Source organism: Eschrichtius robustus, chromosome 11, assembly GCF_028021215.1.
Source record: "Eschrichtius robustus isolate mEscRob2 chromosome 11, mEscRob2.pri, whole genome shotgun sequence".
NCBI classification, from domain to species: domain Eukaryota; kingdom Metazoa; phylum Chordata; class Mammalia; order Artiodactyla; family Eschrichtiidae; genus Eschrichtius; species Eschrichtius robustus.
The window spans coordinates 18,210,766-18,499,123 of NC_090834.1; the positions used below are offsets into that span (position 1 = coordinate 18,210,766).

The 288,358-nt window shown below is 49.0% G+C and overlaps 2 protein-coding genes and 1 pseudogene across 2 annotated transcripts; all 3 read right to left on the minus strand.

Moving 5' to 3' along the window:
- Positions 1 to 1,135: 1,135 nt before the first annotated feature.
- Positions 1,136 to 5,485, minus strand: LOC137772138 (nicotinamide N-methyltransferase-like; annotated as a pseudogene).
- A 21,186-nt stretch (positions 5,486 to 26,671) lies between these two features.
- On the minus strand, positions 26,672 to 218,077 carry ZBTB16 (zinc finger and BTB domain containing 16). Its single transcript, XM_068555344.1, has 7 exons — positions 217,961 to 218,077; positions 213,523 to 214,880; positions 124,336 to 124,433; positions 87,286 to 87,372; positions 34,283 to 34,453; positions 29,279 to 29,446; positions 26,672 to 27,245 (listed from the first exon to the last, which is right to left on the minus strand). Exons 2-7 carry the CDS (start codon positions 214,788 to 214,790, stop codon positions 27,016 to 27,018), a joined length of 2,022 nt encoding a protein of 673 aa, XP_068411445.1. The 5' UTR covers positions 214,791 to 214,880; positions 217,961 to 218,077; the 3' UTR covers positions 26,672 to 27,015.
- A 54,096-nt stretch (positions 218,078 to 272,173) lies between these two features.
- HTR3A (5-hydroxytryptamine receptor 3A) lies at positions 272,174 to 284,863 on the minus strand. The gene is made up of 9 exons (XM_068555457.1): positions 284,797 to 284,863; positions 282,296 to 282,462; positions 281,242 to 281,286; positions 279,206 to 279,315; positions 277,647 to 277,816; positions 275,231 to 275,391; positions 274,699 to 274,909; positions 274,367 to 274,588; positions 272,174 to 272,472 (listed from the first exon to the last, which is right to left on the minus strand). The coding sequence occupies exons 1-9, from the start codon at positions 284,861 to 284,863 to the stop codon at positions 272,174 to 272,176; spliced, it is 1,452 nt and encodes a 483-aa protein (XP_068411558.1).
- Between the last annotated feature and the right edge of the window lie 3,495 nt (positions 284,864 to 288,358).

Sequence of the window (288,358 nt, forward strand, 5' to 3'; positions counted from 1 at the left end):
CACATACACACACATGTGTGCACATGCCCACATACACACACGAGAATATTCCCAGATACACACACGGTGTAGAATGTGATCAAGGGCTTAGATGTTGCAATCATGTTTAGCGTGAAGACCAACCCTGGGCAAAGGTTCTGACACTCCTCACAGTGTCCAGCTTGACGCAGGCATTCAACAAATGTTTGTTGAATGACTAAATTGCTTGCGTGCCCACCTCTAACGCCACCCACGGTCGCTGATTTGACACTCCTCTGCCCCCTTGAAGTGCTGGCCTGTTCTACCATGCCAGGTGCCTGATGTATTAGCAGTGCCCTAGAGGGATAGGGCCGCAATCTTGGTACCCAAATGTCTTCAGTTTTTCTTGAAGTTCACCAAACACAGTATGTTATCTCCCCTCTGGGTCTCAGTACCTGTACTAGAAGTTCCTGCCCTCCACCCCCGATTCCTTCACCTGGCTTACTCTTGGTCACCCTTTAGATCTCACTGATTTGCTTGCTACTTCTTTCAAAAAGTCTTTTCCAAGTGTCCCATCCCTGCCCCCAACTGGGTTAGGTGGGTTTCACTGGACAAAGAAGGAAAACAACTTATCTTGCTCTTTTTAGAACTGCTTATGATATGCATCTATAAGATCAGCCAAACTTAAAAAACACACGAAGTTGCTCATGTGGTTATTTACCAAGTGTATTCATGTTATATCTTTGGGGTGTCTCAATTACCCTGGGGAAGGGTGTGATGATTTCCATTTCAGAGATAGGAAAACTGAGGCTCTGAGTTACCAGGTGTCCACCTAAAGTCACAAGAGCAAGCAAGCCAGAGAGCCAAGTGTCAAAATCCATGCATGTGCTTTCCATTTCATGGGGTCGGGATGCAGTATTAGCAGGGATGAGGATGGAGGTGGGGAGTGAGCTCTGAAGTTGTGTCGTCTGAATTGCCTAAAACAGGGGAGCGGGAAGGGACTCTTCCCCTTCATTCCACGCAACCCTGGAGAGCCCTCAACACGAAGGAGGCACAGCTTTATTTCTCTGGTCCAATTCTTTTTCCCAACCCTGGGCCATTAGTGAAGCATATTATAAACCTCTCTGTTTGAGATAAGCATCCCTATTTACCTGGCAATCATTTGCTGGTAAGGGTTCTAAGTAAAGCTGACTAAGTGGAGAGGAACGCGAATGAGGTGGCAGAGTGATGGATGGAGCCCTGCCCTGCTTGCTGCCCATTCCTCCAAGTCGCTGCCTCGGTCCCTTCTCCGGGCCACCAGGAAGAAGAACGTTGTGTAGTCAGAGCAGTTATCCAAGCGGGTCTCAGTGGCCTGCGGAAACTCCTCCAGCTTCTCAGTGATGAAGCCGGTCTCCTGCAGGGCCTCCCGCAGGAATTTCTCGTCCAGGGGCAGTGCAGAGAACCTCTTGACCCCCACCATGAAGAAGCTGGCCTCAAAGTCCCCGCTCAGCACCAGATGGCCCCTGGGCCGGGGCAGGACCGCAGGTTCCAGGGGCCGTTCTTTCAGGATGTCACACTTGAGCACCTGGCGGATGGCTCTCCTTAAGCGCTCCTCCTTCTCGGCCCCCCTGTCTCTGGAGTGGAGGGAAAAGGAAAGAGAGACCAGCTGGGTCATACTCATCGCGTAGACCACGCACATCACTCCCGGCCATTCTCTGCTTGGCGCACAGGCTCCCAGAACAGCAGGTCGCCGGTTTTACAGATGAAGAAACTGAGTCCCAGAGAGAGACCTGGTCCTGAACCAGCTGTGGACAAAGTCAAGCCCAGGACCTGCTGACCCTGAGATCAGCGCTCTGTCTACCTGCAGGCCCTCTGTCGGCAATGCACCCCTGGCAGTTAGTCCATTCCCTTTCTGCTGGTCTGTGTTTAACACGACCCAGACAAGTGCCTCCAGAAACGGAAAGTCGGCCTGGAATCAGCTGAGCAAAACTATTAAGTGAGCTTGGGGCACTTTGTTGGGGCCCCCAGTCTCTCCATTACCTTTCCCTCCCTTTGTCCCCTGGCCACTCCACTCAACCTCCTCGTCACCTCATGCATTTCCTTCTTACCTATACCTGTTCTCAGGATGCGGGCTGCATTCGTATTATTGTATGAATAAGGACTAGTACTTAAAGGCTTACTCTTTCCTGCTCTGTATTTTTTAAAAAGTCATAGTCTTAACATATACACACTACTATATATAAAATAGATAAACAACAAGGACCTACTTACAGCACAGGGAACTATACTCAATATCTTGTAATAACCTGTAATGGAAAAGATCTGAAAGAGAATATATATATGTATAACTGAATCACTTTGCTCTACACTTGAAACTAACACAACATTGTAAATTAACTATACCTCAATTTTAAAAAAGCAAAAAAAAAAAAAAAAAGCTATAGTCTTAAGCAAAAGGAATAAGAATCTAACGTACAACCTCAACTGTCTTACCTAACTAGGGAGGGTGCTATTTGGGGAGTGGAAGGGCTATGGTGGACCTTCCTGATGCCCTGAAATTGAATGAAAATACACAAGGTAAGTAAATTCTATTCCACTTGCAGTGCAAGATTGTCTTAATTCCAACCCCTGGGTCTAATTCTATCTCCTGGGATCCAAGAAAAAATTCCACAAGTTTAGAGCCCCCTGGAGCTTGTAACTGGAACAACAGAGGCACCAGCCAAGCAGCATGGAGGCAGTCCAGCGGGTTCTCCATTTGCTTGGGCTCAGACCTTGGCATTCCACGTGGACCTTGGTGATGTTTCTTCCAGCTCCAGGTTTGTCTCTAGCCAGCTCTTTCTGTTCCCTCTTTTGGTCTTTATAGGATTCATATCTCACTCTTCCTCCTTTCTTCTTGGGGCCCCACTGACTTCCTTCCTTCTTTGTCTCCATCTGCCTTGTCATTTCTAGATGAGCCCCATGGAAAATTCTTGATTCGGGAGCTAAGTGAAGCTCCTGGTATCACGGAGACTCAAAAACAAACAATAACCCCCTTACCTGTTCCCCTCAAGCTCACACACATATTTCACCACCGAGACCAGTCAAACGCCCCTGGCATCTTCTTTAGCCACTTCTCCAGCTCCTGGCAGTTTTTGTCTGGGTAGTTGATGGCAATGATCTCTTTGAAAGACTCACAGGCAGAGAGGAGCTGGTAGATGGTGGGCCCAGAGCTGAGGTCAATCAGGAGTTTTCCTTCCAACCCACCTGTTTTAGAACAGGAATGTTCTGAATCATCAGTACCAAGGCAGGGCTCTGAGGTCCACATTTCCCAAAAGGCTCCACTTTCCTTGTCCCAGTGGGAGAGGCTACAGGGAGTCGACCATCTGGGAATGTAAACTCCAGGACTGGGAACTTTGCCTGCACTAACCGCCCCCGCTCACTGAGCATGGAGAGTTTTGGAAGGAGGGAAGTGTTAGGAGCAGGGGAGTTTGTTTGGTGGCTGGGTGTTAGAGAACCAGCTTTGACATTTCACCTGCCAATTTACCACTGTAAAGAAGTGTCCAGAGGGCTTCCCTGGTGGCGCAGTGGTTGAGAGTCTGCCTGCTAATGCAGGGGACACAGGTTCGAGCCCTGGTCTGGGAAGATCCCACATGCCGCGGAGCAACTGGGTCCGTGAGCCACAACTGCTGAGCCTGCGCGTCTGGAGCCTGTGCCCCGCAACGGGAGGGGCCGCGATAGTGAGAGGCCCGCGCACCGCGATGAAGAGTGGCCCCCGCACCACGATGAAGAGTGGCCCCGCTTGCCGCAACTAGAGAAGGCCCTCGCACGAAACGAAGACCCAACACAGGTAAAAATAAATAAATAAATAAATAAATAAATAAATAAATAGAGTAGCTATTAATTTAAAAAAAAAAACAAAAAAAACCCCAAGATTATTGGGCTTCACCCTCAGAGTCTCTGACTCTGTAGATCTGGGGTGGGGACAATACTTTAAAAAAAAAAAAAAAGAAGTGTCCAGAGAAGAAATCTAATCACATTCCTGAGTATACTGGTTTCCCTATTCCAAGCACTCTTTGTTGACGTGCCCTATGGCCCCACTGAGACAATCTGTAACATTCCAAAGAGCAATCAGCAAACATTTATTGAGTACCAACTGTATTCCAGAAACTCGCTTGGCAGTATGGGGACTAAAAGGAGATTTCAGGGCCTGCTTACAGAGCCCTTGGTCTTCCCTTCCTGTCTTGCTTCTCTTCAGCCACGAGAGATTGTGTTGACACAAAATATCAGTAGCATTTGGACCCTGGCAAGGGGCTTCCAAGATAAACAACAAGGCTGAGAGGAGAGAAAACGAGCTGGACCCAGGGGTCTTAGCTGACTGCTAAACTTAGCCTGCTCACTTGCTCCTGGGTTCTGCTGCTACATTATGTTTGTCTGTTTGTTGTTGTATTCGTAGGGTACAGTAGCAAATAAATTGAAGCAGGCATCAAAGGCTTAAGAAAATTTGATGGCAGAAAATTTTAATTGGGAAAATTCTGGCTATCAGGTTATGTTTTATTCTCATGTGAATGATGAAAAGATACCCATTATTTGATTTTAGTGGTCCAGCTGGCCTAGCACCTGTTTTCATGGGCTACCGTGGTAAGCAGGCAGAAGAGTGGTAATGCTGAATTTGGAGCAAGGCTTTCTACGCTTTCTGATGCCCTTGTAGTTTCTTTAGCCAGTGAGAGGGAGAAGACAGGCCCACTCAGGGCCACCAGAGACCACAGCTCTTAGATTTTATGGGAGGAGAAAGTCTGACCTCACAAACTTTGAGGGCATCCCACCATGTACCATACATACATCAAGTGTATCTAAAGTCTTCCCGTAGGGGAGTTCCACATACTCTGAAGATCCAAAGTTGCTGCTCATGGTCTGGCCACCCCTCTCCAGACCCACCCTAAGCCTGCCCTACGATTAAAGAAGACCAGCATCTGATTTAAAAGTTGCATGGCCACCCCTCCTCCCACACTCCCCCATCTCTCCCCTCAGAGGTGAAGGAGACCTGCACCTGGTTTAAAAGTGACATTGTAGGACTTCCCTGGTGGCGCAGCAGTTGAGAGTCTGCCTGCCAATGCAGGAGACACGGGTTCGAGCCCTGGTCCGGGAGGATCCCACATGCCGCGGAGCAACTAGGCCCGTGTGCCACAACTACTGAGCCTGCGCTCTAGAGCCCGTGAGCCACAACTACTGAGCCCGTGTGCCACAACTACTGAAGCCTGCGCGCCTAGAGCCGGTGCTCCAAAACAAGAGAAGCCGCCGCAATGAGACGCCCACGCACCGCAACGAAGAGTAGCCCCCGCTCACCACAACTAGAGAAAGCCCGCGTGCAGCAACGAAGACCCGACACAGCCAAAAAATAAATAAATAAATATATTAAAAAAAAAAAAAAAGTGACATTGTAGTGTTTTAGCAGGAGGTGGAGGACTTCATCACCCAAGGGATCCTGGTTCATCTTGAAGTAGTCCTGGTAGGACATGGGTTCAAATTTCTCCTGATGGACATCAGGCTCCTCGGATTCCTGAAGGGCCATGGAGAGCAGTAAGCTTTGTCCAGGAAGGAGCAGCAGGCAATCTGATTCCCTGGGCCCTTCTTTTTTTTTGTTTTTTTCCCATAAATTTATTTATTTATTTGTTTGTTTATTTATTTATTTATTTATGGCTGCGTTGGGTCTTCGTTGCTGTGCACGGGCTTTCTCTATTTGCGGTGAGCGGGGGTTACTCTTTGTTGTGGTGCGCAGGCTTCTCATCGCGGTGGCTTCTCTTGTTGCGGAGCACGGGCTCCAGGCGCGCGGGCTTCAGTAGTTGTGGCTCGCGGGCTCAGTAGTTGTGGCTCGTGGGCTCTAGAGCGCAGGCTCAGTAGTTGTGGTGCACGGGCTTAGTTGCTCCGCGGCATGTGGGATCTTCCCGGACCAGGGCTCGAACCTGTGTCCCCTGCATTGGCAGGCGGATTCTTATCTATTGCGCCACCAAGGAAGTCCCCTTGGGCCCTTCTTGATGGGGCTCAGGCTTCGTCCTTCCCCATCCCTCCAGAACACACACTGGGATGAAGACCAAAACAGCCAATGAAGGTCGTTTCCTGAACCTGCCTCCCTTTGGCCACTCACCTCTGTCACACTCATCTCTCCAATTCCCTACCCCAGCCCCCAGGCTTTTCAGTGGCTTTGGCTTGTACGGAAGGGTTTCTAGTCTCTTTTGCTCCATTTACTGCATCCTCTTCTACAGTGATTTTTCAAACCATTTAAAAAGCATTTTTTAAACTAAATCGCCAGTGAAGCCCCAGTATAGATGAGTGATAATAGGATGGAGATGCCTTAGTTGGCTTTTAAGTTTTAGCATTTTCTGAACTACACCCCCCAACACAACACCCTGGTTTCTGTCCTAGACAACTGAACGAATGTTGATAATATTTAGTAAAACAGGGAAGACAAGAAGAAGAATGGGTTTTAGTTGAGGAGTGAGGAGGGTGAGAAGACACTAGGAGATGGGTTTCATTTTGAGCATGCTCAACTTGAAACAGAAAAATCTAATATAACCTGGATAGAAGTCTGGAACTCATAGAGAGATCTCAGCTGGAGCTACAGATGTTGTGGGATGAGTGTGCAAAATTGTTCTATGACTGAACTGAATTTCTTCTTCAAGTCCCATGGAAATGGGTGGTAGACATTATATCTCAATCACCTAGAGCCTTCCTTCACCAGGGGTGGGAGTGGGGAACTTACTTGGTGCCAGGCACAGGGGCTGGCACTTATTTTTGTCCATGCTCCTGGCACCCACTGAGATTACGCTGTATAATCTGGTCCCAGATCACTGATTAACAAAGGTTGCAACATCCTCTTTTCTCAACCTCCATGCCTGTATCTCTCTCTCTGCCCCATTTCCATTCCCCACTCAGGAGCAAGGGAAATCACTCTTCTGTTCCTTGGGATGTTCTGGGCTGTGAAACCATCACATCTCTCCTTCTCCTGCACCGTGTTGAGAATAGGGACAAGTCTCAACACTTTCTAGCCCATACTCACAGAACGGGCACAGTTTCCTATGTTCAGGGTTTCCTAAATAAATAAGGATAGAGGAGAAATAAAAATATAATTAATAATACAAATTTGTTTTTTTTTAATATGTTGAACTCTGTAATCTGAAACAGAAAGTAAATCTTTTTTTTTAAGTTTTCCATGGAATATTCAAAAATTGACTGTATATAAAACCACAGAGAAATTTCCCCAAAGTAGAAATAATATAAAATAATATACTCTGTTTAAAATGCCATAAAATAGATACTAATTACAAAACTAGAAAACAAGAGACTCTACCATACAGAAAATTTTTAAATTTTCTGATAAACACTTTTGGAATAATGAGAAAACAAAAACAAAATTTTTAAACTCTATAGAAAAAAAGAAAAAAGAAAAAAGAAACTATATAGAAAGGAATTCTGCAGATAAGAATCTATAAGACACAGATAAAGCAGGGGAAGTGTGCAAAAGGGGATCTTAAATATTTATATTGATAGATAGAACAAATAATGAATTAAGCATTTAAACTAAGGAATTAAAAAAGAATCAATATGGGGCTTCCCTGGTGGCACAGTGGTTAAGAATCCACCTGCCAATGCAGGGGATATGGGTCCAAGCCCTGGTCCGGGAAGATCCCACATGCCGCAGAGCGAATAAGCCCGTGCGCCACAACTACTGAGTCTGCGCTCTAGAGGCCACCAGCCACAACTACTGAAGCCCGCGTGTGCCTAGAGCCCGTGCTCCGCAACAAGAGAAGCCACTGCAATGAGAAGCCCGCGCGCCACAACGAAGACCCAACACAGCCAAAAGTAAATAAATAAAAATAAAATAAATTAATTAAAAAAAAGAATCAATACATTTAAAGAAAGCAAAAGGATGAAATTGATAAAAATAAAAGCTAACATTAATAAATGAACGAAGTAATAAGTACAGAAGCCAGATTGAGCTCGGTGAAAGGGAGATGAAGAAATGCAGACAGGATTTAAACAACACTTCAAAAGCTTGGCTGTGAAAGGGAAGAAAGACAGTGGGCAGCAGCTAAAAGTGGATGAGCCTTAGATAGAAATAGAAATGTTAAATATTTTGACAGTAGAGGAAAGGCAAGGATGGGTGCCAATACAAGTCAGACTGATAGGAATGAGCAAGAAACTAAGAGTTCACGGCTGGAAATTGTATTTTTTTCTGAAAATAACAAGTATGGAGGTACAGATATTTGAAATTTGAGGTGAGAACCAACAGCAAATGGAGGGCAAAGACTAGAGACATACAGAATTATTAGGTATTTTCAAAAACCTGGAAAACCGGGTAGGAGTTCATTCTTCCCAGAAGGTGGTTTTCTCCAGAGTGCTTAAAAGTCTGGGTGCAGGAAAAGTGAAGATAGTGGGTTGATTTAATGTTGGAATTTTCCTAAGCAGGTGGAACAGAAGGCTAAATGGTAAAAGTTAGAAGAAACAGTCATATATTCACTTATTGAAAATGCATTCATTGAACACCTATTATGTCAGATAATAGGTTAATGTTTAAGAGCATAGACTCTGCAGCTAAACTGTCTAGATTCAAAATCTAGCTCCACCATTTATAAGATGTATCCTTGGACACGTTATTTCACCTTTTTTTTCTTTTTTGCCTCTGTTTTTTTAATCTGGAACTCATGAAGACAGTAACTTACCTCATGGAGTTGTTGAGAAGATTAAATGAGTTGATTCGAAGAACTTAGAACAGAAATTTCACTTCTGGGGACTTCCCTGGTGCTGCAGTGGATAAGACTCCATGCTCCCAATGCAGGGGGGCCCAGGTTCAATCCCTGGTCAGGGAATTAGATCCCACATGCGTGCCTCAACCAAGAGTTCTCATGCCACAACTAAGGAGCCCCTGTGCCGCAACTAAGGAGCCAGCGAGCCGCAACTAAAGGAGCCCTGGAACCGCAACTAAGGAGCCCGCCTGCCACAACTAAGACCTGGTGCAACCAAATAAATAAATAAATATTAAAAGAAAAGAAAAGAAATTTCACTTCTGGCCAGTAACAAATACTGGAGTTGCCTTTCACCGTAACCAGCTACAAAACTAGACAAAATGACACAACTGTTTTAAGGCTTTGGACAATAGATAGTACACAGCTGCAAGCCCTCAGAGAAGGAAAACACATAAAGTGAGCACAAGAAGCTGGAAACCAGGAAGAGTCCAACAGTCCTGCTGAGCTGAGAAAGCGAAATCCGAGTTTAGAGCTGCTATTAGAGCAAATGGAACTCGTGGGGCTGGCTGTCAGGGAGGAGGAAGTCATATAGAGGGGGCTCCAGAAGTCTATGTGGGCATGTATTCATTTGCCAGGGCTGTCATAATAAAGTACCACTAACTGGGTGGCTTAAACAACAGAAATTTATTCTCTCATAACTCTGGAGGCTGGAAGTCTGAAATCAAGGTGTCAGTGGGGTTGGTTTCTTCTGAGAGCCGTGAGGGAGAATGTGTTCCATGCCTCCCCACTGGTGTCCGGTGGTTTACTGTCAATCTTTGACATTCATTGGCTTGAAGATGTATCACCTTGATCTCTCCCTTCATTTTCACATGGCTTTCTCTTTGTGCATATGTCTCTGTGTTCAATGTCTTTTTTTTATAAAGGACACCACTTCTATTGGATTTGATAGATGACCTCACTCTGATGACCTCATTTTAACTTAATTACCTTTATGAAGACCCTATTTCCAAATAAAGGTCACATTATGAAGTGTTAGGGGTTCAGACGTCAACGTATCTTTTGGGGGAACACAATTTAACCCATAACAAGGGTTGCCTGTCAGTTTTTGGTCAACAAACAGGCTGCACATGCACAGGGTGAGACTTTGTAAGAAACTGGCTGCTATAGAGTTGAGAGTAGAATGGAAATATTAGAGATCACATGATGCTGCAAGTCAGTGTTCAAGCCAGAGTGGAGAGATCTTCTTGTTACAGGATGTACTGTCTCAGTCTTCAGCTGAGACACTAGAAAGTTCTGCTTTGGGAAGAAGGATTATGCCCTAAAATAAAGGCTACTTTAGACTCACCCTAACAAAGCCTAAAACCAAGCCTTGACGGGGCAAGGAAAGTCTCTGATAAGTTAATTACCCACCAAAACAAAACACAACGCTCTTTAAAGGAAAACAGCATAATCCAGACTCCTTCAGATAGATCACCCACAATATCTAGCCTACAACAAAAAAATCACTACATAGGCCAAAAAGCAGGAAAATATTACCCATGAAAATAAAAGCTGTCAATGGATACAGACTCTAAGATGATCTGGCTGTTGAAATTAGCATCATGATCATCCAGAAAGTGGTTTGAAAATACATATTCCCAGGTACCACACCTACAGCTTCTCATTCGGAAGGTCTGGGATAGGTAACCAGATATTTGAGTGTATTTTTAAATAAGCAGAAAAAACTCCATGAGTTTTGGTGCACAGCTGGTGTGGGAACCACAGCAAGTACAGTGACTGACAAGCTTCAGAGGCTGCAAGATAAAGAGGGAATTTTGTGAAGAAGTGGGAGAATTGTACAGATGTTCTGTTCAGGTGGGAGAGGCTGGGCAAGGGACTAAAACACGAGATACAGTTAGCTGATCTGAGGGTTCCTTTCAGCCGTCACACCAGGGACCCTGTAAGAGGGAGCAAGGCGATTGTTACTCTCATAGCTCCTGAGTGCTTCTGAGCGGGCAGTGGTATCACCACTCTATGGACCTAAAGTAGGGTCGACCAGATGACCCTACTCCACAAAGTCTCTTCAGAACATTTCCTCCTTTTCACTCCTATCATCCAGCCCCATTTTGGGCCCTCATCATCTCATAACTGAAAAGTTAATAATAATCACCCCTTTCTTCAACAGGTCAGCAGCAGGGCAGGTGGGAAGGAGATTTAAGAGAAATAACAAACTGATGCAATGTTTGGACCTAGTTTGGCTCTTAATTCAAACAGATCAACATTTAAAAGTTATTTTTGAGGCAATCAGGGAAATATGAATATGGACTGAGTGATGATACCAAGAAATCATTTCTAATTTTTTAAGGCATACAAATGGCATTGAAGTTACATAAGAAAAATTTTTTTTTTTAAAACTGAAGTATAGTTGATTCACAATGTTTGCTGTCTGGTATACAGCAAAGTGATTCAGTCATACATATATATATACATATTCTTTTTCATATTGTCTTCCATTATGGTTTATTACAGGATATTGAATATAGTTCTCTGTGCCATACAGTAGGACCTTGTTATTTATCAAGAAAATTCATTTTTTAAAAAAGTAGACACTGAAGGATGTAGTGGGGCAGAGAAGGGAAATGACATGATGCCTGAGATTTTCTGTAGAATACTTCAACAGAAACAAAGAAAAGGAAAGAGAAGTGAAAGAAGGAGAAAGAAGGAAAGAAAGAAGAAGCGAGTGTGGCCAAATCTTGATAACGTTGAATCTGGGTGATGGGCTTTATGAGGTTCATCATATTATTCTACTTTTGTGTATCTTTGAAACTTTTCATTAAGAAGTTTTCAACAAAGGGATAAAATGGTATCTGGCACAGAGTAGGATATTAATATTGGCATTTGTTGTCATAACAGTTGTGTGGCAAGCACAGTTCTTAACACTAACGATGCAGTGGCAAACACAGCCAACAGGATCCTGGTTCTCACATAGCCCACGTGCAAGGAGAGTGGGTAAAGAAGGTAATATCAGACAGTGGTAAATGCTATGAAGAAACAAACTTAAATGGGACAGTCTGGGAAGACCCCACTAAGAGGCAGTATTTGAGCCAGGACCTGAATTATAGGTGAAGGAGGCAGCCAAGCAAAGATTTAGGCAGAGGGAACAGCATAGGCAAAAACCTGTTCTGTCTGGGAAGAGATAAAAGGCAGTGAGGCTGGATACACTGGTAAAGGCAAGTGGGAGAAGATGGGTCAGGGAAGTAGACAGTGGCCAGCAAGGAGAGAGGTATGGCTGGCTAGAAAGATGTAGTCCCATGGTAGGCAGGAATAGTACAATTAGGAAAAATCTTGCTTGTGATGACTTGAAAGACAGACCAAATATATACTGAGCCTATAGCTCTAAGAGAAACTTTGGGGAAAGGACCAGAATGGTAGTGTATGTAGGTTATACTCCAGCATTTGTAGCAAGATATTACTGAGATGAGTTCAGGGAAAAAATGGCAAGTTTCCAAGAGGAAATAAAAGAAAATAAGGTGTATCCAGACATTTGTGTGTTTGCTTTTTTTTTTTTTTGGATGTAGGTAAGTTGACTGTTGCTATGCCCTATGTATTGAATAATTACAGGAAATAAGACTGGAAAAGGCTTCAAGAAATAAAGCCTCATTATTAAAAATTCTCTTATAAAGGGATTCATTTCCGTGACAAACATCAAATTAAGAGTGTTATGATTCCACCCAAGCCAGCTCTTTCAGATGGCCCCAAGGGAGCCACTAGGAAGTTGACAAGGAGGCTTGGATTTGAGGAAGAAGAAAAATTACTAATAATAATACCAATGATAAAAGCAGTTTTGACAACTATGTGTAGGAAAGAATTTTGGGTGTGGTTACCAGCATGAGGAATGGATTGGAAGTAAATAGACCTAAAGGTTGTTTTTTAAGAAATTGAATTGCCAAAAAAAACCTATGAACCTGTTCCAGTAAAGGCCTTGGAAGGTTGGAGCTTAAAATTACACTCAGCCCCTGAACTTGTACAAGTAGGAATCAGGCTGGTGGTGAAAGCTGTGCTGTCCTGAGGGAGGCCCACCTCCCAGAACCCACTTCAGACCAGGACACATAACAGTCAAGAAATGATTTCCAAGAGGGTGGAGCCAGGGGTTTCAGAGATGGACAAGGGTATTCCTCCCAGACCGGAGATTCAGAACTTTCCCCATTGCCAGGGCAGGGGGTCTTCATGAGTATCTGTGTACAAGGGCTCCACCGTCCCTGTGGACTACGGACTTGGATGTGTCCCATTCTTCCCATGGTAAAAGGCGATTTTTATTGTAAAGGAGGCTGTAGTGGATTGGATTTTATTGTAAAGGAGGCTGTAGTGTCTTCCCCAAATTCATGTCCACTGTAACCTCAGCATATGACCTCACTTGGAAATGGGGTCTTTGCAGATGTGGTTAAGGTAAGGATTGAGATGAGCTCATAGTGGATTAGGGAGGACCCGAAATCCAATGAGAATGTCCTTAAAAGAGACAGAAACAACACACAGAGACACACAGGGAAGAAGGCCAGGTAAAGACAGAGCCAGGGATACTGCCACAAGCCAGGGAATGCCAGGAGCCCCAGGGGCTAAAAGAGACAAGAAAAAAATCCTCCCCTAGAGTCTTCAGAGGGAATGTGGCCCTACTGACACCTTGGTTTTGGATTTCTGGCTTCTACACCTGTGAGAAAACAAGTTTCTGTTGGTTGAAGCCCTCAAGTTGTGGCAACTTGTCATGATAGCCTTAGGAAAGTGATGCAGGGGATACTTCCTTTTACAAACCTCTTCCCAACAATAATACAAATGACCCCTGCTCACATGATTGTTAGAAATGAGTCACTTGGCCACACCTAACTGCAAGAGAAATATAACCTTAATTTATACCAAGAAAGGGCAGAAAACTGATTACTGCAGAAAGTGGTTTTACTAAGTGTTTCCACGCTGCCCAGCATGGGACTGCTGTCATTTATTTTAGCTGTATACCCGTGGATGGGGGTGGGATACAGGTAACTTGCTTTTCGTTCAAAGAACTGATGGTGAGGACTGCGCGTCACCCAGAGACCCACAAATTTTGAAACAGATACAACGACAGGATGGAATTTGAGGTTATTTCTCTTCGGGAGTGAGAATGTTCCAAGTGTGGGAAGAAGAGTGTAAACAGATATTTGTTGACCAGAAGGACGGACTGTGGCAGAAATCGCTAGTTCTTCACCAACACTCAATCTCTCCTTCCTCTGAACGTAGCTGGAAGACATTTTCCTGTCCCCCTTGCAGTTAGATGTGGCCATGTGATGGAGTACAATCCAAGGGAATGAAAGCAGGAAAGATACATATCACTAGTGGGCCAAGGTTTTTAAAAAGCTGGCACGTCCCCTTCAAACTCTGTCTCCCCTTCTTCTGGAAGATGAAGAGGATGACAGGACCTCCAGGGATGGCAGAACCACAGGATGTAGAGAAGAGCCACCTGCCAACCGAAAACATCTACCTTGGATAGCTGAAGGAGTGAGAAATAAACTTCTATTATATTTGAGGCATTGTGTACTTTGGATCTGTTTGTTATAGCAGCTAGCATTATCCTACATCCCCAGTGGAGGAGACAGGCATGGCTATGTGTGGACAGGGCTTCTGAAAAAGGCATGGTACGTTTGAGACGCCTGCTCGACATTAAAATGTATGTGTCAGCTAAGCAGCTGCGTCTGGAACTCAGTGGAAAACTCAAGATGAGAGAGAAAAATTTGGGAGTCATTAGCACGTGTAAAAATGACAGAAGTAGACACCACAGGGAGAAGTATATAGTTAAGGTCAGAGGATCAGGGAAGCATTCGGAGACAGTCTAATATAATATCCAAAGTTCAGTAGAGGAAGATGAAGGAGCCAGCCAATGAGACTGAGAAGTAGCAGCCCTTAGGGTAGGGGGTAAAACCAGGAGAGTAGCGTTTCCAAAAGGAGCCAGGGATCTAGAAAGCTGCTGAGAGAGATCAAGCAAAGTGAAGACAGCAAAGTAGCCATGGTATCAATATTTTGGAAGATGGAGCTGCTGATGACCTTGATAAGACAATTTCAATGGAGTAAAAGATATAAAACCCAGATCAGAAAATGTTGTAAGAAAAATGAAAGAAGACAGTGTGTACAGACAGCTCTCTCTAGAATTTTGCTGTTCAAAGAAGGAGGATTTGGGTGTTAACTAAAGAGGGATGTTGGGTCAGGGAAAGTTTGTTAAAATGGCAGGTATTTGTAAAGCTGATGGGAATAATTTGGTTGAAAGGGAGAAATGGATGCCGAAGAGAGAAAAGTATGGAAGCAAAGAGTTTGGAAAGATAGGGAGGATGAGACCCAGAGGCCAGGAGGAGCAGTTGACCTTTGATAGGAGGATGGACAGAAAATCCATTAGACGCGTCACTCTGGGTCTCACTTTATTGGGCTTCTTGGTCGTAGGGATTAAAGATGGCCTGGTCTCATGAAGGCAGGCAGGCAGGCGGGCAGAGATCTGGGCTAATGTTGTGTTGTTCTTGGTGCTTATTTTCTTTCGTTGTCCTTGAGACTTCCGAGAAATCTAATTTAAATGTTCCAGGCTGGTCTCAGCTGTGCTCCGGGGAATTAAGGGAAAGGTCAAGTGCCAGGGCTTGGGATAACCAGTGTTAAGGAAGAAGGCTAAATGGCAAGAGATTTCTGAGAATAAGGTGGATATCAATCAAATTAAACTTGCATGGTCCAATCCCCACCCCTACCCCTACTCCCACCACTTTGTGGCTCCCTCCCTTCCCAGATGGGGATTTATTAGGAAAAGCCTTTTCCTTTCTCTGCCCATCAGACCAACCATCATGCATGCATTTCCCCCTTCTCACCACCTAGTGTCACTAGAATCTCACTCTAAGCTGGCCCTCACACTGATCCAGGTGGAGGGAGAAACTCAAGTGAAATGCTGCTTCTTAAACAAGTGCTAACAGGTGACGTGGAGCCAGAGGTATCCTTTGCTCTGAGGATCTTTCCAGTTGGCAAGAGACATAGAATCTTGAAGTTTAGCGTTGGGAAGGGTCTTCCAAACCATTCAGTTGAATCCGTCTGAGATGGCCAGAGGTGCCAAGAGGCGTGGAGAGAGACATAATGACCTGGCCTAAGACCACTTCCAATCAAATCATTTGTAGACCCAAATGTCCAAGGCATGGGAGAGTCCACTGCCTCCTGGAGAATTCTGTGGAGGGTTTGGGGACAGGCATGGGCTCACCTGCTGTATTAAAAGGGAAGTTCTAGTTAGAGACAGGAGCTGACTTTAGCAGCCTTCCATTATGGCTTTCCTAGGCTCTCTGAAGGTTCTCAGGAAGTAAGAGTTGGTCCCATTGCCCCCACCTCCTGCTGTCACCTCTCAGGCCCTCAGTGATGGAGCTGGGGCCCCCTGAGCTCCTGTGTACCCCTCCCTTGGCCTGCCTGCCTCTCTCCCAGTAGCAAAGCTTTTGAGGAGCTGGATTTCCCCGAAGCTGATCTTCCCTCAGTGTAAGATGAGGCCCCATGGATCCCTGGGGTTTGGGCTGGCTGACAGCATCTTCCCATCCAGCCTTTTGGGATGGGAGGAGCAGGATTTGACAAGGCCAGTTGGTCAGTAGGGGCACAGCTGGGAGAAAAAGGGTCAGGATAGAAACATTGACTCAGGAGAACTTCTGGAAAGTGCAAGTGAACTTTCTCCCGAATAGTTTAAGGTGGTTCTTTTCTGGCGTAAATCTGGACCACATTTTCCCCTTACGCAGCCCGACCTGGTATAGCAGGGACCCCAAAGGAACCAAAGTCCCTTACAAGGGGATGTGCTTTCCCAGCGCCTTTCCAGACCTGCCAGAGCAGTAGAGGCACCTGCAGCTAGTGTCCACTAGGTGGTGACAGAGTCCCAGTGATGCCAGCAGAGGCTCCTGGGTCCTGGTTGTGAGGGCTCCCTCCAGCCCTGGAAATGAATGTCTAGGCCACCGGCCCCCCATTTCAGGCCAGCCCTGAGCCTGTCCGCCTACCCCGCCAATTTATTGCTTTCATTTTTATAGCACTGTGGCGTTTAGAAAGCTGATTCACATGCCTGCTTCAGCTGACAATGTCCTGAAGGTAGACAGGGCAGGCAGGCATTACTGTACCCCATTTTACAGTTGAGGAAAAAGGACCTCAGAGCAGTTTTGAGTGACAGTCAAGGTCACACAGTGAATGGCAGACTGGCCTCAGACTCAGGTTCTCTTGACTCTCGACATCAGGTTCTTTCAGCCAGAACTCAGCTGCCCCTGTTCCTTAGGGGGTGCCCAGCACAGCAGCCATCACGCTGTCAATCAGAGCAGAGCTGGATCCTTGATTCCACGGGTCCATATGCTGCACCCTGATGGGGCCCATCTGGGCTTCAAAATGCTGCCAGGCCCCAAGGCCAGGGCCCAGCTCTGCCTCATGGGACTTGAGGGCACTCAGAGAAGCAGACAGTGCCAGGCAGCATGGTGACACTACCCTGCAGAAGCCTGCAGCTGGCCCCGCTCTCCAGACCTGCCCAGGCGTGAGTGGTGGAGGGGGTGGGCCTGTGGCCGAGGGTGGACTTAGGTCTGCCCTGGGAAAGGCTACTGAGAGTGAAGGAAAGGCTCTCGTGCCCAAGTTTCCAGCAAATTCTGGGCAGGAATGTGAACGAGGCAGAAGAAGCCGGGAGATAGAGGCTTTGATTCAACACAGGACTTCCCGCCTCATTACAAGGAGTGGAAGCTGTGAGAACATACACCTGAAAGGAAATTGTCAAACCTGGGTGGGTTGGGACACCCAGGGGAGGACATCTCCTGGACAGGCGGCCTGGCGGGGAGGAAAGCACAGAGCTGATGGAATGAGAAGTCTTGGCTTCAAGCCCCACCTTCACCACCGACCGCTTAGAGTCACAGGCTCAGTTTACCCATCTGTAAAATGTGGCCAGTGCTCAGCACCTCACAGGAGCTGTGAAGACAGAAGGGAGGCTTCCAAGAGTCCCCCAGGTAGCAGATCCCTCTGGGGGTGCGTGGAGGGGTGTCGAGTGCTCCTGCCCTACTGAAGAATCAGAACCAAGGAAGGAGCCTCTCCCTTGGGTCAGGGAGTACGTAGGGCGAAGGCCATGACTTTCTCATTGTTGTCCAGTCCTGGGGGCTCCATGAGGGGACAGACTTGGGGGCTGGGTGCCAGGCTGCATCTCTGCACCCGCCCCCTGGGGAGAGGCAGAAGAACGTCGGGTGCAGCCAGCCGGTACAGTCGTGAGCAGCAGAAAGCAGCAGCTTTGCTATTAATGTAGTCAGTAAATAAGTAAAGGAGGGCTCAAGCTTAGTGTACAGCAATCAGTTTAGAACTACAGGGTAATTAGCGCTGCAGGGGGCTGCAGGGCTGCAGAGTCAGGTTTAAATGAGTGAGTTCACTTTCACTGAGACGCCCCCGGGGGAGCAGAAAACATAGCCCAGAGAGGAGCCCCCCCTCCTGCCAGCCCACGAGGGGCGAGGGCTGTGGGTGGGGATGGCGGGGTCCAGAGCCACAGAGAAAGTTGGGGGCTGGCCCCCCCATCATGGCCCGGGACCAGGTGTCTACACACGCATGTACACGTGCACACACACACACACACCCCCATGCACACAGAGCGATGCCCAGGCGGCTCCCTGCCTGAGATGCGCTGCGATCCTGGGCTGGCTCCTCCCTTTGCACATGACAATCACACTTCAGGCGTCTCTGTGAACTGACATGGGCACGTGTGAGGGGAGGCAGGGCCGCCTCTGCTGAGGTCTGTACGCAGCCAGGGACACGCACGCGTGGAGGTGCCCGGATGGCAGGTGATGTGCATTTACTTACCCAGTTCCACTGTCCCTGGCAACTCCGACCTCAGCCCCTGATACTAACTGCCTCTCCTTCCCTCTTTCTCCCCGTCTTTCTCCCATCTGTTTATTCAACAAAGATTTATTGGGTGCCGACTGTGTGCCAGACAGCGCTAGGCTCTGGGAATATGAAGATACACAACACACAATTCCTGCTCTCAGGGAACTTAACGTTGGGTTAATGGTGACGGTTAAGAAAGTGGGTGATCACAGCGCACTAGGACAATGGGACCAGAGGGGCACCGAATTCAGCCTCAGGGCGACCAGGGGAAGCTTTCCTGAGAGACTAGGGTTTGCGCTGAGACCTGAACAATGAGAAGCTGAGACCAAAGGGAGGTGAGTGTGTAGCGGTGATGCAGTTCCTAGAAGAGGAAACAGCACACGCAAAGGCCCACAGGGGACGAGCTCGGTGTCTTCCGGAAACCATCTGCGGTCAGGAGCACAGGGTGGGGGGTGGCTGGGGACACTTGCAGGGGGCGGTGATCCTGAGATGAGGCTGGGGTGGTGGGCAGGGGTTTTTATCATGGAGGGTCTTGTAAGCCTTGTTCAGGAGTCTGAATTCCATCTGAAGAGTAATGAGGGACTTTAATCAAAGGAGTGACATGATGCTATTTGCATTTCTGGGAAATCCCTCTGGCAGCCGCAAAGCAGAGGATGGACACAGGGAGGGAGAGGACCTGGGGTCAGTACCTCTCTGTTCTCTCCCCTTCCTGGTGGGGGGGGCGGTGTGAGGGGCTCCGGGGCAGCCAGGTGGGGAGCCCTGGCAGTGTTGAGCTGGATGGAGAAGGCTGTGGCCTTGGACTCAGCTGGACATCTGTCTGCCCACCTGCCGCAACTTGCTGGAGTCTTTAGCAAGTCTCTGCTGGCTCTGCCCCTGGGCTCTCCCACCTCTGGTGGGAGGGGGGCCCCTCAGAGCGGCTGGAAGGAGAGCTGTTAAGGCTGATACGTGTGACCCCAGTGCCCGCCAGAACCCCAGGAGCCTCGGCCAGGCAGGGACGTCGTGCCTCGGTGTGGGGCTGGGTGGGATCCCACCTAAGTCCCTGGAGATGCATCCAAGAGGGATGCAGCCCCCTCCCTCGGCGGCCCGGCCCCTCCTCGGACCCCAGCAGAGCGCCCTCTTGGCAAGTCCGGTCCTGGAGGAGGCTGCCCATCTTGGAGGACTGGGGCAGAGGGCAGCTGCGCCTGGGCTGGCGGGGGGTGGGCAGGGGGCGGGCTGGGGGATTGAGTTAGGCCAGGGAGCGTTCTCAGGCTGGCCTGGCCAGGGCCCCTTTCTCTCCATGAGATCATATCTGGGTCAAAGAGCATGTAAAGCAGGCGGACCCCAGCGGCTACACAAAGCCCATTCAGCCCAGCCCCTATTCACTCACCTCCTCTCCCTCACAGACCGCGCACTGCGACCCCAGCGCAGCGCCTAAGCTCCAGCTTTGATGTCCAAGAACAGAAAACGGCGATTAAATGTTGTTTTAAAGAGGGAGTGCTCACTGCCCTCCCATCTGTCAGGAGAAAGCTGAGGCCTGAGGGGGAGGAGGGGATGTAGGGAACCGGGAAGAGGCGTGGGGAACGAGCGGGGACCCGGAGAAGAAAGGGCTGGGTGGATGGCTTGGAGGAATGGGGCAGAGGCTCAAAATCAAACCAAATATATTTTGGGCAAAGGATTGCTTTCCCAAGATGAGAAATGTGGGGAGAGGAAAAGAATACTGGAGAGACGCAAAGGCCAAAAGAAAACCCCAGGAGAAATGAGAGAGAGAGAGAAGGGGAGAGGAGTGGAGAGAAGGCAGAAAGATTGGGTGAGAGGAACAGAGAGAGATGAGGCGAAGGAAAAATGACAGAGCAGAGCACAGAGACCAGGAGAGGAGGGGAGAGAAGAAAGTACAGCGGGACAGAGCAGCCACCGGCAGAGGGACTGTCGTCCATCCAGGGAGGCAAGTGTAGCTCCAGGTGGTTTGCAGCTCACAACCCTAGGGTCACACAGACCCCAGCCCAGGGTCCCAGAGCACAGGGGCTGAAAGGCCCCTCCTCCAGTCAGCACCCAGAGCGGGCAGGTTAGGCAGGGAATTGGGCCTCCCTGCAGGCTGGTGCCCGGAGGGTATCACGTGGAGGATGGTTCCCAGTGACTCCCGGATGATGCTGGAGGCCAGGCTGGCCCCTGAGTTCCTGGCATTGGTTTCACACCCTGGAGGGGCCGTCGCCACACTCCCTGCTGTGTTCCTAAGTCTTGGTGACAAGACGGATTATTTTGATTATTCTGGTCAGCGCTGGGCAGGTTGGACGGCCTCGGGCAGAGGTGTTGAGCCAGAGTGTCTGAGATTGGGTGGAATTGGCTTTCCGGCTACATTTACCAGCAGGGCAATGCTCCCATCCCCAGGGAGAGGAAAGCAGACACACCCAGAGAAGCAGGCTGGGCCCTGAGACAGCGGGGTGGGAGGAGTCGAGCCCATCATATTTTGTGCAAATGCTTTATTCTGCGAGTGGTGATGCTGGGCTTGCACCCCCAGCTCCATCTCCTTTCTCCACTCGGGCCAGCTGCCAGACCCGAGGATCTTTAACTGGGTGGCAGCTTCTTGGTGAGAAATTGATGAAACTCACTTGGCTGCGAGGAAGAAGAAGAAAATATCTGTATAATAAAGACCAGACAGGAGCCCCCTGCCTCTGGAGTCAGGAAAGAATGAACCTGATTTGGAATCAAGAGATCTAGATGCAGGTTCTGAGTCTGCCACTCACCAGCTGTGTGATCGGAACGCGTTATAACCTAAGCAAACATTCCAACCCAGTGGCTTAGAATGTCAGCTCCTGAGGGCAGGGAGTTGTCTGCTCTATTCCCGATGTATTCCCAAGGCTTAAGACAACGGTAACTGTGCAAGTTAATGGATGAATGCCATGTTGAAGGGATAAATGGACAAGTGCCTGCTTCATACATTCATTGTACCAAGGATCAAATGCTATTTGTGTATTTAATGCTATTTTTTAAACTAAAACTTATTCGATAAATATGTCATGAAGGTGGGTATGCACCTCACAAATGTGGCATAAAAATGCCACATAAGTGAGGCTAGGGTGTAATGTATTCTCTTTCCCATCCCCAGACAGAAATCTCGGATCCTCCCCACCCAAGAAAAGGCAGAAGGGGCAAAGCACTTTTTAAAAAGGGGGGACACTTCAAGCCAGAGACAACTGAATTAACTTTATTCTCTTCTAACTGCAGATTCAAGGTATACAACTGAACATTGCTATTTTTCTTATGAGACTTATAAATAAAAATACAAAAAATGTTCACTACAAAAAAATCTACTGTTAGTAGGATGTAAAAAATATTCTCTTTGCTATAGAAGGCACAAACTTCACTTAGTGACACATGGAGAGAGAAAAAAACCTGCAGCAGTAAATTCATATTTTTTTTTTTCTTTTTCTTTTTAAACCTTGTCAGAAACACTGAAATTACAAAGAAACGCTTCAATCTACACGAAACGAAGGCAGATGCGGAAAGCTGCAACCAGGACCGCACAAGTTCGGGTGAACTGCTTCGGGGCTAGGACAGATTAGGGCTGGCAAACACAATGCAGGGTCGCAGGGCTGGGCTGGGGCCAGAGGGGGCAAGAAGAAGGGGAGAGTGAAAGAGAGAATGAAACAAACAGAAGTGAGAGGGGAGGGAAGGGAGGAGGGAGGGAGGGAAGGAGAGAGAAGAGGGGAGAGAAAGAGAAGAGAGAGAGAGAGAGAGATTTGTACAAAAAGTAACCAGTAAAATTGAAGAAACAAAATTGGGCAACCTCCTAAAATTAGGCTAAGAGGAGGTGCTGAGGTAGACATGAACTAGAACATCAATTAATTAAAAACACTATTCTGTAATACAGAGCAATTGGACTGGCACTTGTGCTGTCACGACAGAAGACAAGCCATGAAAACAAACAGATAACAAAACAAAACATAATACCCAAACCAAAAGGCTTAGTTTTGCTTGGTCCAGCAGGGCAGCAGGGCCCTCAGTGCTATAATTTACATACATATATATATATATTTATCTTTATATATATGGGTCGGATGTCATGGTGCACCACCACGGCCTCTTAACCTTACAAAGATCATGCATAACACTATGTGAACAACTCCTATGACACACACCAGGAGGCTGGTACCCTGTCTGCAAAGTGGGATGCCAAGGACTCAGGGAGGCGGGGCTTCAGGCTAACAGGCCTGAACCCCCTCTCCCCAGCCCTTCTCCCCTGACCCAACTCCCCTGGTCTGTCTTGCACTCCTCCTGGTCGGCCGTGCCTTTCTCCTCCACCCATCAGTCCCACTGCGTAGGGATAGTCTGGCCTTCTTCCCTCCTACTGAAATATCCAGGTAAGTGCCGCCACGAAGCTCCAGGAAGGAGGAAACAAGATGGGAGGGGAAAAAAGATTTAACGTAGCCCTAGGAAGAACGAACACAGTCCGATCTTTCCCCCCTTTTCTGTCCGATGTCCCGTGCCCCCAGCTTTCACCCTCGTTGGGCTTGCAGGGAATTGGCCACAAATCTCCCCCAGTCCCCCCAGAGTCAGAAGGCTGCCCCCGCCACTGGTCACTCCCCTGTAAGGAGATGAGCCAAAGGGCCCCGTCCCTCCAAGGCCTCAACACCCCAGCAGCCAGTTGTACCAATAGCATCCGGAAGGGTACCAGACACTTGTGAAAAATTGCAGCAGGTTTTCTTTTTTTTCTTTTTTTCTTGTCTAAACATGGAAAAACTGTTCAGGCACAAAGATTAAACAAGCCCGCGTTGCATCCCTGGATTGTACGGAATCACTGGGTCCCCCAGCCTCCCTTCCCACCCCTATACCCCAGATCTCCCTTCCCCGTATTCGTGGCCTCCTCCAAAGCAGCCCAAAGCAGCAATGATATGTACTATTTTATATCTCTCTCTTGCTATATATATATCTCTCTATATATTTGTCTATCCTATATACACATAGGATTTTAATGCTTTGAATGAGTGAAGGAGTGAATAGGGAAAGAGCACATGAGTGAGGGGGAAATATCACCAAAAGCATTAAGGGACACGCTTATGGGAGCTGAACATAGGAAAGGAACTATTAATCCACTTGGACTTTCCAGGCTGGAGAAAGCTCACTGTGCTGGATAAGGCAGTAGCAAGTAGGGTTGTCAGCAGTACCACAGCCAAAGGCAGCAGGGTGACCAAGGGGCCAGATGGCAAAGAAGAGGGATCTCACCTGGGGAGAGGGCAGTCTCCACCCTCCTCGTCTCCTTAGCCCTCTTTGTGCAGACACATCTAAAGCCTCCAGATAATTTCTGACCCTCACCTTGGCCATTAGGCCTGGCCACCTTGGCAAGGTCAGAAATCTTTTGTCTTTGTGAGCAGGAAGTTGGGAAAGAGACATGTTGGGAGTCTCTTCAGGGTGTCCGGGGCTTCATGGGAGAGGAGGGGAGAGCCCGGTACAGAGGTCTCCCTACTCAGCATCCTTCAGAGACCCCGTGCCCCAACCCTCTCTCCCTACCTCTCGACCAGGATCCATCCCTCCGGGACGGTGGGGGCAGGCAGGGGCTGATTAGGTACCATCCAACGCTGCAACACCAGATTACAACAATACTGCATGATTTAACACACAACCGCACACAGCAAGCACACGCACACACACGCACGTACAAAGGGATATTCTGTTGGTGGTGGTGGTGAATTTTTTTTTGTCTTTTTTTTTTTTTTTTTTTTCCTATTCACATTACGAAAGGAAAGGGCAAGGTCCGGTAGAACTGATGAAGGAACTAACAAATATTACAAAAATATTACAATTTGTAAATATTAGCTCAACCCTCTCAGCTTTTACGAACAGCGGAGGAGACCCGGCTGTGTGGGAAGGGTAGGGGAGACAGAGAGGGGTCAGCTAGGTCTATGGAATAGTTTGATTTTTTTTTTTTTCCTTCCCCACCAAAGTTGAATGACATCTTGCTGTTCCAATACTGTTTTCTGGGATTTACAGATCCCCTGAGGGCCAGCCTGCCCCCTCTTCTTCCCAGATTGGGGGAGGCGGCAATAGTGCACAAAGATTTCTTCCAGATGGCCCCTCCCCCAACGATTCCACTCTTTTCACATTATAAACATGACAACTGCTCTAGTTACATATTTCAAGTTTAACTTTTTTTTTTTTCCTTTCCAAAGCACTAAGTCATTATTATAGTTGCAAAGTAGCATCCTTCCTACATTACCATCCCCAATCAACGGTCTAGTGACACAGCCCCCCCCCAGTCTATATCCCCCCAACACACAACTTTTAAGGCCTTCAGATTTGGTGGGCGAGATTACAGGGGAGGGCAGGAGGGATGGAGCCGAGGGACAGGGGGGTGGTCACAGCAGCACCCATCCCTCCGACTTCCCTGTATGCCTCACAACCCTTCTCCCCAAAACCGCTTCCCTAAACCACTTTTTAAAACCTAAGATAAAAACGCAGCCACAACTTTCTCAGAGAGAGAAAGGAAAGAGAAAAAAAAAAAAAAAAAAAAACAACCCACAACTCTTACAAATAAAGCATGAGGTGAAACGGGAAGACCCGTCCCAAAGCGAACACAAATATTGCAAATGTGCTTTCCAAAAATTCAGGGAGGGGAGGCTGGGAGAAGTGGGGGGGAAGCAGAGCAGCAGGATGGGAGGCATGAAGGGAACGAAAGAACTGGACAAACATAAGAGGTAGCTTTTAGAAAAACAACACCCCCGCCCCATCGCAACAACACACAGGCTGGCTTGTCCCCAGCCAGCCCTGAAAAGAGACCAGTTTTGGCAATGATAATGCACACAGAGGTGGGGTCGCGCCTTTGCAGGGATCTGAAGAACACAGGCGCCCAGACCCGGATGACCCAGCAAACCGTAAGAAAGGTGGGATTCTCTCCAGAGGGTTTCAGGCAGGATGACATCACGCCCGGGCCGAGCCGGCTGTGATTCTGCCGTGCCCCCGGCACCCCGGTCCCCGGCAGGCACCCACCTTCTGCCCGGGGCCTCCCACTCGGATCCTGAGTACTCAGCTCCTTCCGCACAGCTCCCTCCAGCTGCGAGGCTCGTCGCTAGGGGGCACGGGGAGGGCCTTGGCCAGCCGAAGCCTATTAAACTAGCCATTAACTTACACAAGAAACAGAAAAGAACACTCTCCCCATCCTTCCAACCCCCAACCGAAAAAGAGATACAGGCAGGGGTCAAAAAAGCTCATGAGGTCACAAAAAACTGAGGTAATTCAAGTACAATGTGCTAACAGGTGAACAGAGGACACAGAAAAGAAGCAAAACGTAACACAAGGCAAAGCGCTCTCAACTCTTCCTCCTCCACCTCCTCCCTGTGGACTGGGGGGGCCCTGGGAGCCAGGAGTTCTGTACTGCCCTTTGGACCTGGGTTCTCCCACAGAGCTCACCAGGTCTGGGGTCCCGTGTGTTCAAAGGGTCCCCAGCATGACTCACCGACACCCTCCTGGGGCAGGGGTCCCCCCTCCAGGTGTAGGGCACCTCTGGAGAAGGATATCCACGTCCCTCCGTGGGCAATGAGCCCTTTGATGGATTCCTCCTCGTAGGGGCTGAAGGAGGGCCATAGGGGGTTTGTGTTTGTGTGTGTTTGTTTGGTGGGATAGTGTGTATTTAGTTGTTTCCTTTTTCCATTTTGGAAGCAAAAGCAGCTGAGCAGGAATCTGGCTTAGGACAGGGCTAGACTGGGATGGGCCATTCCATTTACTTCGTCTGCGTTCTCAGAAAGCTAAGGGTGCAAGTAGGGGCTCTGGAGTCAGACGCAGCTTCCCCACCAGGGAGCTGGAGGAGGAGGGAGACACCCGGATCCATGGGGGACTGAGAGGACAGAAGTCAAAGGGAGCCGGGCAGCCGGGAGCTGGGGGAGGGGCTAAGAGCCCTGAGGCTCCTGAAGACCATGAGGGGGCACCCGGGTATGGCGGAGCGGAAGAAAGCAACAGATGAACTGAGCGATGGGAAGGGCAGGAGAACCCCTCCCTGCCCCAGTCTGCCCCCAGCAAGCTAGAGCTGCCATCATCTGTGTCAGCCAGTGACCCCGCCCAGCCCCAGCATCTGCAGGCCCCCCCTTCTGCACCCCCAGCCCACCCATCCCTCAGCCCCCACCTCCCGAGGGATCAGTGAGAGCACGGCAGGCAGAGGTGGTTTGGCTCTGACTGGAGGAGCCCTCCCCCCCTTCCTCGTCTCCATTTCCGGACACAAAAGGAGGATCTGGGTGGAGGGAAGAGAAGAACATCCCACCATCTGAGCTGAACAAAAGGCCCCTCCACCCCCATCCAAGAAGAGCAGGCCCAGCTCCACCCAGGAAAGGAGGGATGGAGGGCCCGAGGGGAGGGGCTCAGCCAGGCATCCAGGTCACCTGGAGCCCCAGAGACAACCCAGAGCCCGACAGCTCCCAGGTTTCCTTTTCCCTTCTCTCTCTCTTTTTTCTTTGTTTTTGTTTGTTTGTTTTTTGTTGTGGTTTTTTTTGCACAGTCCTCCTGGACTTCATCCCACTCCCTCTCTTCTCCTCTTGCTCCCCGCTCCCCCGCCGCAGCCGCCTCACACGTAGCACAGGTAGAGGTAAGTCTTCTCTATCCTCCAGTCGGGTGGGATCTCCTCGGGCTTGTGGCCCTTCATGTGCTTCTGCATGGAGGACAGGCTGGGGCAGTACTCCGTGCAGATCGTGCACTGGTAAGGCGAGGCGCCGTTGTGCGTTCGCAGGTGCTTGATCATGGCCGAGTAGTCCCGGGAACGCTGGTGGCACAGCTTACACTCAAAGGGCTTCTCACCTGTGGGGGGAGGGCAGGAGAAGGCCAGGACAGAGGGAGGGGGCTGTGAGAGCCGCCCCAGGGATGTTCTGCACCCTCAGCGCCCCCTCGGGCTTGCTGGAGACTCCCATCCCTCTAGGTCAGCAGTCTCCACGGCAATGGATGCACCATCCAGTGTGGCAGCCGCGGTCACATCTGGCTCCTGAGTGCGACTGGGAACTACATTCTTTTTTTTTTTTTTTTTTTTAATTGAAGTATAGTTGATTTACAATGGTGTGTTAGTTTCCAACGGATTACACTCTTAATCTTGTTCACTGTAACTAACGTAAATAGCCACACAGAGCTAGTGGCCATGATGTGGGCCAGCTCCAGCCCCTGGACTTATTCTTAACTCTCTCAGGGGCACAGACTCTCCCCTTCCTAAGGAAGGAAAGGGAGGTCTAGAAAAGGGCCCGCGAGGCCTCTCAAATGCTAAGGGTGCCTCTTCAGCACACAGTTCCTTCCAGGGGAGCAAGGGGATGGAGTCCTTACAGGGCTACAGACGGTGGGGAACAGAGGTGGGGTAAAACTGAGGGGACCCCATCCTGCAAACATGCTACACCTGGGAATGGCTACTCCTCTAAGGCTCTAGAGCCTGCCCTGGACCCTGCCTTCCCCTCTGGGGCCAGAATGGGGGAGGGACAGAGAACCTGGGAGGGCACGGCCACGCCCAAGCTGCGACCCGCCCCCCCTCTGTTACAGCCCCCTGGAGCTGAGCAGAGGATGTGAGGGAACCTTGCTCTGATACAGTAATTAACTGGCCAGCCATCTCGCTATCGATACTCCTCCGTGCAGAGGCCACTGCAAATAATGAAGTAATGAACAGCCAAAGTGATCTAACTATCGACCAGCTATTTACGATAGTCAGCGCCAGCGCACTTAACGATACACCCGGCAGGTCACATCTCCGACAAGGGGCTCTGGGAAATCCTGGGGGTCACTCTAGTTGTCAGCAACAAGCACCCCATCCTCTCCTTGTGGCCCAAAGCAGAGCCATGACAGCATGTATCCTCTACTCACTGCTCTCTCTGCCCACCTCCCCTCCCGGGAAAACACACTCTCTCCCCTGGGCCAGCAGGACCTGTCTGATCACCTCTCCCCATTCCTCTGCTCAGGCAGCTGTTTCCCCTGATCAGGGGAGCCTTCCTACTTTGCCACATTCCACTACCTTCCACTATGTCTCATCTTCACAGGAAGTCCTTCTGAATATCTACCCCGCAACTGGCAGTGTGCTGTAAATGTTTAACAACTGGCTCTCCAAAAAGCCCTGATTTTGTAGCATTTGCTGATGGCCATGTTGTGAACCCCCCCACTGTAGCCAATTTTAAGCAACCAAGGTGATGACACAGAACATGGGGCTGGAAAGAGATGTGCACAATGGCTTTCCCAGGCAGGCTCGGGCCGGCTCCAGCATCCACTGCCCCCAACTCTGGCAACTCTGGATATCGGGACCACTTCCACCTGTTCTGTCCTCAGGCCCCAAGAAAACAGTTGCTCACATTACTTTTATGTAAAAAGGAACATGAAGGCCCTTTGAAATGGTAAAATATTATACATGTCGAGGGGTTAGTAAATCCAACTGCTTCTCTAATCGTTGAACCGAACTCAATCATCTAACGTACGATTTTTCCCAACCCTCATCATAACCTAACTTAATGTCACCTAGTTCTTACTGTAACCCTCAAGTCATGTGAAATCACCTTAGCCTTCACTTTCAGCTAATCAGGCCAACTGACCCCCAATTCAGGATTCAGGAACGGATATCCTCTGTGAGCTCTTGGTATGGCCGCCTGGAAGGCTAGTCTGGGCTCCCAGAAAGAGTGCTGTGATTGACTAGCAAAGTCCGCCTCGCCCTTGCAGGGAGGAAGTGGCACTCAGGTCACCGTACTAACCCTTAACAGAAGCGGTTCCACTCTTCGGTTCAGCCTGGGACCATGGGCACCCGGGCTTCTCTGCGGACCCACCTGCCCCTGCCCAACCCCCCCCCCCCAGAGCCAGCTGTGTGTCCTCAGTACCTGTATGCACTCGATAGTGTGTCTCCAGCTGGTGCTTGAGGCTGAACTTCTTGCCGCAGCCATTGCACTCATAGGGCTTCTCGCCCGTGTGGATGCGCTTGTGGCTCTTGAGCGTGCTCTCATCCCGGAAGCAGCTGCCACAGAACTCACACTCGTACGGGTGGTCACCTGTGGGGACAAGGGGCTGGATCAGGCCCCCGCCTCCCCCGGCCCCCTCTCCAGGGGACAGTAGGGCAGGTTCAGTGCACCGGGAGGAAGAGGCTGCCGATTGTCACCACCTCCAGAGATGACTGAGGGACCCTCCACCCCTGCCAGCCCCTTAGCATCGACAGGGAGCAGGCCTGTCCACACGTGTCCACACTTTACCGTGGCCCAGCGGCCATCCACGCCTCAAGGGCCAGTCTCAGGAAAAGAGAGCCCGTCTGGTTCAGGGATGAACAGAGCCACCAGAAAGCAGGTCCCCCTGAGGGCAGAGCAGACCCAGGGGCTTCGAGACCCTTCCCCCAGCTTCCTTTCCTCTAGGTCAGGGGCAAAAGCCATTCCAGCCTGACTCCCCTACCCTCAAAACAATCCCTCCAATGTTCTCACTGTCCCCCAAATTCCTCCTGCTCTTCCCCTCCTCCACAGGCTTATGCAACCATTTTTTCTGCGTGATTTCCTCTTCTCTCCTTGGCGAACTCCTAGTCACCCATCAAAGTCCAGCTCACATGTCACCACGGTTTGGAAGTTTCCCTTTAGCGCTACCTGCCCCCCGCCCCCTGCTCAGGCAAATTGAGTCACTTTCTCCTCTGTCCCCAGAGAGAAGAAATGTCCAGCATTTTGTCCTTTTAGTAGTAGTAGTAGTACAATTTTTATGGCACTTTTTAATTAAAATGGCCCACATTTGTTGAGTGCTCACTACTGTGTTAAGAACTTCACACGGATCAATCATATCACGTAATCATCACAACAACCTTACGAGAAAGACAGTATCGTTCTCATTTTACAGAAGAGAAAAATGAGATGTTTAGAGATGCTTAAACATGGTCCCTAAGGTCAAAGAGCTAATAAGGAGCTGAGTTGGGATGCAGATCTGGTGCCAGAATCTGGACACTGGATACTTACCAGATTGCTAACTGACATGCTGTGTTGCATCTGCTGTGGCACCCACCGTGCCCACAGACTAGAAGCACCGTGAGGCCAAGAAGGGAACCTTGTTCATCCCTGCAGCCTCAGCACGCAACAGAGTAAACCCTAAGCAGATGCTCAGGAAATGTCAGTATATGAAACTTGGGGAGAACTGCCTTTCCCCGGCCTGGAATCCATGCCCAGCAGCCTCCTTTCTGAGGCTGGGGTGCGGGGATTAACCATCTTTCCCTTTGTAGCCAAAGTGGGGGCTTTGCGGGGATGAAAGGTGAGGACTTCAGCTACTTATTTATTACAGGAGTGAAGGCACAGACAATAAAGATAGATTGATCACCCCAGACTTCGTTCATGAATATTTAAATATCGCTGATTCGTCTTGTCACTGTAATTACAATTTCTCTGGGCTGCATCTCCAACAGCCATAGTTTATGGTAAAGAATGGCCCACTGTATTTCACTTGTCCCTCTGCAGATGTGCGGGGCTGCCAACCGTGTAATGTCCTCTGCATTTCATACATTTCTTCAGCTGCTGAAGGTTTAAGTCATCCACAATGACCTACGTTTTTTCATTATCCCCATGTCAAACTGCGCTCGTGCCTGGGCATAAATTGTCCTTCTCGTTATAGACTTGCATGCCTGCACCTTCACTTCCTCTTTAAAATGATATTTTACTCTCTTCTCTCTCTCCCCTCCTCAGGCCGCTAACCAAACCTCCCCCTTCTCGAACGCAAGCCCCTGCACCCACATGCATTCTCATCTCTTCTGATGGCTCTGAAGGGTTTTTAAGGCTCTGTGGGGAAAGGATGTTGCGGTCTGTTCCCTGGCGGGCTCTCTCACGGGTGGAAGGTTTGCAAGATGCTCCGAGGGTGTAGACGGGCGGGTGGGAGCGCTTCCATCGGAGGGGTAGGATGGAAGAAGCTCCAAGAGCAGAGCCACTCTAGGGGGCCCTGCCCTGGGCTCAGAGGAGAGCCTCCACGTGCAGATCTGGGGATGAGCAGATTCCTGAGTTCCTGGCACCTGCCCGCGTCCTCGCTGCTGGGGCTGTGTAGACCGGCCGGTCCCCAGCCGCCAGCCCCATCCAACCCCAGGGAAGGAGAGGCCCATGCAGACCCTGCTCCTAATTAGCTGTGTGTCTAACAGAGTGAGGGTTGGTCTGTGCACGCCTGGGCCCGCGTGCCACCCTCTCTGCGTGTAGACGTCTGCACACACAGCCCCGTCTGACATCCGACTCCCCCTCCTTACTGGATCGGCAACGATTACAACTTTAATCGAGAATTCAGTATCCTCTTTAAGATATAAATAAATAAATAAAGCAAGGGCCACGTGAGACTTCAGCGGAGCCGGTAATGAAAACGTATATCGGCAGCCACACGGTGGGTTGGGGGGTGGGCACCGCTGTCTGTCTGTGCCTTTCCCCTCCAGAGGGGGGCCCTAAGAGTTTAAAAAACAAAAGGTTAAGGCAGAGAGGTTGGTTTGATCCGATTTTTATGAATTTAATTATGCAGTGGGTCACATGTTACATGAGTTTAAATATGAAATCTCTCGAGTTAGCCCAGGGAAAAGAATAAAAAGTTAGGGGGGGGGGGAAGACACCAACACACACACACACACACACACACACACACACACACACACACACGGATTTTGAAACATGGCAAGCACCTGGCCTAAAATCCTCACCCTGAGAGTTAATCGTGTCAGTGTTGCTATAATGTACACAAAACTGGCTGCAGAACTCAAAATCCAATTTGTGGTATGTTGATTAACTCTGTAGCCTCTTTAATGAGCTTGACATTAAGTACAGGACAAACGAGACTAATGAGAGCCCCCCCTCCGGCTTGCCCAGCGCACCTGTGACCCCAGCGGTCTGTCCTCACCTGGTGGCTTCCCTGGCACTGGCCAAGGCCAGTGTCATCGTCCCCACCCCAGCCCCATCCTGTGGGCTCCTCAGCTCCCCCACTCAACACAGCGGAGAGTTTATTATACGATGAGCCGTGTGAATCAGGGATCCATCAATGCCAAGAGCGCGGCTGGACTAACCTACCCAACACAGCTGCTGTCGCTGAACACCCGGCCGCAGCAGCAAATGGGCCGAGGACAAGGGAATATTAATGAGGCATTGTGCGGGGTGTGCTCAGCCTGTGCAGGGCTGTGCGCACAGGGCCTCGCTGGTGTGAGATCGATGGGCGTTGGTGTAGGCAGCACACATGCTCCACGTTGCCTAGGTTAAAAGCAAGTACTTCTCCTAAACGATGTCTGGAAATAGTCCCTCCCCATGGGTCTGAGCCATGATTGACACAGGGGCCGGGGGCATTTTGATATCTGAGCTCTTAGGAGCTAGTGTGGGCAGGGCAGGGGATACCCTGGGTGGACTTAGCAGGACCGGGATCGTTCCAGTCACATGAATCCAACTGATGGGACCCAGCAGCAGAATGCTCAGAAGTGGCTGAAAGGTAACTGGCCACCTTTGATAAGGCTGAACTTGGGGGCCCAGTGGGGGAGGTGTTGACAGGAAGGTGCATGTGTTGGGTTGGCCAAAAAGTTCGTTCGGGTTTGTCTGTAACACCTCACCAAAAACCCGAGTGAACTTTTTGGCCACCCCAATGCCTGCAGGGGATGCTTATGCGGTCACTACAGAGAAAGCCCTTGTCAGCATCCCTTCCTCCTCTGCCCTTCTTGTCGGGCCTTCCCCTCTGAGACCTCCCCTTGTCCGAAGCCAGCAAATCTAAAAAGTTCTAAGCAAATCTGGTGATGCTAAGGCAATACGCTCCCCTGAACGGAACAGCATCCAGAAGCAAGAGTCCGGGCAGGGTCCTTGGCGAGGATGCCCACCGCTGGCAGGCCAGGCCAGCTCGGTCCGTGATAAACAAAGCCCCTCCCGTATTCAGCAGAGCCTGCCACTTAATCCCAGAGCACGATAAGACCCAACAGTGAGGAAAGGGTCCTGCCAATTCTGTCATGAGGCACACAGAGTTTTTTATACCCTCTCCAGCAGACATGAGAACATACCCTGTTACGTACTCAGAACGAGAGTCTGTCTCTCTGTCTCCCCGGCTCCATCACCCACCTCTCACCCCAAAAGCAGGACAGAACACACACAAGCAAAGACGCATGCAGACTCAGAAACAGGCAATCCTTTTATCCATGTACAGCCAGAGAAAGGAAGGCTTTCAAGTCACCCATGACCTTGCTAGAGGGTCAGGGGCTGCTTCAAGGAAGCAAATGCCTCTTGGCTCTCAGGACCAAGTATCCCATCCCAGACCCCTTGACTCACAACTACTCTCCTCCCCCAGCATCTGCAACTGGCTAAGCAGGGATGTTTCAAGGCTCACTGTTTATACGACCTCACTGTCTCCCCTAAACAGGGCTAAGGCCCAAGTATAGAACACGTGCTTCTGTTATTGTGGAATAAGCAGGACCACTTCTGCCACGTTCCCACTGTGTGTGTGCACAGTGTGTCTGTGTGTGGAGTGGGCCAGCAGTGGGAGGGGGAAAGGCAGAGACAGAGACCAAGAAGGCAGTTTTTTCTCAAAATTCGTCTTGGGTCCACCTGCATCAGAATCCCTGGGGAATATTTACTAATAATGTTGAGTCTCGGATCCCACCTGTACCCACTGAATGCAAGTTTCTGAAGATGGGACCCAGGAGCCTGCATTTCTAATGAGTACCCTCTCTGTTGGGTGCAGAGACATTGAGAACCAAAGGTGCCCAGGGTGGGACAGGATAAGAACCGTCCACGTTGACCTGCACCTCGGAGGCCCCTGCATGCCCGACGCTTGAGCAGAGGAGGGCTGAGGGCACCTCCGCCTGATGTGTTTGGAGGGAAATGCAGACAGCGGTTCCCAGAGACCCTGCCCTGCCCGTCCCCGGCCTGGCCTACCTGTGTGCGAGCGCAGGTGGCGTTTGAGGGCTGTGTGGCTGGGGAAGGTACGGTTGCACTCGCTGCAGATGTAGCTGCGCACGCCCGCGTGGACCTCCATGTGCTGCTGGAGCGCACTCTGGGCCTGGAAACGCTTCCCGCACAGCAGACAGAAGACAGCCATGTCCGTGCCTGCAGGACACAGCGGGGGAAAGCCTCAGGGCTGGACACAGGCCTTCTTCACCCAGCTAGGCTGGAGCCAGAGCCAGCGCCAGGCCAGCACCCCTGGGCCCCACCCTCGGTGGCAAACCCAGAGGTGGTGCAGGCCACACGATGTTGCTGGAGCCCCCGGTGTGCGGCTCCAACGGTGGACAGAATCCACTTACTTCCTGCCCTCATGGAACCTAAAGTCTAGTGGGAGAAAGACATTAATCAAACACATCAGAGCAGCAAATGAGTCTGCAATCGTATGGAGGTCTGTGTCAAAGGCAGGGTACCGAGAAGGCAGCTATCAAAGGGACTTTCAGAGCCTGGCACAGGAGGTGGGGCATCGGGCCGGCCTCTGTGAGGAATCACAGTAACGGAGATGATATATGCCAGCCGTCATCCAAGTGTAACTAACTTAAAAATCCCATCTCCAAAAGGCGGGCTCTGCATCCTCACCCTTCAGATAAGGAGAAGGAGGCACAGAGAGATTGAGTCACTTGTCCGAAGTAGCACAGAGTTAGTTCACGAGCAAACAGGGCTGGGCTTCAAACCCAGGCAACCCGGATTTGATCTGCTCCTAATGCAAGCTACAGACCTGATTCTCTTAACCACGTCTCCATTCATTAATGCGTACATCTTAAGGGTCCATTCATTCAGCAAATATTATTTTAGTATCTTCTGTAAGGAGGACTCTCTGTTTTGGCCCTGGGGATGTAGCCACGGAAAACCGTACAAAGTGCCTGCCCTCATCATAGATGTTGCCCAGCACACTGGGACATGAGGAGAGCATTCCAAGAAGATGGAATAGTACCTGTGAACTGGAGAGAAATGTGATGGGTCAGAGGATAAGACAGAACAGGTCACCTGAGGAGGCAGAAAGAAAGTAGAGTGGAGGTCAAAGAAGTAGGCAGGGCCAGCTCGTACGGGGTCTTGGAAACCATGTTAAGATCTTTAGGCTTCATCCCAAGACCAACGGGCAACTGTCAAGGGATTTTAAGCTAATGAGGGACATGAGATTTTCATTTAACTCTGTCTGGTCATTCCCTGAGCCGATCAGAAGCACAGGTGGGTACCCCATGGTACCCTACAAAGACAGGCTGCCATTTTCTGTCTGTTATCAACCCCCTTCCTGATGCTGCTCTGGGACCATGGCCTTGCGGGGTTCAGCACCACAGGAGGAAGCATCTAAACCTTCCAAGTCCTCACCAGTAGCTCCTTGCCCACCGTTTTGGATTCCATTTTCCTAAGCATGTCAGCTCCCTGCCCCGGGAAGCTCCCCATCTGTTCGCCTCTCTCTGCCGGCATCTGGGCATTATCACCTGTGGTCAGCCCAGCGCTGCCTCCCCCGTGTCAAGGACACAAGCAGGAAAGGGGGTCAGGCCCACCGCCTGGCAGCCCAGAGTGGAAGGTGGAGCAGAGCTTTGGCTGTGGCAAGTCGTGGGCTGCTCGGTGTGGCATCAGGGAGCTCCCGGTGGCAAGAGGGTGACAAGAAGGACAGCAGGAGAGCCTGTGGCCTCCGGGGTCCATCAACAGAGATAGCAAATGGGAGGCCCGTTCTGGACAACTCAGTCCCATTCATGGCTGGGTTTGCAATGGACTGGCGGAAGGCAAAGACGGCCTCTCATTCCCCCCAGCCCCCCACCCCTCACAGCACCTTCAGCCATGCTCATCCCACCTGCAGACAGACGTCGCCTGCATCCAGGTCCAGGGAAGGCTGAGCAGGGGAGGTGGAATACCAGCAAGGGCACAGATTTGCTCCTGGACTCAAAGAGCAGAGGGGAAGGGGAACTACTACAGGCCGTGTGCTAGGTGCTTTATCTATGCTGTCATCTCATTTAAGACGTGCAAGGCAGGATTCTTGTGCCCCTTTTTACAAATGGGAAAACAGAGTGATTAAGTAACTTGCCTAAGGTCACACAGTTAGAAAGAAGCAGAGCTGGGATTGTTAAATGCTTCAGTATGTCTGATTTCAGAAACCACAGAGCTGGGCTCACATCTACCTCTGGATCTGCCACCTGTCTGCATGGGCTTCTCTGGGAAGAGGCACAATAATGACACCAGCGAGGCAGCTCCAACCCAGCTGGTTCAGGAGCCCCAGTGCATCCAGGGCCCATCCTAGCAACAGCTGGAGAACCTGGGCCAGGAGGCGTGCAGTGGAAGCCGAGTCACAAGGTAAAGCTCTCTGAAGCCTTCCTACTCCACTGGGAGCCAGCAAGACCTCTGCAAGGTACTGGGGTGCTGGCTCCACTTGATTGAGGGGGCACACTGATGGGAGCGGTCTGCCCAGCAGAAGCAGACGACGGCTGACAGTGAGTCCTCAAAGCCCAGTCTGGCCTGGCCAGCATGCCCCAGAATGGAGTCCGTCTGCAACATGTCCTGTGACACGGCATGTCGTGGCTGCTTCATCCTGAGGGCTCCCAGCACCAGCCCCCTCTCTGGCCCTAACCTCACCCCACAGAGAGCCCCGATGAAGCCAGACATCAAACATCTGCCTTTTATCAGTAAGACAGAGCAGGTTTCCTGGGCAAACCATGCCCTTTAAGAGCCCAGGTTTCCCCTTATGCATCCCCCGAAATCCTAAGTGTGGAAGGAGTCTGCGTCAGAGGGAACATGAATGACATTCCCAGTAGGACACCCGAGCCTTAAAAGCCAGGCCCAGGGACTTCCCTGGTGGTCCAGTGGTTAGGACTCCATGCTTCCAATGCAGGGGACGCGGGTTCAATCCCTGGTTGGGGAACTAAGATTCCCACATACCTTGTGGGAGGGATGGAAGGGAGGGAGGGAGGGAGGGAGGGAGGAGAGAAAGAAAGAAGGAAGGAAGGAAGGGAAGAAGAAAGAAAGAAAGAAAGAAAGAAAGAAAGAAAGAAAGAAAGAAAGAAAGAAAGAAAGAAAGAAAGAAAGAAAGAAAGAAAGAAAGAAAGAAAGAAAGAAAGAAAGAAAGGAAGGAAGGAAGGAAGGAAGAAAGAAAGAAAGAAAGAAAGGAGGGAGGGAGGGAGGGAGGAAGGAAGGAAGGAAGGAGGAAGGAAGGAGGAAAGAAGGAAGGAAGGAGGAAGGAAGGAAGAAGGAAGGAAGGGAGGACAAAGGAAAGAAGGAAGGAAAGGAGGGAAGGAGGAAAGAAAGAAGGAGGGAAGGGAAGGGGAGAAAGAGAGAGAAAGAAAGGAAGAAGGAAGGAAGGAAGGGAAGAAGAAAGAAAGAAAGAAAGGAAGGAAGGAAGAAGGAAAGGAGGAAGGAAAGGAGGGAAGGAGGGAAGGAAGGGAAGAAAGAAGGAGGAAAGGGACGGGAAGGGAAGGAAGAAAGAAAGAAGGAAGGAAAGGAGGGAAGGAAGGAAAGAAAGAAAGAAGGAAGGAAGGGAAGAAAGAAAGAAAGGAAGGAAGAAGGAAGGAAGGAAGGAAGAAAGGAAAGAAAGAAAGGAAGGAAGGAAGGAAGGAATAAAAGGAAAGAAAGAAAGAAAAAAAGAAAAGAAAGAAAGAAAGAAAGAAAGAAAGAAAGAAAGAAAGGAAATTGCATATACGTTCTTTTAAAAAAACCAGGCCGGAGGAGCTCTGAGGGTCAGTACCACTGCAGGGCGGACTGAGAACCCTGCAACCTCACCCCTCCCCGTCTTCCCAGGGCCCCAAAGCTGCCCCACTATGTGGTCCCTTCTTCTCAGGAATGCCTGAACCCATTTCGTGTCCATTCAGCTGACTCGGTGAATATCACCTAGTGTAGGCACTGTGCTAGGTGACAAGAGGGAATGCTGAGATCAACCAGAGAAATAGGGTCCCAGATTAATCGGGGACACAGACAAGCCAACGACCAGCCAGAGGATACGACAGGCTGATGCCAAGAGTGCTTCGGAGATTCTGAGTTAGGTTTTAAGAAATGAAGTGGCCTGAGAAGCCGAGGACCAGAGGGGGGCACGGGAGCCAGGCTAGAAACACCGCAAGCAAATTTCAGAGCAGGCAGGGGCAGAGGACAGACCCTGAGGATGAAGATGAGCAGGGAAGGTTATGGGGGTTTGGATGGCAGAGGGCCGTATCACCTGGTGGGACAGATTAGATTTCATTCCACAGGCAATGCGGTGCCACGAAAAGAGGGGGGCGGGTGCTAGCATGATCCAACCAGTATGTGAGGGCAATGCCCCTGGGGGCTGCAAGGGCACCAACAGCAGTGGCAAGTGGCTGAAAGCAGGGAGAGAGATGACGGCTTCTGTGCTACCACTGGAGGAGAGTGGGGACCAGTCTAGGGTAGGGGCTGGGAGGACCGGAGGAGGACTGGAGAAGTGGAATCCAGGGCAGTGGCAGAACAGGACCCTCAGCCTGGGCTCGAGTCAGGAAGCGTGATGCATTTGTAGTCCTGGACGCCAGCTCTGTACCTTGGTGACAAGTTTAAAGTTATGCAGTGACCACCTGGAAAGGAAATGCTACAGTGTCTCTACAGTGGTCTCTCTCCCCTTCCTGGGACATCCCACAGGGCACAGGGGCTCTCCCTGGCCATCGAGACACTGCCCCAGGCTCAGAGATGAAGAGACGGGGTCTCTGAGACCCCACATCCACTCTCCATTCTTCTGTTGGGAGACCAGCAGCTGAGAAGATGGAAAAATATTTTTAAAGGAAAAAGGCAAGAGCGGGGGGCGGGGGGACACAAGAAAAGCTATTGGGGCATGCAAGTTAAGAATCTAGAGACGAGATCTGAGTTATTAAACAATTTGCTGCAGTTTCTGCCTAGCTGATTGTTCGCATGTATGATGAGTCAGGGCAGATTCTATTACACTGGGAGATTAAGCAAATAAATGCTAGCTTTTGGAAACACATTAAAATGTGGGACTAGGGAAATAAAATGATCTAGAAAATTGTATTAGCAATTCATTAGCTGCAGTGAGACGTTCGGCGAGGCAAGGGGGTCCGGCAGCGCCAGCACTCTGCTCCCTTCGACGCCTGAGCCCCTGAGATGCTCACTGCTCTTTCCTCTGCTGTGGGGAGACCTCATGCCTGACACCACTGGGGAGAGGGAAGGAGCCTCCACTGGTTGCAAAAGACATTCAGAAATCAGATGGTCAGCATGCCACAAGGGAGACCAAAGAAGCACATGGGTCCTGGCTCTGCCACTTACTTGCCTTGTGACCCGGAGCAAGTTGCTGAACTTCTCTGGACCAGAGTTTGCCTGTCGTTTGCCACATTGCTTGTGGTTGTTGAGCGCATCCAATGAGATACCCAAGTGAAAAAGCTTTTTAGCCATGAAGCGGTAGCAAAGCCAATACCAGCCCAGAAGATGCCTTTGTCTGAATTAGAAAATCATGCCTCTTCCTCTGGGCAGACACAGATCCTCGCCTGGGCACACAGCTCTGCAAGCAAAGACGGCTGGACTCCAGCCTCCATTTCTCCCTCGGCTGGGCATCCTCCTGCAGTGAACAACCTGGATACAGATCATGGCTGCCCTGCACAATACACAAGCCTAAGTTGTTTTCTCGACTCTGGGCTGCTTCTTCCAGGGAACTGACCCTAGAGAAGGCATCTTGGATGAGTGACACCATTTAGGACTCAGTGCCAAGAACACCTTCTTCCTCTGAGCGCTCATGTTTCCAGCACAATTATTAAACCCTTTGTTGTACTCAATTTTGACATTCAGCTCTGTCTAGTAGATGGTAAGCCCTCCCAAACAGGGACTATCTTCTTCATTGTTATATCCCCCCAAGATCAAGCACAGGGCCTGGCATATAGTAGGTGCTCAATAACTGCATGTTGCATTCAAGAATAAATAAGGAGCTGAGGGACAATCACAAAGGACAAAGGGGGGAAACAGGGCAGGGAAAGTCATGGTACAGCGCGATGGATGGCTAGAGCTGGGGGAAGCCCAGACCAAATGCAGCCATTACCAGGAGCTTCCAACAAGGCTCTCCTTGGAAATTAGTAATGGCCAGTAACCCCCAGACAGCTGATCTCTTTGGGGCCTCTCTTGTCTGTCTGGTGGGCTGAACAGGACTCCCCAGTTCTGGCTCCACGTCTGAGCTCTGTTGCTCAGAAGCGGAGACCCAGCCCATAGAAGAAGGACCAGTTTTACCACACCATGCAGTGAAACAGAAGACCCTGGTTCTAGCCCACAGGTGCAGCCCTTCCCGGCTCTGTGACTCTGAGCCAGATAGCTGCTGCCCTTGGCCTCATTTCTTCATCTAGGAAATGGTATTCATGACTAAGCTGCCCTTTCCAATAACAACTTCATAGTGCTGTTAGGAGGCAACTGGCAAACGTTATTGAGTATGTAAACCCTACCAGTGTATTGTTTTCAATCAATCTGTAAATTTCAATGTAAATCAGATACATCAGTGTCAGGCTGGACCCCAAGGGTGTCTGCCTGAAGGGAATCTGCACTAGAAAGAGGGAGTGGGTGTGGCAGGGTTGATGGAGAGAGGGCCTAGGTAACGTGCGGAAGGGCCATGCAAATAACTGTACCCTCACTTCCATCAGTTCTATCTGGAGATGGTGACCCCACCACACCCACCTTCCACCCCCAAGGGCAGCACAGCCAATCTTGGCTGCAGGGCACGTACGACTCACAGATTCCCAATTTAAAACAAGTTTAATTTTAGCCCAAAAATGGGAGAAAGCCAAGGCTAGGGTGGAACAGGAGGCAGGAGGGGTGACACAAACCCAGGGTATTTATTTCACCCAGGTGATGACTGGGTCTGAAATTACGAGACACAAAAACCCTCATGTTTACACCTGTGCCATTTCCATACCAATGAGCTCTTTAATAGAAAGGAAGGAACAGGATCAGAGGGGTACACAGCCGGAGAAGATGTTCAGGTGCTACACCTTCTTGGAGCAAGGTTCTTATTATCCCTAGATATAAGCAGTTTCTTAATCAAAAGGGCAGAGGGCTCTAAATATACTGGGGCTTTTTTTTTTTTTTTTTTGGTAAGCCAGCCGTGACTGTTACATGTGTGTGCGTGTGTGTGCGTGTGTCCTTGCACATGGACCAAGGATGGGCTTCTCATGTCCAATTCCACCCAACCTCACCCAAGAAAGGAAGAGCTGCTTCCCCGCCCCCCTGCAACTTCTTCTCTCCAGAGGAAGAAAATAGCAAATTTAGGAGGTGTGAAAACCTTGACTTACACTGGAACCACCTCCCCCCTCCAAATCCTCAGACATGCCTTTCTACTTCCTCTGACCCTCAGGATTCCTCTTTCCTAAGACACCGTTTCCAGTCCTGTGAAGCCTTGTAACCACACACCAAAACTGTCACAGAAACTGCCGCCTCTTCCTCTTCCCCGTCTTTCTCTTCCGTCCCCCCAGGTCATTGCTAAAAAAGTGGCAGAGCTGCATCATCCACTGTGCAGGAGGAAAAGACAGACAGAGACAAAGCAGCCCAGGGCTGACTCACACCGAAGGCAGGAAGGCTCTGTCTGCATCTCAAGAGGCTGGAGGTGGTGGGGAAGGGGGGGACAGGACAGGGAGCAGACGAAAGGAAGCAAAAGCTCAGCTCATGACACTGGCAGGGGTGCCTCCCTTTTGACGCCTCCTGTGCCATCACTTAGGGCTTGGCTCCTTTTCACGGGATCTACTGAAGAAAGCGTCAAACGATCCCTCTCTAGCTCTCCTCCTGGGCATAAGTTGCAGCATCATTCGGGCTGAGTCCTGAACTCCCAGCCTTCCTCAGAAGGCTAGCTACATGCACAAAGAGGGCCCCGTCTACCCAGCCCGGGAAAATGTCAGCCCACTGACTCCGCACCCCACCCCGGGCATGACAGCTGCTGGAGAGTGGTAGACAAGTCCCACTGTTTACTGCCTACAGCCTCTCTCCCAGGAAGGGTAGAGAAGGCTGAGAAAACATCTTTGCAAGGCTTGCCTCAAACCAAATTAGCCACAAGTCTGTGCTCCAGTGCTTGTCTCCAACATATAGTCACCTACTGCTGGAGCACTTTTAATCATCTGCTCAGTTATGTCTTCCCAAACCAAGCCAGGAGCTAAAAACCTTAGCATCTAGCCTTCTTGTCAATTTCAGTCTTGTCAATTCCAGTCTCCTTATCCAGGCCTCCCTACCCCTTTCTCCTTTCTTTCTTATCTGCTTAGAATCTTGGAAGGCACCCATATATCAATATAACCTTCCACTTCCACAAGGGAAAGGGGGAATGTTAGGGTTTTATATCAGTAGTCCAGGGAGCAGAGAGTTCTCAATGAATAACCAAATGGGGAGGAGCTGGAACAGCTGATTCAAATTTCTTTTAAAACTAAGCCATGGATGGGTGAGTGATTACATGTCTCAGAGCACACACCTGTGCATGTATACGCGCGTGTGTGTGCGTGTGCGCGCGCGCACACACACACACACACACTTGCTCACCCACCCCTCTCAGTCTCTTGGGGAATGTGGCCACAGCCTCAGGCGGCAGCAGCTAGCAATGCTGGCTCCCAGAAACTGTGTATTTGTTTAGCAGTGAGCTGCAGACACAAGTGCATTTCATTACTCGGCACCTCCAGCTACAGTAAACAAATTTGTCAGCTCACTAGCTCATTAAGGTGCACCCCGGACACGGGGGATTTATTGAGACCTGCACAATAAAAGTAACCTGAATGGATGTACTAATTTTGTCAATCACTCCAACAAACGAGCCAAAGAGGGGGAGAAACTGGGGGAAGGGGACAAGAGCAGGGGTGGAAAAGAAAGGAAAAGAGGTAAAAAGGAAGAAGAAAGTTGAGTTTGGTTTGCAAGAGAGGGTTAACGGGTAAAGATGGGGCCAGATCTGTGCTTTGCTGCCTGGCTACATGACGGCCTCCCCGTTCCATCTACCTCACGCTGGGCCACCCTGTCTGGGGTGCACGGGTCCCCTGGTGGGACGGTGTCAAGGGCAAACTCAATGGCAAGATGTCCAACCAACTCCCGGATCCCTGGCATCAGAGAGGGAACTAAGGAATCGAGGATGCAGAGCCCCCCTGGAGGAAGTAGCAGTAGCCTCCACGTCAGAAGAGACTCGTTGCCTCCCCTGGAGTCTCCCACCCACACCACAGCCCCTTTCCAGCCCAGCTCCCGGACCCTTCCAGCCATTCCAGAATGAATCCAAACGTCCACCACAAGAGCAGAGGGAGGAAAAAGGGAAGGGAGACGGTGTGTGCGTGTAGTGGGGGTTTTGGGGTGGAGAGTAAATCCGGAGAGGTATGCAGCCCTCTGGTCTGTAACTTTCAAAATGACAGCAGGACTGGGGCAAAGGTCACGGGGTCCAAGGCCTTAAGCACCTCCGCCAGCTGTGGCAGTGCGGCCCAGAGCCCGCAGGACGCCTGCCCGTATAAATCAGCCGTAAGCAGCACCCGCTGGGGGCGAGGACAATGGGCCCACACGGGGGTGGGAGGCAGGACAATGGGGTCCGGCCAGTGCGCAGGCCCGGAACAAATGTGCCCTGGCACCACGGGGGCCCCCATTTGTGAAACTAATTGGCCCACGACTGAAAAATTGGACCAACTTCAACAGCCCTGAGTGGAGAGGGGCGGCCCGCAGTCCCTTAACCTAGCTCGGCTCTGTAGAGCCTGCCCGGCCCAGCCCTGGGGGTCTGAAATGGGAAGGGCTCTCAGGTACTGCCCACTCTGGCAGTGGGAGATGGGACCTTTGAGATGGGGCCGCCTGGGAGAGGAGCGGGTGGTGGTGGGCCGGTGGGCCTCTTGCTGCCTTGAAGGACCGGTACCCAGTTTCTCCTCCCAAGAGGCAGAGAAGGACTGAGTTCCTCAGTTTCTCTACACTGCTTGTTCTGTAGGACTAAAACTCAAAAGAGAGAGGCAGGCACCTGTCTACCCCGAGGGTTCCTGAAACCAAAGGGCTCCCAGCTTTCTTCCTTTGGGGGTAGGTGGGTGCAAATCAACACAGAACTACAATGGGTTCCTTCCTCAATCCAGCCTCCCTGGCATGTGTTCAGCTCTGTGCCCTTGGCCTATAACCACTGCGGGAAGCCTGCAGCTCTCTGCAAGGCTGCATGAGAGCTGGCCTGTAAGAAGCTGGTCCTGAGACTTCTGGGAAAGAAGCCCTGAAATGTGTGATGGGAAGTCAGTATGGTGTGTGAAAGGACAGGCCAGGGTAATCGTCCCGCCATTGTCCTCTTGCCCTACCCTTTCCCGTGACTTCTCACTATTGGCTCCCAGTTGAAGAGGACTGGAAGAGTAGAAAGCACTGGAGTCTTCAGCCGGAAGGCCTGTCCTCAAGTCCTGGCTCAGTGGCTAACTTGCTGTGCACTCTCAGGTAGGTTACTGGACTTCTCTGGGCCTCAGTATCCTCATCAGAAAAATGAAGGTGGAAGTAAATGATCTTAAAAGGTTCCCCCCATTCTAACAGTCAATAATTCTAGGCCTATTTGAAGAGGATGCTGGAAGACTGAAAGGTCTTTCTCCCACTGATACGCACTTCAGGCATTTCTCCTTCAAAATCTCACTTGATAGCCTTCTTTTAGTTAAAGAGAATCTCAGGGCTCCACTGGGAACCACTGTCTTTGGCTCACAGAGGGACAGTCCCAGGAGAGACACAGAAGAGATCTAAGCTTGACTGATCATTTGCTTTGGGCTATCCAGGTCTCTTCCTCTGAACCCTCAAGCAGCCCTGAGAGACGGGGTGTTTAGAAAGATAAGGAAAGCAAGACTCGAGAGAACCTGCTAGGTCCTTTCTCTCAAGGGGCCACCAGTTACTGGCTAGTACCTCCTAGAACTGGCCATACACCCAGAAGGGCAATTCTTTTTCTTTTTAAATTTTATTTTATTTACTTATTTTTGGCTGCGTTGGGTCTTCATTGCTGCGTGCGGGCTTTCTCTAGTTGTGGCGAGCGGGGGCTACTCTTCGTTGTGGTGCGCGGGCTTCTCATTGTGGTGGCTTCTCTTGTTGTGGATCACAGGCTCCAGGCTCACGGGCTTCAGTAGTTGTGGCACATGGGCTCAGTAGTTGTGGCTCACGGACTCCAGAGCACAGGCTCAGTAGTTGTTGCGCGTGGGCTTAGTTGCTCTGCGGCGTGTGGGGATCTTCCCGGACCAGGGCTCGAACCCGTGTCCCCGGCATTGGCAGGCGGATTCTTAACCACTGCACCACCAGAGAAGTCCCTGAAGGGCAATTCTTGAGTCACTGGGTCTGAGGGTACCTGCCTGCCTCTCTGTGCTGGGCAAGGGCCAGGTGATGGGGTGGGGAGAGGGGAGCAGGGGTTCTCTCTCCCCTGCCCCCAGCACCAGGATGACAGAAAAAAAACAACCAAGATGACGGGTCAGAGAACCAGACCCCCTGAATCCAGCGGCCTCATTTCCTTAGCACGTTGCCCAACACACAGTAGGCACTTCAATTTTAAGCAGTGTGTCCAAAGCATCACGAGAGGGCACTGAGGTTCCGCCTGAAGATGAGACCCAATTTCCTTATTGTACAATAACTTATTACCAGGCCTCTCCCTCTCTCGTCTTCTTTAAGTGTACAAGACATTGTCAATAGAGAGTTCATCTCCCTAGATCCAGGCATCCCCAAAGGCATCCTGAGGTGCCTGGGCAGGAACTGGAGCCCAGGAGAGGGATCTCTGGAAAAAAGATAGCAACTCAGCTGGGGTCCTATCTAAAATGTCCTGTAAACCCCAATGTATTTCAGAGATGAGGAGGAGGAGGCAGGAGGAGGCCCACCTAGAAGAGAAGGGACAGACAAGGAGACAGGCAGACCTTTGCAAGACAAAGACCCAGAGATAGGATGGGGTGGGGAGGGGAGCAGGGGCTGGGGGAGACAGAAATTCAAAATAAAATGAAATACCGATTGTCTCAGAGCCATTTAAATATCAGACAAACACTGGGCACTGAAAAGAAAAACTACCCCATATAAATAAACAAAAACAAGCCAAAAAAAGAGAGAGAAGGATATATTCATTTTACTGACATTTTAACGGTTCCTCTCCTTCCCCCCCCCGCCCCCCCGCCGGAAGATGATTACAAATTAAGCAGCATTTAAATGCTTTTTACTGTCAACAATTAAAAGGAGGGCCGTGAGCCTGAGAGTGTGGTGGCCATTCATTCCCACGGTAACCAGGCTATGTGAGGCACCTCCAGGCCTACCCCGTACTGTACCGCACACAATGGCCAAAGAGGGAAAAGTCCGCACACCATGAATTCTGCAGGACGTTCAGAAGCAAATTAAAATATAAAAATCTCCTGGCACAAAGATAGACACCAAGATGAGGGCTGGGCAGGCAGGTCAAGCTCGTGGAGTTAAAGTCTTAGCGACGGCAGAGTGTAAGCACAGCCTGATTACACCTTATTCAGGGCTGCCTTGCATTTGGTTTATGTACTGTGTGTGTGTGTGTGTGTGTGTGTGTGTGTGTGTGTGTGTGTGTGTGTGTGTGTGTGTGTGTGTGTGTGTGTGTGTGTGTGTTTAGTACAGGAAGGATGAAGGGTGGAGGTGGCTTTTCTGGGGACAGAGGAATAAACAATTAAGAGAGCCCAGGAGTTCTAGGCAAGACCCCAGACTCCAGACCCCAGACCCCAGGGAATGGGTAGAGGACACACCAGATGCCCCAACCTGGGCTTCACAGTGGGCACTGGTCCACCCCTCCAGTGCCTGAGCCATGGCCTTCTCTGCTGGACCACAGGTAGGAACGAGGTGATCTGAATTTCACTCTGGTGAGAGGAAAGGATTTCATTCCAGGGTGGACCAAAGAACAAATTTTAAGTCTCCAGAAACTGACTCTTTCATTGCCCACCCTAACCCACCCAGCCAATACCGCCAATATTCATGTCTTTCTGAAAGGCTAAACCCCACTCCATGTTGGGTCTCAGCAAATTTTATTGCTAGAACTCTGTGTTAGCCAACTTAAAATGGATTCTAAGAACCCATATCATCACAGGGACCTTCTAGAATAATGAAAACTCACCCCCAGGATAAAGGGGAGAAAAGCAAGGATTAAAAAAGAAAAGGAGTGTGGCGTGGGGAATACGGGCTGTAGCCACCAATTTCCTTTTCAGTCCTTCGGAGAGGAAGATGGAAAGCAACAGAAGCGAGCTGGCAACCAGGTGGAGGGCGAGAGGAGGCTGGATTTAGAAGGAGCCGGGTACATTTCTGTGCCCTAAGTTTAATATGCAGGAGGGGCGACACAGAAATAAAAGAGACACGTCCCCTTTAAAAGGAAATATAATTTACAGTGTGCAGCCAGGCGGCCCATAGTTTCAATCTCGTTTACTATAGAGAAAACTCTGCTAGCTGTTCTCTATCCCACAAATCCGATTTAATCAGACAAGCCAGCCAGCGTGGCTTGGAGTAAAAACGGATAATTAGTAAACAGAGAGCTACTCCAGTGCTTCATTGGCATTCGAGTTGGGCTACTGTGTCGCATTTAAAATGCAGTCTGATGAAGTTTACAAAATCAAACCATTTGTTACTCCTATTGAAGAGGCTTCAGGCCACTTGCAATTAAATTGGAATTAGTGCTCAGAATGAGACACAGCAAATTCATACTAAAAAGGGATCTGACTTTGAGACATTTGACTTCACTTCAACAGTTTCTGTGTGAGTGTGTGTGGGTGGGTGTTACTAAAAGACTCCTCACTCGCCCCCGACTCTGCAGGGCTCCCCAACTCGGTGAGCTTGCCCCTGACAGCCTGCTATGCTCTGGGCTGGCTTCGGGGAATGGGGCAGCGGGGGAGGGGACAGACAGCTGACACTGGGGAGCCAGGCCCTGCATTCACACCGGGAAGATACTGTACTAGGGAAAATGTGTCCACAAAGGACCATATGGCTCCCTTCTGCATTGAACCTTCGGACAAGGGGTGGAAGGGGGGCGGGGAAGCTGCCAGAAGGCACACTTCCAGGGGGCACCAGCCCCGCCCACCTCAGACAGCAGGCTGGCAGCTTGGGGAGAGTGGGGGCACCTTCCCCACCCCCCCACATTGGCTGGGTTTCCGTGATGCTCCCGCCTTCCCTCCCGCAAAGCCCCGTACACAGGGAGGGTTTCTGTCACCATGTCCTACTCATGAGCACGCCCCTGGTCCCAGGCACCGCCCTTCTAGGCAGAAAAGGTAGGGCAAACTGTCTTGGCAGGGCCTCTTAACCCTGAGGCCATGAAACCCCCAAGCAATCCAGGGATAGAATTCAGGAGGTTGGTAAACTTGGAGGGTAAAAATATTACATCTTTATTTTTACCAGCCTCTAACTGAAATTTAGCAGTTCCTTCAATGGGGAATGAAAGCAACAAAGCAGTCACATGAGCTGCACCTGTGACTTGGTCATCCACAGGCAGCTAGACGTTTTCATACCACATTGGAAGAAATGCTGCAGTCACCTCGAAATATTTATGCAAACTGTAGGTAGCTGACCACTGCTTGAGCCTGTCAACAGCGTAACAAAGAATCACACATATACTGTACTACAAATGGTTTAAAAATATTTTGCTATCTGTATTTAAAATTTCCATTTGTAATCTTATATACTTCACCTTATGCCTCTAAATACATTATTCTGAGAAGGGGTTCATAGGGTTCACCAGATTTCCCAAGGGGCCCATGGCACAGAATGTTAAGAATTCCTGGTCTAGGGGCTCAGGGGAGGGAGGCGGAGTTATTGTTCAATGCGGACAGAGTTTCAGTTTGGGAAGATGAAAAAGTTCTGTGGGAGGATGGTGGTGACAGTTGCACAACAATGTGATTGTACTTAATGCCACTGAACTGTACTCTTAAAAATGGTTAAAATGGTAAATTCTATGTTACATATATATTTTACCCAAGTAACAAAAAGAATCCTTAGTCTCAGCTGGTCGTAAGTTACTTGTACTTCTACAATCCCTCTGCTGCCCAGAAGTACAGAGGCTAAAATCCAGTTTCATTCCTTCTAAATGTTTCTCTCTGCTGTTTGAAGGAGAACTGAAGCTCAGGCTCCAAGGAAGCAGGGAGTCAGCCTGCACGGGTCCTGGAAAGGGCACCGCAGGAGGTCCAGGCTCACTGCTCAGCTCTGGGGCCGCCAACTAGCCTTGGTGGAGTTGCTTCAAGTTCAAGGTTTACCATCTCCCTCTCCCCATCAGAACAAAAGCTGCTCGAGAGCAGGGACTTCATTTCTCTTATACACGGCTGTGTCTCTTGGACCTGACAGGTGTGTGATGAATCTTTACTGGATGGAGGGAAGGATGCATGGGCAGATGAAGGATTAAACAAATGAATTTTCTCTCTCTGGCCCTCAATCTCATCTGTGACATAAAGAGGACAGGCTCTGTGATCCTTTAAAGCTCCTGCAGGCCCCATGGGGCTCCATCTGCTTACCACCTCCCCTACCTATTGCCCACACTTTGCCCTCCAGAGCACAGCCCTCGGAAGTAGATAGCAGGTGGTGCGTGTGCACAGGTGGGGGACGGGCTGCGGCAGGGGCACGCCTGATGTGGATACTGAGGGTGATGGGCCACTGCCCTCGGGCCCCACGACTTTCCTCTGGACCTCAGGCACTGCCACACGGAGAAGAAACGGGCTGGTGATGACACTGGGAGAGGGAGGATGGTGAATGTATAGACTTGCTGAACAGACAGGCAACAAGAGGGAGGCACGGACGCCCGGGGAAGAGTCTTTCATGGAGTATCAGGCAGCATGGAATGGCTTTCAAAGCCCAGAAGGAGGAGATCGTCCTTTTTGCTATTCAGGGAGGGTGGGAGAGAAATTAGCGGTCAAGCACAAAAACCAAAACACATTGTCCACCAGCCTTTCCCACTTCCCCCAAACCTGGAACTCCCCTGCTTCCAAGCAGGCTGTGTACCTGACTCACTAAATCTTTACCCGGGAAAGGAGATGGGGTAGCCATCCAGCAAACACAGGCCGGGCCTCAAGCCCGGCTTAGGTAGCATGCATGCTCTTCAGACAACTGATGGGCAATCTGGTCCTCCCCCGCCCATCCCCGCATGCGCGCACACACACACACACACACACACACACACACGTCCCTTGACACCCTGAAGGAAGGTCTGGAGAGAAACCGCAGCCTCACATTCTAAAAAGTGAAATTTTCACAAAGTGAAATGTCATGGAGTGGTTGGGGGTTCTCCTTTCTCCTGTGTGGGTTGTTTCCTAGGTGCCTCCCCTTTCAGTTCCTCCTCTGGAGTTTCTGGGCCAGGACTGGAGCGTGAGCTTGGCCCCAGAGCAGACGGGAAAGCTGATGGCCGACTCTCTCAGGCCACAGTCAGGTGCCCAGCACTGTGGTCACAAAGAGCCCGAGAAGACACCTCTGTTCTATTTATCCAACACTAGTGCCACTCGATTGCCAAATCTTCCCATCCGTTCTCTTTCCAATTATCTTCGTTTCTCTCTTTGGGTGGCGGCACTTCTATTCCCCTTGGGAGACAGCATTGGAGTGTGTCACTTTTAGCACCATTCACTCGTTTTCTCGTGCACTCACGCACCCAGTGTTTGCGTTCCATTCTGCATAGGCATCAAATACCAAGGCTTCAACGTTAAGAAGACACTTCTTGCCCCTATGAAGCTTACAGACTAAGAAGTGGAGAGCAAGAAGCCTGGACTCTGAAGTCAGACAGAACCTGGCTCTGCCATTTACTTCCTAGCTAGAGAATCATATGCAAATTTCCTAATATCTCTGGGCCTTGGCTTCTTTATCTTTATTAGAGTCATAACACCCACCACGCAAGGTCACTGGGAGGATTTGAGATAATATATGAAAGTGTCTACCACAGTGCCAGATGGTAGGGAGTGGAGAAATGGTAGCTGATTAGAACAGGGATCCAGGGGCCTGGTTGAGGGCCATAGAGAGACAGGTATGTAAATAAGTGGGTCGTGGTGTTTGAATTTAGATACCCTGAAATGAGCAGGCCCACTCCAGGAGATGCTGATAGAGAACACTCCAGGCCCTTCATCACCAGTAAGAGCTATTCCTCTAAAGTATTCAATTGAAACCTCCTTCCCACCCTCCCAGTTCTCCCTCCCATCCAGTTACTCTCACCAGAACCATTCTCTGATCCCTAACCGCTCCCAGCATGTCCTTCCTTTCCTTGCTTCTTTCTCCATCAGCCCATACTTCAAGGCCCATGGTTCAACTCCCAGCTGCCTCCTGGCCAATTCCCGAACTCCCTTGCCCATTATCCTTCCATTGTACCACCCCTACCAAGTGCTAAACTTGGGTCAGTCTGACTCCTGGCCTCCTCCACCCCTAGAGCTGCCTACACACACTGCCTCTACTTCCCACGTGCTCATTCACTCCTCAACCCACCATGTCTTATCCCTGCTTCCATCATTCCATGAGCACCAAAACTGTTCGCCTCTGATAACCGATGACCCCCAGGTCACTAAATCCAACAGACGTTTCTAGTCTTCCTCTTAGGGGACTTAACAGCAGCATTAAGATTGATGACTACTTTTTCGTTTTTGAAACCTCTTCCTTTAGCTCCATGACACCACACTTCTCCTGGTCTCCATCCTATTTCTTCCAGCAACTCCTTTTGAATCTCCGTGATGCATTGGGATTGTCCTGGAGGGCACAGTGTGTTGGAGTTCCTCTGGATTCTGTTCCAAGCTCTACTCTCTTGCTCTCCACTCCTGTTTGGTAAACTCACCCACTTTCAGGGCTTCAAGGATCATTTAGATGCTGATGACTCCAACATTTACATGGCCAGCAAGTCTCTCTCTTTCCCGAATTCCAGACATAGCTGTGTCTCCAAATGCCTCTTGGATAGGTCCCCACTGGCCGTCACACAGGCCTTACTACTGTGACACCAAAACTGTTCATCCTCTTAACAACAGCAACAATAAAGCTCTGCTTCTCCTCCTGTGATCCCCATTTCAGTAAAGAGATCCACTGTCACCCACTGGGCCCCAAACAAGAAAAGGGGCCATCATACTTGATTTCCTTTCTCTCTCACCTCCCACAACAGATCAATTATCAAAGTTCTCCAGGGCTTCCCTGGTGGCGCAGTGGTTGAGAGTCTGCCTGCCTATGCAGGGGACACGGGTTCGAGCCCTGGTCTGGGAGAATCCCACATGCCGTGGAGCAACTAGGCCCGTGAGCCACAGCTACTGAGCCTGCGCGTCTGGAGCCCGTGCTGCGCAACAAGAGAGGCCGCGATAGTGAGAGGCCCCCACTCGCCGCAAGACCCAACACAGCCAAAAAAAAAAAAAAAAAAAAAAAAGTTCTCCAGCCTCCTAAATATCTTAAATTTTTTCCATTTCTTATCCAGCCCCACTGCAACTACGCTGGTTCAAGCTACCATAATTTCTTGCCTAGATTATGGCAATACTGTCCTAACTAATCTCCCTGCCTTCAGTTTAAACCCCTCCAATCTATTCACAACTGTGTAGTCCAGGTCATTTTTCTAAAACATAATTTGATGTCACTCTCCTGACTAAGACCTTTTAATGGCTCCCCATCACTCTCAGGAAAAAGGCAGAGCTACTTAAAGTAGTTTTTAGGGGTCTTTCACATGTAATGTCCATCCATCTCTCCAGTCTCAGGTCTCAGCCCTCTTTCCCTCTCCCATTTTCAGTTCCATGAATCTGCCTTATTCTCTCCCAGCATGGGCACTGACCCACGTTGACCTCAGCCTGGCATTCTTCCCTTCCTCCCCCAGTACCCCATTTTCTTTACTTAATAACTTCTCATATTTCAGATGACACCACCTCCAAGAAGCCTCCCCAATTCCCCATCCAAGTTGGAGGCCTACATGTGTGCTCTTATAACATCTTATGCCTCCACTATAACAATATTTATCCTGTATATGACTTGCTTACTTATCTCTCTCCCTTTAAGACATGAGCCCCATGAGGACAGGAATTCTGTTTTGCTTACCACTGTATTCCCAGAGCCTAATATACTACTAGGTACACAATGGGTGTTCAATAAATATTTACTGAATGGATAAACAAATGAGTACGTAAAAATTTAACCTATTAATATCTCTGTGAGTTTGGACCACAGTCTTTGGCAAGTTATGATTTCTAAAGCCCAAACCATTAATATTTGACTCTTATCAACTTCAAGTAAACATGTCTCCTTACCCTCTCCAGCCACCCCGCCACCAGCCCAGATTCCCTGTGAGTTGCAGGCTTCTGGGCCTGTATGTTCCTACACCTTTAACTTGTCTGACTGTTAGGTGTGCATTCGTATCCATGTGCTTTAGGACCGGGCATGGGCTCTCCTGGGCTTGGTTTCTCCTCCCAACCTGGAAGTACTCATCCACATGGTACCCAGTGCAGACATCTCTTCAAGATGGAGAGTCATTCACATCAATGGAGGATCTAGATCTTTGAATAAAAGGGCTGCAGAATGGAGTTCCCAGATATTACACCCTGGCTAAAACTGTGAGCTGGCAGCCAACAAGCACCCACCGTATGGAACCTGAAGTTAAAACTGGCAACTCCTCCTGGTCGCCGGCAGAACATGGACCCAAGGCTACAGATGCCCCTGGTATCTGCTTCCTACATCTATCTCCTCTAAGACCAGAGCAGGCCCTCAGCTCTCCCTGCAGGACCTGCTCTGAGCTGCCCACAGGATAGAGCCCTCTACACCTGGCCAATGAGCTGTCCCAAATCACACTCTTGGTGGGCTTTCATCCCTCTTCAGATGGTGATGATGTATATTATACTATTCTGAGATTCGATCTCTACAGCAGATGGAAAACCCTTAAAGCAGAGCTGCTAATGGAAATGCCAAAAGTTGTGTCACTACCGCACACATAAATTGTGACCTTCAGTACCATCCTGCTAGGAAAATCAAGATGGATTTTTCTTAAAGAGTTCAACAGGCTTTTGTCAGATTTGAGTCCGGCTTTGCTCTCTGACCTGGCCAAAGACCCAGGCTCTTGTGGCTCTAGGGATGACCTACCAGTAGTAAGTACGTAGTACCAGGTGTCCTTGTAAGCAAATGTGACAACACAGGTAGCCCCCGGGATATACCAAGTCCCAGGCAAAGAGGTCCTGGCCCTGGCCACATCCATTCAGATCCCTTCGTTTTTCCGGACACCTTGCCCACACCTACCTTCCCACCGCACCCCTCAGCACCTTTGGCAGTGAGAAAGCAGTGTTTACTCCATCATCTTTACGTGCCTTTCCGAACTTTTTTTGGGGGGGTGGTGGGAAGCTATGATTTTTTAGGCTAGTGCTAGGGGCCTTTGAGAATTAGCAAATACTGATGCTTTCTGTTCCTTCAGGTTAGAGTAATTGTGGGTGTGCAGGATTCTGGCAAAGGTCATTGAAAGGAGTGAGGAATTGTCAAAATGTTTCCATTTGAGCCCAGATGGAAGCACCATGGAGTTTTTGAAGCCTCTGGGATCAGTGGCAAAGACCAGCAAGAAAGCCCTTATCTATCCAAAGATGCTGACATCAAGAAGGGTTCCCTACCACTGCTCACGCAGGACTGTCTGGTTCCATGAGTGTTCTCCACGCAGGGAACATCAACTACAACAAGAAGGACAACTACAAGAAGGACATCTTCCTTATGGTCACATCCACTCCTTCGCATAGCATGAGTCTCCTCTGGGCACTTACCAATTTCTTATTCCTCCCTGGCCCCTCCATTCTCCAAACGCTCCCTGGGCCATACATCCCACCCCCTCTCCCTCCTCCTTCCTTCCTCCTCCTCATGTCAGTTGTTTTTTGGAAACAATGCCCTATTGAGATAAGACGTAGCTTGTTAGTAATACTAGCACAGAGAAAGCTAATGGCCACCTCTTGATCTGAGGGGCCTGGAGAACGAAGCACTCAGGAGATGGCCATGAGGACTGTACAAACCTCAGATATGGACGGGACAGAAACAGCCCCCAAGTCTTCCAGCTCTGACACCTGGGCAGCTTATGCGCTTTGGATCTTCTGAAATGCAGTGAGGGTGGTGGACAACCAGGACGGCCTGAGAGGAGGGTGGGGGACACATGTGGACTCCTTGCAACATTTTCTAACTCAACTGCATCCAGGGCCAACGTGTCTTTTTCTCTTTCTACTGTGATTTTTTATGATGGGCTTAACTTCAGACAAAGCAACTTCTTTCATCTCTGAACGGGCAGAATTTGGCATGATTCCCCCCAAAAAAGTTCATTCTCCAAAAGATGAAGACCCCAACGAGACAACGTACTCGGGGCTAGATGGGCAGTCATGTACCATCTGCACAGAAGGGCTGCCTCTGAATGCGAGAACAGAGTGTTCATATTAATTAACATCTTCATAGAAAGAAAACTCTCCAGGGAGTATCTGTTGGATTATTCCTATTTACTGAGTGATTTTGCTGCGTGTTTGTTCTCTCCCCTAAATCCTAAGGAGCCTAAATGGATTCTGTGAAGGGAGAGGAAGCAGTGCAGCCTTTGGATGGAGATTCTAGGGCAAGAAGGAGAGCGGGTTGATTCTTCTGTTGCATGTGGGCCTCCAGGCTGGAAAAGCTGCCACCAAGGATCGTGATGCTTACGTATATTCTATGTCCACGTATGCCTGCAAATTGTCAATGTGGGAAACTCGGGAGACATCTACCTGGAAAATGTTTATGACAGAAAGTCCTGCGCCACCCCAAACCTTCTAAGTGACAGCTCTCTCTGGTGGGCGTCCCTGAGACACCATCGCATTCAGTCCTCATAACTGTCCCCAGATGGGAACCATGTGAGGACCACCAGGGTTACTGATGGGCTGATTGACTCATGTACTAATTATTAGTTTAATTAATTAATGGGTGGCTACCACGAGGCAATAGAGAAAAATAAGAATGCTGCTAGAACTTTCCTCATGTTTATATTTATTAGGCACCTTGTAGGAACCAGCTGTTGTGCTATATGGGTCTTGGGGAGATGCTGAAGAATCAGACAGATACGGTCCCTGCCCTCGGAGAGCCTCCTGTCTACAGAAGGAGACAAACTAGCGTCACAACTGATAAAACTCTCAAGATTGGAATGTAAGGTCGAGAAGGAATCAGGCTCCACGTGAAGTCTCCCAACGTCTGCCCCTCACAACAGGGACTCATACACTCTTCTTTAAGAGGCTATAAAATGACATATTTTCATGCATACACACACGCCCCCTATTCCCACACCCACAGCAGAGATATGAATGTCTGCTATTCCGGGCCGGGGCCTGGGTTATGTTGCTGCAGAACTGCAGGCAAGCAGTTGCTCCAACGTCTTGTCCTGGAAGTCTGCTTCTGCTTGAGCTGATTTATTCCAAGGACCATCTGGGCTCGGAGAACAATGTGCTCTCCTATCTGAATGACCAGCCGTATTAGTCATACCCTCTTAACTCGACCCCTCCATCCCCTAATCTTCACACTTTCCTTCATTCCCTTTGACGGAGGCCAAGGACTGGCTCTCTTTTCTCACCTCTCCCTAGGCTGGAGAAGTTTGTCCAGGACAAAGAGCTCCGCCTTCGTGCCTGTGGGTCCAGCAGTCAAACTGGGACAGGCTGGATGAAAAGCTCCCTGGCCCCCAGTGCCCTGTTTGGACATGGGGATAAACTCCCCCAACAATGCTCACCCCAGGCTGCCCAGGGCTCCCAGGCCCCAAGCCAGATGGACTTGAGAATTAGCTCTCATGTCCATTAGCAACTCATGTCCTAAAAGCTCTCCTGGAACTGGCCCCACTCTGTTCTGAGAACCCACACGCTCCCCAGCGCTTGGACGTGTGGCTTGTCCAACACCGTCACATCCTTACCCACATCTGCCTTAAATTGTCCTCTAGCTGTTTAACATAGGAAGCATCGTATCTATTTTTTCTTTTCTTTTTCTTTTTTAAATTTTACTGAAGTACAGTTGATTTACAACGTTGTGTTAATTTCTGCTGTACAGCAAAGTGACTCAGTTATACATATATTTTTTTCCATTATGGTGTTAAGCTACATTTCCTCCAGAGCAGGGAAGAAAAACAATCTTCTATTTTGATCTCCCTTATGGCCTAGCAATAGCGAGGTCCAGTGTCACAGCTCGATTCTGCAGTAAGAATGAATGACCCCCAACACAGAAACCCTGAATCTTCGGGCTGAATTTTGAAGAGTTTCAAATGCAGCCTCATTCCACCTCCCGGCACTCTACCCAAGGGAGGGCCTGGGTTTCTCTGGGATGGGAAGGACCCAGCACCTGTTCAGACCCCTAATCCAACATCATCTACCTGCTTAGGAAGTAACTTCCTTTTTATCAATAGAATTTCACTTGGATGCTACAAGATGCTGTTGATGTTTGTGACCTGTGGGTTCTGTCATGGTGGTTTTGTTGTTTTGTTTTTAGTGCTTAACTAGAGAGAGTGAATTAAAAAGAGAATTCTGGTCCACGGGGACACTCCTTCCCCACCCCAGTTCCCACTACACACAACCCCCATTCATGTCTCTGCCATTCAGATGAGGCGGGTCTCAGTGCATTCTGTCACTTTGCCCCAACGCTACCACTCCATACACACACACACACACACACACACATACGGCTTTCAGTTTATGTCTCGCCTCGTGCCAAGGCAGAATTGATGGTGATGAGCAAAGGAGACAGGAAAAAACTCAAGCAGACAATTAGCTGGGTTAGGTTTATGGCAACAGGCAGCAAACTCATTCATTTCATGTTTTGCAGAATATAAAAGCACTGAAACATTTTAATTTTAAATTCTTATCATTGGATTTACTGCTTTTCTCTCGCAATGATTTGTGTTGCTTTTTAATTTTTACAGTCTCTACAGAAGCCAGATGCTACTGCCTAAGGACAAAATAATAAAAACCTACTGCAGTCATGAGTTACAGAACAAAAAAGAAGCAAGCAGTTGACAGAAGTTAATATCTCAATTTAACAGTGCTGCTTTGCTAATGATCCTTTGATATGTGTTTATTTAGAAAGGTCTGATCTTGACCTTGAAGGCAAACTCAACCTCAAAGTCTTTATGAGAAAAGAAAAAGACTTTATTTATAGATTGGCTTTATGTCAATCACTCTGGCAGCTGGTTCCAAACTGCCAAGCCACCAGAGGAGGGCGTCGAGGGAAAGTGGGACCCACATCCCCAGTGAAATGTTCATTCAGGGATCGGCGTGGGAGAGGGAAAGTGGAGGTCGGGGTTTTAGGGAAGGTCAAACCCAAATGGGGCCATGTTCTTGGCTTCCTCTGGAAGGAAGTCAGGGTGCTTATATTCCCTCTAGAAAATGAGACACAACCAAGCATCATAAACCTCAGAAAAGAGACCCACGTGCAAAGGGATGGGGCGTGGGGCAGCGGGACCAGCTGTAAGGGTTCAGCCGGACGAGACTTCCAGGAAGGGCTGTGCAGCACGGCAAGGCCTGGTCTGAGAACCTTCCAGAACTGCACGGAGGACTGAACGTCCCACCCCCGGGAGCAGGAGGGGAGACCTGTCACCCCTTAAGGCCCCAGCAGTTCCGAGATTATTCCTTCAGCCTGACGGCCTCTTCTCTCCCGCCCCAGGCCAAGGCACTGGTCAAGGGAGCTCCGTGGGGTTCGAGAATGCCAGGTGCGGGGCCCCTGGAGCTCCTCCTCACCTCTCGTCTGTGGGAATCCCTGCAGAGGCCACGCCTGGAGGGCCCTCCAGAGACGGCCCTCTGCAGCCCAGGCCCGTGCTTCTTCCTGCGAAGCCTGAGGCTGTCGGGGGCTGAGGCCCTCCTCAGCTAAACGGGGCCTTTTGCCCTCACGGTGTTCAGCTCATGATGCCCCCTCCTCCCAGTCTGTCCCTGGGAACTCTCCTCTCCTAGTCTCAGTGACCCTCAGAAGCTACTAACCACGCCTCCAGCCACACTTCCGTTCTGAGCGCAAAATCCATAAATCCAAGTGCCCCCAGGATATTCCACAGGCACTGCTACTCAACGTGTCCAAGCCCGAAACCCATACCCTCTGCTCCCAATCCCACCCCTCTTCCTGGATCTCCGTCTCAGTTGTCAGCACCATCACCCACTCCGTCACCCAGCCTAGATGCCTGGGTGTCATCCCAGAGGCTTCTTGTCTGCCACTCCTGCATCCCAATCTGGCGAATGTTGAGTACCTAAGACCTTCCCATACATGTCCCCTCCTTGTCCTCCCAGAAAGGCACTGCCTCGTCCCAGACACCAGCATCCCCACCGGGATTCCCGCGAGAGCCTCCTGAACACAGCCCGTCTCCCCGAGACCTTCCCCCACACAACTGCCAGAGTGGCCTACTGCAAACTGATCTGATCTTGTAACTTCCTTTTAAAGGCTTCCCAGGACCCTCCATCACCTACAGATAAAATCGAGGCTCCTTAAGACAGCCTAGCAAGACCTCCGTGGTCTGGGCCTGCCTTCCCCTCCAACCTCACCTGCCCCATCTGTCTCAGATGTGATGCTTAGGCCATACCACCACCGTTTCCGAGCACGCATGGCTCTGTTTCTTCTGTCCAGCTCTCCCTTCATCTTGGCTAATTTCTACTTCTTCTTTAAACCTTATGATGTCTTCTTCTCCAGGAAGTCTTATCTGTCCCCTCGGTATCTACGGTGCACCCTTCCTCCGGGTGCCCACAGTACCCTCTGTACAAACGTCTCCATCACTGCACCCAGCACTGTCTGTTATAATTACCTGCTTACGTGTCTGTCTTCCCACCTCTGAGTTCCCTGAGTCAAGACACCAGGAGTTACCGATCCTTGTATCCCCAGCATTTAGCACATAGTAGGCACTCAATGAATGCTGAATGAATGAATGGCCAGCTGTTTTGCTTCTGAAAATTCTAGGAGCGGGGCGGGCTCGGGGTCGGGGGTGGGCGGTCCTTTAGTGACATGCCAGCTCAGTGAGAATCTGGATTTGGAACAGGGAATGGGCAGTGATGCTTCACACATCCTTCATCTCCGGCTCTTAAGCGGAGGGAACGCGTGTGCTCTAGGCTGCCTTCAGTGTACATGTTTTTAGGCTGATAGCACCCAGTTTTCTCAGGTTTCTCTGGGGCCCAAACAGGTTCTTCCAGACCAGCTGGGTGGGCATTCCCCTGCCAAAGTTCATCAGTCTCCAGATGTGGGGCTGGAGCAATAGTTCTCCCTATCCTTTCGCCCAGACTCCTTCACACCGAAGGTAACAGCCAAGTCAGAGCCACTACTGCCTCCAAGAGCAATTCATCAGCCTGGTGAGGGTGGGGCAAGGGAGGGAAGGCGGGGACAAGAGGAAGGAAGGCCCACCAGACAGCCCGGGCACAAGGCCAGCTGAGGTAAGACTCAAATCATGGCAACAAATGTCCCCAACTCCATCCCTCGCTCTGCTAGGAAGTCATCAGCGCCCAGATCAGGGACTTCTTTTGCATTTGTCCCCACACCCAACATACTAAAGCTGCAGCCTTTACAGGTGCAGTGTGTACAAGGGAGAGGGGTGTGGGGAGAGAGGGAGGAGTGCCCTCTTCCCAGCTCAGCAGCCGCATGAAAAGTTTCACTCAGGGCTGCAGGGCCTGTTCTTACCTTGTTCTTACTTGAGAGAAAGTGGGAAAGGTGATAAGCAATGGAAACCACACCCTTATCTTGGCCTTCCTTCATGACGTACCCACACCCCCGCCCTGGCTGCTCTGTTCAAGGACTTCACTCCCAAAGCCCTTCCTGTTCTGGGTTAGCACCATGGGCAGGGTACTGGCCACTGAGTCCAGCCCCCTGCCTCTGACTTACCAGATGGGAGTAGCCAACCTTTCTTCAATTCTATTCATGGATGATGCTTGAATTTTATGGCCAACATCTATTACTCTTAAGGTGTGTAATCACAAAATCATTTAAATGCAACTTCTAAAAAATAAAAATTGTTGAAAAATTATAAAAAACGAACAGCACATGTATGTGTGCACACTCTAGAGATGGAGATGCCGCAGTCTCTTTTGAGAACATCTTTTCAATTCAGGAAGTTCTCACCAGCGTCTAACCGAAGTTTCTTCTCCTTATTTTTTTTTGAGGCTCATTGTCTTTGCTGTAGGGTGAAGATCAAAGAAATTCTTTTTTACAGCCCTTGTACCTCTTTCTCTATGTTTCTATTCTCTCCCTTAGCACAGCTGGCAACAACTAAGTGGACTCAATATCTGCCAGTAGAGAGAGATTGGGATGGGCCGTCATGTTGTTCCCTTCGCCTTCTTGGTAGGAGCCAACTGGGAGAGGTGAGAGTTCTCGGTCATCTCGGGCTGGCAGGCCAGGTAACCCTTCTCCACAATCCCCCAGAATGAGGAACCTAAGCCCCATCCTCTACCAGAGGAGATAGTGGACGAGGGAACAGCTGAATTCCAAGGCCACTCAAGAGGAACAAGATGGCAACTTTAAAACAAGTTCTCTTACTGCAGGCAGCCATCTTAGGCCCGGACTGAGTTATGAGTCCTTTGTGTTGAACAACTACTAGTTATCAGGTAAGTCATAAAGGATCATTCATAAAATTAGACGCACCACTTGTTTTTATAGCACTCATTAAGGAACATAAAAGACAATTCTTTTCAGCATTTGGGTGCTGAATTATAAATTCAATTAACTGGACACAGTTAAACTTCATAGATCTAGATATGCTTGTATCAAAGAGGCAACTCCCAACCACGAGCAGAAAAAAAAGAGGACATGCTCTCCCCCGCTGGCGTTCCAGGTGCCCAGTGCCAACTGAGCAGTCTCTCTGCAGTCTTCCTCGCTCACTTCTGCTTTCTTCCCCTTTGCTCCTAACTTTTTCTTGGCCTTGGGAAAGGAAATGGATTTTGAAATCCTGGGGAGAAAAGGCTTTGAATTCTCGGTCAAGATACAGAGCCTCTGTTCAGCCTCAGTTCACTCTGGGGATAATAATAGCCAGAGAGCTGTTGTAAGGGTTAAAGCGCAGCATAAATAATATACCTCTAGGGGGCTTCCCTGGTGGCGCAGTGGTTGGGAATCTGCCTGCCAATGCGGGGGACACGGGCTCAAGCCCTGGTCTGGGAAGATCCCACATGCCGCGGAGCGACTAGGCCCGTGAGCCACGATTACTGAGCCTGCGCATCTGGAGCCTGTGCTCCGCAACAGGAGAGGCCGCGATAGTGAGAGGCCCGCGCACCGCGATGAAGAGTGGCACCCGCTCGCCGCAACTGGAGAAAGCCCTCGCACAGAAACGAAGACCCAACACAGCCAAAAATTAAAAATATATAAGTAAATAAATTAATTAAAAATAATAATAATAATATACCTAGCAAGAGTCGCTGGTACCTGGTCAGCACGCAATGAAAGGGAGATAGTTATCAGCATAATTTCCTAAAACAAATTCATTTCAACCCCACCTCCCCTACTCAGTCTTTCCTAGTAATTTAATCGGCATTTACAGAAGAGCTAACGTGTACCAGCCCTGGGTTAGGTCTGGCAATGGAGCGATGAATAAGGCACAGCGCCCTTACTATGGGAGCCCAGAGAGGAGACTCGGTGTATCCTCGTTAACATAATCTTCCTCTAAATTCCTCTCCATGCACCACCCAGGCTGGCATCTGATTACACAGTGACCTTCTGCTGGTCTCTGGTTGATTTATATATGTCTATATATAGTGTCACCCAGCAAATTTATGTTAGGATAGTGGGAAAAAAACAACAACATGAGCGCTGGCATCTGAAACCCTGGGTTCCAGCCCAGCTCTGAGACCTAAAGAATCAGAGTGGTAACGCGGTTTAAGGATGAACTCTGTAGTCAATCACTGGGGCTCAAATCCAGCTTGGCCACTTAACTACTGCTGTGTAACCTTGGGCAAGTTACCTAACTCCTCGGTTCCTGTTTCAGACTCTGTAAAACCAGGATGGTAACAGTACCTACTTCACAGCGGTTTTACATAGATCGAAGAAGATCATATGTTTAAAGTATTTAGAACTACCCGGCATAAAGCAAATGTTCAATCAGTTTTAGCTATAATGGTTATCAGATATATACCCCAGGGAAAGTTGTTCATGTCTTCCTCATCTGGAAACAAGAATGTTCACCTTGAAAAGTTGATACAAGGACTAAACAAAGTGATCGAAGTTAAGCATTAGCACAGTGCCTGGCACTCAGCAAATTCTGTAAGAATTCGGTAAATGCTGGTTTCTCCTCTCACGAACAAGAACCGGGTCTCACACCATTTTAGTGTCTTCCTCACAGTGGTGCCCCACCAGCCCAAATTAGCATTCACTAATTTAACTGGAATAGGAAAGAAGGGAATAGAAAGGAATTGGGATTTCTAAAGCAACTCCTGAGAAGACAATTCTTTGCATTGTATTTTTTAAAGTGGGCGCGAGAAGGACAAAATCAGGAATATGGCGACAGGAGTTTCATGTGACTCCCACAAATAACTACTCTAGGCAAATAATTTCTCTGCCTGGCTTTCCAGCGTTGTTCGATGAGCTGAGAGGCACACGCAGGGTGCCCCGGTAACGTCTCTCTTCACCGTCCTGGGACATCACCAGGTAAGTCGCCTAGGTAAGACTTCGAGGGTTAAACGCTCCCCTGCGGCAGGGAGGCCACAGCAGAGCAGCACGGTACATACAACGAGGTGTCCTGGCCTGTCCCAGCTCTGGGTGGCCCCTCTCACCACGGGTGGACGGAGAGAGACACTCCACTCAGGCCACTCCTGAGCTCAGCTCGGGGGAAAACTAACTGTTCAGAAGGACCTCCAGACCATCAGAGAGACAAGGACTCGGGGGAGGGATGCTGCTATTTTCTACCAAGCAGAGGACACAGAGCCCCTCTCTCTGTAGATTTGCAGGAAGGGGGCCACGGAGTCACTCTTTTGTGCCATGTGAGCACACACTGTCTATTCAGAGGCAGGGGCATCCCTCCAGCCCAAGGAACCTAGGAGTGGCCCCCAAGTCTCAAATATCTAGGATTTAAAAGCAACAACAGAGAATTCCCTGGCAGTCCAGTAGTTAGGACTTCACGCTTACACTTCCGGGGGCCCGGGTTCGATCCCTGGTCCCGCAAGCCGCGTAGTTTGGCCAAACAAACAGATAAATAATAAAAGCAACAAGAGTAACATCGTGTTATCTTTACTTGGCATCCGAAACTTCGAGAAGCAACTCCACGTGCTACAGGGAGTAGCAGAAGGAGGGCCAGGAGAACGGAGCCCAATACCAGACCCTACAACCAACCAGCTACGTGACTCTGAGTAAGTCTTTCCACCTGCTGAGGCTCCGTTTCCTCACCTGAAACAGGGGAACATGGCAGCAGAGGGACTGAAGTCCCTTTCTAGGTTTTTACAGCTATGCTACAGTTGAAGGACCACCTCTTTCCTTCCTGCTTGCCCAAGCTGGGGCCACACTTAGGCAGGGAGTGCAAGGAAACTCCAGTGATCCTTGAACGTGTCTGGGGAGGGGGAGAGACACAACAAAACCCTTTCCTTTCTTTCTTTCTTTCTTTCTTTTTTTTTTTTTTTCAAAGTCACTCCCAGCTTCTCGGGACACAAAAGTGTCTGTTAAGGTAAGTTAAACCTTCTCAAGATGAATTTTCCTGCTACTTTTAATTAAAAGTTCTTTAGAATTAAAAAGACACTATTCAGAAAAGGTTGAAAAAAAATTTCATTGACACTCCCCCCCACCCCCTCCCCCTTTTCCCAAGGCAAAGAAAAAGCTGTTTTGTGCACAGCTCCCCCAGTCCGCACTGTACAAAAGGAGGTGGATTGGCGGCAAGACACATGAGATGACCCTTTGACCCCAAACCGCTGACAAGTCCTCAATGGCATAAATACCAGATAATCAATCACATGCCAGGAGGGCGAGTCCCCCTGCCCTCGCCCCAGCGCCGGGGTTTATGAGAGATACACTGTAAATAGACACTGGCTTCTTACGAGAGGCCCCCTCGGCATTCCAGGGGCCGGCCATAATCCTGAACCGGGCCCGGCCAGATCCTTGACCATCTCGTTTTACAGCTTTCATCGCAAGCTTATAAAGCGCTTTTCCCTCCCAATCCCCCACTGAAAGTTGGACTTCTGGTATGAAATGAAGCCGGTCCTCACCCACCCCCACCCCCCATCTGAGAGGGGACTCTGAAAATAACTGCAAAGGAAGCTAGGTTAGAGGAGCCACAAATGGGGCAGGTCACCCATCAAACCCCAATGTGCTGGGGACTGGGAGGGATGGGTGTGTGTGGCAGGAGCCATGCAGGGCCTGGGGAAGTGATGAAGAATCAGTAATAATACTCATGACAACAGGAATAGCAGTAGCTAATGTCTGTAAACACTTGGTGGGTGCACTGAGGTGCCATACACCATTCTAGGCTCTTCACATGTATCCTATTATCTATCCTCAAAAATAACTCTAGGAGGTAGGCACTGTCATGAATGTGCCCATTTTATAGATGAGGAAGTGGAGCTCAGAGTTCAAATAAATTGCCCATTTAGTGACTAAATGACAGGGAGGGATTTACACCCAGAGAAATGACTCAGGTTCAGATACCCGTTCTGCTCCAACCTCCAAGTCCATGGATTTCTGCCTGGAAGGGGGAAATGTTGGAAATCAAGCCTTTAGATCAACCAGTACTTCGAGATCATACAGCAGCTGGGTGGAAAGAGGCATTAAAAAAGTTCTGACGAATGTGGGTCTAAAAATCAATAGATCATCTGAATGGTGTTCAATTTCCAAGATAGCCGAGAACTGGTTCCAGAGGAGAAAGAGTTTTTCAATCCAGCTCATAAATTCTGACCCCCACTGAAGTGCAAGATTCTCAGCTCTGCCCTTTAGCTCACCTTGGACCCCACGAGCCTGGACAGCCAGCGCCAGGCCCGGATGTCTCTAAGGCAACAACGGTCTTCTGAACCTTTGCTTTTGCACAGAGGGGTTTACCAAGGTCCTAAACCAGCCCCGGCAAACAGGGAGGTGGGGGGCAGGGAAAGGAAGACAGAGCCTCTTGGTGACTAATTTTGATAATGCTTTTGTGTCAGGGTCAAAGGTTAAATATGGCCACACTAATCCGCTTCTTCCAGAATTAAAGCACAGGGGAGATTTTTCTGTAGCTTAGCAAGAGGGCTTTTCTCATGGTTGGAGAAATGCTCCTGAGCAAGCCCACCAAATGGGGACGCCTGGCTGTTGGAGACATTCTTGCATTTATTTGGACAGAACATCCCAGGTTCTGGTCGCTCGGTCAGAGTTATTTATTATTAAGACCGAGGTGAAAGGAATGCAAAGTGGCACTTAAAAAATGTAACTGTCCCTCTGTCCAGCTCCACCCTCTTGTGAATAATGCTTCCTGAGATACCCAAGAAAGAAAAGGGGGAGAAAAACTGTGAGAATCACACATGCAAACTGCCAGCAAACTCTGGTTCTGAGAGAAACCGTAACAAGACACCAGACATTTGCTTCACAGGGAACCGAGCACTCCATTCATATTATTTCACTGAGGTTCACAGCAGCCCCGTTGGTAAGTGGGTTTTTTGGACCCCTTCCTACCAAAGCAGAAGCTGAACGTCTAAAAGGGCAAGTGACTTGCCCAGAGTCTTGCTTCTAATAAGCAGCAACACCAGGGCTAGAAATAGTCTTTGTTGCTGTGACCACAAGGAGACATACAGACAGGCACCCTTCCATGAAGAAATACGGGGCTCCCCAACAAACCAGAGACCCACAACAAAAGGCCAGAAGGAATTCGGGCCAGAAACATGTCTCCTGGATGCATTTCCTCGAAGCTGCACCACCCCCCCCAGGGAGGGGGTACCACTGACCTGGCAGGTGAGAGAGGAATGTACGTGGACGCAACCTGGGGGGCTGCCTGGAAGTGGCGGCTGCCGTGGAGGTGTCCCCTCTGTTCCTCCCACTCTGACCGGGAGCTCATTTCCCTCCTCCTTCACTGTCCCCTTCCCGGCTGGGGGAGCAGTCACCACCCTAAGGCAGAGAGGGGAGCTCCCAAGGGAAGCAATGGCCCTGCAAGAAATGACCGTGCAAGTGTCAACAACCTGCTGCTTCCCAGAGCCTCGGGGTCAGAGGCCAGGACGGAGCACAATGGCTTTCTCGAGCTGAAGGGTCCAGGGAGAGGGGCCTCTGCGGGGTCCCGGAAGGCGGCGGCTCTGAATCCAGCCACCGGGGTCTCCTGTCTTGCCCTTTTATATCCTTCTTTCCTCCACAAATGCCAGACACCACCAACCTCAGAGACAGGAGACCAAGAAAGGAAGGGGATTAGTAAAGCCTGCGTCTGCAAGCCTACACACGAAGGTTTATACTATGAGACGCGGCGAGCAACACAGGTGCCAACCCCACAAGGTAAATTTACCCTAAAGCAGGATGAGAAGAAAACTGTCTGAGCATCTCCTCCTGCCTCCAAGCCTTCCCTGCCCTCTGCCCTCATCAGAGCTGGACACCTGCCCTCCTGCGCTCCTAGGAATGCCTGTCACAGCCCTCCTCTTGCCTGCAAGCTCCTGGGGGGTAGGTGAGGCGGCCTATCCTCGGATGCTGGCACCCATGCCCGTGCTTGGTGCTCCAATCACATGGGATGAATGAGGAAGAAATGACAGAGTTAAGGTTCCTTCTGGAACTTTCTCCACACTAGAGATTATGGATCTGGGATGGCTTGCACGTGGAATCTGTCTCATTGACCCATTCAGATCATATTTAGTCAAAAATCCTAGGATACCTCTCCCTCTAACTGCTGCCCATCGTGTTACACTGAATACTTAATCACTGGATGGACCAGCCTTCTTCCCTCATTATTTTCTCTGTAATTCAAAATATATGATAATAGTATTTGACGTGCTTTCATACAGTATTCACGCACGTGCAAGGCAGAGCACGGCAGGTGCAAAAGAGGAAGCCAGGGAAGGAAAAGGTCAGGAAGAGCTGGCGGGGGAGAGGATTTGGTGCAGCGGGCACAGACTGGGTATCCGAAGGGCAGAAACCATAGCCCCCAAGGGTCTCAAGAGATGTCACAATTATAACAGTACCTTAAATGTGAATTGTGCCTTTCACCTTACAAGGACGTCACTTCTTCCTAAGATCATTCTGGGCCTCACACCCCTCTTTGAGGTAAATGGGGCAAGTATGGAGTTCTCATTCTTCAGGTAAGGAATCTGAGACCTGCAGAGGTTGAGTAACTTGTCCAAGGCCATACAGTTGGCAAGCGAAGAGCAGAAACATGAATTCAGACAAGAACAGATTCCCCTTTCCTGCTTCTAACCAGGAAGCTCCCTTCACTGCTTTTGGTTAACCATACAACGAATATTTATTGAGTCAAAGCGTCCAGGGACCCAAAGATGGTTCAGACGCCCTGCCCCGAACACGTGGAGGCGCAAGATGGCCAAATGCTACAAGTGGGGTAGGTCCATGGTGCAGGAGACGAAAAGGAGGAGACACTTTCCACTGCTTGTCTGGGGGAAAGGTGTGACAGAGAAGGACACTGTCTCAGTCTGCTCGGGCTGCTATAGCAAAATGCTATGACTGAGCGGCTTAACCAACAGACATTTATTTCTCACAGTTCTGGAAGCTGGAAGTCTGAGATCAGCATGCTGGCATGGCTGGATTTCTGGTGAGGGCTCTCCCTGGCTTGCAGGTGGTCGCCTTCTATCTGTGTCCTCACATAGCAGGAGAGAGAGAGCTCTAGTCTCTTCCTCCTCTTATAAGGATACCAATCCCATTATGGGGGCTCCATCCTCATGACCTCATTTAAACCTGCCCAAGGCTCCGCCTCCAAATACCATCACATTGGAGGTTAGGCCTTCAACATAAGAATCGGGGTGGGGAGCGGGAAGTGGGGGGCAGACAGAAACATTTATATAACATAAACAATGGAGCGGAGAAGAAATGGTCTAGGCAGACAAGACACAAGAAAGTCTGGGATTTAGGGGAAGATACATGGAGAAGAAAACCAGCAAGGAGAGAATAGGAAATTGTAAGTGACTCAGGATGAACACACTGCAGGTGGTAGCATGAGATGGCCTGAGACTGACTGGAGGCACTTTCTGGGCCAAGCAGTGGAGTCTGATCTTATCACATCCGGAAGTTCTCAACCTTGGTTTTACATGTGAATCTTCTGGGGAGCTTTAGAAAACATCCATGCCTGGGCCCCATGCCGGAGATTCTGATTCAGCTGGTTTGGGATGGGAGCCCTTTCTTGCTATTTTTTTAAAAAGCTCCTCCAAATGATTTTCATGTGTAGCTGGTGTAAGACAATGAGGATCTTCTGAAGGATAAGCATGGGAGAGGCAACACTGGGTGTGCATTTCAGATGCCAGAGCCATCCTTCCCTGAGATATAGTGCATGAGGCCAAGCCCTAAACCCAGACTGGATCCACCAACTTCACACCTATCCTCCACTGCCACCTCTATCTGACAGAACTGGGTCAGGGATCTGGAGACAATGGGGCTCTGCATGTCACCATCCGGGTCTTAAATGATAAACCTATTACCTGGTGTCCTTTCCCAGAGTCAGCTGCCTTCACACCAGCGAGCTGCAGTCTAATCACGTGCTCCTGGGCGATCAGGCAGAGAAGGGATGTAACATGGGGGATATTGTGTGCAGGAACTACGGGTTTCTGGCTGCAGCAGACAGGATTTCAGGTAGACATTGGGATGAGAGATACTCCCATCGCCACCCCTGGATCCCCACAGTATGTATCTTATTCAAGTGCCTTGTATCATTCATTACCTTTTAAGATACACCTATGTTTTCCCCCCTAGCAATGGTTAGCTTTCTGAAGGTAGGATTCGGGTCTGATTTTTCTATTTTGCAAAAAGCTCTTAGAACACTAGCGCTGGCAGGCAAGTGAGGTCTGAGGAAGTCCAGGGCACCTGCACTGTGCTTGCTCTTCTCAGACCTTCAGACACCCTGGCAGCTCTCAGTGCAGACCCTGACAAATGGATAACCAACGAAGGCCACGTGGACAGAATCTCCTACTCTGGAGATTTCCAGGAAAAGGGAAGAGGATTATTTTCTGGAGATGGCAGAGTTGTAGATATCCTGGGGGACAGGAGGAGTGGTCCAAGACCAGAATTCCTGGGGTTCTAGCCCACAGTATGTCTAACTTGCTGTGTGATCCTGAGCAAATCACTGAACCTCTCTGAGGCTCAGGATCTCCCTCCTTAATGCCTCTTGCTCCAGTTCTGAAGACTACAAATGTTAGAATCGAGACCTTGAATTAGCCTCTTCCAATTTGAATACCCCCAAACTGGGCCTAATATATGTCAATGGTGATTCCAAGGTTCTATTTTGGAAGGTGGGGCTGTAACACTATGACTCACGGTTGGATGAGGCCAAGTCCTCTTTCTGAGCAGCAGCCAGGCCCCCTTCCAACATCTGGGAGCTCAAGATGGGGAGCCCAGACAGCACCCCAGGACAAGGAGCCTGGTGAGGGCAGTGGCCAAGACCCCGCCTTCCAGACAACCTCTCTGGAGACAGGGGATCCCAAGTCATTTCAAAACAGAGAAACACTTGGTGCTCCTTCATTTGTCATAAACCTCAAGTGTGTTTCCCAGAGGAGAGAAGTCAGAACGACTCCAGGGCCCAAGGGGCAGCTTTCAGATGCAAAGTCTCCCCCGTTTCAATTCCTGTAACTAAAATGAATATGGAAAAGATAATTACCTTTAAAACATACTTAATACTTGAACACATTATCTCCACCTGCAGAAAAAGAATGTTATCTGATGGGATCTTCCCCATAAGCTTAATCAAATTGCTATCTTAAAACTCTCTGGAGTCCTGTGAAACAGTAATAGAAAATCCGAGACTGAGGCTGGAAGCACCTTATATTTGTTTGGTTGAGGGGAATGTGCATCCCATCTGACAATGGGCGCTTAGAGACAAAGTCATTTCCAATCTGTAATGTATCTTCTCCTAGTGGGGGCAGGGAACATTTCATCCGACCCAAACCTGCAATCCCTCTGTTAGGTAACTTTTCCTAATGCTCAGAGAAGGAAATGCCAAAAGAAAAGCCTTTTTCCTAACACCTGTCTGGGGCTCTTCTTTGATAGGAAATCTTCTCTAGTTAGGCCTGGGACACTTAACGCATGGAGGTGCTTAATTACCTTGCTACTTCACTCTGGGCTTTAACTTGGCAAATAAATCGATGCCTAGATTTTCTTTGGTCTGCCCAGCCCCCAGGCAGTGCCATCCGTTAAGTTAGTAAAGAAGGTAAATTACCTGCCCAGATCCTGCCCAGGGCGACTGGCCATTTGCAAGGCTGGAGAAAACCAAAGGCAAACAGCTTCTAAGAAGATCAAATGTGAGGACGGGCTATGTTCCCAGCATCTCAAGCTTGCCTGGAATGGCCAAGTAAACAGCTGCTGCAGAAGTGCCTGGCCAGCCCAGTTCATCTTGTTGACAGAAGACGCGATAGGTAAGCGGTGATAACGTGCTGCATCTTTGTTAGACACTTCTCCCGCCAGCAGCCCCCGGAAGCTCCTTCATGTATGGGGGCTGGCTCCCCACCCCCACTGCCAAAGCATGGAGGGCAAAGGGGGCACCCCAGTGCACAAAGTAAGGCACATCAGGGCTTACAGAAAAACATGGGGGTAGGGGAGAATACTAGAGAAGTATTACAATAATCATCAAGATGCAGGTTTGTTGGCATGCAAGCAACGGATTACAAAATGGCATGCATTGCATATTATTGCCCCAATGTTGTTTAAAACAAAACAGAAAAAGACGGTGGGACTACAGGAGACACATTTTTTTTTTGTGTACATGTATCTTCTAATTTCCCCATACGGAGCACAAATATTACTTGTGTGATTCTTTTCTTAAAACAGGCTGCCTGGGTCCATGCTATCCATGTCCTGTCTTTGGTCAGAGTGACTCCTCCCAGGCATGAGAAGGTCTGGCTGTTGTTCTGGAGATCTGCAACACACGGCAACTCCCAGTCTCCTCCTGACTACGGATGTCAGATTCACATCCTTCACCTGTCGAGGGTCCTGACCTGATTCTTTCTTTCTCCCTTCCTTCCCGGTTCTGAAAATGGAGGCACGAGGGGAGGGGATCTCTGAGCTGCCTTCTGTGAACAGAATGATTCCAAAGGCACCACAGCCTCTTGGCATTGTCTGAACGGTCACTATTCTGCAAACTGCTACTTATCTAGAAAATCCTGGGATGCAGCAGGTAAAGGGGATTGGGCTGAGTCTGTAAAACACAACAACAGACCTGGAAGTTGCTTTTCATTTTAGTGGAGATATAATTCATAAAGCATGAAACACACCCTTATAAAATACACAATCCAATGGTTTTTAATGTACTCAGAAAGTTGTACAACCATCATGAACACTAACTCCAGAACATTTTCATCACCCCAAAAAAGAAACTCCATACCCATTAGTTGTCACTCTCCATTTTCCCCTCCGCTCAGCCTCTAGCAACTACTAATCAGCTGTTTCTGTAGATTTGCCTATTCTGAACATTTTGCATAAATGGAATCATACAATATGTAGCCTTTTGTGCCTGGCTTCTTTCATGTCGGTTTCAACATTCATCCATGGTGTAGCATGTAAGTGCACTTCATTCCTTTTTATGGGTGGGTAATATTCTATCATGCAAATATACCACATTTTGCCTACCCATTCATCAGCTGATGGACAGTTGGGTTCCAGTTTCTATTTTTTGGCTGTTTTAAATAATGCTGCTATGAACATTGTACAAGTTTTTCTGTGGATGGGTGTTTTCAGTTCTCCTGGGCTGGAAGCTGCTTTTTAAAAGTATTGATAAATTCTCATTATTAGCTTGTCATTTGTCTCCCTCACATATCAAAAAAAAAAAAAAAAGTACAGGATATTTAAAAGATGGTTTGAAAAATCTGAGACTTTCAACTACTTGGGTTCCAAGAAACTGACAGCTGTGGGTCCGTGTTGATCCCCAATCCCACACACGTACTTTTATTGCAACTCCTCTGCCCCTGCACCCCAGGGGCCATGGCGCTGCCATCTTTACCCCATGGGCTCCACCAGCCCTGTTCATCCTCTAAGCAAAAATCTGTGCTTGTAGCATATGAAATATTTAAGCTGTTTTTCTAAATATATACATTATTTAGCCTACAGTCAATAAAATATTTACATTGTTTGTCCCTCCCACCCCCAAATATCTGCATTATTTACAGTACAATCAGGGAAACATTAACCCTTGTTTATTGACTGACTGATTGATTGATTGCTGTGTTGGGTCTTCGTTGCCACACGTGGGCTTTCTCTAGTTGCGGCGAGCAGGGGCTACTCTTTGTTGCAGTGCGCGTAACCCTTGTTTTTTTTTTGTTTTTGATTTATTTATTTATTTTTAGCTGTGTTGGGTCTTCGTTTCTGTGCGAGGGCTTTCTCCAGTTGCGGCGAGCGGGGGCCACTCTTCATTGGGGTGCGCGGGCCTCTCACTATCGCGGCCTCTCTTGTTGCGGAGCACAGGCTCCAGACGCGCAGGCTCAGTAGTTGTGGCTCACGGGGCTAGCTGCTCCGCGGCATGTGGGATCTTCCCAGACCAGGGCTCGAACCCGTGTCCCCTGCATTGGCAGGCAGACTCTCAACCACTGCGCCACCAGGGAAGCCCCTAACCCTTGTTTTTTGACTTGTGCATTTTCCCCTATTTCCAGAGTCACTGGGTGTGCACAGCCATGAGAGGCAATAGTGGGTTCTCTTGCCCAAGTCACAGAGCACACCCTGTGGATGCAGGAGCTAACATGGTGTCCAAAGCCAGATGGATAGAACTGGTCACACCTGTCACCCCCATGGGACCAGAGGGCATATACCATAGAATTTCCGGGGGGCAGTTCTGGATGCCAAGCTCAGTGGCCCACTAGTGCTGACATTTAGCTGCTCCCAGAATCTCCCCTCTGAGGAATGGGAGTTCATTCCTACTGATCCCTGGCCTGGGTCACCCCTCCAGGTGTAACCTCAGTCCTCACTTAGGTGTGATGAAAATCTCTCCTGCTACCCACTTCCTGTGCCAGGCCCTTGTAAACAGAGACAGTGGTTGTGACCCGTGAGCGCTGGCACAAGCCTCCCAGGGTACCGAGCTCTCCATCTGGCAGTTACCTGTCTTAACAGTGGGAGACTGAGGCGCCTACCAGCGTAGCTGAGATATTAACGTCCTATATCTTCCTCAAAACCCATTTACTTGCACTTGTAGCCTTTTATTTTTAGAAATCCTCCTCCATGGAGAGAATGAGGCTCAAAGGTAATATTTTTATTATTTATAATGTGACCTTAATTTTAAAAATTATATAAGTAATACATGCCAATAAATAATATAATTATTATTATATAACAATAAAGAAAATAAATACTAATTATTATTATTCAGAAATAGATAAAGCAGAAAGTAAAACCTGCCTTGCTCTGTAATCCCATTCTCTAAAGACAATCACTGTTAATAGGTATAGAGCCTTATAGAATCTTACAGGATGGCTTCTGTATTTTATATTAAAGAAGATCACACTATACAGCCTTTTTCCCTAACCACCTTTTATCACACAAAACATCGTGGACATCTTTCCATGCAGGTACCATAATCAACAGAGTCCTTACCTTTGGACATGTAGGTTGTTCTCAATGCTTTGTAATTACATATAATGTTGCAATCAGCATCTCTAAGGGAAGCTAAAAAAACTGATCTTTGGTGCATGAAGGCCAAAGCTGGGCATGAAACACCGAGGGTCTCTGAGCATCTGTGGCGCTGTCACAGGGGTGGCCTGCCCTGGGTTGCCGGCCCAGCTCTACAGCACACCCCTCCTTACTCAGACACCTCCGATGAAATGTCAAGAGTGTGAAATCAACTCTCTCATCTCCTGGTTGTTTAACTCAGGAGAGATTTTCTCTTCCTCCTCCTCCTTCCCTCCCACCCCCCTTAAGTACCTCTACTTACCCTGCTTCTGTTTTGAATCTCTAAAATAATGTGACAAGTTAATGATGGTACAATTATCTAAATGTTTAACAGACATGTTATCTAAGTGAGTCAGATTGAGATTCCATCCCGCTGACAATAAACATCAATGGTGGAGCAGAAAGCGATAGGCAAATTATAGCAAACCCTGCAATTTCAATGCTATTAAATTTGGAGGAATAACAGCCTTGAGGCCTGTAAACTCTGAATAAAATAGGCCCTTGTGTTTGTCCAACTATTAAATCAAAATGCTACCAACATCCTAGAAAAAACAAGGCGATTTATGGCTTTTCAAGTTTCAGTTACACATTGGTTTTTATTAACTCCTTTCTGTCATTGGGCAGCCATGGTGTCATGAGGGAGAAGGGAGCACAGCCAGAGAGGAAGGGGTAGGAGTTGAAAAGATAAAGGAGACACAGACGGGGGGTGGGGATGGGAGGGAGGAGAGGTGAGTGGGAACCCAGGGTTGGGGGCTGAAGCTGATCATGGGGGATCTGGCATGAGGACCACGTGAAAGGGAAGGGGTAACTCTGAACAGGAGGACGACAGGTGACCCCAAAGTCTCATCAGACTCACCACCGGGGGCCCTGAACTTGAATCCCAGTCCTTCCACTGAACGAGTCATGTTACTTAAACCTCTCTGAGCCAGCGACTCCTCAGCAGTGATACAGGCAGTGAACCTGCCTCTTAGCGGGGTGATGCTGGCTCTATCAGATAATGTATAAAAGCACCAGTGCCGGTACAGTCCAAGTTCTGAACAACAGTCCTCAAAGATCAAAACACTATCACATTTGGTCTGAACATTTTAAATAATTTATCACCATTGTTCAAAAAGTTAGATGTACATGATAGAAAGACAGACAGAAAGACGATAGAGATATTGCTTTATTTTTCTCTTTAGGGTGTGTGTGCGTGCGTGTGTGTGTGTGTGTGTGTGTGAAAAAGACAAAAATAAAAGATATGGAAAAATGTTAATTGGCAAATCTAGGTGAAGGATATATATGGGAATTTCTTTTAGTAATCTGTAATTTTTCTGTATATTTGAAATTTTCAATTAAAACTATCATCATGATTTAAAAAAAGATCAAAACACTATCATTCCCCTTAAACTTCTGGAATAGTTTTTAAAAGGCAAAAGATCTTCACCTGTAATCTCTTCTTCACACACAGTTTGCATTTAATTTTTTATTGAATAAGCATCTAAATAAAATGAAAGAAATGCTTGCTAACTGGTGAGAGACAGAAACTGTAAACGTCCAAAGATCATATTAATCATAGTTTACAAATGTGTTAAAGTTGAGAAAAATGTAGACCATCCATACAAGATTGGAATCTCAGGCTGTGCTTGCAACCGTGGAACCCCTCAAACAGCAATTTTTCTTACCTAATTCCCACTCCCCACATTTGAGAGAGGCAGAGAAACAAAGCAATTTGTCCCATGTCATAAAGCAAGCCTGTGACAGAGCCAGGATAAGAACTCAGTTCTCCTTTCTCCTAATTCATCATTGTTTTTCCAAATACCATGCGGCTGTCACACAATAACGTTCATCATTTCCACTACGATGGGAGGTTGGTGAAGGCGGGGACCAGTCCTGTTCGCTGCTGTATCCCTATTCCAGGACCCAGCATCAATGTCCAGCACAAAGCAGATGCTCAAGATGTCTATTGAGTGAATAAGCTTCAACCTTTTCTAACCCCAAATCAACCTCGGGTCAATTTTCCTCTCCAATCCCAAGAGAGCCAAACCTCTCAAAGCAGCAATGCTTCACATAAAAAGCACTGGGGTGATGGATGGGCAGAGCACAGAGGATCTGTAGCGCAGTGAAACTCTTCTGTATGATACAATGGTGGATGCACATCACTATACATTTATCAAAGCCCAGAGAATTTACAACAAGAATGACCCGTTAACATAAACTTTGCGTGATAATGATGTGTCAATGTAGTTTCATCAGTTGTAACAAATACGCCACTCTGATGGGGGATGTTCACAGTGGGGGAGTTGGGGTGGGGTGGGGAGCAGAGGGTACATGGGAGTCTCTCTACTTTCCACTCAATTTTGCTGTAAATCTAAAATCACTCAAAAAAAAAAAAAACCCAACAAAATTTATTAATTAAAAAGAAGCACTGGGGGTCCATCCAGAAGGAGCCCAGAGGGACCCTGGGTGCCACTAGGGTGAACGGTGCAGAAGGATGGCTTGTCTGGGCCAGCAGGTGACAGCTGGGTTGTCCTTCCCTACGCCACAGCAAGCAGCTCCAACAGAGCCGAGAGCCCTGGGCTTGGAAAATAAAACTCTATATTAGGCATCAAACATGCCATTATAGTAACAGCATGAAATGAAGTCAAGAGTAAGTCTATGCTGGTGAATTGACTGTACAAACAGCAGCACATGACTCTCCCTCCCAAAGTGCCCATGACGTTCGGCAGCCGTTTCGAGCTCGGGCTTTCTCAGGTTCAATTCCCTGGCACGCCACGTGAAACGCTATACAAATCACCCCTGATATTTATAAAAGTCGAAAGCTATTATGTTTTCAATGGGGAGGTCACGCCAACCTAAGTGGAGTCCACGTGTCCATCCGATGACCCCCTGCCCTGCCCTGCTCATGCCCTCCAGCGTGGGCAGGGGTGTGAGGCTCGCTCTGCCTTTTTTCCACGTCAGGTTTTGGGTAGATGAAGTTCTTTCTTGTCCGCTGGCCCTTCTCCCTTTCCCTCCCCCGTCCTCTGCGGCTGGGCACCCAGAGGCTGCCCTTGGGAGGAGGAGCCAGAACAGCTGCTGGTTTTCCTACTGCTAGAGGACAGGGGCCAGCCACCCTGACGCGGCTCCTCCGTGCCCAGTGCCGCCCCTCGTGCCAGGCCCGGGACAGGAGGGGGGCAAGGCCGGCACCACCCCGAGGGAAGGAATGCTGCTCACCCTTTCAAGTCTCTGAACTGCCTGCCCATCTACCACCGAAAGTCCTGCAGACAAGGACTTCATTTTCTCCTCTGAAGTTCAGGGCCGGAGACTGTCCCCAAAGCTTTTTCCAAGCATCGTTAATGTACCAGGAGGGAGAGAGGGGCCAGTGCAAGCAGGTAGCCAGCCGACGCCATCAAGGCGGGGGTATAGCGCTGTGCGTTCGAAGGGGGGGTGGTTACTGAGCTGCAGTGTGTGTGTGTGTGTGTGTGTGTGTGTGTGTGTGTGTGTGTGTGTGTGTGTGTGTGTGTGTGAGTGTTTTCTCATTGCCTTCTCCTTCCAAAGCCACAACAGTGTGCCTCCTAGCCTCCTTCACACTGAAAAGGAGAGGGCCCTGGGGCAGGGTGCCCTCCAGCACCTGCTCCCTGCTTATCAGGGGAGGGCAGGTCCCGCAGCAGAGCTGCCCTTGACCACCAGGCATGTTAGCTGTTCCTGGACTGCAGGACCCTCCTGCAGCGGACACGGAGAGGATGAGAACCAGCATTTGCATCTGCTTGAGTGGCTTCCTCTGTGACGCAGGAAGGTGGAAATGAAGCAATTTTTTCTAGGCCAGTGAAAGAAAGTCCTTATTTTGCAGTCAGAGTGGAGAGAACTTTGGACTGGAAGTAAGAACTCGTGGGTCCTACTTCTAGTTTGGCTTGTTTGTTCTTAACTGACCCCCTTTTTCAAATATGGGCTTCTGAGCCCTAGTTTCCTAGGCTGTTGAACGGGCAGAGTTGAGCCCCCGGGCTGCACATTAGGTACAATGCCCAGGCCCACATGGGGAGGGAAGGCAGCAGTAAAACATGGGCTCTGGGGTGCAGGAGCCCGAGGCACACATTCTACCCACCCTGGACGGGCCGTCCTTAACCTGTCTCCGTTTTCTCTAGCAAAGAATAGGGAGGAAAAATGTCTATGTTTTAGGACTGTAATGAGGACCTAATAAAATTATATCTCCAAAGTATCCAATTGAGTAGAGCTATTATATTATCTGTACCCAAGGCAAATTTGCCCTACGTGTTCATTTCTTCCACAACACTGTAGCCTTTAGGAAGGCAGGCACCAAGTTTTCTTCACCATTAGGCACTGGGTCCACAAAGCCCGTTGCACACAGAAGGTACTTCAAAACTTAGGGAATAAATGAATGAAGGAATGATGGGACAAACCAGCTGCACAGGCTATTGTGATCTGTAGCAAACCCAAGTCACTAACCTGGCTGACCTGGTGGGGCAGGGTGGGGGCTGGAGGAGAGAACGGAATTGCTTTGGGGCAAGTCTGGTGATCTAGTTCAACCTAGTGTCCTGGCCTCTAAGGCTTCCCTGAAGCTTCCTAGCCCCAGAACTCCTAAACCTAGGAATGACTTTAGCCTCTTTTCCTTACCAGGGCACTAAGAGGGGATAAGGAGGCATCACACAGAAGGTCTTATTTGTATTTCCAGAATACCCAGGTTCCTAATGGTAACAGACATGGGCCAGGACACCAGAAGGGGACTCAAGATTCCTCAGCCTTCAAGGGCACCAACCAACGAGGTATCCTCTAAGATGTGGCAGGGCATGTCCCTGCTGCTCCTGGAAGGGGGAGCACCTGCTTCATGCTTTTCCCAGCTCTGTAGCTTGTCTGGCCTAGCTGTATACATCATTTGCTTAGATATTGGTAGAGGCTGGTCCCCCTGGGCAGCTTTGAGCATTCTAGCTAGGGCCTTAAATAAGATCTACCAAATCTGCTCTGTGAGATTATGCAACATGCAGAACTTCATTCTGCCCTTACCTCTCCCTACTGCACTTAGAGGGCTCCAGGGGCTGTTAGCTCTCTGGGCATGCTGGAAACGTCCTCTTGGCCAGGGGACAAGTCAGGGATCCTCAAAGATCCCATCACCTTGGAAAAGCAGCTGTACACCATTCCCATTCCTCCACCACCATTACCATCAACCTGGCCCTTCCCCTCTCACCTACCTAGTCAGGGGAATAGGTACCCTCCAAGACCTCTGGTGAAGACCATGACGGTTCAGTGTTAGTAACCACCACCACCATTTACTGAGAGTTGACTCCATGTAAGGCCTTTGCTCAGCGCTTTCCACGGATCATCAGATTAAGTCCTCACAACGTCCCTTGTACGACAGCATCATGGCCATCATGTTACCAAGGAGGAAGCGGAGGCTTAGGGAAGCTAAGCAACCTGCCCAAGCTCATAAAACGTCGAAGCGATGGGACTAGGATTTGAATCTAGACAGTCTGACACCAGATCCCAAGTTCCGGGTGTCACTATGCTCCCAATACCCTGAATGTCACACTCAGACGTCAGGCTCCCATGGTCCCTCTTCCCTGAAGCCTGCAAGACAAACCTGACCCATGCTATCAGGGCCCCAACTTGCCTAGTGAATAAAGCCCTCGGGAGGTCCTCCTCCCCACTCCCCTGCCTTTAGGCAGGTCCATCCTCCCCAAGTAGCCAACCGCACATCTGCCTTTCCTGCTTTTGGGGTTCTCATAGTGTCTCAGGCCTGGCCCCCAAACACTAGCCTTGGTCTCATCTCCCCCATGCTCAGATCACACAGAGGCAGGCACTCTGAGTTCCTTACATATGGATTAAAAGAGCTGTAGGTTCCTACAGCTCAACCCCAAGGCTGCGCCATTGAGCTCTCCTCACTCCCTCCCCCACAGGGCACGCTGCAGACTGTCCCAACCCCCTCACCTTCAGCTCAGCAGCTGTGGTATCTCCCCTGCCTTCTAATTAATGCCACCTGATCCCAGCCGTTGCCCCCCAGGCCTGTTCAAATCTCAAACGGGGACGTACAGTGGCTTGGACAACATTATGATTTGTAAAACCCACTCCTAATTAGTTTGACTTTGAATGAAGAGGGTAATTATTTTTAAATTTATTAACTGCTGCCTGGCCGGAGAAGTTTCCAGATCAAATGACACAGAGAAGCTATTTCTGTTCAGTGATGCAGCAATTTATATTACTGATCGGTCATTAAAACCTCTGGCACAAAACCACTTGCGTTTCCTGAGCCAAGATAGCGTCCATGTGTCAGATTTCAAACCCGGAGTATAAATTAAGCCATTAATGGTATTTATCAGTTTATCTGGACTTTAAAGAACTACTTACTAATTTAAGACATTCCTGATATAGAACCCAAGTGGTGCAGTGGAAGTGTGTGTATACACGTGCGTGGATGTGTGTTTTCTCACTTTTTATTTTACTGAACAGTGTAAAAAAATTCTGATGTGTAAATGAAGTACAAGCATCTTGGGGAGCTGCAGAGCTGTTAATTCCTCACTGCTCTGCAACCCAAACATTTTGGAAGCAGCAGTGTTTTGCAATATGTATTTGTCATAATATAAAAGGTGTAAAGCGACTCTGTTTATCTCCTCAAAGTCTTCACTGTAGCAAAACAGAAAACTGAAGTGTGACAACGAAGCCTAAGCCCAACCCAACCATAAAAGTGTGTCCTCCCTGAGCACCAGCCGGAGCCCACCAAGATCCTGGAGGGAGGGTTTCCCTGGTGGCGCAGTGGTTAAGAATCCGCCTGCCAATGCAGGGAACATGGGTTCGAGCCCTGGTCCGGGAAGATCCCACATGCCGTGGAGCAACTAAGCACTTGCGCCACAACTACTGAGCCTGCGCTCTAGAGCCCGTGAGCCACAACTACTGAAGCCCGTGCGCCTAGAGCCCGTGCTCCGCAACAAGAGAAGCCACCGCGATGAGAAGCCCGTGTACCACAACGAAGAGTAGCCCCGCTCGCCCCAACTAGAGAAAAGCCCGCGCTCAGCAACAAAGACCCAATGCAGCCAAAAATAAATAAATAAATTTATATATTAAAAAAAAAAGATCCTGGAGGGAGGGCACAAGGAAGGGTCACACACACCAGGACAGAAATCCAGGGTAAGTGGGGTCGAAAGGATGAGACGTGAAGATGACGTTTGTCTGACGAAAACAGAATTGGAAATACTTTCTACTAAATTCGTTTTTCAGTGTCAAGAATACCTGTGAGGCACCCTGATCACTCATCTGATGCCATGCCACACATTAGCTCTGTGAATTCCGACACGGCGGGCGGCGTTGGGCATGGAACTCCCAGACCTGATCTGTTTCAGGGAAATTGTATCCTATCTCCCAAGGGGGACATGGGCATCAGGGTGTTGAGGATTCTTAGTTAAATGGGTCACAGGGATCCAAAAGAGCCCTGCCCAGGACAGGGCCATGACCTACACGATCTCTCCCTAAACCGTTCAGCCACACACCCACAGACAACAGTAAGTCAATGAGCAGGCAGCTGGGGACTGGTGGAAAGGGCACTGAAGTTAGAGTTGGATCAAGTTCCAGCTCTTCACTTCCTAGTGGGGGGCTTCTAGGCCTCCATGTCCTCATCTGTTAAATGGGTATAACAGAGGAAAGTGTTTGATAAACAAAGGTATCAGAAATGTAAGGTGGGGACTTCCCTGACGGTTCAGCGGTTAAGACTCCACGCTTCCGCTGCAGGGGGCACAGGTTTGATCCCTGGTCGGGGAACTAAGATCCTACATGCCACGTGGCGTGGCCAAAAAAAAAAAATATATATATATATATATAAAGGTGGCATTACCATGACTTTACTCTCCCAGGGTCTCGATTGCTTTTCCTTTACAGAGTTCTCTCTCTGCCCTCCTGCTGGCTCTCCAACGATACCTGGTACCCCACCGGCTTTTCCCAGTCCAATAACATTAGCATCACTTTCAGCATTCCTCATAACCAGGCCTCTCTCTTCCTCAGAGGCCCCCTGTCTTAGAATAGAGATGGCAACTAGATTTCAAGTTGTGTGCTTTCATTGATTATTAAAAGAGTCTAAGGATCTACCTGGGTTTTGCAGGAAACAGCACTACAGATGATAAACGGGCGTCAGAAAAGCTGCCTCGTTGCCAACCCAATGCTGAGGATAAGGCTGCTCCTGCCTCTCTCCCCAGCCAAGGGCACCCTGCCCCACACCAGGGAGTGGCCGAAGTCCCTCACTCAGAGGGAGCTTGCCTTGAGCTCACAGCCAGGTGGGGAGGGGGCCTTTCTCAAAGCATCCACCTTGGTCTCTCCTCCACAATCCGGATTCAACTTGGAGATAAAGCAAAAGTAAGTCTGAATGGGCTGGGACCCACCTCTGCTACAGGAAGGATGGGCACTACAGTCCTTGGCAGGGGAGGAGACTTGAAGGTCAGAAAGGATGAGGAACAAGGTTATTTACCTGCTAGACAGTGGAGTCAGATGCCCCCTCCTCAGCTTCTGACTCAAACTCCAGGTTCTTTCCAATCCCACCTGAAACTAATATCCTTTTTTGCAAAGTGATGATCACTTTCAAGTCCTCGCTGACTTAATAAATCCTGGAAGGGCACTGGTCCTAAGATGCCTCCTGACTTTCAAAGCTGAATCAATACCAAACTCTAAAAACAGGTTGGACTGTCATTAATTCCTCTGAATTGTACACTTTAAAATAGTTAAAATGGCAGATTTTATGTGTATATCTTTTACAACCGTTTTAAAAATACACTAATATATCAAAAGCCATTGAACTGGATACTTTAAACAGGTGAACAGGATGTAAATTATATCTCAATAAAGTTGTTTGATAAAAACATACAGGGAGCACATCTGGGTTGCTCACCGCCATATCCCCAGTGGGTGCCAGGCACACAGAAGGTGCTCAATAAGTGTGTGGCGTCTGCTTGTGAACAATATCCCTATCTGCTCACCCAGCGGGGGACTCAGCCTCTCGCCCTGGCCCTGGCTGTGAGGGCAGCTTGCTCCCTGCTGCTGCAAATTTAATCTGGATGGACAGAATTAAACTGCTTGGCGAAGCTGGCTCAGATCTCAGTCTCCTCAGCCCCCCAGCTGGAATTCTCAGACTAGGATTCCTGGTTACATATGTGGTCCAGCAATAAGAAACTGGCTGGGAGCCTGGGAGACCTACGTCCTCCCCTGGCTTTGAAGATGACCAGCTCTGGAACTCTGGGCAAAATCTTGCAAAGTTCCCTTCTCTAACAAAGCCAGGGGGTCACTGGCTGGAATGACAGCTCACCTAGAAAGTTCTCCTCCTAGTGCCACAGGCCAGGGCAGCACCAGCCCAAAGCCCTTGATACCAGGGCTAGGACGTATGTCTGCCACTCAGAGAGGCTGATTTTGTGAGCCAGAAGGACATGAAGATATTGACGATAACTTTAACAGCAGCAGCAGTTGACTGACCTTCCTTCTTCCCCTGCGGTCCCTGTGGTCGCTTAGTGGCTTGTCTCCACAGATGGCTGCCCCAGTTCCTCTTCCCCTACGTGTCTGTCATTCCCCCCTGAGAAGGGGGGTCTACTCTTCCATCCTTTGAATCTGGGGCTGCCCTGTGCCTGCTGAGAGCAATGAAATACGGCGGAAGTGATGCTATCTGTTTCCAGCCTAGCTTTTAAGAGGGCTGGCAGCTTCTGCTTCCTGACTCTTGGGAGTCCTGAGCAGGCAGGTGAGAAGTCCAGGCTGCTCTGTTGTAGAGAGAGGCCATGGGGTGGACAGGGAGGCAGATATATGAACGAGGAAGCCATCGTGGACACCCAGCCCTATCGAGCCTGCAGACGCCTCCCGTCCCAGACACCATCCGACTGCAAACACGTGAGAGACCCCCAAGTGAAAACTGCCCAGCTGAGCACAGTCAACTGCAGAACTGTCTGAGATAATAACACATCGTGGCTTTAATCTACTGTTGGAGTGGTTTCTTCTACAGCAATTGATAACTGAAACATTCCTATGGTCAGTTCTCAACACAGGAACCAGGGTGATATTTTAAACCCATAAATCAAGTCTTGCCATCCTCCCATTCAACACCCTCCAATGGACTACATTCCCCCTTTTCTATAAATGTTTGTGTGTGCAGGTATATGCAGCTTTACTGAGACATAATTCATATACCATATAATACACAGTTCATGCTTTTAAAAATATAAAGTCAATAGTTTTTAATATATTCAGAGATGCATAATCATTACCACAGTCGATTTTAGAACATTTTCATCACCCCAAAAAGAAACCTCATACCTTGCAGTCACTCCCTATTTTCCTCCCAAATCTCCCAGCCCCTGGCATTTACTAATTTACTTTCTATCTCTATAATTTGTCTATTCTGGATGTTTCATATAAGCAGAATCATACAATATGTGGCCTTTTGTGACTGGCTTCTTCCACTGAGCATGATGTTTTAAAGATTCATCCATGTTACAGAATGTGTCAATACTTCATTCCTTTTTATAGATGAATAATACTCCATTGTATGGATAAATTACATTTTGTTTATCCATTCATCAGTAGGTGGACGTGGAGTTATCTCTACCTTTTTGGCCATTATAAATAATATGCTGTTATGAATACTTATGTGAAAGTTTTTGTGTAGATACATGTTTTCACACACGTAGGAGTGGAATTGCTGGGTCACACGGTAACTGTTTAACTTTCTGAAGAACTGCCCGACTGTTTTCCAAAGTGGCGGCAGCATTTTACGCTCCCACCAGCCGTGTGTGAGGGTTCTGATTGTCCCACATTCTCAACATCACTTCCTACTGCCAGTATTTTATTAGAGCTACATCTTGATGGGTGTCAAGTAGTATCTCACTGTGATTTTGATTTGTATTTCCCTGATGGCTAATGATGTCAAACATCTTTTCGTGTGCTCAGTGACCATATGTCTATTTTTGGAGAAATGTCTATTCAGATCCTTAGCACATTTTTTATTTAGGTTATCTGTATTTTTATTATTGAGTCCTAAGGGTTCTTTACATTTTCAAACCAAAAGTTTCTTATCAGATGTATGATTTGCAAATATTTTTATCCCCCTCCCGAGGACTCTTGGCACATGCAGAATAAAATCCAAATTCCTTGCCAGGGTTGAGAGACCCACCCGATTTCCAATCTCACCTCCCACCACTCTCTGCACCTCACTCCCCACCCCCACCCCCCACCACACTGCTCTTCATGTTCTTCCTTGAACTTGTGAAGTTCAACACAGCCTCAGGGCTTTTGCAAGTGCTTGTTCCCTTTGCTCAGACCTTCCTCCCTGAAACCTTTGAATGACTCACTTCCCAACTTTAGGACTCTACTCAGATGTCTCCTTCTCGGAGAAGCCTGACCATATGATCTAAAACACCATTTTTCTCTCTATCCTGCTATATTTTTTCTCACTAGCACTTATTATGACCTGGCATTATATTGCACAATTATTTGCGTATCCTGTCTCCCTTGTAGAGTCTCAGTTCCATGAAGAATGCTATCTAAAGACCCCAACAGCGCAGAGCACATTATAGGAACTGAATAAATATTTATTAAATTAAATGCATCTACTACTATTTATTGAATGTTTATTATGAGCCAGGCATTCTCCAAAGCACTTCAAATAAAGTATCTTATTTAATCTTATTTAATTAAATATCTTATTTAAGCTCCCCCAAAAATCTATGCTATGAGGTAGGTGCCATTATTACTCCACTTTTCTAACAGACGAGGAAACCCAAATTAAGAGAGCTTAAGTAACTGATCCATGGTCCCACAAATAGTAAGTGGCAGAGTCAGGATTAAACCAGGCAGTCTAAGCCATACCACTCCTGTCCCCAGTGTTCACTTCAGCAAGTCACTTTCCTTCCTTTGAACCTCGGTTTCCTCATCTATGACATGAGAGTAGCCTCCTACCTTACAAAGTTATGGAAAGACTGGACAAATGAGATCAGGTAAAGCACCGAGAACAGTGCCTGGCACACTGTGAACGTTCAGTAAGTGTGAGCTACATTGATGATGATGATGATGGCACCAGTTACCACGATGAGATGACACTGATGCCGTGAAATCACAGCAATATCATTGTTCGTTAATATTGTTCAAACGCATCCCTGTGGACAGACTGCTTTCTTTCAGACAATGACTAGACTGTTGCAGAGGGAGGACCAGCCCACTACATGACAGTTTCAGAGTTAGTCAGATGGGGTGCAGGAGGTTTCCTGACCCTTCACCAAGGGAAGGGGATGCTTAGATAACATCACGGACTTCCTAAGGCCTCCACAAGAATGTACTAGAGTCTCCATGAAGACAGGATCTAAGTGGCCTATTAGAGACAGAGGTCTTGGCCTAATCCAGGGCAGCTGTTCTTCTGGGGCAAAGTCACACACATAAATTCCTGCCCAGCCAGCCCCACAAGCAAGGGTAGCTGAGCATGGCACAAGCCATCCCCACTCACAGCTCCCCTGGGGAAACAAGATACTCACGCCCATGTGCCGTCGCACTGCGGAGGACCTGGGGGGTGGGGATCAGTCACTCACCAGTATGGGTCTGCCTGTGTGTCTCCAGGGCGTCCTCCTTCGAAAACTGGGCACCACACTGATCACAGACAAAGGCTTTGGCACCCGCTGAAAGAAAGGGGAGGCAGTTACCTTATTATCAAGAGTGATATTGCATTAGGAAAGGGGGTCGTGGGCCAAAATCTTGCAGGTGGACCCTGTGGGAGGGGGCTTAACACCTATGAAGATCCCAAGTCAGGAATAACTCATGGTCCCAGCAGCCAGCCCAGACCCTCCTCCAAGATGTGATCACCCACACAACTGAGCTCCGAATGCCCCCACCGAGGGCTCTCCCAGACAGAAGAGGGAACAGAACCAGCAAAACCAAGACAAACAGAGATGGGGTCCAGGAGAGATGCCCAAGAAGAAGGGGGATTCTGGGGGGTTGGCTCCAGGTGAGAGATGGAAAGGAGTATATGATCCAATGAGGAGTAACGTGCCCTGTTGCCCAGATTATACTTTACGGGAAGATAGGAATTGCTGGCGTATCACTACCTGGATAGACCCCTAACTCAGTGTGTCTAAAACTAAACTGTCTACCCGGCCACCTCCTGTACCTGACCATTTAAAACCTCTGAATGACTTCCCAGTGCCTTCAGGATAAAGTCCAAACTCTACACGGTGACTCACAAAGCCCTTCTTGCACTTCTCTTTCCTGCTTCTTCTCTCTCCTCATCCTTGTTCTCTGGTCTCCAGCCCTTTGCTTCCTCACTGCAAGGTCTCCAAGCATCCTTCTGTACCTCCTCTGGCTCTGACACTCCTGCCCCTCTCCCCAGCCCCACAGTACGGCTAGCCCCGCTTCATCATTCATGCCTCAGCTCCCAAACCCTTGCCCCGTGTCTAGGTGAGGTAGCCCTTCTCTGTGCTCCCACAGCACCCTGTACATTCTGGGTCATGGCCTCACCAGGGTGTCTACTAAATGCCTGTGGTTCCATTTCCAGCTCCCCGAGGGAGGGAATATGTCATCTTATGCACAGCTGCATCTGCCTGACACCCAGTGGGAACGTATTATTGTACATATCTGTGGAATAAACAAAATCAATTCAATGCAATTCAATTTGATCGACTTTTCTGGAACCATATTTACAAGCCTCAAAGCGACAGTGTCATGATGTGAAGATGACTTTCTATCACTTGCTAACAGTCTTCAAGGCTCTGTTATCTCGTCCAGGGGGCACCTGTCACAAGCCTTGGCAGTTTTCCCTCAAAATGTCTTCTAGATGCATCTCTTCCACTGCATGTTGATAACCACTGCCCCTACCGAGGCCCCTTTTGGGTCATGCCCAGAATGACCCAATGACTCAGGAGGGCTGCCACACCATCAGCCACCCTCTGATCCACCCAACAGAGGCAGGTTCCTTGAAGGCCACTTGATTTCCTCACGTTTCCTTGCTCAAAAAGATACCATGGCTCAAGACATGGAAGCAACCTAAACGTCCATCAACAGAGGAATGGGTAAAGAAGATGTGGTACATATATACAATGGAATATTACTCAGCCATAAAAAAGAATGGAATCATGCCATTTGCAGCAACACGGATGGACCTAGAGATTGTCATATCGAGTGACGTAAGTCGGACAGAGAAAGAGAAATATCGTATGATATCGCTTATATGCAGAATCTAAAAAGAAATGATACAAATGAATGTATTTACAAAACAGAAACAGACTCACAGACTTAGAGCATGAACTTATGGTTACGGCAGGGAGGGGGGAAGGAAGGGAGAGTTAGGGAGTTTGGGATTGACATGTACACACTGCTATATTTAAAAAGGATAACCAATGAGGACCTACTGTATAGCACAGGGAACTCTGCTCAATGTTACGTGGCAGCCTGGATGGAAGGGGAGTTTGCGGGAGAATGGATACATGTATAGGTATGGCTGAGTCACTTTGCTGTGCACCTGAAACTACCACAACATTGTTAATCGGCTATACGCCAATATAAAATTAAAAGTTAAAAAAAAATACAGCGGCTCACAATTTGCACTGATTCTAAATTCCTCTTCTTGGCTTCAAGGCCTTCCATAACCTGACCCAGTTGTCTGTCCAGCTCCACTGGGAGCTGTCCTCACTGGCCCCCTGTGGGCGCCGCTCGACCCTCGGTGAGTCCCTGTGCCCGAGCAACGCCCCGCCTCATTCCTGTCCGCTCCGGTCCTAGTCGATTTCCAAGACCGGAGTACGCATGCGCCAAGCACGCCGGCCCCTCACTGCTCTACCCTCTCCAATCTGCAGCTGCACTGCGTACCTTTCAACACGTCTGAGCATTTCTTTAAGTGTACCTGTGTTTTAGTTTCATATCGGAGTCTTGTAAGAGACAGAACTACTTCTTCCACATATTTGTAGTAGAAAGCAGTCTAGTGCTGTTTTCAAACCATCTCAGATTTCCTGAGGCTGTGGCGTATACCAGGAATGAGGCTAAGTATTTAGGATGTATCATTTCATTTAATCCTAACTACCTTTTAAAGGACATAGTATGAACATACCCATTTAGCAGATGAGACAACTCAAGATCAGAGAGGTTAAATAGCTTTCCCAATGTCACACAGTAGGTAACCACAGAGGTGGATTCAAACCCAGGGAGCCTGACTTCAGAGCCTTTGCTCTTAATCCCTATACCCTTCAGCCTCCCTAGGGGTCCATCTGCAAAGATGCTTCATGAATATGAAGTTGGGCTCTGAACTCCCTTTCCCCAAATAAAAAAAATTAAAATCCGATTTATGCTTTTATACATCAAGGTTTTGTAAAATTCTATTTGGAAAAAAGGGTTCCACTACTTTTTAAATAGTTTTAAAATCTTGGCCTTGGAGTATTTAGCACATTAAGGGCGAGAACTCAGAATACAAGTTGTACTAGTATAGACTTAAACACTAATAAACATTTAGGGCATTGATCTTGTCTACATTCCTAATGAGGAGCAGGATATACCCTCTATTAGATGCTCAATAAATATCAGTTGACTAACTAAATAAATGAGTGATAAAGTACCCCAGTAAAGATATGAAATCACTTTTCCTTAAGCGCTTTAAAAATAAATATTGTCATTTGTCTTAGGCGGCTGGAGTTGAATTTCGCCTCAAGGCAGGGAGAATACCATGATCCCCTCCAGGTGTCCCTACAAGCTGCAGGGCTTCCTAGGGCTAAGGACCTGTCAGCAGCTTCTAAAGCTTCAAAGAAAGAGCCAGGGAACTCGAAGGCAAAGCAGTCACAACTTGTGTTCCCACTAGAGACAGCCAAGCCACTTTCCATCCATTTATAATGGAAATGCAGCAAGTACCTCAAAGGGCAGAGGTGGGAAGACTGGGGGTGGATGAACTCGAAGCCCCGTCATAGTGAGAAACTTTCCCCAGTTCCAAATCATTAGCCAGCAATGATTTTCTGCCGATCTGTAAGGGATCGGATTTTAACTGTATTTATTTCTTTATTTCTATATCCCACCGGTTCTCATGGCTCCCTAAAGAAGAAAGGGGGAGGAGGGGCCTGAGGAGGGAAGCAGGAACTGCAAAGGGGAGGGTGCCCCGTGGACTCGCCATCACCATCGCCATCACCATGGTGCTGGAGCCCTGCCTCTGGGTGAGGAACCTACTCGTGCCACAGCTTCAAAGGGCTGTGGGGCGGGGGGGGGGGTAGGTTTCTTAGAAAACAGCCATCCATGTGGCTGCAGGAGCATCTGCTTTAATGACTGAGAAGCAGGGAGAAAGGAAGGAGTGCAGGTAGGCAGTCAAGGGCCGGATGTATGCCATCATACAAGCTCAGATGAAGATAAAGCAAATTAGCACACAGGATCTCGGCAAGGCTGCCGGCTTGGCCCTGGCCTGACCACATCTGGATGCCCTCAAAGTCCTCCCCGCTCCACCCCTGCCTTGCTGAAGTCACAAAACTGAGCTGAGTGTGTGAAAGTCCCCCGTCTTCAGGGACTGTGGGTGACAACCCCCCTCCCACGCCAGCCCCCATTCATGAAGCCTCCGCACTCCCCACCCCCACCCAGACTCCCCCCAAACCCCCAGCCCAACAGCAAGGACGGGCAGTTCCAGGACACAAGAGCCAAGCAGAGAGAGGCAGAGACCCCCTCTCTCGCAAGGAGGCATGTGCCTTTAAATTGTCTCTGTAATGGCTGGCTCAGAGGCAGAAATATTTGGCAGCCCTGAAATTAAAAGTGATAAATTTCCTCACCGAGCTTTGATCAATAATAGAGGCCTCATCTGTTAATCAATAAGACAGTCTTGGCCTGTTTACTGTGCATATGTTCTTCGCTGCTGCCTTCAGTATGATGTCAGGTTTGCATTCAGAGTCACTCAAGTGTGCATAAACCACACCGCCGTTCCCAAAATGCATTACGGTGACATCATTCAGCCACTAATATATTTATAAAGCATCAGTGCAAGGGGGTCGGGGGGGAAGGAAGGAGGTCATGCCAGTTGAACACAATGGGCACGTACGGACATATCAGCTGCATTTACCACCCCACCCCCAATATTTCCTGGGGCTCATCCTGGAGTGGGGAGAAGTCCAGGGCACGGCTCAGGGACAGACATTCCTCCCCATCTCGTTCCTACACAAAGACGATGTTTTTGGAATGTCTGTTAAGTAGATACCAAGGGGGGGCTTACAGCAAATGGACGAAAGAGACAAATCCCTGCCCTCAAAGAGCTTATATTCTAGAGGGGAAGGCACATTTTTAAAAGTCAAGTAAGGGACTTCCCTGGTGGTCCAGTGGTTAAGACTCTGCACTCCCACTGCAGGGGGCACGGTGTTCGATCCCTGGTCCGAGTAAGATCCCGCATGCTGCACAGTGCGGCCAAAAAAAATTGTTTAATTTAAAAAATAAAAGTCAGGTAAATATAAAATAGGTGGCGATAAGCGATAAAGAGAGAAATAAGTGAAGAGAGACAGAGAGGGCGGGGGCTGCTATTTTATATGGGATGATCTGACATCTGAAGGGAGAATGAGAAGGTAAGCCCACTCTCTAAGAAAGCCCGTTCCAGGCAAAGGAAGAGCGAGGAGGCTGGCCGGTTGGTATAGCATAAGAGAGGGGAGAGGGAGAGATGGGGTATGGATTGCAGGGAGAGAAATTAAATAGCAAAGAGGCAGAACCATACCACGATAAAGTGGGCTAGACCCACGCATCCTCCCCAGCAATTACAGATCTGAGTGAACTAGAGGAGGTCATGGTAAGATCCAGCGTGGGGAGAACTGGGTCCCGGGCCTGGCTCAGCCGCTCCCTGCCGTGGACCTCACACACTTCACCACACCTCAACGCGCCTGTGTCCCCGTCTGTGAAATGGGAATGATCGGATCCGTGTGCCTCACTGGAGGCTGTCAGGATTGAAGGAGACAGTGGATATTAACAAACACAAAACTTGTTAATTGCCAGGCACTCTGTGGCTATGAGATTACTAATGTTCTTGATACTTCCGGGGGCGGCGGGGGCGAGCAGAGGAATGTGGTTAAGAGCTCAGGATTCGGGTAAGACAGATCCCAGTTCACATCCCAGCCAAGCTAATCGCCAGCTGTGCCCCTCAGCGAGTTGCCTCACCTCAGTGAGGCTGTCGCTCCATCTGTAAAATGGGAATAGCGAGAGACAGTCCCAAAGGGGTTGTGACAGGGTGGGGAAAGCGCTGGGGCCATGCGTGGGGGCAGAGCCACAGAAGCGGTCAGTGGCGCTGACCATCAACCCAGCCAGGCTCGGAGCCAGGACTCCTTTCAAGAACTCCTTCGTGCAAAGTATGATTGATTGATTTTTACTGAAATTCAGCGTACAGCTATTTGGAGGCCATTTACCTCGTGTAAAGTGAGTCTCACACATTTGTAAAGACATATTTCACTATAATCGCGCGCACACGCACACACACATCCACCCCTTGTCCTGCTAATTTAAACGTGAGTGATTGATTGCCTTGTTGAAGGAGCAGGAAGATGGGTCATACGACCAGCATGTCAATATTGGCAGCTCTTCCTCCCTCCCACGGCACCCCCTCCCCTAGCTTTTACATCCGAACCTGACAAGCCCCAGGAGCCCCATTCACAGGTCCTGTGCTGCCTTCTGGGCTCCTTTCCTCTTTTCTGTCTCCCCAGCAGACTGTAAGCTCCGTGAGGGCAGGGCTGGCATCTGTCTTGTCCTCTTCTCCATTCCCAATTCTCCACTCTGTGCCTGACACACAGTTGGTGGTCACTGATTGCTCGATAAACAAAGAAACCCTCGGGTAGGCTCCCGGGCACAGAACTGGCCTGGGAAGGGGGCACTGACAGGCTGTCCCCTAGGGGGTGGCAGAGTCCTTCTACACACCCTGGGTTCTCTGCTGTCCCTTTTTCAAAACTCAAGGAAATGGTCTCTGGCTGGAACTCAGGCAGTTTGGGGGAGAAGGAAAGGAAAGCTTAGAAAGTGGAGCTGTCTGCTTCCTGCGGAACAGGATGTCCCTTTCGTCGGCCCTCCGCTCCTCGCCCAGCCGCCCAGGACTCACAGCCCCGCAGCAAACAAGCAAGCCCTCCTCCAGGACATTCAGGGGGCTCCGGTCAGCCCGAGTGGACCCTTCACCGGCTGGCAGGGGTCTGCTGGTGATCCCACTCCCGGCCCAGGCACTGGGTTCATCTGAGAGTCAGTGTGAAGGGAAAGACAGACAGACAGACATTCTCGCCCCTGCCAGTCTCCCAGGGCTGCTGCACCGGGGGAAGCAGGAGCTGCCTGACCATTCTGAATTCTCCCCTTTCCCCCTGACTTCCTGAGGCCTCCAGAAAGTTAAACGGGGGCCAGAGGAAGGAGGAGGGTTCACAGCAGGTTAAGGCTGGGTGAAAAGAAAGGAGGCAGTCGCCACAGCCCACATGGAGGCTGGAGCCGGTGTAAGGCCTCCGTGTGTGGGAGCCACTTCACTCTGGGCTAAGGATCCCCCTGACTCGCAGGAATCAAAGGAGAGACATGCCAGAAAAGCACTTTCAAAACCATAAAGCTTTCTATCAAATGCCCAGCATTCCAGCAGCAACAGAGCTGAAATCCAGTGGAAGCATGTCAGGCAGTCTCCCTGCAGCTGTGTTCCTCCTCAGCCACTACCTCTGGCTTCTCCCCCTTGGCAGAGTACAGAACCTTCCTCCCTACTGGCCTTACTGCCCAGAAATGGGGTGGGGGGGGGGTCCCGAGCATCTAGAAAGGGGACGAGAAGATACTGAACACAATCAGATGTGGGCCGGAGTGTCTCTGAAGTAAATAAGGCAGAAGCCAATGAGAGAAGAAAAAAATTGCAAAATCCCTCCCCCTCCAAAACTTCTCCCACCCCCGTGCTAACAAGAAGGGAGGGGGGGAGGCGGGGGAAGGAACCACTGAAAAAACACCTAACGTTTGCCAGCATCTGATGTTGAGTACTGTGTCCTTTTTCTTTTAATTCCTTGAGATTTTAAAATAAACATCTTGACTGTTCTGATGAGATATGCATGCCTGCTTACATAAGGAAGTACAGAGTGTACCAAAACAGCAGACCCAAAAAAAGCATAAGCTGTCAGAACAATGAGTACAGACGCCGGGCATTTTACAACGGGCCATGGTGTACAGTTTTATTTACAGTACCTCTTATCTGACAGAGAACAGTACACTGGCTGCCAATTCCAAAGGCCAGCACTGCGTGTTCTTTCACTCAAGGAGATGTGTACTCCCTCAGAGGAGCTGGAAGGCCTGCTCTCTCTCTAACACGCTCTTTCTCTCTCTCTTTCACCTTTATCAACAAAACAGAAACTGATACAAAACCAGCACCTCCGTAAGATACACAGATTCAGGGGAGAGGGAAGAGGGAAAGCAGATGGGCAGATGTGGGTTTCCTGGAAAACAACCAGCCCTACTGATCGGCTCAGAATATGGTTCAAGGGTAGTTCTCCGTGACAACGAAGGAGGAGAAAGGTCCTCAGGGCCTGGCCTCACTACAGGATGGGGGTGGGGGGATGAACTAATGACACAGGACCTCAATCAAAGGTAGGACTGAGAAAGCCACCAGGACAGTCTCCCTGGCCGGGCGACAGAGATCATTGAATGACTGGGGATTTCAGGCAGCAGGCTTTCCGATCTCTGGAAGTCAATCTCCCATCAATGACCTGGTAAGTGCCAGACACCTCACATCTGGCTAAAAGTCCATTCTGTAGAAGATGAGATCTCGGAATGGGTCAAAAGGAAGGGCTGAGGCATCTCTAGTCTGGGAGACCATTTCTTAGCCTACCTAATAAACATCATACTACCAGGAGGTTCTAGGGTACCCTGGCACCCTTGGCTTTCACTGTTCCTGCTCTCATATCTCACAGAGAAAACAGAGGTCCACCTTGTCCCTTATCCCTGCCACTCAGTTCGCAGCCCAGAGGGGCTTAGAAAACTCCTTTGTTGCCACTTTTAGCACCAGCAGGTAACCCAATAGGCTTAGAAACACAGTCTATGGCCAGCAGAAACACACACACTCAATATACAGCTGCCTAGTAGAGAAGAACCCTCGTTCTGGAAACAAACAAACACAGGTTCAAGTCCTGGGTTCTACCATTTCTAGCTACCACCCTGGGTAAACTAATTATCTTCTCTGGACCTGTTTCTTCACCTGTAAAAACTGGGGACAGAATATCTACTTCACAGGGTTGAGTGGTGATTCATTTAAATAGTGTATGTAAAGTCTTTCCCACCACGTCCGGCATCCAGCAACTGCTCAGTAAAAGCTACTTGTCCCTAACATCATCTTTATTACCATTGCTTCCTCCCCCAGTGTCAATGTCTGGAACCCACAGAGACGTCAAATGCATGCAATAAACATATCATAACATTTAAAATATTCTTACCACCCCAGACCAAACACAAAGAGAAAAAAGGAAGGAGGAGAGACTCCCACTCTGGGTAAGTCTTCAGCAGACTTTCTCTGGGGAGTGGAAGATAAAGAAAGGCAAATGGCAATGATGGTTGTGCACCCCCAAGACACCCCCGTACAAACCAACAATGTACAAGTAAAGAAATGGCCCATCTCCCCTCAGCTCCCAACACTCACGGCCAAGTTTTGACGGGCATTACCATCCTCCTACTGAGATGAGTGCAAACCTATTTAAGGTGAATTATTTTAAATAAAATACAAGTTGGATGGTAAATCTGTTGCAATGAAAACAACATACAAATCTTCCTGAAATCTAAGAGCGCCGATTTAGGGGTTCACCTTACCACTGCCTTTAATCCCTTTCTTGCCCAGGCAACTTTCATGATTGGCTAATCAAAGTATGGTGGGAATCAGTGCCATGGCACAAAAACCTCTCTTACCATGGGAATGTCAGCCCTTGCTGTGATGCAGTAGACTTTCTTCCAGACACACCGTGCCAACTCAGAGATCTCCCCGAGGTAAAGCCCTACAGTGGCTAGTGGCTAGACACGGCTTTGGGGTTCTGCCATTCACTGGTGGTATGGGCCTGGCATCAACTTTGTGGCCTTACTTCCCTCCTTAAAATGGGGTTATCTGTCCTCCTAAGATAGTGTGAACAAGAACCGGTATGAAGTACCTGGCACCCAGTAAGTGCCTAGATAGTTATTATGATTATGGAATAATTTCACTTCATCAAGTTGATGAGCTCCAAGAGACCAGCCTTTGGCCTGAGGCTTTAGTAACTCCCGTAATACTCCAGCCCCACAGCTCCTGGGAGAAGGCCCACCTGCAATGAGTATATGGCCCAGAAAGGTGAGACACTGCATTCTCTGGGGCTCTTGAATGCATGGGCTTCAGCTGTTTGGGACGAGAGAAGAGCCCCCCCCCCCCCAGATGAGGCAGGTGGACAGCTGGCTCGAGGAGGGGTCTGCTGGCCAGGGGCACCCAGGGGTACCCAGCTTTCCTGCAGCAGCACAGACAGAAATGGACCCAGAGCCCTGACTGTCCGTGCCTGAGCTGTGTGGCCTTGGGTGAGTCACTTCATTTCCCCATCTATAAATGACAAGTTTTCAGTTGAGACCTAAGGGAGAAGAAAAGATGACAGGGTGTTGTTGGAGAAGCAGCTGGAAGCACATGGCAAAGAAGGCTAAGCACGGCTGAAAAAGGGGCTCAAATGCTTACAACCCTTGGTTATGGGACGATGGTGGCTGGCTCAAGCTGGGGCTGGATCCAGTCAGGGGGTTCCCTCCCCAGGGGAAGACCTTTCTCTATCAGGCGGGCAAAGTGGGACGGACAGTCCAGACACTGAGACAATCATTAGCCAGAGAGAGCTGGCCTGAGCCAGCGAGGCAGAGGCTGACCCCTGAGTTCCAGGGAAAACCCAAGCTTTCAGGTGTTCATGGCTTCGTCCTGTAGCACTGCAGTCTTGGCTTTTGTTAAGAAACTAAGTAAAAAAGCCAGAAAAACCCCAGTGGGGATTTCTGCCATGATTTTACTGGATATCCCCTCAACCCTTGGTCACCAACAATTGTCTTCCTCCCTGGTCCCCACTTGGGGATTCTCAGGTGAGAGGATCATAATGGAAAGAGGGCCTTGCTGCTGGCATCTAGCAGCTTCAAAGCACTTTTTGGGACCTAAGCCTTTGGCCTCCTGCTCTCAACCTCAATTACCTTCCTCCTTCTACTGAAGCACCTCCGGAGTTCCCTGTCACGGGCCTTCACCTGAAATCTGGCATGGAGGGGACGCACCCCTGCCTCCCAGGGTTAAGGGTCATGAGTACTGCCTGGATGATGGGGAAAAGTAAAACCAGGCCACTGCAGGGGTGATGGCCAGAATCAAAACCCTGCCTACCCACAAATCACAAGCTGATGTCTACCACCACTCCAGTCCCCTAACATGCCCTGATACTCCCTCCAATTAAATTTTCCCTTGAGGTGCTTTCAGAGAAAAGGGAGGGCAGCCTTGCTCAGCCCTAACTGCATTCTGGCCCTCCCTCCCTTTCTCCTCGCAGGATCCTTCCTCCCTCATTTCTCACTGACTGAAAAGCATGCCAAGGCCTCTCACAGCCCTGGGATCTCTTTGGGATCTGTATAGAGGGAATTCCTTTATCCCCACTCCTTTCAGAATCCCCTGCTCTCTCCCAACGCCTGGCACCTTTCTCCAATTCCACTTGCAACCGTGTGTGTGTGTGTGTGTGGTGTGTGTGTGTACTTTGTTTTTAAGTTAAAATACCCCTAGGCAATCATATTTCAACAGGTGACAAGGAACAAAGCATTTCAGAGGGCTTCAAATGCCGTCACAGTGTGACAACCAGTGGGCAGGGATCTGCATACAAGTGTCTGTTGACTATTCCCTTGGCTGTGACCTGTAAGAGCCCTGCAGACAGGAACTTCTCTTCTCCTGAGAGCCCCACCAGGAAGCCATGCCACAGCCCTCACAGACATCCGGCCAGGCTGCCGGGAAGAGGCAGGATTCAGTCATTGTCAAGTCTATCCCTGGCTTTGATGTCGACAGATTCCAGCTCAGGTGCCCACCAGCTGCATCAAGAGGAGAAGCAGTCTAACCTCTCTGGGCCTCGGTTTCCTCACCTGCTAAAGAGGTAATGGTACATCCCTTGTATCCTACAAGGGGGACTGTGAAATCGCACAACTCCAGGGGGCACCACTCAGCCAGAAATGAGGCCACAAGCTTGTTAGGAAGTTCACATGAGATGATGCACGTGAAGGTGCCCAGCAACGGGAACTGGCGTTTGGCAACTGCACCCTAACTCTTCCCTTCCCAGGATGCTAGGGGTCCCGCAAGGGCTGCCGTGCGATGAGGAACAACGACGCTACTGCTGCTGCAGCACTGACGGTAATAAGAAGAACACTGATAACTAACACTTAGTGAACATTTACTACAAAATAAATAAGCGCCATACTAACTACTTTATGTGCCACATACCACTTAACTCTGCCATCAATTCTAAGATTATCCCCATTTTATAGAGGTGAAAATTGAGGTTTGAAAAGCTTAGTTCACTGGTCCAAGGTCTCATAGCCAGTAAGTGTAAAGAAAGAGAAACAAACTCAATCAGGGTCACAGCATGGGAAGCCCACCTAACCACCAGGGCCTCTGATTATATAAAAGGTTAAAGAGTAAGAAGTTCACATTAAGGGGAGTAGAAAAAGGTCCCAGAGGCAATGTGCTCGAGGCCTCTGCTGTTCTCCATACTCTGGCTCATCCCTGGAGGTAGGAGATCTTTCCCACAATCTCGGAGGCCACCTCCTCAGTTCATCCCTCTTCTTTAAAGAACAACCCTCCCCTCTTGGTCCAGGAATGCGCCATCGCTGTCCATCAGACAGGGCCTGGACTGATCTGGCTGTGCTGTAGACGCTGATGTACTACTCGGCCTCTGTTTCTCCATCTGTAAAATGGACATCGTGTTCCCGGCACCCCCCCGCTGCCACCTAAAGCTGTTAGGGGGAGGAATGAGTCCAAGATATGAAAACGTGCAGGGCTTGACAGAAGAAAAAGGTACCACCGATCTTCAAGACTGACTTCCAATAAAACCACAGTTGGGAATATCCTTCCATGATTGGCTCCCTTCCTGGGCATTCTCCTTTTGGCTTCTAAGCCAGCAAGATATTTTATCATAAAAAACAATCAACTGTATTCACTTAAAGTAGAAAAATGGCCTCTCACATTGATGAATGACAGCAAACTACAAAGAATGAAATAGACAAGGTTTTCTAGGTTGACCTTCGGTTAACCAAAAAGTCCCTTTCTTCCATCTTCCCTGAGCATCCTAGCTAATCCAGGCCCGACAGAGCAGATGCTCGATCTTGGCTCTGAGGTCTCTCCCCTTCCCCAGCTCTGTCTGCATGTGCCCCTATAATCTGCCCTTTACTCACTGCCCGAATTAGATCCCCCCCACCAAGAGCAGCAGGTAAATCCAATTAGTTTAGGGCTGAATGTGTAAATTTTAGGGTAAGGTGTCCATCCTAGACTCCAGCATTGTCAGTTACTTTAAATTCATTAATACACACACACACACATACACATCTTGGGGGGAGAGGGGTGTTCTTCAAAACCAAGGCAGAAGTAACCAATCCACAGCTTCCACTGTCACTCTATTCTTGATGAACAGCTGGGAAAGAGGCCCATCACCTGGCTTGCCCGTCGTAACACCCACCACACCCCATCTCAGACCACCGGGGGGCCCCGGGGACTGCCACCCTCCCTCCCCTTCCTCAGGCCCCTCAGTGGCACCTCGAGGCTGCCAGTCTCTTCAGGCCTGCTGTGGCTTTCAGAAAACAGAGCATTTCTATTTTTAGCACTTCTCAGCCTAATAATACTCCCCAACACCCATTCAGCTTAATCACTTTATTGAGGGCAAGAAGCAGGCTCTCCAGCCTGGGTGCTTCTGATGTTAGGAAGTAGTAAAATGTTCAAACTGGTTAAAAATGACACTCACTGGTTTGCCTTTGGTGTTTCTGAAACCTTAATTGTGGCTCAGGCTGTGGATCTAAAGAAGCTTGCAGGTTTCAGAGTCTTTCTTCCTTACCCCCTGCACCATAATTGAGGTGTTACATTACAGCCACGGCATTGACAGTTCCAGGCTCAAAATTCAGGAGCCTTAAGACTCCACACTTTTCCAAACAGCAACATTGCCTGTCGCACTTCATGCCCATTCTTAACATGAGCCATCAACCCCGCCCCCCACCCCCCAGGAAAAAAAACCCTTGCCTTTTCTGGCTGACCTCGTGCAAAAAGTCCAGGCAGGGTAAATACTTCCCATGTTTAGCCTTATTAAAGTGCATCTGACAACTAAAATGGCATCGAATTGCTGCTTGAAAACTGCAAGGTTTGTTTGGTGTCATTGGAGGACCTGAGAATTTGGTGAGTGCAGAATATAGGCTGTTGGCAGCTCTTCCAAAACTTCAGGGTGAGCTTTTGCAAGCATGCAGTCTGTGCCGCGTGAGCTAGGGGCTGGGAGAAGTGGGCAGCCAGGAAAGGACTGGAAGCTGAAATTTTACCTCCGAGGTTAAGACCAGGGGCTTTGGAGGCAAGCAGACCTGCGTTTACAGCCCCACTCTGCCTCCTCCTTGCTGGGCAATCCTGGGCAAGTAAACTCAGTTTCTTCATCCATGAAGTGGACATAACAATAGGGGTCGTCATAGGGGTCTCGTGGGGATCACGTGAGATCATGGAATGAAGTGCCTGGCACAGTCCCGGGCACCTGTCAGCCCTCAGTAAATGTCGGCCACCCTTATAACTGTTGCCTTTGGCCTTCTCCCTTCTGCCGTGGGCGCCCTCTAAGACGAAGCGTTTGGTCTTTGTCTCTTCAGCCTTGCACAACCACAAAAAAAGGAATCTGGCACTAAAACAGCTAACCATAGCCAGCTGTGCAGCCTCAAGGTCCTTGGACACGAGGGAGGGAGCCCCTGTGGGTTCACGGTGGCTGACAGAGGCTGCCCCAAAGCTGAAGCTTTGAGGGATGACTTCTCAGGCCCCTCCCAGCTAAACAGGCCACAGGCGGGTCCTAGGCCTGCAAACTCACCTGGCCAAGGCTCTTCCACATTCCTGGGCCGCTCCCTCCCTTTCTTTCCTTCCTTCCTAGGCAATGGGGGCTCGAGGCACCTTCATAAACTTCCTGTTCTTCAGAAGGCAGAGGCGGAATGCCTCATTAAGTTTCCCAGCTAATTTTACAATTTAACCAAACAACACATTCCTGCCTTGATGCAGCCAGCCTCTGACTGGGACAAATTTATAACTGTGAGATGAAGGAAGAAGAAGGGCCAGGCCAGAGACTGAAGGCAGAGTCCTGAAAACTGAAGCGGGAGATGGAGAAGAGAAAAAACGGGCCACATACTTTTTAAACAAAATAGCTCTACATTTGCTCACAGAGCAGAATCCTAGGCTGTGCCAGGCTGAGAAGTTAGGGAAGAAAGCCACGCAGGGCATGCGGTGTCAGAAAGACGGAGAGCTCTGTGACAATGACCCTCCCTGCCCCCCCGGGGGGCCGGGGGCTATATCTGGAAGCACGGTTACATGCTGTCCTCTGAGGGGCATGATTCAATGCAGGTGGGCGGCCGGCCAGAGGCCCGGCAGGGCCACCCAGAGGACAAGGTCGGCTTGGCAAGGCCCCAGGGCCTTGCCAAGGGCGCTGAAAAGTCCTTCCCAGGCCCGCTAAGCCCAGACCTGCGGGTGGCAGGCTCAGGCCCTGACCTCCTGATTACGACTCTGGCTGGGGGTGTGGTACCAGGGAGGGTAGCATGTCTAAGAAAGTTTCACCATAAAGAATCATCTGGGACAGAAAAGACTGTATTTACGCAGGCCCACACCTCACCCACCCAGGATGGACAGACCCCAGTTGAGACAGAGAGTGCGATTCCAGCCTCGTTACCTGCGGTCAGGCCTGCTCTCAGCGCACAAGTCAGCCATGAAGATGCTGGCCTGTGAGTCTCCCTGCCTCCTGGTCAGCTGTCCCCAGGCTTCCGATGCCTGTACCCATCTCTCTCCATCCTATAGTCCAGAGCGTCTGACTCTGGACCCCAAATCTCAATCCATGTAAACCTGGCCCATCAGGGCTCTCCCAGGCGTGCCGGGTTGTTCTCATCAGGCCCCAACAAAGGGACCAGGCAATCGGGGCTGTTCAGGCAGAAATCCCCGACTGAGAGCAGCCTCCCAGAAGAGCTGCTCTCGAGGCCTTTGTCTCTCCTGGGCTCCTCTTAATGAAGAAATAAAACGAAGAGGATTCCAGCAAATCAAAAGTTTCAGGGAGTTCTCTCCTTACCTGGAGTTACCTTGTTACTGAAAACCACTGTGGCCTTGTATAATTACTCCAGCAAAATGCTCATTGCAGCCGCCAATGAGCTCCCGGTACTCCATTAGCTTGTAATAGTCAGCGAGAGCCACCGAGCTTTAATCCGACTACCCCAGAAGACTTCTTATCCCAACGACCTAATGAAAAGTTTAGAACTTCCTTTTTTTTTTTCCTTTTCTCAGGCAAGCAAAAGAATTCCAATCAAAATAAGATGGTTGGTCGGGAGGAGGAGGGAGCGTGTTAACTACCGGGGAAAAGTCTAGAAGAGATGCCTTCGTGAGGTTGAATCCTGGAGAGGACCCAAGGGAAGCAGCGCCAACCTCCGCCTTCACGCCGCACACACAGGGGTTTCACCACGTGGTCTGAGAAGGTGGGCGGGGCCCTGGCGGCCTCAGCCTAAGAAATTCCTCCCCCTTCCTCCATACCCTCCAGGGCGGCCAAGTCTCTGTCCTCAACCTCAGAGGCGCAGCCCTCTAAGCTATGTGTTCTCAACCCGGGCTTCGTGGAGCCTGGGCACTCGCGACATATTCTGGAGTTCATCTAGTCTTGCATGAGAAACATAGTATATTCTGGATCTGCATCCAGCTTGAAACCCCACTTTCACATTTGTGTTTGTTTTGTGGACACCTCAAAATGGAGGGACCATCTGAAGTGCCAGCTTTTCATTTTTTAAAAAATTTTATTTATTTATTTATGGCTGTGTTGGGTCCTCGTTTCTGTGCCAGGGCTTTCTCCAGTTGCGGCGAGCGAGGGCCGCTCTTCATCGCGGTGCGCGGGCCTCTCACTATCGCGGCCTCTCTTGTTGCGGAGCACAGGCTCCAGACGCGCAGGCTCAGTAGTTGTGGCTCACGGGCCCAGTTGCTCCGCGGCATGTGGGATCTTCCCAGACCAGGGCTCGAACCCGTGTCCCCTGCATTGGCAGGCAGATTCTCAACCACTGCGCCACCAGGGAAGCCCCCAGCTTTTCATTTTTAATGCAGTGTTTCTCAACCTGCAGCCCAAGGAGGGTCATAACATCCTTAGAACTCTGAGGATTCTCCAGTATGAGAAACTGGGCTTTAAGCCTCTTCAAGACAGCTACGGGCAGAGGAGGAGGAGGAGAAGGAGGGGGAGGAAGAGGAGGAGGGGGAGGAAGGGGAGGGAAGAGACACCTGCCCGACCGGCTCTTGCTCACAGAAGTTCTTGCTTCCTCTTGCCCAGAGAAGCAGATCCACTGCCCACCACCAAAGCTCCATGTGGACATTACAGCAAACAGCCCATGAAAATCCCAGGAACCTCCTTCCTGAAGCCATTCCTCATCACCCTGGTCCTTGGGAGTTTCTCCCTCCTGTAAACTGCTGCACTCACTCTTTCCCCTTGTGGTGATGGGGGCACACCTAGCCTTGCTGGGGGCTCACATCATCCTCTCAGCCAGACCGACAGCCCCTGGAAAGTAAGGACCCTGGCTGCAGCCCCTCTGTCTGTCCTGCCAGGCTTTGCATCAACTGGCCCTCACTGGCCATCAGCTAACTGCTGAACTCATTCATGAACAATTTTACCCCCAAAGATAGTCCCATCTAGTGACCCAGGATAGTCACTGAGGTTTCTCTGCTGCCCCAAGCTTCACCATCTGGTTCCCATTTGGTTGATGTTTATGGTCCGGCTGTGAAGATGGGGTTGCTGCAGAACAGACAGAAGGAGTCTCATGCCAAGTGGTCCAGCTCCACTGGACAGAATCCGAAAGATCAGGGAGGCCGTGATCTTCCTGCTGCGTCTCACTCCAAAACTGAAGTCTGAGGAGCGAGTGACACCCCGAGTCATCACAGGTCCCACATTTCGGGGATGCAGCATTGGTCAGCTGCCCCTTTCACTCCTGATTCGGCATCACTGAGCAGAGAGCCTCCCCCCAGGAGCAGAGCACCCAGCTGGGTCTCCATGCAGATGAGACCACCGGTGACGGCTCCCTGGTCCTGCCCCTCCTGTGTGGCGCGGCAGTGGGGTGTAGGAATGGGCAAATGACAGAGCCAAGCTCTCACCTGGGTAGGGGGGCCAAATACCCACAGACCCTCCAGCAGTGCTCCCAGAACCACCCTACCCACTGCCCTGCAAGGTGATGGGGAGGGCTAACAGCCACCACGGCAGCTACAACTGAACACACGTGACTCGGGCAGAGCAGGAAGAGGCTCATAAGCCTCACACCTGCTCCTGGTGGCCCAGATGCAAGGCCCTGAGCAGTAGCCAATGACCCCATTCCACCCGCAGGACCCCTGGGGACAGAGACTTACTGAGTCTCCCTGTCTCAGCGCCCCCAGTCACTGAGACACTGGTTATCTTTACAAACAGGAAAGCAAGCCTTTGGGCCAGCACCACAGTGTGGTATCCTGGAAAAGTAAGGGGCAGAGAGCCCTGGCTAGGAATCCAGCTTCGGCACTCCTGGCTGTGCGACCTTCCACAAGTTACTTCAATTCTTTAAGCCTTAGTGTCCTCACCAGTAAAATGGGATCAGCACAACTACCACCTTCCAAGGTCAGCGCACGATAAGTGAGTTCAGACATGGAGAAGGCCAAGCACCATGCCCGGAACACAGGAGGCATCCAATACATATACTGTAGTGACTTTTCTTTCCTCCCCCTGGCCCAGCCATGCCTCCAGAGCCACTCATTTCTTCAACAGTATTTACTGAGAGCCTGCTGTGTGTCAGGCTGTGGGGGTGCCAGCGAGAACGCCACCGATGAGGTCCTGCCCCCTCTCCTGTCTCCTCGTCCAGACGGCTGACCCCCCAGGGCTGGAAGGATGCAGGGCAGCGCTTTGGGGCTGTTCCCCACCAGGCGCCTCACCACACACTCGTCCACTCACCCATTAGTTTATTCAAAAAACTGAGTTATAACCACCTTGCAGGTCACTCTGCTAGGTAGTATGGGAGACATAAATAAATCACATGTTCTGAAGAAGCTTAGAGTCTAGTAGGCGAAAAAGGACAAGCAAATAAGTAGCGATGACACAAAGACGGTGACAGGTGCCATAAGGGGGGATAGATAAATGGCTATGGGCAATCAGATGGGGGGGGGGTGGCCTCTTGCCCTGCCCAGACAGATGCAGCCCGTGGCTGAGCCGGCTGACTTTAGAAAGAGAAGAGAGAGAGGATCACTCGCCCGGCTGGCACCGTTCCTAGCACGGGAAACAGGCAAGATCTGTTTAAAATGGCTAGAGGCAGGTTAGAGCCTTTTCTGGCAATTCCCAAAACTCGTGCTTCCTCGAGCTGACTGGATAGCGGGACAGACCCAATCCTGTCAAAATCCTACAGATCTTTAAAAAAAATCATTTAGCTGTTGCCGGGATGATAAAAGAACACTGCCATTCAAAGGGAGGGTCTGCATGGGGGGGAAGGTGGAGCTGGTGGGGGAGAGGAGGAGGGGATTGAGAAAAAAGGGAAACGCCCCCCAAATATGGATCAGGGCAAACAGCAAGGGAAATTTATGCATCGTAGTGGCTTTACTACCTAATTAATTCGGTAATTTCAAAAACAATTTTATTTATGTTCCATTTACCACATCAAAAGTTAAAAAAAAAATTGTACTGATGCTAAAATAATACCTCAAGGCGTCTATTTTTAATCAGTTAAAAAAATGGGGGGCGGTGGGGGTGGAAAATAAAGCAGCCCTGGGTTTCTATACAATCTCTTCCGGGCAGACCACCAACCCTGAGAGAGAGAGAGAGAGAGAGAGGGAGAGAACACAGCCAAGCCCTCTCTGAGAGCCTTCCTGGCTGCCGAACACCGAGCTTGTCAAAAAAAAAACAAATCCATAATGGCCCGAGGCTCCTCTCCAATCTATTTTCTGCTCAGCTGGTTTTAAATGAAGTTATTATGAGTCATTAAAACACCCGCAAGCCAGTGGAAGTCAGCCAATTACAATTTTAAATTTAGCCTGTTCTCTGCCCCATTCTCTTGTTTTCTTCCTTTGCCCACAGAATACTGCTGCTGTTATTTCTTCCCTCCCTTCCTCTGCCCAAAGTGGAAGAGACAGTTATGAAAATGCAGAGTACTGCACGGAACGCAGAACCATTCATAGGAAACCCAAATTATTACATTAAAAAATGCCAAGACTTCTGCCCCCTCCAAAGTCAACCCCATGTCCCACCTCAGCCCACTGGATTCCTCGGAAACTCTAGACTCGATCCTAGAGCTCATGGGGCTATTTTTTAAAATAAAAAGGTTCTTGAGTGGGGTCCTGTTGAGAAACATTTCCATCCATCACACCAAATCAACATGTTCATGGTTGAATCCAAGAGAGGGAAACATACCACCCACATCTGAGAATTAATAACAAACAATGAAGCTGAAATTCAAAGGTAACGCAGGCTTTGCAATCAGGCATGAATGTCGGGGGAAGTCACTAGATATGATGAGCTCATTTAGTTTTTAAATCTGCAAGGTAATGGTCTGTGCGGAGCCATTACAGCAAAGGAACAATTTCGAGTATTTCATGTAAACGTTTCTTCTCTATCTCTTTTTCTTCACGTGTGCACCCACAAACACGTGCACACACACATACACACACAGCTGCCCCTCATTACTGGGACCATAACTGTAGCTTTCCCACATCTTCCAAGGAGTAAGTAGTGTCCTTGCCAAAAAACTGTCCAATCCTACTTCCTCCCCCCCCAACCCTAATTAATGGATGAGTCTGGAAGCTCAGCAGAACAGACCCCTAGACCTCTAGGTACACTTCCCATCACCTCCAGGACCCCTCACCTTCCTGGTTCCTCTCCAAGACACACGCGCGCGCACGTGCACACACACACGCACGCGTACAGACTGTGAGAGGACCAGTGCTTTGCCCCAGTCAGACACAACTCTACGGCCCAGGCAGACGGAGCACCTAGGAAAGGAGTGGCTACCATGTTGTCTCACGGAGAGTCCCTGAAGGCCAGGGTGCAGGCAGGATGCCGCCGTGTGTACTGATCTACCTGGCGTCTCTGGGTGAGATGGGACTTAGGGTTGGTCTGTGGCTCCCAGCCAGCCTCATTGAGAAGAGGGAATGAAATACAGAGGCGTCCACCAGGTCCGATGGGACCAATGGCAATTTACCAAAGGCGGGAGGATTTGTCCTGACCCTTGTACAATGCAAACCTGAGGCCTGCAAACACAGCTGCCCTGTGCTCTGAGGGTCCCCAGAGCAGGGCCGATGTCACCATCCTATCCTTAGCCTTGAATTTCCCCACTCAGTGGCTCCAACTCTGGGGGCCTCAACTGGCAGCTCTTCATGGTGTTTATGGAGGACCCTTCTCCCTGAAGCTCATAAAACAGAAGCTTCAGCACCCACCCCACCCCGATACTGCATGGGCCTATTCCCTGGGAAGGGCTCTCACACTTGATATTCATAATCTTTTTATTTTTTTCTTTTTTGTTTTTGAATTTTATTTATTTTTTTATACAGCAGGTTCTTATTACTTATCTATTTTATGCATATTAGTGTATATATGTCAATCCCAATCTCCCAGTTCATCCACCACCACCCCCCACTCCCCCAGCTTTCCCTCCTTGGTGTCCATGTGTTTGTTCTCTACATCTGTGTCTCTATTTCTGCCCTGCAAACCAGTTCATCTGTACCATTTTTCTAGGTTCCACATATATGCGTTAATATATGATATTTGTTTTTCTCTTTCTGACTTACTTCACTCTGTATGACAGTCTCTAGATCCATCCACTTCTCTACAAATGACCCAATTTTGTTCCTTTCTATGGCTGAGTAATATTCCATTGTATAAAAGTACCACATCTTCTTTATCCATTCATCTGTCGATGGGCATTTAGATTGCTTCCATGGCCTGGCTATTGTAAATAGTGCTGCAATGAACATTGGGGTGCATGTGTCTTTTTGAATCATGGTTTTCTCTGGGTATATGCCCCGTAGTGGGATTGCTAGGTATTATGGTAATTCTATTTTTAGTTTTTTAAGGAACCTCCATACTGTTCTCTATAGTGGCTGCATCAATTTACATTCCCACCAACAGTGTTAAGAGGGTTCCCTTTTCTCCACACCCTCTCCAGCATTTGTTGTTTGTAGATTTTCTGATGATGCCCATTCTAACCAGTGTGAGGTGATACCTCATTGCAGTTTTGATTTGCATCTCTTTAATAATTAGTGATGTTGAGCAGCTTTTCATGTGCCTCTTGGCCATCTGTATGTCTTCTTTGGAGAGATGTCTATTTAGGTCTTCTGCCCATTTTTTGATTAGGTTGTTTGTTTTTTTAATATTGAGCTACACGAGCTGTTTATATATTTTGGAGATTAATCCTTTGTCTGTTGAATCATTTGCAAATATTTTCTCCCATTCTGAGGGTTGTCTTTTCATCTTGTTTATAGTTTCCTTTGCTGTGAAAAAGCTTTTAAGTTTCATTAGGTCCCATTTGTTTATTTTTGTTTTTATTTCCATTACTCTAGGAGATGAGTCAAAAAAGATCTTGCTGTGATTTATGTCAAAGAGTGTTCTGCCTGTGTTTTCCCCTAAGAGTTTTATAGTGTCTGGCCTTACATTTAGGTTTTTAATCCATTTGGAGTTTATTTTTGTGTATAGTGTTAGGGAGTGTTCTAATTTCATTCTTTTACATGTAGCTGTCCAGTTTTTCCAGCGCCACTTATTGAAGAGACTGTCTTTTCTCCATTGTATATCCTTGCCTCCTTTGTCATAGATTAGTTGACCATAGGTGCGTGGGTTAACCTCTGGGCTTTCTATCCTGTTTCATTGGTCTATATTTCTGTTTTTGTGCCAGTACCATATTGTCTTGATTACTGTAGCTTTGTAGCATAGTCTGAAGTCAGGGAGTCTGATTCCTCCAGCTCTGTTTTTTTCCCTCAAGTTTGCTTTGGCTATTCAGGGTCTTTTGTGTCTCCATACAAATCTTAAGATTTTTTTGTTCTAGTTCTGTAAAAACTGCCATTGGTAATTTGACAGGGATTGCATTGAATCTGTAAATTGCTTTGGGTAGTATAGGCATTTTCACAATATTGAGTCTTCCAATCCAAGACCACGGTATATCTCTCCATCTGTTTGTGTCATCTTTGATTTCTTTCATCAGTGTCTTATAGTTTTCTGAGTACAGGTCTTTTACCTCCTTAGGTAGGTGTATTCCTAGGTATTTTATTCTTTTTGTTGCAGTGGTGAATGGGATTGTTTCCTTAATTCCTCTTTCTGATCTTTTGTTGTTAGTGTATAGGAATGCAAGAGACTTCTGTACATTAATTTTGTATTCTGCAACTTTACCAAATTCATTGATTAGCTCTAGTAGTTTTCTGGTGGCATCTTTAGGATTATCTGTGTATAGTAACATATCATCTGCAAACAGTAACAAGTTTTACTTCTTCTTTTCCAATTTGGATTCCTTTTATTTCTTGTTCTTCTCTGAGTGCCGTGGCTAGGACTTCCAAAACTATGTTGAATAATAGTGGTGATAGTGGACATCCTTGTCTTAGAGGAAATGCTTTCAGTTTTTCACCATTGACAATGATGTTTGCTGTGGGTTTGTCGTATACGGGCTTTATTATGTTGAGGTTGGTTCCGTCTATGCCCACTTTCTGGAGAGTTTTTATCATAAATGGGTGCGGAATTTTGTCAAAAGCTTTTTCTGCATCTATTGAGATGATCACATGATTTATATTGTTCAGTCTGTTAATATGGTGTATCACATTGATTGATTTGCGTATATTGAAGAAGCCTTGCATCCCTGGGATAAATCCCACTTGATCATGGTGTATGATCCTGTTAATGTGTTGTTGGATTCTGTTGCTAGTATTTTGTTGAGGACTTTTGCATCTATGTTCATCAGTGATATTGGTCCGTAATTTTCTTTTTTTGAAGTACCTCTGTCTGGTTTTGGTATCAGGGTGATGGTGGCCTCGTAGAATGAGTTCGGGAGTGTTCCTTCCTCTGCAATTTTTTGGAAGAGTTTGAGAAGGATGGGTGTTAGCTCTTCTCTAAATGTTTGACAGAATTCACCTGTGAAGCCATCTGGTTCTGGGCTTTGGTTTGTTGGAAGACTTTTAATCACAGTTTCAATTTCATTACTTGTGATTGGTCTGTTCGTATTTTCTATTTCTTCCTGGTTCAGGCTTGGAAGGTTATACCTTTCCAAGAATTTGTTCATTTCTTCCAGGTTGTCCATTTTATTGCTATAGAGTTGCTTGTAGTAGTCTCTTATGATGCTTTGTATTTCTGCAGTGTCCACTGTAACTTCTCCTTTTTCATTTCTAATTGTATTGATTTGAGTCCTCTCCCTCTTTTTCTTGATGAGTTTGGCTAAAGGTTTAACAATTTTGTTTATCTTCTCAAAGAACCAGCTTTTAGTTTTATTGATCTTTGCTATCGTTTTGTTTCTATTTCATTTATTTTTGCTCTGATCTTTATGATTTCTTTCCTTCTACTAATTCTGGGTTTTGTTTGTTCTTCTTTCTCTGTTCCTTTATGTGTAAGGTTAGATTGTTTATTTGAGATTTTTCTTGTTTATTGAGGTAGGATTGTATTGCTATAAACTTCCCTCTTGGAACTGCTTTTGCTGCATCCCATAGGTTTCGGACTGTCGTGTCTTCATTGTCATTTGTCTCTAGGTGTTTTCCTCCTTGATTTCTTCAGTAATCTTTTGGTTATTTAGTAACGCATTGTTTATCCTGCATGTGTTTGTGGTTTTTACAGTTTTTTTTCCCTGTAATTTATTTCTAATCTCATAGTATTGTGGTCGGAAAAGATGCTTGATATGATTTCAATTTTCTTAAATTTACCGAGGCTTGATTTGTGACCCAAGATGTGATCCATCCTGGAGAATGTTTTGTGTGCACTTGAGAAGAAAGTGTAATATGCTGTTTTTGGATGGAATGCCCTATAACAACCCAAACCAAAAATGGGCAGAAGACCTAAATAGACATTTCTCCAAAGAAGATATACAGGTCACCAACGAACACGTGAAAGAACGCTCAACATCCTTAATCATTACAGAAATGCAAATGAAAACAACAATGAGGTGTCACCGCACACCTGTCAGAATGGCCATCATCAAAATATCTACAAACAATAAATGCTGGAGAGCGTGTGGAGAAAGGGAACCCTCTTAAACTGTTGGTGGGAATGTAAATTGATGCAGCCACTATGGAGAACAGTATGGAGGTTCCTTAAAAAACTAAAAATAGAATTACCGTAATACCCAGCAATCCCACTACTGGGCATATACCCAGAGAAAACCATGATTCAAAAAGACACATGCACCCCAATGTTCACTGCAGTGCTATTTACAATAGCCAGGTCATGGAAGCCACCTAAATGCCCATCGACAGACGAATGGATAAAGAAGATGTGGTACATATACACAATGGAATATTACTCAGCCATAAAACGGAACGAAATTGGGTCATTCGTTGAGACGTGGATGGATCTAGAGACTGTCATACAGAGTGAAGTAAGTCAGAAAGAGAAAAACAAATATCGTATATTAATGCATATATATGGAACCTCGAAAAATGGTACAGACAAACGAGTTTGCAAGAAGAAATAGAGACACAGATGTAGAGAACAAACGTATGGACACCAAGTGGGGAAAGTGGTGGTGGTGGGGTGGTGGTGTGATGAACTGGGAGATTGGGATTGACATATATACACTAATATGTATAAAATGGATAACTAATAAGAATCTGCTGTATAAAAAAATGAATAAAATTACATTTAAACTAAATAACTAAATAAACAAATATCAATTAAATCTATCTGGTCTATTGTGTCATTTAAAGCTTGTGTTTCCTTATTAATTTTCTGTTTGGATGATCTGTGTTTTGGTGTAAGTGAGGTGTTAAAGTCGCCCACTATTATTGTGTTAATGTCGATTTCCTCTTTCATAGCTGTTAGTATTTGCCTTATGTATTGAGGTGCTCCTATGTTGGGTGCATATATATTTATAATTGTTATATCTTCTTCTTGGACTGATCCCTTGATCATTATGTAGTGTCCTTCCTTGTCTCTTGTAACATTCTTTATTTTAAAGTCTATTTTATGTGATATGAGTATTGCTACTCCAGCTTTCTTTTGATTTCCATTTGCATGGAATATCCTTTTCCATACCCTCACTTTCAGTCTGTATGTGTCCCTCGGTCTGAAGTGGGTCTCCTGTAGACAGCATATACATGGATCTTGTTTTTGTATCCATTCTGCAAGCCTATGTCTTTTCGTTGGAGCATTTAATCCATTCACATTTAAGGTAATTATCGATATGTATGTTCCTATTACCATTTTCTTAATTGTTTGGCCTTTGTTTTTGTAGGTCTTTTCCTTCTCTTGTGCTGCCTGCCTAGAGAAGTTCCTTTAGCATTTGTTGTAGAGCTGGTTTGATGGTGCTGAATTCTCTTAGCTTTTGCTTGTCTGTAAAGGTTTGATTTCTCCATCAAGTCTGAATGAGATCTTTGCCAGCTAGAGTAATCTTGGTTGTAGGTTCTTCCCTTTCATCACTTTAAATATATCGTGCCACTGCCTTCTGGCTTGTAGAGTTTCTGCTGAGAAATCAGCTGTTAACCTTATGGGAGTTCCCTGGTATGTTATTCATCATTTTTCCCTTGCTGCTTTTAATAATTCTTCTTTGTCTTTAATTTTTGTCAATTTGATTACTATGTGTCTCGGCATGTTTCTCCTTGGGTTTATCCTGCCTGGGACTCTCTGTGATTCCTGGACTTGGTTGGCTATTTCCTTTGCCATGTTAGGGATGTTTTCGACTATAATCTCTTCAAATATTTTCTCAGGTCCCTTCTCTCTCTCCTCCTTCTGGGACCCCTATAATGCAAATGTTGGTGCGTTTAATGTTGTCCCAGAGGTCTCTTGGGCTGTCTTCATTTCTTTTCATTCTTTTTTCTTTATTCTGTTTGGCGGCAGTGAATTCCACCATTCTGTCTTCCAGGTCTCTTACCTGTTCTTCTGCCTCAGTTATTCTGCTATTGATTCCTTCTAGTGTATTTTTCATTTCAGTTATTGTATTGTTCATCTCTGTTCATTTGTTCTTTTTTTTTTAAATTTATTTATTTATTTGTTTTTATTTTTGGCTGTGCTGGGTCTTCATTCTGTGCGAGTGCTTTCTCTAGTTGCAGCGAGCGGTGCGCGGGCTTCTCATTGTCGTGGCTTCTCTTGCTGCAGAGCACGGGCTCTAGGAGTGCAGGCTTCAGGTGTTGTGGCACACGGGCTCTAGAACACAGGCTTAGTAGTTGTGGCTCATAACTTAGTTGTGAGGGCTTAGTTGCTCCGCGGCATGTGGGATCTTCCCAGGCAAGGGATCGAACCCATGTACCTGCATTGGCAGGTGGATTCCCAACCACTGCTCCACCAGGGAAGCACTGTTTGTTTGTTCTTTAACTCTTCTGGGTCTTTGTTAAACATTTCTTGCATTTTCTCGATCTTTGCCTCCATTCTTTTTCCAAGGTCCTGGACCATCTTCACTATCATTATTCTGAATTCTTTTTCTGGAAGGTTGCCTATTTCCAATTCATTTAGTTGTTTTCGTGGGGTTTTATCTTGTTCCTTATCTGGTACATAGTCGTCTGACTTTTCATTTTGTCTATCTTTCTGTGAATGTGGTTTTCATTCCACAGGCTCCAGGATTGTAGTTCTTCTTGCTTCTGCTGTCTGCCTCTGGTGGATGAGGCTATCTAAGAAGCTTGTGCAAGCTTCCTGATGGGAGGGACTGGTGGTGGGTAGAGCTGGGTGTTGCTCTGGTGGGCAGAGCTCAGTAAAACTTTAATCCACTTGTCTGCTGATGGGTGGGGCTGGGTTCCCTCCCTGTTGGCTGTTTGGCCTGAGGCAACCCAGCACTGGAGCCTAGAGGCTCTTTGGTGGGGCTAATGGTAGACCCTGGGAGGGCTCAGGCCAAGGAGTACTTCCCAGAACTTCTGCTTCCCGTGTCCTTGTCCCTGTGGTGAGCCACAGCCACCCCCCACCTCTGCAGGAGACCCTCCAACACTAGCAGGTAGGTCTGGCTCAGTCTCCTATGGGGTCACTGCTCCTTCCCCCTGGGTCATGATGTGCACACTACTTTGTGTGTGGCCTCCAAGAGTGGAGCCTCTGTTTCCCCCAGTCCTGTCAAAGTCCTGCAATCAAATCCCGCTCGCCTTCAAAGTCTGATTCTCTGGGAATTCCCCCTCCCGTTGCCGGACCCCCAGGTTGGGAAGCCTGACGTAAGGCTCAGAACCTTCACTCCAGTGGGTGGACTTCTGTGGTATAAGTGTTCTCCAGTTTGTGAGTCACCCATCCAGCAGTTATGGGATTTGATTTTATTGTGATTGCGGCCCTCCTACCATCTCATTGTGGCTTCTCCTTTGTCTTTGGATGTGGGGTATCTTTTTTGGTGAGTTCCAGTGTCTTCCTGTCGATGATTGTTCAGCAGTTAGTTGTAATTCTGGTGCTCTCGCACGAGGGAGTGAACGCATGTCCTTCTACCGCACCATCTTGAACCAGTCTCCCATAATCTTTTTCTGAGAGTGGGCACCACAAATTGTGGAAGCCTCAGGCCCCACCAAACCCAGATGTTCCCCAGAAGTACAAAGAATTTAGCAACAGGGTATTCCCTTATTCAACAAGTACTCATCAAAAGCCTTCTATGTGCTGGGCACCATGCCAGGCCTTTGGGGTGTGGGGGTGAACGCTCTCCCAGGTGGCTGGTGGGCTCTGTACTCAGGTGCGTGGTACAGACCTCTGAAAGCACCATGCCAGCAAGGTGTACTTTTTAGTGGCAAAGTCCAATAAGAATCTTGCAAAACCTAACCCTGCTCATCCACTTGCCCATGCACAGCTCAACTTAAGAAAACATCCAGGGACCTAGGAAAAGCAGGAACCGAGCCAGAGAAGCCCCACTCTGGTCCCTGAGAGGAAAGGGACAGGAGTGCTGGGAGCACTCTGGAGTCTTCCCCAGGCCTTCTGGGACAGAGTAACAATTTGTTCCCTACCTCAACCACCGCCCAACTTCCAAGATAAGAAACTCTGAGCTGTGAGAGAGAAGGTCAACCAAGATGGAGGGAGACAAAGTCTAATGAAGACACAAGAAGGAAGATACAAAATGCACAGGAGCATTGAGAAAAGGCCCAGGCTAACACAGATGCAAAGACAAGGATGAAGAGATGGAGTGAGATGAAAGGAGATTGGGGAAAAAACGGAAGCGAGGAAAAAAGCAGAGCTGAAAAATAAACACCTGCCACCAGAGAGAGCTCAGAAGACAGCGCCGAGAAGAACAGCCAGCAGAGAGAGCCGTCACTACATGGTCTGGAGGCAGCTGGTCTCTCGGGCACAGCCCGGGACACTGGGACCCAGGCACAGCCTGGGTAGAGAGCAAGGGCACGAGGGCTGAGGAGAGAAGAGGGCAAGGGAGGACCACCTAGGAATCCTGGCAGTGTGCACATCCGGGAAGGTGAAAAGATCCCTGAAATAAGAAAATGCCATAACCTTCGCGTGGATCCCACACCAACATCCTACCCTGCAACCTCGTTAGCCGTCCATCCTCAGACAAAAATAAGGGCCAGCAAAGCAGCCCAGAATGTAGAAGGACAGTGGGAGCGAGGGAGAGGGAAAGAGAGAACAGGAGAACAGATAGACAGACGGGATGTCCCAGCATCCATCTCTCGAGGGCCATTCATTTCCTGACAGGAACGTCATTATCTTGCTTGACAGAATCATATGGTACGAAAGGGAGTGTGGGGGGGAGAAACCACCCTATTTTGGGATAGAAAAATCAGAGAGAGAGAAACAGAGGGAGAAAGAAGGTTATTACATAATTTCCACTTTCTTCCCTCCACCCTTAATGTTCTGACAGGCCCCTCTCTTAGGGGGGAAAAATGACAAATCCAATCCAAAATTCAACAGCCTGTGTTCTGTTCGGAGAGCACACAGTGTACTGTACAGCCCATAAAACTCCAAACAGCCTCCAGACACTGCCGCAATCGTCCTCCATCAAAACACTTTGTCTTGCATACAAAAATAAGATACAGCGCTGAACGGAATACAAAATCAGCCCATTACAGTACAGGGAGACTGCTACTTAGCAACGAGGGGGCTCTAAAGCCTCGATGCTCTACAGGAAGCAAAATCTGTCGAGCCTGTTGGGCAAATGATAAACATTAGCAGTATTAAAAAACACAAAAGCCATGTAAATGGATAGACATAATGTGGAAACGAATTTATAGAATAAACTGGGAGGGGGGACTCAAGCCTAGGGGGAGAGGCTGGGCTCCAGAGGGGTAGATGCACGAGCTTCCCAAACCCCTGCTAAGGCACCATATGGAGGGAGAGACATGTGTATTTGGGGGGAGGGCTATGTGAACCCCCTTTTCACACAGGGGCTGTAGGTGAAGGGGTGGGAGAGAAGTGGTGAAAACACTGTTTAATACAATGACCTGCGATGAACTTTCCAAACTTTCTCTGTACAGCTGGCCCAATGTGACATCTTCAGGGCCGGGGGACCCAGGCACACACCTCCAGCAGCATTGCGGTGGGGAGATGGGTGGGCTTTATCTGCCCCCGGGGCCAGCATCGCACCCAATGCCATCACAGGACCTGTAACTTGCTGTAAACAACATCCGTGGCCAAAAAAAAAAAACCAACCCAGAAAACAAAACCAAAAACACCCCCATCTGGGCTGGAAACACCAGTATATTTCATCAGGTAAAGGGGAAAAATACCCTGGCTGTGAATCAGCAGCGGGGTTTCGGTTCTCCGCCAAAACGGGAGCTAAAAGGCAAAGCCATATTCTTCTGGTCTCCGTTTAGGCTCTTGAGGCAGAAAGGGAGAAGGGGCGGGGGTGGGGGACGGCGAGGAACAGGGAGGAGAGGGGGAAGAAATGTATTTTTCATCAGCCAGTATATAATTTATAAACAGCACTAAACAGTTTTTGTTTTCTTTCTCGTCTCTCCCGTGTACGGGCTTGGACAGCAGTCAAGGCTGCGTTAATTTCTGCTTTGGGTACAGTGTGTTCTTGGAGGCACATCTGCAAGCGATCATAAACTCTCTGGAATGCTGGCAGAACATCCAGACCTGCCGGCAGGCCGGTGACGACACCACTCTGGGAAAAAGTTCGGGAAGCAGGCCAGGTTCAGAGCAGGGAGGGAGAGAGGGGAGCGTGCTGGAGAGAGAGCCAGGGAACGTGGCTTCTCTTCCCTCTTCCTGTGCCCCCATCACCCAAGGGGACCAAGGGGAAGGCAGGCTCTGAGCCACTCACATCCTATCTTAACCCAAACCCTCCATCGTGCCCAGCTCTGCAGGCATGCTGAGTGAGGTTGAGGTCCTGAGAAGTTTCTTCTTGGTTATCTCCTGGTTTTACCCTGATGGCAGAAAGCCAACCAGAAGGAGGGAGCGAGCAGAGAGGGAGCAAATGGACCCTGGGTTCCAAGCTGCCTGGATAACCCCAGTCTCTTGCTTTTAGCAGATGCCTGATCTGGGAAGAGAGAGGGGAGTGAGAGGAAGAAGCTGCAAGGTCAGGAGAAGCCATCTTTGCATCCTGAGATTCCTCTCCATCATCGTCACGGGGACCAGCTCATATCCCCACCTCGCAGTCACAGGGCATAATCCAGTTACCTCATTCCCCCACATGTTCTCTGTCTTTGGGAAGAAGGACCCTGAACCCCAAAGCTTAGTGTTCCCAAAAGAAAAAAAAGGGGGACAAGTACAACCCACAGATCTTTGACATCTCGTGAAATTTTGTTTCTTCCATCTGATCAGGGGAAAGCATGAGAGAACCAATCTGGTTTCTGACCCCAACCTCTCCTGCCCTTTTCCCCGCCACACGGTGACCTGGCCCCCGATGATATGCCCTGGCCACACCATGCTGCTGCTGGAATCAGAAGATCTGTCAGCCAAAGACCATGCTCCTTCCTGGTGGCTCTGACTGTGGGGAGGAGTCTGGTATCGGGGTGTTTCTCAATAGCCATGGCTCACTGTGCCTGGAGAAGGGTGAGGAGGAGTGAGCAGGCAGGATGGGACCCCCCCAAAGAAAGGCTGTGTGCCCCTAACCACTGCAAGAGGCACAGGCCACGCCCCCCTCCAGCCACGCCCCGGGACTGACTGCCAGTCACGCCATTTCCCCAAGAGTCTTATGCACCCTATACTCCAGCCTAGTGTGCATCAAAAAGCCCAACAGTCCTTTCCATTCCAGAGGAATGAAAGTGTCCCTTCCTCATCCAATCTTTCAGCGGCTTTTGAGTGCCCTAGGTAAAATGCAAATCATTTTGCTACTGGAGGACCTTGCAATCTTGCCCGGCTCCTCCCTTCTAAACCCTGCCCCCTCCCCCCACACCCAGCCTACAGGCCCAGCTACACTGCACATCACCCCAGGCGGCGTGGGCTGCCCCGACCAGGTGCTCTCAGAAATCCATTCTACCACCTTCTCCCAGGAGCCCCCTTCCTCCTTGAATTCCTCCTAGAACTCCTTCTTGGCGCTCAGCACACACCACCTTCTTTTATCATAACTTTACAGTCAAACATCTCTCCTACTAGACATAAGCGCCCGGAGGGTAGGGGTGCTGCCTGTTCTGCAGTGTTAAGTACACAGAGCCTGATGCATCTGCTGGCTCGAAAAATGAATGACACTCCCAGAACAGAAGCAGGCCACAGAAATATGCAAGCCTCTGAACACTATGCGGCCAAGGCAAAAATAGGGGCAAGCGGTTCTGGGTGTGCTCAGTCATAATCCAACAGCACATCAGGCCAAGCTGCGGGAAATACTACCTAATGGGAAACCTTACCCGAGCAAATCGCAGGACCAACTCGAGTCATCGCCCGAGTCTGTGGTTTCTGCGTGGACATCCAGAGCTAGGATGTTCTTTTAAGTAAGAACAAGGAGTGGCAAAGAGACAGAGGGTCACAGATGCTCCCACAAGGGATGGGGCAGCAAAGGATGGGCAGGAGACTTCAGAGTGATCCGGGGATGCAGAGGGGCTGGGATTCTTCCCCGGCTCCCTGCACTGTCCTCCACCCAAGATTCATGCTCCAGAAGAAGGGGCGGCTTTGCAAAGTGTTCCAGGGGTCACTTTTCTCACCCCAAATCTCTTTCTCAACGCTCAGACCCTCCTGATCCCCAAACCACCTCTGAGAATGCAGGGTCTGGCCAGATCAATCTCATTAGCGAGTGAGTTAGGTTATTGTTATAGTTAGTTAAGTTAATTTAAACTTATTGTTATCATCAGGTATATCTCATAAACATTTGGTTAGTTAACGCATTCAAATCGAAATCAAAACTTCAATTAAGCTGAACATTCGCTACTACCATTTAGGGTCTTAAAAAAGAAAAAAGAAAGAGAGAGAGAGAGAGAGAAAGAGAAAGAATTGTCTCTAAGAAGGGCCTCCTACGGGGCAAACTTCTAATTAAACAAATTGTCAATTTCAACACAATGAAAACTGATTTAAGAGTATAAATTTGGTATTCCAGTCACTGAAAATAAGGCCTCACAGTGTCGATTTTATACAGGCTGATTTCCTTGGATAGGGAAACACGGAGGAGAGGAGGAAGACAGTTCAAGAAAGAGGAAAGCTGGGGGGGAGAGTGAGCCAGAGCGTTTTATCCTTTGAGAAATAATATCTCCGCAGAATCCAATGAGGCCTGTACTCAAGCATCAGAGAAACTCCTTCTTGCCTCCTCCTTCACCCCTCCCCTACCAGATGAGAAAAAAAAATTAATCGTGTATGATGACAAACTTGGCTCAGCACTCACTGTACACACTGTACCCACAAGGCTGGCACCCAGCCAGGCCTGGCCCAGCGCCAGAACTACAATAACAAACACAGGCCACGCTCGCCAAGAGGGGGTAGGGCAGCAAGCACGCAGAGCCCGTGCAGCTCTGCGAAGAAGGAGAGGCGGCAGGAATGAGCCTCTCCTGGGCTCATTGACAACATTGACAAATGTGACAACATTTAGGGGAAGCCAGGAGCTCCCTGACCCCGACCCAGAGCCCAGACTCCCTTCACCACGGCCTGACCCCTTCTTAAAACAGTCCCCAGGGCTGTGGAGCGACTCTTGTTCCGTGATGCTCTGCACCGCTGCTCCAACCCCTGGTGATCTTGTGTAAGGTGGGTCTGCACTACAGACCCTCAGGGGCCATCCTGGCTGTCGGCTCCCTGCATGGAGCCTTCAAAACAGAGCAGCAAGAAAATCTCATGTCATCTAATCAAACGTCTCCTCTAAGACCTCACATAGGTCTGTTATCGTGCAACTGGGGGAGGAACTGGAACAGGTAAAACCCAACTTCTGCTACTGGAATCCTGGAGAAGACCTGGCACCACTGGCCCAGCCCTCTGACCCCACCTCCCTGACATGGTCAGGTCGCTCTAGAGGCCTCAGGGCCTTCGCTGTTTAACAGGGGGGCAAACAGTTCGGGATCTAGCCTCACGAAGCCCTTGTTGCTGCTTTATTTTCAAGCCATCCTGGCACAGGGGTGAGAGATATATGGGACCAGAGAAAGAAAAAACAGAGCACAGAAAAGCAGAGTTGAAGCAGGCTATGAGCTATCTGCAAGGGTGAATTAAGGCCCTGCTGTGACCCATCATACCTCCCCCATCACCGAATCCTCTTTTACAAGGGCAGTGGCAAGTGAATTTCAGAGGGACAAATCATTTGCACGGACTTCAGGGACAGACAGGAAAAGTTAAGAAAATAGGCCCCAGCTCCCAAAGCTGCCAGGGTATCCATACAAGACTGTGGGACCTTGAACTAGCATCTCGGTCACGGGGTGGCGCAAAGTCACTCATCTTGTCGGAAGCGGGGGCCCTGCACCCCCTGAATGTGCGTAAGCAGCTCTTCCTCTCTCTGCCACCCCACCGGCCCTACCAACACTGCTGAAGTGTTGGGCTTCACGACGGAGACCTCGGCTAACTCACACTTAGCCAGCGGGCTCCTGGCTGCCCTCCAGTGAACCCCTGGGACACAGTCTAAACACTTCCTTTTGCAGGAGAGACCCGCTGGGAGACTGGAGTTTCCTTGAGTTGCCCGGCCTCCCAGGCTGCAGTCATCCATTCAACCACTATCTATAGACTCCAATAATGTGCCAGGTAATGTGCTGCACATAATGGGGACAGACCCTGTCCCCAAGTAGCTTATTCCAGTCTATTAGGGGAACAGAGGGAAAGGGAAGTTACATTTACTGAGAGCCTATCGTGTGTCGGGCAGAGTGCGAAGTGTCTAACGGGAGCCTTCCGTTTGGAGGCTCAGAGGGTTTACATTTCTTGCCCAAGGTCACAGGGTCAGGAGGTAGATGCCCAAATTCCTAACCCTGATTCCCAAGCAAGAGGAGATCAGGCAATTCCATTAATAACGATAATACAGAGAAGAAAGATTGGGTCCAAAGACAGCTTCGGATAAAGAAATATGGACCCCAGGAGAAGGCTCAATTGCTTCTGGCCGGAGGTGAGGAACAGCTGAGGATGGCATCATGGAAGGGACCTTGGAAGATCTGGGAAGACTGGGGATGGGTTATTCCTCGCAGAGGGAAGGGGGTGAACAAAGCCGCAGAGCCTGGAAAGCGAGCCGTGCTGGTCCACACACAGAGCACACCGACAAGCACACGAGTCTGGCTAGTGCACTAGACTCAAGGAAACAGTAAGGAGAAAGGGTGCTTACCAGGCTGAGTTACTGAGAGGCGAGGAAGCGTTAACCGCAGGCTGTACTACCCGCGTGGAAGTGTTCAACGGCACACGCAGTGAGAGACCACACGGGGGGCTGGAGCAGGGAGCAAATGAAATGCAAGACCCACACTCCGCTCTGGGGGAGGGTGGTTGAGCTGTGGGCAGACAGCTCACGAAACTCCCCCCACTAAACCCTGAACGACCTGCAAAGGTGAAGGGGGAGCAAGAAGATTGGAGGTGCAAGTCATAGAAATAAAAAGAGTGCACGGGTACCAAGCAGATGCCCAGCGCAGGAACGCCTGGACCCAGGACTCCGGGCCAACGTGGGGCAGGTGGGGGATGAGGATGGCTCTGAGGGGCCAGGTGTCGGGGAGGGGAGGCCCCACGGGGAGGAGAAATGGAACACGAAGACACGGGGTACAGCGAGACAGACAGTGGCCCGGCGCGGCCCAATCTTTGGATCTGGAAGAGGGAAGACTGGGAAGTGAGAAGGAGTTAGGACACCTGACGAAGGGCCATGAAGGCCAGGGAGAGCGACGGCACCCCATGCAGCGCAGAGGCACAGGGGCTCTGCAGTGAGGCAGTGGCAAGCGGAAGCGTACAGAGCTACCGAATGGCATTTCCGTGACCAAGGCGCTGGAGGCAGCGAGGACAGACTATACGCAGCCAGACTGTCCTCAACGGGAGTACGGTGATGGGAACGCTCCCGAACGACAACTTCAGAACTGGGGGAAGGGAGGGCGGTGGCAGCAGAAGCAGCCACTGTACGGTAAGGAGTGTACTATAGACGCCTTCGTCATATATTCTGTTACCTAACTGACGTGAGTTTGCAACACCTGCCCTTTGCAGATACAGAAACTGGGGGTTCAGAAGACAAACCTGCCCGAGGTCACACAGATGGAGATCTGCCCAACCCCAAAGCAGGCTCATTTCACAAACACCTGAACCACCAACCTCCTGGAGGGCCACTTGCTGGAGGCAAAATGGGAAAGAAGAGCAGACACTGACTATGGACTAGACAGGAGACAGCAAGACCGAATAAGAAGACAGCCCTCTCTTCTCCCCCAAAACGTGACTCCAAGGTTGAAAGGCAAGGGAATTGGAAAAGAGCGCTGGCCCCAGCAAGGAAGTGCGGTGGCCTCTCCAACTGAACCCAGGCGACGGCTTGGCCTCGAAGCAGCAGCACTGGACCTGCTGTATCCTCCCCTCCACCGAGAACGCCTGGGCACGCTGCATGTCAGTGCTTTTCCCCTCTCCACGCCTCATGGGGCAGAGAAGCTTTGCTCACACACGAGCAAAAATACCAGCAGCCGCCGAGTCGACCCCACTAGAATTGGATAAAATTAACTTGCAAAAGACAGCACGCTGTAACTAGCTTTGTGTTCCAACCTTTCTATATCTATTTAATTAAAGGCTCCTGTATAATTAGTGAACCCAAGAGTCAGATTCATTAGACAGCGAGAACCTAATTCCGCAACTGTTCTGCTAATGAAACTGCATCTACTTTGGAAGGTGGATCACACAGGGCACTGGGTACCAACGAAGCCCCAGGAAGCTCAGGAGAGCGGAAGGATGGGTTCATCCAGACGGTCACATGGTCAGGATGGACTTTTTGCTCCAGGAGCCTGGAGGGAGCAACCACGGGACGAGGTGGACCGAGGCCCGGCTGGCAGTGGGGATATATCCATGCTCTGAGTGGAGGTGAAAGTGGGCAGGAGGTGGGTGCCCATGCTACAACGGGCCAGTCAGGGCATCCTCGCCTACCTGAATGAGCCAGTAAGTGCATTCTCAGTCGCAAACTATCCAGGAACCGCTTTCCGCAGAGCTCACACCCGTACGTCTTCATCCCACTGTGCAGCTTCCTGTAGGGGAAAGGAAAAGACAGGTTGCTGCTGCTCTGGCTGGACAGAAAGCAGGCCCACCCCTACCTGGGGGCTTTGCAGCCATCCCTGTGGCAGGTGAGCAGGAGGAAGGGAGATGGAGGGCAGGGGAGCTGGAGGTGGGCACTGACGGAGACATATCCCTGGATCCATGACAGCCGGAAGCCCCCTTTCCCATGGAAGGCTGCCAAGGAAGCATCTATTCCCAGTCTTGTCCAAGGGGGCTAGAAGAATAGGGCACTTCCTACTTCTTCATCCACTGGCACATAGACCAAGAAGAAAAATCAGATTCAATTGTGGAGAGAGGAAAGAGGAAGCACCAGGCCAGTTAGACAGACATAATCCTCACAAACTAGCACACACCATACGTGGAGGCAGAGGTGCCTCTGCTTACTTCACTCATAGCACGGCCCTCACTGTGCTGCGTTGTGCATATACCTGGCTGCCCCAAGAGACCACTGACCCGGGAGGGCTGCCCCGTACCTGCTCTCTCTCATACCCCAGCACCCACACGGCGACTGGCACATCGCAGCTTATTAGTGAACTGACACCTTCATGGACAAAAGCTGCTCCCCTCTCGGGGCATCCAGAGGTTCTCAAAACTGCAGTCACTCTCCAACCCACGAAACCTTCCCCAGAGGCCCAGCTCTTAAAGTGTTTTCCCTCTACATCTGGCCAGAGGATGAGCCCTGGCAGAAAGAAAGGTTTGAAGAAACCAGATAACATCACTCTATAAACAGAAGGTGGTAGTCGTCGGTTTCGGCTTTCCAAAGAACTTCCATGTACGTTATCTCATTTATTCTGTGAGGTGAACCTGGCACCCATGACCACCCCAGGAAGACAGAGGCCCTGGTCACCCCTGGTCACAGGCCCAGCCTGCAACCCTCTTCCGACCACAACTCCCAACCTGGGGCCTTTCCCACCAGACCCTGCCACTCGGTCAGGAGCCAGCAACAGAGCTGGTCAGAGGCAGGGAAGCAGGCGGCTAGTGGGGGAGTTCTGGGAGAGTCTGGGCCGCGGGCTGGCCAGGGGGCCATCTGGCCCAGAACTCTGCCTTTCCTCCCACCCACACTCCTGTTCTCAGGCCTTTACTTGCCTCTGCCAGATACAGGATCCACCCCACCCTGTCTCTGCGCCTTGCCTGCCGCCTCCCCAGGGGCCTCAGCCCTGAGGAAGGAGCTGAGGGCAATAGGGCCGGCAGGTGGGCACCCTTAGAGCCAACAGCCCATTGCAGTCAGGATGTTGATGTGTTAGGACCACAGTCAAAGGCTGGAGGGCTGCCGGTACTGATATTAGATGAATGCAGGTGAGGAAGGGGAGTATTATACACTCAAGCCAGTGGTGCCCGGATCAGCTGTCCAGATCACAGAACTAAACCAAGCCACCCACTGCCAGCACCTTCCAAATCCCACAAGAACCCAGAGGTGCGTCAATACCCTGTGGGCCCCGGGATGAGTATGGGTGCCAGTCTAGCGGCTTGAAGACAGCATACGGGGTCCACTGTGTGCAGCTTCTGACGATGATCAGGCCCAGCCCCCTGCACAGAACTCTTTCTCAATCACAGTCGTGTTTGCTTGCTTTCCCTTTACCCCTTTGCCAAAGACAACAAATGATTTCTCAATCACAAGTGCACACGCACCCTCATCCATGACACTGCCGTGCGCCCCACCCCCATGTTATCTGAACCCCGGCCGAGGCTGATCCATCCCAATTGAGAAATAGCAACGGTACAGAACATTTTCACTGAACATTCTCAACTCTAAACATATTTCACAATGCTGGGCAATGGGACGTGTCCTAATAGCATTCTGGGCAAAGCATGGTTTAAAATATGTACCCAGGCATGTTCGTGTGTGCGTGCACACAGGCATGTGCACACAACTGTAGCTGAGTATGCCTTGTCACTTGCCTGGGCGTGACAAAGGTTTGCTTTCCTAAGAGCTGTTCCATGGAGCAGCTAAAGCTCTATTCACAAGTGGTTCCACAGGTGACCCTCGTACACAAGTTCATGGTCAGGTCAGGTGGATGGCAGTGTGTGGGTTCCAGTCTTACTTATCTCCATCTTTTTCTTCACTAGTGCTTTTTTTTTTTTTTTTAATATTTATTTATTTATTTGGCTGCACTGGGTCTTAGCTGCAGCACGTGGGATCTTTGTTGCAGCATGCAGGATCTTTTAGTTGCGGCACGCAGGATCTAGTTCCCTGACCAGGGATCAAACCTGGGCCCCCTGCATTGGGAGCGTGGAGTCTTAACCACTGGACCACCAGGGAAGTCCCTTCACTAATGCTTTCTTAGCTTCCAGGGGTGCCCACCTCTGGGGTGGCTGTCAGGAGGAAGAGGAGGACAAACACCCATTCAGATTTGTCTTCCCAAAGGACACTGGAGTGGCCAGGCTTCAGGTTTCAGCAGTCAGCACCAGGATAAGCATCCTCACCCCGGCTCTTGGACTCCCATCTCTTCCCCCTGCCGGTTTCAGATCAAGTCTCCCACCGTGATGAACACTTTCTGGGTAACCCTACTGTTTTGTTTTGTTTTGTTTTGTTTTGTTTTGTTTGGTGCAAATGGATTTGCCTGGCAACTGGTGTCAGTGGCTTTCTTGACCAACTGGATTGGCGTGGTGTGTAAGGTGATGCACTCTTGCCCTCTACTACAGAGGGAGCAGGATTCGGGGAAGGATGCCAGTTGAGCAGCCAGAAGACCTGGATTTTTGTCCTAACTTGGCCATTAACTTGCTCTGTGACCTTAGATAAATCACGCTATCACGATCTGTCTGCATTTTTTCACCTGTAAAGTGATGGGTGATATCTAAGGTTCTGGTTTCTCATGGTGTCAAAAACTTTATTATTCCAAAGTCTTACCCATGTCCTTTTACCCAGCCTCCAAGGAATTCCTCTGAGGGGCACTATTATCTCTCTGAGTCACGGTCCACTGTGTGATGTCTCATGACACCAGGGCAGTCAGGCTAGGACAGCCCAAGCAAAACACTGACACCCGTTCTCAGATACCTACTCACTTTAAAACCTTCTAATCCAGATGACCTGAGTTCCCTCCTTTACTCACCTGTGATCTTTCAGTGAAAGAAACTTCCAGAACTCATGACCAGCCTTTCTTTGGAACCATTCTGCTGCCATGCATCTTCCAGCCTTCAGAGACATGGGTGGTCCTCTCCTGCCCAATCCTTGGGGTAAGGAGACTGCCTTGCACCTGACCCACTAACTCAGTGCCCTCCACGGGTTCCCAGAGGCGAGCATGGCATCCAAGTGATCCCACATGTAGTTCGAGGACAAAGGTCCTGCCTCACTGGCGGAGGGATCAGGGCAAAGCACACAAAGTTCAGGAGAGAAAAAGGGAACATCTCACAGGCCTGGAGCTCAACTGAGACCAGGGCCGGTTCGCCCATCCCTGTCATTATTGTTCAGACACCAAGGGATGGATGTGAAGAGGTAGAGACTTCTTCTAATTCAAAGCAAAGGGAAATGGCAGAGAAGAATCTGAGTGCCTTCGAGGACCCCCAACAGACTTTCTATGGCACGGGCTGCGGAATGGCCAATGTGGAAACAGAGTCGCAACTGGTTTCCAGAGTGAAAGTACAAACTGCAGGAACTCAGGGTCTGTCACCCTAGACCCCAACCCTTACCCACCTCTGCCGCCACACTATGCCGCTGCAACGCATTCTGATGAAAATGGAAATTCCATCCGCCTCCTTCTTCCTTACCACACACACTCATATTCTCCCAGGCTGGCCCCGCCTTTTCACAAGGTCAAACTGCTCATGGTCATCTGAGGTCATCAGCCTCCACGATAACACAGGAAAGGAGGACAGCTGGGGACATCTTTGCACCTTTCTACATATGCTGCCTTGGTTTTCACACTCTCTTCTCTGAGAGGCAATAGTGTTGAACACTGTTTTGAAAGTAACCCAGTTCTAGATGGCCCAAGCAACTCCATGCTGGACTCAGAGGAACGTCCATTCCCCATAGGCTTCAGGGCCCCACCACCCGCTCTTGGGGAGCAGGCTCAGGTGCTCCCCAACTACGACCACACCTGGCCCACTGGGTAAACTCATCCTGAAGGTAACACGTTTTCAATTTTGTCCAAAAAGACAAAGAAAAAATTAACCTCTAATGGGTTTCTAGCTATTTTCTCAAGAGAACTGAATCATTATGGGAAATCAGAGGTAAGCAAATACGAACCTTTTAACAAGTAACTGGAGGGAAGGACACATTCCTTCTCACTGATTCTCAACCACACAACTCTCACTAGTAAGACCAAGCTAGCAAGCTACACACTCATTCAAACCACTGCTGTGAGTCTGAAAGTTCATAAAAACTCATCTGCTTCAGATTGTAACTATATAATAGCAGAAGCCGCGTTTACCTTTCCTTTTATTTATAGGGCCTAGTTTAGAAGTGACTACTCAATGCTGCTAAAGAAATTCCTCGATCTGAGGTGGGGTCCAGGCACCCTCCTCTCATCTGAACACTAGTCCAAGCACAAGAGCTTCATGGGCAGCCTCCAACCCCATCCTGTGCCCCCGAAGTCCACACAAGGAAGGCCAATGGCAACCTCATAGCCGCATAAAGCCTGAGCTTCAGACCAGCCTCACCCTCGGGATGAGTCTTCGTCTCCCCAGCCCGCTAGAAGACAACAGCCAGAAAAAGTGGCAGCAGGGAGAGACTCACGCCAGACTCCATCCTCCCCACCCTCAGCCTCCAGGGACAGCTGACTACAACAGCTGTTGCCTAAGGGGTGCCCTCTGTACTACACCTTGCAGGAGAAGCTAGGCCTTCCTGTATCCCACACAGCCAAGGACTAAGGGGAGAATTCTAGAAGGGCCAGCAGCGCTGTTTGTCTGACAGAGAGGGGTTCAAGGCCCAGCACCACCAGTGTTCCATTTCTTCCCAAGTTCTCTGCCTGGAGACAAATGGCAGTGAGAACAGACCAACAGGTAAGAAAGTCTAGAGAGGGAATTCTGTTCCAATAACCCAAGGGCTGCCCTTCTTCGCTGTGCCCCTGGGGAGATGGAAGTGCCTGCCCTATGAGTTTTGCTGAGCACACCACACCAGCACTGAAAACTAGGATCTGTTATGAGGGAAAGTGAGTGGAGGGAACTACCCACTTTTGCATGAGGAAAGATGCAGCGGGGAAGCCATCCTATAAGGAAGGGCCTTTATAAGATAACGTGTTCTTTGTTCTCACCCTAAGTGACTCTATCCCCTGCTCCCACCAACACTCCAGCTCCAGCAGCTCTGAAGGTCTTTCCAACTCACCCCCTCTACTTGGTCTGAGCTGCCCCACATGCAGAAGCCACCCCAATGCTTGATCTTTTGCTTGCTTTCTGATCCCGTGACAGTCAACTTGACCTATACAGTGCTTCTAGGGGTACTCAGAACAGACAAGGGCAAGACAGGAGAGTCTGTGAGTCAGCTCCCAACGATGGTCTAAATGATCCTACTTTCTCAAAAGTCCGCTGCCCCATGGGAATCAATACTCTCCAAGGCCCTCTACTTACCATGGGAACCCAGCCCCCTGCAAACCTCTTGCCCCACTCTTGATCAGGACCTGTCCGCTGGCCCTGACGTGCTACCGTGTCTCCCCATGTGGGCACGGTATGAGGCGGGTCCCTTCACAGGCTCTGACAATGCTCTGTCTTCAAAGCAGTAAATAACCCTTAAATCCAGTGGTAAGAGGACCTCACCTGGCCTCGCTCACCTCTCCGAGTCGAAACGGAACTGACAGAGGAAAAAGCTTATGTACTTCAGCAACGGGCTCACTCTTCTTCCCCAGACCATTAAGTTCACAATGTACCTTCAATGTCCACTTACCTTCAATTCTAATAACAAGAGGAAGGCCAAATAGTCAATGCCATTCTGGGCTTGAATTTTAAGAGGAAGAGATGAATGAAAAGCCATTAGGTTACCAGGGATTTATCGCCAAAAGCAACTTCCAGGGAGACTGCAGGGTGTTTCCGTACATGGTCCAGCCTCCTGTACTTTCTCCACGTGCCTTTTTGTGGCGAAGGAATCCTCTGAACCGAGCCCGTTCCACTAGAGGCCTCCACCCTAAGCCAGAGCAGGTCATCCACAGGACATCTGGGATGCTCAGGGAATGTCCCCTCCCTTCTAAGGGTGACACGGTATCTTCTCAAGGAGCATCTCTTAATGCCACCAACGGTGAGTGACATATATCAGTCCCCGTGGGTCAACAATCACACCCAGTACCATTCTCCTTATGTACTTCCTTGGAGTATCAAGTTCCTGATTCTGGACTAAGCCCTTTATAAGTTCTTCAAAACTGTAAGTTCCCAGAGGACAGGAACCAAGTCTCCATTTCCACCTCCCAATCCCTCAGCACAGATACAGGCAGCCAGAGCAGACCCCCGAGAGGCTACCACTAGCGAAGCAGCCACTAAACACCCCAAGACAAAGGGATACTTGGCACTGAAATCCAGCCCTGAGACTGCCTGGATTCAGAGAGAAGGTCTGGTGCCCCCAGGGAGAAAAAGAAAATAATAGTTCTAATATTGGCTAGGAAATGGGTCATGTTCATTTTCTCAAGGCATAAATAAGGGAAATTATCCTTTTACCCACTTTTTTTAAATGTTGAGATTAGACTGTCATTTGACAAGCTGCGAATGCTTAGCTGATATTACCGCAAATTATCCTTCTAGCAATAGAGTTCGTTGCTCTCTGACTAGTCAATATTAATAAACATTACCGAATGCTTTTACAACACTATTTATTTTTTAATACAGCTCTTTATGTATGTCATAAAGTAAATATACCAATAAAAGGCAAGGATTTCAAACAACAGATTAAAAAAGGCAACCAAGAACTAACAGAGTGCTAGTTAACACCTTCCGTGCTGCTGAATGGGGGGCAGGCCTGCACCGAGTGTCCCTTTGCTGGGAATCCAGGCCTGTGGGCCATGGAAGATGGTGGCCATTTGGTTGTTTCAGGGCCTTTTAAAGGGAGGAGAGAGAATACCAAAGGAGGCATGTTTTCTCAAGAACGTAGATGAGAAGTGTGGTATACTGACTGACCGAAACATAGACTAGTGGTGGGGGGCTCAGTGTTCACCCCAGCTCTTCCAGGAACCATCCAGGTGACCTTGGTCAAACCACTTACCCTCTCTAGATTTCACCCTGCAGCTTTGCAACAATGCAAGAATTGAGTTAGATGATTTCCTAGGTCCTTTCCAATCATGTTTATGACACCGAAAGGCTGTGGGGTTGACAGGGGCCTGTGCTAGCCAGACTATACCCTCCTTCGTGAAGAATCCATGCCAGATCCATCCCCTCAGCCTCTGTTATTGAGCCCAGATCACAGGAGGGACTCAGTGCCTCTTTGTTGAATGAATGAACAAACAAACATGAAAGGGAATTCAAGGAGAGAAAATGTAGAGGCTGAAAACTCCCCCACTGCCTCTATACACCCACACACACATACACACACACACACACACACACACACACACCCCACACACACCACACCCCCTCCCCCCCCCCACACAACCCAGTACGAGAACAGCTGTCCCTACAGATGGCCAACAGGGCACATGGAAAGATGCTCAGCATCGTTAATTATTAGAGAAATGCAAATCAAACCTACACTGAGGGACCACCTCACACTGGTTAGAATGACCATCATTAAAAAGTCTACAAATAACAGATGCTGGAGAGGGTGTGGAGAAAAGGGAACCCTCCTACACTGGTGCAGCCATTATGGAACAATATGCAGGTTCCTCAGAAAACTAAGAATAGAATTACCATATGATCCAGCAACCCCACTCCTGGGCATATATCCAGAGAAAACCATAATTTGAAAAGATACATGCACCCCAATGTTTATAGTAGCACTATTTACAATAGCCAAGATATGAAAACAACCTAAATGTCCATCAACAGATGAATGGATAAAGAAGATGTGGGGTGTGTGTGTGTGTGTGTGTGTGTGTGTGTGTGTGTATATATGTATATATATATATACACATATACATATATACACACACACACACACAATGGTATACTACTCAGACATAAAAAAAAATGAAATAATGCCATTTGCAGCAACATGGACGGACTTAAGAGATCATCATACTAAGTGAAGTAAGTCAGAAAGAGAAAAACAAATACCACATGATATCACTTATATGTGGAATCTAAAATATGACACAAATGAACTTATCTACAAAACAGAAACAGATTCACAGACACAGAAAACAGACTTGTGGTTGCCAAGGGCGAGGGGGGTTGGGGGGTAAGGACTGGGAGTTCGGGATTAGCGGATGCAAACTATTATATATAGCATGGGTAAACAACAAGGTCCTACTGTATAGCACAGAGAACTATATTCAATAGTCTGTGATACATCATAATGGAAAAGAATATGAAAAAGAATGTATATATATGTGTAACTGAGTCACTTTGCTGTACGGGAGAAATTAACACAACATTGTAAATCAACTATACTTCGATAAAATAAACTAAAAAAAAAAAAAAAAGAACAGTTGTCCCTATTGTCCAAAAGAGAAGACCTCCTTGGGGTTCTTAGAAAGAAAGCGGTGCATTCTGCCTTGGCCTGGGATGGAGGCCAACCTGGAGCTGACTGAAGGGTGGTAGGAGCCGTCCTGAGCCTTGAAAATATGAGGAAGGACAATGGCATTCCCCGCGCCCATAACCACACCAAGTACAGTGCTTTCAGATAAGGCTGCCCGAGAGTGTTAAAATACAACGTCAAAAATGACAAAGGGCCATGCTAATCTCCCCCAGCAACTGCTCAGAGAAGGATCTCCGTGGCTGCCCCGTACCAGGAGGCCTGGGCTTCGGGCTCTTATGTCACCGGCCCTTTGTTTTAAAATACCCAGTTCTCCTAAGTCATTTATTTGAAATATCTCTATCAACAAATTTCACCAAGAACAAAAGTTTTTCATTTGTGCACCAGGCTATAGGATGATCTTATCACACACAATCTCATACTGTCTCTTTCAACAAGGTCTTAGCGTGCTTATCTGCGAAGTTCCTGGTAGCCAAATATGATTGAAATGTTCTATTTACGCTCACTGGATTAAGGAGATGTTGCAAAACTGCACAAAAACCTGGCAGATGTAAGCAAGGTATTACAGCCTGGGCAGTTAAGATCTGAGGGAAAGGGATCAATACACACTTTTGTAGTTTCTTTCTTCTTCTTCTTTTTTTTTTTTTTTTTTAAAGAAACCAGAAAAGTTGTGCTTTTAGAAAAGGGAAGAGGAAAAGGAGTAAAATGCCTTAAGATTTATAGCTTCTCAGAGCTTTTTCCAAACCCCAAACAGGGCACCATGATGCATGCTTGATGATGTCATCCCAAGGGAAACAAAAATAAATCCAAAATATTCTCTCCAGATCCTAAAAGGCCCTATAAGGGAATTGAACTATGGTTACGGAGGAACAGCATTTTTGCTTTCTCTCTCTCTCCCATATGAGGCTTTCAACCAGCACAGATAGCCAATTTCTGGGAAAACCCTTTCAAAAAGCTATAGATTCCTCCTTAATCTTCCTGTTTTGCCTGGGTGTGGGCAGGAAACATCGTCTCCTAGTTATCTAGGCTCATTTTGACATGTTCTCACTTTAGCCAGGCAGCCAAAACGCTACCTTCAAATCCCACAGACCAGCCTTGGATCCTCAGAGACTACTGAAAATAACTGAGGTTTATTAAGGACCTGAGAAGAAAGCTCCTGTGGAATTAAACCCTTCTGAAAATCTTCTTAATGTATATTGCCTCGTTCTTTCTGCTTTAGCACACTGAAAATTGAACTACTTTTCTATGAGGATTCTGAGCTTTAGAGCCACCATTCTGAACATCAGTTATGAACACAAGATAGGAGAATACACAGATGAACCTGTAAGGACATCCAATCACATTGTGAAAGTCATTGTCATTTTATTAAAGGAAAAAGGCAAAAACCCACCAGATAGCCACTTCTTTGCTGGTTCTTTTTTTCTTCTAGAAAAATGCAAAAAAAAAAAAAAAATCTAGTCCACAAAGGTTTTATAATAACAAGGCTAATGCATTGATATATCACATCTGACTCTGAAAGGGTTTGCTGAGGATCATCTCAACCGTCTCACGTCTGGGGAAGGGAGTACAGTCCCCATTTTGTCGATGAGGCTGAGTGACTTGCCTTCCCGTGAAGAAGGCGGAAGTCTCCAGACTTCTCACCTCCAGATCCACATTCACACTTGCCCACCTGAAAGAACACCCACCCCACCCATAACATCCCCTCACTGCCTTCCCCTAAAGGCACCAGAAAACAACCAGCAAGAGGGGAGACACTGAGAGTACACCCAGGATTCGCAGGACCCGAATCAGAAAGAAGCAGGAACAGAACACAGGTGAGCCCAATGACGGCACCCAGAGTCCACGGCAGGCTGGGTCTCAAAGGACCTTCATCACCTCCTACTGGGATGACCGCAGGGAAGGCACACAGCCTCACCCACTACTGCTGTTTAGTATCTGTTAAGCACCTACTGTGTGCCCGGTTCTGGGAAAGTAAGACTACACGTGAGCAGCAGTCCATCTGGGTAGGTCCTACATCAGCATTATTCTCCATCATTATACTCTATCGATTTCCTTTATAGCACATTTCCTTAACACAATGGACAGGTATATATTGGGTTTTTGCGACTGTTCTTTATCTCCACTAGACTTTAAGCTACATGAAGGCAGAAGGCATCTGCTGCAGCCTGAGTCTGGTACAGTGCCTGGTACAGAGTAGGCATTCAAAAACATTTTCTAAAATAACAGCTTTATTGAGATTATCTACATACCGTAAAATTCACCCTTTTAGAGTGTACCTTTTGATGGTTTTTCGTGTATTCACAGAGCTGTGCAACCATCACCATTATCTAATTCCAGAACATTTCCATCACCCCAGAAAGAAACCCCTTACCTATTAGCAGTCATTCCCCATTCTCCTAACCCCCAGTCTCTGGCAACCATTCATCTATCTTCTCAATGCATTTGCCTCTTCTGTACATTCATGAAATGGAATCATACAAGAAGACTTTTGTATCTGGCTTCTTTCACTTAGCATAATGTTTTCAAGGTTCAGCCACTTTGCAGCATGTATCAATACTTCATTCCTTTTTATTCCATTGTACGTATATATACCACATCTAACTTATCCATTCATCAGTCAATAGACTTTTGTTTTTTGTTTTTTTTAAAGTATAGTGTCTGGACTGGGTCCTATCTGTAGACATTCAGGTTTAATTGCTGCGGGGTGCGCCTCAGTCATCGGTACGTTGTTTGTTTTGGGGGTTTTTTAAAATTAATTAATTAATTTATTTATTTTTGGCTGTGTTGGGTCTTCGTTTCTGTGCGAGGGCTTTCTCTAGCTGCGGCGAGCGGGGGGCCCCTCCTCATCGCGGTGCGCGGACCTCTCACCATCGCGGCCTCTCCCGTTGCGGAGCACAGGCTCCAGACGCGCAGGCTCAGCAACTGTGGCTCACGGGCCCAGCTGCTCCGCAGCATGCGGGATCCTCCCAGACCAGGGCTCGAACCCCTGTCCCCTGCATTGGCAGGCGGACTCTCAACCACTGCACCACCAGGGAAGCCCCATCAGTCAATAGACTTTTGGTTGCTTCCACCTTTTGAAGTATTATTATGCTTTGGCTATGAACATGTATGTACAAGTTTTATCTGTGGACATCTGCTTTCAATTCTCCTGGGTATACACCTGGGAGTAGAATTGCTGGTACCTCTATGTGTAACCTTTTGAGGACCCGCCAGACTCTTTTCCAAGGCAGCTGTACCATTTTACGTTCCCATCAACAATGTATGAGGTTTCCGATTTCTCAGTACATTTTTGGGCTAAATGAATAAATGAAGATTCCTTCTACTCTAAAAGCCTGCAGAGAAGGGGATACATTTCCAAGGCTCCTGTGGTAAGCTAGCCTCTTCATCTGCAGACATGACATGCCCCGCTCGTGTTTAACAGAAACCCCAAAGAAGGCTATTTATATTTAGTTCATTCTAGAGAGAGAGAATCGAATAAAAAATGAAGACAAGGAAAATAAAACCTCAGACAGCTCAAAGTGGGTTCTACCTTCGCATATGATTTCAACCCCCGTGTCCAGACTCAATAATTTAATAACACACATGCCTTAAACAAATTTAGTTGAAAAAATATGAGCAGGATCCCAGCTCAACTGCAGCTGACTTTGATTTGTTCAGCAGTGAGAGCAGCTTTATTTGACAGCCCTGCTTGTCTATGACGGGAAGTTTGAAAATACACTTAATAATACTTAAACTCAACACACACAAACAAAACTATCCCAGGCAAACCCTAGGAGAGGGACCCACGGAGCTGAGAGCCCAGGCGAGCCAAGAGCAAGTCTGGCCTCTCTTCCTGCGCTTGTTCGAGGAGGCGGGGTGTCCCAAAGCTGGGGGAAGAAGCTTTGCGAAGAGCTCCTCGAACTTCCTTTTCTCCCCTTTTCTTTCTCTGTAAAAGAAGGCAGCGTATTCTTTCTGCACAGACTCCTTGCAAAGAACAAACAAACAAAGGCTGGGACAGAGCAAGGCCCCTTGCAAGCTGCAGGTAATTAAAACGGCCTGTAAATGCCCCAGCAGAAAGCACTTCAAAGAGACAGTAATTCCAGCAATGGCCAGTCAAGGCTGTGTGGTGTAAAAATTATGAGTTTTCCCAACGGGGAGCTTTGTGTGAAAAGGACAGGGGTTGGTGGCAAAGGGAGGGTGAACCACACAGAGGAGGCTTACAACGGTGTCCACGTCGGGTGTGCGCAGGACTGTAGGGGGGGGAGTGTGCATGTGTGTGTCACACACGCGGGCAAGAGAAAGGGGGACGGTGTGCATGTGTGTGAGAGTACATTTATCAACGCCGAGATGCTCCAAGCGTGTGGGCATGGAGATAAAAGGAGAAATAAAATAAAAGCACCAAACATGTATCCTCTCCCCCTGCTGGGCCTTGTTTTCACAGGGAGAGATACCAGGCAGCTTGCTCACTCCTCCAGCTCCTAACTTGTAAGCCTGCCGAGCCAGGCGTGCAGGAAATGCATAATACCTGGGACTCTGGACCCAACTAACAGCCACCGCACAGCCAGCCCTCTGGATATGCTCATACTTTCCATCTCCCAGAGACACACACTTAGGACCACAGACCACAAGCTACGTTATCCGAAAACAGAGGATGGAGAAAAGAGAGAGATTCTTAACCTTGACTCTGACCACATTCGCTAAATCCTCCATGCTACCTGCCTGCACTCAGGAGATGCGGTGACCAGTCCACGGTGTGGAGCTGATGCACATTACAATGGAGGTGGCAGCCTTGATGCACAGGGACCCTGGCCTCACTTTTATAACACACAGCACAGAAAACCCACACTGACACACGTTGGCGATCACCTGACCACAACACCGCACATCATTTTATTAAAAAGCCTATCACTAGGGTTTTGTTTTTTTTTTTTTTTTTTCTGTCTCCTCCCTGCGGGATCTAACAGTCACAAAGGGCCATCTCACCAGGCAGGAGAACTAGCCTCACCCCTAGGGAGCCTCCATGGTCCCTCCACCCCCAAAGCTGATCAGGCCTCCGTTTTACCCCATCCTTTGCGTGTGCGTCTACTGTTGCAACAATAGCGCTGGGGCTGCATCTGCTTGCTTGCCTGACTCTTCAACTACATGGAAAACTACCCGAAGACAGACTCAGCCTCACTTCTCTGTAGTCTCCAGCCTCGCAAAGGGCCTGGATCAATGGATGCTCAGGACATGTTCTGGGGAATGGGTGAGTGGGTGGAAGCGTCTTGGCCATCCTGTGGGTAATAAATAAGCAGGACCAGGATGGGGTGCATACAACATGTTGTGCAGAGCCTGGTACCCAACTCTTCTTAACCCTCATCAGGCAGTCGAGAGGTCACGTGGCCCACGGGAGCCTGAGAGTCCACAGAAGGAAGGTGGAAGCAAGCCTGTGCTCGCCGGGGTGGCAGAGAAACCGACACCAACGCGAGCTGGTGGCCTTATATCCCCATAAGCAAAATTGTACTCTCCTCCCTCCCAGTCCCATTCACTAACTCCTCCCTGACATTGCCGCCTTTAAGCCCACACATAAAAATGTCCTTTACTACTTTTATTTAACGAGTTTTCATTTTCCTCCCCTTCTCTGTAAATGAGAAAGTCCACCTCCTAATGGGGATGGGGGAGAGGAAGCAAAGTGGAATCTTTTAAAAATGGGCCATAACTTCATGAAAACCGTTCTCCTCGACAACACCCCGACCCACTCCCGCCCCTCTACAAGCCCCCGCAGCCCACCATCCTCCCTTCTCACCATTCAAAACAAGATGCATGGATTTTGGACATTTGATCGCTTTTAAGTGTATATATTTTCCCTCAAATAGACTGAATACAATGGTTAGGAAATGTGACAGAGAACTATTCTGAGCCATTTATTGCCTTAATACCCACCTTTGTCCAACAGGCAGTTTTGACAACAGCGATAAATTCCAAATTTATGTCAACAGAGCATATGTTGAACACCTCATTTCTGAGCTAAAGCGGCATGCTGTCCTATAAATCACCGTTCTGTTTGAAATGAAAGTAGATTACAGGCCTGTGTTATTGAGCAGTTAGAGCTATAGTCATATAAATCAGAACTTTTAACTCTAGGCAATCCGTTGTGCAATTAACTAAAGGGTACTTTGTCATTTCAAGGCTCGTGCACAGACTTGGCAGGGCTCAGAGCTACTGGGGAAGGGGGTGGGAAGGAAAAAAAGGTTTTAGGCTACAGGAAGGTTCTCGACTGCAGTGTCCATCACACCCTACCATGCCTTACCCCTCCCCAACACCAACCCACCCCCCCGACCACAACAACCTGCCAAGGCTGCACGCTAGCAAAGACAGCCTCGTAATCAGTACCTGCCACGCAGACAGCATCATACCGAGTACTTCCCACCAAGTCACCTCTGGAAACCCAAGTGCCTTCTCATTCATTAATCAAGCATTTTCTGAGCACAAGCCACGTGAATAACCTTATCTTAGGTGCTAAGATGATACCTGAGACCTGGGAGGTGATATTGAGGCGCAAACAACAATATTAAGATGAGGCTGATAATGAAGAAGAATCCGAAGAATGGTGTACAAGACATATTTGAACACTTACTATGTTCCCGGCACTATTCTGTGCATTTTCATGCACTGTCTCATCCAATTCTCAGAACAGCTCTACTGGGCAGGTATTATTTTTATTTCTGTTTTGCCAGGAGGAAACTGAGGAATAAGGAAGTAAACAACTTGTCTGAGGTCATCAAGTTGGTAAGTGGCAGAGCCTGATACATTTCTAGTTGGCAGAGACAACAGTTTAAAAACTCAGGGAATTCCCGGGTGGTGCAGTGGTTAAGAATCCGCCTGCCAATCCAGGGAACACGGGTTCCAGCCCTGGTCCGGGAAGATCCCACATGTCGCAGAGCAACTAAGCCCGTGCGCCACAACTACTGAGCCTGCGCTCTAGAGCCCGCGAGCCATAACTACTGATGCCCGCGCGCCTAGAGCCCGTGCTGCGCAACAAGAGAAGCCACCGCAATGAGAAGCTCACGCACAGCAACGAAGAGTCGCCCCCACTCGCCGCAACTAGAGAAAGCCCGCGCGCAGCAACGAAGACCCAACGCAGCCAAAAATAAATAAATTAACTAATTAAATAAATTCAAAAGAAAAACAAAAACAAAAACAAAAACAAAACTCAGACTCTGTCACCAGCCCTCATCGTTAATTCCAGGTCCACGACTTACTAGCTTTAAGATGCTGGGATTCTCTAAGCCTCGGTTATCTCATCTGTCAAGTGGGATAATGACATCATGACCCCAGAGGATAGAAAAATGAGATTGTGCATGTAAAAGACTCAGCACAGTGTTGAGAATATAATGTGTTAAATAAGTGTTAGCCAGTATAAGCCTGAAGAAGAAGATAGACCCTGGTCCTCTGGTTGGTTCATCACGTAGCTGGTAAGAAACAGACGGAGAAAAAATCCCAAAAGGAAGATGTGGTTACGTGCCAAAATGCCAACAAATAATCCATGTTGCAGGTGTGCAGAAGAGGAGCAGCTAAAAGGTGGGTGGTGTGGCTAGAGATGGCTTGAGGGCATGGTGAGATAGAGCTGGTCCTTTCAGGGCCTTTGTAAGCTCTGAAGCTCTATCTACCCACGTTCGGGAATATTAAGAATGGAAAGGCCTCAGATAAGGGAGAAAGTTCCATGTGATGGAGGCATCACATGAGCCAAAACTTGCCAAGTCAATGCTGGACCAGCCGCTGGGAGTCTGGCTGGCCTACCCAGAGGGGTCAGGTGAAGAAGTGGGTTGCAGAGGTCGTAGCGAGGACTGGATTGTGCGGAGTCCTGTGACACAGGCTGACTTTGATCTCAGCACTGCAGCCATTGACCAGTCACCAAAACCCTCCCTGAAACAAACAACAGAGCTGGCTAGGAGTGGAAGGCTCGGTGTGGGCAGGGACCATGGAAGGAGGGGGACAGAAAGAAGTGCCCTAATTCTGTATTGAGAATGAGGACATTTCCAAAGACCATCCAATGTCCATCCAATCAAACAGACCATCATCTACTGATGAGAATGCAGATGGCAACAAGAACATGCAATGGAGGAGCTACACTGTGTCACTTCTTCCTCTCAGTCATCTTGAGCTGGTTACCAACTCAGTACGGTGGGGGGCAAAAATATCCAAGTCCCCTTTCTCTCTCTCCAGCCCAGACAGGTTGAGAATCAATCAGGTATTGGCACAGTGAAAGATGCAACAAAAGCACAGGACACCACCTGCCTCCCTAAAGCTTGCCGTCTAGTTGAAGAGAGAAGACAATACACAAAATCATATAAACCAGTTCTTACTCCCATGCTTAGATGTCAGGTCCTGACTGAAATCACCACACCCAGAGTCAGTGGGAATCACAAACTCAGGGGCCCCCTGAGGAGTGGGCTCCAGGCTGCGCCCAGAAGGCAACAAGGGTGTAGCAGGCAGAGAAGAGGAGAGGCATTTCAGATGAGGGCAAAGCAGACACAAGAATCACATCATTCCTGAGCAAAGGGCAGCCAACTGGGAGACAGGCGAGTGGGGGCTGAGTGAGTGCTATGGAGGTGCACGGGAGAAGTTAGATAAGAAAGCTAATGGGGGACAAGGTGAGGTTGGAAAGCAGACACAGAGGGCGCCATTGCGGGTCCCTGACGGGGTAGCAGGGGGACACAAGATGGTGGTGGTTCAACAGCAGAGGTCTGATGTATCCTAGAAGCCCTCCTATCATGACACATGGCACTAAAGAACATCTGGCCTTGGAGACTGGCCAGACACTTGCTCTCCGACCTCCTGCACAGCCTCCCCTTCATGGACAAGTGGATCCTCACAGGAATATCAGGGCGACGGGACCTTCCTGCCACACACTCTGTTTTGGTCACTTGCCAGGGTGCTCTGTCTTGCTCCCTAGCTGGATGCCAGCAAGACAAGAAAACACTGGGCAGAAACCACACCCTCCCTAAGAATCCCCTACTACACACACGTGCACAAGCGGGCATGTCCCCACAACACGCCCCATCTCTCACCACGTGGCTGAGCAAGCTGCTGGTCTCTGAGAAAAAAGGTAAAAAAAGAAAAGAAAACCTCTTGGAGATATTTGTTTAATATCTGAAAAGTGGGGGAGCAGAGGAAGTATGCAAGTTTCATTTAGAAAATCATTAAGGAACCATTACAGTAAAATGAGGCTTCCAGTTTCCAAATAAAGCTGAAACAATCACACTGAACACGCTGGCAGGGCTGGCAAATGAAAGAGTTTGGCGAGGAGCAGGAAGGAAGGAAGGACGGTAAAAATAATAACTGGAGATTCCAGGGAATTACAGGCGGCCCCCCTTTCCCCTTCAGGACAGAGGATCAGCTTAACCAATGAGGTGGGAAATCCACGAATCAACAGTGACAGCCTGGAGAAGAGTCTCCAACAGGTTTCAGAAGTGTGGTTCCAGGGACCCCTCTGTTCTAAGGCTGCCATTTACGTCCCATGATTTTCATCTTATAAATCCTCACCAAAGCACCTCTGGAGGAGGAAGAGGCTAGCATCAGCTTCTTTTTGAGACAGAAAGCTGGCTGGGGGACAGGTGATGAGTGAGACCATGGGAATATGAGTAAGTAGCTCCCCTAAGAGGAAGGGAACAGGGAGCGGTAGTCCCATTCACTCAAAGTTGAGATAGTTATTGCCTACTAAATGCAAGGCATGGTGTTAGCCCCTGTGGAAAGGTTCAAAGAAATGTAATACATAGGCTGTACCTTCAACGACCTTAAAACTTAGTAGGGAACACAAGACATAAGCATGTAAAAAGCTAACAACACAGGCGAGATGCAAGGCTGAAGGCCAGATGAAGGGTGCTACAAGTTTTGCATATAGGCTCCAAACAACAAAGCTGAAGAGAGCACCTTCTCTAAGGTTTATTGTTATCTGGAAATACCGCACCCATTTCTAAACCTCCAGGCATCCCTCCCTTGGCTCTTACATCCTCTCCTGGTTCCAAATTCTGTGGTTTGTCAAGCTGGGGATACTAACCCTACCCACTCTTCAGTCACATGGGCTGTCATGCTCTGAAAGGGCAGCTCCCAGGGTTAAACCCCATCCCGACCCTAAGAATTGCCTCCTCCTCTCCCTGCTACCTGCTTTTCTTTCCAGCTTGGGAACAGAGGACTCGTAGGTGGGCCTGTCAACCGCTCCTGGGCACCCTTTCATCCTGGTTCCTGACAGGCTCCTTCCAAGGGCCCCACAAGCCACGGCTCGCTTGCTGCCTTCTGTGTGAGCCAACCAGGAGAGCAGCGCTCACCTGAGCGGTCCCCTGGGCACCACTCATGTGCAAAGCACGGGGCTCGCCGCACTCATCACCAGAAGGGGGTGATGCGCTCAAAACAGCCAGGTAGGGTCTTCCCCCAACTCTGCACCATTCACTGGGGGGAGGAGGGAGACTCCATCAGGGTCTCAGAAAGCCCCCTACCATCGATGGAGTCATTCTCCATTGCCATTGCTTCATTGTCTTCTCCATGGAACCCATCTTCATTTTCTCTGCCCAAAGAGAAGGACATGGTCAACCTTAACGAAATAAACCACAGCAGAGTGGGCAAGGAACTTCAGCTCCCTTCCAGAAGACACAATCTAATTCACGCCCTAATTGTCTTGCTGGAAGCCTCCAGGCCTCTCACTGCAAACAGGCTGGAAGGATTTGGAGGTGCCTGGAAATCCTCAGATCTGGTCAAATAAATACTTAATTGCCATCTGAACACCCACATCATGTCACTTTACTATACCCAGCCAAGTTCCTTCTCCAGTGAGGCTGAGAGATGGAAAGGACCACAGGTAGCCTTTTCATCTTTCTTGTTTATCCTCTATTCCCTTTCTTTCCCAAGACACTTGCATCTTAGAGAGGATGGGAGAGCTGGGGAGTGGGGGAGCAGTGTGAGTGGGGAGCATTGACTTCTTTAGCTGGCTGTCAGCTATGACCTTAACTATGACAATGAGGTTTAGTTCCTCTTTTGGTAGAGAGATGAGAGTAGCAGACTTCAAATGGGAGATAATGGTTGATCTGAACAATGTAACCCCCAAAGGTCACCCCTGCATGCAAGAAATAAGAGAAGGCACAGACGCAGTTTCTGTAATAGTTTAACCTTCTAAGAATCAGAGGACTTAGAGAGCCTGGGAGGTCCTTGGGCCTTCTCTGTATCCAGGAATAAATGTACTCAAGCATTACAGACAAAAAACCTAGAATATTTTTAAAGACTTCCAGAAAAGAAATGTCACAAAGAACGTGGCACAATTGTGGAGATCTGGGAGGCAGAAGAATAGGATAATAAGAGAAAGTACAGACACGTTACCCAGCGAAAAGAGCTAAGTCATAAACTCCAGAGACAGCATGATATGACCTTCAAGGAAGATGATGCCCTTCACTTAAACCTACACCTGAATCTTAAAAAGAAAACTGAAACACCCAAGATAAAGTCATCCTCAATAGACATCATTCTCAGGTTCCATGATAGAGGGTAAAACCTCCCAAACCAAACCCTTTGGCAGGCAATACTCTATCTGATTAGTTTCATTCATCTCTTGGGGGCAACACTGGAAAACTGATCTCTGTCACCACCACAATTCACCCACAGCCCCCAAACTGGCAATACTAGCAGAGCTAGTAAGGGGAAAAGCTCTCAGACGGTCACAAACTTGCAAGCTCTTCCACGGACCATGTAAGCTCCCTAAGCCTCAGTTTCCCCATCTGTAAAATGAGGATGTTCCTCCTGACTCTGACAGCCTATGGACAGATCTGTGATCAATGGACTCACAGCCCTCTCCTTTATGGGGAAAAGACCTCATTTCCACAGCTACTCTTGGGTGGCCCTACACAGAGCACCTTACCCTCCAAACAGCGGTAAATAACCTTCGTAAAATGCCAAGACTTGAAAACTAATGCTATTTTTAGTCCTTCTTGGGAGAACTTAACTTATTTTAAAAACTTCACCCAGGTTTTCACACAAGGAAGACAAGTTAAAAGAAGAACCTGAGCGAAGGAAGGTGGAGAATGACATCGGAACCCAGACACCACACTGGCCAGGGTCCAAGCCTGTCTCTCAAGGCAGAAAGACTTCAACCGAATTCCATGCAACCCTCTTCCATCTTTAGCCGGAGTCCCTCTTTGAGAATCTGTACCCACAAAGTGAATTCACAGCACTGCAGGGAAGAGAGGAGCCATCCCACAGAAGGAAGTGAGGTACAGGGAAGGGCAGGGTTGTTTTGCTTTGAGCTGCACAAGAAGCTGGGAGGGATAAGGGACAGTCCTGCCTGGCTTTCTGGGGAGGGATAAAAAAAATCACTTCGTGTTGCAGGACCTCCTGAGAACAGTAAAAGGAAGAGCACTGGTCCCCTTTCCCCTGAGGACCAGCCATTCCAATTTCTTCCACCTCGCTGTATTAGTTTCCTTTTGCTGCTATAACAAATTACCACCAAGTTAGCAGCTTAAAACAAAACGAATATATTATCTCACAGTTCTGTAGGCAAGAAGTTCAAAGTGGGTCTCATTGGGCTCTAAAATCAAGGTGTGGGCAGGCCCGTGTTCCTTTTGGAGGGTCTAGGGAAGAATCTGTGCCCTCACCTCTTTCAGCGTCTAGAGGCTGCTCTCATTCCTTGGCCCGTGGTCCCTTCCTCCATCTTCAAAGCCAGCAACACCAGGCAGAGTTTCTCCCAGGCAGCCGTCTCTCTGGTTCTCTGCTTCCATCCTCATGTCTCCTTTTCTGACTCTGACACTGACTCTTCTGTCTCCCTTTTCCACATCTAAAGAACTTTGTGATTACACTGGACCCACCTGGATCATCCAAGATACTTCTCTGTCTCAAAGTCAGTTGATTAACAATCTAAATTCCCTTCTGCCAGTAACATCTTCACAGGTTCCAGGCATTAGGACACGGACATCCTGGGGGATGCAGAAGCACTATTCTGCCTACCACATTCATTAACCATACATATTTTTGATTTTTAAAGATTTTTTGACGTGGACCATTTTTAAAGTCTTTATTGAATTTCTTACAATATCGTTTCTGTTTTATGTTTTGGTTTTTTGGCCCCGAAGCATGTGGGATTCTTAGCTCCCCGACCGGGAATCAAACCTGCACCCCCTACATTGGAAGGCAAAGTCTTAACCACTGGACCGCCTGGGAAGTCCCAACCATACATTCTGAGGAGAGAGTTTTTCTGTCCTAACCTTCTGCTGGTGCCCACACTTTCCATCATCACGGCAGCCCATAAGGCTTTGCTAAGGAGGAAGAGTGCCTCATGTCACCTTCTTGATACCCAGGACACAGTGCCCTGTGAATTTCTGGAGCACTGGAATGTAGAGCTGCTCTAACACGTGTCTACCTCTGTGCACGTACATGTGTGTGTACATACGTGTGTGTGTGGTGTGTGGCCTTAACCCCTGAGAGATGGGATTACAGCATGTACATCTTTGAATCTTCCATGGTACCTGGCACATCTCTAGACATGGAATGAGACGCTCAGTACTGGTGTGCTATCTGATCCCAGGACCAATGATCCCATCTATGGATTACCCAGATCCCAGAACCAGGGAACTGCTGAATTTTAGCTTTGGAATTAACCAGAAAGGTATTCATTTAAAAGCACAAGGCAGTGTCTGTTATACAACAGATACTTAGTAAAAGTTTTCCCTCTTTATTCTCTCTCTGGTTACATTTCTTTTATCCAACTTCATCATTTATTTCACAGGTGGGGAGGGCTAGTTAAAATACGAGTAAAGACCAATAATGACGCCTTTAGAACATTTGAGGATTTCAGTTCTTCTAGCCTCGCCTATATCCATCCCTCCCATCAACCTGGTGAACCCTAAATGTTGACTTGTGTTAAATGCCCTCACTGTGTAGCTGATCCCAGGTGGAAAATGCTGTGCTCAGTTTCTCCAGAGAGTCATCTGCTGATCCCACTCCAAACTATTAAAAATAAGAAATAACCCATTTTTAAAAATATTTATTTATTTATTATTAATATAGTTATTAATGTATAAATATTATATTTATAATATTTATAATATATTATATTATAATTTATAATATATTATAATATATAATATAATATATTATATTATATTAATATTATATTATATTATAATATAATTATATTATATTAATATAATATTATATAATAATAATATAATATAAATATTATAAATATTAATACTATTTATTAATAATAAATAGTATTAATATTTATATTTATTTTTATTTTATTTAAATATTTATAAATATTTAAATATTTATATTTATTATTATTTATTTTATTTATTTTTGGCTGTGTTAGGTCTTCGTTGCTGTGTGCGGGCTTTCTCCAGTTGCGGTGAGCGGGGGCTACTCTTCATTGCGGTGCGTAGACTTCTCATTGCGGTGGCTTCTCTTGTTGTGAAGCACGGGCTATAGGTGCACAGGCTTCAGTAGTTGTGGCACGTGGGCTCAGCAGTTGTGGCTCGCAGGCTCTAGTCTGCAGGCTCAGTAGTTGTGGCTCACGGGTTTAGTCGTTCCGCGGCATGTGGGATCTTCCCGGACCAGGGCTCGAACCCACGTCCCCTGCATTGGCAGGCGGATTCTTAACCACTGCGCCACCAGGGAAGCCCAAAATAACCCTTTCTTCTCCTTCACAACTGAAGACACAGCTGAGCTTGTGAGCCTACAAGCCCAGAAGCCCTCTACTCCGTGCCCACCCTGTGCCACCAAGGTCTAAAGACCAAAAAAGAGGAAAGATGTAGGGGAAAAAGAGGACAGAGGAAAACCCAGTACAAAGCTGTAGTGAGGAAATACAGCTCTATTTGGCGGTAACACAATCAGAGTTGGGAGAACAAACCAAAGTCGCCAGAGGTTTGCAAATCACTCTCTCCCTGGACCTAGTTTGGCGCCAAGACAAACACCAGGCACAGAGCAGAAGACAGATACGGTGAAATGCCGCATGTCCGGGGCCCCATTAAACGAAGTGTGGGGTCCCTATGCAGATCATGTGAAGCATTTTTCACAGACCCACCCTTGCTACGAAAAAACTGTCCTGAGCCAGTGGTGAGGCCCAGCCAGCTCTGCTCCTGTGTCTCAGAAGCTGCACTTGACCCCGCCATGCTCTTCACGCTGGGGCCCCCTGGGCACTGGCAAAAGACCCAGGCTGCTTTGCCCACACCCACGGGAGACCTAAGTACTTTTCCAGCCTGTGAGGGCCTCTGGGAAGGGCCCCATGAGCTATCTACCTGAGGCACTGTCATCTGGCCATAAACCTGGTCTGCAGTGCCACTGTAGTCATGACACGTGTCTGAGGACCGTCAGGCCAATCCAGCTGATCACCTGGACCAGGATGCCCTCAGGCTGCCAGAGGAGCAATTTCCATGGACGCTGACCTGCCAGGAGACCCCTTTCCTCTACTGAAAGGCCTGGACCTAGCAAGTCAGGGCCAAGACCGCCCAGGCCCCATTTTCCAGCCTTACACGTGGGGTCACTGAAGGGACTGCAGTAAGAGGGCCTGAGAGGGAAATCTCATCAACCTGATGGCTGCCCACGGTAAAGCCTCCAGCCCCAAGCTCAGGCCTTGAAAGGCAAGAAGCTCTTGGGTTCTGCTGGACTTCAAACTCACCGATTCCTTTTTGAATTCCAAGATCAGAGTAGACTTTGGAGAGGCTGGCCACATCCTCTGGTGGCTACCGGGCACCCGGCAAAGGCAGCATGGAAGGAAATGCAGACGGAGGCCTTCAAGTTGACAGCCCAGAGGGCAACCCGCCAGCACACCTCCCCCAGGGCCGACCAGAGCCACGAAGTGCCAGGAGGGGTGGGGCAGAGCTGGTGAGCGGCCAACTCCTCTGGTTTAGGGCATTAATTAGGATCGGAAAGTGTACCCCACACATTGCGTACATCGACCCATTCACCAAGAGAACACGGACACTTCAGCAAAGCAGAGCAGTGATGGATTTTGGGAAGAAAGGAGCAGAGAGATGGACAGGCAACGCTTTTGATTTTGGAGAGATCTGGAAGGTTACCAGCCCTGTGAGTAGCTGCACTATAAAAAGAGTCAGACACTAAGTATTTCCTTTCCCATAAAATATTCATTGCCACATGGAAGAGCCAAGAAGCCGAAACCTCAAGCATGTCTAACTTTGTGCTGCAGTAATAACAGTTTTATAGGAACCTTCTGATTGTATTTATACCAGGCTATAAATACAATTCCATCTGAGAGAGAGGAAGGGAGACACATCTAGCCCCCCTCAGAGGCTACACTGGAACGAGAAAGACCCCAGGTACACCCATGACTCTATTTAGCATCTCAGCTAGAAAACAGCAGATGGAGAGATCCATGGTACCCGACCTCCTTAGGAGTGCGTGCAGAGAAGCCCGGACTCCTCTCACAAAAAATGCTCGAGATGTACTCAAAACCTGGTTTACAAATGGCATTGCTCTTGCTTAACGATGGAACAATGTCCCAAGTGCCTGATGTTTACTCAGCTATTTGCAATTTACAGAGTGCTTTCCCATCCCTTGATTCCCCAAGTAAGTCTGCACAGGGCAGGATGGGTGCTGTTGTCCTTATGAGCCTCAGGAAGGTTAAGCAACTTGTCCAAGGTCACACAGCCAGAAGGCAGCATTACCAGGCCAAGACGCTTGGACACCTAACTCCATCTCCAGACCTCTTTCCCTGCAGCCGCCCCTTCTGATGAACACTGTAAGACAAATCTCTAAAATTCCACTTGAGAGATGACCCCATGCTTCAGCTGCACGACTCCGCCCCGTGTCTTGCAGGGACAGCTTTTTCCTCTTTAGTTTTCATGAAATAATGAACCCCTGCCAGAGGTCACCATGGATTGGTAATTTGCACATTAAACCAAGCATTGAACATCTTTTCTTCAACCACTCACACGCATTCACCAGACACACAGACTTCATTTAACTAGACTCCTAGAGCGTTCTAGACAGAAAGGGTATGGGTTAATAAAATGACATGTAATAGTTCCAGAACATTTGACACCAAAGTTTCATTTGAGATTAAGTTCACAGTAAAAGCTTTTCCTTTACTCTAATAAGAGAGGCCCTAAAATTTTCCTAACTCCCCCAAACCAGTTAGATTTTGCTTAAAAGACTTTTTAGTATATGAATCCACTGACTTCCAATGATGTCTTCAAAGAGAGTCAAAGATGCAGAGTATGCAAAATCCCCACCCCATTTGCCCTCGGGTACACCCACCAAACCCAAACCAGACAGACACTGCAGAGGCTCACTCAGGGCCACTCAAAACCAACGAACATGTCTACGTACTCTGGAAGCACTTTTAAGTATGCCAATCCCAGATTGTCCCTGACCTGCAGTAAGTAGAATAAACTGTGTCTCATCAGAAAGTTCTGGTAAGTCTCTGGGAATTTAGTTTGGGTTGCAAAGACAAAGAGAAAAGGGTAAACTACAGCCCCTTCTGGGATTATTTATTCTGCTTAGTTCAATCTAAAGCTAGTGTGGCCCTAATGGTTTTTAATGGTCCTAAATGATTCAATGAATCTGGGCATTCACTGGCAGGCCATCTGGGGACAGGCCTGCCTATCTGCAAACTGGCAGGCTTCCCTATTTGTTCTGTGGAACAATAAATGTCAATGAATTAGAGGCTTCAATAATTCAGAACACTTCCAGCACCTGATTCTTTGGAAAAGCCAGACCCGTGAAAACAAAATATTTTGTGTGCAAGAATTAAGTAAAAATTTGGGGACAAAAATGTTTAAAAATATATCCTAAATTGGCATTTCTCAATCTCAGCACTATTGACATTTTAGATCAAATAATTATTTGTAGTGGGGCGGGGTTGGGGAAAGGGATTGTCCTGATGGCTGTAGGGAGCTTAGAAGTGTCTGTGGCTTCTACCTATTACATACCAGTAACAGCTTCCCCTAGTGTAACAACAAAAAATGTCTCCATACATTGCTGGATGTGCCCTGGGAGACAAAATTGTCCCCGGGTGAGAACCACCTTCTTGGGGTACACATTAATTCAAACCAGTTCTACACCTTCCATACGACACGTACAATCTTAAGTGGTAACCAAAGACTAGCTAGCCCTCATATGCTGCAAGATCGTGAAATGTCGAAGGATTCAATTACTTTACTACCTGGTGCTTACAAAGGAAAATGTACTGCTCTGGTTTTGCAAAGCATTTCAGCAGAGCTTATAACCAAAAGGATTTTCTAGTTAAGCCTCAGTTGGCCAGAAAATGTAATGAATTACCATAGCTTTATCCCCAAATATTCCAGTTAACTGTGTATTTATTACATGAGCATACACATGCACACACAGTATCACCTTAAGCTACGCTTATTTAGCCTCATAAAAAGATTCAACTATCAGCTCACTTCTTGGATCGAATAGAGGGCTGAACACATCTATTTTATTTAGGAGCAGTTGGGAGAGGGAATTGGGAAGGCAATTGCAGAGGAGAGAAAATCAAGTTCTGATCACCTCGCCCGATACTGTCCTTTCCGTTGTCCAGAGCTCGCTAATAACAGCCACCGCAAGCCTGGAGACTGCTGTCTATCTGCATTCACACTCAGCCCAAACGCAAGGCTCACACAGCTCTTTATGTGCATGTACGTGCAAGCACACACACTGATGCACGCCCACGCATTGACGCTGACACATATGAATTACACCTGGTCAAGCACAACCCCATGGCTCCCTTGGGCCGCAGCGTCAGTCCTGGATTCAAAAGTGCCACATCTCAACTAACCTGACACGTGAAAGTGGAAAGTGGCCAGGGGGAGGGTATAAAGATCACATACAAATACATCTGCCCATCCACGACCCTCCATGCTGCTGGGCCCCCAGTAGGGCTAGACAGTTTCTCAGCTCTCTCCAATAACAAAGCAGCTGGGGTCATCCAGATGCACGCTCGCCCCAAAGACCCAGGCAGTCACCGGGATGGCACGGCCCTCCCTGGTGACAGGCCACGCCCTGGTGACATTTACTTTTTCCTCCTACAAAGAGGATGAGCTTACAGAGCCAAGAGGCCTCTCTCCCAAGCTAACAAGCAGAAACTTTTCCTAAGTGAGAGAAAAACAAAGCCTGCCCTTCCTTCGGCATCCTGCCTCTCTCTAGGACTCTCACTAAGACACACGATTTCCACACACACCTTGCTCGTCCAAGGAAATCAATATGAAAAGCAATTCGTCCACTGATATATTTTATCAAGATACATGTGGCGATGCCACAGTTCATTTACAGCGCAGCCCTCGGGAAAGCCAAGGTCACTGGCTACAAAGCGGGCTGCAGGAGGCAGGGAGGGGGAGAAGCCCGTATGCTGCGCCAGCTGCAAATAGAAAAGTGAATGAAATAGGAACAGAGATAGAACAGGGAGCCTGGGGATGCAACAATTACGGTATGGAGGAGGCGCAGCGCCGGGCCGGCTTGTTTAAATTTGAAATAGTTGATAGATTTAGAATGCTAAGTATTTTTCTTCTGACGATGGCAAACGCAAATGGTTTCACTAGCGTGCCAGTCAGTAGAATATAAAATATTTGTGAGCAGGAAATGAAGAGGGAGGAGGAAAAAGCAGGTGGGGTCGGGCGGAGGGCAAGGGAGACCAGACAGAATCTGGCCAAGAGGGCCAAGACAAAGAATGAAAGGGAACAGGCAGGAGGACCACGGGACACGTGCTGGGCGCAAGCGGATGGCAGGAAGCGAACGGGAATTTCAATAAGCCTCAGGGAGGAAAATTATGATATCTGCATGGCTGCAGAGGGGCATATTTTTAGTAAATTTGAAAGTGATTTGCCACACATGGCACCATCCCACTCGGAGGGCTCTCCACCGGCTCCGGTAGCTGCGCCGTGGATCAAATGTACTCGGTAATTGCAGAGTCACTGCTACCCTCTTACCTCTAAACAGAGCAGATTAAAATAGCATGAACAGCTATAATAACAGGTTTGGGCTTCAGCTTTTTACAGCCAGAAAAATGCTTATGGAAACAAGGATTTTGCTGACTCTTTTCAAAGCGAAGTAAAGAAGAGAGAAGTAAGTGGTCCCAGAGCTGCAGAGTGAACCGTGTGGGGCTCCAAACGGGTTTGGGGCTGCAGCGCCCCCACCTCCCATCCAGACCCCAGGCTAAAAGTCAAGGCTGCTGGACAGATTCTTGGCACCTGGATGCACCCTGGGTCCTGTCGCCACGTCCCTGCCTTTGCTGCCCCAGGGCCCCGCTGGAGGGAGCCTGGGTAGGACAAATGGCACATCAGGGGCAGATGACAGGTGGGTGCCCACTTCCGGGGAAGGCAAACTGCACCAACTCAGGCCCCTTCTAAGCCAGCCCAGGGTTCCAACAGCCAGACCCCAAGTCAGATGCTGGTTATCTCTGAGGACCTAAGCTTCAGGTTACAAGCTCACGAGTGTCTTGGGAACACACCCAGGCTCACAACCGCTGCTCACCCCCGTTTCGTGCTGACCACGGACCAGGTGCTAAGAAGGGTTTCATGGCTCCACCTCACCAAATCCTCGTAACATCACATACCCTAGCAGCTCGTTGCTGTATTCGCCTCCCGTTTTGTAGGCGAGAAAACTAAGGGTCAGATGTTTAAGTAATCTGTCAAGACTCTACAGCTAAACAAGCGTGGGGAGTCGAGATTCAAACCCAGGACTGCCCGAGTCCGGGGGCTGAAATCTTCACCCTTCGCGCTGCACCCACGTGGATGGCATCCCCCTTCGCCAGAACCATGGCTCAACCACTGCTCACGTGGCCTCTGCAGAAGCAGCTGGGGGGCTGCCCAGTGGGCATCCAGGCTGCCCACTGATAAAGCAAGAGCAGGCTAAGTTGCTGACTGCCCTGCCTCGGCCTGGGAGGAATCCCCCGAAGAGGTGCTTCTGGCTGTTCAGGCTGGCATGGGGCAGGCAGGAGGGCAAGCTGACGCTGCAGCTCCCAGGAGCGTCGTGCCTCCGAATCACAAACACCTCGGGATCCTCGGCCTCCCTAAGGAAGCCATGCAGCTCTAGAAATTTCTCACTCTTTGTTGTAGACATGGACACTGCACTAAAAAAGCAAGGTGCCAGACGGGGCAGGATACAAGGGGCCAGGAGATTAAGCTCCCAAAAACGGAAAGAAATTGTCCAAAGTCCTATCAAAACTAAGCAAGAAAGGCTTAGATCCAGGCAGGCCTGAGTCCCAGCCCTGCGTCCTTCCAGCCGGATCTTTATTAACTTACCTCCCATCACTCGTGATACTGGCGGGAGGTAAGGAGAGGGAGGGAGGTCTTCCCACCCTCAGCACCCAGTCTTCAGCCGTCCAAGAGGAGACAGCACCGGGATTCTGTAACTCCATCCTAAGACACGTGCTCAGCTGCATTCTCCAGGGCACAAGATTAATCACACAACCCTTCCCAAACCCTGCTTCAGGACTGCCGCGCGGGCACACGTGACACCTGATGAGCGGGTCAGAGATCCGTGTGGTCATGGGCTGGCCACGTGGGTGGCAGCGTCAGGCTTCCGCAGCGATGGAGCAGTCACCCCCTTGAGCCCTTCTGGCTCCCCAGCAGCCCCAAAGAACCCCATTCTGAGATCCCCCTTGTAACCCTTCCTTCCTCTAACCCCTGACGTGGGTCCTAATCAAGAACCCACCCGACTCCGTCCTGGGGCACTGCCGCCCACCCAGCCACATACCTGGAAGGCAGAGGTGTCTCAGCAGCAGAAGCAGCCACTTAACAGGGTGTGTAAGGGTCTGGCTGCCTGTCTGTCTGTGTCTGTGTTGTGTGTTTACAGGGGTGGGGCATGGGGGCTTCAGACCACTACAGTGGTTCTCTAACTTCAGTGCACATCCGAATGATTTGGGGAACTTATTTAATACAGATTTCTACTCCCACTCCAGGGTTCTGATTCCAGCCCATCCCTGTGGGCCAAGAGATTTTCACACGTGCCCCATGGGGTTCCAACACAGGTGGGTCAACGGGGCACTCCGAGAACCCCTTGATCTACGGGCTGCAGTGGAGAAGAACCACCCAGCGCAGGGAATCTCGTGAGAGGAGCCGCACCAGGAGGGCACCTCAGCATCCCCCTTGTCCTGAGAAGGCCCTGACCCTGGGAAGACACTGCGGTCACCAGGGTGTGTGATTCCTAGGGGCAGGGGTGCAGGGAAGGGGGCAGGCAAGAAAACGTCGTGCAACCGGAGCCAGGAGGCAGGGAGTCCAAACCGCAGGGCCCAAGGTGGGGTCCGGGAGCCCGCACCCCCTGCCTCTGCCCGAGGTGAAGAACAAAGGACAAGGTCTTGGCCTTCAGGAGGCTTATGACCCCCCTGGGGGAGATGAAGCCCTCACACCCAGAACCATCAGGGAACACCATAGCTGGTCGCAAAGTAAATAAGTATAATTTTGTGAAGCAGGAACTCTGCTGTGGATTGGGAAGTGGAGAGACCAGGGTGGCCCTTCACAGGCACAGGAGGCTCATGGGGTCCTCAGGCCAGGAGTGGCCTCCCTCCCAGGTCATGTGACCTAGGCCTCTAGCTTCAGCCGAGTCTGTGAGGGTCTCCACGGAATAAGCTTTCAGACCCTCCCTCACGAGGCAAGAATGTCTGCCTGCCGCCCCAGCTCTCATCCCCCTGCTGTACTGCAGCCCAGGGGCCCAACCCCACCGTTGTTGACAAAGACAAAGCCAGGGCCACTCTCAGCAATAACACTCAGTTCCCCGAATCAGACGTGAAGGGCCTCACCACCTTGTCTGTCCAGCTCCTTCATGGGCAGATTTCCTGGGACCAACCCCAAAGGACCCAACTGAGTCGGCTGGCCCACACCTACCCAGGGCCACCACCACCCCAATAACCTGACCTGTCCCCACAGGCAGGAACAAGGCCAGAGGGGCAGCTGCCAGGAAAACTCTGCATGGGCAATGGACTAGGGAGACTAGGGTCACAAGGCGCCTGTTTTGCGACTCCCTTCTAGATATTTCAATGCAGAGCAGCGGATTCACCTTGTTTTAAGACCAGCTGAGGCAGAGCTGGCATTAGATAAAAGCACCATCCATGCCCGGGCAGAAGGGAGGGATTCCAGTAAGAGCTCACAGAGCAAAAGGTTCAGAGCCAGAAAGATCCTTAAAATGGCAGAACCTCTGGGTTCAGCCTGTCCAAACTTTCCATCCAGGAGGACACATGGAGCAGGGACGGGAGGTGGGACACCAGCGCACTGAGGTCTTCTCCTTTTACACAGGAGGACACGGTCAGTCCCAAGAGTTTGCGTAAAGCCGGGTCCAGCCAAAAGGCAATGGCAAATTCGTCGCTCCATGAAAAGGGATACTCTGTTCGTTTTGTTCTCTGTTGCCTCTTCATGGGAAAAAAATGCATTTGTGGAGTGAATTTCCTTGATGGGGGTCAGGCTTGACCCTGAAAGACCTCATCTAGCTGTCCGAAGCCAAAGGGTCTGAAGCAAGGAGCCACTCCTGCAGCAAGCAGCACGTGCCCTGGACCCCTCCCACCACCCAAACCCAGAATGGGGGAGGGGAGGTCACTGGTCTGGGGGAGGACAAAGGGACTCAGGCTTTCACCTCCTATCTTCCTACCATCTCCTCCTTGTGAAGGAAATGGATGCACTTTCTGCAGCCTTGACTGAAAAAGAAGTCCTAGGAGGAACGACCAAAATTAAAACACGGGTGATGTCATGGGGGAATGGTGTGGGAATCCTGGCCACACCATCTGACAGCTCTGCGACCTTGGGGGCATTGCTCCACAACTTTGGGCCGCGGCTTCCTCATGTCTAAAAAGAGTAATCCCACCCACCTTCAACCACCAAAGGCTGCTGCGTCGTTCCATGAGATCAGGGAAGAAACCCAGGGGCAAGAAGTTAAAAACTGGTAAACCCCAAACTGGTAAAGGTGATATGGGAGTTCTCTGTATTATTCTTGGAACTTGTCTGTAAGTTTGAAAGTATTTCTTCCCTGGTGGTTAGGATTCCACGCTTCCACTGCAGGGGGCACAGGTTTGATCCCCAGGTCGGGGAACTAAGATCCCGCACGCCGTGCGGTGCGGCCAAAAAAAAAAAAATTATTTCATAAAAATAAAATACACATTAGTTGCCTTAGAGGAGGGTGGATAAGCAATATTGTTAACTCTTAATATATCTCTGTATTGCTTCATTTTTTAAAATGAGCGTGTGTGTTCCCGTTGTCTTTTTTTTAAACTCCAACAAAATTTTAAGGGGAAACAGGCAGACGGGGAGGGAGAGGGTCTAGGATATGTGCCTGGCCGCAGGGTAGAGTCAGTTAAGGGTGACTCCTGCTCCCCCCGCCTTGGCCGTTCCCTGAGCACTCGGTCAGCCTAAACATGCCCCCAGTCACATGCAAGCTCCCTGAGGACAAGAGCCGGCCTCCCTCTCGCTCACAACCCCCCTCCTCCACGGCCCCCTTGAGCCGTACTCTGCATTGGGTGGTCATTCAATACCTGGGTCCATCTGACAATGAGACCGAGTGAGAGGCTGGAGCAGGTGTGCCCGGCAGAGTCATTAAGGACAGAGAGATTTTCATCAGCCTGGCTTGGCTTAACTGTCTCCTTCTGGTGCTTGACTCTCAGGTTTCAGGGATGTGGCCAAGAGACGCTGATTTGCCCATGGCTGAAACGGTGAGGCCTCTTCAGTGCTATGGGCTCAAGGGGTTAACGTTTGGGTATTTTTTCCTCTCCCACCGTCCCCCTTTCCAAAGGACCGGCCCTAATCCCAGAGCTTAGCCAGGGCGGCATTCCAGAACACCTCAGTTCCGGACCTTGTTTGGTAGGAGGTTGGGGGAGAGATGCCCGGAGAGAAGGGAGGGTGGGAGAAGCATCTGAGGCAAACCTGAGAACTCTGTGGCAGGCAGCTGCCTCTTCAATCATCATAGCTGTGAACACATGGCTACCAGAGCCCACCCACTCATAACTCTGCTGTAAGCACTGGTGACACTGATGTATTAAAAAATAAAGAAGGCTGTTTGCTTCCCTGCGTTACCCTGACCCCGTGGCGATGTACCTCGCGTAACACTCCCCATGACTGGTAAATTGAGCAGACATGACATGGATTCCTAAGAGTCGCAGACAGAATCAAGCTGGACCTTGCTCCCTATCACCCCCAACCATCTCCCCAAAGCTAAGTGACCTTAAAGGCAAAATACATCTGCTGAAACCCTGTTGAGATTATTCATATGTTTTGACTCCTAATTCAGAAATAATAAGTGATTCATAGGTTCCAAGTTTAAAAATATATTCATCATCTGGTCTCTGTAGAAGCATGTATCCCACTGGCTTGGGAGCCTAATGCTGCAAAAGGCGCCCTGCACCGGTCCGGCACCCATACATCTGTTTAGCCACAGGTGACGGGAGTGCGTGCTCCCACAGCACCTATTTTATTAAAAACTCTATGTTAAGGCCATTGTCAATGAGAGAGCCTTAATTCCTCTGGAACACAGAGCTAAGAGACTGGCAAATTGTAAATCCAGCTCTTTCTTGACAGCCCCTCTGAGGGACAGAGAACCCATGAGTGTGAGAAATGGGAATTTATACTTAATTTCAAACTCCATGTGTAAACCAATATGGAGAGCAGCTCATCACAGTGTGTTAACAGATGACAGGGACGCAAGGCCGTCCTCAAACATTCCTTCATTCCTTCTCCAAAGAGTCCTCTCTAGTTTTATATACAGATGTATATGTGTGTATATGTATATACACACACAAACATCCATGCATGCATATATATACACCACAGAGCCATCCACCCCAAATGCAGTGTATTGACAAGAGGTTCAGATTCTAATCTGGCATGTGGGGTCATCTTAGCATCGTGTTCAGCCTTCCCATCTATAGTGGTCTCTTTCTGAGGGGCCTGACAAAGCCCCCTTCTAATCCACAAGGCTCAAGGGTAGATTCTGAGAGCCATGTTATACTACATGACTGGATACTATACCCTCCACCCCCAAACTCATATTTGAAGCTCTGGCCCCCAGTTTGACTGTGTTTAGAGACAGGGCCTTAAGGAGGTAATTAATGTTAAATTAGGTCATACAGGTGGGGTCCTCATCCAATAGGATTAGTGCCCTTATAAGAAGAAGAAACAACAGAGAAAGCTCCCTTGCTCTCTCCTTCTTCATCTCCCTCCCTTCCTCTCTCCCTCCCTCTCTCTCCCTCCCTCTCTCTCTCTCTCCCCCGTTCTCCCTCTCCCTCTCTCTCTCTGCCACGTGAGGACACAGCAAGGAGGGGGCCATCTGAAAGCCAGGAAGAGGGCCTTCGCCAGAACCTGACCATGCTGGCTGGACCTTGATCTTGCACTTTCTAGCCTCCAGAACTGTGAGAAACTTAACTGTTGTCGAAGCTCCCCCAGTCTGTGGTAGTTTGTTATAGTGGCCCTAGCAGACTCAGACAGGACACTCACCACAAAGCCTTCAGTGAGTGAGTGGCCAAGAGCAGACGCCTATGCAAGAGGCATCAACAGATTCCCTCTCTGGAATCTGGGACACAGACAGGAGAAGTTCAATTAAGTCTTGTTACATGTAAACCTGGGAGTCTTGGGGTGGTCATTTTTAGACTCACCCTGTGGTCTGCAGAGAGATGAAAATGAAATTAGATGCACAGGCTGAACTGAGGATGAGAAAGAGAAAGAGAACACTGCCTGGGTTTCTGACAGCTACTTTTCAGTTCTATTCACTTGCCTTTCAAAGGTAGACTGTATCCCTACACTTAGGCGCCATGATACACTCCCGTATTATGACAACAACTAGTCTTGTTTATTTTAAGCCAGCACAAATCTTTTTTTTTTTTTAACCTACAACCAAAAAAAAGCCCTAAGTAATAAGCATGAACCTAGACATTGAGATCTTTAAGAGACAAGGCAATGTCTTCTACGTGTTTATTTAACTGCCCTACCCCCAAAGTAAATGTCCACATTCTACAGAAACCAAAGTGACAAACATCCATTGAACTGAAACCAACAGGTACCTCTGCCCAAAAAATGCTCCTTAAAGAACCAGAAGCCAAATATGGCCCAACTCACACTCCAGACAAAAATCAGCCCTAAACAACAATTGCCTCTTTGCTCAGCCGCAGATCTTATACAGACTCTAAGGATGCCATATTTTCCCCTCTTATGTGCCTCACATACAGGGTGTGCATTCAGCAAACGAAGAATAAAAGGCCGTTTCCATTTCTGATCCCACCCTCTGCCAACCATACCAGGCACACATCTGCTAGAATAAATGGTTGCTATAGAAATCACCATTTTTGGAACAGGCAAACCCAGTGTCTATGAAGAATGCAGCCATCTCAGTCCTCAGTGAAATCTGTGGTCTTGGTGCTCAGGAAGTGTCTTAGAGGACAGCCAGTAACTTGCAACCAAACTGACCAAAGACTGGGTCATGACACCTCACGCCTCTGAGAATCTATCTTGACAGTCCAAAGCAAAGAGTTGCCAACAGGAGCTAAGGTTGTGTTCGAGGACCCTCCCTTGGGAGTAGACCCAAATCCGGAGACATCTGTGAAATGCTATAAAACTGGAAATATAATATAGTGGGTGAAGGCTTGGAATCTGGGATCAGACAGTCTTGGTTTCAAATTCAGGCTCTACCACTTAGAGGCTATATAGCCTTGAGCAAGATACTTACCCATTCCATGTCTCAGTTTCCTCATCTTTAAAATGGAGATAACAATAGTCCCTATTTCATGGGATTATTGTAATGATTAAATGAGATAACATACACAAGGATTCAACTCATAGCAGTAATGTACACAGTATGTTTGCTAAATATCCATGGTGCTGGACAGAATCAAGAACCAGACATGGGAACAGACAAGACAAAGAACAGAGCCATGAATTTCACGTTCTGATTTGGTGAGGAACTACCCTTCCCATCTTACTGGCAGCCAACCAAGGATTAGAGTTCATTCTGGAGGTTGACTAGGGGTGCCAGTACATCAATGCATTCAGAAGCTGTGGTCTTCTGGGGCCAGCTCCCACCACTACGTCTCTCTTCCCAACTGTGCCTTCAGTGACTCCACACTGGCAGCCTGAAATCAGCCAGGGTGGGAGTATTCCTACCACAGAAATTAGCAAATGCTACAAATCAGGTGTTTTTCATCTTGCAGAATTAGTTGTTAAACATTTCCTGTGCGTCAATGGAAAAGCCTCCTCACCAGGAAAGTGGGATCTGAAAAGCATTTAGTACCTATGATTCTGTACAATCCTAAGGTTTCCCAGGCAGGATGTCACAGGACACAAGAACTGCAACTGGGCATCCCTGGAGCCCGTCTAGTTTTCCTCCAACCGTTAGACTGTGTAGATTGGCTCCCTGATGAGGCCCTGCAGAGGAGGCACCATCTTGGAGGGGCTGAGGATACACGGGTTCCCAGGAGAAGGAAAGAAGAGACCTGAAGGACGGGCAGAAGATTTAGAGATGAAGGCTGACGAGGAGACAGGGACCCTAGGGCCCCTGCTGGCCCTTCCCTTTTTCCTCTTCCTTGTTCAATTCCCACACGTCAACTCCAGACCATTCACCATCACCATAATCTACAGACTCTGACAGAAGTTCTCAGGTCCCAGAGAAGGCCCTGACTTGGTTTCTACCATGACACTGCCACCCTTTAGAGCTTATGATCGAGTTGAAGAAAAAACTCATCCAAAGAGATGCAGGGACTTCCCTGGTGGCGCAGTGGTTAAGAATCTGCCTGCCAGTGGAGGTGACACGGGTTCGAGCCCTCGTCTGGGAAGATCCCACATGCCGAGGAGCAACTAAGCCCGTACGCCACAACTACTGAGCTTGCGCTCTAGAGCCCGTGAGCCACAACTACTGAAGCCCGCGCACCTAGAGCCCGTCCTCCGCAACAAGAGAAGCCACTGCAATGAGAAGCCCGCGCACCGCAATGAAGACCCAACACAGCCAAGAATCAATCAATCAATCAATCAATCAATCAAAGAGATGCAGAGGAAGCATGTAGAGGAATGCAAACTCAGTGGTTTCCAGGGGTGACTATGTGGTGGGTAGCAAGAGGGAGAGGAATTGAAGAAAATGGGACAAATTAGAAGGGAAAGTTTCTCCTGTTTCAGAGGATAGTAACTTATAGATACAAAGAGAATTCAGTTTTAAAGGATGAGATACAGAATGGATGGATGCAAAGGAGACAGTATGACACAGGGGACGAGGAGAAGGAGTTCAAGGTGAACGAAGCTTTAGGAACCCTAAGGAAGTCTGGTGGGAGGGGACAGCCTCTTCCCCACCTGCGGCCCTGTACCTTGTACCTGCTCATTAGCAAGTGCTGGCTCTGCCCCCAGAGTCCTGAGAGAACCTTGAAAACAGAGGGGCTTGGGGGTGGCTCCAACGGCCTCTCTGGTCCCTGGAAAAGTAGAGGTGGACTCTGCTGGCCTCTCAGCGACTTCCCTCCTGGAAAGGCCCCAGGAAGCCACCCAGCTCATTCCACTGCCTCCAGACAAGACCCTCCAGCTCTGTCCACAGGACTCTGCCCTTTGTGTCATCGTGAGAGAAGACTCTGTAATCCTTCTTTGGAGAAATACCTCTCGTAAAGAGAGCTGCTTCTCACCCCAGAGGGAGCAACCCCAGCGATGAGGGCTTTCCTCACTAGCAGCAGGTGTGGCATCGGGGAAGCTGGGCTGTCAGTCAAGGTCCCAGCCCCACCCCTGCTAGCTGTGTGTCACCAGGCCAGGCACGTAACCACTCCGAGCTTCACTTTATCATCTGTACTCCGATGTAACGATACTTACTGCAAAACTGTTGTGAGGATTAAAAAAAGTCTGGCTTTTGAAGCACCCACACAAGGAATGACACGACAGCGCACTCACGAGAGGAGAGCTGGTGTTCTGGCTGCTGTTGAAACCCACACTCCCCCATCACTGGAGACACCCAGGTGGGACCAGACAGAAGCCTTCCATCACACTGTCCAACGCAAAACCTCTGTGGCCCCATGCCCCCGTCCCCGCACACAGCACTGCTAAAGTTCTCGTTTTCTAGCTTCATGGGGAGAGGCACTTGTGCATCATTCAGAAACACGGCAGAGGCTGAATTAGCGGGTCTCTAGAGGAATCCTTCCTAGAAAGTCCTATAGGCAAGTCCAGGCTTCCCAGAGGGGAAGGCGGTGGAGAGTGAACCTGTGTGTACACACACACACACACACACACACACACACTCTCTCTCTCTTACACACACTCTGTCACTCATTCACTCACATACATGACCCCCTGAATCCTTCATCACAAAGGTCAACATGAAAGGTCAACTGAACTCGGAGTCACTGTCTGAGTGATCTGTGCTCCCCTCTTTTTTGCTGCTCCAACCCGGAGTCCATTACTCCGAGACAAGTAAAACCACAGGAGCTGGAACACACATCACAGCCCCACGCCCCACGCTGCTTTTATTAGAAACACTCTTCTCTTCCTAACTCCTCACTGCAGACATTCTCTTTGACCGGTTCTCCTTGGTGTGAGACAGAAGAAATGAACTATGAAGCAGGAGGCCAAGGTTCCAGTCACTTCATCTCTCGGGGCCTAAGATTCCTCAGAGGAGTTGATGGTGTGGTCTCCAGGTTCTAAGATTCCATGATATACATTTGAGACCTATTCGAGACTACCAAAATAATCATAATAAAATCTTCCCAAAACTCTAGCCTGTTTTCTCCAGATCCTGTGGATTTTATAAAGTCATCAAATATGCAATAGATTCAATCCACTAATTTCAGACACACACCTGGGATCCTGTGATAAAGTTGGTTGTGTCTATACAGCCAAGGATTAACATTTCATAGAGCCATGATTTCATCAGTCACTAACTACAAAGGATTAATTAGGAGCGAGGGAAGAGCCCATGGCTCTGGAATCCAGACCTAAGGAAAATATCTATCTATCTCTGCTCTCCAGATGTCAGCACACACACCAATAAAGGTCTTTGATGAAAACGTTTCTCATTATTCAGGGGACTCCAAAAATACTATTTTCTGCCATGGAATTAAGATACTTCTGACTCTTATGCACTCTAAAGCATCATCACAAGTCAATAAACACAAATGAATTCATATACAGACAACTTCTGCTTGTCAAAATATCTTTCCTTCAAGACCCATTGCAAATACACAGACAACCTCTACATGGTTTTTCCAAGATCTCCTCCAACAGCATGTTCAAAACATAAACTTAATTATTTTACCACCCAGAACTTCTTTTATATTCCCACCATTCACCAGTTACCCAAGCCTAAACTCAGGGGTCTCTCTCAACTCCCTCCTCACAATCCTGCCCGATGAGCAAGACCTACCCATCTTAGCCCGGCCATGCACCCTTCCCTCTCCACCTGCCCCGCTGCCGCCACAGTTCAGCCTGCATTACCTCTCACCAAAGCCACTCACCAGGCTTCCAAGAGGTGCCCCTGACTCCAAGCTAACGCCCACATATTCATCCTCAATGCCACACTCGGAGGGCTCTTGCTAATATGTATTTCCTATTATTTCCCTCTCTTGATTAAAAGCTTTCAACACCTTGCCCCAAACTTACAGAGTAAAGTTCACTTCCTTTTGCTGAGCAAGCAAGGCCTTCCTGACAGACTCCACATCACCTCTGACCACCACCTCTACCTACCTCATCACACATGTCAAGCTCCAGTGAGACCCAGTGGCCTGCCGTTCTCTGCTCCTTCCTCCCCTGGGCCTTTGCACGTGCTGTTTCTTCTCCCTGGAATGCCCTTCCCTCTTGCCTAACTAGCGATCTTCCTCTTGCCTTCCCAAATCCTGCTCAGACGTCGCCTTCTCCGCCGAGTCTTATCTGCAGCCCCTCCCAGAACACAACCACTGTCAGCCTCCATTCCCTCTATGCCTTGTTCTTCGTTTTATTACCACTTTTACTATGCTCTATGTATTGGTGTGTCTATGTACTTACCTCCCCTACTAACCGATCAGATTCTCGGAGACGAGGACCATGTCTTTGGACTCCTGTATCCCCATCATCTGGTATGTAGCAGAACTCAATAAATACGTGTTGAAAGAATGAGTCAGGTGGGGCCGTGCCCATCTTGGAGCTTCCAATGCATTTCCTAATTGTCTTAGGGAACGTGTTTTACTCTATCTTCTATTACAGCCATTTGTGGACTCGTTGTAACCCCGAATTAACAGCTAGGAAAAGGCTTATGCCTCACCATTACCTCTCCAACAGAGCCAAACACATCTAGTAGGTATTCAGTAAATATTTGACGAATTGAATAAAGTGAGTTCAAAGCTACTCTCCAGTGGAGATCTGCTTTACACACACACACACACACACACACACACACAATGCTCAATCACCTACTTAGGAGGCCCTGAGAGGTTTCCAAACATCCAAAAATCCATCTTCTGAGCTGTGGGTTACAGAGGGTCAGATTCCAACCTGAGAACGAGGAGAAGTTCAGCAAAGCTGACAAGGAAGACTGTACATTGCAGGTCAGTGGCTCCCAGGTATTAACGGCCCTCTCACCCCTCACTTCTCCTAGAATGTCCATTAAACACATTTAAACACACGCATGCAGACTCTTATTTCTTTCTTCTAGGTCTTTCTGCCCCCAGTTTCAGCAAACACACACTCACATACACCGCCTGGGAGTTGGAAGTAAAAATGTTCCTGACAAATAAAGAAAGAAGACCATGCAATCCAGAATATTCCCAGTAGCCGTGATCCTGTGTTGCGTGGGCAGGGCGGGGAGGGGATGCAGCCTGCGGCCCACCGCTCTGAACACACATGTGAAAGGCAGCATGTGACCGCACGTGTGCGCCCTGGGAGGCAGCGTGGCCATCCCCCCGCCTGCCTCCCTGTCCTTCTCCCTCCCTTCCTCCGGGAAAGATAAATTAGTGGCCTGTCAGCAGAGGACAGCCAAAGCAGTTGTGTTTCTGTAAAGGGGCAGTGGAAGTGTCTTTGATTAATGAAACCCTAATACGCGGCTGTTACACAACCTCTCTTAACCAGCTCTGAAGGAAGACAGATCCCTTCAGACAGGCTTTAAAAATAATGGGAGAAAGTCCTGGTGTGCACCCACCACCCCATCAGGAACGGGGACCCCTGCTCCCGTCTCCACCTCCGATAAGTGTGGCCTGGGGCTGCCCCGGGGAAAGGGCATGGGAAGGAATGGGTGGGACCCGTGGGACCCAGCCCCCCACCCCTCTCCCCAAGAAGAATGTGGGACTCTCGCCTGCTCACTAAACCAACACCTGCCGATGTGCTAAGGGTCCTCTTGAAGTCCCAACAATAGACATCAAAGCTGATGTTTGGGAGTTGAGATAACAAGGAAAGGGAGTAAAAAAGAGGGGGAGGGAACAATACCAACAAAAAGTCTATCTCACCTTTGACCTCTGGAGAGGTGACAGACCCCAAACACTTTAAACTGTGCTGGGGGACGCACACTCTCCGCACTCTGGTCACGTCCCCATAAAAATGCAACAGTTCCTTCTTCTGGAAGGTCTCTCCTAGAGACAGTAATACAGAGCTTCATCTCCTCAAGTGAAGGTACAGAAATTCAAGGGGTCTACAGGTTTCCAGCGATACTCCATCCTTACACAGTCTGGTCCTACCTCCCCCTTAACAAAAGAAGGAAAGGGAGGGAGGGAGGGAGGGAGGATAGAATGAATGAATGAATGAATGTATCTGTGCTCCTGAGATCTTTATTTCTGTGCCCCTGTAGCCCATCAATGTGGAATCATCAGCAGGACTTCCATGAAACTCAGCTCAGGACCGGAATAGTCTAGGGAATACCTTAATTTCCACCCTGAATTCCAGCCCATGTGTTGAAAAATAATGTATATTCCGTAAAATAACATACGTTCTGTTTCTGGAAAGAACTCTGATAAGAACTGAAGCAAACGTTTTTTTACAAACACTACAGCTTAAACCATCTCCCTGCTCCTAACATAGCATTAAGGCTGCAACTTAGCAGCAAAGACACAGATCAATCAGATGAGAGAATAGAAAGAATTTTTTTTAATGTTCCAGACATTCCAAGGTCTAAAGAATGATATAACAAGCCACCCACATACAATGAAGTCCCCTGTGTGTCCCTTCCCAATCAGATTTTCCCTCCTATCCCCATATCCCAAAGTAACTTCTTCTCTTCTCCAGTCTTCACCCACTGATCTGTCCTCCAAGAAACATTTTTTGGTCCCCTACTTTGTGACAAACATTGTGCCAAGTATCAGGAACCCATTCTCCAGAAATCATCTCCAATTAAAATATCAGGTTACTCTAGACTCTGAAGGGAAGAACCATAGTATTTCTACTTATTTCCTGAAAGTATGTCATGGAGCCAGAAATAGTACTATTTCTACTGAATCACCTGGAGGTTATAAGACAGCCACCAGGATGAGTTTTTCAGTAACAGTTTTATCCCTACCATCCACTACTTCCATTAATAAATCAGCTTTTTAATAGAAAAAGAGTGGGAGCTGAGTCGTTTCATGTACTTAAAACTAGACTAATCTGATATCGATTAAACAACTTTTTGTTGAACGACTAACTGAATGAATAAAGGAATACACAAATAGAAGAATAAATGCCAGGTTTCAGGTGAAGACTATCTGGGCACTGGACAACTAACTATGGCCGCCCCAATAACCTCAATAGAGTCGGCTTTGAAAAGCCCCAACCAGCTTCATTTAGGAAGAGGAAATGAGAGGATGGGAAATAAAAACAGAATGAGGGATAACACAAAGGGTCATTTATATAATGTCTGCATTTTTGTAACCCCCTTTCCCAAACAAATCTCAAACTAGAGAATACTTCACAAGGGCAAAGATCATGACATTTCTATTTGTCCTCCATCATCTCACTCAAAGCAAAACACTTGTCAGGTGCTCTGGGGGAATAAAAGGTCATGATTAGATGGGTTTTAGATTGGGAATATCCTGAGGACAATGTTAGCAGCTCTGGAATTCCTTCTTCTCTCCCCTTTTTTCTCTTCCCCAAACTCCAACCAGTTTCCAAGTCAATACCTCCACCTTATTTATGCAAAATACATGCAGTGTTAGACTTCCTCAAAAGAGGCTCCAGACGCCTCTTCTGAAGAATATACTGGTCTCAGGAGAGTGTGTAGGAAAAAGGAATGGATGAGAGTTGATCTGTTTGGTAAATTACTTATTCATAAATAATTACTGTACAGTGACTGCTGAAGACAGTGCAGAATTCAAAGATGAGTAAGACAGAACAAGAGGGTCTTTGCTCGCAAGCAAAGTCTAAAAAGGAAGGTTAGGTATGCCGAAGTATTTCTGCCGTAAGCCAGGAAGCAGCAGGTCCTTTGAGAGGTCAAAATGAAGTGTATGGAAACAGAGATGGCTTTATGGAATTTTCATTTCCACTAGGTCTTAAAAGACTAGGTAGGAGGTCTTCCCTGGTGGCACAGTGGTTAAGAATCCTCCTGCCAATGCAAGGGACAAGGGTTCGAGCCCTGGTCCGGGAAGATCCCACATGCCACGGAGCAACTAAGCCCGTGCGCCACAACTACTGAGCCTGCACTCTGGAGCCCGTGAGCCACAACTACTGAAGCAGGCGCACCTAGAGCCCGTGCTCCGCAACAAGAGAAGCCACCATAATGAGAAGCCCATGCACCGCAACGAAGAGTAGCCCCCGCTCGCCGCAACTAGAGAAAGCCCGCGTGCAGCAATGAAGACCCAACGCAGCCAAAAATAAATAAATAAAATAAATAAATTTATTAAAATAAAGAAAAAAGACTAGGTAGGAAAGAAGACTAGGAGAAAGAATGGGGTGAAGCTGCCTTCTGTGGATAGACAACTCTTAGGATGCGTCTCTTCAGAATAGGGAAACCTTTGGGAGGCAAGTGCACGCTAATATCTGGAAACAGAACAATATTCCCCTTAGAGAGAAGGGGTCCTCAGATCACAATGGATTTCTTTATAGGAAAAAAAAAAATCAACCTTTTAACCTTATCCTCTCTTTTCTTCTTCCCTCTTTCCCTCCCTCCCTCTCTCTCTCAGTATCTGAATACTCTACGAATCCAAATTTTAAACCTCAGCCATTAAAGGCTTTATACTCTCCATTCTACAGACATCATTGTGACATTTTACAATTCGATAAATTATAAAAATGGTATATGATAAAAGGAACCATGATCAGAATTACAGGATAAATGAATAACTGGAAAAAATATTTCCTTCGCATTCAACAAATAAAGGATGAGTATTTCTGATTTATATGGAAAGAGAACCAACAAATACCTAAGGAAAAGACAAAAACCCAACAGAAAAACATGCAAAATGTTTAAAATTTTTGATGTAGTCAAGTACATAAAGGTAAAACTCTATATATTTTGGGTTTTGTACATGATCTTTTAAATATATATGTATTATAATATTTTAAATATATATTTCCCCCTACACTGAAGAAAACATATCTGACAAGCACACACAAGACAGAAATTCTTTATGGAAGTGGGTCTAGAAGCCTCCAAAAAGAACAGAGAGTTAGGGTAAAGAGAAGAAGAAAAACTGTGTCTCAACAGTAGCCAACAAAAACACTAGAGATAAATAAATTCAGCATTCTGGCATCCGTGGACCCAGAAAAACTAGACTACAGATTAAATTAATTAGGGAAACCACCCACAACAAACCGACAGCACCAGGAGAGGGAGAGAAAAGGGGAATGAGTGGCTGAGCGCTGTCGAAACAGAGGTGTTAGAAGAGCTTGGGCACAGTGACACCCCAGGAACTTCAGCCCATCAGAAGACACAGTGGTCTCGGTCTCATTCATAATGTTTGCCTTGGCTGAGGTTCTAAAGCACAGGAACATCTGTAGAGAAGGAAGCAACTGATTTCAGTGAAATCATTCTGGAAACTTCACGTACTGAGAGTCATTTCAGGGAAGGACAATGCAGTTCGTGGTATGCACTGGACGAACGAATGATGTGGACAGCAGCACCAGCCAGTTTCTCTCTCTCCCTGCTGGTGTGAAAGTGAATGGGCGGGGGGGCTGGTTCAGAGATGGAGAGGGGAGGAGAGAAACAATTTCAGGAGCACAGGCAATTTATATAGGTTGGTTTCAATTCTGAAACTAGTGCTTAAAGACCAACGGTATTGCCTTCAGCTCTCTGGAAACTACAGTGTAATTAGGTTCACTCAACTTAACTTCAAACATGTCCAGTCATTAAAATTTTTCTTGATCCAGCCAAGTTATTACACACACACACACACACACGCACACACACACACAGATCTCTAGGCCCAAAGTACATCAAGTCCCCAGGAAATAGCAAAAACATGTCATTTCTTTTCAGAAACCAGGCTCGTGTTTCATGACCTCCCTTAAAGATAACATTCTCACGATTAATTAATTAATGAATAGCCTCTCCCCCAACACGCACAACGGGTTCTATGCAAATTCTTGAGCTTTTAAATTATACTGTTAATGAAAGCAAATAAAGGCAGTTAAAAGGCAATTGGCTCAATTGGTGTTAATATTTAAGCACAGCATGCGTAAAAACAAGATCACAGAATTCAGTTTTTACCAAGAAAACTTTAACCCAAGTTCATTTCCAAAAGATCAGACGCATTACCGAGAATCTTTTTCCCCTACCCTTCAGCATCAGGTAATGAGGCTTTTTATTAAGTAAATATTTCACATTAACCCCATCAGTTTCTATCACTTAGAAATTCCAATCTATAAAATCAAATCAGCTCAATCATGTTTAGATTAGATCCTGCATCCCGAAGGCAAACTAACTTGTTTACATCTCCCCTCTCCTTGGCACCCTCAGGCACCAAGGTTCCAAGATGTCAGAAGGGAAAGGTTCCCACCGCCTCCCAGATCCTGAGGTCTCCCCGGTGGCCTGACTCTTACTCCTAAAATCCGAACCACTGAAACCAACACACAAGTCTTGGCATCTCTGCCAACTGTTTTAAATCAACCTCACGCAAAAGCCCTAAAAGTTTACTAGCCAGGCAAGAGCAGTTGCTGTGATGCTGCCTGGGGCACGCCTAGACGCCCCCACCAAAGAGAAAACCATCCAGGTCAGATTTCTAACGTGTAACGTCCCCTGGTGACCCAAGATTATTGCTGTTGGGGGGTTTCTGCACACGGGTTGCTGCAGAGGACTGCTTTATGTCCAGTCTTCTGCTTTAAGGTCTGGGTGAGGTACCAGGATCTCCCAGAAAGCCTGAGCCCCAAGGGAGAGGAAAAGGGGGTGCGGGCACAGTAAAGAGGGTCAACCCCTCTGGGACGCTGAGGCTACCTGCCAGGAGCCCTAAGCACCACCCTCCTGCTCACACATGCACACATAACTCTGCCACAGTTTTCACACTCCTTCTCTGGGAGTCTAGTGCCCTCAAGACATAGCGTTTCAAAGAGTACAATTTTGAATATGATGTTGAAGGCTTTTAAAGGACTTGAATTAGCAGGCTCCCCAGAAGTCCTCGTGTGGCCCCCTCCAACTCCTGCCCCCAGTCCTGGCTCTTCTGGCACACCTCTGTACCCCTCGCTGCTCTGCCCAGCTGAGCACCGTTGCCAGGCTTGCCCGCAGTATTTCCCACTGCCCAAGAGAACCGGCCAGGTCTGCACTGCACCAACTCCAGGAAGGCTGGTCCTGCTCTGCATCAGCCTGGAACCCACTGGGAGAACAGCCCCCGACAGACAGCCTCGTCTCTGAATTCAGTCACTAAATCTCTCCCCTCCCCTCCTTCCCTTTCCTCCCTCCCCCAAGTCCGCTTATCCCCAAACCATTCTATTCGATTAAGGGGACTGGCCACAGCAAGGATGTTTACATTAGGCTCACTTCCAGGCCATAACCCGTCCTGAGGGAACACATTCCTGAGGGGGCAATGGAAAAAACTATGCAAAACATCTGGGCCTCTCTGTGCTCCCAGCTCCAGCCTTGGGGCACTCCATCAACCTCCAGGTCTCCCCAAGAGTGAGCCGCATCACCAGGGCGTGGGGCCTGGCTTCAGGGTCTGGGATGCCAGGGAAGCTGCAGATATTTTTCGTCTAGCAAAGACCTGGCCCAGCCAAAGATGTCCCACCTCAATGCACAAAGAACCAATCGCAGTCACCACAACATTATTTCTGGGGAAACAGCATTTTCCAGAAGGCCAGTTCAGTACTGGGACAAAGTTCCTTAGAAAACTGTCACATTCAAATGGAGAGCTAATAAAAAGCCAAAGCCAACTCCACTAGAAGAAGAAACAGACATTGTTTCTCAAGGATGGGGACGTGCCCCATACTCTTCCCTTCCTCTGCCTGGCTCCTCCCCAAACCTCCCCTCCCACAGCGCCAGGTCGCAGCACAATTAAGCCTGTCATGGGATAGGATGACACATGTGCCCCATCCTCAGACCCCAAATGGGACAGGCCCACCAGAGAAGCAAACACAGGAGGTGCATAAGCGCAGTTTGGTGAAGCCAGTTCTGGCCGGATGCCCTCACCTAACCATCAACCCGGAAGCCAGCCTATCCCAATGTGCACTGAGAAAATACAAGAAGGCATTAAGAGCACAGGCTAAGCAATTAGACAGACCTGGGTTTGATTTTCAGCCACCCAACTTAAAAGCATGGAGTAAATAGTCTAACCTCTTCGAACATCTCCTGTGTACAAATGAGGTTTCTCATCTGTAACACCAGGATGCCAAAGGTCTGTCGTGGGGACTGAATGAGGTAATGTGTACCCAACGCTGAGCTCAGAGCCCGCGGCACCCTAGGTGGTCAACCCAAGGGAGCCACCTCTCCCATGCCTAAGGAAATCGGTCACGACCACCAGCTACCCTCCTCAACCCCTACTGGCAATTTCCTAATCACTGAGGTGTCTTGTAGCGAGTTGAGTGGGTAAGGGGGTGGGTGGAGAGGGAAAGTGGGAGATGAGCTCAAAGTAAGTCAGAAAGAGAAAAACAAATATTCTAATATTATATATATTCTAACGCATATATATGGAATCTAAAAAAAAAAAAAAATGGTACTGATGAACCTAGTTGCAGGGCAGGAATAAAGATGTAGACATAGAGAATGGACTTGAGGACACGGGGTGGGAGGGGGAAGCTGGTGCGAATTGAGAGTAGCATCGACATATATACACTACCAGATATAAGATACATAGCTAGTGGGAAGCAGCAGCGTAGCACAGGGGGATCAGCTCGGTGCTTTGCGATGACCTAGAGGGGTAGGATAGGGAAGATGGGAGGGAGGCTCAAGAGGGAGGGGATATGGGGACATATGTATGCATATGGCTGACTCACTCTGGTGTACAACAGAAACTAACAAAGTATTGTGAAGCAATTATACTCCAATAAAGATCTATTAAAAAAAAAAAAAGTTTCACCATGATGTTACAGCGAACTCCTTCCAGAACAGAAGGTAGGGAGCTATGACAGAGGAGATCTGTGAATAAACACACGGACATCAATTCCACTCTAAAAATCAGAGACAGACTGTGACCACTTCTGCAATAATAAAAGCTGGCTCACTGATTCACGCTGGGCTTCTTTAAAAAATGGAAAAAGTTAAGAAGAAAAGATTCCTAAGATGCTAGAGATGATAGGTGCTGTAGCTAGCTCCGGAGCAGACTTTCTAATGGCTGCGAATATTTTGTACACTCAGCTGTTCTTTGTGCCCTCTTTTGTCAGGGCCTGGGGGCTCAGAGCTAAAGCTGGCACCCAAAGACCATCTGGGGCTGCTGTCTTACACACTGAGGTTTAAATAGCTCAATGAATGAACCCAAGAATTAATGAATGATAAAGCCGTATGGTCTCCATCAACCTCTCCTCTCCCAAGCAGCATTCAGACCCTCCCTGCGTCTTCCGCAATGAATGCTCCCTAAGTACAAACCAATAATAATAATAATAAAGGTAGGAGGTAGAAAAGGGATCCCATTACAAGGAAGGCCAACTTAAAAAACAAAAAACAAAAAACTTAGCCCCAAATCTCCTGCTAAATTCTTCTATTCTCTCCAGGTTCATTAGAAAATCTCTCTTCCCAAGTAAGACAGGAAGAAAAAAAGTTGGACTGCACAGTGCCACCAAAGCTCTAGCCCTCTCTCAGTCCGGCATACTGTTCCTCTTTGAAAAACATCTACCTCCAAGGTCAGTATGACCAACCTATTCTGGAATCAAGAGTATACAGTTCTCCCAAGAGGCATATGTATATATCCACATCACACAGCTGAGAAAGAGTCAGGGCTACATACCCAACCCCAGGGAAAGAGACAATCTTCCGGTCACTTCTAAAAGCTATACAACTGTTCTTCCGGGGTGGAAAATCTAGCACTGCCCTCACTTTGGTAAGCTCAAATATCATGTTCTGGAGCAGAGACACCATGGGAGAGAGGATCTCTCTGCAAAGTGCTGCTATACTTGGCAACCGCTGGATTTATTTACTCTGAACAACCAAGCCTTTCATCACCAGGGAGGCCAGAGCTGAGAAAACAAGGCTAATCTGAGAAAGTTACATTAGATCTAAACACAAAGTGTTTTACGTATGGTGCTGTTCCAAGGTCTAGAGAGCTCTTCTCTGGACATCATCAGAACCAAAATAGGAGGGAACCCAGGCAGGCTTCCAGGCAGGTGAGTGAGTCACATGATGCCAACCTGGATCATAACGCAGCAGAGAAAATCCAAGAAGGCAGTAGGCACACAGGCTAAGCCATCAGCCAGGCAAGCAGATCTCATTCAGGCTATGACCCTCATTGACAGCGAGACCTTGGACAAGTCATTGAACCCTCCAGGGCTCCACTCCCTTATCTCACCGACAAAATCAAAGGGATCACCAGGATCCCTCCCACCTCGAGGCTGGGTTTGCTGTACCAGGTAAGACTGTCTTTCTCAGGGGCGTATGGATGTGCGTGAATCACTTTGTATACGCCTGTCCCTCCCCAAGCCCAGTTGGTGAAGATACAACTGTGCTTTCAAACGGCCATCGAGTGGGGACTGGGCTGTGAGGGCTGATATGAAGGGGAAAAGTTGTGGGGAATTCGCATGGTAAGAAGGCATGAGAAAGAGCTAGATCTGTCTGAGAAATCAGAGGAGAGAAGACGGTGAAATCATTAACCCTCAGGCCAATTTACTCAGGCTTCTTCTACTGAAATGTCCAAAAGAAACCAAAGCGAAGCATTAGGATTTTATTTCCTTTTTCATTTTCCTATATAACCCACTATAATTTTTTTTTTTAAGTCAGGAACAGAGGTAAGGGTCCTGTGACCTCAAAAGAGGGTAAACAGAGCCACGAAATGAGCCCAGGCGGAAGGCATGAGCTGCCTTCTCTTCATCGAAGAGACAGAACGCTTCAGAAAGGGGCGGCCGCCCTATCATTGCTGAGAGTACTTGCTCTGTGGGAAGTGGAAGCAGACACACGGCCAAGACTAGCATTTTCTTCCTAACAACCCTCGGCTATTAAAGGTTAATACGGACTGGAGGGGAGGTGGGGGGAAGGGAGGAAGAGGAGAGGAAAACATTATGCAGTATTAGAATGCTACTTTTACTTTAAAAGCCGTCATGTGTAAAGCATTAGTGTTTTTGAAATTGCATTCTTGAGTTAAGTAAATGGACAATCTTTTATACGTAAAAGTGAAAGAAAGCAATTAAAAGCTAAATGAAGAAAAACCGCCTTCCCCTGGTGATCTGGGCTATCCCGATCCCTTTGTATTAACAGGAAGCAAAGACAAGGGTCTCCCCAGCACCACTGTCCAAATGTCTCTTTTATGGCCCCCTCGGTGACAGTTTGAGAAGTTTTTTGTCTTCCTTCTAAGTTTACCTACGAGACTGTTAGGGTAAGAGGAGAAGGAAAGAACAGTGAGAGGGGAAAGAAACCTCATCTAAGCACAGCTAGTAAACGGGGGAACCCAGAGAGAGGCCAGATCTCTCTGCCTCCAAGGAAGCCTTAACAGATACCCCAACTCTCTTTGTCACCTCCACCAAAAAAGAGCCACACCACGCGTTTCAACCATGAGAATTAAGTCAGAGTTTGGAGCTGTCTGGCCAGCCTCAGCTCACAGGCTTGCTGCAAGAATCAGAGAAGTATAATCAGATCACAAGAGAAACTAAGATGAGTTATCAGGTGTACTGCTATGTCTATCTCTCAGGTGCCAAACACGAACTGGTCTAATTTTTTTAAAAATGTGTCTTGCCCAGGTGGGTGGATGGCTATGAGAAAAAACTGCTAATTTACCTGGCAAAACAGGTCAGGAAAAGGCAAGTACAGTTGCAGTGTGGGGACCAGCCCAGGTCCCAGGGGAAGCAGGAATGGCAAACCCCCTTCTGGTGCTCAAACGAACTCAACTCTGCTACTCAGAATGGTTGAGATGACTCTGGTGCCTCTAATAAGAATGTCCCAATAATAAAAGGCACCACCTTTCTCTTTTGTATCAGCAAGAAGAAAAGCATGAATGAGTCAATATGCATTCAACAGAATGGCTTTCCAGTGGAAACGTGCTGCAGAAGCTAAAAGGATGTTCTCTATTTTGGAGGCTGGGTAGGCTGAATCCCATGATGGGCTGCTCCCAGATTCCAGGCCTCCTGATTCCCAGGCCACAAGATCGCCTACTTCTTGGCTTCCAGGAGGTCCATCACCTTCACTGAATCTGACAATCATGCCCAGAAAGATTCTGGAAAATGCATGCAAACCACCACAAAACAGCGCCAATTCACTCTCCCGTCCCCGCTCACTCTCCGCCCCGGTAATACGGAGCATGCTAGGGACAGTGCCGACAACTGGCTATTCTGGGGTACTTTCTTTTCCCTTCCTGCTATGGAAAAAAGGGGTAGGTGGGACGAAAAGGCAACGCAGAGATGGCCAGGCCCAGAAAGAGTGAGAAATGCTTCAATCTTAGGTGCTGGAGATAAAGGTTGGTATCTTTCACCAGCTGTGTCCTTCACCAGCTAGCGGGCCATGTTTACAGGCTAGCACATGCTTGCAAGGTTGTTAAAGAGGCATGCTAAACCACTCCCTAGTCTGCTTCCATCCTTTCTGCCTTCAAAGTAGGAACTCTTGTGGGGCTGAAAACGAGAACATAGCTAGGTGCCAGTTTTCCATGCATGTTCAGCCTGAGATTAAAAAAAAATCCCAACCTCTATATAATCCAAATGCATCCATGTAGAAAAGAGCCTCCCATGGTTGCAGAGGTGCCTGCTTTGGTTTCTGCTCCCTTCCCTGCTCCCCTTCAGCAAATGAGCTCAAACTGGGCACCTTGACCAAAATGCTGGTCTGAGTAGGAAGGAAGGAGGATGAGAAAGGAGAAGAAACTGGTGTGGATAACCCACAAATTCAATTATTCAGCCCACACACAAGAAAGAATAGTTTGTCAGATTTCTCTTTGATTCCTCGGGCTCCAACCCACACAGTGGTGTCAGGGAGGGGTGTTAAATAAGCCTCTGAAATGAAGCTCCTGTGTGCTTTAACACCACAGGCACCCACACCTCCCTTTGAGATAGAAAGCTCAGCATCATTCACTCCAGCCAAGTCCCCCTCTGTTCTGCGGCTGAGTTCATCTTGGGCCCCAACTTGTGAAAGGAATCCAAGATGGGTTAAACGTTACCTGTATCTCCACCCCACATCTCCTAACCATCTGATAAGCGCTAGAGAAAACATCCTGTGTACAGAGCTTGAGATGCTGACACAGGGTGGGGGAGCACCAACGACACATGGCCGACGAGGAGTTAATCCCCTGAGAGATAGGGGCCCACTCTTTGGAAAGTTCAGAGAAAGCAAAGAGAAGAAAGATTCCACCGGCTGTTACGTGTGGTTACTAAAACACAAATGCAAGCAGAGACTTCTGTGTCCCCAAGTTCAAAAATACAACAACGAAAACCTCTTCAGTCCTAGCACACGGTACACAGTAAAAAACAAATGAAGAAAAAAAAAAAAAAAGTGTATTTAAGCAGAATGTTCAGCTGCGTTGCAGTGCTGGTACAGCCCCTGCCCTCTGCGCTCATCTCTAGGTTAAACGGTCCTTTGGACCCAGGCTGAGGGGTGAAGAGGTCTGCCTCCCAAATTCCAGTTATTTTCTGATTCTTCTCCCTGCACGGTCCACACTTCTCCCTCTCTCCTTCAGCACAGGGCCCGGCCTAAAGGCAGGAGACCGCTTTGGATGACCTCAAGTCTCTCTCGGCCCCTACATTTTAACCTCAAAAATCAAAGCATTAGGGCATAAAGCAGGAATAATCATCAATGCAACGAAGTGCTATTTTACAGACCTCTAGTTCCAGCATCCTTGATATAGTCATGTTTGCCTTCAAGTAAGGTCTTTTAATGTTCCCAGCAGCTGAGAGGGGCAAGATGTAACAGTTTGGAAGGGCACCTACATTTGATTAGATTCAGTTCATATGGACACACAAGAACAGTGAGCTTTGGCTGACTCTACTGTCCCCGCCTGACACTTGGTTGGCATTGGAGGCTGTGCTGAATGTCAGGGGGCATCAAAGGTTTCAAGCGCAAGAAGGGAGCTGCACAAAAAGCTCTGGGATTGGCCATTTTTTCTAGAATTGCCCTAGGTTCTCCTGCCTATAAAAGTTTGTAGGCACCCAATAAGTACTTAAGTGACTGTCTACCTCTTACTAAACCACACCTCAGGGATACAGGACCAACCCCAGGGCTATCTGCAAAAAGCATCCCTCTTCCTACATATGCCAGGATCATCCCAGAAATACTGGCCCAAGCGTTTCCCAACTGGTTCTCTTCCAGAAAGATGGGGTGGGGGAGGGACAGGGGATGGGGCCTGACTTACCAAGAAGAAGGAAAAATTTGAACAACTGATTCCACACTCTCCCTTGAACCACTCTTACTGCAGCTGCGATGGATAAGGAGCAAGATGAAGAATGACCAACCTTTCTCCTGAAAGTCCCAGAGTGAAACATTCACCAAGGATCCCAAGGACAGTCCACGCATAAAAAGGCAACAGCATGTCAGCAACGGCCATTAAGCAGCCTCAAACGCCAGGGAGATCCAAAGCCAAACTTGTCTGCCAACAACGCACCAGCCCCTTACAGCCATAATAAGAAAGACTGCCCAAGGCATTTTTTAAGGATTTTTTTTTTTTTCCTGGAAAGGGAAATCGCAAGTCTGCAGCTGAGGCCCACGGCTCAGAGGTCTGTGAGTGAGGACACACAGCCGCCAGCGATGTGTTCAGTGCCAACCCCAACAAGCCAGACAAGACCCACAACAGAGCAGGACACAGACCACCAAACCAAAGAGGTCCCTGATGCTGAGGCCAAAGGCAAGGGAAGATGTTACTGTCCCAGGTCTTCTATTCCCTGAAGCAGGCCCCAATTTCCTAAGGAAATGAAAAGCCACTGGGAAAAGCTTGCCTGTTCCCCCACCCCCATTTGGGATGCCACCAGTTCCTTTATCACCACCAGGATGGATACAAAACACAGCCACAGATACATGAATGCATCGCCACTGTGTGCCACAACACCAAAAAAAACCCAAAAAACAAAGAAATACAAGCAGGTCCTCTGCTCTCAGGGAGAGAAAGGAGGACAAGGGAACTAACATTTATTGGGCACTACAGTAATCGCAAGGAGAACTACATGTGTTTTTCCATTTGATCCTCACCATAACCTTACAAGCTAGGCGACATCGTCCCCATTTCACAGGAGCCTCGGAACGTGTAAGTGATGCATCTAAGGACACACAATTTAAAAAGCGGCCAACCTCTCTCTCAGTCTAGGTCTATCTTGACTCTAAAATTTGGGCTCTTTCTACCATATCACATGTCTCTCTTCAGTCACACAAGGTTCTGCAGAAGCCCTCAAATAGATCTGGTTAAGTAGACAAATGAAGCGATCCTAGGAAAACATGCCTGCATGGCCCCAAAGAACATCAATGCTGAGCTGGAGGATACAGGGAGGGCTGGGTCATAACGGAGTGGATATTCTAAATCCCTTTCCAGGAGGTAACTGTCCAAAATAAACACTCACAAAACCCCCTACAACCCAGCTTGCAATGTTCCTGGCCTTAAGAGTCCCTCTGGATCCCCCGAGAAGCTAGACACATGACTATCTCCTCATTAAGAACTACTCTAGGGTCTCTCCCCATCCCGAGGGTCCTTCTGGATTCCCAAACCAGTACTGAGTTTCGTGAACGCAGTGAATACCCGATCTTTCCAAGTGAAAAATCCGACAGCCGTTGTCTGGCCTCACTCTACGTTTATAATTATCCCAGTCTTATAAAAGGTTAGTAATTTCATAAAGCTAGATGTGCCGTATCTCACAAAAAGGTCTGTCAGAAAGGTCAGAGTGGCTTCAGTTCTCAGCACTGCTCGGTGATTAAAAATCTCTGGAAAACTAAAATCACTAGAAGAGTCCTCATTGAGTTTCTTCCTTTTCCATCAGCGGCTGAGCAAATTCAAGAAAAGAGAAGAAATTCACCAACCGCCCCCACCCCCCCCCACCCCCCAAATCCGCACGTGCTCTATGACTACAGCCCATCACCAGCAGGATGAAATACTTGCTAGAATCAGTTTTGGTTTAAACACTTTTGTCATCCAGCCAGGACAGGACTACCAAAATTAAATAAATCTCAAATATGTATTAGCCTTCTCAGAATACGTCAACTATCGTGCCAACTATATGATTAGGCAATGAGGGTATGGGGGTGGTGGGGAAAGAGTTTTTTGACGTGAATCCCTGGGTCACTGGTCTTTCAATCAGCTGCACAGGTCCAGCTTCGCTGACCCTAGGTTTGGGCTGGTACAGCTCAACTCACCAAGCCCTCCTCCACGTCACCTCCGTCCAGTTTTAAGTGTCACCTTGGTCTGAACACGAGCAGAGAGAGATGATTGGATACGCCACTTAACCATCACGTGGAAAACAGAAAGGAAAGCGACATTTTGCCACTGTTGATTAAGGAGGACCTGACCATCTGGGTTAAAAAACGCACGAACAAACAAAAATCGGGTCTCAGAATACCTCTGTGTCATTAAGAGATCATCTCCCCAGTACACAGGATCCTGGTGCAGGGTGGCAGCTCAGCGGCAGTGCCTCTGGGGTGCTCAATAAGGAGCTGCGTTTCCTTTTAGAACTTTAACTCACTTTTTGGCAAAACAAAGCAGACTGACTGTTTACGTATAAGTGCATCTGAAGTCACAGAACATTACCTGGGCTGGAGACAGTGAAATACTTCTTAGGTGCAGGAACACTAAGAGGGCACGGGCCATTGGCGCCCCAACCGCACCAACACAATACACGTTTTACACCCTCACATCCGAGGGTGTGTGGGGTTTTTTAAAACATTTATTTATTTATTTATTTATTTTTGGCTGCGTTGGGTCTTCGTTGCTGCGCGTGGGCTTTCTCTAGTTGCGGCGAGCGGGGGCTACTCTCCGTTGCTGTGTGCGGGCTTCTCATTGCAGTGGCTTCTCTTGTTGCAGAGCCCGGGCTCCAAGGGCGCGGGCTTCAGCAGTTGTGGCTCGCGGGCTCTAACGCGCAGGCTCAGTAGTTGTGGCGCACGGGCTTAGTTGCTCTGCGGCATGTGGGATCTTCCCGGACCAGGGATCGAACCCGGGCCCCCTGCATTGGCAGGTAGATTCTTAACCACTGCGCCACCGAATGTATTTGAAATATATTATAACTACTGAATCCCTAAGGCAAGGAGAGAAACTGTATCATTGCTGCTCTTTTCCAAAATGCAAGACCAAGTGGAGGATCCAGGCTGCCTCCCTACTCTCTCCAAAGCTGTCCCCCCCAGACCCCTCACCCTACAATACACACTCACACACACACACACACACACATATACACACTCTTTCACTCACTTGAGTTGACAACTCACAGCTCTAAGAACCATTAACTCACCAGCAGGCTGGGTCACAAAACAATAGTATTATCCATTAGTTAAAATACAATCCCACTGGAGACTTAGATTGAAATGCTTATTTACTGTCGGCTACAGATATGTTTCTTGTTGCATTTTGTTGTTGTCGTTGGAAAAGCATTTATCGGGGACCATCACGAGTTTGGAGAGAACGGAACTGGTGTGGGCCAGGTACCCGGAGAAGAGATAAATCTAAACAACACCTACACTTCCTTATTATAAGCTACATTCCTTCTTTTAACTGACCACATCATAAACATTCTAAAATAGATTTATGATCTACATGTTCAGAGGATCAGAGTATCTACCTCCCCTCTTCAAGGGGAAGAAAAAAAATGAGGCTATGAGACCACTGTTTAGAAGGGCAATTCCATACTTACAAAAACTAAAATCAATATCTGTTGTAGCACTTCTCCCCCCACCCCCAGTAAGATCGCGGTTGTTTTAGGAAGATACAAGCTTCTGAAATGCAGCCTTAACAAACAAAACATTGCTCAACTGTTCCAGAGGCAGGTGTCATAAACAAGCAGCCACATGGCAAACATATTGATTTCCCAGCCCTTATCTCACAGCAACCAGTGCTCAGTTACCAAGCTACTTTAATATGTAATTTACTGCAGGGGAAGGAGAGCAGGGCCCAGGATGCCTGGAATATTTACTGGAGAATTCGGCGGTGGCATGGAGGCTTCCCACGAGGGGTGGCGACGTGCGAGCGAATATGAAGAATTCTGGCTTGGAAGCCACAATGATCATTAGCATTTCCAAACTGTTGAACGAAAAGGCTTGACCACACCCCTCTCGTCCTAGCCAACAACCCATTACTCTGGCACCACTGATCTTCATCAACTCTGTTTACGCTATGAAAATCTAGCTCACCACCGCTGTTATTTAAATACGGACATTTAATTTCTGGCAAAACAGTACAAGGAAATTACCTCCATCTATTACGTGGCTTATATTGGACCCTTCACTTGCTTCTCAGCCCACCTGACTCAAGATAAAAATAAAGAGGACCCGGGGCGTGAGGACTTCAAAAGCTCCCATGCCTTGTGAGAATGTCGGAGTTTGCTTTTTTTTTTTTTTTTTGTAATTTAAGCCAGACTTTTTACATATCCCAAGCTGCAAAGCACCAAAAAAGATCCAATGCTAATTAAAAGCAATCAATGTATGGTTACATTAAGTGGGAAAGCAGCTCTGTGTCTGGCGTTAAAGGTTGTAGGTTTAAAATAAACCTAGAAATGCCAAAGTTAAGCTTTTTCAGATCAGCGCCAAGGCGCCCACACGCCTGGTACTATATATATGGCAAGCCCCGTACCTTCACATGCTGGCCATTAAACCGTCAGAAGCACAGAACGAGGCTGCTGGCTGCAACGCCACCACAGGGTAGAGGAAACTTCCATTTCCAGAACTGATATTTTCATCTTGAGATGCTAACTTATTTGGGCATAGATTTTTCACTGTGAATTTCCTTAGGAGTTTTAAATTTTTTATTTAAATAAAAACCCAGCTAAGAGGAGCTGAAAAGTTTCTGTTCAGAAGCTCACAAAATCTCTGCAACCAGTGGCGGGGGGTCGAGGCACACCACAGATGGGGAACAAAAAGCTTCTAAAAACCTGACCACATGGGTACAAAGTCGAAAAGCAAAAACACCTCTTCCACAATTTTCAGAAATTTTGCAAACCTGGAGTGAATTTCCTTCCGCACTGAAACCTCCCTGTGTTGTAAAACCACAGACATTTAAAAAAAATTATTGACGTACGCTAAAAAATCAGAGAGGAAGATTTTCCTCAGCTTTCTCTCTGGGAAGAGGTCAACCAGAGAAAGTCTCAAAACCAAAAAGGGGAGACTTTTCTAGAATCATATGAGTAATAAAAGCACAGGGCCTCAACAAATAATCATACCACTTGAGACGTAGTATCTAATAAAAATATTTTATCCATCTAATAACAATACTGATGGTTAAAGGGTGCTAGATTGGTGGCTGATAACCAAGACTGTATCTCAGTAACTGTTTCTTTAACATTTAGCAAAGGGCTTTTAACAGTATGGTAACCTCAGGGTTTTCCAAGAAATTCTGTCTCAAATGCCAGGTATCGCAATTAATATAATTTTTTATTGTGGTAAAATAGACATAACATAAAAATGTACTATTTTAACCATTTTTAAGTGTACAGGTCAGTGGCATTAAGTGTATTCACACTGTTATGCAACCACCACCATCATCCATCCACAGAACTTTTTCATCATCCCAAACTGAAACTCTGTCCCCATTAAACGCTAACTCCCTACTCCGCCCCCTCTCCAGCCCCTGGTAACCTCTATTCTACTTGCTGTCTCTATGAATTTGCTTCTTATAAGCATAGGTACTTCATATAAATGGAACCATACAAGACTTACCTTTTTATGTCTGGCTTATTTCACTTAGAATAACATCTTCAAGGGTCATCCATGCTATAGCAAGTGTCTGTGTCAGAACTTCCTTTTTAAGGCTGAATAATATTCCACTGTGTGCATTTACCACATGTTTATCTATCCCTTCATCTGTCAGTGGACACTTGGGCTGTTTCCACCTTTTTGTTATTGTCAATAATGCTGCTATGAACACAGGTGTACAAGTTATCTAAGTCCCTGCTTTCCATTCTTTTGGGTCCATACCCAGAAGTGGAATTGCTCACAAAATACATTTTTGTTCCCTTAAAAGGAATCCGTTGTTTGTGCTTTGGCATCCAACACCTTCATCAGAAGCAAAAAAAAAAAAAAAAAAAAAAAGGCAGAATCAATTTGGAAAACTGCAGTCAACAATGTTGCTGAAGCAGAAGGCCATGCAGAGAGTGCCTGCAAGGTCACAAAAGTGCCTGTGAAGGATATGCCTGTGAAGGATGACCCTGGCCACAAACCAGGGGCTGCAGCTGAAACCCTTCACTTCCTCGCTTGAGGGGTGAGAGTTTTGAGTTCAACACCAGATGTGCGCCTGAATAAAGGAAGGATTTGCAGGGTATAGGGAATGCAGCTGAATGGTTTAATGAACGATCTGAATATGCCATTACTGCCTGGCACCTTTATGAGCCAACAGTGTTAAAAACCCAGGCATATTTTTTTGATACGACCTTATTTAAACCTGCTAGGGACTTACTGTACTAGGCAACATGTGAAAACTAGCACGCTGACATTTAAGGTCATGCAAACATGCAGGAGACCTCAGAGATCTGTTTTCCCATCTCCCAAAAGCTTAATAACTGAAAATGCCAAGATAAAAAATTGCATATATATCTTTTAAGATAGACATATTTAGAGGTTTATGTCTTACCACAAATCAGGAATCAGAGATAACCCAAACTCTCCAAATTTTAATGAAAACCCAGACAACATCAGCTCTCCACCATCCAAAGTCTGGCAACATATTTCAGCTCAATTGGAGATAAAACTGAGACAAGGGAAAAGGCAATTTTAGGTCCCTCCAAGGGAAGTTGCAGTTTTAATATTAAAGTGGCCCTGGGTGCTCAGACTATGAGGAATTTATTTTTTCATAGAATAAACTTTTCTTTTAAACTCCTTTTTTTTTTTTTTTTTTTTTTAAATACAGTGTCTTAAAGTAGATCTTTTGGAATTTACAAGATAAATACTGGTAATTTGATTCTTATCTTCTCTAAATCCAATTCTAAGCCAATTTTGTGTAAAGGACACTAATTATAGCCTACAGGGAGAGAAAAGGTAACCTACCAGAGAGAATATACTTGAAACATTTAAAAGGCTATGGGACCCTGAAAAGTTAAATAGATTTCAAATCTACTGGAGGAAGAATAATAATAAGTTAAATGGAAATTATTCTCAGGCCCTGGTCTACTTACAGTGGGCCCTTCAGAGTCTTGTCAACACCGCACCCAAGGGTGCTCAGGCTAAAGGGACCTAGGGTTTACTCTCCTGCAGGTCTATGCCTAGCAGTGGGTTTTGAAAGATCCAGCCTTGGTGAGCAAAACTATGAGGAAAAGGGGTGAGGGAATCGGATCTTCTTGCAAAGGGCTGAATTCTGCCTTGTTCACGGGTCTCCCTCTCTCAGCTCCATATCTATGTCGAAGAAACTGGTTGCATAAGGTGCTGTGCTTTTCCAAGCTCAACCCTACACACTGCAGTGCCAGGGACTGCGGACTGCGTGCATGCGCGTCACCACTCCTACCCCTTCCTGTTGTTTTTCTTGGCCTCGGTCACAAAAGACAGTCATGCTATAAGGATGCCATAAACTCCACCTGATGTTTCTGGCAGCTTTAAGGATGCCAGAACAGGCAGAGAGGCCCCTGGCTCCTGTGGAGTTGAGCCGCAGTGGCCTGCAGCCTGGTGCAGTGGGTGTAGGGCCCTGGCCGGCTCTGGGCTGATGGAGCGCCCAGACTGGTTGAGGAATCAGTGAAACCCTCAGGAGGCCTTGGCCTTTGGAAACCTTTGTTCCCACCCACTGACACTCAATGGGCTGATGACTCAAAACATCTCGTTAGAATAGCTTTCATTTCAGGACCACTCCAAGCATGGAAGCCCCCTTGGGCCCGGGACCTTGTGTACCCGAATGAGGGGCAAGCAGGTGCAAAATCCCACCCCATTCCATCCATTAGAAAAGGGGCACCTTTTCTAACATAGAAGAGTACCATGTGGAGTACCAGCAGCCATGCTTGAGCCCACACACAAACTTCCTGAGCAGCAATGGCTCTCTGGAGGCCCCTTCCCATTGTCTGCATGCCCAAGCTCCCCACCGACCCCCAGAAGCTGGGTGCCCAAACAGCCGCGGCACTGCAATCCATGGGGTGCCCTGTGCCCTCACCAACGAGGAGAGGAAACCTCTCCGAGTGGCTTGTGTGAATGAACAAGCATCTCATACTATCCGTGGACTAATTAGGTTTGTTTTACTGAAAAGTCCACAAGTATATTTTTAAGGGCCTCTATTGAAGAGTTTAACCAGAGAAGGGTTCAAAGTATAAACCAATGACATCATCACTATTCCATACACACAAAGACAGAAAGAAAAAGTGTCTCTTGACAACACAAGAACTATCCAGAACCATTCCTAGTGTGTGACGAACTGTCTCAAAGAGCCAGTGTGAGGCCTTTTCTATAAGCCATCTAGAAAATGGACATGGGTTAAGTGGTAGAAATAAGGTTCTCCATTTTTCTTACAGATTAGTCCCTCAGAGAAACTAGGCAGCAGAGAAATGAGTGCTGGCTAAATGGGAAAACTACCTTCACTGTGTCTTTCCAATCTTTTTCTGCTTCCAGCTGGACAGGACACAGAAGTGGCCTGAGGGGTGAGTACACAGTAAAGAGATTTTCTGAGGCGCTTTATAAGTCTATATTTCAGGCCAAGGCTCCACCACGCTTATCCGGACCTTTCGCTCACCTCCTTCTAGGTGTCTTCTTGCTTCTACTTGTGGCTGTTTATTAACTGCCTCTCAGGAAGATGGGCGTGAACACGAGGGGGCTGCCCCCTCAGGAGCGGCTGGGGTGGTAAGTTAGAGGAGGAAGGGGGTGCCTGAAAACAAAGGCTGAAAGGAAGACGGCCCCTCTGTAGCTGGGGGACAGCGACTTCCCCACCGCACGGACCACCCAGGGCTTCCGAATGGCCTGAGGAGCTCTAGAACAGGCTTGAATTTAACCATTCTGTGCCACTGCTAAGCTGTGGCCCTGATTTTTTGGTTCTGGAAATACAGTTTCAAAGATATACTTAAGGGGCAAAGGCAAAAATACTGGAGGCTTCCACACCCATCTGGAATCAGCCACTGGAGTCACAGCAGGTCAATGAAGAAAGCACCGTCAAGCTTCCAGAATTTACCAATGCAGGGAAGGCCCTAGTGGTTTTTTATCTCTTTTGAAAGGGTAATTTTGGGGTGTGGTGTGGTATATATGTGTTTTCATCTGTTCTACAATCTCAAACCTTAATGCTTTGAATGTTCTTCTGGAAAACTTCTCTTCCCTTTATCACGTAACACAGACCAGAGGGGGACAAGTATGAAGTACCCCAAGAGTCAAGGAGGATGGAAGGAATGTTGGGGGCATTACAAAGTGGGGTCCCCAATTTGGCTCCTCAGACTCAGAAAGGGGCTGTGGCTGGTTAGTTTGAAAGAACCCCGTGCGAGCCAATCCCACGTGTTAGCGGACGCAGTCCATACAACAACCCTATGTATTAGGTGAATGCTAACACTGCCCCAATTTTAGACATGGGCAAACTAAGGCTCAGAGGGATAACATGGTGGGGGGGGGGGGGCGGGGAGGAGGAATCAGGAAATGGCAGCTACAAGGATCTGAGAGCTCGCAGAAGTTGATCGCCGCCCATGAAGCTGCTCTTCAGAGAGGAGAGGGAGGGAAGGAGAGTGGGATCTCCTCTACGCTTTACACCCTGAACCGTAGCTCATGTGAGACGAGTGGACCGTCAGGAGAAACATGAGGGAGAAAGGAATGCTTTGCTACAACGAATCGAGAGGATCAAGACACAGTGCCTCCCCGCCGCAACCCCAGACCACAGAATCAGCTCTAAGGAGCAGCTGAGAGCTGTCTACACACGCACACGCTCACAATCCCAGCAGCGACCCCTGCACTCTCGCCCTCTGCCACCCCAGGCCAAACTGCCGGTGACAAAAAGCCCTTCAGTGCTCCGGGTGTCCCCACCTTTTGTAGCAAGCCCTGGAAGGCCTGAGTGCACAAACACAGTGCCCTTTCACTGCAGCCTCTCGGGGCTCCTGTTTCACTGGGGCCGTGAAAGAGAGTACTGTAAATAAAAGAGGCCTGTCTGACCCGCCCCGGGCCCCAGCCCTCCTGCTCCTCTGCTGTAACAGAGCTGCTGGTCAGCACAGCCTCAGAGGCCCCGCTCTACCCCACCACCCCGCGCCCGCCGGGCACCATAGGGCAGGAAGACAGAAGGATGAGGCCCTGGCTGGTCTGGGGGTGTCAGGGAGGAGGGGTGCACGGGCCTGGCCAGTCGCTATGACTTTTAGGCATTTAAGCACGTGTTTAAATGGCTGCAGGAAGATCAGCTCAGAACACCACGGCGTGACTGGTTGCGGAGAGGGGGAGGGGAGGCCATTTGGTTTTGTTCTCTTTGTCCAGCCAAATGGACAAAAGCAAGGAGAAGGGGAGTTGGCAGAGAGACTGGAGTCCACCCTGATCGCAGCCACGGGACACTGTCTCAGCAAGCTGGAGAAGCAGAAAGGAACCATATCACACTAGGTACAGCTACATACTTACAAAAGAACATAAAGCAAAGAAAGAAGGAAAGGTAAGACTGGGGAAAAGGAAAAAGGCACAAAGAAGTACAGAAGTAGCAACCCAACTCACATACATAGAGAAAACAGAGGCCAAACCCCCCTGGAGCTGCTCAGACCATAGCCAGTCAGCACTGCATTTATGGAAGTTGGCATGCACAGGCTAGGAGTTGAGAATTCACATCTATCCGCTATTCGACCAAGCTTAGGGGTTGCCGGGGAAAGACATGAGAATATGGTGAAAGGTCCTTTACTAAATGTCTATTGCCTGTCCTCTCCGCAGCCAGATAGGAGGATATAAGGACCTTTAACCGCCCTGTAACACCCACTGTGATTTTCAGTAACTCCACCTTGGGGGCGGGGTGTGAAATCTGAAACTTAGAGGACAAAACAAACAAGCAGAAACAACAAGGTCAGATACATTTTGCTTAAATTTCCCACAGAGATAAAACGCTGCAGAAGAAAGCAGAAACAATCTCAGAGTCTGGTAGGGATACAAGCTATCTCATGAGAAAGGGCAGGGCAGCCACAGGGCATACACCCCTATCTTGGATAGGAAAGCGGAGGAAGTCTCAGACCTCTGTCCATGACAGGCCAGGGCCACCCCACACAGCATCCAAGAAAATGAAGTCCTTTTTTTAAGTTTGAAAACGAGTTTCCCAGGATTGAGGGACAAAAAGGCTGGGTCTCTAAGCCACAGTTCTTACCCAGACCTCAGACAAGCCCCAGACGAGGCCTTAGGCACACAGGCTCTCCAAAACTACCTTCTCACCGCCGGGAAGTCCAGGCATTTCTGTGATGCGGGGCCGGTGGAGGGGAGGGCTAGGCCAGGCCTCCTACTTCGCTCCTCAAGCCACCAAGAGCCTCCCAGGGCCAGCCAGGCAAGGCCTCAACTCAGAGAAACCCCAAAGCTCAAGAGGCCACCCTGTCTTCCTGCCACCCTCTCTGCACCAGGCCCCTAGAAATAAAGCGAGGACATTCTTCCTGGCCCTCTCAGGCCCTGAGTGACAAGGATGGCCTCACCCCACAGAAAATGCACCTCACCAGGGAGGTGATACCTCTCCCCGCAACCGTCCACAGCATGTCGTGGCAGGGACCAGGAGAGAAGATCAGAGGCAGCCATGTTTAATGACTTATGAGACCACTCCATCAACTCTGGGCCTTCAGGTACCTGCCCATGAAATGGGCATGAGACTATTAATACCACTTTTCTTGCCTGAAAGCCATGAGCTGAACTAGATCATCTCCTCGTGTCCCTTCCAGATCTAAGATCTTGATTACAGGAACAAACTCAGCAGCAAACAAGAGCAGCCAAGTGACCCAGAATCAGCCATTTCCTGCCCTGAGCCTGGCTGGCTGCCCCAGGGAGGCCCCAAGTGGAGCTATAGACCCGCACCTGCCAGCCGGGTGCCTATAAAACCCCGGGACCTTTACACTGCAAACACCTTGGGATTTACCTGCCGAGTCTAAAGGAGGGAAAAGGGGAGGAGCAACCCAGCCTCCCTGCCCCTCTCGTCTCCGGATCCAGCTCATACCTGCGCCACGTCCACGAATCCTGCAGAGAACACACAGCACTTTGACAAGCACAGATGCAAAATTTGGATGATTCCCCAGTGGGCACTTTAGGGCTGTAGCTAGATCGTCATCCCCTCTGCTTCCTCACCAGCTAACTCAGCAGCCTCTGCCTGTCCCCGTCCAAGCCTGGTCTGGAGAGGCGAAGATTTCTAAGAGCCACAGAGGCCTGATTCCCTCGCTGGGTCTTGGGGATCAGAGGTGCCCTCTACAACTCAACCTGCTGAACACATCATGGGTCACCACCTCGTGCCAGGTTGGGGACTGGAGTAAAGAAAAGAACAAGCCACAGTCCCCGCCCTCAAAGAGCCCTCAGTCTTACTGAAGAGACGGCATGGAATTCAATGCAGTGGTACAACCGCGCTCACCAGGCGAGCAGGGGCAGATGAGAAGTCCTTCTCTGAGTCCTTCCCTTCAGGATCAGCCCCTCCAAGGTTCCCTTAACCCACAGGGAGACCCCGACAGCGGAACCAGCGAACGTTCACCCCCTGAGCCCTGCCGCCTCTCCCAGCAAAGCTCTCCATGATGCCTGTTCCCCAAGGACTGCTTCTCGTTGGAATGTGGGTCCCCTCTGGGAGTGCTGGAGGGCAAGGAAAGGGGAGGGAGCATCCAGTGGCAGGGGCTCGTGGTCCTTGGCCCAGGGAACCTGCTAGTTGTCACCCGGCAATACCTGCGCCTGCACAACAAGGCACTGTGCGTGCAGCCCCCAGCCACCTCCCTTCACACAGCGTGCACGCTCCCCCAGCCCTTCGCTCCTGCCTGGCCTACTCCTGCCATAATAAAGATGCCAATTAGGACAAATTTGGCACTGATCAAAAAAGCGGGGCGGGGGGACAGAAAAAAGCAAAGAGAAAAGGAAAAGCTCCAAAGCAAAGATGGTTCTGCTTTGATAATACCCGGGCCTGAGCCTGCTTTCTGGATTCGCCTTCCTACCAGCTTTACCCCGGTGGTTAACCAACCCTTAGTACCGCATTGCAGATATTCAGAAAGCTCAGCCCACCTCTGCTTCATAATAATGCCACCATCCATCAGACAACCTCCAATTCACTAAGCGGCAAGATTCGTGGAACACCTACAATGTCCAGGGCACGGCGCAGGGCTCTGGGGGAGGAAGGAGTGGGGTAGGGACGGCTATGGAACTGAACAGCACTGAGGTCCTACCCCCAGAAACTTAAGGTGTCTGAGGGAAGAAATCGACAGAAGTGGCGATGATAAAGATCAAGTTTTATCTATACGCCTTTGGATGGGAGTTCAAAGGAGGGCATTTTATTTCCCATTGGAAGCCAAGGGGACGATGCGTCAAGAAAGGCTGTGAGGAGGCAGCATTGGTGCTTGAGCTTGAAAGCTTTGGCCCTGTTGTGATGAGTGGAGAAGTCATGGCAAGTGAAGGAAAGAAAGAGTCGGACACAACAGCAGACTGTACTGAGCTGCCATATGCTGGATGACGGACTAAAAGACATGAAACAGACATGAAAAAGATGGTCCCTGCTCCTGAGGGGTGTAAGGCACATGCTGAGAAAGGGAAGAGGCAGAGAAACGTAGGTGGAATCTAGGATCCTTGATGGCCCTGAACACCAAGCTAAGAATTCTCTAGTTGATTCTCCGGAACAGGCAATGGCCACTGTGGGTTTTTCTGAGCAGGGCAGCAACGCGATCAGAGCTCTGCTTCGGGAGGATGTGGTGATAAGCCACAGTCGGGGGCGCTGCAGGAAGGCTGGTTAGGAGACTGGGATAACCATCTGGTTAAGTGAGAGTGAGGAGATGGGCTGGAAGGGCAAAGGGCTACGGGGAAGGCAAAGGTAGGAGCCACAGACGATGCCACGGTCTGGAGAAGAGGGCAGAGCCTCTGGCAGAATCTGAGGACAGAGAGGAGAAGATCCGAGAGGGACAGTGCTGAACTCAGCCCAACGCACACCAAGTTCTAGTTTCTGGCAGGACTGGTTGGTGTACCCAGCAGGCAGCTAGAAAGGCATGTGGGCAACACAAGGAAGACAAAAATACTAGAGACAGAGATCTGGAAGTCATCCACAGAGAGGCGATCACGGAAACCATGAGATGGCCAAGAAAGAGACTGGAGAGAGAGGAGAAACAGTAAGGACATCATCTGAGGAAACACCTCCATTGTGGGATGACAGGGTCACATTCAGCGACCACAGACACACACTGACAGCCCCCCACCTCTCCTGTGAAGAGGAGAAACTACCAGCACTTTGCAGATGAGGAAATAGACTATGGGAGCCAAAGTGTTTGCCCCTCAACAAGAGGCAAACATACATAAAATAGAGAACCAACAAGGACATACTTATAGCACAGGGAACTATATTCAACATCTTGTAATAACCTATAATGGAAAAGACTCTGAAAAAGAATATATATATATATATATATATATATATATATATATATATATACACACACACACACACAAAACTGAATCACTTTTCTGTACACCTGAAACTAACACAACACTGTAAATCAACTATAATTCAATTAAAAAAAATTTTTAATGAAAAAACTTTACCAATAAAGATTAAAAAAAAAAAAAAAGGCAAGCACAGATCCTGCAGAACTCCATGCACTAGATCACACTGCCTCTAGGGAGGGAGTTTCAGGAAATATGGAGGGGGGTGGGCAGGGGGATCGATGTTAAGAGTCCAGGAAGGTACACTGCTTTCGAGAACTAGGAGGTCACAGGCGAGCTTTGAAAGAACAGCGTCAACAGAGTCACCCTGATGAAAGCTGGGTTGAAATGGTCCAAGGAGCACCCTGGGGCAGACGAACTGAAGTCCAAAGCTAGGCAGAGTGAACCTCTAAGCACCCAAGTATTCTGGCAGTAGCACCCACCCCGTGGGTGGCTGTGAGGATGGAGCGTACTAATGCACAGGAAGGGCTTAGTCCAGAGCGGGTGCTCACTTAGCTACGATACCTGCCGTGTGTTCAGCAAGGCGTCAGGTAGTGCAGGGAGAGAGGATGGATAAACCACGATCGCCACCCTCACAGAGCCTGTGCCATAGCTGGGGAGACAAAACACAAGCCCAGAGAGCCGCCTAAGAAGGCAGTGGAGCATATCATGAAATGGTGCCCACTTAGAAACGCTGCCAGAGACAAACGAGGGGCAAGCCGGAGGGCCGAACGGTGACATGAGGCTTCCCAAAGAGGCCCGACTTGGAGACCACGGAGAGAGAGAAGGACAACCCAGGTGGGGTGGGGGAGTAGAAAACGCCCAAAACAAAAGCACTTTCATTCCAAACCCTGCTCTCCTGGAAGCGGCCTGACTTCTGGGAGGCCCAGGGCTGAGATTGCGCTGCTGCGTCATGTTTGCCAAGGGTTGAGCCTGAATGTGAGAAAGGACAGGTGTGAGCCTGGTCCAATGGGGCCCGTTCAATGTCGCTGGCCAGGGGGCTCCATGGGCAGCTCTCTCCTCCAAAGTGAGGCGTGGACCGTGGGCAGGAGTTAGCATGGGAAAGAATGTCAGAAAAAGAGTCAGCATCCCATCCAGGCTGCCTGCAAAGCTCTTCACCACTCCCACCTCCACCCCCAACTACTCAGAGAAGGCTGGATGGCAACGGAGGGGGCTTAGCGTGGCTACATGGCCTCCTCACCTCTCCCAGGTCTGTCTTCTACTGAAATCGCAGTTACCCAACCTCCAACCGACTCAACCTTGAAAAGGTCCACAATTGCTAGCACGGCATTCAAAGAACTCTGTGACCTGGCCTCAATCCATTTTTCCCGCCTGCTCTCCCATCCATCCCACACCCATCCCCCACTCCAGCACACTGAGCTGTCTGCGGGCCCTCCACCCCAACTCATACACTGTCACACCTTTTCTCACCTCCTAACTAGAAATGACAGAGCCTAGCTCTACTTCTCCAAAGCCTTGCCATCCTCCAAGGACTAGACAAATGCCACCACCTCCATGACGCCCTCCTGGAGCTTCGATCAGAGTCGTTCAACTCCTCTCCTGTGCTCCCCCAGTACCTCACTAATATAATAATTGAGCATATGTCTGATATACACACACACATAGCCATATATATATGTGTGTGTGTGTGTGTGGCTATCATTTGTTTCACTGTGAGCGCTTAAGGGGCTTTATTAATATCTGTGCACTACCCCCCAGCATTTAGCAACCACCTAGCATATGGTAGGTGCTCAGTAAATGTTTTTGGAATTGAATACCTATGGCTGAATCCTCACTATATTGGGGTGCTCTTTAAACTATGCATGACAATCCATTAGTGGGTCTTGATTAACATTTTTAAATGAAATAGGAGAGACAAAATGGAAGAGAAAATATCAGAGTCCACAGCATATAGTACAGATAAATAAGAGTTCCATTGAACCTCTGGTTTCAGGTATGTTTGTGCGCGCCCTGGGTCAGGATGAAAAATGTACTGTTCATTGTGGGCCACAGGGCCTCCGTTCTAGGATAAACTAGCAAATAAAAAAGCTAGTTATCACAGGTTTCATCGAAAACATAACCTCTGGAGAATTCCTGGGGGGGTGAGGGGTACTACACGCTCCGTTCACTTGCCCATGCCTCTACAGCTTCAGAACAGAATCACCGTGGTAGGGTCCTCACTCACCAATCATTCTGGTAGGTCCTCTAGACTTGGCCTACCAAGGCAGGAAGGCAGGGCTCCATGGCAGATTTGTAACTGGCTTTACGACTAAAGGGGATGTAGGATTTAACCCTTGGTTAACCAGACCATGTGCCTGAGCAGCAGTTAATCTCAACAATGTAGTTTAAACCTAGAAAGCAACATTCCTAGAAGATCCAGGGTAAGCCTGCTCCCAGGACTGCTAACTTGGGGCCCCCTTGGAGGAGGGCATCTGATCCGGAATTGGCTGCTCAGGGCTCTGGGTGCCTCGCCTTCCTGACCCTCCATCACTCCTTTCACCACTCATGTCTCATCAACTCTCCCCCACCCCGACCTGCTACCTGGGAATCACGCAGTCTGGCCACAGATCTCTAAATTGGTTCAGAAGCCTCCCTCTTCAGAAGCACTTATCCCTCTACATAATGAATTTCCCAGCCCTAATTAATGCAAAGGAAGGGATGATATACATTTCTCTGTTGCTTTAAGTCACAGCTAGTTAGACACTTTGAGGGAAGAGCAGCCTCTAGCTAAAGGGTCAGATAAGTTAAAAATCAATATAAGCCACCACCTCGAATCTTTTAAATCACCACCTTCCCTCCCCTGACCATCCCTGAGCCAGACCCCTGCAGTGGGCATGGAGCAACCACCAAGCCTGCAAATGACCATCCATTCAGGCTAATATTCAAAGCGAGATCATCTCCCATCCAACTCCTGATTCTTAATCACCCCCCACTTCCCTCCCCTGCAAAAAAAAAAAAAAAAAAAAAAAAAAAAAAATCACTGCAATCTCTGGGAGCAATCAGACAGCCGAGAGCAAGGGAGATAACCTCAGGATATCCAATGGAAAGAACAGAAGGGAGACACCAGACGAGCTATTAGCAGAAGTATAACATCTTAAACAATGGAGGTGAGTGTCTGGTCCTTCCCCATATTGGTCAAACCCACCTGGTTATGTCACTGCATGTAATCCCTCTGATGTCTGGAGTGACGTAAAATTTACAAATCTGGAAGTACCTAAAAGAGGGTTATGAGAATGGTGAAAGGGAGTAAAATCATGGTATATGGGAAACCACTGCCTAAATAAGGAAGACACGTAGCTACCCTACAAGTATCTGAAGGGCTGTGGCCCACAGTCTCTGTGACTCCGGAGAGCAGAAGTAGTGGTGGGGTGTTAAGAAACCTCTGGAAACAGAACTGGCTGCTCAGGGCACAGTAACATCCCTCTCCTGGGAAGAGGCTAGGCGGCATGGAGCACATGAGAGCCTCAGAATGGGGGCTGGCCGCCAAAGTCCCTTCCAGCCCACTGCCCATCACAACAGGGCAATGCCAGAAACCAGGGTACTGGGTTCCATCGCTCCTTAAAGGGCGGGGGACACAGCACTATGGCTCACTTATCCTTTCTGAAAGTGGCTGGGGAAGACAGAAGGAAGAAGGTAAGTAAAGCACAATGTACTTTCTACCACAGCTCCCCGGACCCAGCTACTGGGATACTAGAAAAGCTGGCCTGGTATTGAGGTTCCAGGACAGGGGCTTCTACTCAAGACCCAGAGTCTCCCAAACCAAATTCTTCAAGCTGGCCTCTGGGGACCAGGGGATGTCAGGCAGGGAAGGAGGATGTCTTTCCCGCCCGGTTTAGGAACTGCTTGTTTTTCGTTGTTTCGGGTTACGGGGGGTAGGTGCCGAGCAAGACTGCCCCCCTTTCAGCTTCTCTTTTTTAAGAAAGACAAAGGAGAAAAACAAAACAACCAAACACCCGTAGCCCAAGCCCAAGTGTGCACTGTGGGCGGCCTACATGAGCTTCCTTTATCCAACCACAAAAAGGCATCAGTGGAACCAGCGAGGGGCCCTGGAACGGCCTTTCCCAGCAAGGGCCCTGCTCCTCCGTTGAGGTTAGCAGTTAACCAGGGGCCGGGAGCCGCGGGGCCAACAGACCGAGCCCCTCTTACACAACGCGGCCCTTATCTCCCCGAGCCGCTGTCGCTCTGCAGACACTGCCTCGGGCTCCAACCACAGCCCAGACTGGCCCACGGGAGATACCGGCCCTCGACTCGCTATCAGGGAGGCAAGCGGGGCGACGGACGGTTAGGCTGAGCTCAGACCTTCCTTCAGGTTTCTATTAAAAGAGAGTTAGAGAGCCAGTAACAGTCTGGCTGGCCAGCTTCGTGGTGTCATTTCCTTTGATCCCACGGCTGGAGTCCCCTCTCCCCAGCCCCCCTCCCTCTCCCAGGCCCTCTGCCCACCGAGAAGAGACGGCAAGGGTCCATCTCCTGTCATTTCATCAAATCTCGGTAGACGCCGGATACGAGACGCAGGAAGAGGGGCTGATGATCACCCGCTAAACAACCTCTTTTTTCAGACTCATTCTTGAAGGCAGAAACAGAGCCGGGGTAGCGGGATATAGGCTGTCAGGACGCAGGTGGACAAAACAATCAGCATGGAGAGCTCGGGCTGCGACGCTCTCCTTCTCAAACACCTTCGAAGGCTCCCAACTGCCCCAGGATAAAGTCTCCAAACTAACAACAGTTATACTTATTGAGCAACTACCTTGTTCCAGGCACCGTGCAGAATGTGTTAACTGCATTATCTGAAACCCTCAGGCTAGCCCCCGTGATACCCCACATGATAACGCCACCGTAGGGATGAGGAAACCACGGTTCACAGTGTTTCAGGCATGTGGCCAAGATCAGAGTTTGCAAGTGGCGGCATGAAAATCTGCCCTCAGGTCCGCCCACGTTCTCGTCACCCCTCCACCCTGCCTTGTCCCCTCCCCTGGTCTGGCATTTTTTGGCACTTCCATCTGACCCCAACCTACCATTCCAGCATTAATCACCCTCATTCCAGCCAAAGGAAGTTGTATTACCCAGGATCCTAGCATTTATCACAATTGCAACGATAGGAACGCTAGCTAAATCTCCCTCTCCCCCATCCAGAAAGCCCCACAAAGGCCAGAGGCTCTGTTTCTCTTACTCCCCACTGAATTCCCAGGGCCTAACCTGATGGCCAGCACGCAGTAAGTGTTCAACAAATTCTTTCAAATTAAAAATGAGGGACCTCCCTGGTGGTCCAGTGGTTAAGAATCCGCCTTCCAACGCAGGGGACTATGGGTTCGAGCCCTGGTCCGGGAACTAAGATCCCACATGCCGTGCAGCAACTAAGCCCGCGTGCCGCCAACTACAGAGCCCGCGCGCTCTGGAGCCTACCCGCCACAACGAAAGATCCCACATGCCTCAGCAAAGATCCCGAGTGCCGCAGCTAAGACCCAATGCAGCCAAAAAATAAAACTGATAGATAAAAAAATATTTTAAAAAATGAACCCCTCCAGGTGGAAGGCATTTCATCCCTGAATTGCCTTGTGTTTTTTCTGTATATCTAACATAATCTTTCCATTTTCTACTTTCTCTCATAGGTATCAACATACACATATACATTTTAAGTATTAGCTCCTCTCTGCTCAAATTATAAGCTCCTCAAGGGCAAGTCCCAGGTCTTACGAATACTTAAACCCCCAGCAGTGCACTGCCGGTAAAACTAAAGGACTCAATGCACATCAGTTCACTGAGGCTGAGCAGTACCGAGGTTAATGAGTACCCCACGAGGCCAGTCACCATGCCAAAAATCCACCCAGCATATCCAAAGATTTGAGACTGCTCTCAAGTCAGACTCTATTCTTATCTCCTCCTTGGTGGAAGCGGGGAGCAGACCTCGGCAGTCACAGGGAGGTTTGTGAAAGAATGTAGGCAGGGAACGAGAGATATGCGTTCTAGTCCTTACTAATTTGCTGTGTGACCTTGGGCGAATCACAGAGCCTCTCTGGACCTCCACTTATTCCACCCTAAATGAGCATGTGGAAATAAACAATTTTATGGGCTCTTCCAGCTCTAACAGTTTATGATTCTTGGTCATCTTGAGAACCCACAGCTGCAAAGCAGATGGAGAGCTCTGAGTGCTTTCCCTCAACAGGTGATGAGAAGAGGGATGAAGTCGGGGGCACGCAGAATCCCCCTCCCCCCTTGCACTATTCCTCAACCTTCCCAAAACAAACAAACCCCAGGGAGTGAATAAGCCAGTCCATCTCATTAGGAAGGATGACAGCCAGGATTTGAATATGGATCGGAAGTAAATAGAAGGGAGAAAGCAGATACCGAAAATGGATTTTCAATAACTAACTTCCCTCTGGTTAGGCCTGAATTTCTTCCCACATGTGTATACTTTCACAGATCCAGTAAGCATTTCGCTTTTATTTATGTCATCAATGGTTTCAATGGAATGACTCATCCTTCCACTTTAACACTCGGTTCTAATATGGTTTACTATAAATAATGCAGAGAGAGAGGAGAGAGAGGGAGAGAGGGCCTAAGCACCATGCCCCTGCTCAGCCAGGTCACCAAAGATCCAGACTGGACAATCCCAAGGTGAATCTGAGCTCAACTGACAGCCCAGTGGTGGTTCCCACGGAGAGGAAAGACAAATATTCCTGCCTCCACCCTCCAGGTGTTCAGGACAAGTAAGGTTGTTAGAAAAGGGGACTAATCATGCTGAGGATGTGCCGGGCACCAGGCTAGGATTTTAATACACAAGCTCCTTTCACCTGCCAGAGCCTCCCCAAGAGATGAAGTCAGGATTCACATTCAGGCCCCCAAGCCTCCTGTGCCTACCCCCTTGGAGGGTATGTGTCAGAACTCGATCCATCCTTCCTGACTGCAAGCAACACTGACTCGTGGTGGTCTAGATTTTTGAACACCAGAAGTGCCTCTTGGGAGCCCAAACTCACAGGAGGCCAAACCACAAGTGCAGAAACACACCAGCAATGAGAGGAGTCTGCCCCAGGCCCAGGGTTGGGGGATGGTGGGGGGATCAGTGACAGCGACTCCTTCTGGGACAGCGGTTGGAAATCACAAGCCCCTTGGCCTTGTTCACCTCCCACCCAAAGAAGTAAGGCCAACATGCACCTCCCGGGGGCTGAGCTGACAAGCCCTCTCTACACACTCTTTCCAAACATCTACCTTCAGAGTCAGCCCACGGTCACCAATGTCATCACACACTATATTCACCAGATTTGTCACGGAATTATTTTGACCATTTCCAAAAGTCAAATCTACCCTCCCAAAGGACAAGGCAAAAGAATGTAGCACAGACTTTGGAAAGGATTCCGAAAGATTTCTAAAGTGCTTGGGGCCGTGGCTGCATCACAGGATTAAGTGATCACTCATTAGATACGAAGGCTTCTTTAGAAGGGCAGTAGCACTTCACAAATGGAGACCTTTATATTCACAATGCACTCAACTTATTCACCTATTATTTCACCTGCTGGCTGCTAGCACAGGGTCAGTACCATCCTCAGTTTAGCAGTGCCCAAAACAAAAGATTTCACTCGTTCCTTTCATAGTTGCTCCCCTGGGCCAAAAGGGCAGGTTCTAAAGCTCAGTAGTGCCCGTTTACAAACTACCTTCACTCTGTTATGCACTTTATAATTTTTTTTTTTGGCCGCACCGCATGGCTTGTGGGATCTTAGTTCCCTGACCAGGGATCGAACCCCGGGCCCACAGCAGTGAGAGCGTCCAGTGGCAACCACTGCACCACCAGGGAATTCCCTCTTTATACATATTTTATTCACATAACCACCTAAAAGGTATTAGCCCCGTATTTTTTTAACAGAACAAGGAAATGAGGGCTCAGAAAGCTCAGAAAGGCCAAGTAACTTGTTTAAGGTATCCAGTTAGTAAATTCTGGAGCCTGGGTTTTCATCCAGGATGCCTCACTCTGAAGCCTTCACTCTTCCATCACTGCACACCGTCCCTAGAAAACCCCACCTCCGTAACGTCCCGGAGAGCCTCTTTCCTTGCGTGAGGAACCGTCATCCCCTCCCCAATTCCCGGGCTGTATTTCACTATCTTTAGCATCTCCCGGACTTTGTGCTCGCTGTTTCAACTTCCCAGTAAGTCTGTCCTGGTAGATACCCCCTGCTCTAAATAGCACCCTCCGTGATCTGCAAACATTACAAGGACATCAAAACAAAGCTATCAGTTGGGTTCCTAGCTTTAGCAGCCAGTCCAAACTCTTTTGTTTGATTCTCAGACAGCTTATTGACTAGGTGATGGGGTCAGAAGTTTTCTTTTCACCTCGCTTCTTCCAGAACCCGGCGCTCTGCTTAAAGAAGCAAATTCAGGGCAGGTGGGAAAAGTCCACCCATTTAAGATTTCAGATTTACGTATTTTTAGTAAGCACACATTACTTATCGGCCAACAACTTGTGGGAGTGGGAGAGGATTAAGGGAGAAAACAGCAGGAACTGAAGAGGCAAAGATTGCCTACACCCTTCTCCCTCTTGCATGAACTCGGGCACTGACAGCCCGCTCAGCGAAATGTTCGCAGAGGCTGCGTGTCCACACGAAGGGGCAGAAAAGTAGGGGAGGGCAGGAAGCTGATAAACTGTGTGATAAATGCAGCTGCTGTGTTTTACAAGATACCTGTTTTCTGCCATCAGGTGCCTTCACACATCTCCACCCCAATCTGAAAGAGGGTCCTGGCTCCCCACCCGGTCTCTCCTTCCTAATACCACCCCTCACCCTGACCCCAACAGTTTATCTTTGCATATTGGAAAAACTAGCATTTATCAAGTCATCTACTCCTCATAGATTGTTAAACAGACCACAGGGGTTATCAGTGGAGTTGATATAGGAAGATAAACAGCAATCTCTTATGCAAATAGCACTAAGAATGTGGGACTGGCCACAGGACAAAATCGGAATTTAGGAGAACTCGGATCTTAACACTTTTCCTCGGTTCCAACCCTGGAAACCCACAGGAACCTGGAGAAGATCCCCTGGGTGGATCTGCCTCTCCCTTTCTGCAGGAAGGGGCAGGTGTGTGTGTTGGTCCAACCTGCTCTGCAAGAGTGGTGGCTTCGTATCTAATAGAACTCTCTATGGCCACAAGCCTCTCCTCCTCGCAACAGCCGTTTCATTTTTCTGGGATTCAGACCCGCTGGAATGTGCTTTGTTCAGAAAGGGAGAAAAAGGTATTCTCCAAGGTGGGAGTAGGGGTCAGAGGGCAGCAGGGGAAAAAATCCAAGGAAAACCGGGAGTTCTGGGTTCTGAGACACCATCCACGTGACCAGGAGATACTAGCTGCCCCTGGGCTCTGCAAATCTGCCTTTGCCCAGCAAGAAGTGGGTCCAGGTGGCATCTTTTCAAATCCTTCTAATTATTTTAAGGGCAAATTCACATCAAGCACCAAGAGGTTAGTGGCTCCAAGTGACAAAAGAATTGCACTCGGACGGGCGGACGGAGCAAGCTGCTTCTCACACCAGGCTGCGGGCTGGGGAGGGGGAAAATGGGAGAATGACAGAATCCAGGGCTGGCCAGAATGAAAGCCTGAATGGAATAGGCTAATTTACACAGGAAGTAAGCACTTACCAGACCCTTCATCTCAACACACAAAACCCTCCGCCATATCTGGAAGCAATTACATCCAGTTAACATGATCTGCTTGCCACTAAAATTAACTGCAAACAGAAATATTTTTCACTTTTGCAACAGGGGATGCCAAGGTTTGGCCTATCCCCCCCCCTTGAGCCATTGAATCTGGCTGCTGGGGAATATTTAGCAGCTACTCAGCTCAAAAAACAAAACCCACTCTGTAGCTGTCAGGACACAAAAAGTAAAATAGTGGATAATTACGAAGGGGGGAAGGAGGGGGAGCGGTGGCAATGAAAACCATTGTGCTAGGAATTGAGGAAGGGGCCAGCGCTGGGCCCTAAACGGGTCTGCAGTGCTTGCAAGTCCAGCCCTGGTTTTCCACGCTCAACTTCAAGGAAGAAAAATGTTTTTAGAGTCACTCGATTTAGCAGCGGCTTCACGTTGTTTTTAGGTACCGTCTTTATCCCTTCTGCCAAGGGGACGGGGGTGGGGTATATAGGGAGGTAGACTCAGAAATGTTAGCGGATCCTTAATTTAGCAGAGCATCGAGGGGACAACTGTCACGATTTCACTTTTGCAGCGAACGTTTCCAATCCCTACTCTGTGAACGCCCTCGAAGCAGCTTTCACCTGCTCGCAGAGGGGCAAGAGCTGCTGTTTACTTGAAAGGATGCAGAGAGGACTGAGGGGGTGAGAAGTACCTCCTGAGGGTGTGTATGTGCCCAGCGATGAGCCAGGGTCCCATTCCCCAAGACTCCAGGTCCAGCTGCCGCCACCGCTGACCACGTCTCTCCTTTACTCTTTGCACCCATCCCCGTACTCGGTAGGAACTTATTTTTATTTCTCCTTGAACTACTGTCAACGATGCCATAAATGCCAGAGACAGAGGGACAGCTTTGTTTTGAAGTTCCTGAAGGAGGTGTCCTGTCCAAGCCCTCCCCGCACAGGCCCACCCTTTCTTGGCGACACTCGGTGTAGTTCACTCCTTTGTCACCAGGGGCCTTTAAAAAAGGCAGCAGCAGCAACAGCAGCAAAAGTGACGCATCCGTTTGCCAGACAACACACCAACGTCTCTTCTCAAAAAGTCAGGCCAAAGTTCCCCTCAAGAATGAGGTCAAACGCTGCTATTTTCCATGAAAATCACATTTAGAAACATTACTCACGGGCTGAAAAATACAGAAGAAGAAGCCACCTAAGTAAGTAGTCTTTCCATAAAGATTCTAGGCTGTGATGAGGGGGAAAAATGGTCTTGATGTGTGAAAAGGAAAAAAAAAGTGCTCTGCCATTCTTCTCCATTTAAAAAAACATTTTATGATGAGAATAAAGGAAACGCACATCCTTTCCAACACTGTGCCCTGAGACCATGCCACGTGCATGGCCCTGGGTGTCCCGTGTGCACCGTCCTATGAACAACATCATGGCAGCAAGTATGAAATTGACTTCCTCGCAATGAGGAAGCAGGTGGGTAGGTATCTATGGCGGAGCTCCAAACAGGCAGAGGATAAATTCAAACCCAGCTTCCACTGCAGACGCGACGCCGCCCAGCTTCCCACCGTTCTGCAGGCAACAACCTCCCCCAGAACATCCTGACGCTCCGGGAAGGCAAAAGCAAGCAAAGCATCCTCCCCTGAATCCCAGAGACAACCCCGGCCAGCATGAGGGACTCCGTCCTCCGCCCCAGACACCTAGGCACACACCCTCAGCTCTGTCACCACACAGCCGTCCAGGCATGGAAATGGTTAAGTCGCTCTCGCTGAATAAATCAAAAGTTCAAGGCTGCAACATACCACAGTGATTCCCTCTTTACATATGACAAGAACCAGAGAGGGGCTGAAATCCCAAGCATCCTGAGCGGGGTCTCCCCGGCCCGCACAGGTTATGCTGCCAGGGTCAGGGCCGCGGACCTTTAGCGGCAGCATTCATTTCCTGAACAGGACAAGTTCTCCTGACCATAAAGCTAATAGGGGCTTCCTTGCATGGCGAGCTCCGGCTGACAGGGCTACTTGCCACTGGCCACGCAGGAGGAGAGCGCTGGTTCCCATTAGTGGGTTATGATGCCAGGTGCTACTAATAAGGTACATCGGCAAGAAACAAGAGCCTGCTAAGTTGTCTCTCCAACTCTGGAAGTAATCAGGCCTGGGCTTCAGGGCTGGGAAGGGGGCCTTCTTTAAAGAGGAGGGCGGGGGGGAGGAGGGGACTTTAGCTACGGGAGACCCCCGGCAGCATCTAACCTGCTGAACGGCCTAAATAAATACATTTCAAACAATCCCTCCACTCTTCCCCCAGCTACCATAAAAGACTCGCCCGAATTAACACTCACGATGTTTCCCCCAGCGCTCCGGGCCTGATGGATCACCGAAGGCCATTACGGTCGGCCACATCTGCTTCTCACTATGGCAAGGAGAATTGTGCCAGCAGGCCTAATGGCATTAAGATCACAACGCTCAGCTAATCCACCTAGAGACCAATGCCAGGCGAGGGTGGCTTGGGGCTGGGAGTGAGAGGTTCCCTCGTCAGGCCGGGTCACAGGAGAAGCGGGAAGCAAGGGAGGCGGCCTCACACCTGAGTCCCTGCTGTGTGCTTTACGTGACGTGGTACCTCATTTAACATGGTCGAATCACATTGAGAGGTAAGGCGCTAACCTCACTTCACTGAAGAGGAGCCTGACGGTTCGGACAGGTGATGCCATCTGCCCAAATTCACAGTCAGGCGCTAGCATTCAAACCCAAGTCTACCTGAGATCGGTCTTTGTGCCCCTGCCCTACACACCTCGCCCTCTGCAAAGACAGGGGTGATGGTGTGGGTCTCATTCTTAGCATGCCTGGTGTGTATGTCCTTACTTATCACCTGGGGGGATCCAGATGGCCCTGAAGAGGGGAGACCTCTAAACACCACTTCCAACTGGCACACAACTCCTCCTCCCACCAAGATTTCTGTGACTGCATCTTCTAATAATTTCGCCAGTAAGGCCCCACTGTTTCAGGAAGTTCCTTCTCTTATCTAACCTGGATTCTTCCTACTGCAAAGCTGAACACAATCTTTTCCTGCTCAAGAAAATCAGGTCTTGAGGACAAGAACCGAAAAGTGAGCTAGGAATATGGAATTAAGCAGGTTTCTGCGAGTTCTTAGCCGAAGTTTCCGTGCTGACGATAAAGTACCGGATCCCCTCTTTGCAGCTGCAGAGATAAGCCTCATGTAGTCAAAACCCAACCAGAGTTTTTCCAGACTGAGCCAGCATAATAAGGACACGGGGGCTTTTAAGGGGAAACAGTAGAAAGGGGAATTTCTGATTATGCTGGCATGAAATTAACGACATGGAATTTTTATTTTTGTTAAATGGGTTTTTTTTTTTTCTCTCCCTTTTTCTGTTTTTGGAGTCAGCGTAAAAGGCCTCTATCACTGGAAGCTGGTCTCTCTGTATGTCTGTAAGAGATGATGGACCCATGTGGCCCCAGCCCCCAAAGACACAAACCCTTCGAGGTAAGCTGCACTCTCCCTCCCTCCTTTCAAGCCACCGGAGGAAGCCAGGAGGCCAGAACCGGCCAAGCGATGCGCCTCCTGGGCAGCAGCTGCAGGGAACATGAGTTGGTCCTTCCTGTGTCCCTCCTTCCCTTTGACTCCATCAGGGGCTGAAAATCCAAGCAGGACATTACGGAAAGAACCATGAACGTGAAGCCAGAAGACCTGGGCACAAACCCTGGTGCCACCCTTCACCGACTTACCAGGGACCAGTCCATTAACCTCTCGGGCTTCCCCCTCTGCCCATCAGGGAATGGGAAATGAATATCCACCCTACAGGGCAGCTGGAGGGTTTGAGAAGATTCTGATTACGAATGCACTTAGCACAGAACCTGACACGTATCAAGCACTCAAAGCGACGTTTGCTGAATCCTCCCTTGGAAGCATCCCGCGCTGTGGGGTGGGAAAGGAAAGGGGCTCTGGAACACACCGCATCCACAAGCTCAGACTTCTCTGGGTGAGAAGGTGTTTGTACTCTCCGTCTCTGCCCCGACCACAGTGATTTGCTGGCCTGACCACGTGCACAGGCAATAGGACGCTGCATCAGTGAGCCGCCTTGGCATCTGGAACTGATGACGGTGGAGTGCTGCCTAGATAAATTTAAATGAGGGCTGGAATGACTCATCAGGCTTCAGGTCAATGGGACAAAGAGTACCCTGGCCACCGTGCTACAAAAGATCAGCTTTTGGGGGAAAATGCAGGTGCTCACTGTGAATCAGCTCCAAACACACGGAGCCAGAGGCAGCGGTTCTTAGGTGCTGGATAAACGGACACCTCTGGGGGAAAGCAGGACCTGAACCAACACGGACACAAATTTTACCCTGCACTGCCAGCTTCACACCAACAGTGGCAGCAAAAATACAACAGCAAACGTTTACTTTCTGCCATCCTTCCTTGCACGTGACAAATATTTACTGATTAATTCCTGTAACAACCCAGCGAGTAGGTACTGTTATTATTCCCATTTTACAGATGAGCAAACAGGCACAGAGAGATTAAGTCATGTAACCATAGTCACACCGCTGGTAAGTGGTGAAATCGGGATTCTGACCCACATAGTCTAATTTGCTCAAAACGCCCATTTACTATGCGAAAAACATGGGGTTGGAGGTGGGGGAGAGGGGATGCCATGATAAATTTTCCTTTCTAACAAAATAACTACCACCGAGTCAGGGTTTTCACCTAAAACCACCAAAACAGAACTTGACTAAGAAAACCTTTACTTAACGTGGAAAATTCCAGAACCCTCCAATGGGCAAACTGAGGCACGCCCGTATTCATTTAGCAAGACTTGTATGTCTCACACGTGGGCTTTCAGTTGGACTTGGTTTAAAGTCATTAATTTTTAAAAATTAAAATAACGGGAAATGTTTTTCCCCTGAATTAGCAAGAAATCAGAGTTGTGAATGGAGTTTTGATTTTAACAGTTTAGGATAATCACTATTTTAAAGATTCATAAGTAGTTTTCCTAGAACAAGCAGGAGGGGGAAAGTATTGCTGAACTAAAGCTTTCTTCCCCTCTCCTTCCAGCAATTAGCAGCTCTAACCAATAGTGACAGCAAATTAAAATGGGACTTCTCACCGAGATGAAAGAGCAGGCAACTTTCTTCCATGAGAAAGAAAATAAAAGAACTCATCTTCAAAATTTCCAAGAGTTCAGTCTAGATCCCAGACGACGCAGTAACCCTAAGCAGGTTAAAGTATTAAAAAACGAAGTCAGAGCAGACAAAATCAAATCAAACTGACCCCCTATTTTAGCTGGCTGACTGCCAAACCAGAGCAAAATCCAATTAACCAAAAGGGCTTCATGAAGATATAAGTGAGTGCAGAAGGGGCAAAAGGAGAACTTTTTTAAGAGTTCAACAATCCAGAAATAGCTCATCCAAGTGCCTGGTTTCACAAATGAAGAAGTGAAAGCTCAGGATGAGAAAGAGACCGACAGTAGTGACAGAGTTTAAAAACAAAAAATACAGAGCTGAGTGTAGAGGCCCCACCTCCAAAATGGCAGGACACACCACCACAAAGCCATCTTCCTCTCTTCACAACCAATGACCTCTCCAACAGACTAGATTTCCAGAAGCCCACGAGCTTATAAACTTAAGTCATTCATCACGCCCCAAAAGGATACTTCCTGGAAATAGAAATGGTTTCAGAAAGGATTTGGGCAAATCTGTGAATGACAGAGCAGCCATAAATAGCTATTAAGAGAAGCTGGGCTCCACCTGACCTTTAGGATTGACGTCAAGGAACAGAGCTGTAGCCTCCAACGGTGGTATCTTAGGGATGGTGTTGGCACCCAAAGACTAGGTCAGATGGATCTGACCCAGAAGAGCAATGCCCATGTGCTTATATGGCCTGGCGCGGAGCACCCAGGACTGTGAATTAGAAGGCGAGCCGAGCTCCTGGCTCTAGCCATTTATAGCTATGTGACCTTGGGTACGTCATTCACTCAAAGCTCATTTTCCTCATCTGTAAGTTGGGGCTGATAACGGTGACAATCCCTTACCCAAAACCCTTGGCTGCTTCAGAAATCCAAACTGTTCAGATTTTAGAAAGGAACTATGGGGCCTATAATGTTCACCAGTCCCAGAGGAGTCTAGGGAAGCACTCTGTAATCAAACACATTAATATTTTTGCAGCAAAACATACGAATATTCAAAATAGGCAGGATAAATATAGCCTCACATCAGTTCAGATCAGGTTTTGCTACCAAATGAGTTTGCTGCAAACTTACCCAGAGCCTTTTAGCTTTCAGAGCTTTTCAGACTTCATCATCACAGATATGGAATGAGGGACCTGCACCCCCTGAGCGGAGGCTGTGAGGTTAAGAGAGATAAAGTCATTAGAGGCGCTTTGCAAAGGAAAAAGCCGAACAACCAATAAGAGGCATTATTAATATTCCTGCTGTTGCTATCATTACCTCACTGCATACTCTTTTCCAAATAGAATCTCGTTTGACCTCAGAGGTGCCTAAAGCTGGCAGAATGATGAGAGAGGACCAAGAGTTCGGGGCAGCTTCTAAATTCCCCAAGTGGCCTAAGCCAAGGTCAACGGCTACTGATCCTCTACACGGTCAACCACTGAACACCGAGCAGCTGGCCACCTGAAAGAGGCCAAGGCAAAGGGCCAGGCAGAACCCTGACATCCCAGCGATGTGGCTCATGTACCCTAGGCTGGTCCTGGGAAGCCTCTGAGAAGGGCTGCACACCTGAGTGGGGGGAAGCAGGCTGAGCCCACCCATGTGGTTCCTGAGCACCCCTGCAAGAACCAGGCAAGAGTTCCTACTGTGTGTGTGCAGGATACACACTGTAGCTGATCCAAGGGCTTGTCTGTAGAAGACCCAGAGGCTCCCGGGAAAGCAGATCCCACTCTGATTCTGCAGCACTAAATTCACAAACATATTAAGACCAGGCTATATGAGCCTGGGGAGACTGAGGACCACGAGGGCGGTGTTGACACTTAAGTCAACCACAGCTCCCCGTAATCTTATCCCATGTATATAACTCTTAAGAAGGAGAAGGTGCACCTGGCCTGGTAGAGCTGGTCCCTAGACCAGATCCAGACAAGGCTACATGCAGAACAGGCCCAGCCTTTCAGGGAGAGAGAGACAGAACAGAGACTGAGTCTAGGGAAGGAGAGTCCAATCTTCCTGATGTGACCCTCCCTCTCTCAGACATTACCCTCTGTAACATGGGCCCCCTGGGAAGGTTTTAGGGTCCAGCACTTACTCCTAAATCTGCCTGGATAGATCTGCTCATCTAGCAGGTCTTCTGATTGTTCTGACTGCCTTCTGGATCCTTTAGGCAGGTAAGCCCTGTTTGATTTACCCAGATAGCATCTCTCTGTGGGCTTTCCATCAATCCATGGCTACAGCTGACATTGCTTTTACATCTCACCATGCACTGCAGGGACCACAGCTTTATAAAGTTTCATTCAAACTGTCTTGTCGGGCCAGCAGGCTCCCTTCTCACCAGCTTGGGACCAAGTCGTGAGGAAAGCTCCCGATGGTTTGTTGTAGAATCAAACCCTCCTTCCTGCATCCCTTCCTAACACTCTCCCCTTCCTTCCTCTCCATGCCCTTCTACCCCTCACCAAGAAGAAAGACAACAATAACTACCAAGCACCTAACCTTTACCTACCAGCCTACTGGCTTAACAACAAAATAAAATAAATCGTGTAGCCTGTTATTTCATCATGTTCGTCACTGTCATATTCACAGCCAATTCCACAGCCTCCTGACATCAGATCTCCCACTCTGGCTGCTCTGCCTCGCCTTTTTTGTGTGTGCTACGCTGGGACTTGTGATGTGGGGGAAGGAACAGAGTGCAGTAGGAAATAGGGAAGTCTCTCCCTGTCTCTCAAACCTTAATCCTGGAGGTCTGAGAGACAGAGAGAGAGGAGAAGTCTCCCCAAAGTACACCTGACCAGGAGCCAGGGACTGCCCGTCAGAGCGAGGGCGGAGTGTACACGGGAACATTCTCTCCACCCTTGACTTCCTGAGAACTCACAGCTCTCCATCCAGGGCACAGCCCCAGGCTCCAGCTTCTTGGGCTGCAGCAGCCTACTTTCCACCCTCAGTCAAAAGCACAGTCTCCGTGTCAGCAGCCCACAGCGTGATGCCAAGGACGCCAGGACTGGCGGCTTGCCATCACAAGCTCACAAGGACGGGGATGTCCTCGGCACCGCCTCACAGCCAACCCAACCCGTCGATGGCAGTGCTGTGGACACTACACGCTAGAACTCAGAGCCAGGTGGGGCGATGCAGAGATGAGACCCAGGCGAGATGGAAGTGTCTGAGGGTCCATTCCTCACCCTCCTGGTTACTAAGTGCCAGTCACAGCTCCAGGGATTTCCGGATGTTACTTCGTTAATTCAGCATCCCACCCTACAGACCACCTCCATTTTAAAGAGGGTAAAACAAGGCTCAAGAAGGTTACATAACGTTGCCAAGCTCTCACTGCTATGTATGGCTAGTTCTGCCACCCATGCTCTGAGGGGGTAGACCACAGACAGCCCTCCACCTCTCCCCAGAGGAACAAGGGTCCCACAGAATGGGAACTTGGAACCCCTGGGAGAGTAATAGCTTTTGTAGCCCTCTCAGGTAAAAAGAAGCAAGCAAGACCCAACAAGAAGCCAGAAAAAAAAACCCTGCTTTCCAGGGAACAGGGGTTGGGAGAAACGGGTGAAGGTAGTCAAAAGGTACAAATTTCCAGTTATAAAATAAATAAGCCCTGGGGATATAACACACAACATGATGACTACAGTTAACAATACTGCATTACATATATGAAAGTTGCTAAGAGAGTAAATCTTTAAAAAGTGCTCAAGGAAAAGAAAGTCCTATGTACGTTGATGGATTTTAACTAAGTCGACTTATCATAGTGATCATTTCATAAAATATACAAAAATCAGATCATTACATTGTATACCTGAAGCTGTTACATGTCAATTATACCTCAATTTAAAAAATTACTTTCCTGGGACTTCCCTGGTGGTCCAGTGGCTAAGACTCCACGCTCCCAATGCGGGGGGCCCGGGTTCAGTCCCTGGTCAGGGAACTAGATCCCACATGCCGCAACTAAGAGTTCCCATGCTGCAACTAAAGATCCCGCATGCCGCAACTAAGACCCAGCACAGCCAAATAAATAAATAAATAAATAAATTTTTTAATTACTTTCCACTATACCCCATTTCTCATAGCACATAACTGAAATAATTCACGTCCGGAAAAGATGACCACCTATCTGGTCGAGTTTGGGGAGAGGGTTTCCTCTTTAGGAAAGTTTGAGCAAAAACAAACACAACCTCGGTCTATTTCTGAGCCGTACAAGCATCACGAAGACACACCTTAGTGGCGGTTATTTTTCGCACCCGACCGGAAAGGGATCGGCTATGTTTAGCTCAGCAGCACTTTCCACAAGGTAAGCAAGTCTCAGAGCCCCCCATTAAGCGGTGTTGGAGCAGGTTCCAGCTCAGCTTGGGCTAATCAGAGGACCCCCAAATGCCTCCACCTCCATGCCCCCAGCCCCTCTCCTTCCCACCCCCTCCTGAATGGTCAACAGAAGAATGGGGGGAGGGTGGAAGAGGGCAAAAGTGAAGAATCCACCCAAGATCAGCAAAACAGCAGGCGAGAGGGTGTGCAGGGAAATGTTATCACAGATGGCAAGAGAAACTGGACTTCTTGACACCATTCACCCGACCCAGGAACCCAGGGTGATGTGATGGGCATATCCTTACGACAGATGCAGATGAACACCAAACTCACTAAAGGTTCCCTCTGTGTTTACTCCACTTCTGATGAGCAATTTTCAAAACCCTCTGTTCTGTAGGTACGATCCTCTTCGGGACTGATGACTCCAAGAGGCAGCCAAGTGCAAGAGGGTTAAGACCTGAGTCTGACTCCAGCTCTGCCTCAGTGTATACATGACCCTGGGAAAAGGTCTTAGCACCTTCCTATGTAAAAGAACGTCATCCACCTTGAAAAACTGCTGTAACAAAAACGTGACTCCATGAAAAGCACTTGAACCAGGCATGTCATAAAAGTTATTTCACAGAGAAAGAAACAGAAGCCAGAGGGAAGCCAATGCTAACCCAAAGTGGTATTTAACTCAACGTGAGTAGGGAGGGGTTAAAAGTAAGGCCGCACGCTGCAAAACCAATGTCTCTCCTACCCATCCTTCCCCCGTGAATTTAAATCAACTCCCTCGAAATGTGTTTACAGGGACAGAGAATGAGAAGGGAGAGGAAGCAATGTTCCTGGTGATGAATGTTCACCAGGAATGACGTTTGGAACCTGCAGCTGCTCTTGTGATCTAAGCAGCCTCCAGCCCCTCCCATCCTCCAGAGCTGCAGACAGGCTGCCTTGGCAGGAACCACCACATGGGAACTCAGGTGCCTGAAACCTGGCTACGTGGCCACATCCAGGCCGTGGGCCCTTCCTCCGCACCCCACTTCTCCCTCCCTCCACTTGATGAGTCACTCCAGGCAAAGGAGAACAGACCCAACAGCAGGAAAAGCAAAATGGGAGCCCAAATGCAAAAAAGAGAGGAAAGAGCCTAGTAAGAAAGTGAGCACAGGGACTTCCCTGGCGGTCCAGTGGTTAGGACTCTGCGCTTCCACTGCTGAGGGCGTGGGGTTCAATCCCTGGTCGGGGCACTAAGATCCCGCAAGCCGCACAGCGTGGCCAAAAAAGCAAATGAATAACATAAAATCGTATTTTTTAAAGAAGAAACTGGGCGCGTAAGTTCCCCAGTGTTTAGCAAAGACCCGAGGCCCCCTCACCACACCTGAAAAGTGTCCCCCCACAGGTGGTTTTTCGCAAACAGCAAGGAGAACAGGGGAGCCAGGCCCCAGGACTCGGGAATAGCTGCGTGTGAAGGCAGGGTCAAGGCCAGAAATTCAGGGTCGGGGGGAGGGGTACAGAGGGGCCTACCTGTGCTGCTCCACGGCCTCGTTGTCAGGAAGCTCCACCCCGCAGACGCTGCACTGCTCCCCGACAGCGCGGCTCTCTGCCTTCATGCCCACGGCCAGCTCACCCAGCTTGCTGAACAGCTCCCTCTGGATGAAGCCCTGGGGCAGCAGAGCCCCGTAGGTGCTGAAGTCCATGGAGACGGCCAGGGTGGGCTGCACGTGGAGGCCCGAGGTCACCGAAGACGGCATGCTCAACACGGCATCGGCCTTGTGGTTGGGCAGCACGGAGTAGATGCCCAGGTGTTTCTCAGCTGGGGGCGCGGGGGGCTCCGGTCGGCCTGGGGGGCCCTGGCCAACCTCGGTTAGAGGCGGCAGCTGCTCGGCGCCCTCCTCACGTCCGTAGTGCAGCTCTCTAGCGCTGGTAATGACACTGCTCCGAGTTGGGGTCCCGGGTCCCTCCTTGGCCCTTTCCTCAACCTTGTCCCCCATGCCGGCTGAGACGCTAGACCCGGCTGCCCCAGGGCTGTCCTGGCCGGGCACCTCATCCACCTGCATCATCTCCGGCTTCACCTCGGCCACCGCAGGGTGCCGCCCAACCCCAGCCAGAGTCGGCTCCTCAGGCCCGGCAGGCAGCTGAAGGGCCCCCTGCAGGAGGGACTGTCCTATGGTCATCAAACTGTCCACCGCCGCCTTGGTGGGACTCATGGCTGAAAGGCCGAATGAGGTGGAGACGGAAGGGCTCTGGTCCACCATGGGCCCAGGGAGGCTCTGGGCAGCTACGCGGGCATACCCACTCTCCTCGCTGGAATGCTTCGAGATGAAAATGTTCTTGAGATACCGAGCCTTGCGGTCCTCTTCCTCCTCGGCCCCGCCGTCCGCCATGGTTGCCTCCGTGTCATTGTCGTCTGAGGCCTGGATGGTCTCCAGGATCTTCAGGCACTGCTCCTCCAGGTACTCGATCTCCAGGATCTCAGCTGCGTACAGCAGGTCATCCAGGTCCTCCGCCTTGGCTTGCAGCGTGGCCGTGTACGCGTACTCCAGAATCTGCTGGAAGGTCTTCGGAGAGAGGAAGTCCAGAGTATAGTGCTGGCTGTTGCGGTGGAAGAGGATCTCAAACATCTTGCTGGTGCAGGCCAGCACAGTCCGGTGGGCGTGGAACTCCTGGCTGTCCACCATGATGACCACATCGCACAGCGTCCCGGCCAGCCGCATCTGGTTGGCCTTGCAAAGGAGCCCCGTGGGGTGGCTGGGGTTCTGCAGCTGGATTATGCCCATCTTTGTCAGATCCATGGTGCTCCCCGAGGCTTAGGCATGAGTCTCTCTTTCCTTCCTGGCTCTGTGCGGCAGGGCAGGGTGGGTTTCCTGGGCCAATGTCGAGGCCTAAAGGGAGAAAGGGGGGAAGAGGCCAAAGAGATGCAAGAACAAAAGGAAGATTAGCTAGTGTCCCTAAAAGTAAGAATTCAAACAATAGCACCTCCCCCAAACCTGCAGCAAGACAGTCTTGGAGATTTTAATGGAGGGGAAGTGGCTTCCTAGAAATCTACATGTCTGCCTTTGCAGGCCCAGGGATGATGAAGGTAAAGAGAGGGTTCTGCTACAGCACATGCCTAACTCACTGCTCTTTGACATCTGTTAGACGAAGTCAAATGAAAATTTACAATAGAGTCTTGTGAGTCTTGGGCTTTCTTTAAGTCTGAGGGTGGGGGGCTCGCATGCAAAGCCAACACTGATGATGAGAAGTTGCCCAGCACTTAATTTAAAAGAATAAGAATTTAACCCCTTCCTCTGGTCAGTGTAAGCACTCAGTTTCACTCTCAACACCCTGTGCAGCAAACCTCATCTTGGAAACAAAGTTTTTCTAAATCCTGCCTCACCTGGTAGCCCCAGGAGCAAAACCCAGCCTAGCTGGGGCTAGCAGCCTAGAGTCGCAGCCCACAGAAATCTAAGGGCAAAGTTCTTCTCCTCCAGCCCACCTCCTCACCCTCAGACAATGCCTTCCTGGACCTCTGTCCTTCCACTCTTCTCAGAGCTGCAAAGGACTGATGAACCCTTGCCCTGACCACCTCCTTTGGCACTAAGAGAAATACACACACGTAGCCCACGTACTAGCTTGGCTCACTTCTGCCCACTGCCCATGGGTACCTCAGAGTGATTGTGTATGTAATCCAAAATCTCGACCGTGTGTGCATGCACCAGCCAGAGAGGGGGAGAGACTTAACACATGTGCACACTTATATAATATGGCACACTTATCCCCTGCCCACGAGTGCCCAGTAGTCAGGAGGATCTGTAATATGTAGGCTAGGCCATGAAGGACCTATAGAGAGATCCTAGGAAACATGCACCCCTAAAGCCAGGAGTGCACATGCTGGGAACATGAACTCCAAGTGTACCTCACAGGCTCCCAGGAGTGGGCAAGTCCTGTAACCCGGAGCAGTAATTGATACTGTTAATGGCTTGGAGGTGCGAGAAGTGATATTGGCACCAGCATCTATGATGTGAGTTACATTGAATATGAAGGGAAAACAGGGCTGGAGACAAAGGACTCTCCCAAAGCGCTGTCTGGGATCGGTAACAGGGCTCTGAGACTCACAAACCTGTCTAAAGAGTGTCAGAAAGACCTCACAGGCCCAGGTCCCTCCCAGTCTCTGCCTAGCTGTGGCCAATATTGCGGTGAAATGAAGTGGGAGCAACGCAGAGCAAGGGCTCCTGCTCGCTCTTGGAACACTGCTGGCCTCCGCCCCCAAAAGGAACCCTATTGGCTCCCGAGCCACAAATCTTACTCGGAAAGGGTTAACAGGGCGACTAATCAAGACCCTTTTTGCTCCCACCCTGGGGTGGGAACTGGGGCCATGGGGTGGGGGTGGGGCAGGGGGTGGGAGCGGTGACCATTCACCCGCGCCTTGCCACCATGCGCTTCCCCGCAGACTTCGGGGTTTACAGAGAACTAGGAGGGAGCAATCGGAAGAATGTAAGCTGGGCTACCCGAATTCCTCCCCAAAAGCAAGCTCCGTGGGTCCTGAGGGAAATCAGGGTGCCCTGGTCAGCCGTCCCCGCCACCCGCGGCTCGGCGCCCGCGATCCGGCTGGCGCTGGCTGCAGCGCCCAGCCCCGCGGCGCGGGAGAAAGCCGGCGCTAACCCGCTCGAGCTCCGGGGATCGATCGCGCTCTCACACTGCCCGCCCCCCACCCCCGCGCCCAGTTCCCAGCCGTCCCCACGGAGACTTGGAGACGACTTCAGCAAACTTGGGGAAGCAACTTTTCCGGGAAAGCCAGACGGCAAAGAGAAAGGGAGCCGGGCTAGGGAAGAGGGAAAGCGAAAGAGACCCGGACGAAAGGCAAGAGTCCGGGCGGGCCGGACGCCTGGGCGAGAGCGGCGAGAAGGCGGACCCGCCTTGCGGAGAAGTGGAAGCACAAAAGCCCGACAGCGAGTTGTGGAAGGAAAAGCGAGAAGGGATCTGCGGGCCCTCCCTCTCCGACCCTGGGCCATGACCCCCGAGAGCGACGGGCAAGGTCCCCGGCCTCAGGCTGGTGGCGCCAGCAGCCGGCGCGCCCGGCCCAGGCACGTTGCTAGCGTCCCGGGGAACAGGCGAGCGAGTCGGTGCCGAGCGCGTCCGTGCGTTCCAGTGGGTCCGCGGGCCGGCGAGATAGTGCGCATTTCGAGCGCGTGTTCCAGGGGCTGTACGAGCGAGCTGCCGGCGCGCCGGGATGAGAAAGCCATCCCGAACGCATCAGGTGCAGAGCCGAGCACCCACCGAGCGCGGCCGGGAGCGCACAGCGAGCTCCGGCACCACGGCCGGTCCAGCCGAGAGCCGAGGAGGGCCCGGAGCGCTGGAGACACTCCAGCGCTCCGCTACGGAGCCCCTCCCTCCAAAACCGAGGGGATTAAATAAGTCCAATCAAGAAAAAGAGCCCACCAGGTTTTTCAAAGAGAAACAAAACCCAAGTGACTCCCAGTCCTGCTCCCCTCGGCACCCAGATCCACTCCTCGTATCCTCCGAGTCTAGCTTCCCAGCCGGTGGGCGAATAAACACACAAATAAACCACAGCCCTATCTCGCGCCCGCGCACCGGTCGGCATACATATGAGCACCCACCGGCTGCCGGCTCCTCCACCGGCCCCTGGTGGTACAAAGCCTCCTGATTCCCAACCCTCGGCTTGCGCCCTCAGCCCCCGCAGACCGCTCTGCCTCCCACCTCTCACCCCGATCGTGCCCTGGAGCGGAAGGGCTGGGGAGGCAGCTGCGCCCAAGCTGACAGCCGGGGCTCCCCCTTCTAGCAGACCCCAACTGCCGCTGGCGACGGCTGCGGCAGCAGGAAGGGAACAAGCCGAATAAAATAAGGCACAAGCCCAGCGGCCGAGTGGCCGAAGCGAGCGCGCCCCCCAGACCTCTCCAGCCCCGGGGCGCCCCGGCGCGCGGCTATCGCTGGGCGGTGCGCCCCTCCCCGGCCCCCCACTCACCACTGCCGAGCCGGGCGCCGTGGGGTGTGTGTGCGTGCCTCTTGGGGGTGTGTGCCTGTGTCGGGGAGGGGTGTTGCTGGGGAACTGTTGCTCTCGGTATCACGGCGGCAGCGGCGGCATCGCCCGGCAGTTCGCAGTACCCGCTCTCATCGCCCTCAACTCCTCTGTGCTGCGAGGTTAGCAAATCACCACCGGCTGCGGCGCCTCCGCCGCGTCCCACGTCAACGCCGAGCCCCCTCCCCTGCGAGGCCCCGGCGCCTCTCCATCTTTAGTGCTGGCGGCCGAGCCCGGCTCCCTGCCCACAGCTGCCCCCCTTCCCTCCTCCCTCCCCCCCCCCCTCCCGCGCTGTCCCCGGGCTCAGCCCGCCCACCACCCGCACTGGCCGAACCCGCGCGCGCTCCCCGCCCCACCCCTCCCCTCCCCTCCCCTCGCCTCCGCTTCCCTCCGCTTCCCTTCCCTCCCGTTCCCTCCCCTCCCTTCCCCGCGCGCCGCGCTCCAGGCTTCGCCTGACATCTAGCTGCTGCTGGGGCGCTGGCGGCTGCCGCTCACCGGCCAAGCCGAGTGGAAAGAAGGAGCTCGTGGAGAGGAGTGCCAGGGACTCGGAACCTTTAGTGGGGGCAGTGGAGGTGAGGGGCGAGGAGCAGCCCCCACCTGCAACCCCAGGTTTTTAATTTCCACTGGAAACGGGTTTTCTTTTCCCCTGCTGCTCCAGGCGCGGAGTTTGGTCTCCGGCTCCAATGTTTGCCCCATTCAGTGCGTGTCATCTCTCCTTTAACTTTTTCTCCGGGCTCCGGGCGGCATCCCCTGTACCCCGACATCGGTTTTAGAAGGTCGCTTTCCCGGGCCCCAAGCCCAGGCCTTTCGTGCCTCCGGGCCTTCTGACCATCCAGATTAGCCTCCAGGTGCCGAGTTCGCGGGCCCGGGTGAACCAGGTGCCAGCGGGTGTGCGGGGATCTATGGTCGAGGGGAGACTCCCCATTTTAGCTGTCACGACCCCTGGAGGCCAAGGTCGAGTCCCGAGGGAAACTTTTCTTCCTCTCAGTCTTGAGCATTTCCTGGGCTTCGCACCCCCCCATCGCCCCCCACCCCCACCCCGGAACCTGGCTGGAAACAGTTCCCGAGAACTGCGGTCAGTCAGTTCAGGGCAAAGTCTTCAGGGGGCGAGTGAAAGCTTGAAAAAGCTTCAGGCCCCCAAAAGTGCCTCCTCTCAGCCGGCCGCTCCACTTAAGAGAGTGGAGTTGAGCTCAGTAATCCCAGGGAAGAGCAAGCAGAAGCAATGTGCCTTTCCGCGGGCTGCGGAGAGTCCCCTTCTCTGTCCTTACCCTGGAGCTTGGCAGAGGTAGGAGACAAGAGGTGGGAAACGCTCTTCTGGGCACAAACTTTGACCGCCGGCTAATGGCCAGGGTCGTGGGGGTGCGGGGGGGGGGGTGTGGAAAGCGCCCTCCCTGGGTCTCCGGACAGTCAGCCCTGGAGGTCCTACAGTCTTAGCAACCCGGGTGGGTCTTCAGGCACTGAGTCCTGAGTCCCCTCCGTCAGTCCCTGACACGCGGCGTGGTTCAGAGGTTTCCCGCAAGACTCACGTATGATCGCATCCCGCTGCGCGCCTCTGGCACCGCCCCAGGCCAGGAGTCAGGTCCCAAGAACTGAAGGGTCATGGAAGGTGGCAGAAGCCAACTAGAGGCAAAAATCCACTTCCAGCCTCACAAGGCCACTTGGCTGGAGTTTACATCAGAACTGATACGGTTCACAAGAGCTGCTAATGGGGTGGTCCCAAAGACAGGCGATTCCATCCCAGCAAACATCGCCCCTGTCTCCTACTCGCAGGGAAAGTGCTCAGACCTGCAGGAGTCATGGGAGAGAGGAAGACCCGTGAGAAGCCACTTGAAAGTGAAAGAAGGGAGTTAGTTATCCTCTGATAGAAGACAATACAGCAACGTCTAACAGGTGCCTGGGAACACCCAGTCCCTGGGTATTAGATTAACAATAAAGAACAAACTGTGAAAGGACTATTTTTCTAGCTAAGGTCTACAGTCTGTAAGAGGAAAGGAATTTAAAGAAAGTTCAGAAAGAACTGGTCTGGTAGTTGAGGGGTTAAGACTCCGCGCTTCCAATGCAGGAGATGCAGGTTCGATCCCTGGTCAGGGAACTAAGATCCCACAGGCAGTGCGGCGCAGCCAAATAAAAAAAATAATAATAATAAATAAAAAAGAAGAAAGAACTGATCTGATAAACAGCAAGGACTTACGGTGTAGCAGAGGGGACTATAGTCAATATCTTGTAATTACCTGTAATGGGAAAAATCTAAATACACATATATGGATAACTGAATCACTTCGCTGTACGCCTGAAACTAATACAATATTGTAAATCAACTATACTTCGATTTTAAAAAAAGAAAGAAAGAACTGGTCTGCAAAGAGAGCAAGAGGAGAGAGGTATAAGGAGAGAAGACAGTCCTAGAGCCTCGCCAGGGAAATGGAAAGAAGAAAGAATCATTAAAGTGTTGCGCTTCTGCCTAGATGGTACCTGTTGAAGGTTGCTGCCTCGCTGCCCACATCCACCTACCGGCCCCTCCTGAGTGCATTAGCAAAAGCACACAATTAACCCCTGATCTGATCTCGTATTAATCCTCAAATCAGAGAAAGGGAGACTCTCTGGAAACAACGGGAAAGAAAGAACCATCCCTCCATGGCCCTGGACCGCACCCCCCCCCCCCCCCGCCCCGCCACCTCCATGCCATAGTCATGCTATGTGAAAATCTCCCTTGCTTCATAAACTCAGCCCATTACAAAGCCCAGCCCTTGTTCATAAGTGTTAAAGAGAGATTAATGCCCGAATTTAAGAGGTGGAGAAGGTAACAAAAAGGAGGAAGGCAGGCAAGGCTATGGGCTGAGTGCCAGCATGGGGCTTCAAGCATTTCCACTTAGCACTGAAGGCTGGCTGCACAGCAGTTTGATAAGGTTTATTGGGCCCAGATAAGGCGGCTGCAGCTCCCGCACCAAAAGCTATGTCCTTGGGCCCCCGGAAGGCTGATGAGAATCCACAGTTCAGAGATTTCATACGGCAGCACCTAAAAACCCGCAGGATGGAAAATTACAACAGAAAAATGCTCTCTTTTGCTCTCTCTCTCCCATGTTTATATATTTGTAGTAGGTTTTTTGTTTCTGTTTTTTACTTTTTTTCTTGAAGGGTGTGGTAAGAGAAGCTGGGACATTAGTTTTGACAGATCCTAAAAATAGGATTTCAGTCTTACAGAGAGGTCATCTTGGAGACAGAAGAGATGAGTTGACCTTTGGGTGGAATTCCATTGCTAAATCTTCTTATTCCCTCATCTCCTCCTTTACTCATATACCTCCAGCTGGAAGCAACCCTTCAGTACTCAGGTTGTGGAAGAGGAGGGTATGTCAGGTCTAAAGCGATCTTACAGGAAAGAGACAGTGGGGATAATACCTCATTCTGAGCACTGACTGTGAATCTTAACACATTACCTATATTGCTTTACTTAATCCTCATAACGACTCTCATAATGCAGGTACATCTTTCCCCCATTTCTGTGGGTGGGAAACCTGGGGCTCAAAGAGGTTAAGAGCCTTACCCAAGACTGTAGACCTATTAAATATCAGAGCTGAGACTTGAAATCAGACCATTCCAACTACAAAACTCACGATCTTAACTTCTAGATTATACAGCCTCCAGTGGGATGGAGAAAAGGAAACGAGGGCTTTTAATTTCCCTTCTCCTCTTACTCTACAGAGGCCAAGGTCTCTGTGGCAGCCAGCCAAGCTGGGAACCAAACAGTTCTCCATTGAATCAGGCCACCAGGTAAGCAGACTTAGATGCCCGGATCTCTGCACTTCCTTTCCTCCTCAAAAATCTCAGGCAAGGGAATCCCCTGGCGGCCCAGTGGTTAGGACTCCATACTTCCACTGCGGTGTTGGGGGGGGGGGGCATGTTTGCTCCCTGGTCGGGGAACCTGCAAGCCGCGTGGTGTGGGCTAAAAAAAAAAAACCTCAGGCAAAAGTTGAGGAGGGAGTTTTGAATTACAGTAAAACTTCAATTAAGTAGGTGCCCAGGAAGAAGGTGATTGTGCTGTTTTGAGTATTCTGCTTGAGGGTTAGGGAAATGTTCCAAATCATTTTGTTCCAGCTCCTTAGTTGGAAAATAGTTTTAAAATTGAAAGGTGAACTTTCCTATCATGATAAAGAAAATCAAGGACTCCTACCTTAGGGGGAGAAGAAGCTACTGTGCATTTCTCAAAACCTTGTGATGGAGAATGAAGCATTTTGAGGGAGGGATGCAGGCAGTGAAGCCCCTGAATGGAAAAAAGGAGTCTCCTCCACAATGAAGAACTCCAGGTTGCCACCAGAAGATGCACCAGGTTGTCACATGTACTCTCAGATCTTTACCCCACTGGTGACTTGGGGAGAAGACATAGCAAGCCTACTGTGTCCATTTTTGGAGTCAAAGTATCTTATAATGTTGCAAGGTCATCATTGAGGTATCGTCTAGATAGATACAGATGATGTAAAAAACTAAGCAGAGTCGGGAATTCCCTGGCAGTCCAGTGGTTAGGACTCCAAGCTTCCGCTGCAGGGGGCCTGGAATCAATCCCTGGATCCCTGGTGAGGGAACTAAGATCCTGCAAGCCACGAGGCTCGGCCAGAAAAAAAAACCTAAGCAGAGTCAAATTTGCCCTTAGTACATATGTTGATAGTTTTCTTAGGTTTGTCTTTTTTTTTTTTTTTTTAACTTAATTCTTCCATGTCACTTCCTTTCATGCCGCCTCCAAAAAACAGAAGGGGAAATAAACAGGTGATGTGTGGGTTCTGGTTAGTTGAAGCCCAGAAAACCAAATAAAAATATGGCTTCTTGGATTAGTAATTGCCATCCTTTTCCCCCGTGGACACCTGGTTAGTGATGTTTACACCTGGGCATCTCTTCCAGGTACTAAGTATGCCCTTCTCCTCTGTAAGGCATACTTAAGCAGAGAAAGACATTTTCTCCCTTTCAGATATACACAAGCACAAACACACAGGCCCCAGACCAACACCGAGTAGTTTGGGCGTTTTCTTGCAATCTGATTTTTTCTGAGAAAGATGGCCTCAGTTTCAACATTCAAATCTTGTGGCTGTTGAGGGGTGCATATAGTGTGCATGAAATGAAGCAGTGTGACCCCCATTGCAAGTAACGGGAGTCCCACAGTGAAATCCCCAGGCACCACGCTGAAAATTAACCCCCAAGTCCTCATCAGAAACAGGGGTTTTTGTTCTTGTTTTTCTGGGTTTTTTTTTTTTTTAACACTTTGGTATTTCTTTGTGGGGAGGCCAGAAAGAAGGGAAGTATGTAACATTTTCTTATGCCGTGTAAATAGCCAACTGTTTAACTTGTGAGGTGTTTAATGTTGCAGATTTGAATCCAGGGGGGCTGTTTTACAACAGGAAGCAGCCATGGTTATGTACACAACCTGGAAGGGGCTGCAGGGTGAGGGTCACGCTCCTTGAAGGTGTCCCCAGAAGCACCACCGTCCAGAAATACAACTCAGGTCTGAGTTGCATCATTCTATATATATCTCACCTGACTCCAGAGAAGTGTCTGAAAACTAGTGTGTTTATCTAATATAAGCTTCATCCATGGTTACTGTGTTGTATATTCACAAAGCACATGGCTAGTCTCAGAGTCCTTAAAGCAGAATCTTTCCTTTATCCTGACAAGGAGAAAAGAGAAGGGATAAAATAAGTGAAAACTGAACTTCCAGTCCCACGCTCTCGGAAGCGGAATTTCTGGAGAAGGTACTCTTCAAATAAAAGTGGTATGTCGGGGGTACACAAGCCACAAGATGAAATGATTTTACTCAGTGACAGGTAATCTAAGCCAATTATGTTAAAATTATTACAGCAAAACAAACGTTGGTATCCTATGGAGTGGAGTTCAAAATTTGTATGAATTTTTAAGATAAAATGAGAGACTGCCTTGGAGTTCTCCCTTGAGGAAATCTCACTGCCTTTTTCCCATTAGGGCTGAGTGGGTGGGAGACTGGGGGTTGCCCTGTGGGTGAAGATGGCTATGGGCTCTGAGCCAGACACTTTGACTCAGGCTCCCTCGCCAGGGCAGGTTCATTCATCTCTTTGGGAAGTTCACTGTTGGATCTTTGATGTAATCTTCTCCACCCCACCCTCCAGTCAGAATTAATGTCTCCCTCCTCCATAAGTCCGTTCACACTGTTTAAACATTTATCATAGTGTTGACCACCATCTGCCTTGGATCTGACTGAGTTATGTGCATTCTGACCACCCCCTCCATTGTGAGTTTCTGGAAGGCTTGGTCTCAGTCTTGTTCAACTTGGTATCCCCACTCCCAGTCCTCAGAGCCAGCATACTGTCGAGCAGAGTAGGTCTCAATGAATGTTCGTGAATGAACTAATTGAATGAATGCATACATGCATGAATAAATGAATGGACATAGACACCAAGGGTTTGAGGAATTTGGGAGAGGAGGGACCATTCTGTACCCTAACATTTAGGGCAGAATTCTTTGTCCCTATGGGTTTTTCACCTGCCTTTGAAAAATCAAAGGGATATAGGTAAGGGTTGAGGATAGCTCTTGCATTTAATTGTATACAGCTCCTTGAGTGTATAACTGGGTTCTAGTTCAGTTTATGTCTCCCTCAGCGGCCTAGAACCAAGCTTTTCTCAATATCCTAGGAGCACTAATAAATATTTATTAAATTGCATTGAATTGAAATGAATTCATATGAGTCCGTACTACCTATTACTCTCACAATGGCCCTGTACTCCCAATCCCAAATGGCTGTTAGTTAACCGGTCCAGGGCTGAGAGGAAGCGTCTGATCTCCTGCTGGGGACCTCAGTGAGTGGAGGACTGCTGACTGAGTCCAGAACTAGCACAGGAGATTAGGCACCAGTACAGGAAGTATTATCCAGTTTGGCAGAGACTGACTAGCTCTTCTCCAAATGTCTTCCTGAGCACACGCCAGATTACATTTTTCAGCTTACCCTGCTGCTAGGTACGGGCCATGTGATTGAGTTATGGCCAATGAATGGATTGAGATCAGAGGTCCATTGTGCCACTACTGGGAATGCCCCATAAACATTCCCATGTGGAAATCTCCAAGCCCTTTCCCTTTCTGTGACGTGACCCCACGAGCCTATAGAAACCTTGAAGGCTGAGTGATGAAGATGGTGGAGCCAAGATGGAAGGAGCCTGGATCCCTAAACCACAACTTGGAGGGCGGCTACCTGTCTACTGAGAACTCCCACTGTGGACTTTATATAAACCAGAAATACACCTTTGATGTCTTGAGTAGGCTTGCCAAATAAAATGCAAGACACCCAGTTAAATTTGAATTTCAGATAAATAATGAATAATTTTCATGTAAGTATGTCCCAAATAGTGCACAGAACGTAGTTATACTAAAATTATTTGAAATTCAAATTTAAATTGATGTCTTTGTTTTTACTCCATCTGGCAACCCCCGTCTTTAGCTATTATATATTTTAGAGTTTGTTGATTATAGTAGCTAGCATTACCTTAATTAGTACACCTAGTTTCATTTGTCAGAGGCAGCAGGGCCATGGAGCCCGAACTGGGAATCTGGTCTGGGACAAGGGGCTGACCCCAGGTCCTCTTGACAATCACGTTCCATGTAGGGCAGGTCCACTGAGAACGGAGCATCCTGTGTGGACAGGGCCAAGGGGAAAACTAGGAAAGATCCCAACAGCTTCTTGTTCACCCTTTTTCCTATGAACCTAGTTTTCTTTAGCTACCTTTCCCACTAGACTGTAAGTTTGGGGAGAAAGATGATTGTGGGCTTTACCTCTGTATCTGCAGTACTTGGCAAGTGGTAGAGTTGAGTTCTTATTTGTGATGGAAAAGCTGCATGGCTGGTGGGGAAGGGCAGATGGGAAGGCATCATCATGTGGACCTATCCAAGCATTTGAGAAATAAAACTGGGACTAGCTGAGAACACTGTAAAGCCAATGATTGTGTCTTCCTCCACTTTCTCCTTTGTCCAATAAATACCCAGTGTAGCAAAAAGGCTGACAACTTGGGCTCTGATTTACTTACGTGGGTCTGTTTTCAAATACCACCTCCCATTTCCTAGGTCCTGGGTGATTTGGGGTTCGTTATTTAAACTCCCTGAGTTGCAGTGTCCTCACCTGTAAACTGGGGACAATAATGGTACCCACCTCACTAAAGTTGCTAGGAAGATGCACAAGAGGTGCCTGGCCACAATAAAAGTTCTGAAAATGTTAGCTATTATTAGCAATGATGTCAGGTTCTCTTTCTTTTCACTCTCACCCTTACAAAATGCCTTATTATAAATATCTGGTATAAGATCTGTGAGAAATAAACTTTAAATCTCTTGAAAAGAATGAAGGATGACCTGTGATTATTGACATACCGGTAGCTGCGGGCATCTGTTTGTAGCCCTGTTCTCCCAGTCTTGTCCCACGTATTCGGTTAGGATGAGGCAAGAAGGCAAAGGGAGAGCGAAGTGGGGAGTGCAGGGGAAGGTGTTAATTTTCACCTCGGAGCATGACGTGTTGATTAGTGTTTATTAGCGTGTACGTAAGCTAAGCACAGCAGCCCAGTTTCCTCGAGTTAAATAGCAGTCATGCCCAACTGGCTCTCCATGTACCATTACTCCAAGTGATTGAGCCAATTTCTCCCTCTGCCATAAGTTTAAGTTGTAAACCTCTGAGCCAGACAGGGAGGCAATGATGGGCTGCCTGTTGTGATTATTATTAAGCTTTAGGATTGCGCTCACAAGACCAGGGGGTCTGCGGAGGAGCCCAGGATGAGGCAGGTGCCGACTGCAGACGCCCACCCACCTACCTCTGCCTAGTCGGGTTGCGTTGTTCTCTTTGGCCTTGCAGAGGTTCAGGTCCACCAGCCTGGGGTGAGTAATCTCTTGTGCTGCGGAAATGGTGACATGGCAGGGTGTCGTCTGTTGCATTTGGCTAGGGATAGGAAGGGATGTGGGAAATCTGGAAAAGAGTTGTTCTAGAGGTGCCATGGTATTCAGATTTTTTTCTCTTGGCCATATATTTATTAGTCAGACGCTAAGTTATCCAGCTGTTACCTGCCGGGACAGTTGCATGTCTATTTAGCATAATTGTACTGGAGACCAAGCGTCACAGAGGGTGGCAGGGCTGGAGGAAAGTGATAAGCAAGCTCTCTCTCTTCCAGTTCATATTTCTTTTCTTTTTCTTAAAGGAACCTTCTTCCTTGTTGATTAATCAGGAATTGGCAGGGATGGCAGATCCCCGAACGTGGGCAGCTTGCTTTGCTTTTCTTAACAATTTAGTCTCTGCAAAATCTCTAAGAAGAAAGGAGGCCACCCCGGAGATTTGAGGTGTTTGTTTCGCTTCTTTGTTCAAAATCTAAGTGTATCCGTGATCCCTTACTGGGTGAAGTATGCAGTCAAAGAAAAAATATTTCTGCCCTCAGACGGTTACAGTGTAATAAGCAAGGCTGGAATCAAAAAGGAGAGGTGCAGGGGCTGGGGGCAGGTGGTCTTGTAGTAGTGCTTTTTTTTTTTTTCCAAAATAAAAGTGGGTGGTGTGAGGGAGGCATTTGAGTAGACAAGCACTGCACAAAACCTGCTTATGAGCAAAGATAACAGAGTAACCAATGAAGCCCAAATCTGACCTTCCCATTTCCTGTGATTTTGTTAAGCCCCTTCCCCCAGTCTCTTGGAGAGGGCCCTGCCAACAGGATGATAAACTCTGCAGTTTATGTAGAATGAATATTACAGTATTTGATAGGCTTAAACAAATTTAAGTCATGCCTTCAATTTATTTTTGTATCAAATACTGCTTGCAAGGTAATAACCACGGGGAAGAAGCAAGGGCGCTGACCCCTGACACAGGCCATCTCCTTTACTCCCTCAGATTATCCCCTGAGGTGGTACTGTTGTTATTCCCATTTTACAGCTAAAGAAACTAAGTTGGAGAGAGAAGGCAGCCTCCCTTTGGCCACACAGCTAACAAGAGGAGGCAGCCAGCTCCCAGCCTCCAGAAGCCACGTTTGGAACCACTGCCATGTACCGCTCCTCTCTGGGTTAATTTCCATTCCTGGTGGCAGAGTCATTTGGTCTTTCATCACCAGAAGGGAAGGAGGTGGACTGAGCAGATTTGTAAACCACAGAGCTTTTCCAATCTAACCACCAGGCCATTAGAAGTGGGGGGGGGGGGGGGGAGGGGCTTCCCTGGTGGCGCTAGTGGTTGAGAATCTGCCTGCCAATGCAGGGGACACGGGTTCGAGCCCTGGTCTGGGAAGATCCCACATGCCGCGGAGCAACTGGGCCCGTGAGCCACAATTACTGAGCCTGCGCGTCTGGAGCCTGTGCTCCGCAACAAGAGAGGCCACGACAGTGAGAGCCCCCGCGCACCGCGATGAAGAGTGGCCCCCGCCTGCCACAACTAGAGAAAGCCCTCGCACAGAAACGAAGACCCAACACAGCCAAAAATAAAAATAAATAATAATAATTAAAAAAAAAAAAACGAAGTAGGGGGGGAGTCAGTTTCTCAGGGACCCTCACCCACTTGCTGGGGAATAAGACTGCAGGTCTGTTAACAAGCTTTCCCCGCGATCTGACTTTCTTTACAATTCCCTACAAGCAATTAGGGAAGAGTAATCTTCTAGCATAAACCATTGGGGAAGCAGAAGAGGAAACGTTGGGGAAGAGCCTTACCAAGGAGCATCCTTAGCTGTGAGAGAGTTCAGGGAAAGATATTCACGCAGCTAGTGTAACACTGCAGGAAGCAAGAGATGGGAGCCCAGGTCCCTGAAGGAAGTAGTTAAAGGACTGTGAAGGTGCTGCTTGTAAGGAGATGGTACAGCCTGATCTTTTTCTTTCGCACTCTGTGTCCTCTAGGGTTAAGCGAAGAAATGAGGCAGTGGGCTAATAGGAAAAATGGGTAGTCTGGTGGACCTGTTGCATTGATTTCCGAATGAGGATCCACGAGGTCCTCCTGCCCATTCATATGCATTAGCCATGACTAGAAGGCAAGACAGTTAACTTTTGGATGAGCATTCTAGGGCTCAGACAACCAAATAATGGCAGCCCTCTGCAAAACGCCCGATAGACTCAAACCTGAAAGGGATTTAAAATATCATCTAGTCCAATCTCACCATTTTACAAGAGAGGACGCAGAGCAGAGAGGCAGAACAATGTTCCCAAAGCCATGCGGTCAGTTAGAGCCGGGACTTGGGACCAGAGCCCTTTCGGGGGCCATCATGAGAATGTCATTGGAGCCATTCAATCATTCTTGGAAATTCTGTGAAATTACCTTCAAAGTCTCTCAGTTTCTGAGCTGTAAAATGGGAATAACATTTATTCCCAGCTGTAAAATGGGAATAACAACAGTACCCACCTCATGGGGATTCATAGCAGTAATCTTCTGAGTCTTTGGTTATGGCATAACTTGCCCATAAGAGTGAAGATTTGATTCTCCAAACCGCTCAAGAAGCTGATGAAGCTGGAGAAGAAAATTTGAGGTCAGAACTAGTGAGATTGGAGGGCAGCGAGACTGAGATTCTCCTGTGGCTCATGACCCAGCAATAATAGCCATATAGTTGTAAGAAATACATCATCTTTCCCAATGTGACCAGTTAAAAGCACATAATATACATTTGGAGATACATTATCTATCTATATCTGTGTGTGTGTGTGTGTGTGTGTATATACATATACATACATATATATCCATTCTGACATAGTTTAAAACTGAATGTTATTTGACAGTCATGTTTCCTATATGCACAATCCATAAATGTGGTGCTTTGGAGAACAATCTTATGGAGAATGGTGACAATCTTATGGAGAAGCAGCATGCCACACCATCTGGGCTTTGGAATCAGACTATGTGGGTCTCAAACCCAGATCTGTCATTTCATAGTGATATAAAATTTGGCAGATTTCTTGACTCAAGTCTCGGTTTCCTCATCTATGTAATGAGGATACCTAAGGTCTCTGTAACCTCAAAGAAGTTAAGGAGTTTGGCCATGATCCCACAATTTGTAAGGGACAGAGCTGGGATGTAAACCTAGGTCTACTGGATTCCCCAAACTGCCTCTTTCCTGGATGCCGCTCTGCCTGCACCCCATGCTTAGGGAAGCAGAAGGCAATTCCCTATGAGTAAGATTGGAGAGCAGGTCTGTACCCTGCCCAGTCTTGTCTTTTCAAAGCCATCTCTTACACCTGTATGAAAGAAGCAAATAGGTTAAGATCACATATGATTCTAGTGATGTATATGTTAGACTTCAGTTTAAAAAAAAAAGACCTCTCCCAATCCCTCACCCATGTCTAAAATTAAAATGCCAAAAATATTACCAGGAAGAGAAATTTGGTGAAAAGCAGGAAAGACTATAAATTGACTGCAGAGTCTACTGCAAGACATGGATTTTTCTGATTTATTAAAGCCCCATTCTGTAGGAGCTCCTTTCAAGGAGAAGCCCTCAAATAAACTGCACCAATATCTGACTGCGTGGAAGTTCTTTTCAAAGACTTAATATCCTATCTTCCCAGAAAGAGAATTTTCCTTCTTTTGAGTTTACTGCCGATTGAGTGCCCTCAGTAACAAAGAAAAAAGTAATCATGAAGGATGGGAAATTTTCTTCTCCCCTAATACTTCTTTGGAACATTCTGGAATGTTTACTTGTTGATTTTTTTGGTGAGGCAGATTGAAGAGAGCATGGTGAAATTATAAGAACAATGATTTCAAGTCAGAAGACCTGAATTCAACACCAGCTTTGCCAAACACTTCCTGTGTAACCCTAGGCAAGTCACTTACCCTCTCTGTGCTTCAATATTTCCCTCTGTAAGAATAGAGATATTATATGGAAAATGTCTCTGACCATTTAAAAGTGCTTGCCCAGTTCTTTGAGAAGAGCCCTAAGACCTGTCCCTAACTTATTGTCTGACTTTGAGCAAGTTACTTCCCCCTCCTTGGGGCCTCAGTTCCCTTGTGGAAAACATGAAAATTGCCAGCCCGAGCTATGATATCCGGTAATACTCTGTGAACTCTATCAGATATCAGAAATTCGGTGCCAGCACCTTCTGATTGAGAGAAGGAATGATGTGGGTGTGTTTAAGGGAAGAGGTCTCTCTTAATCATAACTTCGATTCCCAGCATGAGGGGACCCAGGTGTTGGGGAGTTTTCTACCTCCACAAAGGAGCAGGCAAAATGGAGGAGGGTGAGCTGGGCTTCAGCTTGGGCAGGAAATGGTAAGGTGCTTCTGTCGGTGATGGCTGTCTGTGGTTCTAGAAAGGGAAGGAAGCCATAGCCAGGTCATAGAGGAAGGAGTGGGGGAGGGGGACAGCTGTAGTTAAGGGAGGGTTCAACTGTGACCCGAATAAGGTGTCCTTGGTACAGAGAGGGGGATGGAGAATTAGATCTAGATACAGACACAGATATGCTACTTCGAATCAGGTCTAGAAACACATTTGTTCCTCTCTTGTTCAGAAATCTTGCCCAAACCATATACGCCTGACTCAAACTAGATGACATAACTAAAGGTTGCTAGTTCCCACCTCAGGGCCTTTGCACTTGATGTCTCCCCTCCATCCATGCACCCCCCCCCCCACCATCTGCCGCCCCCCCTGCAAACCTTCCTCCCATCACACAATACACTTGTTTCCGAGGTAATTCAAACAGCTCTTCCGCAAAGAAATCCTCCCTACAACTGCCTTATCTGGAGCTGCCTCCTGCCCCTGGGCCCTCTGACCTGCTTTATTGTTTCCACAGCACTTGTTACTACCAGAATCTTTTCCTTTGTTTATAGGACAGCTTGTTTATTTCCTGGCTCCCCTCCCAAGCCTCCCTAGAGCTCCCTTCTGCTTAATGGAAGCTTCCTGAGGGCAGAGGGCTGGACTCTCTTTCAGGTTGCTATATCCAGACCACCAGGACAATGCTGGGCTCCTAATAAATATTTGTTCAAAGAGTGAAAGAACAAAACAAGAAATGTGCTTTTTTTTTTTTCGTCTCCCCAGGAAGACTTTTTTAAACAAACAGGCAACATGTTCTTGAGAGTGAGAGATTCAGGCCCAAATCATTAACAGCCAGGGAAGTAAGAGGACGCTGTCCTTCCACTGGCTCTGAGGTAGCAAGGCTGATGGGGCAGCAGTTATTTTTACTGATACTGCTTCTAAAAGAAAACTCCTCGTGCATCCTGATGTCCCCATTCTCTGAGGCTGTGCCAGCCAAGGAGAAGGCGGGATGAGTGGAATTCGTTCCAGGAACGCCTGGAATGTGTACAGCACTGTCCCCAGGACTTTCACACCATTTTGCCATTTCATAAATGGGGACACCCAAGCTCATATTAAGACTCGACAACTTGACTGAGATCAAGTCTAGAGTCAGGACTTGGATCCAGGTCTGCAGCCGGTGCTCTTGCCTCTGCATTTCCATTTCTACAAATGAACACAGGCTGGCTGGATCCCCATACCCACCCCCGATGGAGAGATCACGGGCACCCACCTACAGATGGGGCCGGTAATAATAAGCTCCTTAGCAGGGCCAGGACCAGAGGAGGCAGGTGAGGCACGGAGAACAGGTACAGAGTTTAAGGAGGCATCACTCACCAGGCTCTGACATGATTCTGAGAAATGCCTGGTTAACTCTTGCACCCCATGTGTACCTCATCTGGTCCTGGCCCTGCTCACTGGAGTTTTCTTTAAGTTTTCTGCCCTTTTCTCTCATGTCATATGATACTTCTTTGCCTAGAAATACCATCAGAATGAGTAGAGGGTAGACTGCGCTTTGGGAAGGATTCGGCTCACTTTGCCAGCTAGCTTCTAGCCGCCCCTTGGCAAGCTCCCCTCCAGCTGGCCACTGGAATGATTTTTCTAAGGCATTGATCTGTCACTCCCCCACCGCAAACCCTCCGGTGCCTCTTCTCATGCCTACATTGTTTTATGGCCTGAACTACTTGGCATGGCCTTTAAGACCTTTATGTGCTGGCACCATTCTGCCTCCTGAATGTTATCATGCGTCCACAGCTTTGGACAGGCTGTGCCTTCTGCCCAGGGGACCCCTGCCCGGTCTGTCTGGGCCAACATCATTTACCCTGCAAAGTCTGACTCCAAGGTCACTTACATTCAAGATGGCTCAAGACTTGGAGCAGGGACTTCCCTGGTGGTCCAGTGGTTAAGACTCTGCGCTTCCACTGCAGGGGATACGGGTTCGATCCCTGGTTGGGGAACTAGGATCCCACAGGCCACGCGGTGCGGCCAAATAAATTAATTAAATTCAATAATTTAAAGAAAAATCTTAAGAAAAAAAGACTTGGAGCAAAGCTGATGTGAAGTCAGCTCACCACTAGTGGCCAGAGGGTACCTGATCTAGGAGGTGAGTGCGAAGCAGAGGGCTGAGAGCCATCAGGCCAGGTGGTCAGGGCCTCCCAGGACCCCTTCCCACAGTCTCTGCTCGAACAGGGGCTGTAACAGGAAGGCTGTCTCCAGCCCTCAGCCTGGGCAGTGCTAACTTCATAGCCGTGCTCAGTGTGGCTCCAGCCTTTGAACTAACTTTATATTTTCCTGTGATAATGTGGATCCGAGTTGTTGGCAATGAAATGAAGCCAGGCTCCCAAGTACCCCGGAACCTCCCCATTCACCCAGGGCCTATTTTTCGACTTTGCCCTTTGGCATCCAGCTTCCCGAGCTGCCAGGGTCAGGGATGTTTAACTAGTTTGCAGCTTTAATACGTGGGCACTGCAAAGCCCAGCCTGCCGCCTGGCTCCTCCCACCCCCACTTACTGTCTAAGTTTTCATCTATTTGTTTTCCTTCCTCCTCTGTGTCTAACTTTTCTGTCTTCTTTGCATGATCTTGAGAATCAATCCAAAGTCAGGCTGACATTTTGGCCCAGTCTGCCCTAGTAGCTCAGATCTGAGATCTTTTTTCCTGGAAAGAAAGTTAATGCATGTGTTGGTTTGGGAGAGGCTTAGAGAAGAAAGGATATCCATGCAGGCTGGATAATAACAAATATAGTAATAATAAATAACAGTGATACCTACATTTGCTGAGCACTAACTACATAATAATGGTGCTGAGTGATTTTTTTATGCTTTTTCTCATTTAACCTGCCAGGTATGATCGCTATATACCCATTTTAAAGATGGTTACTCTTACACCCATTTCCAAATGAGAAGGTTGAGGCTCAGAGAGTTGCATAAGTAGCCTGAGGTCAAACAGCCAGTAAGGAGGGCTGGTGTCTAGGTTGGCCCTACAGCCTTTAGCTCTTACTATTTGGGAGACCCTGAACAGGTCACTTCACCGCTCTGCATCTCAGTTAAATTGCATCTGTGACAGAGAAATAAGGAGAGCTAGTCCTCCTTATTTTATAAGCTGGTTAGGATGGCTGAACGGGTTAAGGAATATGAGGTGCTAGGTAAGTGTTAGTAATTATTTTTATGAAATCTGAGACCCCCTAGATCTGGGATAGAACAGAATTACATAAGACACTGGGAATTGTTTTTCACATATGAAAATTATCTATATGTTCCTTGCTCTGATGAGAACCTGTGTCTTCTATTTTGAGAGATAAATCATCCTTTACAAGCCAGGCTCTTTGGATAGACTAGGGGACTTCATGCTTTTCAAAAGATGGTTTTATTTGAGCCTGATGACTACTGGGGAGTTACACAGGACAAATATATATCCCTGTTCTGCAGGCAGGAAAACGGAAATCAGAGTGGTTGTCAGGAGATGGCTCAGAGCAGGATCTCCTGCCATCTACTCTGGTCCTCTCTGCGTTCCTTCCATTTCTATCCCAGGAGCCTGGGCAGGTGACAGTGTTGAGAGATGGGTAGGGCCTGGCAGGTCGGGCAGAAGGTTTTGGCGGGTGTGGGAGACAGCCCCTGGGTTCTCCTCCTTTACGACATCAGAATGTGCATAGGCCCTCATAAACATCATTTGTGTAAAACTCTACCTGAAATGTGAGCTGTGGTTACCTACTGTTATTTTGTCGTCATTTAAATAAGTGTTTTTAAACATTTAAAGTTTGTCATTTTCCTTTTGCGTTTAGGCGTCAGTGCAGGGTTTTGGGTGTCACGCAGATGCTGAACTTTGGCGGCCCTGGACACTTGGCCTGGAAGCCTCTGCACAAACAGCCTGGGCAGAGTAACCAGAGGCTCTACCTTGATTTTTTATTTTTTATTTATTTATTTTTTTGAGGTGGAGCTTTGGAGCTCTGGCCCAGACACATCTGGGTTTAGATCCTGTCTCTGCCACTTACTAGGTGCGTCCTGGAAATTACTAAAACTCTCAGTGTCATCTGTAACATGGAGAGAGTGCTGCCTATGTGTGGCTACTCTCCAATGTTGTTATGAGTTTTATTATAATGTATAGTAAGGTGCCTAGTCCAATGTAGTTAAGTGTCTAATATTGTAGCTGTTTTAATAGCTGTTTTTATTATAGTTTCTTTTTTTTTCCCCTAACCTAGTTGGACTCATGGTGATGGCTCCCTGCAGGGTGGTCCTTCTGACAGTGTTTTTGTGAGAAGGGAGAATAGACTGTAGAACTCATCCTGATCATGTCTCTTGAGTGGTCATGAAGAGGGTTTTGGTAGAGGTCCAGGCAGTGGCCAGGCAGGACCAGGTTAAACTCTAGGCCCTCAGACTCCTCTCTCCTCTGACTACCCTAAATCTTTTCATTCCATTAAGGTCCAGGTTGAGACCCAGAACCACATCTACAAGGGCCCCAAGTTCAGGCCCCAAGTGCAGTTTTCCAGGATCCCCCCACCATTACCCCATACTGGGATGGGGGCCTGGCATGTTTGTCCTTCCCCTGCTGCTGGGGTTAGTAAGGGAATCCAAGGAAGGGACCGTATAAAATAGGAGGAGAAAAGGAAGAAACTGCACTGTTGAGAGTGAACAGACCAAGTGGAAGAGAAAAAGAGTATCTGAGGTCCTCTCTGCTGATGAGGAGGGCACTCCACAGCTCCCCCTGCTGGCTGGATGGAAGACTGAAGTCCCTATGGGAGCATAAAACCCACCCTGGACCAGCCTGAAGTGAAGTCAGGGTTGGGTAAAGGGCCCAGCCAGGAGCTGGGGGGATGGGAGGAGGGAAGGGCTCATCCGCCTGACAATTTCAAAACCTGAGGCTTTTGTCAAAAAAATACGCGTCCCTGAACTCCACCCCAAAACCTGCTCAGTCCTTGTTTCTTAGGGGCATGAGGCTCAGGAACCTGTACTCTTAACAGATTTCCCCCAAACATTTGAGGGTCTTTAGGGCTGAACAGAAAAGGATCTAGAACATTTTCCCTGTGGGTTGATTTTAAATACCATGCAAGTTAGACTGAAGACGAGTTTGGCAACAAACATTTGGCTTGACAAATGTTTATCGTACACCTACCATGTGCTAGGAACGTATTCTGCCGTCAGGCTGCCTCTCAGTTGCGAGGGCTGGGTGGACTTTGTAAAGAGCCATCACCCCACCGACTTGTGGGCAGCCTAGGAGCACGCATGTGCAGTGTGCCAAGGGGCGTCTGGGAGCTGGAACTGGGAACGGGAAGGGGGAGCTGGAAGCGGAGCAGGGGGGCGCCTCTGCATTTTTCATTTTTGAGATCCAGTGTTGTCGACAGAAGGTGGATTACCCTGGCTTTCTTTCCTCTTAAACTGAAATGTGGGGAAGCCTCCTTTCTGCCCACCCTTGACATTATCCTTCTTGGACATGATGAAAGGAGAGTGAACCACGGGTTTACGTCTATTTGCTTATCTGAAATTTGGGCTCTGTGCGGTTCTGCGTACTACATATTAGCCAAAGTAAAGGGACTTTCTGCTTTACTCTTCTCCAGCAAAAACAACAGTGAGTCAAAATAAACAACCTCTGGAATCCAAACGCTGGCTCCTCCTACCAAAAAGGCAAACTATTTCTCCTTTTATTGACGGAGGCCCTCGGTGTGCAGGGCACGGCTGTGCCCACCTTCAGCGCGCACCCACCTGCATCGGAGCGCGCTGGTGACCAGGTGGAGAAATCCTGGTGCCGAGACGCGCTCGCTGCGGGAGGCCTGGATTGAGAGCTTTTAATCAGGGATACTTTTTTAAAAATCTTGTAAGTTAAGTTGACTTTCCGTGGCTCACAGGCCCTGATCCAGCCAACAGTCCGCCTCCGCCCCCTCGCGGTGTCCGGTCTTAGCCGGGGACCGGACCTCCATCCGCTCCAGGCCGCGGGGGCGGGGGGGCGAGAAGGCTGGACCTCCGCGCCGCAGAGAGCCCAGATCCCAGAGCCGGGCGGGGCCTGGCCGCCCATCCGCGGCCACTTCCTCCAAGCCCTGCTGACCTCTAGTGGTCACGCGATGGAACTGACAGGACGCGGGGCCAGAGTGGAAAGCCAGGGTTTGTCTGGAACCACCGCGTTCTCACCCTTGCTTTGCACAGTAGAATCACTTGGGACCTTTGAAAATACCCCTGGGGGTCCTGTGCGTGAGCGTGTGGCTGCATGGGGTGAGAGACCTGGCTGGAACTCAGACCCTAGGAAAAGACTCAAGAAGCAAAGGGGGGCTTCCCTGGTGGCGCAGTGGTTAAGAATCCGCCTGCCAATGCAGGGGACACGGGTTGGAGCCCTGGTCCGGGAAGATCCCACATGCCGCGGAGCAACTAAGCCCGTGCGCCACAACTACTGAGCCTGCGCTCTAGAGCCTGCGTGCCTCAACTACTGAGCCCGCGTGCCTAGAGCCCGTGCTCCGCAACAAGAGAAGCCACCGCAATGAGAAGTCCGCGCACCCCAACGAAGAGTAGCCCCCGCTCGCCGCAACTAGAGAAAGCCTGCACGCAGCAACGAAGACCCAGCGCGGCCAAAAATAAATAAATAAATAAATTTATAAAAAAAAGAAGAAGCAAAAGGTCCTGTCAATTTGTCCTTGAGAGTCGGAGACGATCGCTTACAGCCTTTTCTGTGTTCACAGAGTTCACACTCTTTGCTCTTAGGAAGTTCTTCCTGTTGTCTCACCTCCGTTCCCTCTCAAGAAGAGAGAAATCTCGAATGAAAAAATGCTAGTTTACCTATCAGCTCTGGTAGCACTGCAGGGTAGGTAAGTCGGCCTGGGGCTGCAGTACCCACAGCTGCCTGGACGCGCCAGGCCGATTTCTCCGGGCTCCGCGCTCCATCAGGCCCTCGATGAAATGGGTTGGAAGGGAGAAGAACCAGCACCAGCACAATTAAATTAATTTCCAGCAGCTGCATGGGATTAAAATTACCCACTTCTCGCCGGACTCTGTTTAATGTTCCTGAAAACAATCTCCTGATCCTCTACTTCTACTCTTTTCTCTTCCTCATAGTCTCAGCTTTTGGTAAATTTACTCCTGTTGCGCTGCCCCTCCTCCCTGTAGGCGTGGCTGGAGGGCACAGCCCTGGTGAGACCCACCCTTCCCAGACTTGCCCAGGGAGCTGGGCAGGGGCAGCATCGGGGGCAGCGTGACCCTCAGGAGTGGGACAGGCTCTGCGGGTGGCTCAGCCCTCACGGAGTCCCAGGGGAGTGGAGCCCTGCACGCCCCATGCCCGTCCTTCCAGGCAGCAGAGGAAAGGCAATAGCCACGTTAGAACAAGCGCCAGAAGGGTGGAGGATGTGAGCTCACGTGCTGTGCTCACCGTCGCCAGCTCACCTCCCCTCTGAGCCTTAGTCACGTCCTCCGTAAAACAGAGAAGAGACTGAATTAGATAATACGTAGACAAAACGTATGTATATAACATATAGATATATAATGGACAGAACCCTGCCCAGTAGAGGATCATACATAGTGTTGATTATAGTAATAGCTATATAAATACATAATAAATAGCCCTGGTTGAGGGCACATTACAGGACCGTGTTTTAAGCTTTTTACATGTATTGTTTAATCATCACCGCAATGTGCTGAGGCGAATCCTTTTATTATCCCCATTTACAAATGAGGAAAACAAGGTAAAGAGGTATTGAGAGACGTGCCCAAAGGCACACAGTAAGTGGGGGACTTGGAACGTGAAAAATGAGCCCTAGAAATCTGATCACATGTCCTGGGAGAATGTACCACTGGGCGGTGCCCATACTGAGGCATAGTGCTTGCTTGTCTCTGTGCATGTGGCAGTGTGTGTGCACACACACACATATGCACACATACACATAAACACATGCACACACACACGCACACACACATACACATGCATGCACACACCCAACACACATATACGCACATACACTTACACACACATATATACACATACACACATGCATGCACACATACACAATACAACACACATATACGCACATACACACATGCAAACATATACATTCACACATCCACACACACATCCACACATACATTTGCACACATATACACGTACATACACCCATGCACACCTATACACACATGCACACATACAGACACGTCCTTGCACATTGTCACTGTGTAACCGAAGACCCTGCACCTTTCCTCCTAGAAGAGCTTCCCTAAGGGGGCCACCTCTTGGAGAAGTAAAGGGGAAACAAGTTAGTCACTGCAGCTACTAGGAGAAAACTAGCAGGAAGGGAAACCAAGTGCCTTTGGACAGAGGGAGGAATTCCCGAGGAACCAGCTGGGCGGACAGGGTGGGGCAGTCGGCCACCCACACCTCAAATTGTGACGCAGACTCGTGAGAACAGGAGCAGGCTTCCCGTGACACTGTCCTTGCCTGGATTAGCCTGTTTCTTTCTAGGGGCCCCGGGACCCAGCTGTTTAGCATGAGGGGCAGCGCTCCTGACGCTGCCATGCTTCAGTCAGCTCATCCCAAAGCTTCATCCAGGGGTTCCAGCAAGGGCCCAGATCCTTTCTGTGCTTTTCGTGTAATTGACACTTAATGGAATTTGTTCAATTTCGAGTTCTCCTCTGCTGCACTCTGTTCCCTTCCTCACTGATCTGCCGAATGGAGCTGGGGGTGGGGATTTAGACTAGGGACTTGCTTCCGCCCTTTTCTAGCTGACAGCCGTGGCCACCTCATTACCTTCTCTGGTCAGCTCTAAGGTCCCATCCGGCCTGACATTCTCAGTCTAAGATTCTAATCAGGTCTCATCAGCCACGGCCCACTGTGGCCGGTAGGTAACTTGGGTAGAGTGTGCGGGGGGGGGGGGGGGGGGTCATTGCATTTGTGAGTCTCAGATGACAGTGTGTCATCACAGCGGAGGAAATGGTGTGTGAACGGGGGCATATGTCATCCTGACACTGCCCCTGCCCACATGGCTTGATCTCAGAGTCAGAATCAGGTTTGCAGATAATACAATGTCGTCATGGAGTTACCTTCCCCCAAATACGTCAAAGGGATAAAAGGAAATATCAGAGCAAAGAAAAGGGACAACCCAAGAGAGTGGCTTTGAATCACAGCTGCCCCCTGCATAGCACTGCGCAGTGCCAGCTACCGTCCTAGACCCTTCAAGAGACCAACTCATTTAGTTTTTGGAACAACACTGCGGGGGTGGGTACTAATATAACCCCCATTTTACAGATGAAGACACTGAGCCATAAAAGGTTACACAGCTGGTAGGTGGCAATGCTAGGATTCAAAATTATAAACCAGTGTTTATAGTTTTAACCATTAAATTATATTGCTTCCCAAGGAAAGTCTATGTCCAGGTGGAAGGAGCCACTTGGGAGGAGGTAAATTTCCAAGTTGTCTCTGGAAGCCGGCCGGATTGGATACTGCCCATTTCAGAGGAAGACCGTGACCTGGAAGAGGGGAGCCCCTCACAGCCAGAGCACTTGCTTTTTGCACACTAAAGAATCGACAGGGAGTTCCTCCTCTATTTAATTTTTGCTTGTAGCCCCGAGGCATATGCCTGGCACTCCCTCATCCAGAGGATAAGAACAGCGGGATGCTTTGCCCTCTTGAGATGACATTCTCAGACTGGCCCTCTGAGGCACATCTCTCCCATCCTCCTGAGGTTTCACTTCCTGCTCTGGCCACCCCCATGCCCACCTGCCCTGTGGGAGGACTGGCAAGGCCCGGGCAGCAGAATGTCTTTGCATCGTGGGCCAACCCTGGCGCCTGCGTCATTTCCCTATTTCTGCTGAAAACACGCGCCAAAGATAGAACTGGGAGGCGAAGCCCCAAGACGGGTTCGAGCAGAGAAGGCAGCTGCACCCAGGGGGCTGAGCTGCGATAGAGCGTGAGAGCCGGTGAATCATGGGAGAATCCCGAGTACAGCCCTCACTGCACGGGCAGCTCACCCCCTCTCCTTGGGTGGTGCCGGCTGGAGCTGGCCTCATGCCATGGAAGTAGAGAAGGAAGAGGGGGGATCACGGAAGTAAAAACAACACCAAAAGAGAGTGGAGAGGAAGATGAGTGAAAGTCCTAGCTGATGCAAATATTGACTTAACCATTACGGGAGTAAATAAAACTCCCATTTATGTTATGCAAGTGCTATATTCTTTGAATACTCTCCTGGAGGAATGTTTTATTTCACCATAGAAGAAAAATGTTTTCATATTCTCTCCCGCCGCTCAGACCCAGAACCCAGCGAGGCCTTGTGCCCCCGAGAGCCATAATATTATTTGTTAACATTTTTATGATGCCAAATGGTCTGTAGGAGAATGGGCGCAATTCTTTAGCTGGGAAACCATATGGCACGACGAGTAATAAATAAGGTATTGTGATAGTTAATGAACCTAATTGCCAGCAGAGGCTTTAATACAGAGACTGTGCTGCTGAGAATTTAGCACCACATTAAGTGTGCTGCGGAGCTCCCCTGACTTCTGAGGCTTAATTTAAGTTCTATATTGCAAACTCCAGAAAATAATTCCAAACCCTCCTGCTGGAACAGCAACCTGCTGGTAGACTGTGATTATACCGAATTACTAAAATCACAATCAATTTTATACACACAGTTAACCCTTGCCAGGAAGGGCTCACAGGGAGGAGAGGGATCAAGATTGCAACCCATTCTACCTGTGGCTCTGGATGGAGGACAGTGAGAGGCAGGAAAGGGGTGGTACCCGAAGAAAGGGACCGGAGCCAGGGGTCCTGGTCGGCAAAGAGAGGAAGTGGGAGAGATGCTGATAGGAGACCTAGGCACAGGCACGCTGTGTTGGATTTCTCTAGTCCTGCAGGGTCCCTTTCCCTGTGGGACAGGATGACAGAGGGTCTTGGAGACAGGGGTCTGTGCTCACCCATCACTCCCAGCAGCAGGAAACCTGGCAGAAAAAGGAACTTTGCCATTGCTGCTATTATTCCATAAGTCAAGGTTATTAACTAGAGAAGATCAAATCGTGGCAGTCAAATAACCTTGCACTGTGGAAAATGTAAATGCCGAACAGCTGCCGCTGAACTTTCAGTGGTGTCTGGTCCCTGGGCGAGAGAGGCACACGGCAACAAGGAGAGGAGCTGGAGGAGAGGATCCCACCCCCTTTTGGAGCTTGCAATAGCCTCGCCCACCCACCAGCTCTGGCCCGGATGGAGGAGAAGGGTCAGCCGTAGAAAGAGAGTCTACCGTAGCAGGTCAAGCCAGGCGTGGAGGGAGAGAATGCTTTGAGGCTGCGGCACCCCGTCCACAGCCCAAGTTCCATGGCAATGCCCAGGCTGTGGTTTGGAGAGCAGCTCAGAAATGTCCTTTCCAGAAGAGCACTGTGAAAGAGAGGGGAAACCTAGCACAGCTCTGTGTGCTAGGCCCTCCTGCATTCAGAGAGGGCAAGTGGGGCAGGTGGAGAGGTGAGAGTGGGTATTGGAAATAAGGAATCTTCCCATAAATCAAGAAGACAATGGAAAAAGCTCAGGTTAGAGAAGCTGGTAAAACCAAAAATGTACAGAAGAATCTGGAAGGTCATTAGAACCAGGTAGGAGGCAGAGGCAGGCCTGGCCTCAGGTATGAGACCCCGTGATGGGGTGACCACACATGGCCTTATGGCTCCTTCCCAGGGAGCTTAGGACACAGCCCATTTCCTGCTGTGGGCTAAGGTAGATTCAGCCTCATCTGGGATGTTGGGTGCACTCTGGAGTCCCAGCAGTAGGGTTTACGGGACAGGCCTTACGAGCTGTGGCATCAGGTGTAGGTGGTAAGCTTCTTGCAGGCAAGAAAACTGACCTTGGCAGCCAGCCTGCGCACACTTAGGAAGTTGAACGAGTTGAATCTCAGAGGACTAAACTCCATAGGGGACCAGAAGAGGAAGCACGTGTATGGATCCAACCAGCCGGGCGGTCGGTGTGGTGGGTGACAGGTCCTCCAGGCAGCCCTGGCAGGGTCTAAGACCCTCACGGTCCGCTAGAGAGGGTAGGACCAGCCTCATGCTCAGCCCTTCTCTTGGTGCAGGACACCCCCTGCTGCCCTGGCTTGTCTCGGGTCTGTGGTGCTCAGCCGTGGGTGTGGCCCTGAAGTGGATGCTGTCAGCTGCCTTATCTATAAATCCTGCCTCCCGAGCTTGGTGATAGAAGCTGAGACCCTAAAGTCTTTCCCAGACCCTGCCTCTGGGGGTGGGGAGTTGAGAAAGGGTCGCAGGACTCCCACAGGCCCTCTCTAACCCTGATGGAACTTCAGAATCAACTGGGGAGCCCCACCCCCAAAGACTCTAATCCAGCAGATCTAAGAGTAGGTGTTTAAAGTTACACAGGTGATCTGGACACAGTACTGGATAGAAAACTATTTCTCTGCACGGTTCCTCATCCTCACTCTGACCTCCCCACTCAGCTCCAGGCTGTGGAAGGAGAAATACATACGCTCTCCCTGGTAAGCGATTGACAGAACACAGAGATTCTGCTTAAACAGCGAGCAAGATGGAGAAGCAAAAGGAAGGCAATCTTAACTCCAGGGCGGCTAACCAACCCCTGGGTCAAGGGCACAGGTAAGGTTGTTGAATTTCCACATCTGGTGGCCTTTCCAGTTAGATAGATACACATCTGGAGGCAGAGTGATGACAATTGCCTTCAGATCTTTGGTGTTTGTAATTTGATGGTATTTCCGTATTATAGATGAGGAGAATGAAGGCCAGAGAGGTTCTGTGATTCTTACTCAGAAGGACGGTATGCAAACTGACTAGAACCCAGGTGTCTTGACCCTAAGTGTGTGCTCTTTCTAGAACAGTTTGCTTTTTCTTCCTTCAAGCTGTGTACTCTGGGCACTGGGAAGATAAAACAAGAGCAAAAGAAGATCTAGGATTCGTGTTCATATGTTGGATATGAAGGGGACAGAGGGTTCCCAGAGGAGGAAAATATAAGATGCTGCAGGAGCTCACCATCTAGTTGGAGAGCTTCTTACAAAATCGTAAAGCTGTTTGTTAAAGTTAAGATAGTGTAGGGTTTATGGAAGGAAGGACCTTATCAGAGAATGCTTCCTAGAAAAGGACTTGGAAGTGGTAAGTGCTTACTATTAATTGTGAGTTGATCACCCAGCTCTGTGCTAGAGGCTTTGGGAAAAACAAGGATATTGTGTCTGCCCACAGGGAGCTTTCAGTCAAGTTAGAGAAGCAATGTGCCCCTGAGAGGCATGGAGAATGCCAAGGCAAGCAGGCCCCTGAGCCCTAGCGGCGGGACCCAGACCCTCAAGTGCTGTGGTCTCCCAGTGAACCTCACTTTCTCCAGATTCTGAGAAGTGGGGGAAGTTGGACCAAGTTGGACCAAGACTCCCAGTGGCAAAGGGGGCTCCCTGGGGATCCTGGACGAAGAGTCCACGGGCCCTGGGGGAAGAACTGCTTCCTCACAATCAGGGGGTGCAACTGGAATAAGCTCTTGACTGGCTTCTCCATTCCCCCGGGGCCGGAGGGCAGAGCCCAGGGCCTCAATGACCCCAGCTCTCCCTCTCCCAAACAGAAGGTGGTAGGAACCCACCATGGGCCCTGAGCCCTGTCAGATCCAGCAAGTCCTGAGAGGAAGAGCTGCCAGGTATGGATTTAATACTGTACATAAATACACTTTACAATCACAGGGAAGGCTTTCTACTTTGAGGAGACCATCGAATATGTTATAGTGATGCAGATCCAGTGAAAAGAAGGAGAATAAATAAAAGGAAAGATAATTATTTGATGGAGTTCTCTTAGGATATGCCACAGCAGGGAGTACCTGCAAAGAATACAGATTTCTAGAGAGACACAGCTACTCAAGCATCAAACTAACCTTTAAATTGTCAGAAGCGAGGATGGGAGGAAAGGAATGGGAGCGATCTGGGTGCACATCATGCCATCAGTACTGGGTCCCTCACTCCACCTGGCTGGCAGCGGTCTCTGTGCGCCAGCCACAGCACAATCCCGCAGAAGCGAGACATCGCCTAATAAATGTCTCTGGAAAATTACGACTGTACTGCTACAGTAAAAAGATGGCGCCGTTTATCTCAGCACCATCTGCACAGGCCCATTTGTTGCTCCCGAGGCAGCCCACACGCACCCAGCAAGTTTGCAACTCTCCACCACTTGAAGTGCTTTCCTCACGAGGATGTTCTGGGGCCTGGGGTGCTAATTCCTCTTCCGGCTGTGGGCAGTCAGCAGGAGAGAAGCTGGAAGAGGCCTGCAAATGAATGCTGTAACATCAGACCTGGACCTTGGGGTGGAGACCAGGAGCCCGGCACCCTTCCCACGCAGGTGAAGAGGAACACAGAGCATCGTTCATTGTTCATTCATTCATTCATCTATTCAACCAACTATACGGAGGGTCTGCTACTTGCCAGGCTCTGTGATGGACATTGGGGCCACCTGGGTAGTTTGCTTGCACTTCCTGAAGGATTGGATTCAAATGTCATCTTCTCCATGAGGTCTTCCCTGGGCCCCCCATCTAATATGGCAGCCCCCCCTTTTGTAGCAGGCTCCCGCTCCACTGGGAGTCGCCTTTAACCAATGACTGATGGACACAAACCTCTGAACCCTCTGACTCCTTTGTCCCCAATGGCTACCACATTGTGATGTGTTTGGTGCTGTTGAAACATAAAATCTTGAGGAGGGAGTAGGTCGCTATAAAGCTAGGAATATGCACGTGCTGCGTTCACAGGATCTGTGGGCACTTAAAGCGTCTGCGTTGAGCTGGTTCCATTGACAGGTTGGAAGTGGCATTGCTGAAAGCTGGTGAATGACAGGGACAATATACCAGTGTGGAGGGATGTGGCCATGGTCTTTGCTTGGATCCCGGTCCATTTTTTCATCCACCTGGAAGACACAGGCTGCTCTGGCACCTCTGGGAATCTCAGCACAGCAGTAGCCAAGCCCATGAAGACCATGATCCTGAGAAGGCTTGAGATGCCTCCCTTCTTTCCTTCAGGGTCCTCTGCCGATACTGAAATGGAAACCTCTCTCTTCTCCCCCTTCCCTCCCCTCCTCTCTCTGCACACAGCCCAAGAACCTCAACTTCACATGTAATAACCCTCCTTCGCTGTCTTCAGGAAAAAGAAGCACTGTTCTTTCTGTCATGTGCAGAAGCACTTGTCAGACTTTGCTTTGGGACTCAGTGAAATCACTGGTGGGGAGTTGAAGCTGGGGAAATAGGGACCAGAGTATGACGATGCTTGCTTGGGTTTTTTTCAGTAGGCAATGCAGATACGGTGATGGTGTGAATCAGGGGCTAGAGTGAATCAGAGCTGCCCAGTGTGGACAATGAACTAGCTGGAGCCCATCCCCGAGGTGGTGAGTACCAGGAACGGGGTCCCTGGAATAATCGGGGTGATTGTGTGGTGTGGGTGATGGTGGTACAACGCAGGAGCCTTGAAAGCAGCACCAGAGAGGAGGGAATTGCTGATGGATATTCAGGAAGTTTAATTAAGAGAATTCAGTGACTGATTAGGTGTTTACGTGTGGGGAGGAGAGCAGATTTTTGTGGGAAGGAGAAATAAAGGGCAGAGACAGAGATTGAGAAAGGGAAGTGGACAGAGAGGAAAGGCAAAGAGATATTAACAGGATTATAGAAAGAGGTAGAGAATGACAGAGGTCAAAAGAGAGATGGAAAAGAAGCAGTCAGGAAGAGTCAATGAAACTCCTAGTGAGACTTCCTTATTTTTTTTAACTTCTTATTTCCAACTAATTTTAGACTTACAGAAAAGTTGAAAAAACAGTACAGAGACTTCGCACATACCGCTCACCCAGCTTCCCCTAATGTTAACCTTTTATACAACCATGGCACAGCTATCAAGACCAGGACATTAACGTTGGTACAATACTGATCGCTAAGCTGTAGACTTTATTGGAATTTCACCAATTTCCTAGTGAGATCTGGAGAGGGAGAAGCATAAACACACAGAACCAGAGAGGGAGATGGGTTTAGACAAAAGAACTCAAGGTCCTCTTCCTGGAGAAAGTTTAGAAGGTGGCCCCATCAGATCTCAAAGGCATGGACTATCTTAGGGACGTATATTTGGTACCTCATAAGTGGTTACTTAATAAATGAATAGATTCAAGTGCTCCAGTCACACACCAGTCATTGCAACAAGTATCCACACAACCAACCACAGTCCTCAGTCTTTTTGAAGCTTCCGCAGTGTCCAAGATCTGTGGCTTACACTGTAGGCATTTTTAAGGGGCCAAATGCCGAGGGCTTCTTCTAATGTCAGGTTCCCAGCTTCATCCTCCGGAGAGAGGTTCCTCCACTAATGCCCTCTGCTGACCTCTCTCCTTAAGTGTCTCCATGGGGACACAGTCATGGCAGCCAGGATCTCAATCCCACTCCCTTGAACGTATAATTTAGGGACTGAGGAAAGTTTATCACTGTCATGGAGCGAAGAAAGAAGCCTTTTACCCATCATTTGGGGTCCTCAGTAAACTCACCCTCTTCATTTAGGAGCCAGGCAGCCTAGGGATGGGTGGCTGTCAGTCACCAGGAGGTTCATTAGCTCTCCCCACCTGGTTTGCTCAGGCATGGAGGGAAGCCAGCCACAGCAGAGAGCAGCTGTGTGAAATGGCAACCCAAATGGGGCTCCCAGTGGCCCCTTCTCTGGCCAACTCCAAAAGCCTGTGAAATTGCCCATGGCCAAGCCAGCCTGCTTTCATAACAATGGCACATTTGAAGTCTTCTCTGAAAGACCCATTACTGTAGTTCTTTGTTGCATTATGGGGGAGAAATCTGCCATGTTGTCTCCTCTTGATTAAGTGTCAAGAGTCCCTTGAAGAGGTTGTCCACTCTCACCATTATTATTTAACATAGTTTTGGAAGTTTTAGCCACAGCAATCAGAGAAGAAAAAGAAATAAAAGGAATCCAAATAGGAAAAGAAGAAGTAAAGCTGTCACTGTTTGCAGATGACATGATACTATACATAGAGAATCCTAAAGATGCTACCAGAAAACTACTAGAGCTAATCAATGAATTTGGTAAAGTAGCAGGATACAAAATTAACGCACAGAAATCTCTTGCATTCCTATACACTAATGATGAAAAATCTGAAAGAGAAATTAAGGAAGCACTCCCATTTACCACTGCAACAAAAAGAATAAAATATCTAGGAATAAACCTACCTACGGAGACAAAAGACCTGTATGCAGAAAACTGTAAGACACTGATGAAAGAAATTAAAGATGATACAAACAGATGGAGAGATATACCATGTTCTTGGACTGGAAGAATTAACATTGTGAAAATGACTATACTACCCAAAGCAATCTACAGATTCAATGCAATCCCTACCAAACTACCAATGGCATTTTTCAGAGAAATAGAACAAAAAATTTCGCTATTTGTATGGAAACACAAAAGACCCCGAATAGCCAAAGCAATCTTCAGAAAGAAGAATGGAGCTGGAGGAATCAGGCTCCCTGACTTCAGACTGTACTACAAAGCTACAGTAATCAAGAGAGTATGGTACTGGCACAAAAGCAGAAATATAGATCAATGGAACAGGTTAGAAAGCCCAGAGATAAACCCACTCACATACGGTCACCTTATCCTTGATAAAGGAGGCAAGAATATACAATGGAGAAAAGACAGCCTCTTCAGTAAATGGTGCTGGGAAAACTGGACAGCTACATGTAAAAGAATGAAATTAGAACACTCCCTAACACCATACACAAAAATAAACTCAAGATGGATTAAAGACCTAAATGTAAGGCCAGACACTATAAAACTCTTGGAGGAAAACATAGGCAGAACACTCTATGACATAAATCACAGCAAGATCCTTTTTGACCCACCTCCTAGAGAAATGGAAATAAAAACAAAAATAAACAAATGGGACCTAGTGAAACTTAAAAGCTTTTGCACAGCAAAGGAAAACATTAACAAGACGAAAAGACAACCCTCAGAATGAGAGAAAATATTTGCTAATGAAGCAACTGACAAAGGACTAATCTCCAAAATTTACAAGCAGCTCATGCAGCTCAATATCAAAAAAACAACCCAATCCAAAAATGGGCAGAAGACCTAAATAGACATTTCTCCAAAGAAGATATACAGATTGCCAACACTTGAAAGGATGTTTCAAGTAGATAGCTAGTGGGAAGCAGCCGCATAGCACAGGGAGATCAGCTCAGTGCTTTGTGTCCACCTAGAGGGGTGGGATAGGGAGCGTGGGAGGGAGACGCAAGAGGGAGCAGATATGGGGATATATGTATATGTATAGCTGATTCAACTTGTTATAAAGCAGAAACTAACACACCATTGTAAAGCATTTATACTCCAATAAAGATGTTAAAAAAAAAAAAAAAAGAGTTCCTTGAAGGCCAAGGGCAGTCCTAAGGGGTTGTGCCAGAGGAAAGAGAACATAAAACTTAGATTAGCAGCAGACAGTAGGGAAAGCTGTCACTTGTCTCCACCAAGGGACCAGTGATTCCAGGCCAGTATAGATGGCCCTTGTGGAACTCTTAGTCCTAGTCTTTCTTTTTCTTTCTTTCTTTCTTTCTTTCTTTCTTCCTTCCTTTCTTTCTTCCTTTCTTTCTTTCTTCCTCCCTTTCTTTCTTTCTTTCTTTCTTTCTTTCTTTCTTTCTTTCTTTCTTTCTTTCTTTCTTCCTTCCTTCCTTCCTTCCTTCCTTTCTTTCTTTCTTTCTTTCTTCCTTCCTTCCTTCCTTCCTTCCTTCCTTCCTTCCTTCCTTCCTCTCTTTCTTTCTTTCTTTCTTTCTTTCTTTCTTTCTTTCTTTCTTTCTTTCTTTTCTTTCTTTCTTTCTTTCCCAGGATATGGGAAAGGAAGGGACTGGGAACACCCATTAGTTGAGGGATATTTAGATAAACTTAGATAAATTACGTCTCACACATCTCCAGACACTAGGAGTGTGCCCTGTATATGATCCTCTCGTCCTTGCCCTTGAAGACCTTCCCATGATCCCCGCTTCTCTTCATAGATAACTCTGATCTTTCTTCAACCCGGTGGAGAGATGCATGGAGCAATGAACAAGAAAGAATTAAGGGCCTGAAACAATTTTTTTCGGACTTGTCGTGTTCCCATATTTGACTCAACCCTCCCCAAATAATCACTTGTTGATCAGCTTGCATCTTTTTCCCTAATAGCAAGGATAAGCAAGAGTTGGCCTATATAGAAATAGAAGGAATTCCGTGCAGCTGTACTGCTGGCACAGTGCTTGACATAAAGCAGGTACTCAAAAATATATGTTAACTGAATGAATGAATGAGTGGTAATACAGGGAAAACCTTTATATCTGGCCAATATGGTGGAAAGAGCATTGGAAGTAAAGAGAACCGGGTTAAAACTCTGGATCTGCTCCTTCCCATGTGCCCTCAGGCAGGTTACGTGACCTCTCTCAGCTTTAGTTTTTCTCACTAAGAAAAACAAAGATGGCTAGCTCCACTCTTCAGTGCTATGGTAAAAACAACAGATAACGTGTATGCAAGACAATGCACGTAGCTTACTCGGTCTCTCTGATGGTTGGTGGGATGAGGTCTGGCTTTAGAATCCCTCAGTGCCACGGCCGAGTGAGAGGCTACTTCCTGCATTGGAGGAGTAAGTACCCTGCACTCTCAGCCCTCTAGCAGCAGCACTCTGGGCACCTTCTGTGTGACAAGGTGATGCTTTCTGTCACATACTGCAGTCTCATTAAATACAACAACCCTGCAAAACAGATGTCTTCTCCCCATTCTCCAGACGAGGAAAGTGAGTCTCAGACAGGGGAAATGATAGTGGTTGGAGCTTCAGCGAGCGCCGGCGTCACCTGGAGGGCTTGTTAAAACTCAGATGTCTGGGCTCCAGCTTAAGTCTCCGATTCAGTGGGTCTGGAGTGGGGCCTGATAACTGGCGTTTCAACAAGTTCCTAAGCGACACGGATGCTGCGACTCAGAGACCAGAGTCTGAGGACCACTGATTTCCAGGGTCGCGGCTAGGAAGCGGCAGGCCAGGGATTGAAACCCAAGGCTTCTGGTCCCAAGGCTCTCCTTCCCTGTCCACCTCGGCTGGTGCCCTTTGCACAGTGTCTGGGTGGGAGCTCCATCAATGCCCTGAAACCTCTATACCTGGACGTCGAGTAGACCAGCTGGGGCCACCGTAAATCTACAAGGCTCCCAGAGAAATGGGGTAAAGCAAAAGCAAGCTCCCGTGAAAGGGAGAAGGTCTGAGGACAGGACGTGGCCCCAGTCATGATCCTGGCTCACTGGCCCCTGGATCTTCTTTTACAGGGTGTTTTATGAGCCAGTTTTCAGTGCCAGCATCAGGCCGGAGTGGGGAGCCCAGGCCCACCAAGAGTAAACAGCAGCCTGGGCAGGCGGGCAGGGTTCGCAGAGGGGCCCCCACCGCAGGCCAGTTTTAAATTGCTACCGTATTTAATTGTTAGCCCAGCTCCTTCATTGGTTGAGTGATGGGAGAAGGGAGAGGCAGGCAGGGCACAGAATGAGCTGTGAGAAGCTGTGTTTCTCTCCATTTGGGGCTCACTGGGGATTCTGTATAAAGCAGCGCCTTGGGGCTCAGCGCTGGAGTTTATGTCAACCCCTGTGCTTGGTGGATTCAAGGCTCGTGCCTCCTGGTTAGTGGGACCCAGGAGGCTGGGGAACCCAGCTGCTCCTGGCACGCATCTCGCCATTCCTGCAGGCAGGGACTGACTTTGACCTTTGTGGGTCCTGAAACAGAAGTCACAGCTAGCATGAGGCTCCGTAAAGCTTCTTGGCAGCCACTCGCTGTCACCTGGCTCTTCGAGGCCTCGTCCTAGCAGAGGAAATACAAAAAAAGCTGTCTGGAGGCAGAGGGATGGCCACAGAGATCTCTCCAGGGCATTGCCAGCCTGAAATCCCAAGGATCTTGTGTCTCCTGAAACTTCCTGGCCCTAAGGTGAGGGCAGGCATCATTACCCCTGAGATCAGTGCGTAGTCCAGACACCCATCCATCTTTGCCTATTCTTTCCCTCCTACTATCCTCCAACAGGAATCCAGAACCGCTCCTGCCTCAGAGCAATTTAACCCAACTGAGCAGGGAGAATATTAGACTGAGGAAACCTCATCACTAGAAAATGATAGTAATTATGATTATTGCTATCACCCATTCACGGCATACTAAATGCTGGCCACTGTTCACGTACTGATGCATTTAATCGACTCAATAAACAATGACTTGGGTACTGTTATTATCACCATTTTACAGATGGGAAAACTGAGGCACTAAGGGGTTGAGTAGCTTGGCCAAGACAACACAGCTAGAGAATGAGTGAGCCTGCAGGGCAGGAGGGGCATTTGGGGCAGGCTGAGCAAAGACCTAGGGAGGAGGTGGCAAGGCCCTTTTGAAGGTCAACTAGGAGTTCAGTGAGGCTGGAGTGTGTGTGTTGGGGCAAAGAGGTAAGAGAAGGTATGGCAAAGTAGGGAAGGGATTAATCAGGAAGGATTTTGAATAGATGCTAGAGAGTTTAATTTTATCCTGGAGGCAATGGGAAGTCATTGAAGAAAGCTAAATATGTAAAAGGCGTACTTAGATTATGTTTTGGGAAAATCACTCTGAAAGTAGTGTGGAAGGTCAAAGTGGCATGGAGACTGTTCAGGGGGCTACTGCAGTAATCCAAGTTCTCCAGAGACTTACACTCTTTTTCTATATATAAAGAGATTGATATATTTGTTTATTTTTGGTCAAGCTGGAGACCCAGAAGAGCCGATGTGTAGTTCTAGTTGGAAAGCCAGCAGGCTGGAGATCTAGGAATAGCTGATGCTTCAGTTTGAGTCTGAAGGTCAGAAAAATAAATGTCCCAGCTCATGCAATCAGGCAGGAGGCATTCCCCCTTACTCACAGAAATGTCAGCCTTTTGTTCTATTCAAACCTTCAACAGATTGGATGAGGCCCACCCCCATCAGGGAGGGCAATCTGCTTTACTCAGTCTAACAATTCAGAAGTTAATCTCATCCAGAAACACCCTCACAGACGCACCCAGAATAATGTTTGCCCATATGTGTGGGCACCCTGTGGCCCAGTCAACTGACACATAAAATTATCCATCACACAGAGGAGGAATGATAGTGGCTTGGATGAGAACAGTGGCAAACAGTGGAAATTACAGATTAGAAAATTGTTAACAAGTTGAACAGGATTTGGTGACCAGTCAGTCTTGAAAGATGGGGGAGAGGGTCCATGATAACACCTGAGTTTTGGTTTGGGGAGACTAAGTGAAAGGTGGTTCTTTTTACTGGGAGAGTGTCATCTTGTTGTCCCTTAGCTTCACCAGTTCATGGGGACAGATGCTATCACATTAACAGTTAAATATCAGTATTATTGGCTCAAAGCCCCACCTGCAGATCCTTGCAAAGTTTTCCCAAAGAACTCCTGGCATCTTAAAAAGTCTTACCCACATTCATGAATCCATCTGAGTCATCAGTCATGGACGCCACCTCTGCAGAATAAGAGATCCACTGGGCCCCCCCTCTCATTGGCACCAGCAGCCTAGTGGAGCTCTGCCCAGGTGTGCAGAAGCTGTAGGCTGTGCACATGCATGCGGCCACCTGCTGGGAGGTCAGAGCGGGGAGCTCCTTCCCTCTGGCAATGAGGCTGTCGTAGACCGTTCAGCTTTTACAATGAGATTCTTAGTTTCACCCTTGGAGCCCTTGTTCCTGGGGTGCATACCTGCCATCCCCTAGGTTCTGGGGGTTCGTCCATACCAGCTGCCCTGCAAAACCTAGATCGGTACCTAGATCACTGCCCTCCTATGACCACTGGGCACTTTTGGCGGATGTCCCTTATCATACCAGATGTCTCCATTTGTGGTGAATTCTCTCCTGGAGGCCTGGAAGTTCTTATGATTTGGCCTCTGCCAGCTACCCCCAGTCTCGCACTCCACCCCTCCCACTGCACCTGACGTGCCTTTATGAGCCTGGAAACCAAATGCAGATCGAGTCTCTGTCCCCACACACCAATGGTCCTCAACCTGATGGATCAGTACATGGAGACAGATGCTCAAGGACATGAGTATTTTTCAAGTCTCGGGGTGGTATTTTTTGGTCTAGATTTTTTGTTTGTTTGTTTGCTTTGTTGTAGTTGTTCATGCTTTGATTTTGCTTTGGATCTTAGGTATGGAGGGTTGAGGTAACCGTAGTCCTCATTCCATGTTACGGCCACCAGATCTGTGCAAGTTCTCCCTCTTATTTATTTCTTCTTATTATTTCCATACCTAGAGTGACTGTATGTTTATTATACAAGAAAGAACACATTTGAGAAGAAAAAGAGGCATTTTAATAATCGTTATGCTGGGATCACAGCCGTAATCCAGGACAGCCGCAGGCAAACCAGGACATATGGTCCCTGCTTATTTCTGTGTCCGTGTCTGTGTCCCTCTAACAGCCATCCTATTTTGTCTAATTAGTGCATTTCGTTTTTATATATTTTTATAAAATGTGTATTTTTGTTTTATGCACATGCATCGTTATATAAATGATACTTTGCTATAGATCTATTTCTGTTTCTTACCTTTTCCATTAATCACTGTTCATGTTTACATCGAATCTGTTGCTTCTAGTGAATGCATAATAAATACTCCGTGTCGTGCAACAACCGCAGACACGGATGCGCCCACTTGGTGATGGACACCCAGGCGCCAAGCCTCACCCCATCATGGATCATGCTGTCGTGATTCTCCTCGTTCAGGGAGCCTCAAGAGCTGCTGGGAGAATTACTTTGGGATCTCAGGAGCAGAATTACCAGGTTGTTATTTAAGTAAGTAGTACCAGATTGCTTTCCAAAATTTGCCTGACTCTTCGTGACTGATGTATACATTTCAGCTCCAGCCCAGCTGGGACACCCGGGGAAGAGAAGGTTGAGAACAGAAACCAAGGAAGCACCAGAGTTTTGAGAACGATCAGAGGGGGTAGATATGATGGTGGAGACTGTGGCCAAAGCGGTCATAAAGGCAGGAGGGAAAAAGCAAAAAAGGCTGTAGCAAGATGAGACATGGCAGCGCAGAGCTCTGGCTCTGAGGGAGACACACCTGCGCTTGGCCTCAGCTCAGCCCCCAGCTAGTTATGTGACTTTGGGTTTCCTATGTGCCCTCAGCCTTGGTTTCCTCACGAGTCAACTGGGTATAACAAGTCCCTGCTTTGATAGGTTGTAATTTAGTTCTGTATCTGGCATATAAGCATCCAATAAATGTTAGGAATTTGATCCTCTAACAGTTTTTCATTCAAGCACTTATCAGAGTTTGTGGTTATTTTGTCATTTGTAGGATTATTTGATTAATATCTGTATCTTCCACTAAATTGTATGCTGCTTTGGGACTGGACCCTGTCTATTTGATGACGACTTTATCCTTAGCACCTACTACAGTGCCTGGCACAGAGGAGACACAACAGATATTTATTGCATTAATTAACCAGTGTAAGTAAAATACAGAGGATAATTACTGGTTGTGGTAAGTGCACTGAAGGAAAAGACATCATGAAGTAATAGAGAATAATTGAGCTGAGGGAAGAACACAGGTAGGTCTGCAGGGAAGGCTTCTCTGAGGAGGTGACATGAACTGAGAGAGAAAGGTAGAGAATGGACGGTCCATATGGAGCGTTGAGTGTTTCAGGCAGAAGGACAGCATGTCCAAAGGCCCTGAGGCAGGTTAGGGCTTGGCATGTCATGGGAAGTCAATGAGGGACCTTAATAGGGAAAGTAACATAATACATGAACACAGAGAAAACAGTTAGGAAGCTGTTGCCTTTGAAAGATTATGATGGCTTGTATGGTGAATAGATGAAAAAGAGAGGGTGGGCTTGGGGTACATTTTGGAAGTGGAAGATAGGACATGCTGAATGATCAGGTGTAGGGCAGAAGGAAAATATGTAAATTAAGGTTGACTTGGGCAATTGTGTGAGTAGTGGTACCATTTACTGGGACCAGAAAACCTGGGAAGAAATAGGATTGGTGGTAGGGTGGGAGATTGAGACTAGAAAGCTCAGATTTCAACATATTTGAGACTAGAAAGCTCAGATTTCAACATATTAAGCTTGAGATAACTTCAGATCACTAAAGGGAGATATTGAATAAGCAGTTAGATAGAGAAGTCTGAGACTAATCGGGAGAGGTCCTAGTTTATTTGGAGTCATCAGCGTGTGAGAGGGTAAAGTCATGGGATAGGATTGGATAAACTCCCAAAGGAATAACGTCGGATAGAGGTGATAAGAAGGCCCTACACAGAGCCTTGGGACCTCCAGCATTTAGAGGCTGTTGGAAGGGGAGGAGCCAGCAAAGGAGACTGAGCAGGTGTGGCTATTGAGGTGGGAGAACCTGGAGTGATGTCAGGAAAGGCAAGAGAGAGGAGGGAGTGGGCAACTGTTAGGCTGCTGGGAAGTGTAGGAAGAGTGGGATAGGGAGAAGAAGCCTTTGGAATTGGCAGTGTGAAGGCTGCTGATGTGTTTTTCTAATGACTTTTTAAAACAACAGGTTTATCGAGATACAATTCACATGCCACAAAAATTGGCCCATTTTAAGTATACGGTACAGATTTTTCGTATATTCACAGAATGGAGCCACCACGGTCTAATTTTAGAACACTTCCATCATACCTATGAACAGTACTCCCCTTTCCCCTTCCCACCCCCTACCCAATCCCAGCTCCAGGCAGCTACTAATCTATGTCACTATAGATTTGCCTATTCTGGACATTTCATATAAATGGAATCATACAATATGTGGTCTTTGCCTCTGGCTTCTTTCACTTAGCGTAATGTTTCCAGGTTTCCTCCATATTGTAGCATGTGTCAGTACTTCATTCCTTTTATGACTGAATAGTATTCCCTTGTATGGATATACCACCTTTACTGATCATGCATCAGTTGATTACAGTTTGGATTGTTTCCACTTTTTTGCTATCATGAATAATGCTGCTGTGAACATTGTGTACTAACTTTTCTATGGACATATGTTTTCATTTCTCTTGGGTAGATACCTAGAGTGGAATTGCTAGGTCATGTTAACCATGTCATTCTATGTTTAACATCTTGAGAAATTACCAAACTGTTTTCCAAAGTGGTGGCTCCATTTTATATCCTCACCAGCAATGTATGAGGGCTCTAATTTTGCCACATCCTCACCATCACTTGTTATTGTCTGTCTTTTATTTTAACCATCCTAGTGGCTGTGAAATGGTATCTCATTGTGGTTTCGATTTGCATTTCCCTAATGACTATTTCATGTGCTTATTGGCCATTTGTATATAGCTACTGGTAAATTCCACAAGGACAGAGTCAAGGGAATCTGTTGAAACCAGATGAAGTTAAAAAAGAATTGAAGGTGAGGAATTGGGAAAAGCAAATATAAAAACTATTTGAGAAGTTTCCCTTTGGAACAGTTTCAAGGGAAGTTTCTTTGTGCTTTCTTAATAATAGGAGACACTAAAATATGTTTGTTCATGAGGATGGTCCAGCAGACCTGGTTGCTAGGTGATGCAGAGGAAAGGGGAAATAACCTCAAAAGCAAAAGTTCTTGAGCAGGACTCAGAGCATGTGAGATGGGGTTGCCTTTGAAATGATCCCCCTTTCCTGCATCTTAACCTGTGAGAACTTGGGTACAGGTATGGTCCATCTGTGGATTTGCTGGTCAGAAGATGAGGGGGTTCCTTTCTGATGGCTCAGTGAATGAAAGAATGAGGTCATCGACAAGAAGCAGAGTGGAATAGGCGTGGGGGGTTGGGGAAATAAAACCAGAATAATATAATAATTATTTGGAGAGTAAGAACTCAAACTTAAAAGAGAAATATAGGCTTGCTGGGGGTGGAGGGGGTGGTCGTTCAGTGCCCGTTATAGTTTGAAGCCATGGATTTATAGTAAATCCAGTCAGCTCAGTTTGATTTTCTCCAAGAATATTCAACTACTCAGATGTGGGAGCAGAGACTGTGGCTGGCTGGACTCAGCTGGGGTTGTGGCTTCACCAGGTGAGTGAAGATTGATTTCTTTCCCATGTGGACACCCAATGTGTTAGACAGGGAGCTGAGTGGAGTGTTGAGGATGTATATAAAGTAGTAATTATAATAAGGGCCATGGCAGCGGTTCTCAAGGTGTGATTGCCAGATCAGCAGCATCTACATCACCCAGAAGCTTGTTAGATATGCAATTTGGGAGCCCCACCCCAGAACTACATAAGAGGATAGTGTCCTCAGAGGATGGAAGTGAAGATGGAAGGGAGTCAGCTGCTTCTAGATTGGAAGCTCCAGAGGAGAGATGAAATGGGTTAGTTTAGGAGATACGACCAGCAGTTTGGGGACCAGTGATCCACTGATAATGGATGACCCAGGAAGCCTGGACTTCTAGAGGTTCCTAAAATAAGCAGGGATGTGAGGTGTGATCGGATTTACCGTGAAGAGCCCTAGAAGAAAGTGGGTGATAGTTCATTCCAGCGTCCTGAATCCTTAGCTGAGTTCTGGATGGCAACTCCTCCTGAGGCTGGGAACGGGCATCAAATCACTTCAACCACATTCTATTGATTATTAATAAAGTCACAAACCCAGCTCACATTTAAGGGGAAGGGTCTACGCAAAGGCATGAATACAGTCAGGTATGGCTCATTGAGGACCACCAATGTACCAGACCACCACAATTGTTAATGCTTTTTATGTCCAGCTTAAAAAATCATGGACTGCTACAAGATCATTAAGTTATTTTATGTTGTATTTTTAAAGCTTTTTGTTTTACTTTTTTTTTTTTTTTTTTTTTTTTTGCCGCACAGCACGGACATACAGGATCTTAGTTCCCCGACCAGGGATCAAACCCGTGCCCCCTGCAGTGGAAGCACGGAGTCTTAACCACTGGACCGCCAGGGAAGTCCCTGTTTTCCCTTTCACATTTAGATCTACCATCCATCCGGAATGGATGTTTGTGATCGATGTGAAGTAGGAGTCAAGATTCATTTCTTTCCCATGTGGACACCCAATGTATTAAGAAGACCATCCTTGTACCATTGCTATACAGTGCCATCTTTGTCATAAATCAAGTATCCATATATGCTTGTGTGTATTTCTGGATTTTCTATTTTGTTCCATTAGTATATGTACTGTGACTTCCCCTATTCCAGTCTGTCTTGATTGCTGTAGTTATGTGAAAAGTCTTGATAACCTGTAATGGAAATCTTACAATTTTGTTCTTCTTCGTATAAGATTTTCTTGGCTTTTAGCATTTTTACAAGTGCATTAAAATATAATAAGATAATAAAAGGATAATGAGATTGTTATGGATTGAGTTGTGCCCCCCAAAAGATATGTGTAAGTCCTAACTCTCAGTGCCTCAGAATGTGACCTTATTTAGAAATAGGGTATTTGCAGATGTGATCAGGTTAAGCTAAGGTCAGATTGGAGTAGGGTGGGCCAATACGTAGGGTGGGTCCTACTCCAATATGCGTGGGGTTCTTATAAGAAGAGGAGAAAGGAGATACACAGAATGGGAAGGCCATGTGACAATGGAGGCAGAGATGGGGGGATGCAGCGGCAAGCCAAGGGACATCAAAGGGTGATGACCACCACAAGTTAGGAAGGGGCAAGGGAGGATTCTCCCCTACAGGTTTCAGAGGCAGCATGGACCCGGTGACATCTTGATTTCCAACTTCTAGCCTCCAGACTGTGAGATAGTAAATTTCTTTTGTTTTAAGCCACGGATTTTGTGAGATTTTGGTACAGTAGCCCCAGGAAACTAATACAAAGATGTTATAACAAACAACTTTATTCTAATAAATTCAAAAATTTAAATGAAATAGAAAAATTCCTAGGGCAACACACTTACAAAACTGACACAAAAAGAAATAAACATTTTGAAATCCTGTATCTATTAAAGAAGGTGAATCTGTAATTTAAAAAAATTTTGTCCACAAAGAAAACTATAGACCCAGATGACGATTTTACCAAACTTTAAGAGATGCATTTTAAATCGTCAGTAATGTGGAGAATTGTTCAAGGTTAGAGTACAAGATCCCAGGCAAAAATGATGTGGACTTACATTCTTTCAGTGAAAATGGGTATGGTAAAGAGAGGACGGCTAGAAGAGAGATTAGGGAGAGAAGGCAGAATCAATAGAATTTGTGGATGTTCTAGACTTGAAGGAAAGATGATGGCGTGACATCCTTGCTCAGGTGTCTTGCTTGGACACCTAGGTCAGTAGTTGTGACATTCACTGAAACAGAGAGCATGGAAAGTACAGCTGAAGGAGGGGATTGATAGGAATTGAAATTTGACCTCTTGAATTTGAGGGGACGCTCCAAGGGTGGATGTTAGATAGATACTGGATCTGTAGTTCAGGAGTGCAGTGTGGCTTGGGGATACAGACTTAAGGGTTAGGGGCCCACTGAGTGATGTTTGAAGCTATGAGAGTGGCTGAGATCCCCCCAGGAAGGAGCGTTGTCAGAAGAGAAGAGGCCAAGGACAGAAGCCTGAGGAACGTAAAGACCTATCTGTTGTCAGTCTGAAAGCTATTGCAATTAAAAAACAAAACCAAGGGACTTCCCTGGTGGCACAGTGGTTAAGAATCCGCCTGCCAGTGCAGGGGATACGGGTTCGAGCCCCAGTCTGGGAAGATCCTACACGCCGTGGAGCAACTGGGCCTGTGAGCCACAACTACTGAAGCCCGCGCACCCTAGAGCCCGCGCACCGCAACGAAGAGTAACCCCCGCTCGCCGCAACTAGAGAAAGCCCGCGCACAGCAACGAAGGCCCAACGCAGCCAAAAATAAATAAAATTTTAAAAATAAAAAAAATTTTAAAAAAACAAAGCACAAAACAAAACTGCTATCCAACTAGATCGAATGATAAAGAAAAATTGTTATTATGCATAACAAGTGGTCTCAAGGTGGGGCTGTAGGGTTGGTTGATAGGTGAAAAGGATCCTATGTTCATTTCCTAGGGCTGTCATAACAAAGTCGCACACATTGGATGGCTTCAAACGACAGAAACTTGTCTTACGGTTCTGGAGGCTAGACGTCTAAAATCAGCTGTCATCAGGGCCACGCTCCCTCCCACACTAAAAGATCAGTGGCTGCCAGGGCTTGTGGAGGGATGGCGGGGGGGATGAATAGGCAGAACACAGAGAATTTTTAGGGCAGTGAAACTACTTTGTAGGACACTATAGTGATGGATACGTCTGTCCAAACCCCTAGAATGTACAACAGCAAGAGTGAAGCCTGAGGCAAACTATGGGCTCTGGGTATGGGATGTGCCAATGTAAGTTCATCGATTGTAACAAATGTACCACTCTGTTGGGGGATGTTGATGATGGGGAAGGTTATGTGTGTGGGGGGGGTAGAGGGGTACAGGGGAAATCTCTGTACCTTCCACTTCATTTTGCTGTGAATCTAAAACTGCTCTAAAATAACTCTTCTTTTAAAAAAATTATATTTATAGCCATTGACTTATAACCACCTACACGTCTATACAGGGAGATACACTTGCTTCTAGCACTGCATATAAACATACACACACCTTTCTCCCTGTCTACATGTCTTTCTAGCAGCTACTGCATAAACAACAAGGAGGCACAGAATCTCCATCAGCAACACTGATGTATACAACTTTCTCTCCTTTTGTAAATGAGAGGTGTGCTAGTTCAGGTCCTCTGAGAATCAGATGCCAATATGGGATTAAGTGTGCAAGCATTTTACTAGGGGGAATGCCCGTGAGGGGAACTGGGGAGGGAGACAGGGATGGCGGGGAGAGTTGTCAGACTGCTCGGTAAGTAAGTCTGGTCTGAGTGAAGGAGAGAGGGAAGGAATGAGGGAAGGAGTCTTCCTGGACTGCCATGCAGCGGAGGAAACGTTTGGCAAGGCTGTCGGGGAGTCCTCCAGCCCGTTGTTCGTCAGAGGAATCCCCACCTCCCAGGAACGGGCCTCTCTTCGCATCCCTGCCACTCTCAGTCCCCGGCCAGGGGCAGCCCTTGGGAGGCGTGGCCTTGGCACCAACACTGCTTTCAGAGCAGCACCTGGAGCCCTTGATCAATTACCCTCAGCGTAGTTGGCAGTCCAGGGGCAAGGCATTCTCATGGCTACCCTAAGAAGTGCCCCTTTTTTTTTTGCACTTAATCTAATCACTCCAGATTAAAAAACAGAAAAACAGGTCATAGTTGGAGAATTCACCTGGGGACAGAATTGCCTGTGTGGTCCTCTCTGTCACCGTGGCTTTTCTAGATGGAGCCTCTGCTCAGAGAGGCCCTTCAGGTTGGTGCCCTAGGAAGGCCAGGGCTGTCCAAGAACTTGGCTTGTGCTCTACTCCAGGCATGCCTTGGGGAGCTCTGGCTAAGCTTATTGCTGCTGCTTCCTGGCTGCTTTCGGGGAAGATTTCCCTGCTCAAGCACAGGAGAGGCCAGGACACTCTTGGCTGGTGTCTTCGGGGACCCACACCTCAGATGAGGGACAGAGTGAGTGGGGAACGCCCCCTCAGGGATTCCCCATCCTGTCTCCCTCTCCCTGGGGTCCGTGACCTTTGTGGCAGAGCTGCTGGTCCAGCCCTCATCAGAGGACAAGGAACCGAGGGCGGCCAACCAGGCCAATGGCTCAGTGTGAATCATCTTGTGTCCAAGGCTGAGTTCCACTGATGAAACTGCAGAGAGCCACAGTGGCCCAAGCCCAGTACTGTACAGATGAAAGTCTTATTTATGCGAAAGATATGTCTACAGAGGGAGCAATAAACTGCAAAGCAAAGTATGAAGGTTTGCAGCAAATGCTGTAAAGTTTTATATTCCTGAAAACTAGGGATAAAAGATATAACCATTTAAAGCAAAGTGGATAAAAGGGGCTTCCACACGATTGTAAAACAGCCTTATGATAGTTAATTGCTAGTTTCTTATTACAGCGGAGAGAGTCAAAATAGCCTTTAAAATACCCGACATTGGAAAGTGGGAGGGAGAGAGGACAAGGACAGGACGGAGTGACCTGCCAGAAGGGGTTTGGGTCCCCGTCCCTAAGTGGTCTCAGAGGAGAGACCACTGTCACCCCTGCAAGGCAGTCCTGTCCCCAGTACTGAGGGCCTGAGGGCCTGTCCAACATTCCCATTCACTACCGCAGAGACCTAGAGTGACTGTGGACAAGTCATCTCGCCGCCCTGGGCCGCAGCATGTTCTTAACCAGCAAGAGTGTGCACGATGGCCTCGCAGGTGCTTCCAGCTCCGCTACTGTCGCCACTGTCCTCCCAGCGCCTCCACATTCCAGGCACTGTGTTAGGAAGGCGGCGGGGAGGGCGGCTAAGGTTCTGAGAATGGTGGAGAAGATCGTTGCAATTCCATGTAATATGCTGTGGAACAGAGGTATGCGTGGGTGTGATGGATGCTCTAAGAGCTCTCAGAAGAGATGACGTCTGAGCTGCCTCTTGGGGTTGAGTAGGAACTTGCCAGAATGACATACTAGGCAGAGGGACTAGCATGTATAAAGGCCCATGACCAGAGCTTCCTGAGTGGTACACATTGGGGTCCGTGTAAATGGTGCCCCTGGGTTTATACAGTGCACAACCTGTGCAGCCTGACGCAGGCACCCTATGAAGCTGGGGCCCAGGTGCATGCAGGGGATGGTGAGGTTGGTCCCAAACCCCAGCAGGCACCGCAGTAGACCTTCAGCTTTGGACCTCTCAACCCACCCCCATTTCCCACCGCCTCCCTTATATCAGGCCCCTTAGGGGTGCTACTGCTTAAATGTGGCCTGGCCCCAGGGGATTTCTGTTTTACTCCCAAACTCTGGGGAACCGCCAGGGAACTGTCAGGAAGCTAGGGAGAGGCCCAAATCCGTTTCCCCCTTCAGCAATACAATTGCTCTTTTTCTTTACTCTGCAGGAGGACATATGGGTTTCCTCCTCCACAAATGGGATGATTAACGAAAAGTAAACTTTTAAGGCAGTGGTTCACCCCGGGATTCCAATCCAGCCCCATTTAGCCAACTTCCGACCCCACAGGGCACATCCCCTGCCAGCAGCGCTCCCTCCACACTGCACCCCACCCCACATGTAGGCACTAGGCAGCATCCCCTGCTTCGGGGGTGGAGGGAGTCCCCAGGACCTGCCCTTCAGCCCTTCAGATGGTGGGGATGGGGACCCTTGGAGCCCCTCCCGGCCTGCCTCTGCCTGCCCAGCACCGCTTCCTGCTCCAGAATCAGCCCATCCTTCTTCCTGGGGGCAGGAGGGCAGAGGCCGAGCTAGGACTCCGCATAGCTCTGCTGAGGACATGCGGCATTTGACCCCTGACCCCACAGGAAATCCTTCCAACCTCTGAGGCAAACCTCAGGAGGAAAACCATGACCCCAGAGTGGACAAAGGGCAGCGCTGTGCCTCTCCTCCCCTCCCCCAGCCCAAGATGGCTCAGCTCTGGAACCGGCAGGAGTGAAAGCATTTGCAGCTGACCAGCCCGGGTCAGGTCTCAGCCATGGAAGGGGCCAGGGAATCCATAAAGAGGTAAGGTGCATGCATGCATCCTGCTTGCCCGGGACAGTCCATGTGTAACTAATAATTGCGCCTCCATTTCCAGGACAGAAATGCTCTGGTCTGGCTGATAATTACAGGATCATCCTAGCAGAAACGGACTCGCATAGAATCCACACCACCACCCCCTTCATTCATTCAAATATTGAGCTTCCACCCTGAGCCTGGCACAGGTCTGGCCCTGGAGATGAAGAGGCAGGCAGTCCCGGCTGTGGGAGCTCACAGATTCTGGCAGCTACAGTGCCAAACCAGCTATGGCACAATGTGGAAGTTCTGGGGGCAAGTGATTCATTCTCTTAAAGGATCTGAGAAGGTTCACCGAAGAAGTGACATCAGGGGCTTCAATGGCCAATCAGCCTCCTTAAGGCCCCTCCCCCCAGATTCCCCACCCAGCTCCGCAAGCTTACCCTCCCGCCCAGATTTTCCCATGCCCTTTAGGCTGCCTGGGTCTCTCTTATGCCTTACTCCCTGCGCCTTACCCAAACTGGCAGTGGCGGGAGAGGTAAAGAGTAGATTAGGGAGGGAGTTGCAGGTCAGAGCTCCCTTCTGCACAGCAGATGTCTGTTCCCCCCACCGCAGCTCATCCACTCATTTGCCCACTAAATGCCAAGCGTGGACTACGTGCCAGCTCAGTGTGAGTGGTGAATAGGATGAGAAATACCGGCCTTTGGGAACTTACAGGCTGGGAGCCAAGATAAATGCTAAACAAATCACCCGACAATAAAGAAATGCATCACACTTCTTGAGAGAGTGAAGAAATGGAGGGGATGGGGGTTAGCAATGGGAGAAACTCGCCGCTCACCTTCACAAGACTTTTGAGGGGTGAACCTTTCGTGGGAATTTTAAGCCCAGTGACAAACCCATCTGGCAGATAGATTTGAGTTTCATTAGTGAGAGCCAGAAAAATGAGTCCTTGGGTGAAAAGGGCAGGGGGTGGATATGTCAGCAAAGAGAAAAGGACAGAGCACAGAGCTGGAGCCTCAGGCCAAGATGAAGTGTCACCTAGATGGAAAGGCAGGACTTCCTGGACCCTAACCTGGGAAGGTCCTCCAGAGTTTATTCTATCCATCCCCCTGCCTGTACTGCTTTCTCAAAGAGGGTGGATCAGGAGAAGTGGGGGGGAGGTGTCTCTGTTGAACTCTTCGGAGGGAGATGATTCTGCACCCTATTCTGGGTTTAACACCTCTTGCCTCAAGAAGCCCCAGGAAGATGAGGAAACTCTGGGAGTTGCGGGCCCTGGGGAAGGTGCTGCCTTGGCCTGATCCTATGTCTCCTACCAGGCTGGGGTCCTGGATTCATTGCTTGCATATCCCCTACCCCTAAGGTCATAAAATAGCTCAAACTCATCACCATAAAGCTATTGCACAAATGAACACTGCCTAATGGAGAGTATTATTTCTTATATAGTGTTAATTAAATAGGTCTGAAATGGACCACACCTCATTTTTCCTGTGCAAGGGCCTGGCCAGGAAGCTTCTAGATTTACGCATAAAAGCGATAAGAATACTGTAGTTAAAATTTATCAAGCACTTACTTTGCGCTGGACCCTTTACGTGCACTGCTTCTTTTACTCCTCCCCAGAATCCCATAAGGTAGGTATTGTTAGTGTGTCTATTTTACAGTTGAGGAAACTGAGGCACAGAGAAGCTAAGCAACTTTGCCCAAGATCTCACAGGGTAGTAGGCAGAATGATGGCCCCCCGCAAAGATAACTACTTCCTAATACCCAGAACCTGTGATTATGTTGCATTACAAGGTAAAAGGGTCTTTGCAGTTGTGATTAATTTAAAGATCTTGAGATGGGGGTTTATTCTGGATCATCTGGGTGGATCCATTGTATTCACAAAGGTCTTTATAAGGGAAAGAGGGAGGCAAAAGAGACAGGGAAGGAGATGTGATGAAGCAGAGAGATCTGAAAGATATTACACTCCTGGCTTCAAAGCTGGGGGAAGGGGCCATGAGCCAAGGAATACAGGCAACCTCTAGAATCTAGGAAAGGCAAGGAAACAGATTCTCCCCTAGAGCTTCCAGAAAGAACAGAGCCCTGTCGATCCATTTTGGACTTCTGACCTGCAGAACTGCAGGATAATAAATTTGTGTTTTTAAATTGGTAATTTGTTACAGCAGTAGCAGAAAACTAATACGCACAGCTAGCATGGGGCAACAGCAATGTTATGGGTGTTGCCCTGGGATGGGTAAAGAAATCATGTCATTAACCTATCATCTCTTCAGTCCTTACCCCAGAGCCACTGGACGAGTGTCTCCCAGGGTCCCGTCTTCCTCATCTAACTACTGACCCCCACGCCCACCCCTACACACCTCCCCGCTCCTGCTCTGGGCAGCCCCTTACTCTCACTCTTCTTTTCCTAGGACCATTGAGGACCATCTCAGAGCCAGTGTGAGGGGGGGTGGAGTTGGGGCCCTAGAGACGTGGGCAGAAGAGAAAGGCGGAGAGTCATCCATGGAACTTACGTGTATGGGTTTTGGGTAAAACAGCTCCTTCATCATCAGGCATCAATATCTTCCTCACATAAGCAGAAAGGGGAAAATAAACTGTGTGCAGCTTAGTGTGGGGTCCAGGCCTGAGCACAGAAACAAGAGGGGCCGTTGCTCAGGGATCAGTATTGGCACAGCCTCCGCCCAGAGCATCAGAACAGGGCACCAAGCAGTCTGAAACATGATCCTTAGTGCTGGCCAAAAGGAAGGGGCTGGCCTTGAGAAAAGGGGAATCAGAGGCTCCTGAGGAAGGTTGGGGCATTTGGGGGGGGAAGGGGGGAGAGAAGGGGGCAAAAAAATGTTGCCTAATCCCCTCGATAGAATAGCTGGACTTTGCTGCCACCTTGTGGACAGAATTTAGAAGGACCGGGTTGTGACTGTCCTTGGCCAAAGTTTGACGTCTTATTCCGGGCCTTACAGGATGGTACTTCTTTCTGAGTCTTGAGGGGGGGATTCGCCCGGGCACATGGAAGTGAGTCCTAGGCTCCCATGGTCCTGGATGTCGTATTCATGATGTGCCCCTCTGCCAGGAATTTAGGTCTCTTTGCAGACAGGGACACAGGAGGTGGAATTGAATAGGAGAGACCCAGCCAGGATGAGGACGATCCCCCCAAGTTGTGCTCAGTATTCACATGCTTTCCCAGAGGAGGAACTCAAAGCTGTAGTTTTAGGGAGGAACTCTGTACAAAGGAGCCCGGGAATGCACAGGGGCGAGGCCGAGTGGGTAGTAATAGGAGAAAAAGGGGCGGGAAGGTATGGGACGTAGAGATATGAATTCAGCCTGGTGTGGACAGAACTTTATCCCCTGCTGGCCTTATAGTGAATGACCAGCTCACTTCACCCTGCCCATCTCTAAAATGGAGACAACAAGGAAAAGGGAGACGTTCCCACCCATTCAGAATGTGATGTGAGCAGACCAAGGAAGGGCCCCTAAGCCACTAGACATCCCTCTACTCCAGCCTCATGACTTCCCTGGGCTTTGGCCCCATACTGGGAGTGTGGTGCCCCACAGCACCTATGAGCAGGTACTAATGTGAGCCTATTTTTCAGATGAGAAGGTTGAGGCACAGAGGAATTAAGTGCTTGTCCACGGTTTCACAGCTAGCATGTGATGGGGCCAAAATTCAAATCTGGGGTGGCCCACTCCACATGGCACTCTTATATTGTACCCAGTAAATGTATTGCAGAAGGAATGGGAGTGGCCATGCTTCTGGTGTCCTAGCTCTGGCTCCCTCCCAACTCGAGCTTCGACAGTGGAAATTGAGGCAGATCTTCTCCCTGCTCTGCCCCTTCCCAACCTAGATAAAAGTCTTTCTTTAAAGGCTTCTAGGAAATGAGGTTCCATTCCTTCCCTTTCAGAATCCCAATCTCATTCATGTCAGGAATATGGCTCTCAGGAAGTTCTTCCTGCAGTCTAACCTCCACCCCTCCCCCTGCAGGTCAAGCCCAGATATAAGGTCCCAGATAGGAGAGAGAGAGGATGCGAAGCAGGCTTCTGTTTCCGAGAAGGGTAGTCTTGGTCTCTAAAAGCAGGGTTTAATTCTCTAACCGTGACAGTCAGGGCTGGCCAATCACAGGCCTTAATGGGAGAGCTTAAATTATAGAGGACCAAGTTAGAGGAAAGAAGAAGAAAAAAAAAACCCAAAAACCCACCCAACTCCCAACCCCTGGTACTGCAGCTGATAGGCAATTATCTGCTGTCTGTGTGCACTGTTCGGGCTCCTGACTGCTCAGGACGGACAGTGAGGTCCGGGGAGAAGGCCACTGAGTTGGTGTCAGGTCAAGACAATTGAGAGGGGCCCCGTCCAGACCGTTCTCGACTTATTCCCCCCTTCTTCCACCCCTCCACTCCCCTCCAATCAGGGGAGGAGCTGCCCTCTCTTGCCCACCACCCGTCCCCCAACACTCGGAGGAGAGAGGGAGTGATTAGCATGGGGCATTGTCCTCGGATAATGGGCCCCAGCTGCCGCTTGAAAGAAGAGACAAAGCGCCTGACCGCTCCACAAGCATTATCCCCTCGTTAAATCTCTGTTATTAGATTAGATTCAAAACGTATTGATTCAGAGGCTGGAGGGAAGTGAGGGAGGGAAGGAGGGGAATCTGGCTGGGGAATGTTGAACCATACCTCTCCACCGACTCGCCCTCCCCCCTCCCCCACCAGGCAACTTGCCCTCCTATTCTCTCAGTGAAATCTCCCCTAAGCCCACATCCTGACTCTGAGCTCAGCTACTCTCCCTAGACCCTCCCAAGAGTCGCGGAATGTCCACTCTTGTGAGGGGCCCTGGGGTCGTTGAGCACAGATGGCCATGGCCTAGGAGGAGAGGCAGCCTCCCTGGGATGGTGGCGGTGGACTCCACAGCTTGGAGCACCATACAGGGCTGGGCGGTTCAGGCTGGGCAATTTCAAGATCTTTAAGGGAGTCTTTTGAGTAGAAATGACAGGTTTGGAAAGCTGCGTGGATGGGAAAGAAGGTGAGAAGTGGGGCTATTCGTAGGTGAATGGAGAAGGCTGCAGGAGAGGAGTGGAGATGAGATAGAGAGAACCAGGATGCTTCCCAGAAGCACTTGTAAAGACATGGGCGGTTTCTGGTTTTCTCTCTCTGCCTAGGACACAAGGAGAGGGAAGGAGCTGAAGTGGCAGGAGGAAGGAAGCAAGCAAGTTCTGGGAGAGATAACTGGTGAGAGGGAGCTTCTGGGTGTTCTTATATCCCAGACAGGGTAAAGGTGTCCTTGGGAGGAGCCCAAGATCAATACTGACCGACAGGAGTTAGTACACCGGGGGATCCTCTGGCCCTGGGCCTCAGTTTCCCATCCCTGGGCAGCGCAGCCCTGGATGCTGCACTGATGAGCTGATTGGCTGTGGCTAGTGGAGCGGAAGAGGTTACATGTGGTGGCTCACTCTCGAGGTGGTTGATTGGCTGCCTCGATGCTGGGCTCTGTTACCCCATTGATTGCGGGTGAAGAGTGGGGAGGGGGAGATGGGGAATCAATAGGTTGATTAGTATCTTACTAGCTCTCTGGTTGGACACTTTGTCAATAGCCATCCACTTACTGATCAGTGGTGCATCGACAGTTCCAGACTGTCCAGGTTTCTCTCTCTCTCTGGCCTGAGACATGAGAATCACCCAGCAGCATGACTGGCCCAGCAGGGCCAAGTGGAGAGTGGAGTGGGACAGCTTTGATCCCAAGACCAGGCTCCCAAGTATGGGCTGCCAGGATCATCTTGAGAGAGTCGGGATGAACAATCCTCATCTTTCGCCCAACCTGCACTTAGCAGGAGGCAACAGTTGTGAATGGGAGCCAATCTCCAGCCCCACAATCTCCTGCTTTTTGCTGGGAAACCCTGATACCCTGATACAGAAATCCTTAACTAATATCAAGAGCACATATGTCTGAGGTGGAAGTAGCAGATGAAGCCTCATTCCAGGTCAATTTAGGAACCAGAAGCCGGTTAGACAATATTTAATGAGTTCTTTCGGCATGCTGGGGAAATGGGGGTGAGAAGAAGCTCAGAGAAGCTAAACCAGACGAGCCTGCTTCCTCAGCCTCTAGGCTTTTCCAGACATGAAGCTCTCAAGGGCCTAAGGTTCTGCCCTCCATCCAGCTTCACTGGATGGTCTACAAACTAGAGCTGCAGAGTTTGGGATCAGGGAAAGAATAGGTTCAGGTGATCCATACTGAATCCCTTGTAGTTGACCAGCCTGAAACCACTCATCCCAGGTATTTTGGGGGGTCCTTTTCTTTCAGCCTGGTAGAATTCAGTCCCTAAGAGACAGGCACCCCAAGACAGGGAAAGACATAAAGCTGGAATGAGAAAGGGAGAACCAGAGAAAGCCTCAAGCAAACATGGCAAACGTGAAGCCATCATTCTTGGGGGTTCTGGCATTCCTTTCCTCTGAATGCTTGTTAGGTGGATGGAGTGGTAGAGTTGGAATGCTCCTTAGCATGTCTTAAATCCTGATGTGTGGGAGAGGGGCTGGGATCTGAGATGCGAGATCAAAGACCGTGCCCCGGCCTCTGCCTCCGTCATGGTCCTGCTTTCTGGTGGATGTGCCAGGGGCCGGCTGCGGAGAGTTCCCAAAGGAGAAACATAAACTCAAGACTTAGCAGTGTCTGCTTTCAAACACCAAACCAGTGGGTGCTGGCTGTGGTGCCGATGTTCTTGCAGGGAGAGAGCTGGCTTCCAGCTTCACCAAGAGACCGTGAGCGCAGAGTGATAACAGGACTGTGTAGACCCTGCCAGCATCTTTCCAGGAGGTCACAGAACTGAGCATCCTTCTCCCCACCTCCGCGTTGTTAAGTGTTCATGGTCCTGACCCTCACACCTTGAATCCCACCTCCTACTGTTTCTTTTTCAGAACAGCCACCATTTGGTCACTTCTTAATTCCTTGGGGCAGAGCATCATACATCTGAAACCACAGATAATTCCCCAACTTCATTTCCACCAGCAGCTTCAGACCTCATCTTCCACCCACCCAGCTGCTGACAAATGGTCAAGAAGAGAATTTGGGGCTCATAGTATTTTATTACCCCACCCCCCCATCGGATGGATGTTCAGGGAAGTGGCCACAGGTGAAGCGAACAGGGAGACATTAGGGTCGGATAAACCTAATGCAGAGTTATCAGGCCCATGTGGTAGAGAGCTGGTTTACCTTCCATCTCAAAACAAGGCTGAGGGAGTGAGCAGAATTCCAAAGTGCCAATTCAGGGGAGTGCCAATGGGGAAATTGAGGCTTGATGCTTAGATAGAGTGAAGTAAGGGTATGCGTGGGTTTCTTCTGATCTAAGATAGTGTGTTTTAAAGCCATAATGGGCCTGTAGGGGCGTGGAGGAGGATGTAAGAGCCTTAAACACCAAGTTTTTAGGGGAAGGGTTAAGGCCCTGGTTGGGGATTGCTGAGAGACTGGGCATTGTAAACAGGCATGGAACTGTTTATGTGTTTTGAGAACGTCCCTGGCATCCCCTGGGCCCTGAAATTCCCCCATCCCCATCCTAACCAGCCTCATTACCCACCCCCTACTGGGCTGGACCCACTCAGGAATACTGCCAGATGGACCAGAGCGTGACCAGGGTGACGCTGTAGGCCAGCACCGCCAGCAGGTAGATGCGGAAGAGCAGCTTGTCCAGCACGGAGCCCACGCGCAGCCAGTCCCGGGCCACCTCTCGGCTCTCCTCCCGCTTTTCCAGGAAGTGCCGGATGGAGGTCAGCTCCTGCAGCAGCCCACGCACCGCCAGGGAGGCCTCCCGCGGCGGTGGGGGAGGGCTGCCACTGCCCCTCGGGGTCTTCTCCAAGTCCCGGGATCCCCCCAGATGGTTGCAGTGGTTTGTCATGTCTAGAAGAAGGGCAGAGCATTGGCAAAGGAGGGAGGCCCAGCAGCCTTGCTTGAACACTGACCTTTATGTTTCTAAGGCCTCAGACATTTTTCTTATGTATAATCTCAGACCAAAAAAGTATAGAGAATAACTTACGTATTTGTGTACCCACCATCCAACTTAAACAAATAAAGAAAGTCAGTACAGGGGCTTCCCTGGTGGCGCAGTGGTTAAGAACCCGCCTGCCAATGCAGGGGACACAGGTTCGAGCCCTGGTCTGGGAAGATCCCACGTGCCGCGGAGCAACAAAGCCCGTGCGCCACATCTACAGAGCCTGTGCTCTAGAGCCCACAAGCCACAACTACTGAACCCATGCACCACAACTACTGAGCCCATGTACCACAACTACTGAAGCCCACACACCTAGAGGCCTGCTCCACAGCAAGAGAAGCCACTGAAATGAGAAGCCCACGCACCACAACGAAGAGTAGCCCCTGCTCACAACTAGAGAAAGCCCGCGCACAGCAACGAAGACCCAACGCAGCCAAAAATAAATAAATAAATACATTTTTAAAATAAAATAAATAAAGTATGGTTCATTAAAAAAAAAAAAAAGCCAGTACAGTTGAAGATCCCTGTATACCTCTCCTTAGTCACATCCTTCATTCCCTCCCCACACCACCAAGATCATGAATTTGATATTTATCCTTCCCATGCATTTTTTAACCCATGGGCTTTCCCCAGCAATTTGATATCCATTTTTTCATTTGAGCCTCCCAGCAGCCCCACAGAGAGGCAGAGTAAGAGTAATTACCAACCACACTCTTCATCTGAAGATTCTAAAGCTTAGAGAGGTTAAGTGACTAGCCCTTGGTGACACAGTTGGAGCATCATTTAAAGGGGAGGCCACCAAGGCCCAGGTATCTGGACTCCAAATCCACTGCTCTGTCCACTACATCATATTGCCTCACTGCCCTCCTCTCCATGACTTCGAATCCTTCTAGACCAGAAAATACACCTTCGGATCACTACCTTCCCCAGGTGAGCAGTTGAATTAGGTATTAGGCTGTTGCATGAGCTCATGATGAGATGGTCTTTGATTAACCAAACATCTTCGGTAAAAGGCCTGGCCCCAGCCAGGAAGAAGACACAAAGGAGGGGAGTGGGGTGGAGAATTTAAAACACCAGCTTAGAGTCAGGTGGGCTTGGGTTCAAATTATGGGTTCACCAGGTCCTGGCTCTGTGACTTAGGGCAAGCTATTTGGCTTCTCTATGCTTCTGTTTGCTGTTTGAAAAATTAGAGTGAAGATCCTATTGAGGTGCCATGAGAATCACCTGTGATAATGCACGGACAATGCTTTGCGCCCCCCTGGTAAAGTGCTCAAGAAATAAACCAGCAAACCAACCACCACCACCACCAACAGCAAGGATGACAAATTCCTCAGGGGCATGAGGAATTTAGTGTCCCTCTGTGCCCTGTCTCTCTGCCTCATAGGTGTTTGAAATTCTGATGGACCTGGTCTTTGGCTGATTCTAATGAGAGAGTGTTGGGAACCCGGGTGCAGTGCTGTACCCCATGAGGCTAGCTGTCCCATAAGTGCCCGAGAGGCATCCATTTGACCCCCCCCCCCTCGGGATCCATCTCAGGAGAGGCAACCCTCAGCCCAGAGGTCTCGGCTCCTGACCTGCTCAGCCTCTGGGACTCCTAACCCCTCTCCGTCCCCACCTGGCATGATGCGCGAACACCAAGGTGAGGAAAGGGTTTGATTGATGCCTTTGGCTGAAGTCCACCCTGGGTTCTCTGTGCAGGATGGTACCCAGTTCCCAGGCCCTGCCCGGGCTCTCTGGCCCGGCTAGCCCTCCAGAGAATCCCTCCCATGTCCCTGCATCCAGGCCAGAAGTTCCCTCTGTCACCTGAGCAGTCATCGGTCTTGGCGGCCTGGGAGGTGGCTGGGGGCCTCCGGGAAGTGGACTGTTCCCCTGGGCAGAGGAGCAGGGCGACTCTCTCCAGGACCAGGCGCCGCAGCCAGGCGGGCACTGGCTGCTGCAGGTCCTGCTTGTGTACAAGCCGCACGATGAGGATGGTCTCGGCCAAGCTGATCACCAGAAGAGCCATGCACACGACGAAGTAGACACCTGTGCACCCCGGGGTGGGGCGGGAGTGGGGGACACACACGGGAGGTAGGAGAGGGCCGGTTCCTCCGTTCCTCGGCCGCGCTGAGCTCTTCCCCGGGAGCGGGCCTTACCGATGAGGGGCGTGCCGATGGCCGTGGCCGGCAGCGTGTCGGACACAATGATCAGGAAGACCGAGTAGCCCAGGAGGAGCGTGATCTTGAAGGAGACCCTCTCGCCACTGTCCGGGGGCAGGTAGAAGCCTACGATGTCCATGACCATGAGGAAAATACTGGGCAGCAGCAGGCTGACCGCATAGAATAGGGGCCGCCGGCGGATGACCACCTGGGACCAAGAGAGGAGCTCTGGGGGAGCCGGGAGCAGACGGGTCCTGCACCCAGGAACCACCACCCCATCCCAGAACCCCCTGCTTCGTGGTGCTTCCAGCCTGGATTGCTCGGAGAAGGAGATGGGCAGACCCCATATTCCGCCTCCAGATCCAGGCTTGCGGCTGTTCAGGAAAAGTAAAGGACAATTCAGTTGTGTTTCCCCACCTGCTTCATTGAGGGAAGAGTGTGAGCTGGGAAAAGGGCTATGCCTCCTGAAGTCTACCTGGGTGTGACTTTATTCATTGTTTTACCCACATCCGCTTCCTGTCCGACTCACATAGAACTTCATCTCTGCATAACAGTCGCTGCTTTCTATACTGAACTCCTGAAACTGGCTCAGCACCCCCAGCAGCTCCCACTCGCCCTGGTTCATGAAGACGCTCCTGTCCAATTTCACCTTTTCCGGCAGGCGCCACAGGGAGATGTTGATGTCCTGGACTGAGAGAGGAGAAATCAAGCAGCTTTGGAGTCTGGGCCAGGGGTGTGCCTGTGATGGTGGGGCAGCACCCATGTGGCGTGGCTCAAGCCTCAGCTCTTAATCTTCAGCCTCAGTTTTCTCAGCTATACAATGAGGTAATAGTGCACACTGTACCTGTCTGTGCAGTGGGGCTGTAACAAGGGAGACGAAGTCTTGGATGGAAACACAGCAAAATGCGAAGAACCAGCGAACCATTTATTAGGAAGCTCTCTCCTCTCTCTGTTTCTGTTTCTGTCTTTGTCTCTGTCTCTCTCTGTCTTTCTCTCTCTCTGTCTCTGTCGGTCTGTCTGTCTCTCTCTCTCCCACACACACACACACACACACACACACAGCCTGTCAAGCACCTTTCTAGGTTTCCTGTTAGAATTTCTCATTTAGGCAATGAGTAAGAGTCAGCTTTCGTCACCTTTGCCGTGACAGAGCTGCCTGTCTTTAAAGGTGCATTAGGAAAATAAGCAAAACCCTCACTTATAGAACAGCAGTTATACTGCTCTGTATCAGTACTAGAGAATCAGATATACATGTGCACAAAAGGACAGGAGTATCCTGTGCAGCAAAATATTGGGAAAGATCTAAATGGCTACCAATCAGGAAAATGCTTAATAAAGTATTATGCAGTCCAAATCATAAGCTATTCTACAGCAGTCAAAATTTATGAGGAAGAGCTAAATCTGCACTAACTTGGAAAAATGTCCAAGACCTGTTGTTGAGTAAAAAGGCTCAGATACCAGTATATAATAGAACATGAAATATTTTGCATTTATGTAAAATAAAAACCTATAAGACAATTTCCAGGCACTTTCCATAGATGTGTATGTATGTGTATGTATTCAAAGGATAGAGTAGGATCTGGAAGAACATATTATGTGAAGTTTATACTGATAAAAATTGTTAAGTCTTGGTGTGGGGAGTTGTTGGTAAGAGTTTGGGACTGAGAGTAAAGGTCAAAGATCAAAGATTATTTGTAATTACGGCTTTAAAAACATTTTTTTTTGCCACGCTGTGTGGCGTGCAGGATCTTCGTTCCCCGACCAGGAATCGAACCCCTGCAGTGGAAGGGCAGAATCTTAACCACTGGACCGGAAGTCCCTGTAATTATGGCTTTTGTTCAAGGGAGTTAGGTATTACCTTTGCCATTTACAGTAATGCAATAAAGTCAGGATAGAACTGGAGGATGCCTTTTTGCAGTAGGGCAATTCTCACTTCACTAGACCATACTGGGCACCTAGCGTTAGTCCACTCAATAAAAGTTTACCGAGCATCTTCCTTTGGGCCAGGCACTGCCCTGGGGACCTAATGGTGGATAGAAATCATGTCGCTGCCCTCTCTAAGTTTCTATCTGGAGGAGTAGACGTTGAACAAGTCCTTACAAGTGACTAGAAGTGGGGAGAACAGGAGACTATGAAGTTGAGTGCTGCGGATGCCTCATCTGGGGGATGAGAGGGGGTTTCCCTGGGGAACGGACGGGGACACTGTGATTAGGAGAAGTGTAGAGGAGTTGGCCCAGCTGGAGGGGGGGGCAGTGGGGCAGAAAGAGGAAAGGGGGAGGGAGGGGGAGGGGCACGTTGGCCTAGGAGAGGAAGCGGCATGTGAGTAAAGGAAAGAACAAGGGGCTCTGGGGCCCAGGAAGGCAGGCAGCTGGGCTGGGGAGCGCACACCAGGTGAGGCCGGAGGGGTGGCCACACTTTGCAGGGGTCTCTCGGCCAGGTAAGAGATTTGGATTGTGTCTCAGGGAAGCAGACAGTGACGTGATCAGATCTGCATTTTCATGAGATCTCCCTGGCTGCTGTGAGGAGCGTGAATGGCGGGGAGGGAGGAAGAATGAATGGGTGGGTACAGCTAGGAGGCTACTGCAAAAACCTGGGCAGGAGATGAGGGTTGCTTGCCCTGGGGGAGGGTCCATCAGTGGAGGAGTGGTTGGATTTGAAAGACATTTCGTGCCAGATCCTACTTGTGATATTGGGAAAGAATTGTCCCTGAGCATCTTGCTGTCAGTTTACACTGTCTCATTCAATCCTTATGACAACTGAGGGAGGCGACAAGGGCAACAATGGTAGTGCCATTTGGAAGATGAGGAAACAGAGGCTCAGCAACATTAAAAAACAAGGGGTGATCAAGTTGGAGGAGGGAGACTGCATCCTAGGGTGTGCTCCTCAAGCAGGCAGCCTGGGCGCCCCCAACATGTGCTCCCGCCTCCCGAAGCCCACAGACTCACTGGTGTGCAGCCAGCTGGTGAAGGTCAGTGAGCAGTTCTGTACATCGAAGGGGAAGTTGTAGATGTCAAGGCTACAGGCGGTCACCACCTGGAGGGGCTTGTAGTTCTGGACCTCTCCATGATGCTGGACATACACGTACGGGATATTTGGAGACTTCCCCACGTCCACACTGGCCAGGGAAGAGGGGTCGGTTTGGGACTCAAGAAGCAGGTCAAGCCGTGGGAGTCTGAAGGTCTCTGAGCTACTCGGCAGGGAAAGAAACGCAGGGAGGGTCTAGGCAGCAAGACAACCTGGCGGCTTTTTCTGGCCTCCGTTTTCCCAAGCTTCTTATCTATCTTAGGTTTCCTCACCTGCCATTGCCAAGGCCACTTTCCAAGCAGTAAAGGGCATTTCTCATTTATTCCCCTGGCAACCTCGCCACAAAAGGCAGGCCAGGACCCGCAAGCCACGGGTTGTAAGGAGAATGCCCAGCTGTCCCCATGTGCCCCCCACCCGGGCTGGGCTGACCTCAGCCCCCAGGATCGCCAGCCCGATGGTGACGGGCAGGCTTGGTGGGAGAGCAGGACCTTGGGTTCCATCCCTAGAAGTCCTGTGAAATGAAAACCATCATTTCCGGAGTGGGGCAGGGGGGAAGGAACTGGCAAAATCAGTGAGAAGAATTGGAACAAAACAGCAGAGTCCTGCAAACTTCATCCCATTCTCTCAGCCAACCCCAGGCCGGGTTCTCCCAAGCAACCACTGCGGCTGAGCCTAGGATCCTGAGCCTGCAGCCTTCTGTGACATCAGGTTGAGAGATGAGAAGTCAAGACCAAGGCTACGTCACTGTTTAAGCTGGAGATCCAGCCAGAAACTGGGGCTCCCCAATCCCTCCAGCCTGAGCTATGCAAGGCTGGGGCTCTGAGTCAGCTGCCTCTCCAGATAACAAGGTGAATGGCATCCCCTGGAATTGGGTGATGCGGGGGTTACTGAGTGGAGGGCAACTGGCGCCCACCACCTTCTCCTTTTGTGCGTCTCCCCAGCCATCTTCCCAGACCTTGGATTCAGAAACCCAGGCAGTGGAGCCTGAAGAATGGGGAGAAGGAATGTTGGCAGATGGGAATAAAGGCTAGTGGGACCCACTTCATATCGGGGGTGCAATTTGTGGCCAGTGAGGCACATGTGTGACTTGAAAGTTTGAGTGTCTCCCGGCCCCAAATCTCCTTCGTGACCAGGAGCAGTAACCACCGCTAGCACTTCATTCCTTTCAGTAATATAACTGTCCCTTTTAAAAACGCAGCCGTCCCTCATTAGACTATTATGATTCAGTGTGGATTCATTCACTGGCCTCCCTTCCCGGGGAAGGGGGCCCTTGGACCAAGAAGTGCAGAGTTTCAACATCAGACTTAGAAAAAGAGGAGTTTTCTAAAAAGAAAAGAAAGGGAGAAAAAAGACAAAGGGGAATTGGGGCCCGATTCAACTTTACCTATGGTTCCGCAGGTCTAGTGGGGCATCTCAGATGCAACGGCAGTGATCCTGTCTCCCACCCCCTGGCTGCCCAGCATCTGATGACAGTACTCACAACTCGTTGATGAGGATGTCTGGGACCCAGATGCTGTCCGTGGGGATGGACAACTTGGTGATGTTGTCAAAGTCCTCAGGGTTCCACTGGAGAAACTCATCAGTCCAGTACTAGGGGAAGAACAGGAACGGTCACAGACTACTCCGTCCGTCTCAGGCCGAGTCGTCCGCAACTCAGGCCAACTTCACCACTTGGAGCCCAGGCAACAGGTGGGCATCTTCTTGGGAGAATCTGGGTGTCAGTGGCACCCAGACCACTCAGCAGTACCCAGAAGTCCCCCCACCTCTGTACTCACACATCCCTACAATGTGAATACAATGCAGCCTCTCCCTGGGAAGGTATTCAATCATTTCTAATGTTATAAACTCCCTAGCCACCAACTGAGGGATCTTAGACAAATTGCTTCTTGGGTCTTGATCGGCGCATATGTAAACAGGGATAATAGCATGCACCTCACAGGGTAGAGATGGTTATTACTAAATTTCAATCAATGCCTCCTCCACTATCCTGCCAGAATGACTGATCTAAAATGTAAATTTCATCACGTCACTCCTTTGTTTAAAACTCTTCAGTGGTGTTCCACTGCCGTTAGGATCATGGGCAGCAAAGGCCCACCTGATCTGGCCTCCACCTGTCTCTCCAGCCTCATTTTTCTCGCCATGGCTCTCTGTGGAGTCTACACTCCAGCCACATGGAATTAAACATTGTCAAAACCTCCACATCGCTGCATATCCTGCTCCCCCCATACTGCAGTCCTGTCTTCTTTATCGAGGTGAGTCTTACTCATCCTTCCAGATGTAACCAAGGAATCTGTCTGTTTCCTTCTCCAGGAGCCTCCCATGACCCCCACTCCCCAGGCTGAGTTTAGTGCCTCTTCTTTGCTCCCACAATTGGCATCTTTTCTTTGCTGCACAGGAGCGGCTATCTTGCTGCGTTGCATTGTCTGTTCACGTGTCTGTGGCCTCCACTAGTCTGTGAGCTCACTGTGGGCAGGGCCTGAGTCTAATCTGGTGCCTTAGCACAGCTGCTGGTACATAGTAGATTGGCATCTCCTACTGCTGGAGCAGACAAGTGACCCTAGAGGTCCAGAGGTGGGACTTAAGCCAGATGTCCCGGGAAAGGAGCCCCAGGATGCCTGTTCTGGCTTGGGTCCCTCTCTTGAGGCAGGTGTGCTGTGTATTAAGAAATCTCTCTAAGGCAGAAAGGGAGCAGGATGTCAGGAATCAGCATTCTGGCTTCTTCCTCCACCCCTCTCCCTGTCCCATGAGGAGCGGAAGGGATTTAACAGAGACCCATATACACCAGGTGTGTCCTCAGAGCCTCTCTCAGGTTTGACTTCTAGGAACCGTCCCCCGCCTCCTGCTGTCCTCTCTTCAGCCACTTTGGTGTCCCCTCCTGCTCTGATGTCTCCCCCACAGCCTCAGGGGCTGCCAGAGCAGGACCAGCCTGTGGACCGCGGCCCGTGCTGTCTCCTGCCCTCCCCCACCAGCTCCAAGCCAGAAATGCTGCCAAGGCCTCACCAGTGCCTGAATGATGCCCGCCGGAAGCTGGAAGAGCGGGCACATGGCCGGGGATGGGAGGACCAAGTGGATGGAATCATCCTGTTTCAATCTCCCAATCTGGTTGTCGTTCAATTTGGCTTTAATAGAAGGAGGAACTTTCTAGCAATTAGAGCTGTTTGAAAGCGAAGTGACTGCCTTCTGAGCTACCAGTCACCGAGGTGCTTGAGCAACAGAGGTGGGAAAAGCACTTGTTTGCGATGCTGTGAAAAACTTCAGAAACCAGAGGGGTGTGGAGGATTTCTCCTCCGCCAATCTTTAAGCCGCCTGCTATTCCCAGTCCTGAGGGTAGAGGGGTCCAGATCCAGGAGCTCCTGGATCTCGTGAGTGTGCCTCCCACCTCTTCCCTCCCCTCCCCTCCCCTCCCCAAGGCCTCTGAGATCCTGACTCCTTTGAGATGGAGGAGCCCCTCCAGGAAGGGAAAGTCCCAGTCCGAGGAAATGGGGGTGGGGGAGGGGCAGGGGCTGGTCAGCTCACCTGCCGGTACCAGATGTACGTGGTCAGCACCTGATTCTTCTCATCCTGCGGAAAGAACGGGAGCTCAGCCTAGGTGGCCCTGTGGGCTGTGGGCCCTTTGCACACACCAACCCCAACAGGAGCTGCTGCTCTGTGTCTCTGTTCCATTGGGAAGTGAGAGTGAGGAAATGAGGTGGAGGAAAAGGGGTGAGCCAGGAAAAGTTGGTCTTTTACTAGGACACACCTAGAAAGAAGTCCAGTGATTTCTTTTTTAACATCGTGTGTGTGTGTGTGTGTGTGTGTGTATCTTCTATTCTGTTGTGTATATTTTACATATACGTTGATAATAACACAATAGAAGATAATGATAGAAGACATATAACAGCATCATATAGATGTATATCTGTATATTTATATATATGTATCTATCTCCTACTCTAGCATGAAGTCAAGCTGTACAAAACCACATAGAACGAAAAATCCATCACTATCCCTCCCTTCCATCCAATTCCCAATTTCCCTTCCTGAAACAGCCAACTGACTCTAGTAGAGACAGCCAGAGAAGTCCGTTCCACCCATCCTACCCCAGCGCAGTGCCCTGCCTCTTGCAATTGCCCTCTCATTTATCTCTGCCCAATGTCCGACCTCCTCGGCTGGTCAGTGCACCCCACCCTACTTCAGTAACTGATTAATTGATTTATTTATGATTAATTCTTCAACAACGATTTAGTGACACCCGCCATGTACCCAGGACGTGTGTAAGACAGCAGGGATGTAGACAGCAAGGGTGTAGAGACGAATAGGACGGTGTGAACCCTCACACAGCTCACACAGGTAGGTACGATTGTGAAAACCGCATGCACTGAGTGACCCGCTGGCTGTAGGGTACAGGAGAGGCAGCCATGAGGGTGACCACAGTTTTCTGGTTTGGGCAGCTGTCCTGAGCCGTGGTGCCAGAGCACAGGTACTGGGGACGCTTGAATGCCCACCGTGTTGCCTGGGGGTGACTTGGTCTCACATGGTCTCCCACCCAGAAGGTCCACCTCTGAGCCGGGCAGTGGGGCCAGGCGCTCACCACGTTGAGGATGGCATAGACGATGACATCAATGGACACCGTGGTCGGAGTCCTCCAGTCCCGCACAGGCCGCACACCCTTCTTGTAGTTGGCCAGGAGGTGATCTGACAGCCGCAGCAGAGCTGGCCTGGAGGTGTCCCGGGCCTGGGGGCCCCGCCTGTGCTTGGCTGGGAAAGAGAACAGTTCAAATCAGACAACAGAGCCTGAGTCTCCCTGGCCAGTTCTCTGGCCCTGGTTTGAAAGCTATTAAAAGGAAAGTGTCCCCACCCTTCCCAGATACTCCCGCAGACTGAAATGCCCATCACTAGAGCGTTTGATCTGCAGAGATTCCTGCCCAAATCCAAAGATATTGTCTCCTAAGGGTAACCTAGGCACCCATTTACATGAGAAGGGAAGCTGGGCTGTGAAAGCAGGTGCCACAAGACAGGTGAGGTCTCAAGTAGGCCAAGGGCTGAGAAGGGTTGAGAGAAGCTGCCTGCCCAGAGGAGGTGGGCCCATGGGGCCCTGCATGAGGGGCTCTGGGAGATAAAGGGGAGCTGGCCCTCGGGTGTGATACTGGAAAGTGTGGCCCCAAGTGCACAATTTCTAAGCCCAATGGTCTGCCGAGGGTCAGCCTCAGCCAAGGTCACATCTCAGTGTCTGCATAGCTCATTGTCCCCTTGACCCCAGCCCGCAACTGGTAAGGAGAAAAGGGTGGGCATCCAGTGAACATGGACATTCCTTCTCCCTCCTGCAAAATCTACCCCGAGGAGATCCCTGCCCCCTCTCCACACTCACAGAAACTCCTGGGGAGTGTTTGCCAGGCCTCCTTCTAGGGTAGCTTTATGGGCAGGTTTGATGGGGTTAGGAAGAGGGCTGGGCTGAGGTGTGGAGGAAGCGAGGAGAAACCAAACGGTCCCCAGAGCAGGAGGCCTGCAAAGATAAAACAGTGAAACCCCAACCCCTAGGCCCTAGCCCTGCTCTCTGGGGATTTCATGAGCACCTCAGTTGTCCGTCTGGGAAACAGTAGAAGCACCTCCTGAAAGGTGCCAGAAATATGAAGGTGAAAGACGGGGTCGGGGAGGGGAGCAACTTGGAGAACCAGGGCACAGGCTGCAAGGCCGTGAGGGGCTACCAGGGGGAGACCAGGGTCTTTCACAGACCAGGGGCCAGCAGGCCCGGCTTTCTCTCGACAAGGCTGCTTCTTCTCCCGTCTCATCTATCATGTGTGGGCCTCTACGGCAACTTGGTCCTGCAGACCCCCCTTCCTGCCCCTCACCCACCTGCCCCTGATAAACTTTCAGCTTCCCTCAGAAAAGGCAGAGAAGAGCAGAGAGAAAGACAAGAGGACATTTAGTGAGTGTCCCCTTTGGAAAAATATCAATGAACATATTGTTCATTTCAGTCTTAGGAGAGGCCCTGGGAGTGAGTATCATGACACCCCATTTATAGATAAAGAAGGTAAGGCTCAGAAGCCTTGGTGAGGCTCCCCAAGGCTCAGAAAGATGAGTACCGTGCCCTGCAAGGGAAGGAACTGAAATTCAAACCCAGGTCCCTGTGTGTCTTCACTACACGACAGCCCAGATCCTATTGTCTGGGACTCTGATCTCTTTGGACAGAACAAGTCTGGGCCCTGAAGGCCTCAGAGCAAAGGACCAACGCTGGGAGGGACAGAGTTTCTCTTCAGCCAAGGAAACCCCAGACCACAGTCCTAACTTGCAGCCCAGGCCTACTCATCCCACTGAGTTTCCCCAAACGACAGCTCATGGGAGGAAAACCATTGTGCCCAGAAGCCCTTCAGATCCGTCCAATTAAGCACATCCTAACTGTGCCCCAGCCCCAGCTTCAACCCAGCTCTGGATGGAGAGAAAATCTTCCCAAATGGGGAACGAATATTGTCTGCCGCAAAAGGAAATGGATCCTTTTGTGACCAAAACACCCTGTGTCCCCAGGAGGCAGAAAGGGATGGGTGGGGGAATGCAGAGAGAAGTTTGGTGCTATTAGAGGTTAGCCCTGGAAGGAACTTTAGAGAACCCGTGCAACGAAAGCAGTGAAGCTGGGGAAAGATGATGGCATTCATTCTGGTCTCCACTCTACTGCTAAGGAGCTGTGTGACCTTGAGTGAATTACTCCCCATCTCTGGTCCACAGCATTCCCAGTTATAACAAGAAAGGATGGACCAAATGAGCTCAAAGTTCCCTTGCAGCTGCCCTTCGATGAGTTTGGGGGCAGGGCAAAAGAGAGGAGCCCCTATCCCATGCCCGTCTAAGCATTTCCCACACAGCTCAGGGTCCCTCTCTGCAAGCCCTGCTCTCACCTGACGTTCAACATCCCCAATTTCTAGCTGGATCCCAGTGTGTTAAAATCCTCTCATGCTCATATGCAGTAAGATCTCCAACCTTCCTGTAGCCCCACCCACTCCAAAACCCTCTTTCCCTCAACTTTTGGAGGAGCCAAGCATCCCCTATCCCACCTCTGTAGCTGCCAGCCAGGTCCTGCGTGCTTTCCCACTGTCTCCTTACCTTCTCCCTGTGCCAGGAGCGTGGGCAGAAGCAAGGCAAGCAGCGCCTGCGGCACCCACGGCAGCATGGCGAGCTACTCGCGGTGTTGGATGCCTCCAGCGGCCTTCAGGGTGAGCCCTGCTGAGGACCAGCCCGCCTGCCCTCTGCCAGCCTCATATCCCAGCCAGCCTGCCTCTCCCAGCTGGCTGCTCCCTGCACCTTCTGAGGCTGCAGCCTCGCACTGCCCCGGCCACCAGGGCTGGGAAGCCGCCAAGTTATCCTGCAATCAATCCTTCAGCTGGATCAGGTTTCAGGGCGGGGAAGGAAGAAGAGGGAGCCAGTGAGAGGGGAGCCCACCAGGCTGATGTCATGCGGCCAGAGCTCAGTCCACCCATTCAGCCAGGTGGCCTGGCCAAGTTCCCCAAGGAGCAACTTGGTGTCCGGGGGCTACAGGAGCTCCTGGAGCAAGGATGCAGCCTGTCCGCTGGGAGGTGCTTTAGGCTGCTGCCTTCATTTATGCCCGTCGGTAGCATCGGGCTGGGGCAGGGTGGGGTGGGATCCGAGAAGCAGGAAGACCATGCTTTAACTCCACAGGTGACACAGTGCCCCTAGCTAAGCGGGTGACTGGGCATTATCATTAAAGAGCAAATACACATTTAACTGCTCCCCTGCCACACACACACACACACACACACACACACACACACGGATACAGAATGTCCCATTCTGTATCCTTGGGGCTCCCTGTGTGTAAACATGAGGCACCCCCCGCCATGCTGTATTTTGCTCCAAGCCCAGGCCAACGTGGCCTGGGGCCCATTCCTTCCACTGAGCCAAACCCTCCAGAGACAGAGAGCCAGGAAGGAGCATCAGACACTGAACTTGATCTAAAAGGGGCAGCACCAAAGCTGGAGGAAAAAAAGGGACAAGAGGGGCTTCCCTGGTGGCGCAGCAGTTGAGAATCCGCCTGCCAATGCAGGGGACACGGGTTCGAGCCCTGGTCTGGGAAGATCCCACATGCCGCGGAGCGGCTAGGCCCGTGAGCCACAACTGCTGAGCCTGCGCGTCTGGAGCCTGTGCTCCGCAACAAGAGAGGCCGCGATAGTGAGAGGCCCGCGCACCACGATGAAGAGTGGCCCCCGCTTGCCACAACTAGAGAAAGCCCTCACACAGAAACGAAGACCCAACACAGCCAAAAATAAATAAATTAATTAAAAAAATAAAAAATAAAAGGGACAAGCGGAAGATGAAAAGAAACAGAAGGTAAACTATAGAAAGGGGAGATCTGGAGAAGGAGAAGGGGGAGAAGTAAAAAAGTAAAAAGAAGCAGAAAAGGAAGACGAGAAGAGAAAGAAAAATCGGTAGGAAACTGAGAAGGAAGAGGACAATAGAAGTAAAAGGCAAGGAAGGAGGGGGACAAATAGAGGAAAAGAAGGAGGAAAAGAAGAGAAGAAAGAGGAGGGGAAAGGATGCAGCAGAGGCAGCAGGAAGGGGCTGAGCCGTAAGCCCCAGGTGGCCTGAATGCGGCTGACCGTCCCCGAATGGGACCCTGGGCAATGGGCTCTCTACACCGTGGTGGACCATCTCGGGGACGGTAAGGAAGCCTGGAGACCCCGTGCCAGGGACCCCAAGCTTTCACTTCTGCAGTGAGCTCCTGGGACCCTCTGGGACTGCCCAATTGTGTTAGGGAGGGAAGAGGATGTCTTCTGCCCAGCGTGTGCATTAGAGAATTAGCTTCTTAGGTAACAGAATTAGAGCGAGCCGGGCAGGCCACGGCCTCCAGTGGAGATGTATTGCCTGTGCGTCTCTCTGATAGAGCAGCAATCAAGTTTCCCCTGAAGAAATTAATGGACTTGATGGCACAACAGACAAGGGGAGTTGGAGCTGTGGCCAGTGGCGGGGTGTAAATTGCCTCCGATGAAACTGTGGAGTCACTTTTGTCCCTTTTAAACAAGATAAGAATTAGTGCAAAGATGAACTCTCCTTGGCCAGTGGGGATGAGGGAAAAGCAGAGGCCTGGCTAATTTGATTCCTGAGCTCTGCCCGCAGACGACCAGGCTCCTCCCAGGGAGGCAGACGCACAGATGGCAGCCATCCAGTGTGGGTAATGAAAAGCTCGGAGGCTGTAGGGTCTGCAGGCCTTTCTTTGTGTCCAGATGCTCCCAGAACCATGGGAAGGAGGACTTTGTTCACATGTGTGCCTGGAGCTTTCCACCCATTCATGATGCTGTCCCATGACATAGTCCTGTATCACTTTTCTTGCTCCCATTTTCCAGGTTAAAACACAGAGTCCAGAGAGCCTCCAGGACTTGCCTCAGTTCCCAAAGCTACTTATGGATGGAGCTGAGATCCTCCAGACGCTTGGTTCCAGCCCTTCCCGTTACAGCTGTGTGCTTCCCATCTCCTCCAGTAGACTTTTACTGGTCTGTAAAACTTTTACCACCAAAGAACCTGATCTTTTAAAACCTATAAACCTATAAAAATTCTGCAACCTGTAGTAACATCTGGCCCCACTAGAGGCCCACTGGCTAGAGAAGGGCTGGGGGAAGCATATGGTTTCTCATTGTGGTGCTAAATGGGAGATAGATCTTTATCCTCCCCCAACGCCTTGAGGAGAGGGATTCACGAAGCCCATTGGTTGGACACCCAGGCTTGGTTCTCGCTCACAGAGTCCCTGTGAGACCCACCTCTCTTTGCTCTGGGGGTGGCATGGGGGGCAGCCTTTCTACCACCCAGTTCCAGGGACCTGACACATCCTGGCCTGGAGGCTGAACAACTTAGGGGTTGTCTATTCATGGAGAGGGTGGAAACCAGGAGGATCAGTTTTCCTAGTTCCCCTCCCCCAAGAGGCAGCAGTGGCCTTTATAGGAAGGAGAGAAGAGGAACAGTGTCTCCAGACATTGGAGGGTCTCTTGTCTCTGGGTTTTTCTTTCCTCGATGTCCCATCAGGTCCCATCACGACCTGTTCTCTAATAAGGCACCGGTCCTTGGAATGGTCTGGTTCCACACCACTCCACCAACAGTACCTGCTATTTATCAAGCATACTATGTGCCAGGCACTGTGCTAAGCTCTTTATCATATTTAATCCTTACTCCCTACGAAGAAGATATCATTCCCATATTGCCAGTGAGGAAATTGAGGCACAGAGAAGTTAAGCAACCTTACATAGCCAATAAGTGGAGAACATGGTATTAAGTCTTATAGACTCAGAAGCCTGGGCTTTTAACCACCTGATGGCACTGAGTCCCAGAGCATCTCTGGATTTAGACCCAGGCTGATTAGACTCTGGCTCCAATCCCGGGAATGCACGGGGTCCACATTCTTGCCTTGATTGGTTTTGTTGAAAAGGTAGGCTCACGAGCCTGCTAATTAAAGACATTTTTATTGAGGCGTGTCATAAGTAGAATATATGATAATTTAATGGACTGTTAAGTGTACTATTTTCCCCACTACAAAATGGATTCAGAAACACCACACTCTGCCATCCTGGTCCCAGCAAAGCTCATTTCTGTAAATGTCAGATATGGGCTGCACAGTAAATGTGGAGCTGGTGAACTCTGTAGCCCCTCCTCATGGTATGGA

What these genes read in the sequence shown, in the direction of transcription:
- ZBTB16 (XM_068555344.1), bottom strand. Translation starts at nt 214,790, where the DNA reads ATGGATCTGACAAAGATGGGCATAATCCAGCTGCAGAACCCCAGCCAC. An exon ending in CCACCTGCGCTCGCACACAG is followed by an intron (nt 29,447 to 34,282) that starts GTAGGCCAGGCC and finishes TTGTCCCCACAG; the next exon opens with GTGACCACCCGTACGAGTGT. An exon ending in ACACTATCGAGTGCATACAG is followed by an intron (nt 27,246 to 29,278) that starts GTACTGAGGACA and finishes CTCCCCCCACAG; the next exon opens with GTGAGAAGCCCTTTGAGTGT.
- HTR3A (XM_068555457.1), bottom strand. Translation starts at nt 284,863, where the DNA reads ATGCTGCCGTGGGTGCCGCAGGCGCTGCTTGCCTTGCTTCTGCCCACG. An exon ending in GCTCCTGGCACAGGGAGAAG is followed by an intron (nt 282,463 to 284,796) that starts GTAAGGAGACAG and finishes TCTCTTTCCCAG; the next exon opens with CCAAGCACAGGCGGGGCCCC. An exon ending in GACATCCTCATCAACGAGTT is followed by an intron (nt 277,817 to 279,205) that starts GTGAGTACTGTC and finishes TTCCCTGGCCAG; the next exon opens with TGTGGACGTGGGGAAGTCTC.